Here is a 288,358-nt window from a genome sequence, read left to right on the forward strand (position 1 = left end):
CAACTTTTCATCGACCAGTATCCCCAAGTCCTTCTCTACAGGGCTGCTCTCAATCCATTCATACCCCAGCCTGTACTGATACTGGTGATTGCCTTGACCAAGGTGCATGACCTTGCAATTGGCATTGTTGAACTTCATGAAGTTCTCACAGGACCACTCCTTGAGCCTGTCAGGGTCCCACTGGAGAGCATCCCTTTCCTCAAGCAAATCAACTGCACCACTCAGCTTTGTGTCATCTGCAAACTTGCTGAGGGTGCACTCAATCCCACTGTCTATCTCGATGATAAAGATATTAAATAGCCCTCATTCCAGTACAAACTGGTTTCCACTTTGACATTGAGCCATTGACTGTAACTCTGTGGATGGGACCATCCAGCCAGTTCCTTATCCATCTAACAGTCTATCCATCAAACCCATATCTCTCCAATTTAATGACAAGGGTGTTCTGTGGAACCGTGTCAAAGGCCTTACAGAAGTCAGGGTAGATCACATCAGTTGCTCTTCTCTTGTCCACCGATGCAGTCACTCCATCATAGAAGACCACTAGATTAGTCAGACACAATTTGCCCTTGGTGAAGCCATGCTGGCTCTCTCGAATCACCTCCCTGTCTTCCATATGCCTTGACATAGCTTCCAGGAGGATTTGTTCCATGATCTTACCAGGCACAGAGGTGAGGTTGATGGATAGGTAGTTGCCAGGGTCTTCCTTTTTACTTTTTTTAAAAGTGGGCATCATGTTTCCCTTTTTTCTATTTACTAGGGATTTTACCTGACTGCCACGATTTTTCAAATATGATTGAGTGGCTTACAACTACATCAGTGAATTCCCTCAGGACCCTGGGAAGTATCTCATTGTGTCCCATGGACTTATGTACGTTCAGATTCCTCAGATGGTCTTGAATATGATCTTCTTTTGTGATGGGAGGGACTTCATTCCCCCAGTCCCTGCCTTAGGATTCAGGGACTCAAAAGATTTGGGAAGAGCAATTGCTATTGAAAACTGAGGCAAAAAAATTATGTAATTATGTAATGTAATGGTAGAATATGTGCAAGTTAAAGTAGTGGTTTATGGGAATAGTTATGTTTTATAGACTTCATGTCATGTTATTAACTTCTGTATTTTTAACTATTAGTTGGTGCTACCCCAACCTTTGTCACCCTTTGACATGAAGTTACACTTTAGAGTGCAATCCAAACAAGCACGTCATAAAACAGTTTTCCTCTAGCCACATTGAAATAAGACCATAGTTATCAGCTTGAATGAAGGACAGTGATGATCTTTTTTTCTTTTTTACCTCATTCTTTGATGGAAGTTTGCATAGAAAACATACTGTTAGGGTTACGCTCTGATCCTTATTCGCAAGAAATTGTATTCTCACTTTAATATGACCACTAGCAGGCAAAGATAATATTCAGTGAAACAGAGGGAAGTAACACATCTTCTTTAGAAGGGCAACGAGGCTGGTGAGGGGTCTGGAGAACAAGTCTTATGAGGAGCGGCTGAGGGAACTGGGACTGTTCAGCCTGGAGAAAAGGAGGCTGAGGGGAGACCTCATCGCTCTCTACAACTACCTGAAAGGAGGTTGTAGCGAGGTGGGTGTTGGTCTTTTCTCCGAAGTAACAAGCGATAGGACGAGAGGAAATGGCCTCAAGTTGCGGCAGGGGAGGTTTAGATTGGATGTAAGGAAAAATGTCTTTACTGAAAGAGTGGTGAAACATTGGAAGAGGCTGCCCAGGGAAGTGGTGGAGTCCCCATCCCTGGAGGTTTTTAAAAGACGTGTAGATGAGGCGCTTAGGGACATGGTTTAGTGGGCATGGTGGTGTTGGGTTGACGGTTGGACTCGATGATCTTAGAGGTCTTTTCCAACCTCAATGATTCTATGTTTCTATGATTCTATGATTCTATGATTCTTCAGAACTCAGCTTGTTTTGGAAGCATTTGCTTTGTCAACTCCTGCATCTTCAGAGTGTTTGTTCAATATATTTGAAATAGGTGTGTTCAGAGCTACATGTATTCTAAGAATGGCTAACTTTTACTTTATTGAACTACCACACTGACTGTATGAGCAAATACAACAATTTTTATTTCAGTCCCCGTAATCTTTAAAAATTCTATCCTTGCAAAATTTTTCATAATGACATACTTTCACAGAAGTGTATCAAAGAAAGAATTACACCATAGATGTACTTTATTGTCTGTATTTCAGTTTCTCTGGATGTAGAATAACAGAGCATATATTCAGGGAAAATTTCCCATTCCTTACCTGTCGTGAGGTGGCTTAGTGCTGCACATTGAGACACTGGTTCCAGACCTCTGTAAAGACAATCAGAGAACTTGGAAACTGCATTTATGCTTTTATATACATTAGCATCTCTCTATTTTTTTTTTCCCTAATCTTCTAATTAGTATTTTAAGAATATTGTAGTTTAAGCTGTATTATAGTTAAAGCTGTGGTCTAGAAACTGGTTGGGATTTGAAAAATTTAAATATAAAAATGTGCTTGTAGTAAATCTCTTTGGCTGCATTACGCTGCCCAATTACAAGCCATTGCGCCTTTAGTAATATTTGGCAAATACTTGAGGACATCACGAAAGAGGAAACTTCCAGGCTAGCTTCTAGTATGTTGTCCCAAGCAGTCTAGAAAATCGGAAGCCAGCAGCACCTGTTCTTAGAAAGTCTACCAGCAAGGCTCAGTCCTGCAAGGCTGACTACCAAACCCTTTTTATGTCCTTACTCTGTACAACACAGTGACGGATCCTGTTTATTGGGAATGGCCCTTAGCTTAAGCCACACAACGGAATTGTTGAGAGGGTAATAGGGTCCCATGTTTAACAGTAGAGATGATGCAGTTACAGTACTCGGGACCACTTCCACTCACTATTTTATTTACTGATATAGACAACAGAAACACCTACCTCTCCATTTATTGTGCCAACTGCATGGTTATTTCAGCAATACTGTGCCTGACAAAAGGCACTTTCCTTGTACAAGACAGAAATGAATGCCCTGTCATGTTTTTCATGAAAAGATATTAGGTAAGTTGCCAGCACTGGAAACAGAAATTGCCTTAGCTCTGTGGGGACCAAAAAATAAATGAGGACATGGAATGGCAGCCACAGCACCACCACCTGCTCCCAGCATTCATCTTTCCCAGACAGCCCATCATTCCTTGTTTAAATATGAGATGTTTCACCGCTAGGCGTGATATTGGCCAGCCTAACCTATGTCCACACAAGAGAAAAACCGTTGGAGCCATCTGGGTTATTCCTAGGAGGTATGCTTACCCCAGGGGTACAGGAAATTTAGTACTCATCTCCTTGTCCTTTCCTACTGCTGTGCCCTAGTCACATAGCAGGTTCTATCTCTGCTATGAGTTGGCCCACCTAAGCATTGGCTGTTTCCACACAGTCTTTCTCCCATGTGATACATACTTGCTCAGGAGGAATCTAGCAACTCAGCTGATATTTTCTTGTCAGGATGCTTGATGGGGAAACAAGGCACAAGTGAAATATGGAAGTCTGCACTGGTCAAGGAAGAGAAGAGACAGGCTTGGTACTGATCACATGATAAAAAACATTCTAGTCACTCTTAATCACAGAATCATAGAATCATTTAGGTTTGAAAAGACCTTTAAGACCATTGAGTCCAACCATTAACCTAACACTGCCAAGTCCACCACTAAATCGTCAAGTCATGTCTAGGGCTATCTCAAGTTTTGCTTCTAGTTTTCTCATGAAAGACCTGAGCTAGGAGAAGAATGCTCTTAAAATACTGGTAGTTAGTTGTTCTCTCATTTCTGTTCAGATAATCTGAAAAGAACTCACCAAGCTGTTTCTAAAGCACAGACCTGACCTTTTCAAGACCTCATAAATGTTGAGGGATAACGTTTTTGATCAAACAGAAGCTCATATAATGACCTGTATTGGGTTTGCATGGCAAGGTTTTGGTATGGAGGGGCTACAGGGGTGGCTTCTGTGAGAAGCTGCTAGAAGCTTCCCTTATGTCTGATAAAGCCAATGCCAGCCAGCTCCAAGATGGACCTGCCGCTGGCCAAGGCTGAGCCAACCAGTGATGGTGGAAGCACCTCTGTGATAACATATTTAAGAAGGGGAAAAAAAAAACCAACTGTGCAACTGTAGCAGAAGAGAGGAGTGAGAATATGTGTTGTGGTTTAATCTCAGTCAGCAACTAAGCACCACACAGCCGCTCGCTCACTCCCCCCCACCCAGTGGGATGGGGGAGAGAATTGGAAGAGCCCAAGTGAGAAAAAGTCGTGGGTTGAGATAAAAACAGTTTAATAATTGAAATAAAATAATAATAACAATAATGTGATAATAATAATAATACACAAAGTAAGTGATGCACAGTACAATTGCTCACCACCCGCCGACCGATGCCCAGCCAGTCCCCAAGCAGCGGCCCCCCCTGGCCACCTTTCCCCCAGTTTATGTACTGAGCATGACGTCACATGGTATGGAATGTCCCTTTGGCCAGTTTGGGTCAGCTGTCCTGGCTGTGCCCCCTCCCAGCTTCTTGGGCACCTCCAGCCTTCTCAGTCGGTAGAGCATGGGAAACTAAAAAGTCCTTGGCTAGTGTAAGCATTACCTAGCAACAACGAAAACATCGGTGCATTATCAACTTTGTTCTCATCCTAAATCCAAAACACTGTACCAGCTACTAGGAAGAAAATTAACTCTATCCCTACTGAAACCAGGACAATATGTGAGAGAAACAACTCTGCAAACAGCGAGGTCAGTGAAGAAGGAGGGGGAGGAGGTGCTCCAGGCACTGGAGCAGAGATTCCCCTGCAGCCCATGATGAAGACCATGGTGAGGCAGGCTGTCTCCCTGCAGCCCATGGACATTAACAGTGAAGCAGATATCCACCTGCAGCCCGTGGAGGACCCCATGCCGGGGCAGGTGGATGCCCGAAGGAGGCTGTGACTCCATGGAACCCTGTGCTTGAGCAGGCTCCTGGCAGGACCTGTGGAGCCATGGAGAGAGGAGCCCACGCTGGGGCAGGCTTGCTGGCAGGACTTGTGACCCTGTGGGGGACCCACGCTGGAGCAGTATGTTCCTGAAGGACTGCACCCTGTAGAATGGACCCACGCTGGAGCAGTTCATGAAGAACTGCAGCCCGTGGGAAGGACTCACGTTGGAGAAGTTCATGGAGAACTGCCTCCTGTGGGAGAGACCCCGTGCTGGAGCAGGGGAAGAGTGTGAGGAGTCCTCCCCCTGAGGAGTAAGGAGTGGCAGAAACAATATGTGATGAACATGTGGAGCCCTCAGTTCCAGCTCTGGAGCCCTCAGCATAAGAAAGACACGGACCTGTTGGAGCGGGTCCAGAGGAGGGTCACGAAAATGATCAGGGGGATGGAACACCTCTCCTGTGAGGAAAGGCTGAGAGAGTTGGGGTTGTTCAGCCTAGAGAAGAGAAGGCTTTGGGAAGACCTTATTGCAGCCTATCAGTACTTAAAGGGGGCTTACAAAAAAGATGGAGGTAAACTTTTTATCAGGGCCTGTTGTGACAGGACAAGGGGGAATGGCTTTACACTAAAGGGAGGTAGATTTAGACTAGATACAAGGAAGAAATTTTTTACGCTGAGGGTGGTGAAGCACTGGCACAGGTTGCCCAGAGAGGTGGTGGATGCCCCATCCCTGGAAACCTTCAAGGTCAGGTTGGACAGGGCTCTGAGCAACCTGATCTAGTTGAAGATGTCCCTGCCCACGGCAGGGGGGTTGGACTAGATGACCTTTAAAGGTCTCTTTCAACCCAAACCATTCTACAATTCTATGATTCTCTAACTGACCACAATCCCCATTCCCTGTCCCCCTGCACCACTGAGGGGGAGGAGGTAGAGAACTCGGGAGTAAAGTTAAGCCCAGGAAGGAGGGAGGGCTGGGGGGAAGGTGTTTTAAGATTTTGTTTTTATTTTCTCATTATCTGACTCTGATTTTGATTGATAATCAATTAAACTAATTTCCCCAAGTCGAGTCTGTTTTGCCCATGATGGTAACTACTGAGTGATCTCCCTGTCCTTACCTCGACCCACAAGCCTTTTGTTATATTTTCTCTCCCCCGTCCAGCTGAGGGGGGGAGTGATAGAGCAGCTTTGGTGGACACCTGGTGTCCAACCATGGTCAACCCACCACATGACTCTGCTGAAGTGATCATGTGATGAGGTAAAGTCTGGAGCCAGATGAAGCATAAAGATCTTTCCAGAATTAGCACAAAGACTTGTGAGGTAGGTAAGATGTTGGAAGAAGTCACATTCTGCTTAACTGTGGATACTATCAAGATAATTTGACTCTATTCCCCTTTTGCTGTTTCAGGAATGAGAGCAAATACAGACCAAGTTTTTTTTCAAAATCCTGCCAGTTTAATATGAAAAAAAGGCAGGGTATATCTGAGGTTAAGATCCAAAGTTCACATCCCTCACTAAAAATTCCTTCCTAACTTTATCTTTTAGGAACATGGAAGATACAAAATAAGCCTTTTTTTTCTCCCTTCACCCATTAAAGAATAACTTCTTGAAAAGCATTATTAGTCTAAGAGACTCTACTTCTCTACTTCTCTGACCTTGAGAAAAGCAATCTTGCATTTTTTATGGCCACCTGGAATGCCAAAGTAAAGATCGTTGTCTTCATCTATCCTTTTGATCATGTAGTGCAGGTCAGTACAGGTTGCTACAAATGATAAAGTGCTGATTTTTCTTTTTTGGGGGGGAGAGCTGACTCTAGGTTTATTTTTTATATATATATAAAAAATAGTGTTTTGCTATGATTCACTTGGTTTTTGGTTGGTGTTTTGGGATTGTGGTTTTTTTAAAAGATGTGTCATTCTATATAAGTATTCAAATGAGAAAGAAGAAATAAAAGGATAGTGTGATGCAGTTTTCTCAACTCCTTTCTCCCCTTTTTTTTTTAAACATACAGAAGGGAGAAGTAACGTTACAGTAATTTTATTAGAGAAAGGTAAAGATTGTCTTCAAAATCATATTACCTAATAAAGTGTATACAATCCCCAGGCTGAGGATTGAGATATAATAAAAAGAGAGAAGAGACTTTACATAAAATTATAACTGAGAACTGCAAACAAAATATAATGACTAAGAAGGGAATCATCATTTGAGGGAGCTGTGTATTCTACACAGTCACAGCAGACTCTAAAAAAAGAAGTCATACTGCACCAACTATAATAAGCATAAGATATAAACATTTCAGGTTTCTTAATTCTAGTATAAGGATATGTAGTCTAATCGTTGGACAGTCTGCAGAGAGGGCTCATGCTTTGACGATCCCAAATCACCTTCCACTAGGAATATGTAAGCCCTTAACAGACACAGTGAAAGTAGCCTGATAAAATCCCTTCCAGAGCACCCAGCTTGGGATCCTCAGCCGTTCCTGTTACAGACCCTGGATGTGCCCAGAGACTCTGTGGGGACAGTTCTTTTCCATGCTGCTAGCGCTGTTATTCAGGGTACACGGTGCTCCAGTGACTATACAGTATCCATGGTGAAAGAGTTCTTTATAATTCGATACCTCCTTTTCTCTCTAAATTGGTCTCTCAAGATTTTACCTGATACTGAACTTATGAAAGCCCATGGAAGACTCCGAAAGGACATTAGCAGGTTTATATCTTTTATATATCAGAGATTATTACTGAGCTCTCTAATTAATTAGATTATCTAGTCGAGCATTACAGTTTATTATCATAATCTGTAATACATAATGGAAAAATACATTTTATTCTCAGACACAGTTAAATAATTTTCTACTGCAACATCTTGGTCAGTCCAACTCAGATGTGCTGATATGACAGAGTGTGTCTGAAAAACTTTGGTAAACCAGTTGAATCATGCTATTGGAAGAAAAATAGTTTTCAAGAATGGCTTTCCTACAGAATAATGCCAGAAATAGCCACTGAAATTTGAAATCAGAAACATTTCTAAAATATGCACAGTTTAGAAAAAAAAAATAAATGGATCAAATCTGTACAGGACCTGGTGGATAGGACTGATCTGGCTCTTTGTCTAATATATACTGGCGAAAAATACAGCATTATCTGAAAACTTATTCTGTAATGACAAGTTGGGCAGAGCAGGTGGGAAAAGATACCAAAGGGCTGTTTAAGTCACTTGAAACCAATGGTTTTCAAAAGGCAGTTTCATACAAAGAAAAAATTGTGGCATTAGCTACAAAAAGCATTAAGAGGGTGCCTATTTACTCCAGTGCAATGAAGTACAAAGGTAGTAAAGCAAACCTGAAGTCAGGCAAACCTGGAACAGACTGCCATGCTACTGAGTTATGTGTGCTTCTGATATTTATGATAATTTACTCTGAATCAGCTTGGCCTTCTTTATAGGCCATGGATTTATGCCATTTAAACAGCCCACAAAAGAGACATGCATAGCAAAGGAAGTAGAACAGGGAGTTTGCAGTATACACAAACTGTAACATATAATACAAAACAGAGCAACATTCTGGATAAGGAGAATCTTGAGATACGAAGTGAATATCTATTCTGAAAATACGAAGTGCCAAAAAGCAAAAAGTTGTTAAGAATAACCCACACAAGGCAAATGAAAGAACAGGAAGGATAGTTCCACAGTGTAAAGACATGTTTTTGAGCACTTTTGAGTCCTATTTCAAATAGGTTTCTGGATTTATAGGAGGCAATACCTGCCAACTTCATCTTTTTCTATAGAAACCCACACAGACAGTTGGAGACTTTTTTTTTGTTTTAGTTGGGTTATTTTGTTTGTTGCTTTGAGGTTTTTTTCTACAATGCAGAATAAGGCAAAGGAAAGCAATGAGGCAAATCTAATTACCTCATTAGCTCCTGAGCAGATATCCCATAACATTCAAAACTGACACTGGAATATAAGTAAAAAAAGCATCTTTGAGAACAAATATAGGAACAAATTTAGGCCATGCTACGATATAAAAATTTTTTATATGGGCAAGATTATCTCTAAGATTGGTCTATATTTTAACATATTCTAGGAGCAAAAATTCCAGGACTGAAAAAAATTAAAATCATTATACTCAGTAAGAATCCTGGACAAGATTTTCATGTATGGAAATCTCAGTGCAAAAGTTACTGGTATTCAATTTACCTAATTTGGGTCTCTGAACATCAATTATATAAATCACAGCTCACCACTCTCAAGTCTTTTTAAAGCCAATGAAGGGATATAGGTGATTCACTTCAGCCTAAAGTGGGTGTCTGATATTGGAAAAATAAGCAATAATCTTTGATAGTTATTCTAACTATCTTCATCCTAGTCAATCAGCTTCTGAGTTGCAATACTCAGCAAGATGAATCCTATTAAAGATTGCTTGCAAGATACTGATATGAAACAAGTTTTCTACAGAAGTGCTCTTAACAGTAAGTCCAAAAATGAAGATAGAATTCCAGCATGTGGCATAAACAGCTGAAATTTAAAAGATGGAAGAACTTTCAAAATAAATTAATTTGATGATTGCAGGAAAAGATAATTGATTTGGATATGCAGATGACTAAATAGAAAGCACAAAATACAGCAGTGATGGAAAAACACTTCAATCTTTTCACAGAAGATGCATCACCTAAAAATCTCCTTGGCAAATTTATTCAATTTATTAGATTCTCTCTCTGACTACAGACAGATTAGATAGATCAAAACAATCAGCAAGCTAATTACTTTAAGAGCAGTATGAAAGAATCATGCTTCATGATTCTTTCTAGAGGAAAAAATCACTCTAGTAATTACTTTTCATAAGAAATGTTCTAGGAAAAAGATGTACTATATACTGAAAGACCTGACTGGGGCTGAAGTCTTGTCAGTATGTTTTTTTTTTTTTAATACTTAGCTGCACCAAAGACGAACACAACAGAAAAATATGTAAGAGGGATAGAGAAATTTAGAGAGTGCATTGTGCAACCAAATCTCAGCAAGGTGCCAGTCAGGTTTGAAAGAATGAATTGCTTTAGTCACTTCTTTGAAAAAAGGAGACATCAAATCTGATCTAAACAAACCCAGAGTGATAAAGGATTTTCCAGTACAAATCTTCAAAGGAGAACTGGTGTGCTGGTTTTGGCTGGGATAGAGTTAATTTTCTTCATGTAGCTACTATTTTTTTGATTTGTGCTGAAAACAGTGTTGATAATACAGGGATGTTTTCGTTATTGCTGAGCAGTGTTTACACAGAGTCAAGGCCTTCTCTGCTTCTCACACCACCCCACCAGCAAGTAGGCTGGGGGTGCCCAAGAAGCTGGGAGGGGGCACAGCCAGGACAGCTGACCCCAACTGACCAAAGGGATATTCCACACCATATGACGTCATGCTCAGCATATAAAGCTGGGGGAAGAAGAAGGAAGGGGGGACGTTCAGAGTGATGGCGTTTGTCTTCTCAAGTAACCGTTACGCGTGATGGAGCCCTGCTTTCCTGGCAATGGCTGAGCACCTGCCTGCCCATGGGAAGTAGTGAATGAATTCCTTGTTTTGCTTTGCTTGCATGCACGGCTTTTGCTTTACCTATTAAACTGTCTTTACCTCAACCCACGAGTTTTCTCACTTTTACTCTTCTGATTCTCTTCCCATCCCACTGGGGGGGAGTGAGTGAGAGGCTGTGTGGTGTTTAGTTGTCAGATGGAGTTAAACCACGACAACTGGGCACTACATTGTTTAAAACCCTTGGCAGGGCTTGTGGCATTCATGTAGTTTAAAGATACCATCTACAAATAAAGGCCTCCTGGAGGAGATTCAAGTGCCACATCTTGGCAGATAACACTTTACTTGACGCGATCTTAGATGATGTGGACATTTGGTAACAGCTATGGACCATATGTTCCCTTCAGCTGGGCCCTGCCATCCTCCTGCAGGATCTCACAGGAGATATTCAGCCAGCTGGCTGCTCAGCAGTGAACATGCACAGGCAGGCTTGACACCAGAGCCTCAGTGCCATCAGTGCCATGTCTGCCCTATGTGCCTCATACAGCTTGAACAAAGAGCAGTGATCCCCTCCAGCAGGAGCAGCCAGAGCCAAATCAGGTCCTCCAGTGCCTTGGTGCTCAGCCTGGCCTTCCTGATCCCATAGGACCTCCTGACAGAGAAGTGTGTGAGACTATCTGTGCCTGTCTGCCTCGAGGCCAGCTCCTTTAGAGCAGCTAGCACTATGTCTCACTTTCTTTTACCGTAACAGCAGCTAAAAATAGATCTGGTTTTCCCCTCTCCTTCTCCTTTGCTGATCAACTGTACTTATCCCCACTCTCTTCTCTCCATCCCTGGGTCTGTTAGCTCTATCTTGCTGCACAGTGTAGAGACAGCCACAGCCCCTCTCTCTTCCTCGGAGCTGCAGCTTCAGGTCTTGTTTTCAGCTATCCTCTCTCTCTTTGCTCTTTCTTTGCCTTGCTCTTTTTCAGTTACGTCTTTGTTCTTTTCTTCTCCATGCCTCACACAGACAGAAATTCTCACAAAATATTTTTCATTCCCCTGTCACAGTCAGATCACGCTTAGGGATTTGTTACCTCTAGTCTTACTGGTTATTCTTTTCCAATGTTGCATTGTCCTCTGTACTCATGTCATCTACCCAAACACTTAAATATCCTTTAGTCACCAGGGAACAACATTAGCAGACAACATAAACCTATTACAAAGGTTACTCTATGAAACTTTGGTGTTCAGAAGATGTATTTAAAAGGAAAGAAAAGCAGTTACAAAAGCAGAGGAAAAGTAACAGGGCAGGATAAGTAAATAAATAAATAAATAAAAGGGTGCTGTGTTGCTTCAGAGGTCCTTGCCACCACAGGCATTTTGGATACAGTGTAACCTGTGGAGCCCCAGGAGGCAGTCGCACCTTAAGAGAGGGTCAGATTCAAGTAGATTAAATGGTCAAGAAGACCTGAAGGTCCTCCCTGTTCCTCTCTTACTTGAGCCACTCCCACATGTGGGTGAGGTCAACAGCCCTCTGCAAGAAGGCCAGCTAAGGCTTGCATTGGGTCAGCCTATGGTTCTAAATAAAAGGACTTCAAACCTGTATTGATGCATGCCATCATGCAGGGCAGCCTCTGTGCTTCCCTAGATGCTTTCCTGACCTTATTACCCAATGTCTCTGTGAAGTCCTTCCTAGCAGCTGGGAAGACATGGCACAGTGCACAGTCTCCCATAAGATCTTTCTTATAACCACGTTCATCAGAAGGCCAGGTCCACAGCCATGTTTGAAAAGGTCTGAGTTAGACCCACTGAAGAAGCTGGGAAAAAGCAGGGAAGGCAATAAGATGGCCCTAATAATCTAGTGACTATGTTCAAAGTGGTGGGATGGCAGTGTCCTGGACTCAAGTGTAACAACCAGAACATCTGAATAGCAGCAGGAGGGAGCTGTGGGCAAGGAGAGGTCGTGTGGATTTGGGTCATGTTTGCTGTGAGATGGATTCTGTACACATTGGACTTTCTTGCTGTCTCTTTGTAGCCTGCTTTGTATGGGAAGTTGATCGAGCGTGTGGTGCTGCAAGAAAAAACTTAAGTAGTGGTGCTGCAAGTGGACGATGCTTTCCAGAGGAATGGAGGGGTGCTGGCCAGTCTGCTATGTGTTCTTTGTGTCATGCTGCTGCCCTGTCAGGTACAAAAGTAGTCAGGCAGGGTTTCTGTGATCTCAACAGGCTACGCAGCTGGCACACTTATACCTGCAATGCCAACTGTTGCACAGAAAGGACACCTAGTGTCCCAGAGGAGCTGTGATGACATTTTGTAGAAGGACCACTGTCAGAACCACATTCCCTGGACCCAGATCCTGTCCTATGAGAGGAACCAAAAGATGCTCATTTAGAATCATAGAATCATAGAATCATTAAGGTTGGAAAAGACATCTAAGATCATCGAGTCTAACCGTCAACCCAACACCACCATGCCCTCTAAACCATGTCCCTAAGCACATCATCTACATGTCTTTTGAATACCTCCAGGGACGGTGACTCAACCACTTCCCTGGGCAGCCTGTTCCATTCCATTTTTACCCTGAATGTCAGAGAAGGCATGGATTTTGTGACCACCGTGTAAGAGATTAAATATGGTTTCTGCCAAAATCTGACAGGGGTGGCTTGGAAATGGGGCATGCTCCAGATTTCTGCAAGGCCTCAGAGAAACTCAGCAGATAAAATAGACCTGTGTCAGGAAGGGGGAGAAGGAGGGCAGAGAAAGTTACATGGCTTAACATTCCTTTTCAGTGTGCCTAGGCTGAGTTGGGGTCATGGGAGATGGGAGATGCAAGAAAAAAGCAATGGTGGCAAGTTCCTCTAGATAATGCTTGATAAATGAAATGACATTTGGTAATAAAAGCTGCCTTTATTGCCTTCAGGAATGTGGGAGACATGGGGGTTTTTTTGGGCAAGCAATGTGTACAGTGTCATTTTTGTGAGTGGCATGTCTTTTTCCCCATGCAGAGGACAAACAATCAGAGACAGTCACATGTGTGGCCATGTGTGGAGTCCTGACAGGATCTGTCTTGTTCAGGACATGTGACTGTGTGACTGTTTCTGCTGTTACCACACCACATACCCTTTGGGGTGGCACCCTGCTCTGAGGCATAGCTGGTTGCTACACAGACATAATCCATCAGCTGATGATTTTTTTCTTTCTTTTCCACTGAGTTGCCATGGGAGACTGTCAAGCTGCAGCTATGGCAGGTTCACCCTCCCCCAGGCATCTTTCCTCTCTGTATATGCCATTCTCAGTGCCATTAAGCTTGAGATTCCCCTTCTTCCCTCCCCTGCCAAGAGCATAAATACAATTTATGCTCACTAGATCTCTGCTCAGTTCTTCCCTCTGCCCCCGGACTTGACAGTGATGGCAGCAGTAGAAGGACAGTGTAGGTAGGTGTCTGCCCTTGGCACAGACTTAGGAAAGGAGTCCTGCTGTGGAGTGCTGGGCTACTCCGTTGACAGGGGAGGGCGCTGCAGCTGCAGACCTCAAATGCCTGCCTTGTATGGAAAGGCGGCAATCTGGCGTCTAAATGCTCACTGCAGCGTATAGTATGAGAAAATATGGGGAGCTACACGGTGAGAGGTCCCCAGCCTGCATGCAGGAGGGTATTTTTGTTCACCACTGCATTGCCAAGCACCATGCTCTGCCACAGGCCATCTTGCCACCTCCGCCTAGACCAAACAGAAGACTGTCCCAGGCAAAGCAGTCCTGACTAAAGGGAATTTTTTTGTACTTTATTTTATTGCCATTTAGCACAAAATTTTGATTATTGATTTGGGTATTCAGAAAAAAGGAAACATAAGCAATTAAATGAGCATTTAAGGAAATAGCTTTTCTCTCCCTTCCCCAGGCTCAGCATGGGAAAAACATATTTCCTCCCCATTTCTCAGTCCTGAATTTCCTTGGTTTTGCTGCAGATTAATCTCCGTGCAGGAGGCTGGGGTTTGTGCATAATGGTGTGGCCCCTAATTTTTTACCCATAAGCTATCTGCTGTTTTTCAGAGGCAGCTCTGTGCAGTCAATCCATTCTTTTACATAGATGGTAACCCTTCACCCCTCATTCCTTGCCTGTCCCTTCTGAACAGTTTATAGGCATCAACTGCAGCACTCCAGTCATGCAATTCATCCCACCAAGTTTCAATGACAGCGATTAGATCACAGCTTGATGATCTAATTTCCATCTCCTCCTGTTTACTACCCATGCTGCATGCATTGGTATAGAGGCACTTCAGCTAAGCTATTACCTTGTCACCTTTTTAGAGGAACACACCCTAATTCCTTTAAGGCATTTCACATGTGTTTCCCTGTTGGTTCCTGATACATCAGCAGCCCCTGGCTCTTCTCTGTTGCTGAAAACTCCAGTTTAAAGATCTCTGTATGAGTCTGACCAGCTTGTTGATGAAGACCTTCTTGCCCCACTTGGTCAGGTGAATCCCATCAGCTCCCAACAGACCAGGCTTCTCAAAGGTAGATCCATGATCACAGAAGCCAGAACCTTGAGTACGGCACCAGCCATGCAGTCAGACGTTCACCAGTTCAATTTGTCTCCTCCTTCCTCTGTCTGGGAGGACAGAGGAGAAACCACCTGTGCGCCAGATCCTTTTAACGTTGCTCCAAGGGTCATACAGTCTCTTGATGGTTCTGAGTTGCCTCCCTGCAGTATCATTAGACCCTACATAGAATAGTAGGAGCAGATGATAATCTGCAGGGTTCGCCAGGCTCGGCAGCCTCTCAGTGGTGTCATGAATGCAAGCTCCTGGTTGGCAGCTCAGTTAGGAAGCTCCTCCATTTCTTCCCCCACTGTGGCTGGCAGTCTCTCGTCACTGCCCAAACAGAGGCACTGTGGGGTCCCCCAGCCACGGGAGTTTTGGGGTGCGATGGGCTGTTTGTATTGGTGTCAGATTCAACTGGAACCAGCTGTGCCCAGCACATGACAGGTCATGGCCACCTCCACACAGGGCATCCTGGCAGCCCTCTAACACCCCAAACCTGCCAGTTATGCCTGATACAAAAATCCAAATAAATCCCTTTGACTTCTGGTTCCTCTTCCTTGCAAACAGTCACCCTGTTGGGACCTTGCATCTCTTCACTATTTCCCCAGTTGTAGGTTAATGAGAGGGCTGAAAAGCAGCACTTTAGAGGGGAGTGTTTGTAGTACAATAGCAGGAGTGGCTCTGGGGCAGTTCAGGCACAGCAAGGAGAGCAGGAAGGGACAGATGTGTAGCCTTCCACCAGATTGCTGGAGGACTGTGACTGAGTGACATTGCTAAGGTGATATGGCCTCATCCATGCCACGTGACTCCATCCCAGGGCCAGTGACAACTGGCAGGAAATGGTTAGCACTGACACAGTGCCATCTGGTTTGGACCACAACAATGTAGGAGACAAAGCTAACAACTTAGCAGTGCAGGTGATTGCAACCTCACACTGACAGACTTCTTCAGTGTTCAGGATGATAGGACAGAGTTCACCCTCAGCAAGTTTACAAATGATACAAAATTGGGAAGAGGATCTGATAGACCAGATGGTTGTGCTGCTGTTCAGATGGACCTCAATGGGCTGGAGCAATGGGCCAACAAGAACATCATGCAGTTCAACAAAGGGAAATGCCAAGTCCTGCACCTGAGGAGGAATAACTCCATGCACCAGTACATGCTGGGGGCCAACCAGCTGAAGGACCAAAGCAGTTTTGCAGAAAAGGACCTGAGGGTCCCTGTGGACAACAAATTGAACATGAACCAGTGCTGTGCCTCTGCAGCTAAGAAGGGCAATAGCACTCTGGGGGACATTAGGCAGAAAGCATTGCCAGCAGACAGAGGAAGGTGATCCTTTCCCTCTGCTCAGCCCTGGTAAGACACATCTGGAGTGCTGGTTCAGGTTCTGGGCTCCCCAGTACAAAAGACACAGACATACTGGAGCGAGTCCAGTGAAGGGGCATGAAGATGATAAAGGGACTGGAGCACCTGACATACAAGGATAGACATCTGGGATCATTTTCCCTGGAGAAGAGAAGGCTCAGGGGGAACTGATCAATGTGTATAAATACTTGATGAGCGGAGTAAAGAAGATGGAGTCAAACTTTCCTCAGTGGCACCCACTGAGAACACAGGAGGCAAAGGGCACAAACTGAAATACAGGAATTTCCATTTAAACATAAGAAAAATCTTTTTATTCTGAGGGTGGTGAAACACTAGAACAGGTTACACAGAGAGGTTGTGGAGTCTCTATCCTTGGAGATATTCAAAACTCAATTGGACATGGCCCTGAGCAACCTACTCTAGCTGAACCTGCTTTGAGCAAGGGGCTAGGACTAGGTCATCTCCAGAAGTCCCTTCCAACATTAACTGTTTTGTGCTGCTTTGATTCTGTGATTCTGTGATTTTCTGCTTTGTTTAATTTACTGCTATAGATGTAACTGTAGAGAACTGTAGTCCTGGTCACACCATGTCATACATCTGCCATACAGTCAAGATGAAGCCAAAGTTTCAAAGTATCAAATACCGAACCAGAATTACAAGTAATGTAATTACTGATGCATTTGCAACTGTTAATTTATGATTGCTTGCTTGTACACAGAGAAAATTACAATGTTTTTATATTGTTCCTCTTAGAGAGCCTCAAGAAAAGGAATATCCCAGTTGTATCAAGTCTGGCAGTTGTAGAAATGGGAGCTTCACTTATGGTGCTCTGAATCAGAGTGGGTCTATATAAGGCTGCATAGACACATTAGCAGCACCATACTTGAGTTTAGGAACAACCAACCATATTGGCACACTGCACACACACTGGAGCTGGCTCAGGCTAGCCACCTCAGAATGTTTTGTTCTTCTTTCATAAATCCATTTAGACATGCTGTAAGACCAAGACATATGCTTTCAGTGCTAAGCATGGGAGTACCTTTAGGCAAGTATTTAAGACTTGTTAAGAAAATTCTTATTTAATTTCACTATATTTCTCCACTGATGGGAATGTTCTACATCAGGCAATACTCCAGAAGGTAATAATAGAGGACAGGAATGAAGGACAGATCTGAACATTACTAAGCTTTGAAGGAATTTTTATGGGACCTATGAGGAAAAGCTCTCAGTGTGAACTGTGCGGTAAAGAAATATGAGTTAAAGCTTGTCCAAACAGGATTATATAGAAAAACTCCCAGCGAGTGTGATCACCTTTAGACTGCACAATGTAGACCTTCAAAAGTAAGGAAAAAAGGAACTATGTTTATATTATATAACCTAATGATTTTTTTTTTCCTTGAAATTAGATGAGAACCCCATGTGACTTAAGTTCACACCTGGCCTCCTTCAATGCTATAAAGAAGGGCCTAAATTTCCATATTTTACAACACTGTTAATCTAAGTACTCTGCTTCACTGTACCTTATGTTTTCCTCATTTTTAATCGCCTCTTGCTAAACTACTCACAGAACTCCCACTGAGATTCCAGTCATTTCATTAGAAATGCCATATATAAAGTGGCATGGAATCTGTCCAAAAGTTAATAAGCCTAAACCAAACATAATCTGTTTCATATCTACTCTATACTTTGAGGGGCTTTGCTAGTTCATGCAACAGTGCCATTACTGTGCCTCTCAAGACAGAAAGGTCAAAGACATATGGAAGTATCTCCTTCATTGTTATAGTTAAACATATAATTTCAAGGGTAGATTTGTATGAGAAGGCTTGGGGAAGGAAGTAAAATTATCACAAAGGTCTAAAACAGGGATGACTCATTAATTAGTGTTTTCTGTGCAAATTAGGGGAAAAATGGCTATCAATTTAAAGCTTCTGACCTGAAAGAGGTAAGTACAGAAAAAGCAATCACAGTACAAATTAACATTAAGTATTATTTGAGAAATAAATAGAAATGCCAGTGAAAGCCTTTGTTCAGATTTTTAACTTCCTAACCTACTTTTTCACGTAAAATACATTGTAAGAGCGGTAGCAATAAGCTCTACAACCCCCTCAGTTTTCAGAACAATGCAAAATAAATTCTGAACATTTTTCCTTTACCCTTAAAATAATGTTTGTATTAATGTAAGCCTTTGCACAGTGTGATACGTGAAATTTTTGTATTTCTCAATGTATATTGTTATCAATATTGTGCCTAATCCTAAGGACACATCATCAAAAGGAGGGGGTTTTTAATATTGTATTGTGAAGTCACCTAAAAGCTAGTGCTATGGACTGGTTTCCTTTTTGCTAGGTGCCAGATAAACATACAGTACACATATCAAAAATTCTTGATTTAAGATGATGACAAAAGGGGTTTTCCTACTCCACCATTACTGGTTTTGAATCTCCAAAATTTATTTCATTCTTCATTGGGATGAAAGTAAGTGTTAAGTGGTGTAAGAGAGTGTGGCCACCTCCTCCAGCTGATCCAGCCCAGGACCTCTCCAGCCTGGCTGCTGGAGCCCAGGCCAGTGCCCTAGGCACCCATGGTCTATGCCCAGGCTGAGGGACATGGCTGGAGCTTTCCTGGTTGCAGGCTCAACCATTAGCGAAGCTGAGAATGTGTCCCAGAGACACACACAGACACACACACAGATGCAGACACATTCTAGACATTGATACGGCCAATCCCACAGATTGCCACCAGGCAAGGTGGTGCCTTCAACTGCACCATGTATAGGACTCATATAAAACATAAATATGGACAGCCATGTGCCCTTCCTCCTCTTCAGCTGGTAAAGACAGAAGTTCACTAGTGAAGGCACACACAAGACACTCTCCAGGTTCACAACCCTACATTCGCGGATCCCTCAAGCACCAGCACAGCCCCTCTGTCTGCTTGGCACCCCTGCCCAGATCCTGGGCCCCCTTACCCGCTTCATGGTTCTGCTACTTGTTGGCTAGTCCAGCTTGATGCTCACTAGCAAACACACAGCACTCACACATTCTTCCTTCATGCACTCCACATTCACTAGTCCCCCTGAGCATACCAGCACAGAACCCCTGCCCACCTGATACCTCAGCCCAAACCCGAGGCCCCCCTGCACACCATCTAGTCCAGCTTAAAGTTTGCTAGCGAATACACACACAGACCCCACACACACCAGGATTGGGGAAGATACAGACGCTCACCCCCCCAGCAGCCAGCACCAGGCACACAGACTGTGACCTGTGGTCCCGCTCTAGCCGCTGGTACAGAGCCCCTCACTCACCACACTCATGCCAGTCCCGTTCAGTAGCTGGTTTTTGGGACACACACAGTTCCCGCTCCAGTGGCTGGATGTTCAAGACACCTACTTGCTCCAGTAGCTGGCACCACAGGCCAGGGGTGCCCACAGCCCTGGTCTGACTCCAGTAGCTGGTGCCAATTTTCACTCACACCAGTACTGGTCTTACCAGTAACTGGCACCTAGTCCTTGCAGCACACACACACAGTGGATAGAGGTGAGATTATACAGAGAGACAGTTAAGAAAAGATTTATTAAGAAGATATGAGAGGATAGGACAGACTGCAGTGATCAGGCATAGGGCTCAGCCAGCCAAGTGTACTGACTGGCCCCTTTTTTACACAGGACCAGACCCTTTTATACCTTTTTCTGCCTGCTCCCCCTTCCCTTGCAGGTCTGTACAGCTTTGTACATAGGTTTGTACAGCTCTATGATTCCCTCACCCCTCCCAGGCCAGGGTCTCCTCTGGTTCCAATCTTATCAGTCGCAAAGTCCATGTTGATCTTCCTGGAAGTAGCATCTGTGGTTTCTTGATAACCCATTAATTAGTATGAGTGGTGAGGCTTGTTTCCTGTCATTGTCTCCATGTTTGCTTTGTCAGGTCTGTGTCTTGGTATAGTTTGGTTTCTGGCTGCCACCTTTTCCCTTGGTTTCCCAATTGATAAGATCCCCAGTCAGATAACCTTGCCAGAATAAACATTCTCACACTCTCGCATGCCCTCATCAATTAGTGTGACTGACCAGGTTTGGTTCTCATCATCGCCTCTCTTATCCTTTGTTGGTCAGGTTTGTGTCCCTGGAAGTTCTTGTTTATTACTTCCTTTTTTTCTTCTGTCCTGGTTTAACCCCAGTAGGCAGCTCAGCCCCACACAGTCACTCGCTTACTCCTCCCGCAGTGGGATGCGGGAGAGAATCGGAAGGGTAACAGTGAGAAAACTTGTGGGTTGAGATAAAGACAGTTTAATAGGGAAAGCAAAAGCTGCATGCGCAAGTAAAGCAAAATGAGGAATTCATTCACTACTTCCCATCAGACGGAGATGTTCAGCCATCTCCAGGAAAGCAGGGCTCCATCACATGTAATGGTTACTTGGGAAGACAAACACCTTAACTCCAAACATCCCCCTCTTCTTTCCTCTTCCCCCAGCTTTTATTGCTAAGCACAATATCATATGGTGTGGAATATCCCTTTGGTCAGTCGGGGTCAGCTGTCCCAGCTGTGTCCCCTCCCAACTCCTTGTGCACCCCCAGCCTACTCGCTGGTAGGGAGGGGTGAGAAGCAGAGAAGGCCTTGCTGCTGTGCAAGCGCTGCTCAGCAGTAACTAAAACTAATGTATTATCAATATTGTTTTCATCACAAATCCAAAACATAGCCCCATACTAGCTACTATGAAGAAATTTAACTCTATCCCAGCCAAAACCAGTGCATCTTATTACCCCTTGCTGCATTGAAAAAGGTCCTTGACCAGACACCCTTAAAGGAGCAGACACTCTCCTTCCACATACCCTTACATAAGGCCTTTCAAAAATTTATGTCAAAAAGTCAAATGAGAGACTAATTCAATATCTAGGGAACTTCTCTAGAACATGGTAAAGTATTCCTGAAAACTTTTTAAACAAAGTGCAAGAGACAAGAGATTTGTCCCAGAATGAAAAACTAATCGCAACACTTGCCTGACATATAGGAAATTGTTTGCTTTGAGCTGAGCACAGCAAGGAACCTGGATTATCAGTCTGGAGTATCAATACTCCAGGTGAATGCCTTGAAGCTTGAAGTATTGGCACCGCTGTACTAAAAGCTTTCTACCTTTCTTTCTGTTTGGTTTCTTCATTTTGTATTTTTTTTCGCTTCTGAAAGGTTTATTTTTTCCACTCCACCTCATGGAAAGATTCGATTCAATGAGCTGACACACCCCAACAGAAAATTCACCTGTTTTTTACAAAAAGCCTGAAGTAGTTCTTTTCTAGAAGAAAGTGATTCTTTATTCAGTTTAAATTTACTGATATTGTCATGCAATAACGAATTATGTGTATCTGCAAAGGCACTGCTATATTTCTGGTTTTGGTGTGGGTCTTTTCCATTGAATTGTGGAGGAAGAAATTGAAACATTAATGTTATAAATCTATAAATTATTGTATTTTTATATATGATGGAAATTTTTTAGCTATTAAAATTTGATATATGCAAATGGTATTAGAGCTACAGTCAAGTCACTAATTTCCTAATAGCTATTATTTACCTCCCCCAAAACTCTTCTCTTTAGTAGTACGAAGAGGTTCTGGCACTGTGAGGACAGTTTATTTCTCTGTGGCATCACTGTTACAGAAGGAATTTAAGAAGAACTCTCTTATGGAGTAGTTCCACCTAGCTGTGATGACACTTTTTATCATCAGCTTTCCAGTGCATATGAAGGCATTGACTATCCCATTTCTTTTTAAGATCCAAGCATTATTGACATATTATTTAAAATTCTCCATCTCTCCAGATGATTAGTATTTCTTCTGTCTGTTATAGAGCTCAGCATCACAGCAGCTGCTTTTCCCCATCCTTCTAAAGTGATAATTTCAAAAGAAAATTAGAAGTATGAAAGTAGTCAAGTGCCTTCCCAATGAAACTTGCTAAAGATGGAAAACAGAAAAGCAGTGAATGAACACAGGATAAGTAAAAGTCCTTTGGGGAGAAAAGGCAGAAGCAGCAGGTGCAACTTTAGATGATTGAGGAAAGGTAGGAAAGGGTCAGAAAAGGAAGAACTAAGTGTCTAAAGGACAAGTAGCACTAAATATAATAGAATTGTATTTGTATATTTTTAGTGCTTGGGGATAAGAGAAAAATAGAAGCTGAAAAATAAACTGACCAAACAAAATAACAAATAACAAACAACCCCCATCTTCAGAGCTATCTTGAGCTGACAGGACCTGGATTCCTGACTGTAAAAAAGACAGTCAGATTTTGAGAAAGAACAGAAAGAAAGAAAAACCACAAAAACTTCAGATCAAGCATTTTTTTCAGGACCCAATATTAAAGATACTAAGGAAAAGGACTTATAGTTCAGTTGCTTCAGAAGGACGAAAACAAATCTGATAAGGTGAATAATGACTATTTATTTCAACTGTTGAGGACAAAGCTCAGAGAGTGAAAAAAAAATTATTCCTTTTGCACTATATTTTCTATGTTGTAAATTAAATCTTAGCCTTAATAATGCAGAATATTGGCTAAAACTTCCAGTTGATAAATATTTGATAATGACTGTTCCTTTGATTTTACTTCAAATTAGAAATTTTATCAAAGATTTAGTATGACAAACATAAAGTAGGAAAAAGGGCTGAGTCATATTACAAGCAGCCTCTGTAGTCATGACAGACAGAAACCTACATGAACATTTCTGTGCAGTTCCAGAAATTCATCCAGAATCCAGTCATTACTAAAATATATATAAAATTATACATATATACATATATAACTACTTTAATGTGTATAGTGTGAACTTTCCACAAACCTTCTCATGACTGTAAACACTGATAAATAGCCAATGGCTTTAGTACTGAATTTTTCTAGTCATAATTAAAAGGAAAAATAAATGCCAAGCTGTGTAAAGCTACAGATTCCTGATAAAACAGGAAGTCTTTGAGTATATTCCTCACCACCAGAGACAAAAATAACCTACTTACAAATGACTGCTCTCAATCAGAAACAATTGAATGTTTCAGCATCCTCTGAGTCTCAGCCCTTTCCTTTGTTTGCTACATGTACTACTATTTATTCTTTAGTTTTGTAATGTAAGTAAAGAATTCTTACTGTTACTTGTAGAACAGAACAAAAGCCCCAAAACTCAACTGATAGTCATCTCGTTTTATCCAGATCTGTTGTATATTGAGTTTGAAAGGAAAAGTGTTCCTATTGCAAAGTCTTTTTTTTCCTTCTTCTTCAGAGATGAACATTTATGATTTTACATGCAACAATACTCAGTTTGATTTTCTGCTGAGGTCTAATGACACTTAATGCACTAAATTATAGTCCTGCATTTGCACTGCCATGTCATGGTAAAAATTACCCTTGCATTATAATGCCCCAGAGTTGCCATAAATAAAGGCTAAATAATATATTTCTATGTCCAAGCTATACAGGAATAGGGAGAAAAAATGTGAATAAATGTAGGGAAGTTTTGCTTCAGCAGAATACTTCCCCATACACGCTGAAAAATCCCTCTGGGCCTGAAGAGGATCGGTGAGGCAAAATACCTGACACCTCTCCACTGAGCCATTTGCTATCCCTACTATAGCTTGTGAGCAATAATCTGTGCTTATCCCTTCAATGCAACAAGGAGTACAGGGACACTGACAGCTGGGAACAGCAGTAAAACTTAAATCCTGCTGGAGCCACCTTGCAATGTTTCCTTGCACTGATAGGGACCAACAGCCTGATCAAGAAGAAGATGTAGTAGCATGCCTAATGAAAAATAAAACGAGAATTTAAGCTCTCTTAGCAGCAGAAACCTCCTTCTTTATATGGGACTGAACCCAACACACCCACAGTAGTAGGCACGTATTTTCCACCTAGTCCTAGTCCTAGTCCAATCCCAATTATTTGTAATCACTGCTTGGAAGTCTTAATTCTTGTAGCAAGAACAAGCATTCAAGACCTCCCTGTTCCTGATCAACACCACAAAATCATTACCATTGCCTTGTTCTTCTCGTCTTTTGCTACTAAACCCTTTTCTTCCAATTTAACACAGAAATCAAAGAAAATTAAAAGACCAATTGTCTACTGTGAAGTTCTGGAACAGCATGAATAGAGCTATCTACTTGCTGCTCTGCCCTATAAAACTGTGTTCCTGAGAGCATAAAGGATTTAACATTTCCTAATGGATAAACTTGAACACCTTCCTAATCATCTAATGGTGTTTGATTTCCTTTCTGAAATGCCTGCTACTCCTTACACAGCCTATGGACAGTATGGGCAGTGAATGCTAACTTTTCACTGGACCAAAACCATCAAAGTTTAAGACATTGCAAACTTGATGTCAGTGAGGGCTTATTTACATTTCCAAGATGTTGTTACCTTAGCTTCTAATTCTGTGAAGTCTCAGCCACAGAAGGAGTGAAATACTTTTTAAGTGCACATATTCAGACTTAAAAAGGAAATTCCTTTTTTAACATAGATTAAACTTGTATATAGTATGATAAAGCACTTCACTCTGAAAGATGCATTTTATCTGAAGCAGTGTTGGAAAATAAGTGCATTTTTATACCACATGAAAGAAAATCCATTGTTTATTTTCAAACAGTAAAAGGGATCTTTTAGGTTGGGGAACTGCATAGCCCAGATGATTGGTAATGAGACTTAACTTGACTACTTTTTTGGTCTGAATTACATAATCAACATAATGTAGGCAATACATTCACATCTGTAGTTTAATCCAGTGAGATTGTAGACATATTGAAGGCAAACAGGAGATAAGCCTGAAATACTCCATACCTTATAGGCAAGGTTCACCCACCACTACCTTCTAAGTCCTTAAGAGACTATACCAAGGTAGGAGAACCTATTAACCCACATAAAAATGTAACCCTTTTCTGTCTCTTTACACAATTAATAATCAGGGCTCTGCATAAAAAAAAGCATAGGTGAGGAGAACATGCCCATCTGCTCAGAGGCAAGAGGCTTGAAAGACCTACAAAAAGCACTAGGTGCTTCCAGAGATCCTTGGCTGAGATGCATGATCTACTACTGACTCACAAGTATGGCTGAACCCCTGAAAATAATTTGTTTAACCTTACAAGCCTGTATGTATGTGTTTGGATCCATGTGGCCACAGCACCTGCTCACACAGCTACTCAGGAATAATTTTCTCCATCCTTGCTATATGTACAGCATTTTTACTGTGGCTTACAGTAACAGATACATCTGAGAAATTTAAATCACATGAACACTTCTTTCTGGCCTCTTCCCCACAAATCAGCACAAAGTTAGTAACTACTAAAAATAATAACCCTTCATCTTGTAATTACTATGTTCAGTTTACTTCTAGGAAGTTCTGTGTGTTGCATAGTTTAAGTTAAATCATGAGCAAACTAAGATACAAATGACAAATGCTGGATTTATGCAGTTCATCATTTTAAGCTTTAATGTTTTTGTATGATTTACTGAGGAAGTTTTATGAGTCATATCTGTAATGTCATTGGCTATGCAATATTTAATCAATGAAATATTTATAAGTTAAAGTCAAGTGTAAATTTCATGTTACAAACCCCACATTTGTGCTAAAATTTATTGTTCGTGTAGCACAGAACTTAAGGTGTTTTTTAAGCAAAGGAATTACTGAAGCTAATATTTAGATGTTTTAGCAAGAAGTTATTTGTCTTAATTTAAAGTGTTCTGATTTTTTTTTTCCCATTTGGGACAGGATTATTTTAATTTAATTTTTGTTAGAAGATCATCAGCTTTGAAAAATATCATTTTTAGTGATGGTAACTGACAAACTACCATATGTGCTCCAAATACCAGTTATATAGCCATTTTTTGTGTATTTAAAGCAGTAAAAATGCAATCATGATAGAGATCTGTTTGTCATTGTTGTGCGTATACTCAGCACGCAGCTGTGGAACATACTGATGTTGATTTACCAGGTAGCACAAGTGCTGCTGTAAGCACGTATTTCTGAGGGCCATGGGATTAGTTTAAGAAGCTGGGTTAGCATGAGATTCCGAAGTGGGATCGCAAAAAACTTGAATATGCCTCTATCAGTAAGAAGCGAAACTGATTTTCTAGGATGTGAATTAAAAGGCAATGGCTTTTTGATACAAGCTTAGGTTTAGCAAACCCAGAGACTTTGAATTTGGTTGACAACTGCTGTATGATCCTGGGATAGGAATACCTACCTGAAGCTTCCCTCACATTGATTGACAGTTTTAGTTATTTACATAGTCTTCTGGACTTAAACAGTCTGTCACGTAATGCAATGGGACTCTAATTCAGTTGAGACCTCTAGCAGTTAATGGTACTCAGCAGCTTCTCTTTCAGATAACACTAACCAAACTCAAAATAGGAATCTCTGATACTGTGTTTTCATATCACTTAGCTGGCAAGAAGAAAAATTGTTTTTACCAACCTGGATGAAACTATTTCAGTCCAGCTTTTCCATGTTACAGTCTTAAATCATGACTAACAGATATTGAGAAAAAGGTTATGGAAAATCAAATGATAAAGAAATAAAAATATGGTAAATGAAAAACTAATGAAAATGGCAAATATTGTTGGTGAAAAAGGGCTAATTTCTGCCTCCCGCCCAAGAAGCATATGGATTTTTTTACCCTACTCTATCACAAATTCATCTCTCTTGGTTAATCCTGTGTTTCTCCAGATATTTATGGCAAAGTCTAACATATATCTGAACTAGAATATGACATAGATATGATCAGCAGCAGCTTGTGGGGGTCTGAAAAACCGCACCAGCTTTCTTTAATTTACTTAGAATTGTCTTCTCCATGATTTTTTCTTTAGACTCCCTTCATGGATTTCACATGCTCCCAAAAGGCAAGATATATATCCGTGTTTTATATGTTGTATGATGTTATATTATGTTATATTATGTTATATTACATATAAATATATGGTGCCGTCGGAGGAATTCTGGTGCCGTTGGAGGAATTTTGGCTTTTTTGATCATGGGGAGGTTTACACGGCACCGGGCCTGCTGGCGACAGATGGAGTCCAGCTATCTCACAGGGGGAAAAGGATCATGGCTCATGAATTGGCAGGGCTCATTGAGAGGGCTTTAAACTAGGTTCGAAGGGGGAAGGGGATAAAACCAGGCTCGCTAGAGATGAGCCTAGGGGTGCTGTGCCGATGCCGATGCCCAGCTCAAGTGCGTCTACACCAATGCACGCAGCATGGGTGGCAAGCAGGAGGAGCTGGAAGCCATTGTGCATCGGGAGAGATATGACTTAGTCGCCATCACAGAAACATGGTGGGGTGACTCTCACGATTGGAGTGCTGCAATGGATGGCTATAAACTCTTCAGAAGGGACAGGGGAGGAAGGAGAGGCAGTGGGGTGGCCCTGTATGTTAAGGAGTGTTTCGATTGTCTAGAGCTCAATGATTGTGATGATGATACAGTCCAGTGTTTATGGGCAAGGATGAAGGGGAAGGCCAATGAGGCAGATATCCTGCTGGGAGTCTGTTATAGACCACCCAACCAGGATGAAGGGGCGGATGAAGCATTCTACAAGCGGCTGGCAGAAGTCTCTCAATCGCTAGCCCCTGTTCTCGTGGGGGACTTCAACTTCCCGGACGTCTGCTGGAAATACAACACGGCAGAGAGGAAGCAGTCTAGGAGGTTCCTGGAGTGTGTGGAAGACAACTTCCTGACACAGCTGGTAAGGGAGCCTACCAGGGGAGGTGCCTCGCTCGACCTGCTGTTTACTAACAGAGAAGGACTGGTGGAAGATGTGGTGGTCGGAGGCCGTCTTGGGCTTAGCGACCATGAAATGGTAGAATTCTCCATTCTTGGTGAAGTAAGGAGGGGGGGCAGCAAAACCACAACCATGGACTTCCAGAGGGCAGACTTTGGCCTGTTCAGGACGCTGAGAGAGTCCCTTGGGAGACAGTCCTGAAGGGCAAAGGGGTCCAGGAAGGCTGGACGTTCTTCAAGAAGGAAGTCTTAAAGGTGCAGGAGCAGGCTGTCACCGTACGCCGTAAGAAGAACGGGCGGGGAAGACGACCGGCCTGGCTGAACGGGGAGCTCTTGCTGGGACTCAGGAAAAAAAGGAGAGTTTACCGCTTGTGGAAGAAGGGGCAGGCGACTCAAGAAGAGTACAGGGATCTCGTTAGGTCGTGCAGAGAAGAAATGAGAAAGGCAAAAGCCCAGCTAGAACACAATCTGGCCGCTGTCGTTAAAGACAACAAAAAATGGTTTTACAATTATACTAATGACAAGAAGAGAGCCAAGGAGAATCTCCATCCTTTATTGGATGCGGGGGGGAACATTGTCACCGAGGATGAGGAAAAGGCTGAGGTACTCAATGCCTTCTTTGCTTCAGTCTTTAACAGGCAGACCAGTTATCCTCAGGGTACTCGGCCCCCCGACCTGGAAGACAGGGACGGCAAGCAGGATGAACCCCCCATAATCCAAGAGGAAGCAGTTAATGGCCTGCTACGCTACCTGGACGCTCACAAGTCTATGGGTCCAGATGGGATCCACCTGAGAGTGCTGAGGGAGCTGGCAAAGGAGCTTGCCAAGCTGCTCTCCATCATTTATCAGCAGTCCTGGTTAATGGGGGAGGTCCCAGATGACTGGAGGCTTGCCAATGTGAATCCTCTCCACTAGAAGGGCTGGAAGGAGGATCCGGGGAACTACAGGCCTGTCAGCCTGACCTCGGTGCCGGGGAAGATTATGGAGCGGTTCATCTTGAGGGCGCTCACAAGGCATGAGCGGGACAACCAGGGGATCCGGCCTAGCCAGCACGGATTCATGAGACGCAGGTCCTGCTTGACCAACCTGATCTCCTTCTATGACCAGGTGACCCGCCTAGTGGACGAGGGAAAGGCTGTGGATGTGGTCTACCTGGACTTCAGCAAGGCCTTTGACACCGTCTCCCACAGCATTCTCCTCGAGAAGCTGGCGGCTCACGGCTTAGACAGGTGTACTCTGCGCTGGGTCAAAAACTGGCTGGACGGCCGGGCCCAGAGAGTTGTGGTGAATGGAGTCAAATCCAGTTGCCGTCCAGTCACGAGCGGTGTTCCCCAGGGCTCAGTACTGGGGCCGGTCTTGTTTAATATCTTTATCAATGATCTGGATGAGGGGATTGAGTGCACCCTCAGTAAGTTTGGAGACGACACCAAGTTGGGCGGGAGCATTGATCTGCTCGAGGGTAGGAAGGCTCTGCAGAGGGACCTGGACAGGCTGGATCGATGGGCCCAGGCCAACTGTATGAGGTTCAACAAGGCCAAGTGCCGGGTCCTGCACTTCGGCCACAACAACCCCATGCAGCACTACAGGCTTGGGGAAGACTGGCTGGAAAGCTGCCCAGCAGAGAAGGACCTGGGGGTGCTGGTTGACAGCCGGCTGAACATGAGCCGGCAGTGTGCCCAGGTGGCCAAGAAAGCCAATGGCATCCTGGCCTGTATCAGAAATCGTGTGGCCAGCAGAAGTAGGGGAGTGATCGTGCCCCTGTACTCGGCCCTGGTGAGGCCGCATCTCGAATACTGTGTTCAGTTTTGGGCCCCTCACTACAAGAAGGACGTTGAGGTGCTGGAGCGTGTCCAGAGAAGGGCAACGAGGCTGGTGAGGGGTCTGGAGAACAAGTCTTATGAGGAGCGGCTGAGGGAACTGGGACTGTTTAGCCTGGAGAAAAGGAGGCTGAGGGGAGACCTCATCGCTCTCTACAACTACCTGAAAGGAGGTTGTAGCGAGGTGAGTGTCGGTCTCTTCTCCGAAGTAACTAGCGATAGGACGAGAGGAAATGGCCTCAAGTTGTGCCAGGGGAGGTTTAGGTTGGACATGAGGAAAAATGTCTTTACTGAAAGAGTGGTGAAACAGTGGAAGAGGCTGCCCAGGGAAGTGGTGGAGTACCCATCCCTGGAGGTATTTAAAAGACGAGTAGATGAGGCACTTAGGGACATGGTTTAGTGGACATGGTGGTGTTGGGTTGACGGTTGGACTCGATGATCTTAGATGTCTTTTCCAACGTTAATGGTTCTATGATTCTATGATTCTATAAATATTATATAGATCTATACATCTATTATCTAAATAGATATCTGTGTGTCTAACATATATCTATATATTGCATGGTGAAAGCATTCCAGTACATGGAAACACATGGAAAGGTCTGCCCGCCAAACAGGACTCCAGACTCCCTTACAATTAAGCCAAATCCAGAAGCTTTCAAGGAAGATTTTTAAAAAGTACGTAAATAAACTGTCACAATTGCAGACAAAAGTCTTAGTGATCAGTGTATGGTGACCACATTAAGGCAACAGCTATGATTGTAGATAATACAAGTTCTCATTTTCTTATGTTTAAAAAAAATGTTGAAATACTGACACTCATGTCTTGTATATGTATCTTATTTATATAAACACATAAATTTCCTCCCCCGAGTGGAAATTTTATTCTTAACTACTATTTTATCACAAAGTCCTGTCTGGTTCATGAAAAGGGAGAAGGACTTCCAGACAATGACTCATCCATTTAATTCATTCAGTAGCCATGGATGACATCTAGACAATTAGTTTAGCGTAGAGTTCTTACAGTTCAGATGGTTATATTGGAAGGATTTGATCTTATTCCAAATACCTCATGCAAACAATGTGCGTTTTTTGGGGCTTAGTAATTAGGAAAGGTTTAATCTTACCTTAGCGTTAGGCTTATTAAGAAATCTGTCTGTTCATGGGGACTTTGGAGAATATGTTTACTCCAGGAAAGAAATTGAAATATTTCAAAAGGATTTAATGAAGGATACATCTGGAAAACTATAACTACACTCAATTTCTTTCTGAACTAGAATGTGTTAGGGGCAAACTGAAGCAGATCTAAGAATAAAATTCATACTAGAATACTAGAAACTCCAAGAGCCAAAATGCTGTGTTTTAATGGCTCATCAAAACTCTACAGCTGCTTTTCCTTTTTGTTTCATCTCTTAAGTTGTATTTACCCAATACTGATAGACTTGACAGAAAAAAAGAACCTCTTTTTATCTGCAGACCAGTTGCAGTATGAGCCACATAAGTAATTGTGTTCATAATGTCCTGCTACTGGCCTCAAAAGCTCAGGAGGCTGTTTCTAGAGGTGAGAGAAAAATTCAGTCATTCTCCATTCCTTTTCAACTCTTTCCATCCCTGCTGAGACTGCCAATTAGTTCCAGCTCCAGTGGCATTTGAGTTCAACAAGAACATGAGGAAAACAATATATTTCATTAACAAATTCTTGTTATGCTACAAAACAATTAACTGAGAGAGGAATAAAAATAAACAGCAACTATTATTAGTTTGGTTAAACTTTGACATCATGTGATCTTCTGGACTCTTACTTAAATTGTACAAAATCACACTGGAGATAGCTAAAGTTCTTATGTTTTATTTTGAAATAAATTCCCTTTTGAACTTTTCTTTCATTGTATTTTTAGCATGATACTTTTTCTTTGAAGTTCAGTCAGAAATAATACATCTAGACTAAGTTCAAACTTGGAATCACAGCCTGAGAATGATGTGCACATCCACATCAGCAGGTACTAAAGATCAGTAAGGTACATATGTGGAGAAAAATTGCTGGTGATGAGTATATGTTGTTCATACACATCTGTGAAGGGTTGACCCTGGCCAGCTACTAAGCACCCACCAGACGCTCACTCACTCCAGCCTCCTAACAGGATCAAGAAAAATTCCTGGGTCAAAATAAGGACAGTTAAATAAGTGAAGGAAAAATAAGGAAAAGAAAAAAAAAAACCCTGATGCACAGGCAATCACTCATCATATCTCATCAGCAGACCGATGCCCAGCCAGGCTCCTAGCACCAGCTACTTTGGAAAGACTCCTCTCCACAGTTTTATTGCTGAGCATAGAATCATAGCATCATAGAATAGTTTGGGTTGCATGGTGTTACATGGTATGGAATACCTTTTCTTGGTGAGTTGGGGTCAGCTGTACATCCCTCCCAACCTCTTGCCCACCCCCAGCCTACTTGCTGAGGGGGACAGTGTGAGAAACAGAGAAAGCCTTGGCACTGTGCAAGTGCTGTTCAGCAATAGCTAAAACATTGGTGTGTTATCAACACTGTTTTGATCACAAATATAAAACATAGCACCATAAGGGCTGCTTTGAAGAAGATTAACTCCATCCCAGCCAGACAAAATACAACATTTCTTATGATTTCTCCCAACATTCCCTTATTTATTTTAATCCATAACTTTTCTGTCTGTAACTCTTTAATTACTTTCAGTCATCCTGTGAATTAGATCTATGAGGTTCACCCACACACACGATCACAGACAGAAGTAGTTTGTTGCTAACGCTACTCACTATCTCTTGAGCCGGTCACTTTTAATCGAGAGCTTTTACTGAAAATTATATAATAGGATAGAAGTAGAAAATACGCCAACAAATACAAGTCTCTGCTGGGTGAATTTTCCCATATATAACAGCAATGTCATGTAAATTAAAGATGACTAATCTACACTCAAGTGTATATATATATTTAGACATCTATATATTTGATATATGATATATGACATGATATATGATATACGATATAGGATATATTAGTGTGTGTATGAATATATATATGCATATATGTATTAATATCACAGAACTGCAGAATCAGAGAATGGTTGAGGTTGGAAAAGAGATCATCTAGTCCAGCATTGTTGCTCAAAGCAGGATCAACTAGAGCAGATTGCTTAGGGATGTGTCCAGTCAGGTTTTGAATATCTCTAAGAATGGAGACTCCACCACCTCTTTGGGCAACCTGTGCCAGTGTTCCAACATTCTCACAGAAAAAAAAAAAAAAGTTTATGAGGAATTTCCATTATTTCAGTTTGTGCCCATTACAGTTTGTCCTTTCATTGGATACCTTTGAGAAAAGTCTGGTTCTGTCTTCTTTACTCCGTCCCATCAGATATTTATACACATTTATCAGATTCCCCTAAGCTTTCTCAAGGCTAAACAGTCCCAGTTCTCTCAGCCCCTCTCCATATCACAAATTCTCTAATTCCAAGGTATGCAATATGTGGAACTGTCTTCATTTAACTCAAGACCATCCCTTTTCTGTATGTTTGCATCATGATGTATGTACACTGAATTACTGAGACCTCAGTCCGATAGGTAGGTGAACCAGCCAGAGCTCATCATTGCTGCCTTCTGGCCTGTGTGTTAGGTTTTCACCCTGTAGGAAGCCAAGAAAGAAGGATGGGAAAACTGCCTCATGTGGACATGGAGGTGGGACACAGCCAGAGCCCAGAACCAAGACACTCTCAGATCCTGCAGTTTAGTAGCACCCTACTAAATCAAACTGATTTACCATGTGATATACAGAATAGCATAATTGCCTAGCAGTGTTTCATTGTAGTTTTATGCAAGTCCTCCCAGATTCTTTCCTAGTCCTATAGGTTTAATTCAAACAATGTGTTCTTTTCTTAGCTTGTCAAGCTCTTACAACCTATGCACTGTCCAACAACTTTAATGTCTTGTAAACCAGAGGGTTTTCTACTCCCAGTTTTCACTTCTTATGGTTTGTTGTTGTCTGTAAGAAAGGACTCATTATAGTAAACCTTTTACCGGGGAGATTTTTAACATAAGTTGTTTTGTTTTTTTTTTTTAATTTCTGTTATTAATAAGATGTTAATAGTATTAGTTTACAGAAGCGTCAAATATGAACACTTTCTAGCTACTCTACTCTTGGGTATACTTGTGCTTTTAAACATCAAAGCAAACTTTTAATTACAGAAAAGGAAATGAAAACACACAGCATTTTGATTTATAGCAACTGCATGGTATTTCTGAAGTTTGAGAAAGTTATTACCCTAGGGGGTTTGAAACACTTCACCAACAGTTCTTATTTTCTAAGAAAAATAATAATAAATATTGGCACTAACTAGATTTAAAAAACACTTTATTCTCTCTCCTTTTGCTCAGCTGGGCTGAACAGAGCTTTGGTCCAGATAAGAAACTGGGTCTCAGCTCAGTTCAAGATCTTCTTATAGCTACAGAATAAGATTTACATCCTCTGGTAAATGGGAGGGAGTGGAGGCAGTCTGCCCATGAAAAACCAACCGCACTCACTGCTGCATCAGTCTGCTCCCACACCTGCATGCAGAGGCAGATACATGCTAGAGCTGCAGTTTTGTCGGGGGAGGTGTGGTGAGAAACACCGAAATGCTCCTGGCTGCCTTTAGATCTCCATTCAGCCTTTCAGCTGACAGTGGTAGTGTTTGTTCTAAAGAGCCAGGCATTATTTGACTGGCCCTCCTTTCCCCCAGTGCTGTTATATGTAGAATAGTTACTCTTCTGGGTATATACTATAACATTTTAAGCTACTACTGTCATCTTAATATGGGTTTATAAAACAATTTGGTTAGAACCATCTCTACTAATAAAACTTTTCTATGAAGAATCAATACTTGTTCCTCCGAGTTCACTCTCTTTCTGTGAGTGTTAATTTCCCCTGTGTGTGTAAGTACGTATATGTCTAGAGCTGCTGGAACTGTTCTGGCCTGCAGGACTCAAGTTAAGCAGCATTACTAAGTAAGTGTTGACTGGGTCTGGATTAAATGTGCACTTAAATACTGGCCAAAATGTGTATAACTGCCTGAAGTTCAGACTTGTCTTCTGCTGGTACACTGATGTCTTTCTCACAGCTTCTGGCAATTTTTGTGTCTGCTTCTCTACTGGAAAAAAAAATCTTACAACTACAAAAACACATTTACAATAAAGCAAATTTGTATATTTAAAATATTTTGACTGAGGTAAAGGTTAATAGAAGGAGCACTAGGTTTTAGGAAAAAAAGTTGCCTTTAATTCCCTGTTTTTATTAATTATTTGTTAATTCCAAACGTTTTCTATGCCATTAATAAAATTATTTAGCTTTTGTGTGCCTCACTTCTCCCTTCATGATATGGAGATAACAGCATGGCCATATCCTCCTAAGGACAGACTGTGTGTTTGGAGAATATACACATTAAATTATTATAGTAATTATCATAATAAAGCTTAATTATTAAGATAATTAAGCTATAACCTAAGGCAGAGAAAATACAGATTTTAATAAGGTTTGTGATTTATAACTTATTTCAGTCAAAATACTGCATTCTTGAACACTGAAGTTATACCTAAGCACTTTACTGAGAAATTTTAGAAAAAAGGAGAAAAAATATTTTTAAGAGTTTTGCCCCCCAGAAGAAAGACACCAAGAATAAACTTACCATTTTATCAGTAGTGACGACTCTGTTGAAGCAATGGAAAGGATTAATATGAAACAATTCAAAGTAGTTGCCTGCTTATACTTTCTTTATCTTCTTCACACCTGTGTAAACTCTGGAGTACAGCCACTCTAGGAAATATATGGAAAAAATAAGTCCTGACTACAGGTTTTTTTGCATCTCTTTATTCATGCCTTTGCATTATTTTTTAAAAAAGTATGTTTCTTTCTCCAAATATCAGGACAACTTTCACTTTTTTAATATACTTGAGATCAGAGCATTTTCTTGGGGTTTGAATCACCTCAGGAGATAACTCTTTGCATCCAGATCCCACTAGGTAGCTGCCTGCAAAATAGTCACTTGGAAAACCACTCTGGAACTGGGGCGTATGGAGCACTAGTGGTAGGTAAATAACTTTGAAGAGAAGCACGGTCTACCATGGAGCTGGGAGCAGGCACTGACTATGAGAACATAAGAATGATCACACTGGTTTAGTCCAAAAATCAATCTAGCCCCATATCTTGTCTCCTACAGTAGCCAAAGCAGACAATTAGCGAGAAATATTAGAACAGGACACATGTACATAGTACCTCCAGGATGCGAGAACAAGGATTCTTGACACTTTTGGCTAGCCAGAATATATATACATACAGACATATGTATATAGATTCATATAAAATATAATAATTATGTAAAATATATAAATTATATAGGTATAGGTGTGAATATTTTTTATAAGCTTTCACCTAGTAGCTGAACATGATTAACAAGTTAAGTTTTTCTTTTTAAAGAAACCTTCCACAGCTCCACTGCTGAAAGGGTTGGGTTTATGTGTAAGTTTTGGTTTGTCTCCTTAATTTCTGTAAGCCAGAGGGAATTTGGCTAGAGTTGACTAGCCAGGCACGTGGAAAAGTTTCAGCTAAACAGAGGGATGCCTAGGAATTTTATCATTTTTCAATACTGGATAGTCACTTAGTAAATTTAAGTTATTTTTAATCTCAGTTCTAGAATGTTTTACTTTTTTTTTTTTTTTTTTACTAATCTTCTCCAGAGAAAACTTACATCTTTTTTAGACTTTTAATATTAAGGCGGTCTGTTAAATACAGATAAGTTTTGGAGAAGAATCTGAAGTCCTGCACTTTTCTGTGCTCAGTCCACCTGGCACAGAGTTCCAGCCTCTCTCTGAAGTGTCTATTCTTTCAAATAAATTGAATCTGCTTGTTTAATAATAATAATAATAATATCTCAGAATAATCTAACTCCCTTAGTACCACACATCTCACACATTTTCTACCTTCCAGGGCACAAAGCAACTCTTTCTGAACCTGTAAAGTGAAAGTGAAGGGGGGGGGGGGGGGCAGGGGGGTGAAAAAAAATCCCCTTACCTGAAGAAATGGCTGATAAGTTTTGTGACTTCAATTGTTTGGTTTATGGATTGAGGGAGGGAGTTGGTGGTAGTGGTTTGTTTGTTTTCATTCAGCACGGGAATAAAAAAATGTACCTGATAAAAATATGCTTCACTTCTCCTTCCAACAGCATGCATTTGGTGCTTTGGAAATATACAGCAGAAAAAGCAAGGAAATCTTCATTTTTATTTCTTCAAATAGAGTTTGAATTTATTAGGTTATTTCTTGTGCAATACACCATACTTCATAAGTTTCAGAAACACTCTGTTTTTAATACTTCCACACGATATATAGGAAAGTGGTGATAAATATCTTGTTTCTCAAGCTTCAGTTTAACTATCCAGGTGACATATTTTGTTCATTTGAATCTTCAACTAAAAACTGTCATGATTTATTTTCTGATATTAATTCACTGAACTTAATAAAAATTGGGGGGAGTTCAAATGTTTTATTTTTGTATTTAATCATCTCAGTACTCTGCAAAATGGTAACTAACTCATTAATCTTGAACCACATCATAAAATATTATTTATAAGATTTGAATTTGTATATCCACATGTTCTTATCATTCCATTGTTCCCTTTGTGTCTCAAAGCACTTTCTGATTATTTTAAATTCATACATTTTCTCATTTCATTCATTTGAACATTTTCCACTCTTAGCACACTATCATCTTTTAGACCAAGTAAATATAGCATTTTACTTGTTCAAGATACTAGACAGATTTTAATAAATGATTACACACACACTCATCCAAGAGTTGGATGAATAATTCATAATGAATCTTTCCTATTCTTCAATTTGCATGAATAATTACTAGGCTGTAGACTGTTCACAAATAGTTTATTCTGAGTATTCACTATTTAAAATCCCAAACCTCTGCTGGTTTATTGATGTGTAGGTTATATGCAGGATGTGGAATAACATATTTTGCTTCCCTGAAGACTGAAATTCTTAACTGCAACACAAAACAATGAAAGAGTTAGTACAATATTCAATTACACAATAGGAGAAGGTTTTATGGAAAATGGCCTATCAAGCAAACGTATTTCAGGCACCAAAAAAACAGATTTGGCAGATAAAGAGAGCTATGTAAATGTAATATGTTTGATAAAACAGGTAGCGTATAATGTGTACATGATGTCATAGTAAAATAAGTATTAAATGCTACTAGTAAAGATGACATTAACTTGTGCAATAACTGTGTGATACTGGGTCCAATACTGGTCAACAAATTCATTAATGATCTGGATGATGGGGCAGTGTACCCTCAGCAAGTTTACAGATGACACAAAACTGGGAGGAGTGGCTGATACACCAGAGGATTGTGCTGCCATCCAGAGGCAGGAGAAATGACTGGGCAAGAAGGAACCTCATGAAGTTCAACAGAGAAGTGCAAAGTCCTGCATCTGGGGAAGTACAACCCCAGGCACCAGTAGATACTAGAGGCTGGCCAGCTGGAAGGCAGTTTTTCAGAAAAGGACTTAGGGGTCCTGTAAGACACCAAGTTGAACATGAGCCACAAATCTGCCCTTGTGGCAAAAAAGACTAATGGCATCCTGGGCTGCATTTAGGAGGTGTGTTGCCAGCAGAACAAGGGAAGTGATCCTTCTCCTCCATTCAGCAGAGGCCACACCTAGAGTACTTTGTCCAGTTTGGGGCTCCTCAGTATAAGACATGGATATACTGTGGAGTGTCTAGCAAAGGGCTACTAAAATGATTAAGGATGTTGAGTAAGAAATCACAAAGGCTCAAACAGCACACCTTTGCCACTGCTAAAGACATCTCTCAGCAAAAGCAAGGACTGGAGCATCTCTTCTATGAGAAAAGAGAGAGCTGAGAGCTGGGACTGTTCAGCCTAGGGAAGAGAAGGCTCAGGGGGACCTCATCAATGTATATAAATACCTGAAGGGAGGTTGCAAAGAAGATGGAGCAAGATCTTTCAATAGTGCCCAGTGTCCTGGTTTCGGCAGAGATAGAGTTAATTTCCTTTCTAGTAGCTGGTACAATGCTGTGTTTTGGATTTAGGATGAGAACAAAGTTGATAACACACCGATGTTTTAGTTGTTGCTAGGTAGTGCTTACACTAGCCAAGGACTTTTTAGTTTTCCATGCTCTACCGACTGAGAAGGCTGGAGGTGCCCAAGAAGCTGGGAGGGGGCACAGCCAGGACAGCTGACCCAAACTGGCCAAAGGGACATTCCATACCGTGTGACGTCATGCTCAGTACATAAACTGGGGAAAGCTGGCCGGGGGGGGCTGCTGCTCGGGAACTGGCTGGGCATCGGTCGGCGGGTGGTGAGCAATTGTACTGTGCATCACTTGTTTTGTTATTATTATTATTATTATTATTGTTATTGTTATTGTTATTGTTATTGTTATTATTACATTATTATTATTATTATTTTATTTCAATTATTAAACTGTTTTTATCTCAACCCACAAGTTTTTCTCACTTGTGCTCTTCCACTTCTCTCCCCCATCCCACCAAGGTGGTGGGGGAGTGAGCGAGCGGCTGTGTGGTGCTCAGTTGCTGATTGAGGTTAAACCACCACACCCAGTGACAGGACAAGAGGCAATGGGCACAAACTAAAACACAGAAGGTCCTGCCTGAACAGCAGGAAACACTTTTTTTACTGTGAAGGTGACCAAGCACTGGCACAGGTTGCCCAGAGAGGCTTTGGAGTCTCCATCCTTGCAGGTATTCAAAAGCCGTCTGGACAAGGTCCTGGGTAACTGTCTCTAGGTGTCGCTGCTTGGTCAGAGAAGTTGGACAAGATGATCTCCAGAAGTCCATTCCAACCTCAACCTCTCTGTGATACTGTGATTCTGTCAGCTTGCTGGTAGATTTAATTGACCATCAGGAATTACAATCAAGTAGCAGCGTTTCTAGTTAAGGTCCATCAGGATTAACCTTATGTTTTTCAACATTTTAGCAGTGATCCAGAGTAAAAACATAAATGCAGTGTTGATGAAATTTACAGAGGAAAAGATTGGCAGAAAAGCAAAAAAAAAAAAAAGGTCAAGAAGGCAATTATTCATAGAAATATTGACTACTTAGTAAACTAAGCATATTTGCACAAAATATGTTTTAATATAGCCAAATGCACAGCTGAGAAAGGGAAAAATTAAACCTAATTATTCTGAAAAGATCTAGGAACTGCTAAAAACAACACTCAGTGATAGTATCCATTATAGCCGTGATAGAAAATAGCTGTTCTTCAATAAAAAAAAAACCAAAACCTTACAATGAGTGAGAATAGAAAATAATTTTATTTGCGCTTTTAGCATGTGGAAACTGATTTTTTAATTTAGAGTGACAGTTGTGTGTATACACATGGCTGTTGTATACGTGTTGTATATGTACAATATATACATTGTATACAATATGGTTAATGGCAAATTGAAGCACAAATATATAACACAAGAAAAACAGGACTGAAAAACTAGAAGACTAAATGAAGCTGAGAAGCTTCATGAAGTCTATTTCTTTAGCTTAGCAAAGAAAGCGCTGAGACATAGCTTGTTTACAGTAGCTAAAAGTATCAAAGAAACTCAAATTTAAAAGAAATAAAAACACTCTCTTTGACAGTGAGCAGTATAGAATATTCTGGCTTTTTTTTCTTTTTTTTTTTTTTCCCCCAAATACAGGTTTCTTTGTGGAAACCCTAAACTTTCTACATGACATGAAGCGTTCTTCAGTTCCTGAATGGCATTTCTACCATAGGCAATATGGATTGCTGCACGTACAGGTCATCCTCAGTGATATAGGAATTTCAGTTCCTACTCTGGCTGTGAGAAAAAAACGTGCATCATGAGAGCCCTGACAGCTGGACTGTTGTCCAGACAGGAACTGGAGTCTTTCACACTTTGATTATAGCTATATTTTTAGAGATTTTGGAAGATCTTAATTTCGTTCTATAATGGCATTAAAACAAATTTCAAAGTTTCTGGATTTTCACAAAATTGCATTCTTTTTATTCTTTTTAACTCACCTTAAGAGATAACTATTGAAATAATTACCAGCATAAATAGAAAATATTTTTTTATTTTGCATTATAAAAATGCAAAAAAACCCAATACTACTCCTTGGGGTGGGAAGAATTTTGCCAGGAACAAATTATTGTTCTTAAAACCAAGACAAACAAATGAAATACTTAAATCCGAGTCACACAGGAGGCTTATTTCATGAGCAGATGTTATTTTCTGTCTTTTTAATCTACGATTATTTGAAAAAAATGCCCTTATACTGAAAAATTCTTCCCAAAGCAGTGAGAAGTTTGGGGAAGCCCAATGAATTGCTTCCCTATTTTGGAATGTTCTGTTTTGGAAAGATTTGTAACAAAAGCCACCCCATCCCTGAAACAAAATCAACAACAAAAGAGTTGCAACCCTATAGCACAGGCTCTGACTGTTTCTTTATCCAATAACCTAGTGACTAAGGCATTCATCCAAAGTCCATGACAGAATTCCTTTGCTTTTCTTCAGGGATCTCAGCCAAGATATCCAGTGAGAATGCTCTACTATCCTATGGCATGCTTTGGGAAAGGATGCTGTCAGTCTCTCCTAGGGACTCTGCTCTACCTTCAATAATGTTTAATAGTCATTGTAGTAAGGTTTGGAAGCTAGGTATAGATCTAGGCAACTGAACTACAAACCTAAGCTTTTGCTTGAGATTTTAAAGAACCCTTAAATATTTAATGTAGAGAAGAACAGTATCAACAGCAGAGACTAAGGTTTGTCTTAAAATTCATGGTGTTCAGAATGCACTTTGGCTATTGCAGAAAAACTTAAATCTTCTCTTTCTACTGCAAGAGAAAAAAAAATCTGATTAAATCCATAAAGATGGATTCTGCATCTTGCTTGAGTTTTCTGACTGCTGCCATACTGTACAGTCTAAGAAATACTTCCACCATCAATTGTAGTTTCTAAATTCACTCTTTCATTACCTTTATTTTTATTAAATAGCTATTGGAACATTTCAGAAATTTAAAAACATATTTAAATCATTGTATTTTAATATCCACAAGTGTTTTCCATTACTCTCACACACACACTTAATTGCCAAAAGACAAACAAAAAGTAATTTGGGAATGACTGAACCTGAGTTTATCCTTGGTTCAGTCCACAAAGCAAACAATCAATTATTGGCATGATTCTGATCAAGATAACCTCTCACAAAATAAAGACACACTGGGAGGAACTGATATTTCCATTTTAAAAAAAATAAATATTCAAAATAAAAATATTTTTATGTTACTTGATTTTTTTCCATATATTTTCTTATATTTTCAGTTTAATCACAAATGCTTACCAGTTTAGTTTATATATCACTGCTTGTAAGTTGATCAGAAAAACTTTGCATGCTACTGGACTTGTTAAAACTAGTTCATCTTTATTATAGGGCTGTCAACATGTATTTATGTTCATGAGTGTATCCTCTGTTTGTGTACATTATATTTATCACAGGGAGACAAATAGGCTCACTCTGTGTGTGATGCTAATTACTAGGTTGCCAGCATAGCAGCACTAAATTGTTTCACTAAGGCAGATGCAGAGACTGGAAGCTTGCCGTTCACAGCCCATGAAAAAGACCCATCTGCACTAAAAAGTCCGGAAACAACTCTTACCCATAACAATGACATACAAATTTTACCATTCTCCCAGAATTTTTTTCCTGCAGTCACTGAACACCACCTGATTTTGTAGCTAACTGGAAAATGGCCCGTGCCCTGTGAAACCTTAGGCAGTGGGTGTTAGAATATCAGCACCATATGAATAGCGTACCTACAGTGATGGACTATAAACTGCCTGGTGCCCGTAGTACCTCTCACGCTGTTTTTTCTGCTACATGTTAAATCTGTTAGGTTTATATTTAAGTTGAAATTCATCTAATATCTGTAATCAGTGAGGCTGCTAGAGGGACATCTAGCAATTCATTGTAACAACCTTTGGTGTAGCAGCAGTATTGCTGGATGTCTTTTGATAGCATGCTGTATTAAGATGTCAAGCAACTTAGCAATATGTTTTTGTAACAAGGAGACAGCAGTTTGCTTTTGCATTTCAACCCCTCCAAATTTTCAATTGTAAGCCCCCTGCTGGTAAATGAGTTAAACTGATTATAGTGAGTACTTGAATAATAGCAAGAACTTCATAATTAGAAAGTCATGATATTGATCTTGTTATGAACTGTTTTTATTAGAAATGTCTAGAAATTACCATTCCCCTGAAAATACTCCACAAAAATAGAGACATGCTTAATTAATTCTAATGCAAGGACAAACTTTGTCATTTGTTTTAAAATCTGAAACAAATTCCAAATTGAGTCTTCAGCTTTGTTTTTTATTTATTTTAGTGATGCAAAACAAGAGCTGAGCATTAAAATAAAGAAGAAATATCAAAAACAACTTTATGAAAATGGAGCTTCTACATATTATCAATCAAATAAATTAATCCACAGAGAGAAGTTATTTCTCTCCATATGAATATGAGAATTACAGTCAAAGACTTCTGTGGCTTTTATGTTGTATGGCAGCTACAGGAAACCAAAATAATTAAAAAAAAAAAGGTTTTAAAGTAAATATATTGACCCTTCCCTTTTCTTTCTTTTCTTCATATCTATAAAGCAGAACATAAAGAAGCAGCCTAATTTTAGCTTTTACCATGAGAAGGTCATAGTGTGACTCCTTTCTCTTCTATTTTCCTTTGCTTTGGGGGAGTGAAGCCTGATATGAGAGATATTAATAGTACAAATACCCAGGTTTAAGTACCCAGTTGCTGTTGTGGTTTAACCCGGCAGGCAGCTAAACACCACACAGCCGTTCGCTCACTCCCCCCTCCCCCAGTGGGATGGGGGAGAGAATCGGGAAAAAGAAAGTAAAATTTGTGGGTTGAGATAAAGGCAGTTTAATAGGACAGAAAAGGAAGGGTAAATAATAATATTAATAATAATGATAAAAGAATATACAAAATAAGTGATGCACAATGCAATTGCTCACCACCTGCTAACCGATGCCCAGCCAGTTCCCAAGCAGCAGTCACACCTCCCCCGGCCAACTCCCCCCAGTCTATATACTGAGCATGACGTCACATGGTATGGAATATCCCTTTGGCCAGTTTGGGTCAGCTGTCCTGGCTGTGCCCCCTCCCAGCTTCTTGGGCACCTCCAGCCTTCTCAGTCGGTAGAGCATGGGAAGCTGAAAAGTCCTTGACTAATGTAAGCACTACTTAGCAACAACTAAAACATCGGTGTGTTATCAACATTATTCTCATCCTAAATCCAAAACACAGCGCTGAACCAGCTACTAGGAAGGAAATTAACGCTATCCCACCTGAAACCAGGACAGTATCCACCCCTTATTCTATACCATCTACATCATGCCCAGGTCCCCCACACTTTCCAATACATCCCAATTAATCCCCACCACTTTTCTTGTATTTTGATATATACACAGAGATATCATTCCCTTAGTCTTATGGGCCGTCCCTATAAAATGTTCATTGAGTTCATTTAGTCCATGACTTTGGGCTCCATCTTTCATAACAGTCCTTCAGGGCAGGAGAGATGGTATGTAGTGTTGGATTGCTGCATGCTGAAGCCAGTTTTGGTCCCATCACTGCTGCACTTGTCCGGTTCTATCATTGCTGCACTTTGCTCGGTTTCGTCAAAGTTCATTCTTCATTAATCTGGGTGATTCTTATTGTAATACTGTTAATATGGCACATAACCATCATAGAAATGATGATATACAGTATTACATAGTAATTAACACCATACAATTTAATTCATTGGCTATTCTCACCCAGAATCAAATCCCCTTGAGGTACAGATCGGACCTCCCCATCCTCCCGCATCACCCACCAAGTGCACCCAGGTCCTTGAGCAAAAGTAATCCCACGGATGGGTTTGCCTTTGCCCAAGGCAGGAATAACCCAGACTGTCTTCCCTAGCATATTTTTCACGTGCACTATAGGAATGTTATCCCCTTCTACTGTACGCAAAAGTTTTGACTGAGTGGGGCCAGCTTCATTGGCAGATCCCCTAGTGTTGACTAACAACAGATCCCCTAGCTGTCGCCTCCAGAGTCTGAGGACTTGTGCCCCTTTTCCAATCACTTTGTCAATGCCCCCTTCCCTGGAAAGAGATCCCAGCTGCTTGGTTTCCCTACCCTCTGATTCCAGGCTACTGGCCCCGTTATCCCAGCATCAGAGCAGCCAGGTGACAATATGCCTGCTTGGACAACAATGGACATCTTTTCGCATATCTCGCAGCTCACTCAGGGACAGGGATCAGGTGGTTACCATCTCATTTATGGGTTCTGCCTCTTCCTGCTCCTGTTCTCGTGATGGCCATGGTTCATCTTCATTCCTTACTAAACGAGTTGATTTTCTTGTGTATTTCTTCTTGTGTATAGGGCAACTGATACTGGCACAGGTTGGTTCAGGCTGCAATGAGTCAGCAAAAGAGGGGTTTGAATGCCCCGGTCAAGAAAAACGCAGGCCCAGCCCATAAGTCCTGCTGAGCCAGGCTGGGGTGCCAGGGTGGCAGTTTCCAAGGAGGACATGGCTTGGCAGCCCTAGAGGCTTACAGCAGGGATGCAGCTTGAGACCCTGAAGCTGTGGTAGAGCAAAGCCCAAAGCTTCCAGCAGGATGAGTCCCACTGTACACACCATGTCACAGGTGTGCAACACTGCCCAGACACCACCACCTTAAGAGGACCCTCTGGCATGGCCAGCTGAGCACCCAAGACCCATATGTGTCTGATTTTGTGTGGCTCTCAGTGAGTGTTTTCCCCTAAATTGGGCACATCTTTTCTGTGTGCTTCAGTTGGCTACTTTAAATACAATTAAGTGTAGTGTAGCTTGTGTTTGACTGGTTACTTCTTTGGGTAACACTAGCATCACCCTAGAGACTACACACTGACATAAAAACACTCAAAATAACCCCATGTGACTTTGGAGATACTGTCAGTTTCCAAAGCGGGGGAGGGGCGCGGGGAGAGAGAGAGAGAATAGATAGAAATAAATTAATGGAGAATTGGGAACTCTGTCCAAGGACGTTTACACTACTGAACGTCTTCAAACTCAATAAATTCAATGCAAATGAAGGACGTCGAGCAACATACACTCTGGAGAACGGCATGCTCGTAATACACCATCCACTAAGCTGCTGTGGGAAAGAAGCAGTTACACCATTCGAAAGAACGCTTGTGGCTACAAAAATATTAGTAAATTGAACAGCAGTGGAGCATAATCCTGGATGCTGAGAATCAGCTGTCTGTATTGTTAAATTGCAAGAATGGTCCATGGATGGGTTTCAGCCTAAGCCAAGTAGCTTTCCCACCCCAGTTCAAGTCGTGGCTGGAGTGACCATTCCCAGCAGGCAGTTTGTGCGCTCTACGTTGTGGTCAGATCTAAGGAAGTTTATGATTAATGATGGGCCATTCTGTGCCTCACTTCCTGGGCATGATTAGTTCTCTACTATGGATACAGCCCATGAGTCTGCATGTCCTAAACATAAACTGTAACCCTAACAGTGACTGTCTGAGAGATTACTGCCTCTGGTTATCACAATTGCTGTGCATGATTAGCCAGCATGATTACAATTACTCTGCTCCTTTTCCTTAATGAAGCATAACTTCAAGCTTAGTCACACTGCCTATGTAATATTAATCACACAAACCCACTTTTAAACTATTTTGACAAAATATATTTTTTCTTTTCCCCACATGCAACAGGTTCCATGAGCAGTAAAAACAACAACATTTTAGAAACCTCAAACATCTTTGATAGTGGCAAACTAAGCTAGATCTAGTGGCAATTGGTTAGACATTGCCTTAAGGCACCATTCTGCATTTGAGTCAGTGCATGAACTACTAAATTTTCAAGAAACTGCTGAAAAAGTATATTGAGTCAGTCCCACTCCCACTCTTGAATCCACCTCCTGCTCTGGGACTGCAGATATCATTTACCACAGTCTTGCCTTTTTCCTTTAAACATTGATAGGTATGTAAGAAAAAGTAGGCTACCATCTGATTAGGGATGTCTCTGCCCACTCCTGGTTCTTCCCCTCTGTCTTGTAGGTGGCAGTAATCACTGGAGAATGTTTTGAATCCTCATTTGCAGTATGTCAGGGCTAGTCATACATCAGACCAAAATGTTATCTGACAAACATTCTTTTTCTTTATTTACTATTTCATTGATAAATACAAACATTCTAACAAGAGACGACTGAATAAGAAACACTTTTTTTTTTAAATAGCTTTATGGTAATTTTCCACCTTGAATGGTGATGATATCCACACAGTAAACCAATAACTGTTTCTGTCCAGAGTACCGCTGTTAGTGCATAAGATTTGGGAACTTAACAGTGTGAAGTTTTAAGGTTTCTTTTTTAGGAGAAAGGATATTTTTATTAAGAGGGAGAATCACCATAACTATGAATATTCAAATCACATACTGCAAAAGCTTAATTACAGTAAATGTCACTCCAGTTATTGGTGAAGCAATGAGAAAACACAAAAAAAAAAACCCTGTGCCTTTCACATAAAATCAGTAGTGGTAGCAAGGCCCCTAGACTTCAGGAAGTCTCTCTCACGTATCTCCACCAAAGAGTAATAGAAATCTTCGGGATGTCATTTTCAAGTTCTGTCTGGGATGTCAACATAGCACAATGCTGAAAAGATATCCAAAGCCACTCTTTCAGAGCAAGAAATCCATGACAACCAATTGTTCCAGCTACTACGATTATGATGCTCCTTGTAAATCTGCCTGTCATTGCACAGAACTAAGCATATTTTTTCTCTCTCACATACATACAAATACTCACACTCAGGCATTTGCAACTCATTTGTAAATCATAATTTTAAGTAGCCCAAAAGTGAACTTGGATCAACTCAGTGACTAATGCCTGAAACAAAAAAAAAAGAAAAAAAAAGACAAACAACAGTTTCCAAAATAACAAATGACTGGATAAATAATGATCCCTTTAAATTCCCAGCGTCCTCTGATATTGCCATTTCATTCCTCTAGTACCATATACAGATGTTGCTTCACTATATATTATTCCCTTTGTGCCATTTTTTGTTATCCTATGCAAGCTGGCAAGTGAAGGAGCCTTAGACATCTTGGTTCTTCATTCAGATTATCAGGAAATATTCAAAGAAAGGTTTCAAAAATTGAATATCTTTCAAAGCCTGTAACACAAAGATAAAATACAGAGTTCATCTGAAATATTATTGTTTCTCTTAGCTTTCTGCAGACCTTGCTATCTCCAAATTTAAACTGCACATATCTTTAGTAATATTAGTTTTACTGTGTAATGTGCCTGTGTCTCACAGGATGATCTTGACCAGCTGAGACCCAATAAGGAAGTAGATCACTTAACCAATCTGGAAAATACACAGGAAAAAAAAAAAAAAATTTAAAACAGCTGACTGTAATGTAAGAAAAAAAAGAAATTAACCTATTCATGACTGAAGAAGGAAGATTATAAACCAAGTCATACTGAATGTGCTGAAGCACTAGAACTGGCTGCCCAGAGCAGCTGTGGGACCTCCATCCTTGGAGACTTTCAAAACTCAACTAGACCCCAGGCAACCTGATCTAGCTCTAGGGATAGCCCTGCTTTGAGGAACAGGTTAACATATGTGACTTCCAAAAATCCATTCCAGCCTAAATTATCCTGTAATGAGCAATAAACTTTTGATAGAAAGTAATTTTCATATTGCATCTTCTTACCTTTATTTCCACATTTTGTTTTCTTAATAGTGCTCAGAGAAGTTTTGTTTCAAAGAAGCTGAAGTCTGGTCATTGACTAATCCTTACTAAAAGTAATTTGGAAGATATCAGCAGAGATAATGGCTTCTCTTGAATATTTTGAAATCTGGCTATAAACAGTAATATTTTCTGTAAAAAAAAATTCTAAACCCAACAGTATAAATAGAAAATAAAATATAGCTTTGGCTGTCAATTTGTCTCACAAGGTAAATTATGAACAACTTGTCAACACTAAATTTTAATTTCTGACAGCCAATGACAATTCCCTTAAGACACAGAATATATCTTTAAAGTTTATGACATTAGTTTTCCATACTTTCTTCCTGTCACAAGAGCACCAAATATGACATCAGTCACAAAAACAGCATCCTGAGCTCTGGGAAAGAACAGAAGTGTCCAAGAATTTGACAGGTTCATTAACATTAGCACCTGTTGTCAAACATATATTTTTGTCTTTAGCGTGTATAAAATTTCTCAGCTGAAATTTTTGCACAAAAAATTAATAGCAAAATATTGTAACTGAGTGTTGAATTGATGAAATAATCTATTTTTAAAAATGTAAATTTCTTACAATATCAAAGAAGCTAATTCATGATGCTCCATTCTGTTCATTCAATGACAGAAATTTTTATTTCAGTTTTCTTGGAAAAACTTTGATCATTTTACCTAAGCCATAAAAAATGGATTAGAATAAAGGAAACAATATGTAAAATCATTTTCTCGTTTTAATTTACAATCAAGAGGTTGTCAGCATGACACTGTATTTTTCATCCTATATTGTTCAGTTTAAAGTTTGGTTTGCTACATTAGCATTTAGGTCACTGAGACTTTGCAGCCAGCTGAAATTAAACTAGAAATTGTAAGTACCTGCTCATAAGAAGTTGTTGATGTTACAGTCAGGGAAAGACAACCAACAAAAATCGTTGAAGGTAATCATAGAATCATAGAATCATAGAATCATTGAGGTTGGAAAAGACCTCTAAGATCATCGAGTCCAACTGCCAACCCAACACCACCATGCCCACTAAACCATGTCCCTAAGTGCCTCATCTACTCGTCTTTTAAATACCTCCAGGGATGGGGACTCCACCACTTCCCTGGGCAGCCTGTTCCAATGTTTAACCACTCTTTCAGTAAAGAAATTTCTCCTCACGTCCAATCTAAACCTCCCCTGCCGCAACTTGAGGCCATTTCCTCTCGTCCTATCGCTAGTTACTTGGGAGAAGAGACCAACACCCACCTCGCTACAACCTCCTTTCAGGTAGTTGTAGAGAGCGATGAGGTCTCCCCTGAGCCTCCTTTTCTCCAGCCTAAACAACCCCAGTTCCCTCAGCCGCTCCTCATCAGACTTGTTCTCCAGACGCTTCACCAGCCTCGTTGCCCTTCTCTGGATACGCTCCAGCACCTCAACGTCCTTCTTGTAGTGAGGGGCCCAAAACTGAACACAGTATTCGAGGTGCGGCCTCACCAGTGCCCAGTACAGGGGCACGATCACTCCCCTACTTCTGCTGGCCACACTATTTCTGATACAGGCCAGGATGCCATTGGTCTTCTTGGCCGCCTGGGCACACTGCCGGCTCATGTTCAGCCGGCTGTCGACCAACACCCCCAGGTCCTTTTCTGCTGGGCAGCTTTCCAGCCACTCTTCCCCAAGCCTGTAGCGCTGCATGGGGTTGTTGTGGCCGAAGTGCAGGACCCGGCACTTGGCCTTGTTGAACCTCATACAGTTGGCCTGGGCCCATCGATCCAGCCTGTCCAGGTCCCTCTGCAGAGCCTTCCTACCCTCGAGCAGATCAACGCTCCCACCCAACTTGGTGTCGTCTGCAAACTTACTGAGGGTGCACTCAATCCCCTCATCCAGATCATCAATAAAGATATTAAACAAGACCGGCCCCAGTACTGAGCCCTGGGGAACACCGCTCGTGACCGGCCGCCAACTGGATGTAACTCCATTCACCACAACTCTCTGGGCCCGGCCGTCCAGCCAGTTTTTGACCCAGCGCAGAGTACACCTGTCTAAGCCATGAGCCGCCAGCTTCTCGAGGAGAATGCTGTGGGAGACGGTGTCAAAGGCCTTGCTGAAGTCCAGTTAGACCACATCCACAGCCTTTCCCTCATCCACTAGGCGGGTCATCTGGTCATAGAAGGAGATCAGGTTGGTCAAGCAGGACCTGCCTTTCATGAATCCGTGCTGGCTAGGCTGGATCGCCTGGTTGTCCCGTTCATGCCTTGTGAGCGCCCTCAAGATGAACCGCTCCATAATCTTCCCCGGCACCGAGGTCAGGCTGACAGGCCTGTAGTTCCCCGGATCCTCCTTCCGGCCCTTCTTGTAGATGGGCGTCACATTGGCAAGCCTCCAGTCGTCCGGGACCTCCCCTGTTAACCAGGACTGCTGATAACTGGAAGAACAGATTCTTTCTTGTCTGTGAAGTAATTGTTAAAACCTTTACTAAAATAATATTGTGAAGAATAAAAGTGAGCTTAGGAGTAGACTCAAGGCAGCTGTTTCAAGTAGACCAGTCAGTCAGCATTTATAGCTTAATCCTAAATATCCCTTTGGAGTTTGTATCTCTCATGCATTTCCCCAGAGAGCAGAAATGCTTTCCTAAGGGATGGTGACAAAATCCAAACTGCAAACTGAAAATGTCTGGCAAAAAAAAGTTAAATGAGCAAAACAGTTTTTCCCTGGGGTTTTCTCTTTCTGAGTATTCCCAAAAGTATTTCAAGCTGTGGCTTGAGAACTGATGGGTAAAGTTCAGATCAGAAAGGCTTTGTCACAAAGACCAACAGTATTTTCAACTTCTTCTATTTCCTCTTCAGTAATGCAGAAAAGATTTTGTATCTCCCCACCGTTTCCAGCACTTCCCCATTAAACAGGCTAAAAAAGACCTTTCAGACATGGAGTGTATCTCCTAGAATGCCTAACGATTTGGGAAGGAGAAAAGCATTATTCTTTCTCAGTGTTTCATTTTTTCCTGGGATCTCCATTAACAGAGAATATCTTGATCTATGTTCGCATTAGGGTATTAATTCAGGTCTTGAACTTGAATTAAAGCTCAAACTATTGTTCACCCACACTGACTACATTTTGACGCACATTTGCCGTGAGTCAAAGGTGGTCTTTTTTATTTAAAACTCAAAGTCAGAATTTCAACGGTGGTATCAAGGGCTATTGGGAATCATGCTTACAACATTCTGGCCTTTTGCATTATATTATACAGATGTAAAAAGGCAACCAGAACTGGACCCCTGAAAATAAGCATCTCATCCTTATGTTATGGGCATAAGAAAGTAAAATATAAAAGCCAAATCTGTATTTAAAAAGTTCTACTAATGCTCCCTGATGATGGGCTTCCATATTGCCTAACCTTGATCCAAAATCCTAACTTTCCCTTCGGAGACCTGTCAATTCCAGTTAGTTTGTCTTTCTCTAGATTTTGAGTTACCAACAGATATTTTCTCCTCCTCTTCATAAGCAAAACAAAGGTGATCTGATTCCAAAATCCCCTTTTCGTGGACAGAGACAGATGGTCCCTGATGACAACCAACAGCTTTCATTAATTCATTGTTCTGGCATGTAAATTCAGGACAAATATGCAGGAAAAAAAAAGGACCATTTTACTCTGCAAACTCCTCACAGTTTCTAGCTTCCTGGAAATATCTCCATGTTATAAGTGGTACTCAAGCAAAGGTGTAATAAGCAGTAGGAAGGATGGCTGAATCTATGTAAATATTACCAAAAAGCCTACCTGAAATATGTAGGAAAGCTAAGAGGAATAGTTGAGGTGACTTTTTCTCTGATTTCCAGCTCATACATCATGATTAGCTAGACTTAGCTAAGGTACTCTGCATGCCAGCTGTATACAAAATTGTTGCTAAGAGTAGAAATCATCTGCTCACAAGACAAGCTGAATGTATAACGGGCTGTAAAATGTGGACATTTGAAACTGGAAATTAGTTCAAGAAATATATGAATTGTGTATTAAGAAACAGACATAGAAAAGGCTAATCTAACAGACTTCCTTTCTTGATGCTTAAGAAAAATAATATATTTTTCCTTAATTAATTTCATGATCCTGGTCCTTCTGTTCCTCCTATATTCTCAGTTTCTGAGATCATGTGATTTTGTAAAATATTCCACATGAGTATACTTTAAATAAAATTTAACTGATGGATAATATAACTTATCCTGATTTATTTTATTTGCCCAAAACCAAGAATATCATTCTATTTAAAGTAGTCTTTTCAGACAATGCTGTTCACATTGTTTCTGTAATGGTCTCCATCCTAAAAAAAACCTCCAACAGATTAATTGACTGCTGTTACATATATTGTTACTTGAATATTTTTTCCAAAAAAAAAAAAAATCCTGGGCCAAAATTTTGAAAATTTTCAGAGAATCATAGAATCATTCAGGTTGGAAAGGACCTCTAAGATTATTGAGTCCAAACGTCAACCCAACACCACCATGCCCACTAAACCATGTCCCTAATCGCCTCATCTACTCGTCTTTTAAGTACCTCCAGGGATGGGGACTCCACCACTTCCCTGGGCAGCCTCTTCCAATGTTTAACCACTCTTTCAGTAAAGAAGTTTTTCCTTACATCCAATCTAAACCTCCCCTGGCACAACTTGAGGACATTTCCTCTTGTCCTATCGCTAGTTACTTGGGAGAAGAGACCGACACCCACCTCGCTACAACCTCCTTGCAGGTAGTTGTAGAGAGCGATGAGGTCTCCCCTCAGCCTCCTTTTCTCCAGGCTAAACAACCCCAGTTCCCTCAGCCGCTCCTCAGAAGACTTGTTCTCCAGACCCCTCACCAGCCTCGTTGCCCTTCTCTGGACACGCTCCAGCACCTCAATGTCCTTCTTGTAGTGAGGGGCCCAAAACTGAACACAGTATTCGAGGTGCGGCCTTACCAGTGCCGAGTACAGGGGCATGATCTCTTCCCTGCTCCTGCTGGCCACACTATTTCTGATACAGGCCAGGATGCCATTGGCCTTCTTGGCCGCCTGGGCACACTGCCGGCTCATGTTCAGCCGGCTGTCGATCAACACCCCCAGGTCCTTTTCTGCCGGGCAGCTTTCCAGCCACTCTTCCCCAAGCCTGTAGCGCTGCATGGGGTTGTTGTGGCCGAAGTGCAGGACCCGGCACTTGGCCTTGTTGAACCTCATACAGTTGGCCTGGGCCCATCGATCCAGCCTGTCCAGGTCCCTCTGCAGAGCCTTCCTACCCTTGAGCAGATCAACGCTCCCGCCCAACTTGGTGTCGTCTGCAAACTTACTGAGGGTGCACTCGATCCCCTCATCCAGATCATTGATAAAGATATTGAACAAGACCGGCCCCAAAACTGAGCCCTGGGGAACACCGCTCGTGACTGGCCACCAACTGTATTTAATTCCATTCACCACAACTCTCTGGGCCCGGCCGTCCAGCCAGTTTTTTACCCAGTTGTCCTGGTTTCGGCAGGGATAGAGTTAATTTCCTTTCTAGTAGCTGGAACAGTGTTTTGGATTTAGGATGAGAACAAAGTTGATAACGCACCGATGTTTTAGTTGTTGCTAGGTAATGCTTACACTAGCCAAGTACTTTTTAGTTTTCCATGCTCTACCGACTGAGAAGGCTGGAGGTGCACAAGACGCTGGGAGGGGGCACAGCCAAACTGGCCAAAGGGACATTCCATACCATGTGACGTCATGCTCAGTACATAAACTGGGGAAAGCTGTCCGGGGGGGGGGGCACTGCTTGGGGACTGTCTGGGCAATGGTCGGCGGGTGGTGAGCAATTGTATTGTGCATCACTTGCTTTGTGTATTATTATTATTATTATCATATTATTATTATTATTATCATCATATTATTTCAATTATTAAACTGTTTTTATCTCAACCCACAAGTTTTTCTCACTTGTGCTCTTCCAATTCTCTCCCCCATCCCACCAGGTGGGGGGGGAGTGAGCGAGCGGCTGCGTGGTGCTTAGTTGCTGACTGAGATTAAACCACAACACCAGCGCAGAGTACACCTGTCTAAGCTGTGAGCTGCCAGCTTCTCTAGAAGAATGCTGTGCGAGACAGTGTCAAAGGCTTTACTGAAGTCCAGGTAGACCACATCCACAGCCTTTCCCTCATCCACTAGGCAGGTCACCTGGTCATAGAAGGAGATCAGGTTGGTCAAGCAGCACCTGCCTCTCATGAACCCGTGCTGGCTGGGCCTGATCCCCTGGTTGTCCCGCTCATGCCTTGTGAGCGCCCTCAAGATGAACCGCTCCATAATCTTCCCCAGCACCGAGGTCAGGCTGACAGGCCTGTAGTTCCCCGGATCCTCCTTCCGGCCCTTCTTGTGGATGGGCGTCACATTGGCAAGCCTCCAGTCGTCCGGGACCTCCCCCGTTAACCAGGACTGCTGATAAATGATGGAGAGTGGCTTGGAGAGCACCTCCGCCAGCTCCCTCAGCACTCTCGGGTGGATCCCATCTGGCCCCATAGACTTGTGAGCGTCCAGGTAGCGTAGCAGGTCACTAACTGCTTCCTCTTGGATTACAGGGGGTTCATCCTGCCCGCCATCCCCGTCTTCCAGGTCGGGGGGCCAAGTACCCTGAGGATAACTGGTCTGCTTGTTAAAGACTGAGGCAAAGAAGGCATTGAGTACCTCAGCCTTTTCCTCATCCTCGGTGACAACGTTCCCCCATAGAATCATGGAATCATTAAGGTTGGAAAAAACCTCTAAGATCATCGAGTCCAACCGTCAACCCAACACCACCATGCCCACTAAACCATGTCCCTAAACGCCTCATCTACTCGTCTTTTAAGTACCTCCAGGGATGGGGACTCCACCACTTCCCTGGGCAGCCTCTTCCAATGTTTAACCACTCTTTCAGTAAAGAAGTTTTTCCTTACATCCAATCTAAACCTCCCCTGGCACAACTTGAGGCCATTTCCTCTCGTCCTATCGCTAGTTACTTGGGAGAAGAGACCGACACTCACCTCGCTACAACCTCCTTTCAGGCAGCTGTAGAGAGCCCCCTTCATCCAATAAAGGATGGAGATTCTCCTTGGCTCTCTTCTTGTCATTAATATAGTTGTAAAACCATTTTTTGTTGTCTTTAACGACAGCGGCCAGATTGCGTTCTAGCTGGGCTTTTGCCTTTCTCATTTCTTCTCTGCACGACCTAACGAGATCCCTGTACTCTTCTTGAGTCACCTGCCCCGTCTTCCACAAGCGGTAAACTCTCCTTTTTTTTCCTGAGTCCCAGCAAGAGCTCCCCGTTCAGCCAGGCCGGTTGTCTTCCCCGCCCGTTCTTCTTATGGCGTACGGTGACAGCCTGCTCCTGCACCTTTAAGACTTCCTTCCTGAAGAACGTCCAGCCTTCCTGGACCCCTTTGCCCCTCAGGACCGTCTCCCAAGGGACTCTCTCAACCAGCGTCCTGAACAGGCCAAAGTCCGCCCTCCAGAAGTCCGTGGTTGCGGTTTTGCTGCCCCATCTCCTTACTTCACCAAGAATCAAGAATTCTACCATTTCATGGTCGCTAAGCCCAAGACGGCCTCCGACCACCACATCTCCCACCAGTCCTTCTCTGTTTGTAAACAGCAGGTCGAGCGAGGCACCTCCCCTGGTAGGCTCCCTTACCAGCTGTGTCAGGAAGTTGTCTTCCACACACTCCAGGAACCTCCTAGACTGCTTCCTCTCTGCCGTGTTGTATTTCCAGCAGACGTCCGGGAAGTTGAAGTCCCCCACGAGAACAGGGGCTAGCGATTGTGAGACTTCTGCCAGCCGCTTGTAGAATGCTTCATCCGCCTCTTCATCCTGGTTGGGTGGTCTATAACAGACTCCCAGCAGGATATCTGCCTCGTTGGCCTTCCCCTTCATCCTTGCCCATAAACACTGGACCGTATCATCATCACAGTTGTTGAGCTCTATACAATCGAAACACTCCCTAACATACAGGGCCACCCCACTGCCTCTCCTTCCTCCCCTGTCCCTTCTGAAGAGTTTATAGCCATCCATTGCAGCACTCCAATCGTGAGAGTCACCCCACCATGTTTCTGTGATGGCGACTAAGTCATATCTCTCCCGCTGCACAATGGCTTCTAGCTCCTCCTGCTTGCCGCCCATGCTGCGTGCATTGGTGTAGACGCACTTGAGCTGGGCTATTGATTTCACCCCCAGCATTGGCCTGCCACCCCTAGGCTCATCTCTAGCGAGCCTGGTTTTATCCCATTCCCCCTTCAAACCTAGTTTAAAGCCCTCTCGATGAGCCCTGCCAATTCATGAGCCATGATCCTTTTCCCCCTGTGAGATAGCTGGACTCCATCTGTCGCCAGCAGGCCCGGTGCCGTGTAAACCTCCCCATGATCAAAAAAGCCAAAATTCCTCCGATGGCACCAGCCCCTGAGCCACGTGTTGATCAGGTGTGTTTTCCTGTTCCTTTCAGTATCCTTCCCTGCCACTGTAGGGATAGAGGAAAACACTACCTGTGCTCCTGATCCTTCAACTAATCACCCCAGTGCCCTGAAGTCCCTTTTGATTGCTTCTGGACTTCTCTCTGCAACCTCATCACTGCCAGCCTGTATAACCAATAGTGGGTAGTAGTCAGAAGGCCGTACCAGACCAGGGAGTTTCCTAGTAATGTCTCTGACCCGGGCCCCAGGGAGGCAGCAGACTTCCCTGTGGGATGGGTCCGGTCGGCATATTGGGCTCTCTGTTCCCCTCAGAAGGGAATCGCCTATGACAATTACCCTCCTTTTTTTCTTAGCAGAGGCCGTCATAATGCATGGGCCTGCCTCACCCTAGGCAACCCCCTGGATGGACCCTCATCTACATCCTCATTTGCCTGGCCCTCAAGTTCCAGGGCCCCATATCTGTTGTGTAAAGGCAACTGGGAAGGTGAGGGAGGCCGGGCGGGGGTTCACCTGGCACCCCGAGCAGGGACCTGTTTCCATTCTCCCCCGTCACTTAGGTCCCCTCCTTCTGCCTGGTGGCAAGAGGGCAGGGGATCCTCTGCTTCTTATAAATTAATAAGTAAATAAATAAATAAATAAATTTTATTTATATTTCCTACGTATTTTCCATTATAACAAATCTCTACCTTCCCCCCACCCACCCCCACCCAGTAGAATAACTCCTCTAAAAAGAAGCCCATTATATTTTCCATGGAGTCTTTTCACTGAATCCATGGAGATAAATTCACTTACTGGTCAGAGTAGTCTAGTAGGATACTGACACAGGTAGAAGTTTAGTAGAATTTTGAAGGATGTTACCTTTGTTTCTCTGTGTTGTTCTCGTCGATTTCCATTATTTGATGTTATCACATTATAATGTATCTTCTCCATGTACAGCATGACAAACTCTTCAATATCACCGCCAAACCTATCAGCTCACTAAACAATGGTTCTTGGTTGATAAAGTGTAATTAAAGTCTAGTCAGAGATAATTATTATGGTGGCTGAATCATAGCCACCAGGGACTAGACAGAGGAAAATCAGGTTATTTGAAAGAAATGGGGGGGGAAAAACCCAAATCCTCAGTACTTCAAATAAGAAAATATAGATAGAACAGATCTTGGAGTTCAAAGAAAACAAAGTTATTTTTCTGAATTGGTTACAGAAAGGTCACAAAAGGTGACCGTTTTTTATTCTGTTGTTATTCTAACAACAAAGTGTTAGACCTTCAAAGATCTTTATGTCTCTCCATTGACTGTACCAGATATTCAGGTCCCAGTATAATAAGGTGAATTTCATCAGGTAATGAAAATTTTGAGACCTCCCAGAACCAGAAGTGAATATGACTTTTATAGCACCTGCATCGTGTCTGCCAACTGTTTGAAGATGTCTCTGCTTACCTAGGCTGTCCCAAATGGTTCTAGATACCTATATTGAGGCAACTGACTCAGGTTCTGGATGTTGTGATTTTAAGCTGAGTCCCACTCAAGATCCCACCCTAATATTTTTATATTTCTTAATTAGAAAAGACAGAAATTATGTCAAGATTGTGTCTTAAACGTTAAAACTCGAAAAGCAAATGTAACAAATGAAAATACATTAATTTATTGACTCTTTTTCTCTAGCTTGGATTTGATGCTTTAGCATTTATTAGATATTTCTTGCTGATTTATGAAAGACATGATAAATCAAGCTAAGGAATCAATGAGTAGTTTTCCACCATAAAAATACAAGAAATTGAAGAGAGTCTTTTAAAAGTAATATAGAAATGAATATTCTTCTTAAAAGAGTAATAGGTATGTAGTTTTAGTAAATTCCTGGCAGCATCAGATGCATTTGGAAGTGATAAAGAGTTTGGAAGACCCAAAGGGCAAAACTGATAGGGTAGGTGGATGAGCCTACACTGGTAATAGGATATAGAATCTTTATGCCATTACTACAGATCTGGAAATTAATAAAGGTCATAGCCAAAGGAAAGGTTATTTGATGCCCACCTTCAAAGTGAAATGGAAATTGATTGGGTAAATTGGAATGTGAACCGCTCATTAGAGAAAAGCATCACTCTTCCAACTCAAAGGAAGTCACACTGCATAAGGAAGTGTAGAAATCTATTCTATAATTGTTTTGTATCTTGAATCCATCAGTTAGTACAGGTAAGGACTTCCAAGGGGATTAAGAAGAAATTTTTCCCATAATAAAACCATCTAGCAAAGTATTTGTTTATGCAGCACATGTTGAATGCAGTCACACAGCTGTATAACCCCTTACTCAGATCATAGTTGCATCTGATGAAGTGTCTTGTCCTTGTGATAAACACACCTTAGCAAGAAAACTGCAGGAGATTAGTGATGGTCAAAAGGAAAAAGTATTCTGATGTGAAACAAAAAGGCACATCTTGTTTACATTTGTGGCTGCTTCTTATTTCTCAAATCAATGTATTCCTTCTTATTTTACACATCTGAGAAAGCTGGCTGCAAGCATACAAGTTTTCAAAGGCAAAAATAAAAGATATCAAATAAGAACAAAACAATTCAGGCACTTAGTATCTGAAGCTTTAAAACATCTACCTCTCTGTTGATGCATTTGCCCATAATTATCTCATTCAAATTCAGCAGTTACTTCCTCATGTGCAAAAGCTTTATTAATGCAGACAGATCATAGTGTGGCATGCCTTCACTTTTTAACAGAATTATTGCTGAGTACTTTATAGACTGTATTGTGCTAAGAAGTCAGGGAAGAAAGTAAAAGACTTGTGGCAGAAAATGAGTAACGTACATCTGTGGAGGACAAGGACTGCCTATATAAACCCAGTGTATAGAAAATATGTATTAGAGGATCCTCATAATAATAAAAACAAAAAAATTAAAAAGTAAGTGTTTAAATATTGGACCAACCTGAAGCCCTTACTGCAAAAATGATCAGGTCCATTGCTTTATTAATGTTCTTTTAAAGGCTACTCTGTTGCTGTAAACTAGGCTGAAGAGGACTATGTAGTTCTACATTACAGGTCTTTATCCAGCCAAAGCAGGTTCATTCTGTACCAGCATTCAGTGTACCATGCCCACAAGCCCAAACACTCTCTCCCAGATCAAAATACACATCACCAAATTGTGACTTTTCTACATTACAAATACAGCTTGAATTCATCAGGCAGCTCTACAAAGAAAAGCTTGTTTGAGCCCTGTCATTACTTACTAGCATATTACTGAAATTTCTGAGGCAAGGACTGTATCTCTGGGTTAACAAACACAAGATGTTACCCAATACCTGTAACTGGTTGTTACTCATATCCTCTGACTATACCTGACAACTGATATGAGGATTAATATCTGTCTCTTTCACCCCCAACTTTCTTCAATAAGGGCTCACTTTATCCTTCCTTCACCATTTATCTGTCATCTGGCTACCTACCTATGTATATTCTCCCTAGGAGGTTTATATCCTGGTTTGTGTTATTCAAGAGTTGGCCAATGACCCCAGGCCATGGTGGAGAACAAAGCAGGGACTACATTAGAGCTGAGATGTTTATGGAGATAAATATTTTCATAAACTCAATGAACTGTGGGAAAAAAGGACTTTCTGAGAACTGTTGTCCTTCACTAGGGCACCAAATCACAATACAAGGCGTCATCAGATGTTTCAAATTCCCGACAGGAATGAAAAGTGGTGGTTTTTCAAAGACAAAAACAATTGCCTCCCTTGTTAAACAGTCTGTACAGTGTCTCATAGGTAGACTCCAAGAAACAATAGTCCCAAAACCTCAGGGCCTTGTAATACCCAAAAGGTAAAAGAGTAATAGAGGGCTGGGTTTCCTGATTCCCTCCAAAATCTAATATATAAAGAAGAAACATGCTTAGACTCCCTTGTTCCTGTGAGTCTCATGAAAGACTGGTGACATAAAATCTCTCTGCTGGTGATCCTTCACTGATGTTCTCTGAATTAATTGTGGCCAAATGCTAATAGCATTTGCTTCTGAACACTGAATGCCAAAAACAAAAGTTACTCATTTCTCTGTCCAAACCAGTCTCCAACTTAAGACTCAGAGTTTTCTGCACAAGCAACTCAGCCAATTGAATAGGATAGATAAAAAAACACTGGGGTATCTGTCTTACAAACAGGAAAATCCAAAGAATAAGCAACATATCCAGAATCTCTTAAAAACTTGTTTGCTTTATAGGATTTTTTTTCCCCTGGTTTTCTGTACCTACCTAGAACAATAGCATCCAAAAGCAAAGAGATATTTTTAGTGGCAAAGCTGCACAAGAAACAAGAGAAGGAGGTGCCCTTGTGTATGTTCTATGGGACTATTAAAATAATTTACTCCCAGAGAGTAAATCCAGCTTTGTTTAAGGCTTTTTTAAACTGTCAGTTTCCTCTCCTGACTTTTTCCTGCCTCTTCTGAGAACTACTGAGTAACTAGAATTAGAACTTTCTGGATTTTCGTAAAATGACAAACATACCACAGAGAACAGGGTGGCACTAGGAAGAAATTCATGGACTCTGTTTTCTGGCAATGACTGAATAGCAAGATCATCATTATCATTAAGGGATCTGAGTCTGTGCCCACAGAAATCAATGAATACATTGCTGAACCACTGAACTGTAAAAGCAATGAAGCATCTGTTTCAGTGGAAAGACTAAAGAAAAAAAAAACACATATTTGTTCTGGATATACCTGAAATGTTTCATTGAACTTAAAATGCTTTTTATTTTCATCCAACTTTGACAAAACTAAAAATATATTTCAGAGTGAAAGAAGTCAAATTAGTCACTTCTACATGTTTTGATTTTCTATTAATTTAATCTTCTAAGCTGAAACATTTATTTCTGAATCTGATCTGATTTCACTTTTTTTTTTTTAATCCCACTTCTCTTCTGGAAACTATGTGTTTTTTCCTATTTCATTATTTCATGCAGTTCTATTTAGTGAGGCAGTATATCTGCAGGTTGGTTGAGTTATGTATCTCCACAATAACTGTAGTTATAAGTGGCATCAGCTCCAGACTGAGACACCTAGGTGTATGTGCCTACATGTACGAAGGTCTAACGTCATTATATATCCAGTTGATTAAAAGAGAAACTCACTTACTACTCCACCAGGTCTCCAGCTACCAACATAAGTAAGCATAGGTTATCCATAGGTCTTATGTCATATCTTCCAGAAATTCATTGGAATTTCTCAGATGCCATAAGACATTTCAAAGGGCACTAGATAACTCTGTGGGGCAGATGAAATGACCTTTAAGTGTCTTCTTCAGAATGAGTTGATTTGTGGTCTACCAAACAGGACTCCACTGACTGATGTATCTAGGTCTCCACTGACAGTACCAGGAGTGTTGACAATTAGCACATGTGTACATCTACATTTAGACAGATAAATGTAGATGCCAGTCTGGAAATGAAGCCTACTTTTACTGTCTGTTTGAAACTCCAGTCCAAGAAAAGAGAGAAACAACCTTTGATTTCACTGGTAATTCTTTGATTTGACATTTGTCATTACAAAAGGAAACTAAGACATTTGTGTTTGCTTTTTTCCTATAAAACAGTATTTTCAGCCTGTGTTTGGGAGTCAGTTAAAACATCTTATTCAAATAAAATTATTCTTTTTAAACCTCTAAAATTTTTCAATTTTTTTCCATTGTATTCTTGGTGGATAGAAAGAATTTCTGCCAAAAATTCATCAATTGTAAATGAAAGTAAAGAAAGTGTTGATATAAGAACAACATGTCACAAACGGGCAATGAATAAATTGAAGCTGGAAATTAAAGTAGATGAAATTCCATATGATGAGATGAAATTCTGGAAAGAAATTTCAAGAGGATTTACTGTAGAGGTAATAATCTTCCCCATTTTTAAAGACAGACCTTGAGCAGATGATGACTATAGTTGTGTGTAATCTTGAAAACAAGGATAAAAGATTTGTAGTGGAGGGGAGACAGAGCAGGTAGTGGAGCAGCATCCACACAGTAACCCCCTGCCCCTTCCTGGGCCTGGCAATGCAGCCTCCCCATGGGGTGCCAGGAGAAGTCCCCCAACATGAGGGGGCTTGTGGGTCACTTGCAAGGAATGGGGGTGTGACCCCCCTGGGGGGCTTACTCACTAGGGTGAGCAGCTGTGGAGTTGTAAGTAGGTGAGCAGTTGTGGAGCTGGCATGGAGGCATGTAGGTCTGGAGTACCCTCATCTTCCCCAGGAAGGGGAAGTGAACAGGGAACTTGCACTGCTTGTTGGCAGGGGAGAGATGGGGGGGTGTGCATCCATGTGCCTGTGTGTGTAAACCACATGGCCTGTGAAGGGGGCAGTGGATGGGGAATAGCCCTTTTGGGGATTAGATATATAGAGAGGGGTGTTTAGAACCTTGTAGTTGTAAATTAGCATTCTGTATGACTCTACTGCTGTGGTTTATCTGTTGTATGGCTGATACTAATCCTGAATGTACAGGTCACTGATTGCCAGTTAATTATGTGTCATTGATAAATCCATAAACCACTTCAATCCCGATTTGGTTTAAACTATATGAACAGAACAGTTTTTCCCTGTGGCATAAGTCTATAATAGCAAGAACTGGACTTGTTGAACTGCAAGGTCCTTTCCAGAAAATTTTATTTATTTATTTATTTTCATGAAGAATCATAAAAACATCATTTGGCACAAATAGTAAATGACTTTGTTAGCTGAAGCTGTCAGTCAGGCTCTACAGTAACCTTGCCACACTTTGAGGACACTGAATTTTTTTGGAAGTAACTCTTTGGAGGATCTAGAAAAGATTCAGATTTGCATCTGAAACAGGGTCCTAAGTATACTCAGGGAAAGAAATACAAGACCATCTGTTATTTGAATATCCAAATTGCACAAAAGAAGAAATGACCAGAAACTAATTGTCTTGCAAATTAGTGAAAGCAGATTATTCATGAAACAGGAAGGAAAGTGGCAATTCTTTTCTGAATATAAGTAGCATAAATAGGTAGAATACAGGTAGACCCTATAATAGGTTTTTCAGAACCATAGCATGAAACTTTTTTCTACTATTAGAGCTTTCTATATTTAGAATTAAAAAAATTATGCAATGGGTCATTCATTTATTAGACAGTAGCTTGTTAACTTTCTGCAGTAGTACATCAGGCTACACTGTTTATTTAACAATGTGCTAATTAAAAAAGTGGTTTTATACAGTCAGGTCTTTCCTACTTTCATATGGAAAGGAACAAACTCAACTGTGATTATTATCTTCACTAAATTTACATGACCTTGCTGTTGTAGGGTCACTGTTGTGATATACTGAAATTCATTTTTCTGCGGTACTGAGATCTGTGGGCTTAAACCTAGGCAATGAAGGCATTTGCTGACTCCAGAAGATCTCCGTCATAGATATTAATTCTGGCAAGTCACTACAATCAAGCCTGTGTTTACTATGTTCCTGTTAGAAATAAATGACATTTCAGAGATTTTCAAAACTTTGAAAAGTTTTTATATAATTTTTCAAGACAGGTTTTTATATAATAACAGGTAGAACAAGTTCTTATTTTATCTTTTAATTGAGGTTAAAAAAGGTTTCATTGTTTCTTCCTATAGGCTACAGTCTCTCCAGAATATTTTCTTGGGGAATACAAGCATGAAGTCATTGACACATTGGGAAACAGGACCCTCATATTACTTGTTCTAAACATTACACGGATTCAATTTCCTTTATTGCAGGGTTATTCCAACTGTATTCCTCAGTTCCTGAACAGCAGATGTTCTGTAATATAAGTGTCTGTTCTGGACTTGATTTTCCTTTAGCTTCCACCTGCTGCCTCATTATATTTGGTATCATGTTACATCTAGTTTGATGTAGAACAAATGATCACATAGAACTCTGCCTCGATCACAAATCTGAAAGGAAAAAAAATCTATTTGTGTCAGAAAAAAATTACATTCCAAAGTGCTTCTTTAAAACACTTTAATTTTGAAGCAAAGTTGAAAAACATATGGGTACAACTCCTGTGTTAATTTTTTGCCTACTTTTAAGTGTGATGATATCTGATGCTTAACCCAGCTTTCTCACTCTAATTTGAAATGCTTTCTACTGACTTTTCTGGTGACATTTGGTGAATTCATAGTATTGCTTTGCTTATGTCTACATTGCTGTAACAATCAGAATAATGGTAAAGAATCTTTCTTCTCAAAAAGGTCATTCTTTAACACAGTGGGTTGTATCAAAAAATAAAAAATGAAAGGGTTAAATCTATATCATAATGATATATGGTTACTAGATAAATCAAGTCTGCTTCATGGTAAATGTGATTTTAATTTTTTTTTCCTTTTTTTTTTTCTTATTTTTCCCTGGGGAACCAGATGAAGTACATGGTTATTCCACCATATTAGTTTCAGGCAAATTTTATTGTGTTTTCCTCACACTGCAGCTCCAAATAAGTAAATTACAATGAATGTCGACTTCCTACAGTTCCAAGTCTGGCCAAGTTACATAATAAAAGACATAAAATAACAGGTTTCTCTTACTACTAATCATGTGTTTTGGTTTTGTGTTGTATAAACAGGCCGATTCTCAAATTTTTAAATATAGATGATTAATAGAATATCTTCATATCGTGAAGAGCCCCAGATTCTGCAACATATTTATCAAAATCTTTAAATTCAGCCTTGATTAGGTTCAGAACTAGGACAGACTGATCTTCTCATCTTCCAGTTTTATTCAATTTAAAAATAAAGGAAAAAAAAAAGCAAATATATGAGAAAAGATGGAAGAGAAAGAAGTCAGTTCAGACCCAGTAGTACTTTTAGTTGTTCTGATAGTTGTAATAATAGAAACACCTGGGAATTATACTGCTCCTACAGACCTTTATTCCTCAGAGTTGTCCACACCAGTGTAATGTCTGATGGATACCACCACAATGGTGCCCATCAGATGGTCTAGGAGTTCATGAGGATGAATGTAGCTTAGAAAGTCCCAAGTGATATAAAGATTTCAATGAAGATTATATTTTTACCAAGACTACCTTAAAATTCTGTAATGAAGTGGTGAAAATAAGGTTTACACTACTTAATAGGAAACTCCTTTTCCAACAGCTGGTCTCTCACTTTCTCTTCAGATGCCCAGAGATTATTCTATTTACAAGTATATCTAGTTTCCTGCATATTGCATTTAGAAGCCCCAGGTTTAGAAACAAAGGACAGGGAGTATTGTTGTTTTGGGAAAAAGCAAGATCTCCCTCTGAAAACATCACTATATCTCTAAAAGCCCTTTCTTTCCTGCTATATCAGAAATCAGATATCTTGTATTTTAAGATTGTAATATATCTTCCAGGGTCTGCAACTTTCTCATGGTCCAGAAATACCAGGATATTTTCATATATAGAGAGTCCCAACACAGGTAACTGTGAGATTTGTTGTTTCAGACTTTCTCTTCTGTTTTTGTGACCTGTGAGATTTCCACTTACACACACACACACTTTCTTCTCCTTCTTCATACACTTAAACTTAGAGTCCCGAGGACATTCAAGAGCACATCTGCACTGCTCTGATCAATAGCCAGAGGGAGTGAGCCTTCAGCAACACTCAATGATATTTGCTTCTTTTCTCAAAGTGTCCCAAAATGCTGACAGATTCTCCTGTTCCAGCTCAAGAGGTATGAAGATCTGTGGTGAAACAGTTTCCATTGTGGTGCTGTGCATGCATATATGCTTTTTTATTTATATCATTTTGAATACTGTGAGAGTACACTTTATATTCACCACAGACTCCAAAAACATTGAATGAGGCAATCTTTCACTGTTGCTATTTATTAGCTTAGTTTCCAAAGAAGCTAAAGCTTATTCAGCTCAGTCACTGAGTCTGTGTATGTATATGAGAAAGAAAAAGTGTTTCTCTAATAACTTCTGAACACCTTGTCTGATTTCAGCCAGATGTGACAGAAGAGGTGAAACATGAAGACAATTTAAAGTATATGAGGTCTTTGTGAAAAATAGGCAGCTGATGTTGGAAAGACCTTATGACTCTCAGTAGTTGTCACAAAATGATTTCTACAGAGAAAGACTAAAATTAGACACCAGAGGTTCTGTGACAAAGGCCTTGTTGGTGTTCTGATCACAGGTATAGCTTCCACTGAAGCACACAATTAACCGGGAGATATAAAACCATAATAAACAAGACTTGATTAGATCAATGTTTACAGAACTAGTAGTTTGCACTGCAAAAACAGTCAAAACCTCAGCCACGGGTCAGATTCCCATTTTCCTAATCAGTGTACAAATACAGAGCAGCATTCCCAAGGAGGTTTGCTACATACACATCTCATTAAGACTGACCCTTTAAACCACTTAGCCTTTTTCACCCACAGCAAGGGCAGCTGTTTCAGTGAATCTGCACAAAATTGTCAAGTTTAACAAGTTTCTTACTAAACCATAAACAGCTCTAATCTTATAAAAATTTGAGATAGTTGAGGTCATAGGTCAAACTGTCTTCCTTTCAGGCTGTGCACAAAGCTTTAATAGGTTTCATGGTTTCAAAGCTTAAAGCCAAGGGGATGATTATACCATCTAGTCTGACCTCCTTTATAACAGGGACTTTGTTTCATTATGCTATGCATTTAGTGAACGGATAACAAGTGCTGGGCCAAAGAACGCCCTCCAAAAGGTTACACAGTCCTGTGGAGTGCCAACCTTTACTAAGAGCCAAACGCCCTCCTAGCTGATCACTCACTCCCCCTCTTCAGGGGGACAGAATAAGAATAGAAAGCTCATGGGTTGAGACAAAAATGGGGACATTTCTCACCAGTTATTGTCACAGGCAAAGCAGACTCAACTTGGGGAAATTTAATTAAAAATATTGCTACCAGCTTTTCTATAGCAATCCTGTTCTAACTCAACCCTTCCCCATACCACAGAGAATTAAAAAAGAAAAAGAAAAAGAAAAAGAAAAAGAAAAAGAAAAAGAAAAAGAAAAAGAAAAAGAAAAAGAAAAAGAAAAAGAAAAAGAAAAAGAAAAAGAAAAAGAAAAAGAAAAAGAAAAAGAAAAAGAAAAAGAAAAAGAAAAAGAAAAAGAAAAAGAAAAAGAAAAAGTCCTTGCTACTATTCCTAATGCCCATAGTTGTTCCTTGGGAGACTATGTTCAGCTGCAAGTCTACAGCAGAATTCTTTGTCAGAATGGTTACTTTCAGAACACATTCCTCCATTGTATAAGATAATTTCCCCAAAAGGAAAGATTAAGAAATTTGAGACTGCAAATACCTTTTGTCCTTTCCTTTGCATATGGACCACTCCTTTGAATTGAAGGCAATATGATATACTGACAGAAGTCTTCTTATTGTCTTACTTACTTATTTTCTTATTTCTGACTGTTACAATACCATAAGCTACTGAGGCTTGTACAGGACTAGCCGACTAATCTGTTTTAAAGCAGACCTGTTTATTCTCGAAGAACATTCAGTCCTAACTGAACAGGATTTAAAGTCAGTTGTGGAATCATGGCAAAATGATAAAACCTGCAGACCTTTCCCACAAAGAGCCCTCTGTTTAGGAAGTATTAACAAGGTTGTTCCTTTACTGTAAGTGAGCCTACCAGGGGAGGTGCCTCGCTCGACCTGCTGTTTACTAACAGAGAAGGACTGGTGGGAGATGTGGTGGTCGGAGGCCGTCTTGGGCTTAGCGACCATGAAATGGTAGAATTCTCGCTTCTTGGTGAAGTAAGGAGGGGGGGCAGCAAAACCGCAACCATGGACTTCTGGAGGGCAGACTTTGGCCTGTTCAGGACGCTGGTTGAGAGAGTCCCTTGGGAGACGGTCCTGAAGGGCAAAGGGGTCCAGGAAGGCTGGACGATCTTCAAGAAGGAAGTCTTAAAGGCGCAGGAGCAGGCTGTCCCTGTACGCCATAAGAAGAACGGGCGGGGAAGACGACCGGCCTGGCTGAACGGGGAGCTCTTGCTGGGACTCAGGAAAAAAAGGAGAGTTTACCGCTTGTGGAAGACGGGGCAGGCGACTCAAGAAGAGTACAGGGATCTCGTTAGGTCGTGCAGAGAGGAAATGAGAAAGGCAAAAGCCCAGCTAGAATGCAATCTGGCCGCTGTCGTTAAAGACAACAAAAAATGGTTTTACAATTATACTAATGACAAGAAGAGAGCCAAGGAGAATCTCCATCCTTTATTGGATGCGGGGGGGAACATTGTCACCGAGGATGAGGAAAAGGCTGAGGTACTCAATGCCTTCTTTGCCTCAGTCTTTAACAGGCAGACCAGTTATCCTCAGGGTACTCGGCCCCCCGACCTGGAAGATGGGGACAGTGAGCAGGATGAACCCCCTGTAATCCAAGAGGAAGCAGTCAATGACCTGCTATGCCACCTGGACGCTCACAAGTCTATGTGGCCGGATGGGATCCACCCGAGAGTGCTGAGGGAGCTGGCGGAGGTGCTCGCCAAGCCGCTCTCCATCATTTATCAGCAGTCCTGGTTAACGGGGGAGGTCCCAGACGACTGGAGGCTTGCCAATGTGACGCCCATCCACAAGAAGGGCCGGAAGGAGGATCCGGGGAACTACAGGCCTGTCAGCCTGACCTCGGTGCCAGGGAAGATTATGGAGCGGTTCATCCTGAGGGCACTCACAAGGCATGAGTGGGACAACCAGGGAATCCGGCCCAGCCAGCACGGGTTCATGGAAGGCAGGTCCTGCCTGACCAACCTAATCTCCTTCTATGACCAGGTGACCCGCCTAGTGGATGAGGGAAAGGCTGTGGATGTGGTCTACCTGGACTTCAGTAAAGCCTTTGACACCGTCTCCCACAGCATTCTCCTCGAGAAGCTGGCGGCTCACGGCTTAGACAGGTGTACTCTGCGCTGGGTCAAAAACTGGCTGGACAGCCGGGCCCAGAGAGTTGTGGTGAATGGAGTTCAATCCAGTTGGCGGCCAGTCACGAGCGGCGTTCCCCAGGGCTCAGTTTTGGGGCCGGTCTTGTTCAATATCTTTATTGATGATCTGGATGAGGGGATTGAGTGCACCCTCAGTAAGTTTGCAGACGACACCAAGTTGGGTGGGAGTGTTGATCTGCTCGAGGGTAGGAAGGCTCTGCAGAGGGACCTGGACAGGCTGGATTGATGGGCCCAGGCCAACTGTATGAGGTTCAACAAGGCCAAGTGCCGGGTCCTGCACTTCGGCCACAACAACCCCATGCAGCGCTACAGGCTTGGGGAAGAGTGGCTGGAAAGCTGCCTGTCAGAAAAGGACCTGGGGGTGCTGGTCGACAGCCGGCTGAACATGAGCCGGCAGTGTGCCCAGGCGGCCAAGAAGGCCAATGGCATCCTGGCCTGTATCAGAAATCGTGTGGCCAGTAGGAGTAGGGAAGTGATCGTGCCCCTGTACTCGGCCCTGGTGAGGCCGCACCTCGAATACTGTGTTCAGTTTTGGGCCCCTCACTACAAGAAGGACATTGAGGTGCTGGAGCGTGTCCAGAGAAGGGCAACGAGGCTGGTGAGGGGTCTGGAGAACAAGTCTTATGAGGAGCGGCTGAGGGAACTGGGGTTGTTTAGCCTGGAGAAAAGGAGGCTCAGGGGAGACCTCATCGCTCTCTACAACTACCTGAAAGGAGGTTGTAGCGAGGTGGGTGTCGGTCTCTTCTCCCAAGTAACTAGCGATAGGACGAGAGGAAATGGCCTCAAGTTGCGCCAGGGGAGGTTTAGATTGGATGTAAGGAAAAACTTCTTTACTGAAAGAGTGGTGAAACATTGGAAGAGGCTGCCCAGGGAAGTGGTGGAGTCCCCATCCCTGGAAGTATTTAAAAGACGAGTAGATGAGGCACTTAGGGACATGGTTTAGTGGGCCTGGTGGTGTTGGGTTGACGGTTGGACTCGATGATCTTAGAGGTCTTTTCCAACCTCAATGATTCTATGATTCTATGCTATGATTCCTCATTCCCCATCTACAGCACCTGACTTCAGCTTTAAGACGGCCATTAAGTTGGATAGGGCTTCTTGCACTCCTCCTAGAAGGGTAGTTTCAGCATGTTAAGCACCAGCAGCTCTTATTGTCATGGGTGCACTTGATTCATGTTTTCAATTATTCAGTGCCCCTTACTCACACACCCTCAAAGCCTGGGAAGAAAAGAAGGACAAGAAAATAATTTTTTATAAGATTCTGTCAGGCCAGCTGCATTTACTGATCCCTACCCTAATACAGTGCTCATCACTGCCTTTGTGTGACTCATATATAACATCACATTTACCCTTGCAACATTTCTACGAGAAAGGAAAATGTTGCTTCTCCTTTTATACAAATGGGGAACTGATAGAGAGAGAAAGTAAGTGACTTGAACCCCTATCTCCAGAGTTCTTGTTATGTTCTTGGATGCAATCATCTATCACATTTTCCACCTGCTAGCAAGTAGAAAATAACAACTCCCTCTACTCTGCTTCTCAACCACAATCATTCATCCTTCACAAAAAAAACCACAGCAGGCTCAATTACACAAACCGATACTGACATAGAGAGCAGGTTGCTTGTTTTCCTTTCTTATCAATTTCTCTGCACTCAAAACCAGAAACAGCGTTAAAGCCCATATTTCTAAACCAGGTGAGAACAGAGTAAGAGTAACAGAAACAGAAGTGTTAATGACTGTCTACATACTTAGGGTAACTAGCTATTAATATGCATAATATTGTTTCTATATAGCCAAGGTTGAATTGGTACCATATTTTAAGATAAATATAAATATAAATTGCATTTATATTTATCTTTGTGGTGCCATGTAAGGACAAAATTCTTCACGTTTTATGCCAATGAAGGGTTGATAGATGAACAGATGGAGAAAATACTCTACTGTGTCTCCTGTCAGCTGTATGCCATTATCAGAATGGCACTGCATAATGGAATAAACAGATTAATATGTGTTTGTTGTTGTTGTTGTCTTATAAATGGTAAATTTTCTGACCGACTGTGGAACAAAACTGAACATGCTTCTCTTTGTACCACACATTTCAGAGGCATTGTTCTTAATTCTTAAATCCCCATGGAAAGGTATACAGACTTAACATTATTGGAGACTGTAACCATGTACTACACACACTGGGCGGTGAATGAAACATGGACATTAGAAATAATGTCAAAGCAGTTTGGTCACCCTGAGCTGTTTTATGAATGCCTGCCAGGCAATTATTTAGCTATGTTCAGGCTTTCTGATAAGAGGCTGGCATTGAATGATTTAATTAACATAATTATTGATATGAATTTTAAAAATATCACTGCAATCAAGAAGAAGGTGCAGTCTGCATATCTGGTATTCACGTAGTCGTGGAAAGTGTTGATTAAACAACAGGAACTTATATCCGAATTTACAGAGGGAGATTAAACTTCAAGTTACCCCACAGAGATATCACTTGGATCCAAGTGTTGAGCAGTTCTATAATAATAGTGACCATTTTTAATAAACGTAATTTCAGCACATATGTGCAGAGGAAGAACAAACAAGTGGTTAGAGCACTAGATTAGGTCATGCATGCTTCAGCTCCCATACATAATGTTCTCGAATAACCTCAGGCAAATCACGTATGGCTAGATGCACAAATCATTTTAGTTTCCCATGTGTCCTGGGTAGCCACCCAGCTGCCAGAAAATCAGGGCATTACAACTCCACTCCTTCTAGTAAGCACCCCTCAAAGGTAGAACAGAACATACTCCAAGGGAAAGGAGGATACACCAAGAAAACACTTCTGATTTCTGTCCCTCCCTTCCTTCTTTCCTGGTGCTTTCACCTGCTCACTCCCATCTGTAAATGTTCGTTCTGGCAACCATATGAAGAATTTAACAATTTACTGAGTTAACAGGATGAGACACAAGCAGATCTGAAAGTATATGATTTGTAGGGAAAGGGGGGATGACACAGAAAGAAACAAGGGTTCGAGCAAAAATTCAAAGTATTCTAGAAAAAAAATACAAGTCTTAGAAGTTTGAGAAAAGTTTCATGGAACTATCTCAAAGACCTTATTGAGAACTTAATTCAAGATTAACTGCCTACCAGTCTAAACTCTCATTATAGTCAGTAGAGGTCTGAGGTACAATATAATATCCTACAAATAGGTGTATAGTGTCCTTTGAGATCATCTAGGATATCCCATTGGGACTTCAGATGCTCTTGCAGGATGACAGGTCTCCTGTCAAACCTACAACATTCGTCATGTGCTCAAGCAGTTGCTTGATGTGCCAATGTAGTGACTGGAGCCCAGAGAGCAGCCTGAATGACATGTCACTAAAGATGCACAGGCAGTTGTACAGGCTGTTACCAGTAAGTCAAGATAAGGACCCAAGGTGAAAAAAGTGACTTATGTTACTTCACAGAGTTTTGGAAATACCAACTCTGTACACAAACCATACAGGAGAATGGTGACAGTAGGATAGAGTACCGCATAGCACAAATGTACTGAATTTTGTCAGAAAAGAAACAAACTACCAACCTGAAAGCAAGGGAAATAGTTGTCTTTTTCAAAATGGACAAAAGTACATGATCCAAAGCAATGACAGAAAAGATATTAGAGAAACTTTCAGGCAAATGCACTGAAACTCCACCTTTCACTGTTCTTATCTACACTAAAGAGTAAGTGAATTATATGAAGATTTTAGAAAAAAAATGCAGTTTCTAATATTACTTTGGAAATAGCACTCATAGTACACTGTGAGAATTGTCAAGCCATTAGAGGAAAAAACAATTGAATGTTGAATTTGAGAATATTTCTCAAGCGTCAGAGAACTCAGATGAGTACAGACAGAGATGATGGAGGCTATAATCAAGTTAAAGAGCTAGGTAGATGTATCCATTGTTGTGGGAATCACAGAACAAATAGAAGATTCACACTGCATATGCTTTCTAGTCACCAAGGAAGAGAGAAAAAAGAACACACCACCCTACCTAAAGAGAGAAATTTTACCAAATGTACAGAACAAAAATAATTAAGTAAAAAATCTTATGGTTTTACAATCTGAAATAATTAACATCCTGATAGAAGTTTGAGGTGGGACTCACCTTACTTAATTTTGATGTCTGCATCTGTGCTAGTAGTCATCTGGACTCCTTTATGCTCAGTGGAGCACAGCAGAGTAATTCATCTCATCTTAAGGTAGACATTTAAAGCAAGTCAAATGAGTCATTCTCAGAAAGTACCCTTTTCTCTTGACTGACCATGAAAGAGCCTACACAACTGCCTTTGGGATTAGAGCAGTACCTCTACCTTGCAATTTAGAGACCTGTGGCTGAAATTTAACATCACAAGGAGTATTCTAATACAGACCAGGTATTGTAGGAGTGAGTTAGTGTTAGCAGACTGACTGACAAGAAGACACACAGACTCTTTCCATCTCTTACAGAAGCAATTCCCTCTAAGATTTATTGATCAATCTGTTTTTACATTAAAGCTTCATCAAAGTTATAAAATCCAGCTCAGAATTCACAATTTAAGAACACAAAGACATGATGTTTCATGGGAAAATATATCAGATATTTAATAATATTAAATAAGTACTAAAATTACATAGTTCATATTTTCATTTGAGGAAAAGCTGCAGAAAACAGTCACATCTGTCTTGAAGTTAAATAAACAATACAAATAATATATCTGGCAGAAGTTTAACACTGGGTACATACATGTCTGAAGCTATCTGCATGTGAGAAATAAGGATAATGAATCCCTAAAATACAGACATTTCTAGGGAAATATGCAAGTAATCTAGATGCCCAAATCAGAAATTTGAGAATGCTACTGTAAAAAGATGTCTGGTGGATATGGGATGCAAGCATTGATAAATAATTTGAGCAACCTAAGAGAGTTTGGTAGTACAGACCTAATCTTGAACTACTTTGACAGGAACTTCACAATTTAAGTTGTACATTGGTGATTCCAAAGAAGAGCTGTTAAACTGTGGCTAAGAACCAATGATCAAAATGGTTGACGAGTAGCTTATGTATTTTGAGCATTAAAAGAAAAGTAAATGAAAATACCTTTAACAAAAAAGAGAATTTCAATTTTATTCAAAGAATCAGATCAAACAACATGATTAGCTGTAACAGTTTACCATTTATTGACAATACTATCATATCAGATTCACAAACTGAATACTCACATGTGAGATGTGCTGATTGCAGACATTCTCTTGAAGATACTACTTTGAAGTGTACTTCAGTCAAAGCCCAGATTTCGAAATTGTATATAAAAATTTAGTCACAAGAAATGAAAAACTCTGGTGTTAAAAAAAACTCTTGACAGAACTGTAAAATCTACTTTTGAAAATAAGATCCCAGAGTACACCCAAGTAATAGTTAGTTCCAATTTAAGAGGTATTTCTTTCTTAGATGAGATTTAAAAGAACAGGGACAAGAATAATAATTTTTTGCAGTAAAATATATTTTAAAAGAAAACATAAAAAACATTTAAGGATTGATAATCTGCAGAGATTAACCCTCTGCCCCCATTACCTTGTTCATCAGTTCTGAAGTTCATGTCACTGTATTGCAAATCAGATCAGCTCATTAGTTTTTCTGAAAATTAATCTGGGGGGGGAGAAATTTTTTTTGAGTCAAATAGGTGAGGTGACCTGACTGACAATGTGGCCATGCAAGCTCCAGAGAGCTGGTTCAGGGGAGCCTACAGGATCATACAGGAGCAGGAAGGGGGAAAGGAGGAGCAGAGTCAATCACCCAACAGCAGTGGCACCATCAATCATGAAAGAACTCTTTGAATTCCTTTCCGGAGCTGTGTGTCAGTCAATGGGAGAAATACAGTAGGACCACGTGGTATGCCAGTGTTATGATAATAAGGGAATAATACTTGGATAAAAAGGTGAAAATATTGAGTCAGCCCCGAAGTTAATTTAGCCTGGTATTGTGTCTATGACAGAAATCAGTAGCAATGCTTAAAGGAAGGTAAGAAGAAACAGAACAAGGATAAAGTGACCCTCCTCTGCAACACAGTTTTACTTTCCGTAATTTGTGGTTGCAGCTGGATCACAATGTTTAATAGCCTCAAACAGACAAAGCCATTTCTCTTGAACTTCTCTTTTTTAATCCAATTTGTATTTTTAGTATCTAAAATATATTGTAGCAATGAGTTCCATTATTGTGTTGTGTGTTCTATGAAAAAGCATTCCTTTGTTTCTTTAAAACTCACTGCAGGCCGATTTAATTGGATACCTTAGTTCTAGTATGAGAAATAGTGAATAAACTTTCCCACTTCCCCTTCTGTATGCCATTCTTGGATTAAATTAGGTTCCCTGGGTAAGGAACTCGTTAGCTTCAATAATGTTAATTTATTTTCATTTAAAACAATTAATTGTTACACCTTAAAATTAAAAGATTAACCTTTTTTTCTGCCAGCTAATCTCATAAGATTTTCCCCACAAAACCACAATATGAAACAAAATACCTGCATTAATGTCACCTGTGTTGCTCTGCTAAGACTAATATGGTTTTCATCAGCCTCAGCCTACAGCATCAAAGCCTCTTAAGTAAATGGATTCCATGCTATCTAAATGCTTTTCATGAAAATAGCCCTATTAATAAAGATTTATTTTAATGAAACAAGGACAGACAACACAACTGAAGAACACGTGTGATTTGCTGTTACATTATCTGCTACATTCGACAATCTGTTGTGAGCGAGCTGTGGCTGAAGGGACAACCCCAAGGAACGTACTACAAATGAACCCAGAAGAAGTTGTCCTGACTCAATTAGTCTTGCAGAATGGGCTGTGAAGACCTTCCTAGGAAATAGCCCCATTAACTGATGTCAATCATGTAACACTACTGCAAGGCGTTACAGGATCTGAGGTGGGAAACTTACCCAAGTGTGTAAGGCCTTTTCACATGTGGGTATGCTGTTGTCTAAGGTTGTCCTAATGAACATACAGCTTGCAAAAACTGGGTGCTGCCACTCAACCAAGTCAATATGGTAGTTAAGCAATGTATGAGTATCATACATTGACATACATATGGTCAGCTTCATGGACTTTACTGTGGATTTCCCCTTATGCAACCCATGCAAAAGCAATATGGACATATTCAGCAGACTGTATCTGAGGTGTCCACAGTTTCATTGTATTTTGGAGGCAGCAAACCTGTTCATATGATCATAAGAACCCCTGTAATGAGTTATACTGAAACTCAATCTAACAATCCAGTATGGTTTTCTGCCTTTGACAATGGCTGATAGCAAATACCTCATGTCTCCCGTGCTCTGCAGCACCAAATTCCACTGCATAAATAATCACCATCTTTTGACTATTTTGAACTGCCCATCTACAGAAAAGGCAGTAAAGAACTGATCCACATTCACCTTTTTCATGCCACTCACAGTTTTCATAACCCCCTTAAAACACATCTTTTCTGGAATGCAGTCTTAACCAGCACACCCTCCCTCTGGTGGAAGCATTTCCTCCTGCTGTCACCTTCTCTGTACCTGTTCCTGTCTCTCAGACAAGGTTTGCATCCAGGTCTTTCAACGGATGATGAGGTCAAGCTGTTTAACTCTCAGAGAAAGACCACAGCTCCATTTTCTAACAGAGGAGGGAATTCTCTGGCAAAGGAGAAACACGACTCTTTAGCCAGCTGGCTCTTTAAAAGCTTCATGCTACCCTTTTCACTCCTGCCCAACTTAAATCTTCAATCACAGGTAACTTGGAAATCTTTCCTTACATGAAGATGAGGAGGCGATGGACGAGCCTTGGAGCAGGGGATTCCACTTCGTTACAGCCAAAAGACAGCTGAGGATGTGGGCTTAAGTGATATGTTAATATGAAATTTGTCATTGAATTGGCATTAAACCCACTTTTTCCAGGTTCAGACAACCATACTTCCCTACTGTGTTTTTTGTTGGGTTCCCCCCCCCCCCCCCCCCCCCCGAAATAAGCTGTATTTCTTTAATGCCCTCTTTGGTTTCAACACAGTTTACCGCACAGTTCATTGTGACTTAGTAAACCAAACTGGAAGTCTGTAGTGTAGCAAAATATGATCTTGTATGTATATTTATTTAATAAGTATTAACATGACATAAGGCTATTAAAGAATAAAGAAAGTAGTACAACTGAATGAGATTGATTTTGCTTCTCTTATTTCTTTTTTTTTGGTTTTTTTTTTGTCATACTCACTTCCTGTCCTTTGCTTTCATCAAAAACACTGTTTTTCAAAAAAAAAAAAAAAAAAAAAAAAGAGAAAGCAAAAAATGGATCTAGAATATTTACTAGGATGGCTTCCTGAACTTTGTCCCCCCAAAGACTTGTTAAAGAGAGTAAAAACAAACAAACAAACAGAATTATGAATGAGGAACTGTTTGTCAAACTGTCCTGGTTTCGGCAGGGATAGAGTTAATTTCTTTTCTAGTAGCTGGTACAGTGTTTTGGATTTAGGATGAGAACAAAGTTGATAACGCACCGATGTTTTCGTTGTTGCTAGGTAATGCTTACACTAGCCAAGGACTTTTCAGCTTCCCATGTTCTACCGACTGAGAAGGCTGAAGGTGCACAAGAAGCTGGGAGGGGGCACAGCCAAACTGGCCAAAGGGACATTCCATACCATGTGACGTCATGCTCAGTACCTAAACTGGGGAAAGCTGGCCGGGGGGGCCGCTGCTCGGGGACTGGCTGGGCATCGGTCGGCGGGTGGTGAGCAATTGTACTGTGCATCACTTGCTTTGTGTATTATTATTATTATTATCATATTATTATTATTATCATTTTATTTCAATTATTAAACTGTTTTTATCTCAACCCACGAGTTTTTCTAACTTGTGCTCTTCCAATTCTCTCCCCCATCCCACCGGGTGGGGGGGAGTGAGCGAGCGGCTGCGTGGTGCTTAGTTGCCGACTGAAGTTAAACCACGACACAAACATTAAATTTTATTATGTCAATTACTCTCACTGGAAAAAAAAAAATCACTGACTCCTTGCTTATACTTTTTGTCTCAGGACCATGACCACCAGCATTAATATAAATGAAAAAAAAAAATCGTGTTTTTAATAATAAATGAAACTTTTAGCTTTTTTTTTTCTTCTCAGAAGAAAATATATCCTTATTTCACTGCCTATTCATGATGTTGCTAATTTGACAGGAAACATCATTCGCCTGTTCTAGTAGATGCCCAGAAAAAAGGCTGTTTCGAAGCACTTGACCTGTAAAGCTGGTGAAGATATAGGATCTGTATCAGCTTCCCCCAGACCCAAGAAATTATTCATTAAAACTTGGAATCGTGTCATGTTTCCATATCAAAGATAACATGACTAGAGTAATAAAGCGAATTGAGCCAGAGTACCTTAAGGTAAATAATTATGCTTCATTTCTTGCTTCATCTTTCATATGCAATATCTGGAGTGATTTGGAATGTAAGAGACAGGTGGAAAATGGTCATGAAGGAAAATTCTTGAATGTCAACAGAATACATATGAAGCCAGATCCACACATCAAGAATCTGAAAGGAGAATAAGACCTTGAACATCATTAATTCCAAGACTGGATTTCTATAAAATGATGAGAGATTGGTGTTTAAAGCCACAATGTTCTCCAGCATCAAAGGTGTCTCGGACACCTGCTGTTTCGAACATTTTCAGATTTCTGACAACTGTGTGTAAGAGCATTTACTAAACTCATTATTTTTACTAAGCGTTTTTAACAAATCTAATGCCCAGCTATTTTTAAAATGTAGCTCTTACAGTGACCTTTGACCTCCCATGGGAAATTAGAAAATGGAAAAGTTATTGGAGGAGGAGATCCAACAAAATCACAATCATGACAAGCTTGAATTACACCATGTAATTGAATCTATTCAGAAGCCAAAAATCAATGCAGTCAGCCAGAAGTATACCAAATGTGACATTCATTTTTTCTGCTTTATCAAGCTTAATTGATGTCTTAGGAACTAAATAAGAGTAATAGGCAGCCTCATGGTAGAAACGTCAGGAGATATTTCAAGTGGCTATTCATAAAGGCTGCAAATAATTCATAGATTTCACTGTCAGTTGATGTGGTGATAGAGTAACTATGTTGCTTTTAAATACCACATGCCCTGGCATTACTTTCACCCCCATCCCTCTAGACTTCCTACTGAGAGAGGTAACAGGCACTAATCCATCTAGCTGGCATATCCTGACTTAGAGAAGCTCTTGATTTGTCAGTTTCGTTTTGGACAGAAAGTTAATATGCCATGGCTAACAAGCTAACACTGGTGACATTTCTCGGCATTTCCAAATACAGTTTGTCATAATGCATATGCATACATAAAATACACAAACATATTCCAGAATCCAACAAAGGAGAATACTTGCATGAATTTCATAACATAGGGAATGCTTCAGAATAATGCTCCATGCCCTTGCCTCCTTGATGATATCTAAAATGATGCAATAGGGTCTAAGCTACAGTGATACAAGGAACACTAAGATGGTCACCGTACAATGTCCACGAATTTGAAATTTACCAGGAAAACCTGAGTAATACAGAATGATAGTGAGAGTAGCTCTGCTGATGTTCTGAAAAATGTACTGAGAAGTAGCCACCAACTTTGGTACTGAGCTAGAACAAAATACCTTAAAAAACCAGACACAACTCTCTACTAGAAAGCAAGATCTGGCTGAACTTTTCAGTAATCAAAATCATGACTAACATATTTTGAAAGCTGTATGATCTATAGAACATATTTTACTAGAAAATTCCAATGTCAGAATATTCTGATTTTGATAATTAACCATTTTTCTTGATTCATTTATTATAATTTAGTATCAGTACTGGAGAAAGCAGCTATGATGAACAAAACTTATTCCAAGAGTACCACTGGTTTAGATACTTGGTCTGAGAGTTTCAAAGGATAGAAGGAAACGAGAGGCCTAAATTTCATCTCCTCTCTCTCACAAAACTTTCTATCATTTCCTAAAACCAATGACCTCCCCTTGCCTAAACATAAGCATATTTTAAACATGATGTAATAGTAAGGGTGATGACATAAGTAATGATGCAAAACTCTCTACATATTCAGACATCCTGGTATTTATATTAGAGGGGAAGAAAACCGTCCTTGTTCAGACATTTATAAGGCTCCATCTATGTGACAAAGAAGTCAAAGAAATTCAGCTGTGTTTCTGGTGTTTTTTACAGTAGACTCTAATTTCAGCATATTTACTATCAACATCATTTTAGTATATGGAAGACACAAGCTATCTGAAAATGACTCAACTAGCAGTGTAGCCAAACTAGTGAGCAACTGAAATGTCTACTCTGATCAAGATTTGAACTGTCTACAACTCTACACACACATTTTAGAAGAGACAGTATTATGTCAAAATAAACAGTAGAAATAACTTGACTTTTCAATATCTTCCCCCGTTCTTTGGACCAAAGGATATGTAAAATACTTGCTAACACAAACAGTTTGGAGGATGCAGAATTACATTTCTGGAGAAATCTTTGATAGTAAAAAATAATTTGTGGAGTTCTGTTCCAGTGCAAATTGTACTGAAATGATCAAGGATAACAAGAAGCATAGGTCATCTAAAAGGATCAGACAGGGCAGGCTCAGTACAACAAGCCCAATTCCAAACAGCCTGCATAGCATGGAATAGAGACACATATGTTGCCAAGCTGTAGGGTTTTAAAAAAACTTAGTTCTGAAATACATGAAAATCTCATAGCTTGGCATGCAAATAGGTTCCAATCTAAATGTTTTTCATTAAGAAATATTCCTCACATGTATGGGCTCCCTCGCTGGAAATAGCACACAAAGAATTGGTGGATGTTGGAAATGTAATACTTTAATCATATTACTCAGTCACCAAATGCATTAAAAAAAGTAACACCCACCTATGTTTGTGTTAATTTACCAGCTTTGGTAAGAAAATGACCTGTACTTGCATTAATTCATTTAAGCAATTGTTTTTATTTGTGAAGAAATGTTTGGCTCAGTCTTTGAGAGCTACACAGGCTTAGATTTAAAATCTAACAATTGCCAAGAGCACCTGTTTATAACTTCTCTCCTGTAGCATAATCTTATCGTCTGTGAAATATGTGACTGCACTTCTTTTAGGCATGATATAGATAAGATTTGCCAGCCTTGGAAGAAACCCTACTTTCAAATTCCAGTTAGTCCCAGAGAGTTGCTATTTCTGTCATTTCCACTGCATGACAATCAGCTAAAATATCATCCACCATCTCAATCAACTTTACAGCAAGGCAGCTGAATGTTAATTAGGCATTACTTTTGCTGTAAGGAAAAGGGGCTGATGAATCAAACCTCAAGCTATCAACATCTAAACACACAAAATCTGATAAATAAATTAATATTGCAAAATGTTACAAAGAAACAAATTAACAGCAAGGGACAGATCCTTCTAAAAAGCCTTTAATTTTGTGTCCCAATTTTTTTGCATATGCAAAGCAGCATGGAAGTTCTTAATTACACTTTTAAGTGCACCTATGCAATTTAAGAGAAATCAGTACAGAGACACCTTCCACCCACCTCAGCACCCCAACTCAGTGAAGATTTCACTAGTACCAGAATGGAAGTAATCAGCTGCACAGTTCTGCACTGAAGCTAATTAGCCTGGTTGAGAAGTACACCATTTTACCTTGGGCTGGCACTGTGCTATCGTGCCTCAATCGCTTTCAGCATCTGAACTGAGATTTCTAGTTACTGCACAACTCTGCAAGTGTACCATTTGCAGCCTGTACAATCTACACGGGCTTTCTGTATTGACACTGCACGTTATAAGAGAATTTTCATTGGGATCAAGATCTGGAGCTGTATAACATCTAAGGGATATACTCCCACCCCTGAAACTAAATATTTGTTGGTCTCATAAATGTGGCCTTTGGAGGTGCCCAAGAGCAGTTTGTATAGCTGAGGAAAGAATTTCAAAGGACTTTGTACTGGTGAAAGACTGAAGCCCCACTCAACCTTGTTATGCCTTTTCCTTCTTCTGACGTGCCCTAGTCTCCATGATGCCTCGCTTTTATGACAGTGGCAAGGACACAGCATGTATAAAGATGAATTATTATGCCAGAGTCCCTGCAAGCAGCAGAGAGGCCTTAGCCAACATTCCCCACTTTTCCTTTTCAAAAAATACCTGTGATTTGCAAACACTTTATTGTACATATAACAGCACATCTCAGCTCCTTTCCCGGTTTCTGGAGAAGAACAAGAAAAAAGAAAGCAACCCACACAAAAGAGACTCTCTCACTGTAAATCAGATACAACTCCAAGCTATTTTAAAACATAAAATTCATTTTCTATTCATTCTTTTTTTCCTCCCTACAATTAGCAGCTAATCTCATCCATATAGCTGCAGGCTCTAAACTGGTAAATGTTGTGATTCACTAAGAACTAGTTGGGAACGTTTTTTCTTATAATTACAAGATATAATTGCTTTGGAGCTTTCTTAGACTCTTCCATGATTAGCAAAGCTTTTGGAAATTGTAGACATGGCATTTATATTTTTAATAAGTGGAAAACTTTTATGTTCAAATAAAAGAATTAAACCCACAAAAACCAGGCAATTTAGGGCTTAAAAGCCCCTGGAGTACATTTGAGAGACACAAAAGCAGAACTTCGGGGCCATCAACTTCTTTACATTGAAAATAGGCAATGATGTTGTGGTTATTAGCATCAAACTGCAGTACATACATGCAGGAAAGGAAGATCTTGCCCAGGGGAAAAAAAAAAGAAAAGAGAGAGCGTCAAAAGGTTGGTTAAAGCTTTGTATGATGCCTTGTCTTGAAATCAAAGAAGAGAAAAAGAAAAAAAAATTCCGTTTTCTCCCCCAGCAAGGAGCTGAGGAGCAACAGCACGCTGAGTGTAAAACGAGGCTGGGCTGGAATGCAGTCTGTGCTCCAAGGGTACAAATATGTGAGTATTTGTATATATGAGTATTTACAGTGGGGAGAGGAAACATTTCTGGGCATAGGACCTCAGCTCTCTACTTTGGTAGCTTATTAGAATTGCCCCTAGCATGCTTTTGGGCAGTGACAAATAGCAGTCCCCAACAACTTGTGAGTACAGTTCAGCAGTTAGCAGAGGACAGGACCAGTTCCCAATAGGAAACTTGCCTGCAGCAGTCCTGTTTTGTAAGGCAAGAGTCCTTTCATACCAATGCAAACAGTTCTGTTGTAGCTGTCTTCAGTGTCAGCCAGTGGTCCCAGGAACACCCCATTTACTAGGATAGAGTAATTTGGCACTACACCTAAGCTAGTTAATAATTCCTCTTAGACCTCCATCTCAGCTCAGAAATGCATCAACACAGTTATATTACTCCAGGACTTGAGCTGGCTCAAGGGGAGAGAAGGTAAAATGCAAATCTGCAACAGATTTGGGCACTGGGAAGTCCAGAGCTAGGTGGTTCAGCTGAATCTACAGAAGCACCACAAAATATCATATATTGGACTCATAAATATTGGACTTAAAAATATTGACCTCATAAATGAGTGCCAGTGTACAGGCAGCACTTCTGGGAGCAGCCACTCCATCTTGTCACTTAACGAAAAAACCATCGGGCAGGTTTTCTTTCTTGTGCAAATGGAAAACTATGGAGTAGAAAACTAGAAAGGAAAATAATACCATTATATGAGGTTCTGCCGGCTCACGAGAAAACTGAATCACGGCAACAAGACCCAGACTTCTAATTCCTGTAGCATTCGGGAGTTAAGTTGTCAGTCTTTTATTTATTGCTTGGACTAAAGAAGAAGCAGAGGACAGATTGAACGGATCCACAGTCTGCACCTAGACTTCATGCCACCAGCTGAAGCATGCTACAGTAGGATTTGGCAACTGCCAATAGCTAACTTTTCATTTAATTAGCAACCTGCATAATACTTCCTATTAACATAGATCTCATTTCAGTGGAGGCAAATGACAGTTTTACTACTGAATCAGATGAGATTGGGATTCCTCAATGTAATCAACTGGACAATATCAAACTATTGTGTGATTGCCTTTGTATGTGTTTGTTTCTCCATGGTTATGTATCTCCTCTGTAAAACTAAGTGACATCCCAGAACTGATAAATAAAAATGGTAAACTGTAGCTTTCTGTGTGTTTTGCATAATCCAGAAAACAAGATAATTGACTCTGAAGGGAATAGAAACAACAACAAAAAACCTGAAAAGACATTTTTGCAGTTACTTTCTCAGAAGAGATGGAATAGAAAGATGAGGAGAAAACACCTAGATATATGAGCCGGGCTGTCTAGAAAGAGCATGTTAATGGTCTACATTTGCATAAGACATTTGCAGAGAAATAAACGTAGATGAATAAAACAAGGATTTATTACTGTGTTTTTGATTCTTTTCTCCATCATGACAAAACAGAGAACTGAACCGTTATAAAATGCTTTACCTTCTTTCTCTCAATCTTTTTGGATAACTGTTCTTGGCAAACGTTGCTGCAAGCTTTATGCACGATAAAGGCTGAGAGTGTCTGAAATTGATAAAGGTTCTACAGTGATGTATATTTGCAAGACAGGCTGTCTGTGAATATATTTTAATGCAAATCTTATCAACAAAATGTCAGTGGTGTCCTGGTGTTATTCCATACAGTCACAGCATATTCACTACAGAGCCAGAAAGCTGCTCACTGGGGATTCAAACTTTAAGCAGAGACAGAAAAAAGAAATATGAACACTGTACAGTTTCAGATAAACAAAGTTACTTCCCTGGGCATTGTAGTTTTAAATAAAATTTGGAACTGAAGTTTTCATTTAGATACTGTCAGGCAAAGAGCAAATAAATAAATAATAACATAAAAAAAGTCTTCAGCATGTTGTTGCTTACATAATTCAAATTGAAAATTACATAGGTTTTCTTACCAACTAAATATAATACATTCTTGCTTCTGCCTTATTTTGGATGTGTCCTCTTTTCTCGCAAAAAATTGTCTGATGAGAGAAATATGTATTTCTGCAGTTAACTGGGAAAAGGTGACATTCTGCTACTAATAAGAACAGAATAGAAAATTGTTTCCTAAGTTTTAAATCATTCTGGAATATTTCTGTGAGAGGGGGCTAGGTTGGAATGAAGCTAAGATTAACTGTGCTGTAGGAGGAAAAATGTGAGGGCCATCATTATTTTTAGCTAATATATAACACATCAATCAATCACTGGTCTGTTGCTGGGGGCGATATTATCTCTAGACTTGTCACTTATCTACTGAGTTTTATTTTAACATTGTTTTAAGTCTAAGAGAAGGAATTATTACAGAAATGAACATATTTTGCAGCTTCTATTATGTCTCCCTGAATGCTCTAAGCAAGTAAAAGACTCCTGTTGACATGTTTCACGGGGACCTTTTGGAGTGTGGCATAATATGGAAAAGTGATAGAAAAACTTTTCTCTCATGATCACCAGTTTAAATGTAGTACCTCTGAAGTTACCTGAAATAAATCCTTGCAGTCACTTCTGAGCAAAAAATGTTTACATTCTTGTACATGTCTGCATAATAGTAAATGACATTACAAGTCAATTTTCTGGTTAACTGGAGGATCTGGACTTATTATAAATACAACAAGGAGCTTTCCGAGCATCACTCAAACGAGAAGAGATGCTGAAGTCTGAAGGACCAATGTAAAAAAAAAAAAAAGAAAGGAGACATAGGAGGGAAAGAAAACTAACATCCACAGATGTCTGAGACACACTAGTGTTTTGAACAGTAACTTCTTAAAATGTCTGAACAAGGTCTATATTGTGCATGGCCTTTTCTGAGCTGATTACTATGTATGTCTTCTCAAGACCTGTCCTCTTCCAATGTCTGTAAAATAGGCATTCCTCCACCAATCTCTACCGAAAATCTCTACTAGAGTCGGTTTGCTCAGGGTTCACAGAACACACAAAGTTTACTTAAACTGTTAATTCTAATGGCTTGTTTGTTAGAACATCTGCTCCAGGAGACCCATTTGAGACACCCCAAAGGACGAGGAAGGTTAGGATTGGAACTGGTGCATCATAACAGACTGTTCTAATCACAGAGCTATGGGAGGCAACTGTATTTTGTCCTTTTTGTGGATAAATGTGCCACTGTGAGCAAGAAGTGCAAAAGCCACACAGGCCAAAGGAGAGCAGATGTTAGCAGTTCAGCTGGTCCGATGGGAAAGATGCTGTCTTGAGTGGCTGCTCTCAGAACTATTCTTAGTTTGGTTTTGCTCCTTTATTCATCAAATAGCAAATACAAACTCCATCAGCATCCCTGGAAGCAGAACACCACTTACTGGGCAAGTGCTTTTATCAGGCGAATGTGCAAAAACCAGAACTCTGGCTTCCAGCTTTGGGGAGTGTAGTCCCTGCAGGAGACAGCATTTCAGTAATGCTCTGCTCTTCCACATTTCCTATTGATTGGTTTGGACATCCCAGCACTTAGTGTACTGGCAGCTGTCAATCTCACCTTGCTCCAAACTGAAATTAGCTTTGCAGATTCTGCTCTTAGAGACAGGCTCTGAGGTTGGGGATGTTGTATGCCACATGTCACAACACTTGAGTCCTTTCATTTGAGCAAGATTTAAATTGTACTCTTCTTAATTCACCATTTCTCCCAAACTCACACATACAACTTCAAGAGATAGGCAGAAAACTCATTTCACAATCTGTTTTTAAAGGCTTTTTCATCAGCTGAAGTCCTGTTCTAGAGAAACTACAAGTCCGTTAAAAATATATCACTATACACATGTAAGCAGAAGCTCCTTATCTTGAGTTATTTAAAATATTAATACAATAAACACAGAACATTAAAAATGAAGCCATCATCATTTGGGGCTATCTTTGCATATTTTATAACTAGATACATATTCCTCTCAGGCATGACTGTCTAAAATTCATTAAAATACTCATTTCCTCACAGGAAATGTGTCGCTCTTAGGACATCATATAAACAAAGAAAAACACCCACACCAGATTATTCAACACACCATAGAAGAGGAATGTCTCCCAGCATGAAATGTTTCTCATCTGAGTTACCATATGCCTCCTACTCCTTATTCCATTTTTCCATCTCCTCTAGCATAAACACTTCCATCTATTAACAACCTTTCAAATTCTTTACACTTTAAATATTGTATTGCAACACATGTAAACAGAAATCTATGTTACTTTTATTGTACTCTTGATACAAATTCACAGCAGCTGACAGCAGAATCTCAGCTCAGTGTAGGAAACGCATACCTGTTCAGCTGCAAAATTTTATATGCAATAAATCCTGTCAAATGCTATATAAACCTCCACATTAAGGTAGTATTATGCTAGAACATTTCCCCTGATTTCTCTTTCTAATTTCCTTCAAAGTGTCTCTGATATTAAAAAAAAAAAAAAAAATCAGGTGTAGGAAGAAACTGTATTAACTACCTACTATCTTAAAGGCAAAACAGTACTATTCTTGGGCTACAGGTTTGACTGGCTGGAGCATAGCCCATAAAATGAGTGAAGTCCCATTAAAGTCAATGTGCCTGATTCCTTCCCAGTACCTAAGTAATGGACAGAACATAGGCAAACTGCTGTTTCAGAAGCCTATTAGGGAGGCACTAAAAACCTGAATCTGTGCCAGATTCAGAATTTATGGTCCAAGTGTTTTTGTAAGGACAGTTAGTTCTCACCAGAACTTTTATTTTGCTAATAAATATTTTTGTATTCATTTTCTAAAGAATTAAAAACAACCCACCACAAACCCTAAGCTTTTACTTCTGATTTGTTAAAGTCTAATCACAGTGCAACTGATCCAGAAATTTCCTTCTGTGTCAGTTCAGTATTAAGCAGCATTTCCTCTGCCACAGACAATAAAGTCAGTGCAAAGCATGGGGTGGAACCCTAGAGAACTGGCTTTCCTTTGGTGATTTCTGAAGATGATGCTATTTGGTTCACTGCAAATGAGCCATCATGCAGAAATCTGTCTGCACAAAGAAAAGGAGCTTTAAAGTTAGCACCTCTCATCAGGAAGTGAAGCTTAATATTGTGCCACTTGGGTAGTTTAACAAGAAAGAAAAATGCAATTACATTTTGGGAATGCAAAATATTTTAACATTTTCAAGTGAATAACTGTTCGGACGTTTTTGAATCAATGTTTTTGGGTGAAATATTTCATTATGTTTATTTAAACACAATAACCTTACATGCAAAAATAGAATGAACAAAAATACATTTCTTTTTAATGCAATTTTTCTGCAGGTTGGTAGCTCCAGATCATGCTCAGATCTAATTCTAAGATATTTAGAAATCTGTCATCTCACAAGGCCTAGTATTATGAAAGTGCACAGGTTGTGAAATCTTTTTTTTTTTTTTTATTATTGTAATGCTAAAAATAAATTTTGGATTACATCTCTGCATTAGTCACTAAAAACTCTGCATAAGGCTTGGCATTCATATTTAAATATGCTATGTAAAGCTCTGCAAGTTCCTGTTGACCTAGTTGATAATGCTGATGAATAACTAATTAAAAAAACGATTTAACCTTATTCTTCCAGAAAAAAAGAAAAAATAATCGAATGTTTCTACTAAATGGGTAATTGATAGAAGATGAATATTTCTTATAAAACTTCTGGTTTCCTGGTTTATAAATGGGTATAATTAAATTTAAAGTCCAGATTATAAACAAGAATTGGATCCATAAACATATAATTTTCATTAAATTATCGTTCACATTTCCTTAAAATACTTTCATCATGATTTAAAGACATTTCATTTTTAGTTTCCACAAGTCCCCAGTGAATTTCTACCAACTATCATCACAAAGAGCTCACAAAAATACAAATTTAAAATATCTTAAGATGAAAGACTCACTTTCTCTAAGATCAGAAAGTAGTAGACATATAAAATAGCATACCTCCTGTTTCAGACTGAAGCCACTGACTGAGAAATTAAGGAGATCTAAAATGAAAATCAGTTACTCCATATTTTCTAGTTCTGAAGTTATTTGATATTCTTTTCAAGCACCAGATACTTTTCACTGTCTAAAATATAATACTGAGCTCCTGAATATTTCAATTCCTGTTTTCAGCAGGGTTTCTCAGTTTTGAACAGGTTTTATACGGAAGTCACAGTAGTCTGCTCCGATGTTAAATACAGTAGCACAAAGCAGTGGTGCATTGAGAGCATTTATTTTCTCTTGTGCCTCCAGTATAAGCAGAAACACTAAAACAAAGCTCAAAACTGATCACTATAAAGTGTCATAAAATAGTTTATTGAAAATTGGGGATAAGAAAGAGAAGTTAAGAGGCAAAGTCAGAAAAGTGACATATAGGGAAGCCATGTGTCATTGCAAATGGCACTGAAGATCTGCACCCTTGTATCACCTCCATCACAGCTGCCTAGCCCTTTGGCCAGTCACAGACAGGAAGGAAGACGTTGGGGAAGAAGAACTGCTGGATAAATCAAGGTGATTTGGGCCCTCTTCACAACATCAGAGTTAGGGTGAGTCATATTTATTGTGATTTTAATTAATAAAAAATTTTCTGTAGTTGCTGAGTTCTAGCACTCATGCTGGGAGCAGCTTGGTATAATTTTTCATAGGATTTCCCTGTGCGAAGTATGTGTGCAAATGGTGTATATGTATCATACCTACAGGACACACGCTACACAGAAGATCTGTACCTGCACAGTAGACTTTGCATGTCCCAGATGCATTGCCTCAGCGGACATCTGCTGTATATTTGTGTATTGGCCTGGATCATCCTTTGTCCAGGATTTTCAGGATATGTGGAACATATCAGGTTTGACTAGTCTTTTTACTGTCCAGGCAAAAATTTGTGTATCATATTTTATTGATATTATATGAATATGATATGATATATGATATAACAGTGCGATCCTACACATAAGATTTCCATTCTAATCTTCTAAGACATACAGTAACAGAAAGGAAGCCATAATTGACAATCTATGTCTTATGTTGTTTTAAATATCTGTCCATATGTATGTATGTATGTATTTATTTATTAACTATTTTGTGTGCTTAAAACTGTTTACACACTTGTCCCTTTTAAATTTTGAAAACTAATGGAATTAAGTATGCCACACTGATTTAAATAAATGCTATGTTTCTGCTCCTGTATTGCTTTCATTCACTCTGGTGTAACTGAAGATTAAAAATTAACGAAATCACCCTTAATGGAAAACCAGTATGAAATCAGAATAAATGCCCCTGTTTATAAACATAAAAATAAACAGTGCTCTTAATTCACTGTCACAACTTTTTTCCCATGGCAAAGAAAGAATAATCCTGTTCTTAAATATGATTTTAAGCAGAATTAAAAAACATCCATGGTTAAATAAATCTTCTGAATTGGATGTAATTGGTTATTTAAATGAAAATGCAGACTTTAAATTATCTCTCTCAAATTAATGCTATATTATAGAATTTATCAGCTAATTAAAGAGAAACCTTCCCCTTAAAATAGCATAAGGCTTGCAAACCTTATGTTAAACCATAAATGAATATAGTACTTTGTTTTTAAGCTACCAAAAATGTTAACCATTCTTTAAGTCTTAACTTGTCATTCAATTACACATTAATGAACTCTGTGTGGAATTACAGTTTACCATTTAATGTTTACAATTTCTTTTCTCGCAATTTTAAAAATCATATATTGTTGAAATTACTGTTGTAAAAGTAGCAAGTGGACATTAGTGGTAATACATGGTCATCTTGCTGTAAAACATTATGTAAATAAGCATATCTAATTCTTAAACTTTAAAATCAAACAGTATTTCAATTGTTTTAATCATGCGGTTCAGTTAATTATGTCCTTTACAGTGTTAATGTTACTCTGTACAATTTCACTCTAGCTATATAGGTTCAAACTTTACTCTGAAGTTCAACTGAATTTATTTTTTAATTCTTCCATGTATGAAACAACTGCCATTTACAGGAATAAAATATAAGTGTTTGCAGGGGCTGCAAAGAATGTGTACTGTAGTTCTCTGTCACTGGGGAAAACACAATATATTTAGTAATTTAAACAAGTCCTTCCTAAACCTGTCCATGTAAGTTTATGATCAAAGTTAACTACATTGTGGCAGGGTACACCTAACCTCTTTTCCACAGAAAACAACAAAAGGGATAATCCCATAATCAAGCATTTGCTCCAATGAGACACTTCAGTTTATGTTAAAGGCTCTGATTCAGCTGGACTAGACGTATTATTTAAAATTATGCTGATTGCTTGGTTTAATGCCAAGTCTAGTTCAAGACTCTGTACTTTGGAATACAATTATACATGAATATTCTGAAAATAAGTGTCTAGTAGTAATTCATGAGACTGAAGAACAATTTTGGACAAAGGCATGAAAGCCTTTATTTTCCTTCTCCAAAAATCTTAGGCAAAATTTCAGACTTTCACTTGTTCTTGAAACTAGAAATTAGGTGCATTTTGTTTTACTTGGTAAGTGGATAATTCCAAACAGAGCCATTATTCATTATACTGTATGCTATATACTTATATGACATACATAGTTCTAAACTATTATTTAGACTGTAAGTTCTTAAAACCTTATATCAGCAAATATATTGATTTTCCAAGCCCCATAATAAGTATATATTGGCATTGTAAATTCCACAATATATTATTTTAGCAGTTCAATGGAAACAATCTTGTGAATTAAGAGCATCTTATAAACTTGTCAGATGATTTACAATTTCTTGTTCTCATTATTTTTATGAACAATGGAAGATATGACTGAAGTTTTGAATGTTCTAAGTAAAAAGACTCTTAGCACTTAAACTGCTCTAGGCACGAGTTTCATTAGAACAGTAGAGAATCATTATGCTTTCCTGGTTAGCCTTATGCTAACCTGAAGAGGCACCTAGAGGCTTTCCGGGATACTTGAGGGTGCCTCAAATGTTGGAAGGGGTTGTGTTTAACTAACTGAAGCATACTCCTACAATACAGACAATGCAAAACCAGATGTCTCAGTTTCAGCCTGAATCCCACTGTAAGTTTTTGGCTACAAACACCTCAAATCTATAACTAGATTTTAAGAAGTTAGTTTGCTACATAGCTGGACTGTAAGACAATAAGGTTGGTTTAAAAAGACAAGGTCTCCTTTCTGTGCTTATGGGTACATGCCTCAGTGCAAGTTCACATTTGTTTCAGTCATTTCGAATGACTGAGACTTCAACTATGCTATCTATCTTAAGCTTAATTAGCAATCCTGGCCATGCTAAAGTAAATTTTCTTGGATCCACAACACAAAGTCTGTGTGAAAATTTTAAACCTTTATGAGTTACTTTTCCAGTGGAGGAAGAATAAAATCTATCCTGCTTGCTGTGTATTAAATAAGACAGACAGATAGGTTGAGTCAGAGGCAAGCTTAGATTAACTAAAACCACTTACAGTAAGACATCTGTTTTTGGAAAAAAATATATATCTATCTTATTTAGGTATCTATACTCCTCATCAAGAAATCAAGGTTGCAGCTCTTGACCATGATTTTGTAAGGGTGTTTCAGTCTTTGTAGAGGAGGACCTAGAAATAAAATAATACACTTGGATGTAATTAACCCTCTAAAATAGGGTTTGTAAACATAGAAAACATAGAAAAACATCTCTGGAGAATACCCTTTTGAAAATATTCTAGTTCAAAATAATATTTCATACAATATTTCTTGTAACTTACAATTGTAACTAGAGCTAAGTGAACATATTCAGATAAGTAAAAGTTATCTGAATCATTGTATATTCCACAATAAAAACTCTCCTTGAGGAATGAAAAAAATTAACTCATATTTTAAAAAATTAGTTCTTTTTCCTAGACACAAGTACTCCCAGGATTTGACAGGATAGACCAAATACTATATTTTGAGCAAGCATACTTCAAAGACGACTGTTCTGTGGTATTTCTATTCTGACTAAAAATATTCCAAATCTCAGTGAAGAAAACAGAAAAATTAATGACTGTTCCATTCCAAAGCTTCTCTCTTTGAAATTTTAAGAAAATATTGATAACGCTCCACATACTAATAATATGTTTTTAAACCATTTTTTCATTGCCCATTCTAGTCATGTATGCCCTATTCAGTGGATAATGGGGCTCTTTCAGGCAATGGATAGAGATTTAGGAGAAGTGAGCTAGAAGTCCAGCATAGGCAAGACAAATCACCTTCTGGAGGGGTACCTCTCTCTTGATAACAGAAACAACTGGCTTAGAAAATGCTTAACAGTTAGCCAGCTAAAATATAGATTGAACTCTTACTATTTATCCAGCTCAACCAAGGGAGAGGGGTTGAGTTTTTAGTAATAGTAATATCTAGTTACTTTACAAATATGAGTCTTCTCTTCCTAGACTTTCCCAGATTTGAAGATTGAATTAAATATTAAAAGGGCTAAAGTTCATAAATCATGGAATGAATCATAGAATCATAGAATGGTTTGGGTTGGAACAGACCCTTAAATGTCATCTAGTCCAACCCCCCTGCAATGAGCAGGGACATCTTCAACTAGACCAGGTTGCTCAGAGCCCCGTCCAACCTGACCTGGAATGTTTCCAGGGATGGGGCATCCACCACCTCTCTGGGCAACCTGTGCCAGTGTTTCACCACCCTCAGCGTAAAAAATTTCTTCCTTATATCTAGTCTAAATCTACCCTCTTTTAGTTTAAAACCATTACACCTTGTCCTATCGCAACAGGTCCTATTAAAAAGTCTGTCCCCATCTTTCTTATAAACCCCCTTTAAGTATTGAAAGGCTGTAATAAGATCTCCCTGGAGCCTTCTCTTCTCCAATGTCCTACTGAGCATGAGAGAAATGAATATCAAATAATTTCAATGAATAATTCTCGAACTGTTCTGATTCTTGTAAATACTGTATAAATTTAATTTCAGTAGTCTAACCTTATGCCTAAATCCAGGACATTTATTGTAACTTTTTTTGTGGAAATAGGCAAAATCTGTAAAATGACTGACAATTTCCTATTTTCTGAATGAGATTTGAAACAAGAGTAACAATTGCTTGCTGAAAGTACCTCTCTGCATTTGGAGAAAGTCTTTCAGAAATTAATAACTTGTCACAAAAAGCTCACTCCGATAACACTGCTCTATAAAATCATATGTTCCAACATATGAGCACATTTCATGTTCAAAATTAAAATATATATGCACGCTTGACAGTTCCATGTAACAGTACGGAACATGTTTATATTTTTAAGGACGATATGAAGGATGAGAAATTAGTTATATAGCCAGAGATGGGGTTTTCTAGGTGATTTTAATGAAACTGTGATAACTGTAGTCAGTTTGTCTTTAGGAGTTTGGTCTAACCTCTGCAGACAGGATCCTCCAGAGAATACCACCTATCTTTCTTTTAGATATTGTCATGGTTTGAACCCAGCTGGCAACTAAGCACCACACAGCCGCTTGCTCACTCCCCTCACAGTAGGATTGGAGAATCAGGAGACTAAACTCTATATTACCTCTACCCCAGCCAAAACCAACACATTCTCCACCCCTTATTCCATACCATTTACGTCATGCTCAGGTCCCACACTATCCAATACATCCTCATTAACCACCACCCCTCTTCCTATCCTTTGATATAATACACAGATATCATTCCCTCAGTCTATGGACCACCACTGTGAAATGTCTGTAGAATGTCCAGAAATGTCCACAGAGTTCATTTAGTCCATGACTTTGAGCTCCATCTATCATGGTAGCCACTCAGGACAGGAGAAGGTGGTGTGTTGCATGGAGTTATTGGGCACCAAAGCCAGCTCAGGTTGGGTCACTGCTGCACTTGCACTGCTTCTTGTAAGGCTCGTCCTCCATTGGTTCAGGTGGTTCTTGCTATAGTAATTCCTATAACGTGCAACTCAAATCATGGGTTACAACAATTTAAAGGTATTTCCATTTCAATCTCCACACGTGGTCCCTTTGGGCTAGGTTACAGGGTTTAACATTGCAATGAACTCCTCCCCATGCTCCTAGTTTGACTAGTAACAAGGGGTTCCTGCTGTAGTAATTTCCATAACATACAACTCAAATCCTGGGTTACAACAATTTAAAGGTATCTCCATTACAATCTCCACCCATGGTCCCTTTGGACCAGACCATAGGGTTTAACATTGCAATTAACTCCTCCCCTTGTCCCTGCTTCGGCTTGGACTTATCCACACACTGCAGTGCCTTAGGGGTGTACCTGCTCCAAGTGGAGCCTTATCTATGAGCCACAGTCTTTCCAAGCGTATACCTGCTGCAGCATAGACTTATTCACAGCCACAGTCACTTTGAGGTGCACCTGTTCCAGCGTGGCCTTCTCCATGGGCCACAATGCCTTCAGAGATATACCTGCTCCAGCATGGCCTTTCCCACAGCCACAGTCCCTTCAGAAGTAAACCTGCTCCAACATGGCCCTACCCATGGCCGCAGTCCCTCCAGGGCTGTACCTGCTCTGTCATGGGTTTATCCATGGTCACACGCTTTGAGGTGCTCCAGCATGACCTCATGCACAGCCACTGATGCTTCAAGCTGTACCTGCTGCAGCATAGATTTAGCCACAGATGCTTTGAGGTGTATCATCTCCAGTGTGGACTTATCCTTGGGCCACAATCCCTTTAGAGGTATACCTGCTGTGGCACAGACATAAGCCACAAATGCTTCCAAATATACCTGCTCTGGCATGGGCTTATCCACGGCCACAGACGCTTTGGGGTGTCCTGCTCACATGTGGACTTATCCACAGGTCACAGTCCCTTCGACTCGAGTTCACACTGGCGTTCCAGCCTGTCCAGTACAGCAGCACAGAAACAGCAGCGATGCCCTGGCCATCTGCCAGCCCCGGCGCATCGCCATTGCTGTTATCAAAGTGTTCCCAGGCACAGCAGAGTAAGATGATCAGCAGTACAGCAGTACAGCAAGCAGCGAAAGCAAAAAACAGCCACTAACGAGCACTAGATTCTAATATACAGTAAGGCAAGCAAGCCCCATGGCAAGCACAGAAACCTGCCGATTAATAGCTTAACAGCAATAACAGCTATAAATTCGATCTAGTACATTCCAATCAAATCTGTCATTATCTCAAACCCTTCAAGCCCCATGTTGGGTGCCAAAAAGGACTGTTGCAGTTTAACCCCAGCTGGCAACTAAGCACCACACAGCTGCTCGCTCACTCCCCCCTGGTGGGATGTGGGGGAGAGAACCAGAAGAGTAAAAGTGAGAAAACTCGTGGGTTGAGATAAAGACAGTTTAATAGGTAAGGCAAAAGCCTTGCGCGCAAGCAAAGCAAAACAAGGAATTCATTCACTACTTCCCATGGGCAGGCAGGTGCTCAGCCATCTCCAGGAAAGCAGGGCTCCATCACGCGTAACGGTGACTTGGGAAGACGAACACCATCACTCTGTCCCCCCCTTCCTTCTTCTTCCCCCAGCTTTATATGTTGAGCATGACATCATATGGTGTGGAATATCCCTTTGGTCAGTTGGGGTCAGCTGTCTCAGCCGTGTCCCCTCCCAACTTCTTGTGCACCCCCAGCCTACTTGCTGGTGGGGTGGTGTGAGAAGCAGAAAAGGCCTTGACTCTGCGTAAACACTGCTCAGCAATATCGAAAACATCCCTGTATTATCAACACTGTTTTCAGCACAAATCCAAAACATAGCCCCATACTAGCTACTATGAAGAAAATTAACTCTATTCCAGCCAAAACCAGCACAGATATTTATCATAGGATGAGTTGAATTGTCCCTTGGGATCTTTCTGTGTTGATTTCTGATAACCTAAAAAAGTAATTTAGGTTAAGATATTTACATTCTAGTAACCTAAGGTAATAATGGATTAATATCATTCTATTTGACAAGCTTGGCATGAAAATCAACATGTTCATCAAGTACTATCACAAATTAGCTTTTTAGCTAACAAGATCATTTAGCACTGTTGTTTTTTCTTCTGAAGAAAATACCATTTACAAGTTTTAGAAAATGATACCAATAGTTATGCCACTACTTAACTCTCCCCATTCCAGGTAATATTGGTATGTGTTTTTACACAATGACTGACCTGATTGTAATTTTTTCAAAATGCATAAACTGTATTATTCAACAGTTGATAGTGATAAAGCTATACAAAGGTAAACACAAAAAAATTTTTCAAGTCCTAATTCAGAAAGAAGGGTTTCCTCTTTATTACAAAAACAGGTCACTTGGCAAACTAGGAATTTAAAGGGGGGAGTTAAACCACTGATTTCAACAGGGCCAGCATGTTTCCCCAAAATGTCTTTAACAGTTAGAGCTAATGTATGGTATCAGAATGTCTTTCTGTAACTTTGGATTCTTGTAATTCTATGTATTATCTGAAAGGACCAAAACTACTACTCTCTAACATGCTTTTTACATTTGCATGCTCACAAGTTCCTCTGTGGTATCAACACTTGTTGCCTTACCGTCAGCAATCAGTCTGATCTATTAATTAGACCTGTGACCTAGTCATTACCTTCTACAGAATATATCTTAATGAAAAAAGTCAAAGAGTTTTCTGAAAACTTTTAATAGCCTGCACTGCACAGAAAACTGTTAGAAAATGTTGCCACCTACTTTCCTTCTACACTCAAAACACTGGCTTTCTAAATTAGTTTTATTCTTGTCCTGGTTTCGGCAGGGATAGAGTTAATTTCCCTCCTAGTAGCTGGTACAGTGCTGTGTTTTGGATTTAGGATGAGAACAAAGTTGATAATGCACCGATGTTTTAGTTGTTGCTAGGTAGTGCTTACACTAGCCAAGGACTTTTTAGTTTTCCATGCTCTACCGACTGAGAAGGCTGGAGGTGCACAAGAAGCTGGGAGGGGGCACAGCCAAACTGGCCAAAGGGACATTCCATACCATGTGACGTCATGCTCAGTACATAAACTGGGGAAAGCTGGCCGGGGGGGGGGCACTGCTTGGGGACTGGCTGGGCATCGGTCGGCGGGTGGTGAGCAATTGTACTGTGCATCACTTGCTTTGTGTATTATTATTATTATCATATTATTATTATTATTATCATATTATTATTATTATCATTTTATTTCAATTATTAAACTGTTTTTATCTCAACCCATGACTTTTTCTCACTTGTGCTCTTCCAATTCTCTCCCCCATCCCACCGGGTGGGGGGGAGTGAGCGAGCGGCTGCATGGTGCTTAGTTGCCGACTGAGATTAAACCACGACAATTCTTTACGTAACTGCAGACACTTTCTCCCAAGCACGTCACATCACATGTAATTGGGCTTGGTTTATTATATAAATAAGACATACAGCCTGCTGCAGACTACATCTTATGCTTCTTCACTTTTCTATACACAGTATACAGTACTGTTAATGATATCCTTAGAGAACTGATCAAAGAGCTTGGGGGTGGAAATGTGCTGGTGACTGTAGGTTCAGCTGAAGCTCAGAAGGAGCTCAGGGTAGGATTTGTGGTATTTTGTTTGTTAGTTCTCCCTTAAAAACTATCCCTTCAGAGTAATCAGATGAGCATCAAATTCTGCCTCATGTTCAACAGACATGTAAAAAGTCTCCCTTGGGCTGGAAAGTATAATGAAAAAGAGCCAAAAGAAATGATAATACAACAAACATCATTGTAATCACTGAATCATGCTGACCATATCTGTAAAACAGACTGAAAATAAAGTATTATAAAAAATTGATTTATATTTAACATTTTCTTCGATTTGATGAAGCTTGTCAGTTTCATGTAAGTAGTGTTATTGACGTTCCACAGCTTCTGTGTGCATACATTTCTTCTTTCTTCTCTACTGGATCATGGCCACAGAGAATGAATTAAAAAAACAAATACTCACAAAATAGTTATATGTTTGCAGAGTGTGTATATGCAAGGGAATCTCTAGTAAATTATGAACACCATGCTCAGAACATTTGATTACCCTATACAATATCTAATGGGATCTATGGCAACAATTTATATAGTTTGGCAACAGTCATTTATGGCTCTGGAGAAGAAACAATATATCTGATCCTAAACACAAATACAAATCTAAAAAGATGGCCTGCTTTTGAAGAATTCAGGGGAATACTTGTGCCTTAATACAGAGTTAAATATCCAGCTTCAGTATTGAAAAATGTGAATTTAGCACATTATGGACATTAGCTTATCAGAAATCATAATCAAGTATCAACTTGTAGTTTACATATGATCAGATATTTGATTAGCACAGATACACAATGGATTTGATACACAAACCACTCTGAATACATTGAGTCAATAATGGTAGAATGAGCAACCATGACTAACATCCTTCAACAAGGTGATTATATCTACCAAAGTCATTTTACAAAGGAGAAATAAAGGCATTTCAACAGGGCTCTTCCTCAGTGTGATTGTCTTCTGCTTTGAAAGTAAACACATTACGGTTGTGTAGCATCTGGAGTCCATTATATTTTAACTATGTTTTATACAACTGATGCTTCCCCTTAACAAATGTGCATGAGAGATCACTATCGTTTATTTATTCTGCATTGATCATTTCAGTTTTTGCTGTTTACATTTTCAGACCCGAATAAATAATAACAGTAGAGAAAGAGGATAAAATTGGTGATGAAAAGTCTCAGAGACTCAGTTTAACATTATGATTATCTATTATTTATTAAAAGAAAATCTGCAGAAACATACTAAACAGCAAAGTATTTGGAAGCTGCTAGAAAGAAGGCTCAAAAGTCTTCAGGCAAATATTCAGCCACGGTGAAGACAGAAAGTACAATGTAGAATTTCCAGTTAACCATTGCAAAAGACTGCCAAAGGAAGTGGTGGGTTGTCATTTCCTTAAGTTTTCATATTTTTTCTGGATGTCTTGGAATAAAAACATCATTCAGCCTAAGTGCTCTAACAGTCTCCATTGGCCCCATATTTATAAAATTACGATTTCATTATCATTTAGTATAACCATAAAGAGAAACAGCTTTTTTTATCCCCACTATGCAATAAAAGCAGAAGGATGGGGGGGAAACAAAAAAAAAAAAAAAGAAAAGGAAGTTAGAACCTTATTATAAAAGCAAGTACTCCTGAAAGGACCTACATTGGTCTGGTATGGTCTTCCGACTACTACCCGCTGCTGGTTATACAGGCTGGCAGTGATGAGGTTCTGGAGAGAAATCCTGCATTGATCTAAAGGGACTTCAGGGCACTGGGGTGACTGGTTCAAGGATCGGGAGCACAGGTAGTGTTTTCCTCAATCCCTACAGTGGCAGGGAAGGATACTGAAAGGAGCAGGAAAACACACCTGATCAACACGTGGCTCAGGGGCTGGTGCCATCGGAGGAATTTTGGCTTTTTTGATCATGGGGAGGTTTACACAGCACTGTGCCTGCTGGCGACAGATGGAGTCCAGCTGTCTCACAGGGGGAAAAGGATCATGGCTCATGAATTGGCAGGGCTCATTGAGAGGGCTTTAAACTAGGTTCGAAGGGGGAAGGGGATAAAACCAGGCTCACTAGAAATGAGCCTAGGGGTGCTGTGCCGATGCTGGGGGTGAAATCAATAGCCCAGCTCAAGTGCGTCTACACCAATGCACACAGCATGGGCGGCAAGCAGGAGGAGCTGGAAGCCATTGTGCAGTGGGAGAGATATGACTTAGTCGCCATCACAGAAAGATGGTGGGGTGACTCTCACGATTGGAGTGCTGCAATGGATGGCTATAAACTCTTCAGAAGGGACAGGGGAGGAAGGAGAGGTGGTGGGGTGGCCCTGTATGTTAGGGAGTGTTTCGATTGTCTAGAGCTCAACAACTGTGATGATGATACGGTCCAGTGTTTATGGGCAAGGATGAAGGGGAAGGCCAACGAGGCAGATATCCTGCTGGGAGTCTATTATAGACCACCCAACCAGGATGAAGGGGCGGATGAAACATTCTACAAGTGGCTGGCAGAAGTCTCTCAATCGCTAGCCCCTGTTCTCGTGGGGGACTTCAACTTCCCGGACGTCTGCTGGAAATACAACACGGCAGAGAGGAAGCAGTCTAGGAGGTTCCTGGAGTGTGTGGAAGACAACTTCCTGACACAGCTGGTAAGAGAGCCTACCAGGGGAGGTGTCTCGCTCGACCTGCTGTTGACAAACAGAGAAGGACTGGTGGGAGATGTGGTGGTCGGAGGCCGTCTTGGGCTTAGCGACCATGAAATGGTAGAATTCTTGATTCTTGGTGAAGTAAGGAGGGGGGGCAGCAAAACCGCAACCATGGACTTCCGGAGGGCGGACTTTGGCCTGTTCAGGATGCTGGTTGAGAGAGTCCCTTGGGAGACGGTCCTGAAGGGCAAAGGGGTCCAGGAAGGCTGGACGTTCTTCAAGAAGGAAGTCTTAAAGGCGCAGGAGCAGGCTGTCACCGTACGCCGTAAGAAGAACGGGCGGGGAAGACGACCGGCCTGGCTGAACGGGGAGCTCTTGCTGGGACTCAGGAAAAAAAGGAGAGTTTACCGCTTGTGGAAGACGGGGCAGGCGACTCAAGAAGAGTACAGGGATCTCGTTAGGTCATGCAGAGAGGAAATGAGAAAGGCAAAAGCCCAGCTAGAACGCAATCTGGCCGCTGTCGTTAAAGACAACAAAAAATGGTTTTACAACTATACTAATGACAAGAAGAGAGCCAAGGAGAATCTCCATCCTTTATTGGATGCGGGGGGGAACATTGTCACCGAGGATGAGGAAAAGGCTGAGGTACTCAGTGCCTTCTTTACCTCAGTCTTTAACAGGCAGACCAGTTATCCTCAGGGTACTCGGCCCCCCGACCTGGAAGACGGGGACGGTGAGCAGGATGAACCCCCCGTAATCCAAGAGGAAGCAGTCAATGACCTGCTATGCCACCTGGATGCTCACAAGTCTATGTGGCCGGATGGGATCCACCCGAGAGTGCTGAGGGAGCTGGCGGAGGTGCTTGCCAAGCCACTCTCCATCATTTATCAGCAGTCCTGGTTAACGGGGGAGGTCCCGGATGACTGGAGGCTTGCCAATGTGACGTCCATCTACAAGAAGGGCCAGAAGGAGGATCCGGGGAACTACAGGCCTGTCAGCCTGACCTCGGTGCCGGGGAAGATTATGGAGCGGTTCATCTTGAGGGCGCTCACAAGGCATGAGCGGGACAACCAGGCGATCCGGCCTAGCCAGCACGGGTTCATGAGAGGCAGGTCCTGCTTGACCAACCTGATCTCCTTCTATGACCAGGTGACCCGCCCAGTGGATGAGGGAAAGGCTGTGGATGTGGTCTACCTGGACTTCAGTAAGGCCTTTGACACTGTCTCTCACAACATTCTCCTAGAGAAGCTGGCGGCTCATGGCTTAGACAGGTGTACTCTGCGCTGGGTGAAAAACTGGCTGGACAGCCGGGCCCAGAGAGTTGTGGTGAATGGACTTCAATCCAGTTGGCGGCCGGTCAGGAGCGGTGTTCCCCAGGGCTTAGTTTTGGGGCTGGTCTTGTTCAATATCTTTATCAATGATCTGGATGAGGGGATTGAGTGCACCCTCAGTAAGTTTGCAGACGACACCAATTTGGGCGGGAGTGTTGATCTGCTCAAGGGTAGGAAGGCTCTGCAGAGGGACCTGGACAGGCTGGATCAATGGGCCCAGGCCAACTGTATGAGGTTCAACAAGGACAAGTGCCGGGTCCTGCACTTCGGCCACAACAACCCCATGCAGCGCTACAGGCTTGGGGAAGAGTGGCTGGAAAGCTGCCTGGCGGAAAAGGACCTGGGGGTGTTGGTCGACAGCCGGCTGAACATGAGCCGGCAGTGTGCCCAGGTGGCCAAGAAGGCCAATGGCATCCTGGCCTGTATCAGAAATAGTGTGGCCAGCAGGAGCAGGGAAGTGTTCGTCCCCCTGTCCTCGGCACTGGTGAGGCCACACCTCGAATACTGTGTTCAGTTTTGGGCCCCTCACTACAGGAAGGACGTCGAGGTGCTGGAGCGTGTCCAGAGAAGGGCAACGAGGCTGGTGAGGGGTCTGGAGAACAAGTCTTATGAGGAGCAGCTGAGGGAACTGGGATTGTTTAGCCTGGAGAAGAGGAGGCTCAGGGGTAATCGCACTCTACAACTACCTGAAAGGAGGTTATCGCTCTCTACAACTACCTGAAAGGAGGTTGTAGCGAGGTGGGTGTCGGTCTCTTCTCCCAAGTAACTAGCGATAGGACGAGAGGAAATGGCCTCAAGTTGCACCAGGGGAGGTTTAGATTGGACGTGAGGAAAAATTTCTGTACTGAAAGAGTGGTTAAACATTGGAAGAGGCTGCCCAGGGAAGTGGTTGAGTCCCCATCCCTGGACGTATTTAAAAGACGAGTAGATGAGGCACTTAGGGACGTGGTTTAGTGGGCATGGTGGTGTTGGGTTGACGTTTGGACTCAATGATCTTAGATGTCTTTTCCAACCTTAATGATTCTATGATTCTATGATTAGCTACAGTAAAAGTAATAGTTGTCAGTCAGTTAAAACCTAGATTAACAATGCAGCCTCCTGAAATCTTTAACTATAATATAGCTGGGTTTACTGTACTCCTGTGATCTACTTTTGTGTTTTAACAGCATGAGGCTTCAAAAATCTCCTTGAACTCAACATTGAGATTTAGATATTTCCATCTGAGAATTCAATCTGAAAGGTCTACAGTGTTGTCTGGCTTCGGTGGAACTCATTAGGTTTTTCCTTGTCTGACTGGAAGTCTCCTGGATGCACACTGGTCTAGAAAGGCAAGCTCCTCTACCTGGTCTAAAACTCCATTGCAACTTAGGTGCTTTTCCACCATATGTGTCCACCTATGTGATGCACAACTAAAATTCATGAACAGAACTTGCCTTCAAGTTCTTGTTCAACAAGGAGAAGTACAAAATCCTGTACCTGGGAGGAAAAACCCCATGCATCAATACATGTTGGGGGCCACCCAGCTTGAAAGCAGCTTGACAGAAAAGGACCTGGGGGTCCTGGTAGACATCAAGTTGAACATGAGCCAACAATGTGCCCTTGCAGCAAAGAAGGTTAATGGTGTCCTGGGCTGCATTAGAAGTGTTGCCAGTGGGTTGAGGGAGGAGATCCTTCTCCTCCACTCATGCTGCTGAGGCCACAGTTGGAGTAATGCATCCAGTTCTGGGCTCCCTAGTACGAGAGACACACAGACATATTGGAGAGAATTCAATGAAGGGACACAAAGATGATTAAAGGACTGGAGCATCTCTCCTATGATGATAATCTGAGAGAGCTGGGACTGTTCAGCCTGGAGAAGAGAAGGCTCAGGGGGGGATCTCATCAATGCATATAAATACCTGAAAGGAGGGTGCAAAGAGGACAGAGCCAGGCTGTTTTCAGTGGTACCCAGCAACAGGACAAGAGGCAAAGGGCACTAACTTAAACACAGGAGGTTTGCTCTGAACTTCAGGAAACAACTTTTTTACTGTGAAGATGACTGAGCACTAGCACAGGTTGCTCAGGAGGGTTGTGGAGTCTCCATCCTCGGGGATATTCAAAAAGCATCTAGATATGGTCCTGGACAACCAGCTCTAGGTGGCCCTTCTTGAGCAGGGGGGGTTGGACCAGATGACCTCCAGAAGTCCCTTCCAACCTCAACCATTCTGTGATTCTGTGACGTATGGAACAGCTTTCTCTCTCAATTTGAACAGGCTGAGAAACAAATAACTTCATATCTATCACTACACACATGAACCCTACCTTCCTTGTTCCCTCCTTGTCCTAAAGTTTTTTTCACTAGTTCTTCCTTCAGCAGAGATCATGTAAGGAATGAACACATAGAGCAAAGAAAGAAAACCCCTGCCCTCTGCCTCTTTCCCAACCTTTTATGTATGAATAAATGCCATATGAAGAACCATTTTTGTTTTAATTTTAGACAAGCCAACTTTGAACTTGAACTGCAATGTAAAATCAATAAGCTACTATGTATTTGTATTTTGATGGAAAAAAAAAAAGCCTACTTAAGGACTAGGGTTAAAGGTTCTGAACAGTCAAAATTATTAATCTAGTCAGGTACTTTTCCTAATTATAATCCCTGAGTAGGCAGATACTCAAAATGGCAGGGAGAGGTTGCAGCTTTCCCTGTTTCTCCTACAATATGTTGCATGCACTTAGTACCTTTTGAGAAAATGTCACTTACTTTGCTTTCTCAGTTCCAGATGCTCAGGTAGTCTGCATGCAGATGAGAGATTAAGACCTTTGTATAGCTAATCATATGATGGGGGAGAAAAAATCCTCCTAGAGACCAAGTTGAATATGTAAATATAGAAAAACATCATTTGCTTTGCATGAAATGGAAAACTTTTTTGCTTTAAAGAAAACTCCCAAAAAAAGATTAAGATTTCAGCAAGTATCTCACAAGTTATCTACACTTTGTTTAATGTAAAGGAAAGCACTAGAGGGTCATGACATTCACAGTGTTTCAACTTCCTTTAGTCTAGAGTCAATTCTTTGAATTCTTGCAAAATGCCACATAATGCACACATAAAATCATTCTGATAAATCAATAGTCCTAATATTTATGTCTGTCAAGAAATTTCAGATTTAGTTGCCAGTTCCTTTTTAACTATATTTACAGTTTATTATAAAACTAAAGATATAATTTATAAAGATATAAAGGTTTGAATAGTGAAATGGAATTGTGAAAAGTACATAGAAAAAGCAAAAATTCTTAGACTGTAGTATATTTAACACTGGTTTCATATGGAGCCCTAATTTGATAGTAAGAGATTGGTATTTATGAGACTAGTTACATGAAAAGTGGAATATAAACAACTGTGTTCATTTATGGATGTAATATGTAAGTTACAAGAGTTTCCTAAGTCAAAGTAAAACTTACTACTGGCTGATGAGCCTAATTCATAAAAGATCACAAGTCCAGAAGCTATTAAGTAGTAACCCAAAACAATGATTGTTACTAAGCTATATGAATTTAACTACGTTAACATTCATGAATATACAAAAATGTGCATTCATAATTTCTTACAGACCAGTTTTGACATCTAATCTAATCAGGAAAATGATGTTAAAAATGAATCTTAGAGTTAAAAGAATTATCCACACGTACTTCATTTTCTTTTGTATAGTTTATCCATTAAAACTATTTAAATCTACCATGAATATTTAATTCTAGACAATCAAATACAATATAATAATTTCCCTTTTGAATAAGTATCAAAGATGAAAGAAAATGTAAGCCCAATGGTCTTTTATGCTGAGCATTGTAGTTTAATAGTAAGACAAATTAGTATAAACAGCCACATAATCAGACATTCTACATTGATATTGATGCCTTTTAATATCCTCTCACATGGCTACAAGTGCTAATTCATGCAACTTTTCTGCTTTCAACACCACTACCACTGCATCAACATGTCACCTAAATAACTGTAATTAAGCATTCTCCGTAGCTGCTGATTACAGTATGCTGATGAACATTCCCAATGGATTTAGCAGCCTCTTTCATAACAACGACAATAATCATCTCATATTATAATGTCTGTGCTTCTGAAGACTTCTTAAATAATCTAAAATTTAAATTGTACAGACTGTTGATTATTGCAATCTAAAGTTCAACAGGAGCTTAATCAAAAAGGTTCAAGTATCACACCACTGACATCTATTAAGCAATATGGTAATATACATCTTGGGAAATAAATACTTAAGCTACTTGGTCTTTCAACCAAAGTAAACTTTTTACAAAGGTCCATTGCCCTCTTGAAAAGAGCACTGGAACTTCTCATGTCACTTTCAGTTGCAAGGAATGAAGCAAATATTTCTTTCATTTCAGTGAGGATATCTTCATTTTGTGAAGGTCCTTGTCATTTTAAATTGAGAATAATGACATTCAAAAAGCCAAAGTGCAGAATGATGTCTCTTATTAAGACTTTTTGTTATTATCTTTATGGTTTTGAAAGCTAATGGATCACATTTCTTTGAACTGGAACCACGCAAATTCAATTGTGTGGTAGTCACCTGGACCAGTGTACTGTCTGTGATGATCTCTAAACTCCTTGCAAATTGTATTACTTACATTATGTTTTCTTGTTGTAATTCCTGCATAGAAAAAGTATGCCATGCAAGGAGTGGGAAGCCCTTTGGTTTATCCCATCACAGATGATTTAAGAGGCTACATTCCTTTGAATACATGTACATCAGCAGAAAGAAGTATTTTAATTTTCTTTCTTAATTGTGGTCCATGTTCAACACAGTCAAATCTTTTGTTAAATCACATACAAAAATGCAAGTCTATGATGGCTTTCTCTACAATCAGTAAGGAACCTACCTAGTAACAGGTAGAGGTTTATATGTCAGGAAAGACTAGTGCAGGACCTGTGCTACCAATTTCTGGCAATTTTTAGAAACAAGTAATCATTCCCCTTCCCCCCGGCCAAACGCTGCAGGACATCACATATCTCAGCATAACTGCCTTCTAAATGTTCTTCCTTCTCATTCTCATTAGTAATTTTAGACATAGATACAGCATTATTTTGTTAGCTTATTTTTTAAAAAATACATATATATTCTTTTTATGTTTGGATCAAAGGTATTTCTCTGACCCCTTTCTCCATCTACCACATCTCTTGTTCAGAATGCTCTTAATACCCATCTTTTTCAGTAGAGGAAAGACAAATATCCTTGAGACAGAATATCTACGGAACCATTCCAGAAATTCTCCTGGAGTAATAAGGCATAATTCCATTCAAATCACGGAAGTTTTACTAAGTCTGTGAGGGTCTGGGTTGAGATATCTTCTCTGAGTATTCATTTTGAATATATTTTTTCTTGAGGAATAAAGGACAATGAAGAAGTAAACATGTAAGACCCACATTCACATGAATGTCCTGGTTTCGGCAGGGATAGAGTTAATTTCCTTTCTAGTAGCTGGTACAGTGTTTTGGATTTAGGATGAGAACAAAGTTGATAACGCACCGATGTTTCAGTTGTTGCTAGGTAATGCTTACACTAGCCAAGGACTTTTCAGCTTCCCATGCTCTACCGACTGAGAAGGCTGGAGGTGCACAAGAAGCTGGGAGGGGGCACAGCCAAACTGGCCAAAGGGACATTCCATACCATGTGACGTCATGCTCAGTACATAAACTGGGGAAAGCTGGCCGGGGGGGGCCGCTGCTTGGGGACTGGCTGGGCATCGGTCGGCGGGTGGTGAGCAATTGTACTGTGCATCACTTGCTTTGTGTATTATTATTATTATTATCATATTATTATTATTATTATCATTTTATTTCAATTATTAAACTGTTTTTATCTCAACCCACGACTTTTTCTCACTTGTGCTCTTCCAATTCTCTCCCCCATCCCACCGGGTGGGGGGGAGTGAGCGAGCGGCTGCGTGGTGCTTAGATGCTGACTGAAATTAAACCACGACAGTCCTTTTTGGCGCCCAACGTGGGGCTCGAAGGGTTTGAGATAATAACAGGTTAACCGGAGTGTATTAAGGAACTTATATCTGTTAGTAGTTGTGGGTCACAATGTTGGTTTCTCTGTTCTCGATATTGATTTGTATAATCTGCATCGCGCTCTTTTTCCTGCTGTACATGTTAAAGATTGGTGTTGGGTTTTGCAGTTTGCTGTGGTCTGCAGTGAATAGTAATGTCTCGCTTGTGAGGTTTGTTTTTAGAACATTGACCTTGACGTTAGTGTGGTATGTAAACTTCGCAATGAAGCCGTTACTGTACCACAGAGACCATTTCGTGGAGACAACTAGCAATTGGAGTAACTTTTCTGAGAGTTTTTTTATGGAGGAAATACAGAATGGCAGTGTCACTACCTTCTTCTATGATGTTTCCTCCTTCATTACAGTAATTTTTCAGTATTTTGAGCATCCTTGGGCAGTTAAGATACTTCTATTAATACTTCTTGGGAGAAGTATAAGGCTCTGGTAGACACCGGTGCACAGTGTACCCTAATGCCATCAAGATATATAGGAACAGAATCCATCTGTATTTCTGGGGTGACGGGGGGATCCCAACAGCTATCTGTATTGGAAGCCGAAGTGAGTTTAACTGGGAACGGGTGGCAGAAGCACCCCATTGTGACTGGCCCAGATGCTCCGTGCATCCTTGGCATAGACTACCTCAGGAGAGGGTATTTCAAGGACCCAAAAGGGTACAGGTGGGCTTTTGGTATAGCTGCCTTGGAGACGGAGGAAATTAAACAGCTGTCCACCTTGCCTGGTCTCTCGGAGGACCCCTCTGTTGTGGGGTTGCTGAAGGTCGAAGACCAACAAGTGCCAATTGCTACCACCACAGTGCACCGGCGGCAATATCGCACCAACCGAGACTCCCTGATTCCCATTCATGAGCTGATTCGTCGACTGGAGAGCCAAGGAGTGATCAGCAAGACCCGCTCACCCTTTAACAGTCCCATATGGCCAGTGCGGAAGTCTAATGGAGAGTGGAGACTAACAGTAGACTATCGTGGCCTAAATGAAGTCACGCCACCGCTGAGTGCTGCTGTGCCAGACATGCTAGAACTTCAATACGAACTGGAGTCAATGGCAGCCAAGTGGTATGCCACAGCTGATATTGCTAATGCGTTTTTCTCAATCCCTTTGGCAGCGGAGTGCAGGCCACAATTTGCTTTCACTTGGAGGGGCGTTCAGTACACCTGGAACCGACTGCCCCAGGGGTGGAAACACAGCCCTACCATTTGCCATGGACTGATCCAGACTGCATTAGAACAGGGTGGAGCTCCAGAACACCTGCAATACATTGATGACATCATCGTGTGGGGCAACACAGCAGGAGAAGTTTTTGAAAAAGGGAAGGAAATAGTCCAAACCCTGCTGAAGGCCGGATTTCCCATAAAACAAAGTAAGGTCAAGGGACCTGCACAGGAGATCCAATTTTTAGGAATAAAATGGCAAGATGGACGTTGTCAGATCCCAATGGATGTGATCAACAAAATAACAGCCATGTCTCCACCAACTAGCAAAAAGGAAACACAAGCTTTCTTAGGCATCGTGGGTTTTTGGAGAATGCACATTCCAAATTACAGTCTGATTGTAAACCCTCTCTATCAAGTGACCCGAAAGAAGAACAATTTCAAATGGGGCCCTGAGCAATGACAAGCTTTTGAACAAATTAAACGGGAGATAGTTCATGCAGTAGCCCTGGGGCCAGTCCGGGCAGGGCAAGAGGTAAAAAATGCGCTCTGTACCACAGCCGGGGAGAATGGCCCTACCTGGAGCCTCTGGCAAAAAGCACCAGGGGAGACTCGAGGCCGACCCCTAGGGTTTTAGGAGTCGGGGATACAGAGGATCTGAGGCCCGCTATACTCCAACTGAAAAAGAGATATTAGCAGCATATGAAGGGGTTCGAGCTGCTTCAGAAGTGATCGGCACTGAAGCACAGCTCCTCCTGGCACCCCGACTGCCAGTGCTGGGCTGGATGTTCAGAGGGAGGGTCCCCTGTACACATCATGCAACTGATGCTACATGGAGTAAGTGGGTCGCACTGATCACACAACGGGCTCGAATAGGAAACCCCAGTCGCCCAGGAATTCTGGAAGTGATCATGGATTGGCCAGAGGGCAAAGATTTTGGAATATTGCCAGAGGAGGAGGTAACGCGTGCTGAAGAGGCCCCAATGTATAATGAACTACCAGAAAATGAGAAGCAATATGCTCTGTTCACTGATGGGTCCTGTCGTCTTGTGGGAAAGCATCGGAGGTGGAAGGCTGCTGTATGGAGTCCTACGCAACAAGTTGTAGGAACTGCTGAAGGAGAAGGTGAATCGAGCCAATTTGCAGAAGTAAAGGCCATCCAGCTGGCTTTAGACATTGCTGACCGAGAAAAGTGGCCAGTGCTCTATCTCTATACTGACTCATGGATGGTGGCAAATGCCCTGTGGGGGTGGTTGCAGCAATGGAAGCAGAGCAACTGGCAGCGCAGAGGCAAACCCATCTGGGCTGCCGCATTGTGGCAAGATATTGCTGCCCGGGTGGAGAACCTGGTTGTAAAAGTCCGTCACGTAGATGCTCACGTACCCAAGAGTCGGGCCACTGAAGAACATCAAAATAACCAGCAGGTGGATCAGGCTGCTAAGATTGAAGTGGCTCAGGTGCATCTGGACTGGCAACATAAGGGTGAATTATTTCTAGCTCGGTGGGCCCATGACACCTCAGGCCACCAAGGAAGAGATGCAACATATAGATGGGCTCGTGATCGAGGGGTGGACTTGACCATGGACACTATAGCCCAGGTTATCCATGAATGTGAAACATGTGCTGCAATCAAGCAAGCCAAGCGGTTAAAGCCTTTTTGGTATGGAGGACGATGGTTGAAATATAAATATGGGGAGGCCTGGCAGATCGATTATATCACACTCCCACAAACCCGCCAAGGCAAGCGCCACGTGCTTACAATGGTGGAGGCAACCACCGGATGGCTGGAAACATATCCCGTGCCCCATGCCACCGCCCGGAACACTATCCTGGGCCTTGAAAAGCAAGTCCTATGGCGACATGGCACCCCAGAAAGAATTGAGTCAGACAATGGGACTCATTTCCGAAACAACCTCATAGACACCTGGGCCAAAGAGCACGGCATTGAGTGGGTGTATCACATCCCCTATCATGCACCAGACTCTGGGAAAATTGAACGATACAATGGACTGTTAAAGACTACACTGAGAGCAATGGGTGGCGGGACGTTCAAACATTGGGATACGCATTTAGCAAAGGCCACCTGGTTAGTCAATACTCGGGGATCTGCCAATCGAGCAGGCCCTGCCCAGTCAGAACTTTTACGTACTGTAGATGGGAATAAAGTCCCTGTAGTGCACATAAAAAATATGCTGGGGAAGACAGTCTGGGTTATTCCTGCCTCAGGCAGAGGCAGACCCATCCGTGGGATTGCTTTTGCTCAAGGACCTGGGTGCACTTGGTGGATAATGCGGAAGGATGGGGAAGTCCGATGTGTGCCTCAAGGGGATTTGATTTTGGGTGAGAATAGCCAATGATCTGAATTATGTGATGTTAAGTACTAATTATAGTTATAATAGTTATACTAATGATACACAGATATACTAATAATACTAATAATATTATATGCCATACTAATGTTGTTATAATAAGAATCACCCAGATTAATGAAGAATAACTTCAGTGAAACCAAGCAAAGCACAGTGATGATGGTACCAGAACTGACTTCAACATGAAACAATCCAACACCACATACCATCTCCATTTTTCCTGCCCTGAAAGATTATTATGACAGATGGAGCCTGAAGTCATGGACTAAATGAACTCACCGAACATTTTAGAGGGATGGCCCACAGACGAAGGGAATGATATCTGTGTATGTGTGTGTGTGTATATATATATATATATATATATATATATATATATAAAAGGGGGTGGTGATTAATGAAAATGTACTGGAAAATGTGAGACTTGAGCATGACGCAGATGGTATAGAATAAGGGGTGGATATTGTCCTGGTTTCGGCAGGGATAGAGTTAATTTCCTTTCTAGTAGCTAGAACAGTGTTTTGGATTTAGGATGAGAACAAAGTTGATAACGCACCGATGTTTCAGTTGTTGCTAGGTAATGCTTACACTAGCCAAGGACTTTTCAGCTTCCCATGTTCTACCGACTGAGAAGGCTGGAGGTGCACAAGAAGCTGGGAGGGGGCACAGCCAAACTGGCCAAAGGGACATTCCATACCATGTGACGTCATGCTCAGTACATAAACTGGGAAAGCTGGCCGGGGGGGCCGCTGCTCGGGGACTGGCTGGGCATCGGTTGGCGGGTGGTGAGCAATTGTACTGTGCATCACTTGCTTTGTGTATTATTATTATTATTATCATATTATTATTATTATTATCATTTTATTTCAATTATTAAACTGTTTTTATCTCAACCCACGACTTTTTCTCACTTGTGCTCTTCCAATTCTCTCCCCCATCCCACCGGGTGGGGGGGAGTGAGTGAGCGGCTGCGTGGTGCTTAGTTGCCGACTGAAATTAAACCACGACAATGAAATACACGGCTTTATTGGTTTATATCTTTTATGCTGTGAAAGGCAGTCATCTTCCTCATTGCAGTTTCTTGATATAGCATCAACAAAGCCATTTATTGCTTCTTAAAATCTTTCTCCATGTATTTCTCAAACAGCACAATAAGCCTCCTGAGATGTACATATACATATGTGTGTTCATTTGTCAGGTGTATTAACAGCTCATGGTCAGATATTTGAAACTATGGGTGAGGAAATGAAGCAACTCATATGCTTGGGTGATTTGTAGGATCTGGCTTTAATGTTATTTTCAAAGTGTCTTTATCACACCTTCCCATCCAATTCAAAATGAATTAGCAAAAGGGCAATGTTCTTTCAACAGGGGAACAAACCTCCACTCTATAAACACAATCTTTAAATCTTACATTGACAGAAGTGTTTGAAAGGGACAGATGGAAACAGAGTTAGGAAAATGAAGATATTTTATCTTAAAGCAAGAAATATTACTGATTCTTTAAATCAAACTGTTTTCAGCAATTCAATTTTTGTGTGTAAATACACAGGAGCACTATATAGAGAAAAGACACAGAAGCAAATGCCTCAGAATACCCTTCCACACCAGCTCTTCCACTTTCTGCATTACTTTTGCTCCTCAATCTTAGGATGCTCTGGCCTTCTTTAACTGTTACCATTCAAAGCTTTTTTGAGACATTCTGTTGACCTTTAAGTTCCAGGCAGCAGTTAAGTTTACCTACTGTAGCATATCCATATGAATGGTCTGGGAGAAAAACAGGTCATTTTTGCCCTTTAATTCCCCTTAATACAAGAGAAAAGAGTAAGGGTGGAAGGAAATCAATCGTAACTTATCCCTTGACGAATATCAGCAAACAGTGTGTCACAAAACCAATGTGAAGAAATGGAGTATGGATTTTCTGCTGACATTTGTAAAGTGTTTGTGTCAAAGTATTTTTCTAATATAGCAAAGGTTACAGTTTAACAAATTAAAGCACATGTTTCTTTTGAACTGACATGCTGGTCACTTGGGTTAATTTAAATGGCTTGTGTTTTTCTAATAAACTCTTAACCTAACCTACTGTGATTATGGCCACTCTTTGCATTAATCTGCCATAAGTAATTGCTTTTTCATCAAAATGAGCTGAATGACAACAGTGTAATAGTCCATGACTTTATCTAATACAATTTGGAGGAAATACTATATGCCACTTAAAATGTGTCCAGAAGTGAATTTGCATTGCAAAAACCTAAGCAATGATTTAGTTTTAATATCTATAATTTCTGATGGCTCAAGTGCTCTTTGATATTACAGAAATGTTTGAACGAGATAACTATTTTCCAGTGAGTTATAGCTCCTGTTATTATATTTCCTAACAAAGACAAAACCTGTCTTTGTTTTCCTAGTCTCCATGACTGAATTTACTTTAAACTGGTTTATATAAATATTTAGTACTTTTGAATTACAGTGTGACAACTTAAAAGGAAGACAGCATAAACACAAAGCTGTCATTGGATTGTTGTGCATTACCTCAGGAATGATCATCCTAGGAAATTAATTCCATTTTAACTAATAATTGAACACCAAATATAATTTTGCAAGTCATTCTTTATGCTCTGCTCCCAGGTGTTTTTTTGGTCACATATGCAAGTCTTTTAGGAAAATCCTTCAGAAGTGTAGTATCATTATAAAGAATTCTGTAAAGGTTCTATATGTGATTCATGAAAATATGTTGACTTCCTAACAGACTGTTCAGTACTAATGCTAATGCATTTCTTTGTATGTAAAAAAAACCAAACACAAAACATTTTATTTTGTGTATTAAATAAGAAACAACATTTTAGAAGACATACATGTTCCAAATAATTGAGATTATTTTGATATCAAAGCCATGGAATGGATTCTTCTTTTTTAATTTTTAAGATTTCAGTGAGATGACAAAAACTAGGAAATTTAGTGTCAAGGTATGGTCCAACTGGTCCCTTCATAAGAATGGTTTCACTTATACAATGTGTTAACTGATATGCCCTCAACTTTAAATTATTTACATCTTTAAATTATTTACAGCGCTACATATGACCAAAATGTTTTTTAGTTTTCCATTGCTATTAGTGCCTAGAGCACAATAATTAAATACATGAGAGTTTCACAGGCTTTCAACATTTAACTAAACCTTCACAGATTTTGCCTAACTGCACATACATGCACATAAATCTTACTGTGAACAGTATATGAAAGGCCTCTCAAGAAAATGAACTGTGTTGAAGAGGATAAATAAAATATTTCTATTTCTGAGGTTAGACTCTCTTATAAAAGAGGTGGGACCATGTGTTCTCAGGATTCCTTCATAGACGAAGAGCATGGCAGAAGCCTGCTTCATTCAATGTTTAAGTTAGCTCATCAACACTTCTGCAATGTGACTCTGCATAATGTAACAAATGGAATGCCTTTTCAAAGAACAGTTTCCACATTTTCCTCTGCTGAATATAACAGTGAAAATCAATCATTACAATAAACATTATATAACTCCAAAAACCAAGAACATGCAAAGAATCAACCTATTGTGTAACAATAATCAACTACTGAACAGTCCATGCTAATATGAACTTGTGGGTGTCCTTCACACAATTCTTGTTTAAGAATTGTGGGGCTCAAGCATAACAAGGCTTTATAACAAAAGGAAAAAACTCTGAGATTACATTCACTTACCTTTAATTGTCATTAACCAGTGTTTTGTTTTTAATATAACAATTTTAATCCACCTTTAAAATATAATATAACTTTATTTTCAAATGAATGACTGTTTCAATAAGGACCCTACTATGTGTAGTCAACAGAAGTTAAAATAAAAAATCTCCAGTTCACACTCAAGATTGACATTGTAATGATCTATACTGGAGGATTAAAAATTACTACAAATACGAAGGCAAAATGTTCCAAAGTACAAGTAATTAGGACAAGACAGTTCAAGTACCAGCTAACACACAGATACTTTGCTGACTCTCTTGATGTAAACTGTTCAGATATATGTAGTTTCCATTTTATTTACCTTATAAAATGTGAATATTCTACTTCTTTGAAACTCAGACTTGGGTTCCCATAAAGTGAATGTGACAATATGTACATATTTACTTTAATTTGCTTCATCCCTTCAATACAGCATTCTCCAATGACAGGTTCATTTTTTTTTCCACGTAGCTATGAAATAATGACTTTATGAGATATCGAGAATTTTCAACAAAATATTTTTCATTGCAGAAATACAGTTTTGTCAAAATTCAAGTGCTTTGTACTCACAAACTTGATCAGCAGCAGATTTTGCTCTTTAGACTTGTTTCTTGAGTTCAGGAGAGAATTCTGACTTATTCTTCAAATAATGGACTAAGGGAATAAGTAGGGCATGAATATGTGATGTAGGATAGTGAGATGTAACCTTTTCATCAGGTAAGATGACCAGCGATATAAACTCCTTTTCTCCACAGCTTATTAGCCTCCTGATCATGGGCTTTGGCCTTGCAGGAGCATAATTTTTGGTGACAGTTTTTTTCTGCTATGAATGCAAACCACCAAAATGCTTCAGAAACTCTTCAATTTCATTTCAGTTTTGAACAAGAATTCACAAGTTTTGCAGACTGGGACAAAAATTTCCTTCCTGTCTTATTTCTGTACCCTGAATTGCCCAGGTTATTTCCCTATTACACTGTCCAGTGCATTCTGGTCCTTTCAAACCTTCTACATTGTCATGGTCTTTGCCATGTTCCCTTCTACAGAGTATGAATTAATTTAAAAAAAAAAAAAAAAGGTGACCACTCAGAATGCCACAGGATCACTTGCAAAACACAGGCTCACATACACAGAGAGTTACTGTGACTCTAAACTGTTTGCTCTTGATCTTGCTAGTGAACCTGGGTTCTGTCTAGATGTGAAACCACTGTGGTACTGCAGGGTGGTCCTGAATCAATGCACATGATGGATACCACACATTAATAAACTTGCACGTGATGACAGTGCTAATGTGCAACACACTCCTAACTCATTTCATCAGCACAATTCCCAGAAAGAAACTAATAAAGCATAAAGAACATCTGTTTGTGGGAACCTAGAAAAGAAGGAGAGTCAAAATTACCTGTATTCTATACCACTCAAAGAATTAGTGTGAAGATTTCAGTTTACTTAGTATCAGAAAAGGCAGAGTGCTGGCAATGTCAATACACTACAAGAAATAAGGGGAAATGAATCTGCATAAAAAACTGTTGCCTGTGGCTTGTCTGAGCAAACTAAGCTTCTAACTCTAGCAAAATATGGCAAAACTCTGGTCCAGCATCAGAATCCCTCCCACTCAGTTGTGTCTAGCAGCTTCAGTTCTCCCCAGACACTGGCAGAATGGCCCTAGCTCGCTGATCTTGAGGGAGTGAGTGGTGAAATGTGTTTCCTGAGCTGACAGAAACAGGAAGAATTCCAAAGGCAGACCAAAAAGGTCAGAAATATGCCTTTGGCCATTGGGGTTTGATTCAGGAGAATAACTGAGGAAAAGATAGTACTTTACTGTATTTCTAAGTCATATCAAGGAGTGCCCAGACTTAAAAGGATGGATGCTTCTTTTCATGGAGCATATGTATGACTAAAATAAAATAGCATTGTGCTGACAATTAAAATACTGAACAGTAATGTTCGTCTGACGATAGAAGAAGGAACAATCTGAGACCCGCACAAGAGTTTGTGCCCATTTTTCATTACAGCTGCTCAAACACAAGGTAGAAACCTTACCTTTCTCAATCTATTAAAAGATTATTCCAGAAATTTCCAAAATCAAAGTTTACTCTAGAATATAGTCAGGACAAATTAGTAATCCAAAATTTGGCTTCAATACAGGTTTTTGAACAACAGTTTACTATTTTTGTTAAAAGTATCACTTAGAAGGTACATTGGGTTAAGTACTATATAAACATACAGAAACAGACAGGCCTCACTCAGAAGACCTGTGCATCTAAACAGAAAAGACAGATCAAAAGAAAATGGCATTACCGATACAGAATTTGTAATTGTTTTCCTTGATTTACTAGTTTTGAGGTTTTTTTAAAAAAGCCCCTTCATTCTTGTCCTTCTTGCTACAAATCAAACTAACTCCTTGTCGTTTGTCTTCCTTCCACCTTTCAATGAATGAGAAAGCAACACTGACTTTTTTTCCTCAATGCTATTACAGGTGATGATTTTTAACTCATGATGCTGAACAAGTCATGCTGCCCATTGACTTGCAATCCTCTCTTTCCATTTTATACATTTAAATAAGATTTAAGTTAATTACTTTGGATGTTATTTACTTCTGGTTGTGGTGGGAAGCTATCACTTCTCATATTCTAGAGTTTTGAAACATAAGAAGTCATATGGGATTGCTTTTAATGAAGGACTTCCAGTGGAAGTGTTCTTATATGACTGTGATACCCTTTTATTAAAAAAATGTGAAATATTTATTATGTATCTGGTTCACCTACATCAGCTAAGACTGTCCTTTCTGCCCTCAAGAATTCCCTTTTCATCTCCTTACCTGATCTGTCACAACATTCAACATAACCAGAATTTTAATGCACTTTAACCTACATCACAATCACTTGCTCCTATAAAAAGCATAAAACTGTAAAATTGGATTAGCACCATAGAGTGCAATATGTAATTTTAAATCAGTAAAAAATAGGGTTGTAGACCAGGACTTAGGAAGTTCTGACTCCGATTAGATTTGACAGGGAAAAAAAAGGGAATAAAAAAAAAGCAGCGCTTGGATTCAGAGGAATGACTTCATTAATATTTATAGATCTAGACTGTGATTATTAAGCATTTAAATATTTTGCTGTGATAGATCTTTTGATGACTAACTGGGAAAGTAAGCTCTGTAATAAAATATGCAAAAATGTTTTGAAAAAGGGGAGGGAAGTTCATGAAATTAATAGATTTAGAGAATATAAAAAATGTAATATGGGAATAAAATAGAACTATTCAAAATTATTTCAAGGAATGTCATATGGATGCACATGTAAACAGACCCACTGAATAATCAGAGCCTAAGTCTTGTGGATAGCTGGTAGGAAGAAACATTGAATTTTGAGGGGAAAGTAGGTGTGAAATCATTTTAATATGCATCTCTCAAATAATATAGGTTATGTATGATAACCTGTGTTACAGGTGATTTATTTAGATGAGATTTTCAATAGGGACAAATAACTTTGTGTGTCTAGCATGGAATAGCTGAAGGGCACATAATGTTAAAATGAAATCCGTGCATGGTTTCTTGATTTAATTACAGTGATTGTTTTTGAAAACTTTGTCCAACAAAGACACAGGTCTGTAAGCTGTGAGGAAGAAAATGTAGCCCTCCTTTTCACTATTGTAGATAATCCCAGTCCATATGCTCAGAATCTATCACAGCATTTCAAATCAGAGATGTTCATTGCTAGAATGCTAAAGTTTCTGCCTCATATTTAAGAGAATTTAAAATGTATGAAATAAAATGGTGGTGTATCTACTCATGGATGAATCTGTCATAAAAACATAATAGTTAGCCTTTTTACTTAGAAACGTACTAGAACTTAATCACAGGAAAATATTTTCTCACAGAACAGTCTGAAAGAAAATAGAGCAGATCTGTCCATTCTTACCTCAATGACCAGTTCCTAGCACACAAGTAGATTAATTACCTTTGTCATTATTTGGGACAGTTTGCGTATCTAATAGTTGATCACATAATTTCAAAGATACAGAATCAAACCTACTATTATGCATAACCTATTTTTTTCTTCACATGAAATCTTAAATGAAAACATACCAATGGTAAGTTTTATCTCAACAGATGTCTAAATATAAGTCATTAATCACCCTAGTTTTCTTCTAAAGTTAGTGGTGAGAAATGACACCTTCAGAGACCAATTCATCTTAGATACATATTCTAGGAGGAGTTGAAACACCCCCTCCAGAGGTCTATTTTTCCCCAGATAAAGGTGATTAGTCTACACTTAGGTAATGTTTAGACACCTAAGTAGAGTGGGAAGAAAAGCCTTCTTGGAAAACTACATATGTACCTCTTGAGGAAAGCTCTTATAGTTAAAAGCTGCAAAAGCAGTAACAATAATTGCAGGGCAGGTGATGCGGTTAATCAGTCTCAGTAAGCTCTGACCTATTCGTTGTCTGCTTCAATTAGAGTTCTCACCAATACACACAAAGAAGCCCTTCAGAGATTCCAGCTCTGTCAAATAATTAAATTCCGACCACCCTGCTCTCTCTGAAATAATTTGGACCTTCACATGGAAAGAACTTGCTGCCTCTACAACATTCAGTATATATTTACTATTTAAACTGTCAAGTTATTTCTATCTTTGTCTTCTTATCCTTTAAGTAGCTGAGAATACCTGCCCATAGAATAAACTGTGTTCCTATCCTTCTTTCCCCTTACTATTTTATATTCTTTATAATCATGTTGACATGAAAAAATGGTTAAGAATGGCTACTGAAGTATTATTCTGTCAGATTCAATTTGTTAGTTTGTTCATCATTTTACCAATAGACTATGAAGATGTTTCAAAGACAAGCCTTTTGGGGAGATATATGTATAACTGACCTAATTCTTCGGGTTAACAGCAGCAGCACTTATTTGTAACCTTCACTAACGTCAGATAGGTGTAAAATAATAGTAAATAAGAAGTCACTGTATGTTATGGCCCAGCCGCCAAATATTCAGACATGGGTTGAATGGACTTACCAGAAGAGCTCATAGGGCTTTAGCCTTCACATTAAACATAGTGTCTTTCAGCATTGCCAAACTGTTATACTTGAGGCAAAGCACTATGTATTTTTATGCCTTTCATACACAGCACACCTAGAATATTTGGATCACAAATACTCTTTGAAGCAGCCTGAGCATGTCTACTGCACTATAAAGGAAACAGCTTTTTCTGTAACCCAAGGCTGGATTGCAAAATACAGTGCAGGATGAATAATTACTGTATCTATCTACAATCATAGGTGCATTGCTTTCCAATCATGCTGTACCCACTGCATCTGCCTCTCATCTATATTGTACTTAGGATGGCTTCAGCTGTAGATTCAAAGCCAAGTTTTCAACTTGTGTAAAATGGCCTGCTTCGTATATTTGTTTGCGCCAGGTGAAAGACCTAGGTGCTTGTTCTCTGCATGCAAAGATTCACTACAGTCCCCTGTCAATGCAAGAACCGGTCTGCCACTCAGACAAATGATGTTGTCCCCTGCTCCCACAGTGTTACACTACTGCACAGGGACTCTGGGAGTCAGTAAATACTTTAAGAACATCTCTCAGATTGTAGTCACCTCAGCAACACGAGAGTGCCATTAAATCATGATTCTGAACCCAACAGCATGTGCTAAGGACAATACTCTTTTCTGTGTAGAGTTAGCCATTCTAGAAACTGAATATTCTGGGTACCATATAAGCTTCCTACCTTGTACTAACTATATTTGGATCTACATCTTCTCTGGGTCCAGAATTAACTGTGGACAGCCCAGTTACTGTGGCATCCATTTTATGAACTCACCCCTACGTGTATCTACTTCTGCAAACCAAGTACCATCCAGGCTTGGAAGAATGCTTCCAGCTCAGATCCACAAGAGAAAGAAGCAAAGTTTCCAGCTGCACTATGCTTAAGAAAAGCATCATGGTCCTCCTAGGACTGGTGGTAGGGAACGGATCAGTCTGCACCACAGGAGGGGCTCTAAACCACTCTTATAATTGATGTTTGATGTCCCTTACAGGGTTGCAGCCAACCATATCCTTATTCAGATATCAGTGCCCCCAACAACCTTCTATGTCCTTGGTCTCAGTAGTACCTCACAGCTGCAATACTTTCCTTTCTATAACAAAGGGGTGATACAATTTTCTGATACTTATGTTCTATTGCACAGAAAAACCTTTTTGTTGAACTGAATACTGGTGAAGTTTGCAAACAAATTCAGTATCTCCAAGTCCACTGTGTTTCCAACAAGTGTTGCCTGTAGCTGTTAATTTATTATGACTGCAATGTGCTTTCAGAAAGAACAACTATCTTCAGGCCGCAATTTAGATATAATCATTACTTTATTTTTATTATTATTTTTCATTTAGTCTGGAGAGCTACAGCATAAAGGTTGCCAACAATAATGGCTAGATTTGAGCATTTAGAAGTAAATTACTAAGTATAATGAGAAGATGTGGACTTAATTTGCATTTACCATAAAAAAAGAACTGGACATTAGCCAGTGCTCAGATTTATTAACACTCAGAAATGCTGTCACAGCTCATGTGTACATGGGACATTAGTCATGCATTTTGTTAATCTAACATAGTATGGAACATAATTTATCAGGACATCAAAATAATAGCTTTTACTCCATTTCCCCATCTATGTGAGGATATGCACAATAGACTCTGAAGCTATACATGCACTCTATTAGAGCTAATTGAAACTAGATTATACAATTAACCTGCTTCTTAGTAAAAAGCATTAACACTTAATGTAAAATTCTAATCACAATAAAAAAGAGTAACATTGGAAGGAAATTTTGTGTATAACTGCAAATCATCCTTTTCAATTTCTTGAAAAATAAAATGGAAAATTAGTTACCAATAAAGGAATATCAAAAATTTCAAAAGCATCAGCTGGACCAGCTACTGCCTCCAGCTTTGCTGATTGTATTCTGATTTTCCATGGGAATGTGACATTACAGTCACTTCCAGAAGTGATGAGTACTACTAACTCCTGGTATTAGATGCAACAGAAGAGAACTGAACAGGTGGTCATAGTGCAAATGAGCTGTGAAGATAATCCATTTACACTATACGCTGTGCTGTTATAAAAATTGAAGTTTAAATTTTCTGTTGAGGAAAGCATCCCAATAATGTAATGAAACTGTCTTAATTTTTCTGTTGATTATGATTAATTTTTAATGCAAACAACTGTCAAAATTTCCAGGACTGTAATTTCCCACTTTTCCCAGAAAATTGAAAAAATTCTCATGTTAACACTTTCTTGATCAGCTGATTCACTGGTCTTATATTTTATTTCTTTAATTTTCTTTTTATACATGCAAAGAACAACAATGGAAAAACTAAATTAAAGATATTTGGCAAATGACGGTATGTTATATGAATGTTTATGGATAAAGGTCTTAAAAAATGTAATACACCATAAAGACTGCAACTGTATGGAGTAATACAGATGAAATCAAACATCACAAGACCATTATGTGGTATAAATATATGATGATAAATATATACCAAGAGATTTGGGACTGATTAGCAGGCAATACTAAAGGTATTTTTAAACTAATAGTACAGTTTGTGATAGTTTCTAGAGTGTAGCGTTGGAGAATTAAACCATCTGGCTGACTGCAGAACAAAAGGCCAACAACACAGCAGAACCTCAATAGTGTGGAATTTAAATGAAAAAGAAAAACCTTTCTTTTTTTTTTTCCTTTCCAGGATTCTAAAGGTCTTCAGGAAAGCTGAATATTTTCCTGGATCATGGGTTGGCTGTGTGCTTCTCAAAAGCATGAGAAAAATCAAATTTACCCACTCCAGGAGTGTTGTGTTAAGGTTGTTCCTTGCTATGGTAAAGTTAGGGAAACAGTTGGGTTTAATAGCTGATGTTGGGTTGAATAGATGATAATGTTTGGAGGGAGGGAGAGGGGAAGTTGGAGACAGGGCTTAAAGACCTAATTTGCTCATCCTGCTGGGACTGTACAGGGGGAGGAGGGGGAATTAACAGCTGCTGCTCAGTGACTGATGCCCTGAATATTTCCTTGCTCTCCTCAGCAGAAAGATCTGCAAAGCTTTTCAAAGGAATTGTAGGTACTAAAGCTGTGGCTGCCCCAGGCAACTGCCTACTTAGCCTGCATCTAGGTTATTCAAAAAGTTTGGGATGGAAGCCATGAAGAAACAAAAAGGAAAAATAAAGGAACATTGGCACTTTCAGGTGCTACTGTGAATTATTTCTGGGCTTTATTTGCATAACTACTTTCACTGGAAGCTAGTATAGCAAAAAAAAAAAGAATGCATTTAAATCTAATTTTTGTTTGTCTGGGGGTTGCATTTTGCTTTTCTCTCAGATATATACATTAAGGTTCCTGGAATTCCTTGAAAAGTCTATGTGTATGCACAGCCACATTCAGCTTGACCCTTTCTCACTGTCTGGTTTATTTATTAGCTTTGACACAGGTGTGAGGACAAAGAAGGTTTGGAAGATTTTTCTGTGCAAAAGGGACAGAAATATGTCTTAGTCCTGTTTTAACTCTGCCAAAGACCTCCCAGAGACACTGCAACTGGTCAGATGGAGCAACTGAAAAGCTTCTTCTGTTTCCTTTTCTAATGAACGAGAAATACCTGCTGTCTTTGATTTTTCCCCCTGAAATGCAAAAATGGTTGAAACGGGAAGAGCTGAAAGGAACTTCTGTTGTACCTTTGCTCTGTGCCATGGGAAAACAGGACACTATGCTGTTTGCTTTACACAGAAGTCTTTGCTTTCTGTTGTACCAGTGCTCTCTTAATGCGCAAGATACAATGCCTGCAGAGGCAGGCTTCAGAGTGATGCACTGGTTTCCCCATATCAAGAGAGGCCAAGGGATTTAGTATGTAACCTTTTCTTTCCACCCTCCTGGCAGGAACAGACCTAAAGCTGTAGTAGCAGATCTCACTCAGACTTGACACTTCCTGAGTGAGCGTCTCATCCCATGTCGTGAATGGCTATTGCACATTACTCCAAGCTTTGTGGTCCATCATCCCAAGAAAAACGCCAAAATTCATGAGATGGACAAGGGATTTAACTCCCCTTTTTACAAGTCTGAAACAAAGATGAGGAAAAAGTGTGGAAATAGCTGTGAAGAAAAGAGAAATTACATATTACAAGTGCATTCGCTGAGGAAAATACATAAGGATTTTGTTGAAAGCAGATGTTCCAGCTTGGAACATTATGTTTATTTTAGAAAGAGGCAGGAGAAAAAGCATGTGAAATCAATTTACATTTTCAGAAGACAAACCCAATCATTTATAGTCTTGACATCATTCATAATTAAGTCAGATTATTAGTCTAAAAACAGAATGAAAGTGTCATATAAGTACTTCTGTGAAAACAGCAGTAGCATACTTAATGTTTACTAGAATTTATTAAAAATGAGGTAGAAGAAAGATCACTTAAAAGAAAGGAGAGAAATTCCATGCTGCATTTCAGAAAGGAGTTTAATTTAGTGCTAGTATAACATTAGTATTGTAATATAAAATTGCACTAAATGGCAGTAAGGGTTTTTAAAATATAAATAATATTAAATTACAAGATGTGCATTTAAATGCAGTGAAAGCAACAACCTGCTATCACTTAAAAAAATACAGTTTGGGGTTTTTTTTCATGGCACTGATTAAAAACATATCACATTAAGGCTTTATGATTTTCATGCTCTCCATTAATAATGTCTAAGACCACTTGAACAATCAGAACAACTGGGAAGAGCTATTTGAAACATTCCAGATTTCTATATAATAAGAATATGTAGTAAATGAATAATTAGCCAGGGTAAGGGATAAGGTTTAAGTAGTGTAAATGATCTATGTCTTAATATTTTACCACAGGTTTCCAGATGACATTTGAGATTTTGATCCTCATTCAGCCCCTTTTCACTGGAGGAGGAAAGAACCTCATTCCAAGGGTAATTCAGATAGTGTAAAATCCAAACCCAAGCTTTTTTCTCTCACAAAATGATGAACAGGTAAAGTACAATGAGCATTTTCTCCACCAGTTCTTTGACCAAACCCCTCCACAAGTCATATGAAATTTACCATAAAACCTCCCAGTTCAGAGCTCATAGAGCACTACCCTGCTCCTGCTGTAATGCTCACATGACTGAGAATAGAGTGGAAGGAGGTTTATTCATAAGAGCTCTCTTACTGACCTGGTTTACTGACAAAACTGAGGACTGAAAGGAAATTATACAAAAGTAGCTTTTTCTGAAGTCATGAAGAAGAGGCAAGGAGTTGATTGAGCAAGACTGAGACACTTTTCTGTCAAGCAATTCTTCTAGAGGGACAAGGAAGAAGGTTTGCCCAAGGACACTAAGGTACTATTTTGTTGTGTTAAACAGTAACAAATACCAGGAGTGGCACCTGGCAAAAGGAGAAAGGATGTAATGAATGGTATGGTCTGTTGGCAGGGAGAGCAAAGGTAAGTAACAAACACCAAAACTACATTCTTCTGTCAGAGAATGCTTTATTCGTTAGTTAGACATCTGTCATATTGTTCTAAGATGACCATGTACATTTTTCTTATAGTTTCATTCATCTTTAAGTGTCATTGTTTTATGCACAAAATGCTTGTTAAATGAAAGTTTTGTCTACACAGATGGTTAGGAAAGACACACAGCGAGATCAGAAATTTCCACCAGCTTAAGTTAGTGCTGTCTCCTAGTCTTGAGAGAGACCTATAGTGATTTGAAAACAGCCTGTAAAAACAAATCACAAAACGTTAATTTTTCTGAGTGTCAAATATGGTTTGTGTTTCCAGCTTTCTTTTTTTGTAAGCTTCCTCTGAGTTTTTGGCTTATTTAAGTTGTTGTACTTGGTGAGCCATTAAACTGGTTTAGGAATGAAGAAAACTGAATTAGAATGACAGTGGAGCTTTTATGAAACAAGAGTTCCCATGCATTTATCAAAAGGTATGATCAAATTACTGATGAGCAAAAGATGGGAGTTTATACTTCTTTTATCTATGAAGGTCAGATTCAGAAACGAACTGGGGTGTTACCGAGCATAGCTTTAGGCACCACAAAACCTGGTGGACTTCATAAGTGAGCAGTGAACGTACGTTCTCTGTGCAAGCATGGGGAGAGTTATGGAGCCCAGGAATGGAGTTCACCATAGTTAATTCATGGCTGCTGGTAGTGATGGAAAAATCTGAAGGAGAAACTCTTCTAACTTTTCTGGATAGTGTATCTGAGATGGACACCATATGGACATCAGTTTTCCTGGCCTGAAAATTTCTTTTGGAGATAAGATTGGGATCTAATTTAGACTACAGATTAAACTAAACAGCAGGAGTGAATGTGTCCTTTCAAGTTAAAGTGCCTGGAGTAGTGACTGTAAGATTCATACAACTAGTGAGAGAATGAACATTTGGGAAGTTATGTCTGTGGCTCAGTGGGGTATGCCCCAGAAAAGGAGTTATCTGGAGTTATTCACTGTTCCATAGCATCAGTCTCTACATTAAAGTATGTATCATGTTAAAGTGTAATTAAAAAAAAACAGTAAATATATAGAATTCAAAATTAAAAGATAGGAAGCAGAATTGCTTAACTTCCAAACTGGAGGATGCAGCATTGAAATCCATTTCTTCCCCACATTTATAAGTAATCTGAAAAAGGGGTTGAATCAAGAGGTATTCAAAGTAATGTGGAGCCTAGCAGTTAAGATTAATAAATGTGAGGATCAGGAAGTTCTGAAAAAGAACTCTGACAGTGACTGGGCAATAAAGGCATAAATGAAATTCAGCAGAATTTTAATATAAAATTAAAGATATGAGAAAACAAAGCTCTTATTTTACCTATACAGTGATGAACTCCTGAACTGATTATTAGCTCTTAAGAACGAGGAGAATATAATATTGAGATTATAAAGATAGCTTTATAAAAATGTCAGTTCTGTGCTGAGTGGTAGTCAGAAAAGCAAGAAGAACCTTATAAATTATTAGAAATTAAATAGAGGACAAAACTGCAAAGCATCAGTACATTGTGTTCTAAATCTACAGTCTTGAATACAGCGTGAATTACCACAGTAGTACTGGCAAATATTCAGAAAAGAGTAAAAAGGATGATCAAATGGATAGAATAACTTCCATAAGATTGTTGTCCTAAGGAGACTAAGACTCATCAACCTGGAAAAAAATGACCAAAACAGAATATGATAAAAAACTACAGAATCATGAGTGGCAATGAGAAGATGAATAGTGATTGATTGTTCGCTGTCTTTTCCAGTGCAAAACCAAAGGGACGTTAAGTGAAACTGGAAGGCGGCTGATTCACATGAACAAAACAAGATACCCTTTCACCCAGTTTATAATCACTATGCTTTGCAGAAACTGTAAGATTATCCATGCCCAATGGGGCAAACTAATGGAGGAGAAATCCTTTGAAACACATAAGAATGATTTTAGATTCCACGAAACAAGTACTTGGAACTTAGGAGAATATTTTGGGGAATTATCACAGCACGGTCATTAAGTTCTTACATTTTCATATACATTGTCCAATGTAAAGGTATTGTTAGCCTGATTTGGTAGCATCATATCCCTGTCGGCATGCATTCAAAATCCAAATCTGCAGTAGAATGTTCCCATCAAGGAGCTCTAGAAATTTGCTTTCTCTTTCCTGTGCCATAAGGTCTTTCCCTTGGAAATGGGAAAGACAGTGTCATTTTGAATCCTCATAGGCTATCCCGGGAACTGAACCCAGTCTCTTGGAACTGATGTGTAATCCTGAGAGACTGCTATTTTAAATGAAAGTACTCTGCTTTTGTTTCATCAGACACTGTCAGTACGTGAACTTTCAGAGCACGCCTAGAAAACGCTCACAGCTTTACGTGCAGGAACACTCTCTTGGTTAATCCCAAGCATTTATTGATGTTCTCTACCAACCATTGACACCTCTGGGTATCAGCAAACAGCCAACCTTTATGAAACCAAATATAAGGATCTGGATCACCAGACTCTTGTTCTCCTGTGGTAGACCCCGTAAAGGAAAAAAAAAAGTGTTCTGGATGAAAATCTGGGACTAGTGTCCCAAATACATGGGAACAGTCCCTGTGTTACAAGGCTGTCTCAGGCCATCTTCTCATTTCTGGGATCTGAATAGCAACTACAAGTTACTGAGGTGCACATAGTCTTTCAGATTTCCAGTCAAAATTTGATAACCAGTTTGTAGCTCTTTATTGGTGTGACAAGACTATCCTTTTAGCTGATGTAGTCTCCTCTTTCCCTGGTGTTTAGTCATCAGATGCATGTGATCTGAACAAACATAACCCCCTCTGCCTTGAATTTTAATTATATCCAATCAAATCCTGGCTTCTGAGTGCATATATCATTTGAAGCAATAAAATTATCATGAGAATTCTGCAGATACATAGATTGTAAATTTAGGGGTAATTATGTTTTTATTATTAGGTTCTGTTCCCAATGCACAGTATTACATTAACAGCATTTCTGTAGAGATTTGAGAAGGGTGCACTTTTTTTCTCTTCAGGTTGACTTCCAGGGGAGAGTTTCTAGATTGTCTGTTTGCAGTTATTGCTGGGTTTCATGTCATTTTGCAATTTTAGTCCTCTTAAGTACCTAAGACAGTAAATGCAAGAAAGAAATCTTTGTGGATGTATACAGTGCAAACCTTGTCCCTTGTCCTGTCATACGCATGTTTTACTTCTTTAGGGTCATAGAGTTATAGCTGCTATTACCAGAGAAACAGATAAATATTGCAATGTTGACCATACAGAAAGTTGATGATATCTCATTTACTAAGTGGATATGCCTATTTAAAGGATATTAATATTTTGATAGAAGATCTTGCATGATATTAATCAAATAAAATGCTCTTGTCTCTGCCTAGTGCACACTGATATGAAATAGCTACATAATAGACTTGCTCTATCTCTCTGGTATGTGGCACATTCAGAGTTGTTTAAAGCCTCCTTTTCCTACGAAACTATCTATTGTTCAGGAAAATCACATGTAGTTGTTAAAAAAATACTAAAATTTATTGAGCATAAAATAATAATAATAAAATCAATACTATAAAAATGTTCTGAGATAGTAGAGAGACATTAGTCCTAACAACCATAGAAAATGTTGTTATAGAATCAGCTAGAACACTTAAAGCTTATGGACTAGTGTTCTATTTCCCTGCTTAATAAGGCTTTACTTCAGTGGCATATGAGTATGATTTAATTTTCAGACACATTTTTCTGTTGTGAGACGAAATTCACTGTACCACTGGTCAATAAGCAAATGCAAAGTTCAAAAGACACCAGGGAACTGAGTTAACAAGTTAAAATTAGAGGAATCAAGGGGCATGATTATCCCTTTTTACATGAGTTTTATTCCAGTGTCACCCTTTGTGTACCAAAGTGAACTGGGTCTAATGCATGTCAATTATGATAAAAAAATAATCAAGGCAACACCTTTATAAAAATAAACATTGATTCATGCATACGGTCTATTTCTTTTAATCAGAAATAAAACATTTTTTTCAGTTATGAATGCTCTTGATTTTTATACATCATTTGGTGGTCAATTTCTTACAAAGATAGTGAACATAGCTTTCTAACAAATTACATGGGCATCCACCGGCAATCCCTTTATTTTAGTTAACACTTTCTAATGAATCTTACATTTTTTAGCATAAATGTTCATTGGAGGAGAAAATGGTATCTCACTTCCTCTCTAGAAAAACCTCCAGGTTGGTGACTGGTACATGCATCTTGTCAGCAAGAGAAGTAGGTTCAGCTTCTCAACAGAGAGAGTTGAGAATTGAACCCAACCACTTTACATGCCAAGTGACTGTTATTCCTTTGGCATAGGAATAAAAGCACCACAACATCCTGTATTTTTATAAAGGGCATGCTTATGTTTTCATAGCTTTAGAAATCAACTAAATTATACTAGGAGATAATCATTTAAAACATCAAGCTCTCCATGCAAAAAAACCCTTCCACCAATGACAACAACCAACCAGCATCACCTCTTGCCCCAAAATCATGCAAATAGTCAATACTGATCAGCCCCAGATTTGCTGTGGTTGTGTTAGTAGAGAGATCTTAACTAACATGCCCAGTCCACCCTTGTTTAATTACTGGGGTCACTTGCAAGTTTCCTTGACTTCAAAATTATTTTTGATATCCGTCTGACCAGAAGACAAGCCCAGCTGTAGAATGGGAAAGGATTTTATCCAGTGATTTCTCCTCTTCCTGAAGGTATGCTGTAGATCAAGCAGGTCCTTCAGTTATTAATGTTATATTAGTGACTCATAGTACTAGTAAATTCAGTATGTACAGAAATGTTCATGGTCATTGAACTGTGACTATTTACAGAAGAGACCTGTAGCAATAACATGCAGCCCAAACATGGCCCACCTAAAACAATCCTGAGATGTGGTTTGGTGATTCAAACACTCCAGGAATACCCATATACTCATAAAGCTATCAAAACTATAGAAACTCAGAGAAATCAGACTACTTCCCTAAGCAAAGACTAGCTGTATAGCTGGGAGTTGCATGATCAATAATGAGTGGTATGGCATCAAGCAAAGCATCCATGATGGCTGTATAACCTGTCTTTATTCAATTATCACTTTGCTTGTAGCATTTGTTACCTGTAAATAATTTGGGCAGAGAAAGGAAGAGGTAGTCAGGAGCACAAAAGAAATATTACCTCTCTTTTTCTTTCCTGTTTTCAGCTCTCTTATCTTTTCTCATTTTTCCTCCACTTCTTTCATGCTCATAAGTGAGTACAAGATCTTCCTTTCTGGATAAAAGGTTTGAGTATCAAAAGCAGAAGTTTAGTGTTTGGCAGGACAGCACCAAATGACCAACTTCTGCAAGAAGAAAGGAGGGGCACACAGATGGAAGCAGCTGAACAGATGGTATCAAAGATGCAAGGGAAAGAGCCATTTCACCTAATTTTAGATGTTTACATTGTGGACGTCTGTACCTGTGAGAGTCTTTTTAGGCTCTCTATATTCATTGAAAAAGCCAGCTTAATCTGATCTCTAATACTCACTCCCTTTTAATACTTCAATTCAGAAGTTATAATCCTCCATGGACTAGGAAGGGAGCTTTGGGGGACTAGCTCAAACACAGATGTCTCCCAACAGCCAGATGGATCCCAACATAATTGTGTTGTCCTTGTGGCTTTTCCAAACCCAGAACAAAAAGCTCACAGCACCTCTTGAATGCCATGGTGATGCATGTACAGTGGCCAGACAAAAGCTGCAATTCAGATGAGTCCATTTTTCCAGTGAGTACAACTACTGTTATTATTCATGCATTAGAAAAATCCCAAGATCACTCTTCTAATTTTTCAGGCCAGTACAGCACCCCTTGATGTTTTAGTTCATAATCTTTTTAAGAATCTGCCCCTAGAGTTTCATAGCTCACTTCATTTTTATTGGCAGTCAGAATCATAACATCCATTTATGTTTAATTTAAAATTCTCTTGTTTTAAAATCTATTCCAAAGAAAATAACCTTAGAGCAATAGGTTCCACCCTAAAGGGTATACTGTGGTGCTCTTCTTTTCAGAATTTTGTTTTGCAATTAATTCTTTCTCTCCTTAAGAAAAAGAAAAGAGTTAGTAACCATGCCAAGCTGGCTGATCACTGCAATTATTTGACAGTGATATTACTTCTAATTATCTTCCCTTTCATTTGCTAAGTGGGACAGTAGGGTTTTTTTTAAATTCAGTGCACAATTCTCCCTTACAATTTCTGTACTGCCATTTGTTCAGCTACATTTGGGGAAAGAAAAAAAAAAAAAAGCTTTGTTAAACCCCGATAAACAAATAAGCACACTACGGGGGACATATCTGTAAAGAATAATCCATCCTTCACTGTGCAAGAGACTCCAGGGTGTGGTGGACTTTACACTATGTTACCTTATGTAGAATCATAGATTCATAGAATAGTTTGGGTTGGAAGGGACCTCTAAAGGTCATCTAGTCCAACCCCTCTGCCGTGGGCAGGGACATCTTCAACTAGATCAGGTTGCTCAGAGCCCTGTCCAGCCTGACCTTGAAGGTTTCCAGGGATGGGGCATCCACCACCTCTCTGGGCAACCTCTGCCAGTGTTTCACCACCCTCAGCATAAAAGATTTCTTCCTTCTATCTAGTCTAAATCTACCCCCCTTTAGTTTAAAGCCATTCCCCCTTGTCCTGTCGCAACAGGCCCTGCTAAAAGGTTTGCCACCATCTATTTTACAAGCCCTCTTTAAGTACTGATAGACTGCAATAAGGTCTCCCCAAAGCCGCCTCTTCTCTAGGCTGAACAACCCCAACTCTCAGCCTTTCTGCATAGGAGAGGTGTTCCATCCCTCTGATCATTTTCGTGGCCCTCTTCTGGACCCGCTCCAACAGATCCATGTCTTTCTCATGCTGAGGGCTCCAGAGCTGGACACAGTACTCCAGGTGGGGCCTCACCAGAGCAGAGTGGAGGGGCAGAATCACCTCCCTCGACCTGCTGGCCACGCTTCTTTTGATGCAGCCCAGAATATGGTTGGCCTTCTGGGCTGTGAGCGCACATTGCTGGCTCGTGTCCAGCTGTTCATCCACCAGGACCCCCAAGTCCTTCTCAGCAGGGCTGCTCTCAATCCCTTCATCCCCCAGCCTGTATTGATACCGGGGATTGCCCTGATCCAGGGGCAGGACTCCTGCACTACGTCATTGATGAAGATACTAAACAGTACTGGTCCCAATACGGAACCCTGAGGGACACCACTTGTCACCAACCTCCATCTGGACATTGAGCTGTTGACCACTACCCTCTGGATGCGACCATCTAACCAATTCCTCATCCACCGAATAGTCCACCCATCAAATCCATACCTCTCCAGTTTAGAGAGAAGGATGTTGTGGGGGACTGTAACAAAGGCCTTACAGAGGTCCAGATAGACAACACCTGTAGCCCTTCCCGTGTCCACTGAGGTAGTCACTCCATCATAGAAGGCCACTAGGTTAGTCAGGCAGGACTTGCCCTTGGTGAAGCCATGCTGACTCTCTCGAATCACCTCCCTGTCCTCTCATGTGCCTTAGCATAGCTTCCAGGAGGATCTGTTGCATGATCTTCCCAGGCACAGACGTGAGACTGACGGGCCTGTAGTTCCCCGGGTCTTCCTTTTTTCCCTTTTTAAAAATGGGGGTTATGTTTCCCCTTTTCCAGTCAGTGGGAACTTCACCGGACTGACACGACTTCTCGAATATGATGGATAGTGGCTTAGCAACTTCATCTGCCAGTTCCTTCAGGACCTGCGGGTGGATCTCATCGGGTCCCCTGGACTTGTGCACCTTCAGGTGCCTTAGATGGTCTCAAACCTGATCTTCTCCCACAGTGGGTGGCTCTTCATTCTCCCAGTCCCTGCCTTTGCCTTCTGCAGCTTGGGTGGTGAGGCTCGAGCAGTTGCCGGTGAAGACCGAGGCAAAAAAGTCATTGAGTACCTCCACCTTCTCCATGTCCTGGCTCACCAGGTCTCCCATTTTGTTCCAGAGAGGGCCCACATGTTCCCTTGTCTTCCTTTTATCCCCAACGTACCTATAGAAGGTTTTCATGTTGCCCTTGACATCCCTGGCCATATTTAATTCTATCAGGGCTTTAGCTTTCCTAACCTGATCCCTGGCTGCTCGGACAACTTCTCTGTATCCCTCCCAGGCTACCTGTCCTTGCTCCCACCCTCTGTAGGCTTCCTTTTTGTGTTTGAGTTTGTCCAGGAGCTCCTTGTTCAGCCATGCAGGCCTCCTGGCGTTTTTGCCTGACTTCCTCTTTGTTGGGAGGCATCGCTCCTGAGCTTGAAGGAGGTGATCCTTGAATATTACCCAGCTTTCTTGGGCCCCTCTTCCCTCCAGGGCTTTGTCCCATGGCACTCTACCAAGCAAATCCCTGAAGAGGCCAAAGTCTGCTCTCCTGAAGGCCAGGGCAGTGAGCTTGCTGTGCACCCTCCTCAGTGCCCTAAGGATCTTGATCTCCAACATTTCGTGGTCCTTGCAGCCCAGGCTGCCCTTCAGCTTCACATTCCCCACCAGCCTCTCCTTGTTGGTGAGAACAAGGTCCAGCATAGCACCTCTCCTCGTTGGCTCCTCTACCACTTGGAGAAGGAAGTTATCATCGACGCATTCCAGGAACCTCCCGGATTGCTTATGCCCTGCCGTGTTGTCCCTCCAACAGATGTCAGGGTGGTTGAAGTCCCCCATGAGGACCAGGGCTTGTGAGTGTGAGGCTGCTCCTACCTATCTATAGAGGGCCTCATCCGCTTGGTCTTCCTGGTCGGGTGGCCTGTAGCAGACCCCCACCGTAATGTCACTTGTCCCTGCCTCCCCTTTAGTCCTGACCCACAAGCTCTCGGTCAGATCCTCATCCATCCCCAGGCAGAGCTCCATGCACTCCAGCTGGTCATTGACATAGAGGGCGATTCCTCCTCCTCGTCTCCCCTACCTGTCCTTCCTAAAGAGCCTGTATCCCTCCATCCCAACACTCCAGTCATAGGAGCCATCCCACCACATCTCCGTGATGCCAATAAGGTCGTAGCCCTGCAGGCGTGTGCACGTCTCTAACTCATAGAATCATAGAATCATTGAGGTTGGAAAAGACCTCTAAGATCATTGAGTCCAACCAACAACCCAACATCACCATGCCCACTAAACCACGTCCCTAAGTGCCTCATCTACTCGTCTTTTAAATACCTCCAGGGATGGGGACTCAACCACTTCCCTGGGCAGCCTCTTCCACTGTTTCACCACTCTTTCAGTAAAGAAATTTTTCCTTACATCCAATCTAAACCTCCCCTGGCGCAACTTGAGGCCATTTCCTCTCGTCCTATCGCTTGTTACTTGGGAGAAGAGACCGACACCCACCTCGCTACAACCTCCTTTCAGGTAGTTGTAGAGAGCGATGAGGTCTCCCCTCAGCCTCCTTTTCTCCAGGCTAAACAGTCCCAGTTCCCTCAGCCGCTCCTCAGAAGACTTGTTCTCCAGACCCCTCACCAGCCTTGTTGCCCTTCTCTGGACACGCTCCAGCACCTCGACGTCCTTCTTGTAGTGAGGGGCCCAAAACTGAACACAGTATTCGAGGTGCAGCCTCACCAGGGCCGAGGACAGGGGCACGATCACTTCCCTACTCCTGCTGGCCACACTATTTCTGATACAGGCCAGGATGCCATTGGCCTTCTTGGCCGCCTGGGCACACTGCCGGCTCATGTTCAGCCGGCTGTCGACCAACACCCCCAGGTCCTTTTCCGCCAGGCAGCTTTCCAGCCACTCTTCCCCAAGCCTGTAGCGCTGCATGGGGTTGTTGTGGCCAAAGTGCAGGACCCGGCACTTGGCCTTGTTGAACCTCATACAGTTGGCCTGGGCCCATCCATCGAGCCTGTCCAGGTCCCTCTGCAGAGCCTTCCTACCCTCCAGCAGATCAACACTCCCGCATAAACTCCTCTTGTTTATTCCCCATGCTACTTGCGTTTGCATAGAGGCATTTAAGCTGGGCCCCCAATGAAGCTGTCTTACCGGCTGGAGTTCCTTTGTGCTGCTCTTCAGTCACTCTCCTGCTGACCTGTGATCCTTCTCCAGGCTCCGGACATCTATTGCTGGCCCTGGCATCAAACTGGTAGGAGTGGGATGGATTGAGGTTCCCCTGTCCCCCGGCATCTCTAGTTTAAAGCCCTCTTCACCCACTTGGCAAGCCTGTGACTGAAGATGCTCTTCCCCTGCTCTGACAGATGGACCACGTCAGCCCCCAGTAGACCAGGTTTCTCAAAGTGAGGCCCATGGTCTAAGTAGCCGAACCCCTGGCTATGGCACCAGTCCCATAACCATTTGTTGACTCACCAGATTTGACTGGCCCTTTCATCCCCTTCCCTTTGACCGGCAGGATTGATGAAAAAACTACCTGTGCTCCCGAGTCCCTTACTGCTGCTCCCAGGGCTCTGTAGTCCTTCTTGATAGTCCTCAGACTGCTCCTGGCTGTGTCACTGGTGCCCATGTGAAACAGCAGCAGCAGATAATACTCAGTGGACTGTACGAGGCTTGGTAGCCTCTCGGTGCATCCCTGATGCGAGCCCCCCTGTGTGTCTATGTCTTTTCAGACTCACATGTAACTTTACTTCACAAAGATATTAATCCAAGAGATTTGTGCGTGCTTCTTGCAGTGCACATGCAGAATGAAACATTGGCCCTTACCTTTCTAGAATGAAGCCAATGGCAGAACTCTGCGTAAGGCAATGACAGTACTTTGGATATTTGCAGTCTACCCTCCAGATTTGCCCTTGCTGAGGGCAAACAGTGGATCTTAATTTATATACAGCAGTTTTTCCTTTTAAAAGCAGCTGCCATTTGTGGTGTTTCATGTAAGCAAGGGAATTGCCATCAGTCCTAACAAAAAGGGGTAGCCAGTAGTTCCTATGCAGAACTGCTCTCACTACAGCAGAATTGCCACTGCTTTGACCAATGCCATAACCGCTTGGGTGGCAGGGAACAACGTGCCCCAAAGAGCAGCATCTTCCTCAGGGATACGTTAAAGGGATTCTTCCAGGAACTAGAAACACCAAGTACCAAGAAAGTATCCATGTCATTCAGACATTAGTTTGGTGCAGCTTGTGCTCCCAGCTGCTTAGTGATTAATGTGTAGCACAGTCATATAGGGGTGTAAGCATGCTTTTCACACTTTTTTATGTTTGTCACCTGTACACATTTAATCTTGTGTTGGGCATGATCTCATAAAATATTAGCTGATTTAAAATTCCCCAGCACTTTTTGGAAACCAAATGTTTGTGCCATTACTGTATTTCAAGTAGAGACATTGGTTTTCCTCCTTCATTTAATTAGTTTTTCTCTTCTGTATTCCTAGCACAGTGATTTCTTCATCAAGGTTTACTGCCTCCATGTTAATGGGCTCTCTAAAATAACAGTTGTTCTTCATCATCATTGGACAGTTTTAAACTTAATATATTATGAAGTTAATCTTTAATTTCTGAGGCTCTTGATGTGCTTACTTCTTTTTAATAACTCTGCTCATGCTCAGAATGTTCTTAATATTTAAAACAAGAAGTCACTCCAGGTCCGGGATTGAAAATGAAACTCTAATACTTTTTAAAATCTAAAATATAATTTTCTCTTGGACTGCAGACTATATTAAGAATAGAAGAGTTTTAAATCTCTCTAATTTTGGAGTAGAGTTTTTGAAAAAAACAATTGACTAACAGACTAGAAACATAAGGGAAATATATAGCCAGAGAACACCCAGCATGAAAGTCTCTTCATTTGGACTAGATTTCTTCATATGACCACATCTTCATTTGTACAGGGCTCTGATCAGAATCTAAATATTCTATAGGAAAAAAACTAAATGGAAACTGTGCATTGTATCTTGGACTGCAAATGGCATCTCAAAGCAGGCTCAATAAATACATTTTTTAAAAATATTTCTCTGCAGACCCTGACTTTAATTTTAAGGGAATCCAGTGCCTCACTATACTGTGAGTATTTTCTACAGTAATACATATTACATCTACTCATTTTCTTCTTTCAAAAGGAACACAGTTATAAACCCATGACAAGAAATTTTATTGAGGCATTCTGAACTCTTTCACTTCAGCCCATGACTTCTTAACCACTAAAATTCATGAGAAGAAAAACTCCCCAGGAAGTGTTTTTTTAACCTTAAGTGTGGAAAAACTCATGTTAAAATTAAAAATTTTTGTGTGAAGTTGTACATGTAACATATCATATAACAGAAGGATTTAGGGTACTGATATAAAATACTTAACAGCAATGGGTAAAGTTGATGAAGTGCATGGTCTCTCTTTTCTTTGGAAATGGTACAAGCTGAACAATGCTACAAACATGCTTAAAATTAAATACTTGCCTTATTATCTTGTTGAATAAATACTTCTTCATATTTCCTGGGACTGTTTCCACTCTTGAGATTTAGTTCACTGTACAGATTGGGTATATCTGTGAGCAGAAAGGCAGGTTATGTTATTTAGTATGTTCCCTCATTTCTAATAACTACACTCTTCAAAGCAGAGGACAAGGACATTACGGCTGATATTCTGTGTATGGGCAAACACTTTTAAAAGTAAATAAAGTCTCCACTGATGACAGATAGCACCTTTTCTGACTATGACAGATAGCTATTCAGTGAATTTTCTATATATCCACTGCACAAATTCTATTTCATCAGCCTGATAAGGAAAAGTGATAGCAGATAGAAATCTGTGTCAACACAAAGTAAATTAAAAACAGGAGTCTTTCATCCGATAGTATCTTTTTATATAATGTAATTTCTTTAGCTAATGTTCTGTGTTTTACTTCAAAAGGTTATAGAAAAACTGTGGCTGATGGATTATAAAGGAAATGGGCAAAGCTGCACAGAAGGGCATAACATCAAATGTAACAAAATGCGGTTGTTCTAGTATGTATTATAAAACCCTATTTGTTGTCACTTTATAAAAGCCATACATTCCCACTTGCTCTAGAAAAACCTAGATATTAAGGAGACAAAATACATTCAGATTTATGAGGACTGACATTGCCTGTTTCTTGTGAAGTACGATGGCCAAATGACAATAATGTTTGCATACTTCATGCTCTTCAAACTTTCTTTCATGCTTGTTTTAGATGTGATTTGATTGACTCCATGTATTTTAATATTCAAGGAACCCAGGAGAGCAAAATTGGAAAGCTTTAAACAGTGAGTAGAAAATTCCATGTAAAATTCCTATACACAGTGGTGGGATACGTTTATCTAATTCTTTATGGTTTGTATTGAAAATTCACTCAAAAACTCTAACAAGGGAGCTTTAGTAGAATACTGATTCATTCCAAAAGATTTTCAGGGACATCTGGTATTTCACAGGAAAAAAGTGACAATTGGGCTATTGAATATTTCAAAGGAGACAGAAACATACTGATTTGTCACAAATAGTAAAGCCCATCACTGTTTATCACCAATTGCTTTAGAAAGATGTTTAAAGAGAGCAATATACATAATACACATTCTATTTGTAAAATCAAGTGTTCTATGATAATCACCGTTGTCTTTAACCTTGAATCAACTGACAAAATACAATTATAAATACATATTCTCTCTGAGAATAGGAGGGGCAACATAAGTAAACAGCACACAAGAATACATTAAAATTACTTTTAAAAATAGATTCCATTATAATAATTTGATGATCAACAACTAGTTCAGCCGTCATTTGTATGCTATTATTTTTTTACTGAATGAAACCATTCACAAATAGCCAGACTGCACACTTACTTGCAAAAGCTAGTACCTATAATTTACAAAAAAAGTATTAATGAAAGGAGGGGAACTCAACAATGCAACTCACTGCATCATGCTGTGAATTTTTTTGCACAGCAGGATGTATTAAAGGCCATTAGTGCATCTTCTCTTTATTGTGCATTTAGTGGTTTTGAAAAATATGAGATTGATAATTCTGAAAAGGTCTTTCTTTTACCTCGTGTTAAGATTGATCCACAATACTTTGTTCATGTGATTTCCAGTTTTTCCTAATAATAGTTCTAGCTGTGACATGATATTTCCATTCAACTCTTGACCCAAAAAATGGCCCTAAAACTTGAAAAATAAGGTAAGCTTTAAATTGCCAATTCAGGAAAACACTCAAGCACATATTTAAGCATAGTTATGTATTTGATTCCTACTGACTTTACTACAGTTAGCTGAATATGAGTAGTTTCCTGCACTACTAATGAATTTTTGCAAGCCAAGTTTCTGATCCACAGTCTAAAGAATTCAGAGAGAACCTCTGTGCAAAGCAGAGGTAAAACAGTCTATGGCCAAAGTTATCAAAGTACTTTTATAGGAATGTGCTATTGAATGAAAGGGGTATATTGGATCCACCAAATGACTGACAAAAAAAAAAAAGCTATAGAATATAATAGAAGACCATATCAATGCCAGTAAAGTTTCTACAGAAAAGTTATCATAAAATATTCATTTATTTTGTGGGGTTTATAACGGCATTTTTTTAGGAGACGTGAGATCCAATCTTAAAAAGAAACAGTAAGAAATATGAATTACTAAGATATGAACAGGCATATCCTATTTACAAAATTGCAGAGATAAGGAATAAAACAAGTCAAAAACAGAGCTGAGTTTTTGATTATTTATGAAAGTAGGCAACAAAACATCCAGTCTTTTTTATTTTTTATTCAGAACAAAACCCAGAAATACAGGACAGAATCTAACAATAAAATTACATGCAGAGGAGTTTCGGGAGGTAAGAGTATCCAGGGCAAAAATTTTCAGCACCTTCGAATGCTTGTCATGTCTTAGAAATTCAAAATATTTCTTGTATCTCGTTATACTAAAAAAATACCTTTATAAAGATCCTTTAGAATGATATAAAAATGATAAAAATTATACAAATTTTTATTTGATTTGAACTTGGATAGATGAGAGCAATATTATGTACTGAACTTTGCATGGAGTAACAGCCAATTACCATCAATAGAATGAAATTAGATGATTATAAATGCTTATAGTAAGGATATTATAAATTTATTTGCCTAGATTCTGAAAGTTGTCTGATAATGGAAGTGATATAAATGATGTAGAGAATCTGCCTGCACAGAATTTTCCTTACAGAAGGATCCAGCCCTGATAAATTATCCCGTATGCACACAAAATAGTTAGTTTGAATTGAAGCATAGGATATGAAAAATATATTTCTTTTGCTGACATAGTGACAATGTCATTTTTCCCTGGACTCTAGAGTGGTTTCTCACTGGTGCAATTTTGAAGTAAAAATTCCATTAAATTGATCATGCACTGAAGAACCCAGTTAAAATGATTGAGTTAAGTGTTTTAGAAACCAAAATTTTCTTGTTTGTTTTCTTTGGAAATTGCTGGATATAGAAATCTCTGTGGGCACTGTCCATTATTAATATACAGAAGACCATTATTATAATGGTCTCTGTTATACTGCAAAGTTTTGCATGCAGATGAAAATGGTGTTTCATGAAAGTTTTCGTTCCTCCTCCATGTTGACCAGATGTTCATCCCCTCCACAGTGTTAGTAACTGTGATGTCACTCTTACCTAGAAGCAAGAGATTTTACAGAAATTTAGATAGATAGATTTGCTTAGAATTTACCCCAAAATCCTCTTCACATTTTTAAGCAATATTTAAGAATTTAATATTAAATTCCTTATACCTGTAGGGATTCAGAAATATATTACGTAGTTTATAAGATAGTTTATGTTTTCTGTAAGAGTTTAGTCATATAAATTTATTCCCTATAGTTATGTTTCTTCCATTTGTATTTTTCATAATGTCTTAACAGTCACAGCTTTACAATGACTCTGACCTATAAGATGACAGAAGAAAAATGTAGGAAGGCATATATTAACAAATATAGTCAGCTGAAAAAGCTGTGGCAATTGAGAGATCTTGGTTGCTGTAGTGTGCCGTAGTGTATCTGACTTCACTTTGCAATCTAGCTAATTGTGCCGCATTATTTTACAAAATACACACAGCCCAGTGCAAGCACTGTATAAATCTGCAGCTTGAATCCTTCCTTCAGATACTGTTAGTATTGCTTTAGAAGCCCACATGAATGGAGTACTACAGCACTTGTAGTCACTTCAGTTTGTTGATGAATAGCAATTCCTATATCATCTTAATATTAGTTGTTATAAAATAAATATAACAGGACTTGTAAAACAAACATTTGTGAACCTGGAGTTCTTTTTTCCAAATAAATCCATAAAAACAGGTTTGAAGCTTGTTACTAGTCCATTCCTACATGCATCCCCTAACACTCCCCAACTGAAAAGCTAAAAATCTGAAAATGTAGACACAGTCCGCCCACATCTGAGGCCTCTAATTGGCAAGATAGGGCAAAGAGAGGGGTTTTGATCCATTCAGTGCTTCCATCCAGCAATTAAATTTTTAATTAATTTAATTAAACCTGCTAAAATATTTAACTCCCCTTAAAAAGAAAAGAGAAGGGAGCTTACAAGTTAATTGATAAATAATGTAGACCTGAAAAGGGCTGAACTTTCTCACTCTTCCTATTGTTCTGTCTGGAAAGCTTTTCTGCTCTGTTACTTTTCCTACTTGTGGATGTTTGGATGCATGCAGGCAGGTGTAGCAGAGCTAAGAAAAGCACAAGAAAAATGGTAATTTGATACTTTGTGGCCACTATTTGGGGCAAAAATCCAAGTAGCTTCAATCAATACCTTTTACACTGTAGAAAATTTGCTGCTGTGTTTTTTTACCTTTCTATGTTAGGGATGATACTGATTGCTACATACGTACCAACAAAGAGATATTGATCAGGACATTCTGGAGACAAAGATAAAATTGTCTGGTGGTTGCAATAAGTCTTGTTCTTAGCAGGAAAGAAGAAACAAAATGTACATGATACAGCAAAAAGCATTTCCGATGTGATTTTGTCATGTTAATTGACGTTCATTCCTTGTCATTTTCAGGAAAACTTACGTCATTTGGTTGGCTGAAGTTCAAGCTTACAAGGTCACCACAGAGAGCTGAAGAAAGCCTTAGACCCTGTCATTTCAGTACCAGAGAAAGCTCACTGCCTCCTCCTTCTTTTTATTCCTCAGGTGACTGAAGCATTAGGTAGTAATATCGCTTGTCCAGGACTGTGTCCTTTGTGAGCCAAACGTTCAACAGTGTCAGAGCACCGGTGCTTCCTTACTTGGTTTGCAAGCGCTGACAATGCAGGCAAGGAGGAGAAGCAGTGTACAAGTCAGTATGGATTAGAAAGGCAGAAGAGACTGAATACAGGGGGGAGTAAATGTGATTAATACCTGTTACTGACTTACTATTGTCTTCTGGCTGAAATCCCCTCTCCTTTTGATGAAAACAAAATTCCACTATAAGGAAACATGGAGACTGTATATATATTTAGCATTTTATTCTTTCTTTATACTGAAGGGTTTTCCTCACATGCACTGAAATAAGGATGTCCCAACTCCCTTTCTACACATTTGCCCTGTCCAATATTTCATGGAGTCTTAAGGAGATAAGTATATTTTCCAAATAGAAAGTGATCCCCCATATAATACCCCCCTTAAAAGAGAGTAGGACCACAAACACACAAAATTAAGAAGAGTTAGATGGTAATCAGTTGCACTAACTGTCAGTTGGACAAATCTTTATGTTACCCATCCTGCTTTTCCCTTCTGTCTCACAATTCCTTCATAACTGCACACAGATAGATTCCCCGGCACTGAAGAAGAGCTTTCCCTCATCTTGCTCTTCAGAGTATTTCATGGCTAGTTAGCTGGACTACAAGACGAGTGAAAAGGGATGTCCCCGCAAGGTGGTTTTTTGTGGAAGGGAAAGCAAGCACAGCCCCTGACAGACTGGAATTAGGAATGCAAATGTGTACTCACAGCTTGGCAAAATGCTCAAAAATTTGTTTTTTAACACCTTTTTTTTTTTTTTTAATTCACCATCTGGTCTTACCTTTTAGAAAATGCTGGTATGCTGCTATGGTACTTAATGGCACCTGTAGTACACCTGGTAAGTATACCAATATGCATTTTACTGAACACTGACCTAAACCATTTCAGGGAAAAAAAAAAAATCCTGTATTTTTTGCAAATCTTTTCTGAGTGCCATGAATATTGCATTACGCATGGGGGTTGGGGGAGGAATGGAGAATAAAAAGAGGAAGATGACCAAATGACCAGAAAATAAGAGCTTGTAGGTCAATTTCAGTGCCCTTGGACATTCACTTAACATCTCTCTGTTTTCCACTCTCAGAAAAGAGTATGAAAGCAATTAGAACTAATTTTATGCCACACTGAAAAAAATATCAAGTACTTTCATAATTCAGACTAAAAATCTACTGCATGTTTTATATCTCTTTATACAAAAAAATATGACTGGTTTTTTTCCCCAGAAATGTTCTGCTCATTTGCTGTGCTTTTCTATAGATAGAGGTCTTTTGCAGCTTAATGCAGGAAGCATGGAAAAGCAAATGTCATAAAACTGAGGACATCATAGTTGTATTTCTGAGGTGACAGGGCACTATTTTACTACTTCCACATATACTGAAAATTACAACTAATTAAATTTCTCACTAAAGTAAAAATAGCATTGATGCTTGAGAATTTAAATAATTTCACTTGTACACCTGATGAGAGCTGCCACAAAGGCAACCTGGTAAACATACTGACAGAGAAGGATATATCCTTAGCTGGAGTCCCAAGACATCTCTGGTAAGCTCACCCAAAACATCTCTGATGGGGAGTAGCTGGCAGGACAAAGAAACCTTGATGGGTGCAGGACAAAGAAACTGTCATAACGAACTGACCTTCTGGGAAAACAGGAGTCAGCAACAACTATTCTGGGAATAGATGTCTTATGCCCACTTATGTATTTACACTAAAAAAGTACAAAAAATAACTCACTACCTACTCAAAAAGAGCTTCTTTGCACATTTTCCCAGTGCTTGGCCTGCACAAGATCTCCTGGACAGACCAGGCCCTTGCTGGTGAAGCCTGGGTGACTCTGCACTCCATGACACGTATCATCTTTGAAGTGAGACTTTTTCCTTCATTGATTGGAGCAGCTTGGTGAGCGTTGTAACAGTAACACCTCATATAATATGTTTATAGGTGCACACACACAGGTAAAGGTTCATAAGTATATATTTGCTTTAGTAGTTAGAATTCAGTAATAACTTATAATATACATATATTTGCTTTACTCTTGTAATATATATATACTTGCTCTCCTAGTGGTAATTTTGTAGTGACTTGTACATATATACTATATATTTGTTTTTACTAATAGTGGCTTTGTAGTAATTTGTAATAAAGAAATTCTCAGAAACCCAAACCTCTATATCCTTGTGTATTGTGGAACCCTGAGAACCCCAAGATCAAGATCTTTGCACACCTGCCAGTTGGGGAACCCTCATAGGTTGTGACCGTGATCACTACAACACCACAGCAAAATGAAATGTTAAATGACTACAACAGCTAATGGAGAAGAGCCTCCCAGCATAATGGCAGACTGCTTAACTTGTTTGATAAGGTCAATTTCCACATATTTGATAAGATCATTCTCTGCTGTTCACTTCTAGATAGGGATTTTTTGTTGTTATGTACCATTTCACATTTCATCAGACTAATATCTACCAAGGAGAAAACCCAGGATATTTCTTCATCATATTTGTGATAAACAAAGAAAATCTTATTATTTTCAATCATAAAAATATTTTTTGGAATATCAACAACCTTATGTAAGAAAGTTATATATTAACCTCTTAGTAATATTTTATGGACTGTCAGTGAGACAAAACCATTGCCACAGCTAAATTTTCCTATATTATTCAAAATTTTAATTTTAGTTCGTGCTTAAGATTCTGGCATGATGTTTAATAGAATTAAGTTGTCTCCAGAAAAAAGTAGGGGAAACAGTGCTCCTCAGCTTGTAAGGTTCTGTCATGCAATGCTGAAGTCAGGAGGAGTTAAGTCACTCACCTGAGGGAGGTCAATGTTAGGATTTACCATAGAGGTAGGACTGGGGTCCCTAGAGGATCATTAACCCAGATAGTTCTAAGTGCCCAGAGTATATCTCAGTGGGCATCGAACTGTTCTGAAAGCAAAGCCCTCATTCTGATATGGATCTGAATCTGACTTATCTTTGAATTGGTAGTTCTTCAGAATAAATTGGAAAAGTGATAAGGGGAGGAATAGCTTTCATAGATCTCTACAGAGTAAGAAATATATTGTGTTACAGTAAACATCCCAAACATATATTAACACCAATAAATAAAGATAACAGCACAGATAAGAACATTTATATATTCATAAATTTTGATCTGGTTTCACTTTGTGTATGAACCCATTTAATCTCTGCATGTTTTTAAGGTTGTTATAACAAACTCTTCTAATATTTTTTTTATTATTAAATGATGCTTTATAGGACAGTTCTATAATCTTGTCAATAGCCATTTCACCATACACTTTAATAAATGAGACTTATTAGTCAACTGTGGCTACCTCCTGGTAAGATAAATATTCTAAAAGTTGGATAACCATGACAAATAAAAATCTTCTATTAGAAATGTGCCTCCCTATTTCCAGTGATGAATGACCAGCTCTGCCATTCGTACTGTATTCATACTGCAGGATATATTTGCCACTTGCTCTGCCCCAGCCCACCATATATCTCCTCCTTGACTGCACACTTGCCCCTCTAAAGACAGATAGCATATATGAAGAGAAAAACACCCCTTATTCTTTCAAGTCACTTTGCATACTGTCACATTTCTGCATCATACTGTGCTGCATCCCTGCAAGTAAAATAGCCAACTTAGACTATATGCAATGATAAAAATGTAAATAAACTACTTTTAAAGTGGCAGTTATTATCCCACTTTTATAGCAAGTCACTGGAACTGCTTATGATCTAGCATGGACTTAAACATTATGTGAAATTATGATTTATGTTGATAGTATCTACTGTGCAATTAGCATTTATTTTGATAGTGTGGAAAATGACTAGAAAAGTTCAGAGAGTAATCATTTGTTTCTGTTATTTAATTTACTTTCTGAATTTACCAAATTTATTCTAAAGTTTATGCTATTTATTTTATTACGTGAACCATACACTCAACTGTCTGTTGTCATGTCACATGCTTTTTTACTACTAGTTTTCCCTCTTCAACTCCCTCCTTCCACATATGTAACTTTCTTGTAAGAAAGCTTCTGCAAATACTTGGCACCACATCACCCTGCCTTGCGTCAGCTAACCATTAGATGCATTGTTCCCAAAGTGGAATCCATGATCCCAGGACAGGTATTCAAGGTCAGTATACCACATATGGAGACAGATGATCACTTCAACAATGGATTTGCAATAGTGAGCATGCTGAAAAAAGAGTTGTCTGAGCTGGCTAATAAAAAAATGTAATGGAGAGAGTGTATCTTAAGCTCTGTCCTAATCCACAGCAGAAGCACTTAATTCAAGGTTGAGTGGAAGCAGCTGGCACCTCCAACCAGGATTTACAGTCAGAAACATGCCCAGAACTTGGAGAATAAGTTGTCTACAAGACAGCAAAGAGGGAACAGCCTATCCTTAATGCCACAGCAAGAAGAAGAAGGGCCTGAGGTGGGTAGATTCCCTGTTGTCTTTCCCCTAGCAGTAGTAACGCTAACCCAGAAGTTAGCACTAATACACATTCACTTCTGTCTCTCCTTGGAAGGAATTGCAATTCCCTCCAGCTCTAACCCACAGCTACTGCCACCACAGAAGCAAACACACTGCTAAGCCACAGTTTATTGGGGACTATCTAATATTTTCCAATACTGAATTCATTTTCCAATTCCTCTCTATTTCATCTGCTGAAGCTTCCAATCCTCTGCTCCCTAAACTCCTTTTCTCATCTATTCTTCTCCACTGCTTACCATAAGCAGTTTGCACCTACTAGCAGAGGCTCCATTCAGCAATGTCCCATTCTTCCTGAATCATATTTTGTCTTCAACTAGCAATGGGAGTTGCTGCATTGGCCTTGGATGAGGGTTGTCTTTCTCTTGATAAGCAATTACTCATAACAATCAGCATCAGAAACAGATGACCAAATTACCTTTGATAGTGTGTTTTCTCTTCTTTTGTGAGTGCTCAGTTTTAGGAAGACAGGATCAGACTTAACAAGAGCTACAATAGCAGTTCCAGAGTATCTTCACTAACTTTTTTCTCTTTTTCTCCCAAATGAACAGTTTTTACTACTTTTAATACTGTCTAAAAGATGGCCATCCAGGGCTTTCCCCTCTGTTGAAGCTTTCTGCAGCTGAAGAAAAAGCAATTGAGAAAGCAATATAAAGTCCTGTTGCAATCCCTTCATTTTGAGCATACTGTATTTCTTGGTGCAGATGAGCCATCCACTAATAAGTTTTTCAAATTATCCAAACAAACTCTGAACTTCCTACTGGTTCATTTCTCTGCATCCTTCTCTTTTCTCTTGTTGTCAGCGGCATGGTTCCTTCCATGCTGTTAGACCACCTGTTCAAAAGAATAATAATAACAATACCCCTTACTGTTAAAAATACAGCATTTCTCCCAAGTTAACAAATTTCCCATTACACCACTTTAAAATTATCTTGGTGCAATTAACATACCCTGATTGATCCCATTGGAAGTATCCAGGCACTATAATGCAACTAGTTAGTCTCCACAGAAAGAGTCAGCCAAATCACCTGCTCACACTCATGATGGGGTCTAAATTGAATTCCGCAGGCACAAGCTCTGGCAGAAGTCACAGTTTATTTAATATCTGCAGGAGTAAGCTGTGCTGTTATGGAAGTAGCTGCCACATTCCCTGTACCACAGTCAGTGCAAACAAAAAAGCTCACTTTAGTGGGTACACCACAATCCAGTATCAAACCTCTTTCCTGCAGCTGGGCTCCCCACAACAACAGTTACCTCCAACAGAGAGATGCTTCCAAAATTAAATTGCCTTCCCTCAAATACTAAATCTAATAGCTTATATTTCTCTAATTACTCTCACTCCCAAAGCATCCCTTCCTAGCTCCAGTAACAAGTTGATTGTGGAAGTGTCTTGCCCATCCTCAGACTTAGGGATAAGGTTATTGACATCCCCCCTCAATGCCTGCATAGCTTAGCAATGCCCTAGGGTTTGTTTAATTAGGGGAATTATGATTTTCTTCTATTCTAGTACAAGTTTTCTCATGGGATAGCTTTGGGTCTACATCAGCCTTTCTGCAGCAGAGAACAGTAATAATCTCCAGTTGTGGGGTGGAATCAGGTGCAGATTTGAGTTCAGTTATGAAAAATACAAAGACATTGTGTACTCTCACAGATTGCTGAGTCAAGATTTGGCCAATGATACATGTGCAAGTGTGGAATACAGTTGATCCAAGGATTTATTTTATACTGTGAGAATGATGGCTTGGTTTTGTATTTGAAAATGAAACAAAACAAAACAAACAACAACAAAAAAAACCCACCCCCCAAAAACAACCATAGATCCCATTGTGTTAGATTCTAAATACAAAGGAAGAAAGAAGCAATTATTGCCCCAAAGAATGACAATCTAACTACATGAAGTAGTATCAGTTCTTTTAAAGAACAGAGGACTGAACAATAGATCGTATACTCAAGATTTTTGCAGAAGGTTATGACAGAAATACCAGAAGTGACAGAGGGAGGAAATGAAGATGAAATGTCCCAGATTCAATCCACAATCTTATTCAAGCTCATCCTTTCCTTCCTCTGAGGGTCCTGATTAACTGCACAAAATCACGGATCCGAAGCTACAGCTTATTTTGAAGACGTTAATGATGTAGGCTGAGGCCACTCCTGTGAATTCTGATGAACAAAAATGACATCCAAGGTCATAAAACCAACCAACCAACCAAACAAACAAACAAAAACCAAACAAACATGGGATTGCTTGGATATACCCACATCCTAGTCCTGTGAAATAGTTAGTTATATCCTAAATTTTCCTAGGACAATCAAATTACTTCTTGAATAATTCACTTACATTGCTGAAAAAAGTTCCTTTACACTTTATTGGGCATGCCTTATAGTATAACTCCAAAAAGGAGAGAAGCATTCCTTTCCCATCTAGACTTCTGAATTCATGCTACAGCCACCATTAAGCTTGGTTAGAAATTACCAATATTCATCTTATTAAAAATCTGCCTTTTGACATGATGTAAACTTATCTGCCACGTTCACAAAATCAGTGCCCTGCACTTTAGAAGGAATTTGAAGTATCTGTACCTTTAATAGCAAAACATCCAAAGAATAAAATCTGCTATATCAAAAGAAAATGCTCAACATAGTCAGCTCTGTTCTTTAAAGGTCAGTGTTGAAAGTTATATATGTAAAACAAATTTTGATCTTTTTTCCTGTTTGTAGGTTTTGTGGAAATGTTAATTATAATATTAGGCTTTGATAATATTATTCTGTTGTGGTTTGTGTTTTGGGTTTTTTTTTTTAAATAAGTAAAAAGCAAGGAGAGGTTGTTTTTCACTGTTGTTTTGTTTTGTTTTTAAGTCAGAGACATGTTTCCAAGTTTGGTTAGGAACAAATTTCCACGTCATGGGTCTGAGAGTAACATGGAACAAAAGGTCAAATTTCACTTGTTGTTGCATGTTTCTGTGTGGAAGCCATACCCAAAATGGGAGAAGGATGCAGCCTGAGAATGACTTGTGTAGGCACAGAAAAGACTTAGAAAAATACAATTTAAACACGGTTGTGGAAAAAAAAACTACCTAGGAGTACTATATTCTTCTTTTTTGATGCTGCTGTTGTAGGTTTGGGTTTTTTTCTGGGTATCTTTGTTTGTTTCATTTTTAGATTTTAATGTTAATGATTGCCTACATAGAGAAAACGCATCCAAGGTAGTGTGTTTTCCCTGAACACTCTTACTTCCATCCTCCTGGCAGATACTCAGCTTCTATTGTTATTCACTGCTATCTTAAATACGTTTACTATCTTAAATATGTTTACTATCTTTTGTATGAACTACTTCTCCCAGAACCACCTGTTTACTTCAAATTTCCTATCTTCTAGATTATATCCTCTAGTTTTGTGGGGAATTTAGCTTCACAGAAGTAAGAAAACCTTTCCCTATTAATGTTATCATCCTGAGTCATGGTTCTGAAGTTTTTCATTTTGTTACCTAAAAATCTCCATTCAGACAGGGATAATTGGAACCTCCTTAATTTTTCATTAAAACTCAGACTCTTGACACTCAATAACACTTTTGCTACATCTTCTGAAAGACATTAATATTCACTCTATAGATCTGTAATTGTCCACAAAGTTTTCTACCAGAGGACTCCCGAATGCGTGATATGATAACAGTAGAATCTTCAGCTTAGAATTCTCTCTTTCTGCTGGTACTGACTCAGATTCTGTTTGTGTTTCTAAAGGGTGCTCTGCATGGAGTAATCAGTTTCAGTGATTTTTTTTTTTTTTTCCATACAGAGTAACCTCTTTTCCTAATCACTGTGTTGAAAGCTTCCTGTATTTCAGATTCGTTTTGAAAACATAAGCAATAGTTTTCTGTGAGTGACTTTTTTTTTGTTGGAAGGCTCTCAGAAAATTTGCTCTTAAAGACAAGGAGTGTGTTTGTTTAGCTCACCAATCATTAATCAATGAAATGAGCATCAAAATCAACACTTCGTAAATATGCTAACAAAAATATAGACATCCATCTACTCAATGATATACAAGCAAAGATAGCAGGACTTGAATTTCAGGCTTATTAATAAAAAAAATCTAATCCTTTAGAAAGAAAATAGAAGAGACAAAAGGAAATGAGTGCTTGATTTATACAGAGGAGGGAAGAAAGAGGAAGGATTAAGCTTTCCCTTGTACAGAACATGATCTATGTGACAAGGAATAGATTACAGCACTGTACATGTGGATTTCCATGTATATACATATATCAGCTACATTGAACTGACAATGCAATTAAGCCATGAAGGGTTTTATCATAGGCAAAATTCCATTAATCTGTCAACAATATTTTTTCCAATTTTCTTCTGACTTTAAAAACTGATGGAGAAATGTTCTTTTGTTTCCTTTCCTAGATATTATTTCCTGTCATCTGGTATCTGCCTCTATCAAAACCAGCTATCTATCCTTGCTTTAGATGAAGCCGAAAACTAGGAGCCCATAAGTCCCCACACAAGGTTTTTTCATATACATACTGAGGGACCATTAGTGTGGGATTTTAACGAGTGGTGTGTACAGAAAAGAAGTTTGAGATCTGAATTTTATGTTGTCTTGAGTGCTAACCATAAATAAGGGAAGAGGGCTTTTGTTAAACTTGCAGAATAAATACAATCTACTGCTTCTGAGGTAGTCGATGGAAACAAGCCCTTCCACTTGGCTTTCTTTGGTTGTGAAACTTGGGTGACTCTGTCAGTCATTTCAGTGGAAACATGACAAGAAGAGCAGGTGCAGATATCTCCAGCTAATCTCTGAAGTAACTAGATTTGTACCGTTTCAGACTTGTCTATACCAAAACTCATTCTTTGAACTGAATCTGGAAATTATCTGTAAACTACTACAAGCTACGGATTACATAGGCAATGAGCTCCCAAGGGAGAAGGCTATAGATGGGCAGGCTACGTCTGTAACCAGCATGCTTTGCAGATGAACTTCTGACAGATTCTAGGTGGAGGCATTTCTAGTTACAGCTTCTTCAGCTTTAACTTCCTTTCAAAGAGGCAGAATCAATAAGCAATGGAAGAAGTCTTTATCCACGTATGGATGGGAAGCTGAATACTAATCTTTTTTTTCCTGTACTAATTTTTCTTTTAGCTGCTATGCAAATGTCTCAAAACCAAGAGTGAAATCTCCGGCTATTGTTTACTATGTGTTTCTTCACTGTGACTTTTTGGCAGAGTAGTTTAAATATTTCACTGTAGAACAGAAATAATTGAAGCCAAATGTAGGATACCGCTGAGTAAATGAATTACACAACAAAACAATTTATGTTAACTGTTTATTAATTTTATTTTATTTATTTTATTTTATTTATTAACAGTTTAAATTACATAACAGTAGCTTAATAATTGATTAGGATTGTGACCCACAGAGTAAATGTGTTTCTGATCCTCCTCTGGATATTGCTCTTTACAGACGAGCAATGCTGTGTGCTTCTTTCCTTTCTGTTTCAAATTCCTTGACCTCAGGCATAAAACGCACAGAGGGGCATTCATCTGATTCAATGCAGATTTTAGGGCTAGTCAGTCCCTCTTCCATCCATGCAAAGAATGGGCATTTCCAGGGCACAATTCTCATCCTCAAGGAGACATCTAAAACAAGTCAAATGATTCATGCCTTTAAACAGTTTATTTCTCCTCACTGAGAGTAAAGGGCATTTAGGAAAATAACTCAGATGTAGACATCTTTGCTATAGACACTTAGATTTCAGTGAAATAAATCGACCTTCACAGCCAGGTCTGACATCTAAAATTGTCTTAATTTGTGCATACCTCAAAGTATACCACAAAAACTGTATAGTCACAATTTTGTATACCATAGCAATGCTTTTTCTCTAGTACTTGCAATTCAAGGAAGAAAATAATAGAGAGGGATACACTAGAGAAGACAAGCAAAAGAAAGAATGGAACTTACTATTACTATTCAATAATGTGTTGACCACTACATGAAGGGATGTAACTGATCCAGCTTTGATGGAGGGGCACATCCTAGAACACAGTAAATGACAAAACTGTATTTATTGTTCTCCTTCTTGGCTCAAGTTTTTGTTTACCAGAGATCTCAAAGGACATTATAAAAAAAAAGAACTCTCGTGATTTTAATTATATAGAGACATGAACTGAAGTGCAAAGAAAGGAATATATTTAACAAAGGTTGCTTATTAAGCCAATGATAGAGCTGGAGTGAAGTTTTCCTTAGTCCCATTCCAAGTCACATTGGACTTTTATAGTGTTTCCGTTCTGTAAAGTCTTTCATATAGAAAAGGAAAAGAACACATTGGAGATCAGCAATGCATGTATAACCATCTTGAAGAAAAGGCAGTAGCATATTTTGTCGCTCACAATGCTGATGAACTAGTTTCTATGACATTATCAGAAACATATATTTTTTCCAAAATGAGTTCTTCTCTTTACAGATAAAACAGAACAGATTCACAGGGTTACTAAATTATAATATTTTGGGGACGGTATCTTTAAAAAGAAGAAAACCCTTCTGGAATCCCTATTCAATCTGTAGCATGTCCGTTGCTAAATGTAATTTAAAACTACAGTGATTTGATCATGTATACTGGAATGTTTTGCATGGATGGTCTTCCACATTTACAACAAATGATTGTACTGGCAGAGCTGTGTAAACAGACTCTTGTGTGATTGTCAAACAGATTCTGAAGCAGGCCTTTTCTTTCTTTTTGTATTTAAAAGTTCCCTTCTTCTGAGGAACAGAAATCAAAATCAAGTAGAGTAATAGTAGGCATAACACAACTAATTCCGTATTTCAGAGATAAAACAACATCTCTGAATGTTGTTCCTATGATGCGGGGAAAAAAACTCTATTATATCTGTAAATAAGCCTTTTTAAAATGCATCACTATAATGTAGAACCCTTTCTTCATGATATTGAAACTTCAATTTTTTTGTAAGCTTCCACATACTGTCATATGAGAGTGGATAAAAACTACAAAAGTTATGTATGTATAAAAATTAAGAAGTTATGTGGTATACAATTCATCGGGGTGGCGTGCCGATGCCGGGGGTGAAATCGATAGCCCAGCTCAAGTACATCTACACCAATGCACGCAGCATGGGCGGCAAGCAGGAGGAGCTGGAAGCCACTGTGCAGTGGGAGAGATATGACTTAGTCGCCATCACAGAAACACGGTGGGGTGACTCTCACGATTGGAGTGCTGCAATGGATGGCTATAGACTCTTCAGAAGGGACAGGCAAGGAAGGAGAGGCGGTGGGGTGGCCCTGTATGTTAGGGAGTGTTTCGATTGTCTAGAGCTCAAAGATTGTGATGATGATACGGTCCAGTGTCTATGGGTAAGGACGAAGGGGAAGGCCAACGAGGCAGATATCCTGCTGGGAGTCTATTATAGACCACCCAACCAGGATGAAGGGGCGGATGAAGCATTCTGTAAGTGGCTGGCACAAGTCTCTCAATCACTAGCCCCTGTTCTCGTGGGGGACTTCAACTTCCCGGACGTCTGCTGGAAATACAACACGGCAGAGAGGAAGCAGTCTAGGAGGTTCCTGGAGTGTGTGGAAGACAACTTCCTGACACAGCTGGTAAGGGAGCCTACCAGGGGAGGTGCCTCGCTCGACCTGCTGTTTACTAACAGAGAAGGACTGGTGGGAGATGTGGTGGTCGGAGGCCGTCTTGGGCTTAGCGACCATGAAATGGTAGAATTCTCGCTTCTTGGTGAAGTAAGGAGGGGGGGCAGCAAAACCACAACCATGGACTTCTGGAGGGCGGACTTTGGCCTGTTCAGGATGTTGGTTGAGAGAGTCCCTTGGGAGACAGTCCTGAGGGGCAAAAGGGTCCAGGAAGGCTGGACGATCTTCAAGAAGGAAGTCTTAAAGGTGCAGGAGCAGGCTGTCCCTATATGCTGTAAGAAGAATGGGTGGGGAAGACGACCGGCCTGGCTGAACAGGGAGCTCTTGCTGGGACTCAGGAAAAAAAAGGAGAGTTTACCGCTTGTGGAAGAAGGGGCAGGCGACTCAAGAAGAGTGCAGGGATCTCGTTAGGTCATGCAGAGAGGAAATGAGAAAGGCAAAAGCCCAGCTAGAACACAATCTGGCCGCTGTTATTAAAGACAACAAAAAATGGTTTTACAACTATACTAATGACAAGAAGAGAGCCAAGGAGAATCTCCATCCTTTATTGGATGAGGGGGGGAAATTGTCACCGAGGATGAGGAAAAGGCTGAGGTACTCAATGCCTTCTTTGCCTCAGTCTTTAACAGGCAGAGCAGTTATCCTCAGGGTACTCGGCCCCCTGAGCTGGAAGACAGGGACGGCGAGCAGGATGAACCCCCCGTAATCCAAAAGGAAGCAGTCAATGACCTGCTACGCCACCCAGATGCTCACAAGTCTATGGGGCCGGATGGGATCCACCCGAGAGTGCTGAGGGAGCTGGCGGAGGTGCTCGCCAAGCCGCTCTCCATCATTTATCAGCAGTCCTGGTTAACGGGGGAGGTCCCGGAAGACTGGAGGCTTGCCAATGTGACGCCCATCTACAAGAAAGGCCGGAAGGAGGATCTGGGGAACTACAGGCCTGTCAGCCTGACCTCGGTGCCGGGGAAGATTATGGAGCGGTTCATCTTGAGGGCGCTCACAAGGCATGAGCGGGACAACCAGGGGATCAGGCCTAGCCAGCACGGGTTCATGAGAGGCAGGTCCTGCCTGACCAACCTGATCTCCTTCTATGACCAGGTGACCCGCCTAGTGGATGAGGGAAAGGCTGTGGATGTGGTCTACCTGGACTTCAGCAAGGCCTTTGACACCGTCTCCCACAGCATTCTCCTCGAGAAGCTGGCGGCTCACGGCTTAGACAGGTGTACTCTGTGCTGGGTCAAAAACTGGCTGGACGGCCGGGCCCAGAGAGTTGTGGTGAATGGAGTTACATCCAGTTGGCGGCCGGTCACGAGCGGTGTTCCCCAGGGCCCAGTACTGGGGCCGGTCTTGTTCAATATCTTTATCAATGGTCTGGATGAGGGGATTGAGTGCACCCTCAGTAAGTTTGCAGACGACACCAAGTTGGGTGGGAGTGTTGATCTGCTCGAGGGTAGGAAGGCTCTGCAGAGGGACCTGGACAGGCTGGATCGATGGGCCCAGGCCAACTGTATGAGGTTCAACAAGGCCAAGTGCCGGGTCCTGCACTTTGGCCACAACAACCCCATGCAGCGCTACAGGCTTGGGGAAGAGTGGCTGGAAAGCTGCCCAGCGGAAAAGGACCTGAGGGTGCTGGTTGACAGCCGGCTGAACATGAGCCGGCAGTGTGCCCAGGCGGCCAAGAAGGCCAATGGCATCCTGGCCTGTATCAGAAATCGTGTGGCCAGCAGGAGCAGGGAAGTGACCGTGCCCCTGTCCTCGGCACTGGTGAGGCCACATCTCAAATACTGTGTTCAGTTTTGGGCCCCTCACTACAAGAAGGACGTTGAGGTGCTGGAGCGTGTCCAGAGAAGGGCAACGAGGCTGGTGAGGGGTCTGGAGAACAAGTCTTATGAGGAGCGGCTGAGGGAACTGGGGTTGTTTAGCCTGGAGAAAAGGAGGCTGAGGGGAGACCTCATCGCTCTCTACAACTACCTGAAAGGAGGTTGTAGCGAGGTGGGTGTCGGTCTCTTCTCCCAAGTAACTAGCGATAGGACGAGAGGAAATGGCCTCAAGTTGTGGCAGGGGAGGTTTAGATTGGATGCGAGGAAAAACTTCTTTACTGAAAGAGTGGTTAAACATTGGAAGAGGCTGCCCAGGGAAGTGGTTGAGTCCCCATCCCTGGAGGTATTTAAAAGACGAGTAGATGAGGCACTTAGGGACATGGTTTAGTGGGCCTGGTGGTGTTGGGTTGACGGTTGGACTCAATGATCTTAGATGTCTTTTCCAACCTTAATGATTCTATGATTCTATGATTCTATGATTCTATGATAAGTTAATTGTTAATTGATAAGGTAGAAAGGAATTCCTCAAATTGTGTTATGTGAAGACTTTCAGCACAGACTGCCACTTGAAATACAGCATTAGTTACGTTAGCAGGGGACTGATGAATTGAGCTATGCCTAGATGATCCTAGCAGGCAACCCATACCCCATGTGGCAAAGAAGGCAAAATGTGTGCAGGTCCCTGCCATGCTAAAGTCAGAGGAAATACTTTCCTGAACCCACATATAATGATTGTTTTGTCCTGATCACACCACCAGGCATCAAAAATGGAGTGTACCATACGGCAACAACAGCAACAGCAGAAAGAAAATAACAAAAAAGCAAATGATGCATCAAAATAATTTTACATCAGTGAAAGAGTCTTTCCTCATGCTCTGAAGCAAGTGACTGAAGGCCTTTGTAATTTTAATCACTGTCTTCCTACAGCTGCAACTGTTCTGAGCCTGCTGAAGGCATCCCAGGCAATGTCACCCCCTCTACTCATTAAAGAAACAGACAGGCAGACAGCTTATGGATTCATGAACTCCAACACCATAAGGTAACACCAGGGCTATTCAGCTAACAAACCCACAGGGAGACTGCAGGAAGCAAGAGGAGGAAGGTGGTCATGTTTAGTGATTTTTTTCACAGCAAAATTGGAGCTAGATTTTGTGAGTCACAGAAGATGCACAACTTTGAAGAAAGAACAGGGACATTCTTTCTGCTAAAGGACATATGAAAGCTTTTTATAACAAGATTTTTTAAAATTCCTGCAATGAAACCCAATTATGCAGTTCTATGCAAATTTCTTCTGGCAATATATATGTTATCTGTACATCTACAGCCCCCAGATTGTCTGTTTAAAAATAACAAGAATTTTTAAAAAATGAGAAAACTGTGATTCAGCAACACTGTAGGTTATATGAGTGAACAGATACATAAGGGGAAATTTACTCTTTCAGTCTTTTTATAAACTGCCCAGGTTAATTTCCATACCCCTAGCTTCTGCCTCAAATCTCTTCTAACTTGCATCCTCCTGTCTCTGACATTGTTTTAAAGGTCCAGATTTTTATGAGGATGAAAGTTATCTATGGACTAACTTTCCAGTATGGATGTTTTTAAAGAGATGTAATTAATATGAGATTAAAATTGTTTAGATATATGACTTTTTTCTTGATTTAATAGAATTATAATCAAGAATCTATTGAGTATTTTTGCATCTTATTATGCAGTGCATTTTACTTTGCATGTCAATACATCGTGCACACTTTACAGTAAACTACAATTCACCTAGAAAAACTACAACAGCTAAAAAATTACTGGAACAACATAAGAAGAATAGACCTGTCTATTTTCAGAGCTTAGTATTCTAAAACACTCATAATTATTACAAGCTTTACTGAATATACTATCATTAATGGAGAAGCAAGTGAAAATGTAGGCGTTATTGGACCCCCATTCATCAAAGATTATTAATTAACATATACAGCTGAATAAGAAGTTCTTTTGTTTAACAGTGCCCATTCTCTTAACTGCTGCATATCAAGTTGTTTGGATAAGTGATGAAAAACCACAGCAGTCTATTAATTAAATATAAGCCAAAAAATAAATTAATATTTTCAGGGCACTTTTCTAACATAGAGACAACTTCTAATTTCTCAAACAAGCAGATAACATACAAAGCCTGCTTAAAGTTTCCATGACAAGACTTAGAATGCCTATCATGAGAGGAGTTTGTCATGACAGCAAGTAGGGAAGACCCTACAGTTTTACAGAAGTGCTGGTCATCTAAATCAATGGTATGCTGCAGTGGGATTTTGACCAGCAATGGATCAGGTCAGCCACAGCTTTGTCTAACTAATAATCTCCAGGCAGGGCCTTTCTGTGTAACTTCACAGGGTTTCTGTTGACCAGTCTGAGTTTCTCATGGTCTCTCTGTTTGAGGCCACTATCCCTAAACATCTGCAAATTTTCTAATCAAGCCCTGTGGGTGACCATCCAGGTTACTGATGAAGATGTTGAAAAATAGGGACTCTGGTATCTACCCTTCAAGCCTGGCAGTCCAGACAATTTTCAATCTACTTATAAGTCCATTCTTCCAGCCCATATTTCCTTAGCCTCCAAAATGGATGGTGTAGGAGACAGAATCAAAAGCTTTACTAAAGTCAAGCTACATTATATCCACCAAACATTCCTCATCCACTTAGACAGTGATTTCATCACAGAAAGCAATCTCATGTTGGTCACGCACATGATCTGATTACCTTTTTACCCTTCAAGTAACTGGAATTAGCTTTGAGGAGGACATGCTTCATAAGCTCTTCAGAGACTGAGTAGGGGCGAACTGGCTCTAGTTCTGGGTCCTGCTACTTACTCAAAGACAGATATTTGCTCACTAGCAGATCCCCACAGTTGTAAAATCCACATGAAGAGGCACCTTTCTTGGATGCATCTCTCCCATGCTCTCTGGTAATGTTGCTGCCTCTGCCCATGTGAGAAGGTGTGTTCTAATAGAGTCAACTTGGTGTCAGGTGCAGGAGCTGCAAGAAGCATCGTGCAAGCTTCTCTGCATGAGGGAAAATGATCAAAAGAAAAACAGGCTCTCTGCAGAGACTCTGCAGCAGCAAGACGTTTAAACTCCTTGAGGATGAGAGTGATGGTATGACCAAGGCAACAGGAACAACAAGACAATATAAACTCCCAAGAGTGAAGAGAGGTTAGAAGCTTGTGACTTCTGGCCACAGGACGAAGGCTCCGCCTCCACAAGCAGCTCTTCCCCTAGAATATAGGTCCAGGGCCTGGCAACAGAGGTGGAGAAACAAGTTCCCAGGGAGGTTTTGGGCTGGACGTCACATCTTCATATTGAGAACAGAACTATCAAGAGGAAGTGATAAGTATTAGTGGTTGGCAACTCCTGCCCCTATGGGGCAAAAGGATTCCTCTGCTGATAGACCTATTTTTCCCAAGAGCTTTTCTATTCTCTCAGATGCTAATTAATTGATGTTACACAGAGACTGGCATGGATCATCTGATCTTCTGGCTATTAGCCTCTGCTACTGATCAATGTGGGCACCATGCCAAGGTAAAACTTTGAGCATACCAAAGGGTAACCACAAAGCTCTAGGGAAAAAGGTGAAGGGGATAAGACTGTAGGTGATGCTCTCCTCAGTTCTTCCAGCTGGAAAAGGAGACACTCGGCAGATACTTCTGGTAAATCAATGTCCAGCTTTACAGATGGTAGTGCCAGCAACACCTTCTTTCATCATGGTCTTTCATCTGAGGATAAAGGACTCTGGGAATGAGATGTGACCCAACTGACTAAAAGACAAAACATGTTTTTGATCACGCTTCCTAACGTGGTGAAAGGGAGCTTTAGACTAATTTCCCCGGTTCATGGGGAACAAAGTCCAAAGGCAAGAGAGGGACAGTTGTATATAGAGGAGGTATGCAGAGAAGAAAGCCACTGGGGGCTTTCACATTCTTGCTCAAAAGAGAGGGTATCCAATGGCTTTCCTCAGGTGAAGAATGTGAAGTTTGCACACAGTCACGGGCCTATGACATGACAGGAATTACAGGAATTAGAGGGGATAGCATGAAGGACTGGGTCATGGTCACAGGCTGTTACAGGCTGTGTAGGAGTCTCTATGGGGGAGAAAGGGGAGGAAGAGCCCTATGGCAAGTTACTTTTTGACTGCTTAGAGCTGTAATATCTGAGAAAAACTTGTTGAGAGTATCTGGGTCAAAGGCAAACATCAGAAGGGAACATAATGCAAGGGATATTGTGAGAGACCTGTTACAGACCAGTCAGCCAAGCGGAGGCAGTACATGACGCTTACCCCGGATAACTAGTGAAGTCTTTCACTCATAGGCCTTTCCGGAAGCTGCAACTTCTGCTGGAAGATCAACATGGAATTATACAAACACTACAGGAGGTTCCTAGGCTGTGGTGATTTCCTGAAATAAATGATAAAGGCAACCACCAGGAGTAGTGGAGGGAAACTTTTGATGAGCTATAGCTGTAGAAAATTGCACAAGTCTCACTCTCAGAAAATAATTTGACAAGTGCCATGACATTAAGCTGCAGCAACACAGTCAGGATACTACAGATATATACTAACAAAAAAAAAGTTGGATGGCACATAACGTCAGTGAGATTCTAAGCAGGGTATAATCATAGAATCATAGAATCATTGAGGTTGGAAAAGACCTCTAAGATCATCGAGTCCAACCGTCAACCCAACACCACCAGGCCCACTAAACCATGTCCCTAAGCGCCTCATCTACACGTCTTTTAAATACCTCCAGGGATGGGGACTCCACCACTTCCCTGGGCAGCCTGTTCCAATGTTTCACTACTCTTTCAGTAAAGAAATTTTTCCTTACATCCAATCTAAACCTCCCCTGCCGCAACTTGAGGCCATTTCCTCTCGTCCTATCGCTTGTTACTTCGGAGAAAAGACCAACACCCACCTCGCTACAACCTCCTCTCAGGTAGTTGTAGAGAGCGATGAGGTCTCCCCTCAGCCTCCTTTTCTCCAGGCTGAACAGTCCCAGTTCCCTCAGCCGCTCCTCATAAGACTTGTGCTCCAGACCCCTCACCAGCCTCGTTGCCCTTCTCTGGACACGCTCCAGCACCTCAACGTCCTTCTTGTAGTGAGGGGCCCAAAACTGAACACAGTATTCGAGATGCGGCCTCACCAGGGCCGAGTACAGGGGCACAATCACTTCCCTACTCCTACTGGCCACACTATTTCTGATACAGGCCAGGATGCCATTGGCCTTCTTGGCCGCCTGGGCACACTGCCGGCTCATGTTCAGCCGGCTGTCGACCAACACCCCCAGGTCCTTTTCCGCCAGGCAGCTTTCCAGCCACTCTTCCCCAAGCCTGTAGCGCTGCATGGGGTTGTTGTGGCCGAAGTGCAGGACCCGGCACTTGGCCTTGTTGAACCTCATACAGTTGGCCTGGGCCCATCCATCCAGCCTGTCCAGGTCCCTCTGCAGAGCCTTCCTACCCTCGAGCAGATCAACACTCTCACCCAACTTGGTGTCGTCTGCAAACTTACTGAGGGTGCACTCAATCCCCTCATCCAGATCATCAATAAAGATATTGAACAAGACCGGCCCCAGTACTGAGCCCTGGGGAACACCGCTCGTGACCGGCCGCCAACTGGATGTAACTCCATTCACCACAACTCTCTGGGCCCGGCCGTCCAGCCAGTTTTTGACCCAGCGCAGAGTCCACCTGTCTAAGCCGTGAGCCGCCAGCTTCTCGAGGCGAATGCTGTGGGAGACAGTGTCAAAGGCCTTGCTGAAGTCCAGGTAGACCACATCCACAGCCTTTCCCTCATCCACTAGGCGGGTCACCTGGTCATAGAAGGAGATTAGGTTGGTCAGGCAGGACCTGCCTTTCATGAACCCGTGCTGGCTAGGCCGGATCCCCTGGTTGTCCCGCTCATGCCTTGTGAGCGCCCTCAAGATGAGCCGCTCCATAATCTTCCCCGGCACCGAGGTCAGGCTGACAGGCCTGTAGTTCCCCGGATCCTCCTTCCGGCCCTTCTTGTGGATGGGCGTCACATTGGCAAGCCTCCAGTCTTCCGGGACCTCCCCCGTTAACCAGGACTGCTGATAAATGATGGAGAGCGGCTTGGCGAGCACCTCCGCCAGCTCCCTCAGCACTCTCGGGTGGATCCCATCCGGCCCCATAGACTTGTGAGTGTCCAGGTGGCATAGCAGGTCATTGACTGCTTCCTCCTGGATTACGGGGGGTTCATCCTGCTCGCCGTCCCCGTCTTCCAGCTCGGGGGGCCGAGTACCCTGAGGATAACTGGTCTGCCTGTTAAAGACTGAGGCAAAGAAGGCATTGAGTACCTCAGCCTTTTCCTCATCCTCAGTGACAATGTTCCCCCTTGCATCCAATAAAGGATGGAGATTCTCCTTGGCTCTCTTCTTGTCATTAATATATTTGTAAAAACTTTTTTTGTTGTCTTTAACGACAGCGGCCAGATTGCGTTCTAGCTGGGCTTTTGCCTTTCTCATTTCCTCTCTGCACGACCTAACGAGATCCCTGTACTCTTCTTGACTCGCCTGCCCCTTCTTCCACAAGCGGTAAACTCTCCTTTTTTTCCTGAGTCCCAGCAAGAGCTCCCCGTTCAGCCAGGCCGGTCGTCTTCCCCGCCCATTCTTCTTACGGCGTACAGGGACAGCCTGCTCCTGCGCCTTTAAGACTTCCTTCTTGAAGATCGTCCAGCCTTCCTGGACCCCTTTGCCCTTCAGGACTGTCTCCCACGGGACTCTCTCAACCAGCATCCTGAACAGGCCAAAGTCCGCCCTCCGGAAGTCCATGGTTGCAGTTTTGCTGCCCCCCCTCCTTACTTCACCAAGAAGCGAGAATTCTATCATTTCATGGTCGCTAAGCCCAAGACGGCCTCCGACCACCACATCTCCCACCAGTCCTTCTCTGTTAGTAAACAGCAGGTCGAGCGAGGCACCTCCCCTGGTAGGCTCACTTACCAGCTGTGTCAGGAAGTTGTCTTCCACACACTCCAGGAACCTCCTAGACTGCTTCCTCTCTGCCGTGTTGTATTTCCAGCAGACATCCGGGAAGTTGAAGTCCCCCACGAGAACAAGGGCTAGCGATTGAGAGACTTCTGCCAGCCGCTTATAGAACGCTTCATCCGCCCCTTCATCCTGGTTGGGTGGTCTATAACAGACTCCCAGCAGGATATCTGCCTCGTTGGCCTTCCCCCTCATCCTTACCCATAGACACTCAACCGTACCATCATCACAATCGTTGAGCTCTATACAATCAAAACACTCCCTAACATACAGGGCCACCCCACCGCCTCTCCTTCCTCGCCTGTCCCTTCTGAAGAGTCTGTAGCCATCCATTGCAGCACTCCAGTCGTGAGAGTCACCCCACCATGTTTCTGTGAGGGCGACTAAGTCATATCTCTCCCGCTGCACAATGGCTTCCCGCTCCTCCTGCTTGCCGCCCATGCTGCGTGCATTGGTGTATATGCACTTGAGCTGGGCTATCGATTTCGCCCCCGGCATCGGCACGCCACCCCTCGGCTCATCTCTAGCGAGCCTGGTTTTATCCCCTTCCCCCTTCGAACCTAGTTTAAAGCCCTCTCAATGAGCCCTGCCAATTCATGAGCCATGATCCTTTTTCCCTTGTGAGACAGCTGGACTCCGTCTGTCACCAGCAGGCCCGGTGCCATGTAAACCTCCCCATGATCAAAAAAGCCAAAATTCCTCCGACGGCACCAGCCCCTGAGCCACGCGTTGATCAGGTGTGTTTTCCTGCTCCTTTCAGTATCCTTCCCTGCCACTGTAGGGATAGAGGAAAACACTACCTGTGCTCCCGATCCTTGAACCAGTCGCCCCAGTGCCCTGAAGTCCCTTTTGATCGCTGCAGGACTTCTCTCCACAACCTCATCACTGCCAGCCTGTATAACCAGCAGCGGGTAGTAATCAGAAGGCCGTACCAAACCAGGGAGCTTCCTAGTGATGTCTCTGACCCGGGCCCCAGGGAGGCAGCAGACTTCCCTGTGGGACGGGTCCGGTCGGCATATCGGGCCCTCTGTTCCCCTCAGAAGGGAATCGCCTATGACAATTACCCTCCTTTTTTTCTTAGCAGCGGCAGTCGTAATGCGTGGGGCTGACTGCCTCACCCTAGGCAGCCCCCTGGATGGACCTTCGTCTACATCCTCGCTTGCCTCGCCCTCAAGTTCCAGGGCCCCATATCTGTTGTGTAAAGGCAACCGGGAAGGTGAGGGAGGCCGGGCAGGGGTTCGCCTGGCACGCCGAGCAGGGACCCGTTTCCATCCCCCCCCGTCGCTTAGGTCCCCTCTTTCTACCTGGTGGCAAGAAGGCAGGGGATCCTCTGCTTCTCGCGGAGCCTCCTTCTGCTGCCTCTGCCTCAGGGATGGTAGGGTGCGGCTCCACCAATCTATCTCCCTCTCACACTCTCACACTCCCGGATACTCCTCAACCTTTCCACCTCCTCCTCCATTCTAATACATAAGAGTTCCACCATTTACACTGAAATAGAGGTTAAGTTGTAATATTAGTCTAATGTCATAAACTAATTTCAGCATAGAGATGAAAATCAAGCTTTGAATTTATAGAAGTCTGGCCAGAAAATTCTTCCAAAGATCACCAGATTTTACCTCAATTTTTACCTAAATTAGATACTGAAACATTTTATAGAGACATCATGCAGAGAAATGAGGTTACACAAAATAATGTAAAGGTTGTTCATGACACAAGCTGACTAATGGTAATATAAACTTATGAACAAACACTTATATGGTGCCCAGTGACAGGACAACAGACAATGGCCACAAACTGAAACATCAGGAAACACTTTTTTACTGTGAGGGTGACTGAGCACTAGCACAGGTTGACCAGGGAGGTTGTGGAGTCTCCATCCTTGGGGATATTCAAAAACCATCTAGATATGGTCCTGGACAACCAGCTCTAGGTGGCCCTTCTTGAGCAGGGGAGGTTGGACCAGATGACCTCCAGAGGTCCCTTCTGTCGTGGTTTAATTTCAGTCGGCAACTAAGCACCACGCAGCCGCTCGCTCACTCCCCCCCACCCGGTGGGATGGGGGAGAGAATTGGAAGAGCACAAGTGAGAAAAAGTCGTGGGTTGAGATAAAAACAGTTTAATAATTGAAATAAAATGATAATAATAATAATATGATAATAATAATAATAATACACAAAGCAAGTGATGCACAGTACAATTGCTCACCACCCGCCGACCATTGCCCAGCCAGTTCCTGAGCAGCGGCCCCCCCCGGCCAGCTTTCCCCAGTTTATGTACTGAGCATGACGTCACATGGTATGGAACGTCCCTTGGGCCAGTTTGGCTGTGCCCCCTCCCAGCTTCTTGTGCACCTCCAGCCTTCTCAGTCGGTAGAACATGGGAAGCTGAAAAGTCCTTGGCTAGTGTAAGCATTACCTAGCAACAACTAAAACATCGGTGCGTTATCAACTTTGTTCTCATCCTAAATCCAAAACACTGTTCTAGCTACTAGAAAGGAAATTAACTCTATCCCTGCCGAAACCAGGACAATATCCACCCCTTATTCTATACCATCTGCGTCATGCTCAAGTCTCATATTTTCCAGTACATTTTCATTAATCACCACCCCTTTTTTTATATATATATATATACACACACACACAGAGATATCATTCCCTTCGTCTGAGGGCCATCCCTCTAAAATGTTCGGTGAGTTCATTTAGTCCATGACTTCAGGCTCCATCTGTCATAATAATCTTTCAGGGCAGGAAAAAATGGAGATGGTACGCGGTGTTGGATTGTTTCATGTTGAAGTCAGTTCTGGTACCATCATCACTGTGCTTTGCTTGGTTTCACTGAAGTTATTCTTCATTAGTCTGGGTGATTCTTATTGTAATAACATTAGTATGGCATATAATATTATTAGTATTATTAGTATATCTGTGTATTATTAGTATAACTATTATAACTATAATTAGTACTTAACATCACATAATTCAGATCATTGGCTATTCTCACCCAAAATCAAATCCCCTTGAGGCACACATCGGACTTCCCCATCCTCCCGCATTATCCACCAAGTGCACCCAGGTCCTTGAGCAAAAGCAATCCCATGGATGGGTCTGCCTCTGCCTGAGGCAGGAATAACCCAGACTGTCTTCCCCAGCATATTTTTTATGTGCACTACAGGGACTTTATTCCCATCTACAGTACGTAAAAGTTCTGACTGGGCAGGGCCTGCTCGATTGGCAGATCCCCGAGTGTTGACTAACCAGGTGGCCTTTGCTAAATGCGTATCCCAATGTTTGAACGTCCCGCCACCCATTGCTCTCAGTGTAGTCTTTAACAGTCCATTGTATCGTTCAATTTTCCCAGAGGCTGGTGCATGATAGGGGATGTGATACACCCACTCAATGCCGTGCTCTTTGGCCCAGGTGTCTATGAGGTTGTTTCGGAAATGAGTCCCATTGTTTGACTCAATTCTTTCTGGGGTGCCATGTCGCCATAGGACTTGCTTTTCAAGGCCCAGGATAGTGTTCCGGGCGGTGGCATGGGGCACGGGATATGTTTCCAGCCATCCGGTGGTTGCCTCCACCATTGTAAGCACGTGGCGCTTGCCTTGGCGGGTTTGTGGGAGTGTGATATAATCGATCTGCCAGGCCTCCCCATATTTATATTTCAGCCATCGTCCTCCATACCAAAAAGGCTTTAACCGCTTGGCTTGCTTGATTGCAGCACATGTTTCGCATTCATGGATAACCTGGGCTATAGTGTCCATGGTCAAGTCCACCCCTCGATCACGAGCCCATCTACATGTTGCATCTCTTCCTTGGTGGCCTGAGGTGTCATGGGCCCACCGAGCTAGAAATAATTCACCCTTATGTTGCCAGTCCAGATCCACCTGAGCCACTTCAATCTTAGCAGCCTGATCCACCTGCTGGTTGTTTTGATGTTCTTCAGTGGCCCAGCTCCTGGGTACGTGAGCATCTACGTGACAGACTTTTACAACCAGGTTCTCCACCCGGGCAGCAATATCTTGCCACAATGCGGCAGCCCAGATGGGTTTGCCTCTGCGCTGCCAGTTGCTCTGCTTCCATTGCTGCAACCACCCCCACAGGGCGTTTGCCACCATCCATGAGTCAGTATAGAGATAGAGCACTGGCCACTTTTCTCGGTCAGCAATGTCTAAAGCCAGCTGGATGGCCTTTACTTCTGCAAATTGGCTCGATTCACCTTCTCCTTCAGCCGTTTCTACAACTTGTCGCATAGGACTCCATACAGCAGCTCTCCACCTCCGATGCTTTCCCACAAGACGACAGGACCCATCAGTGAACAGAGCATATTGCTTCTCATTTTCTGGTAGTTCATTATACATTGGGGCCTCCTCAGCACGCGTTACCTCCTCCTCTGGCGATATTCCAAAATCTTTGCCCTCTGGCCAATCCATGATCACTTCCAGGATTCCTGGGCAACTGGAGTTTCCTATTCGAGCCCGTTGTGTGATCAGTGCGACCCACTTACTCCATGTAGCATCAGTTGCATGATGTGTACAGGGGACCCTCCCTCTGAACATCCAGCCCAGCACCGGCAGTCGGGGTGCCAGGAGGAGCTGTGCTTCAGTGCCGATCACTTCTGAAGCAGCTCGAACCCCTTCATATGCTGCCAATACCTCTTTTTCAGTTGGAGTATAGCGGGCCTCGGATCCTCTGTATCCCCGACTCCAAAACCCTAGGGGTCGACCTCGAGTCTCCCCTGGTGCTTTCTGCCAGAGGCTCCAGGTAGGGCCATTCTCCCCGGCTGTGGTATAGAGCACATTTTTTACCTCTTGCCCTGCCCGGACTGGCCCCAGGGCTACTGCATGAACTATCTCCCGTTTAATTTGTTCAAAAGCTTGTCATTGCTCAGGGCCCCATTTGAAATTGTTCTTCTTTCGGGTCACTTGATAGAGAGGGTTTACAATCAGACTGTAATTTGGAATGTGCATTCTCCAAAAACCCACGATGCCTAAGAAAGCTTGTGTTTCCTTTTTGCTAGTTGGTGGAGACATGGCTGTTATTTTGTTGATCACATCCATTGGGATCTGACAACGTCCATCTTGCCATTTTATTCCTAAAAACTGGATCTCCTGTGCAGGTCCCTTGACCTTACTTTGTTTTATGAGAAATCCGGCCTTCAGCAGGGTTTGGACTATTTCCTTCCCTTTTTCAAAAACTTCTCCTGCTGTGTTGCCCCACACGATGATATCATCAATGTATTGCAGGTGTTCTGGAGCTCCACCCTGTTCCAGTGCAGTCTGGATCAGTCCATGGCAAATGGTAGGGCTGTGTTTCCACCCCTGGGGCAGTCGGTTCCAGGTGTACTGGACGCCCCTCCAAGTGAAAGCAAACTGTGGCCTGCACTCCGCTGCCAAAGGGATTGAGAAAAACACATTAGCAATATCAACTGTGGCATACCACTTGGCTGCCATTGACTCCAGTTTGTATTGAAGTTCTAGCATGTCTGGCACGGCAGCACTCAGCGGTGGCGTGACTTCATTTAGGCCACGATAGTCTACTGTTAGTCTCCACTCTCCATTAGACTTCCGCACTGGCCATATGGGACTGTTAAAGGGTGAATGAGTCTTGCTGATCACTCCTTGGCTCTCCAGTCGACGAATCAGCTTATGGATGGGAATCAGGGAGTCTCGGTTGGTGCGATATTGCCGCCGGTGCACTGTGGTGGTAGCAATTGGCACTTGTTGGTCTTCGACCTTCAGCAACCCCACAACAGAGGGGTCCTCCGAGAGACCAGGCAAGGTGGACAGCTGTTTAATTTCCTCCGTCTCCAAGGCAGCTATACCAAAAGCCCACCTGTACCCTTTTGGGTCCTTGAAATACCCTCTCCTGAGGTAGTCTATGCCAAGGATGCACGGAGCATCTGGGCCAGTCACAATGGGGTGCTTCTGCCACCCGTTCCCAGTTAAACTCACTTCGGCTTCCAATACAGTTAGCTGTTGGGATCCCCCCGTCACCCCAGAAATACAGATGGGTTCTGCCCCTATATAGCTTGATGGCATTAGGGTACACTGTGCACCGGTGTCTACCAGAGCCTTATACTTCTGTGGGTCTGACGTGCCAGGCCACTGAATCCACACAGTCCAGTAAACCCGGTTGTCCCTTTCCTCCCCCTGGCTGGAGGCAGGGCCCCTCTAATCCTCATCACAGTACTCATTTCTCATTTCTTGTACGTACGGGTCAGAAGTTTCTTCATTAAGATCAAGAGTAAGATCAGCCCTCCTACTCTCTCTGGGGAACTGCCCGCTGGAAACTGGAGCAGCAATTTTCCTGGAAGAACCTCTTTCTGTGATTGTTTTCCCTTGCAATTCGCATACCCGTGCCCTTAGGGCTGCAGTAGGTTTCCCATCCCACTTCCTCATGTCCTCCCCGTGGTCACGCAGATAAAACCATAGGGTGCCCCGTGGTGTGTACCCTTTATATTCTCTCTCTTGAGCAAAAGAACGCTTACTTCTAATAGCCGAGATACTGGTCCGTACAGGTGAGGAGTAGGACCTATCCTCTCTGAGTTGCTGGATCTCCCGGGACAGTTTTTTGGACAGTTTCTCCACAGCCGAGACGAGGGAGGAAGAAAGACTTTCCTCGTATTGCCGGAGTTGACTAGCCAATTCATCCACTGTTTGTTCCTCTCCATCTTTCCAGGTTATCACTGCCAATGAATTGGCGTATGACGATGGTGCGCTCCTTATAAACTTCCGCCACATGGGTCGTGTGCACTTGACTTCGTCTGGATCTTTGGATAGTTGTTCATTGTTCAGGTCATCATAAATCACCTCCAGCACAGCTAATTCTCTCAGAAACTGGTTATTCTTCTCCATGGTGGCCCATTTGCTTGGGCGACATATGACATCTTCCTTAAAGGGATACCTTTCCTTCACGCTTGACAAGAGTCGCCTCCAAAGGCTGAGGATACGTGTCCCTTTTCCAATTGCTTTATCAATGCCCCCTTCCCTAGAAAGGGATCCCAGCTGCTTGGCTTCCCTACCCTCTAATTCCAGGCTACTGGCCCCATTATCCCAGCATCGGAGCAGCCAGGTGACAATATGCTCACCTGGACGACGGCTGAAATCTTTTCGTATATCTCGCAGCTCACTCAGGGATAGAGATCGGGTGGTCACTGCCTCGTTTATGAGTTCTTCCTCTTCCTCCTCCCCGATCAGCGGCCGGCTCTCCTCCTCCCGTTCTCGTGATGGCCCTTCTCCAGGGTAGTCGTACAGTTCTTCCTCCGGTTCCCTTTTAGAAGAAGCTTCTTCCTCCCTTACTAAACGAGCCGACTCCGCTTCCAAAATTTCTTCTTGTGTACAGGGGCGACTGATACCGGCACAGGCTGGTTCTTTGGTTCAGCCACAGGGCCTGTTGCCGGGGTTGGAGTGGCCGCAGTGCATGTCGCCGGGGTTGGAGTGGCCGTAGTGCGTGTTGCCCGGGTTTGAGTGGCCGCAGGGCCTGTTGCCGGCGTCTGAGTAGCTGCAGTGCATGTTGCTGGGGTTGGAGTGGCCGCAGGGCCTGTTGCCGGGGTCTGAGTGGCTGCACGGCATGTCACTGGGGTCGGAGTGGCCGCAGGGCGCATTGCCCAGGTCTGAGTGGCCGCAGTGCGTGTTGTTTTACTGTCAGAGCCAGAGACCTTCTCTTCCCTTTGAGGGCACTGAATGGTGTTGAACAGGGCTCGGTAGGCATGGGCCAGGCCCCAGCACGTTGCAATGATCTGCATCTCTCTGGAGTTGCCAGGGTGACAGCATACTTTGTCCAAATATTCTACTAACATTTCAGGATTCTGCACTTGCTCAGGGGTGAAGTTCCAAAACACTGGGGGTGCCCATTGGCCTAGGTACTTGCCCATCTTGTCCCACACACCCTGCCACTCATAATTATTCAGCCTTGGGGCAGATCTCTGGATGATATTCTTAAATTGCTTACCAACTTTAGACAAAACCGAAACAGTATTCCCAAGAAGTATTAATAGAAGTATCATCTTAACTGCCCAAGGATGTTCAAAATACTGAAAAATTACTGTAATGAAGGAGGAAACATCATAGAAGAAGGTAGTGACACTGCCATTCTGTATTTCCTCCGTAAAAAAACTCTCAGAAAAGTTACTCCAATTGCTAGTTGTCTCCACGAAATGATCTCCGTGGTACAGTAACGGCTTCATTGCGAAGTTTACATACCACACTAACGTCAAGGTCAATGTTCTAAAAACAAACCTCACAAGCGAGACATTACTATTCACTGCAGACCACAGCAAACTGCAAAACCCAACACCAATCTTTAACATGTACAGCAGGAAAAAGAGCGCGATGCAGATTATACAAATCAATATCGAGAACAGAGAAACCAACATTGTGACCCACAACTACTAACAGATATAAGTTCCTTAATACACTCCGGTTAACCTGTTATTATCTCAAACCCTTCGAGCCCCACGTTAGGCGCCAAAAAGGACTGTCGTGGTTTAATTTCAGTCGGCAACTAAGCACCACGCAGCCGCTCGCTCACTCCCCCCCACCCGGTGGGATGGGGGAGAGAATTGGAAGAGCACAAGTGAGAAAAAGTCGTGGGTTGAGATAAAAACAGTTTAATAATTGAAATAAAATGATAATAATAATAATATGATAATAATAATAATAATACACAAAGCAAGTGATGCACAGTACAATTGCTCACCACCCGCCGACCGATGCCCAGCCAGTCCCCGAGCAGCGGCCCCCCCCGGCCAGCTTTCCCCAGTTTATGTACTGAGCATGACGTCACATGGTATGGAACGTCCCTTGGGCCAGTTTGGCTGTGCCCCCTCCCAGCTTCTTGTGCACCTCCAGCCTTCTCAGTCAGTAGAACATGGGAAGCTGAAAAGTCCTTGGCTAGTGTAAGCATTACCTAGCAACAACTAAAACATCGGTGCGTTATCAACTTTGTTCTCATCCTAAATCCAAAACACTGTTCTAGCTACTAGAAAGGAAATTAACTCTATCCCTGCCGAAACCAGGACACCTTCCAACCTCAATCATTCTGTGGTTCTATGATTCTGCAGCAGAACTTGTATTTCGTAGTTCATAAAATGGGGGAAGGAAGGAAGGAAGAAGGGAAGAAAGGAAAGAGGAAAGAGAATGTTACCTCTCTTTAAAAGAGAAAAAAAAAGAGATAAAAGAGATAAAAAGCATTCAAAACTGAATGCTCATGTTATGGTTATATTAAATATACTTTTGTTTATGCTAATTGTAAATACCTGTGAGTAATTAAGATCCAACATTTTAATGTAATTATTAAAATTCCATCAAAATGAAATACTTAACTGAAATAATAGCTTCCAATCAGATGTAAAATACTTTATTTATACATATTCATGTTATTTTTCATTTATTTAATTTATTAAATAAATAATTCATTTATTTACTGTTTGTGCTATGTTTAATTAAGCTGATTTCTAAATAATTTTTATATTAAGGAAGTATATAAATGTGGTTGCCTATTCTGTAAAAGTGCAATATCTACAGATAACATAGGCAAATTGATGTATTATAGAATTTCAGTACATCATTTATACATGTCAAAGTGTAATAGCATGGGATGCATCACCATAAATCATTTCTCTATTATTTAAAGCATTGGAAAGGTCACCTCCAGACTTAGGACAATACTAGCCATATTGGTTTTATCAAGTGAGTGATCAAACTAATCATTGAGAGAGTGCTAGCCACACTTTGCAAGTGTAGTCTGTTCATTCAAGAAGTAGAAAGAGAGAGGTTCTGGGTTAAATGAATTTATTAAATAGGATGTTGATTGCACTGCTTCTAGATAAGGAGTGGCAGGTTGCTATAAATTAAATGCAAGCTATACCTGAGAGGGTGTCTAGAGAATTCCAGAGTCTGGAGGAACTGATTTATCAATTACACAAATGTATTGGTTTATGCAAGACCAGCATACAAACAGTCAAATCAAAGGATGTAAAAGGTGCTGGAAACAAATAATATATTTCTGTATGCATTGTGAAAGAGTTTATTTTATATTCACAATGCCAGTTATTTGGACCAGCACTATTTGCATGGAATACTAAATTGGTAAAAAAAGTATTTTAAGAGGATAATATCCCTGGATAATCTGCAAGGTTTCTTATTATTGCTGTCTGCTATTAAAAAAAGAAAAAAAAAAAAAAGAAAAAAAAGAAGCTGATGTTGAACACACTTTGAGCCTTTTTTTAGTGCTCATCTAGTGTCAGATAAAAGTTTTTTTCTTCCTCTAGAATATTTATACCAGCCTAAACTTGCAGCTACATGCAAGAATATTGCAAGATTGACACAATGTCATTTTGTTTCAGTAAGAGTTTAAACACTGCAGCAATGTTTTCCAGCCTTCTGCAGGGAGCTGAGTTTCACCAGATAGGAATTGTTTCTCTAAGCAAGACTCTCAGCTGTTATTCACTGTCACAGTAGCACATACTGGGCATAAAGTTGCCCTCCAGGTCCAGAAAAGTCTTACTCTAATAGAAACAAATCCTTTTACAGAACGTACTTTCTCAAGGACAGCTCATTCTGTTTGTGACTCCAACTTCTGCACCATGTGTTTTTTTCTTTTTTTTTTTTTTTTTTTTTTTTTTTTTGAAAACACAATAAAAACACTATTCTCACTTGTCTGGAGCACCTCCCATTTGAGTTTTTCCTTGATATTACATATCGGAGACATAGCTGCCAATTATCTAAGCCTCAATTGGTCTTCTATTTGATCAATGGGAAGGGGATTCAATCTTAAAACACTTGTATAAGATAATAAAATCAAATCACCTTCTGCAGCTGGCTCTTCCTTTTCACTGATTCAAAAATAAATCTCAAAAAATTAGCTTAGATTTAGATAATTAAATGTCTAAATATGTCTAAAGGTGAACTTTGCTTTCCATCTTCAATCTATATTCTGTCCTTTGCACTCTTTGCAAAATACTTTTCTTGAGAAGTTCATTTAACATAATGTTAGAACCAACACACTGCTCTCTGTCTTCTTAGGATCATAGAATCATAGAATAGTTTGGGTTGGAAGGGACCTCTAAAGGTCATCTAGCCCTACCCCCTGCCATGGGCAGGGACATCTTCAACTAAATCAGGTTGCTCAGAGCCCCATCCAACCTGACCTGGAATGTTTCCAGGGATGGGGCATCCACCACCTCTCTGGGCAACCTGTGCCAGTGCTTCACCACCCTCAGCATAAAAAATTTCTTCCTTATATCTAGTCTCAATCTACCCCCCTTTAGTTTAAAGCCACCCCGCCTTGTCCTGTCACAACAGGCCCTGCTAAAAGGTTTGCTGCCATCTTTTTTATAAGCCCCTTTTAAGTACTGATAGGCTTCTTGACCTGCCTGGTTTTGTTTTTGAAATGAGTGTTTTCTTTAATCTAGTCCTCCTTTGTCTTCTGTAATTCCATTTTATCCTGGCTGTCCTCTAACTCTAAAAGATCCGGCTCCTCAAGGTGTTTCCCACCCTCTTTACAGCGTTTCTACAGATCTGTTGCAAGGCTCTGGGATCTTTTTCCTTTCTAGGTTACCTTTGGTAACCTCAGCCATAAGCACAAACTCATCTATCATCTTTATGATAAAGTCACTCTGATGATTCTGTGAATCTCCTTCCTTCTCTTTCCTTCAGGTCTGCCTCTTTCTGTCTTACTGCCTGACATCTCATATGGGATGTCCTGCCATCAACTTAGAGTTTTCTGTTTTCCTTCTCAAAACCACCCAACTTGATCACTGTGAAGGTCACCTCATTACTGCCCCATCACACCACACCTTGAGAGTATTTTCCTTTTCTCAGATTTCTCCCCAGAATCCTATGTCTGCATATCATTCATAAGATTTTTGCTTCATTTATTCCAAAAACATATGTTTTCACACAAGCTCTTTTTATCTCTTATCCCGATGAACATTACATCCCGTTGCCCACCCTGAACCTGTGTGATCAATGTATATCCACTGAGATAATTGCTGCAAAGATCATGCTTCAAATCAGTTATCTGTTCCTACCATTCTGATAAATGCTGCTCTTCTCATACTTCCTTTCTTGCTTCTGACCACAGGATTTTGGTGCCTAAATATGTCTGTTGTCATTTGAGATTCTTTACAGTACTTGTGAGAGGCTCGTACTCTTTCCAGTCAGCACCTGGAGACAGACGGGATCTAAACTGGCATCTAAAATTATGCCTATGTTTCAGCAACTGAGTTCCACCCTTCCCATTTTACACAACTTTTAGATGGGCCATTGATGTTGCTTCTTTTTCACAGTGCTTGCTAATACCCAGTTCAAGGTCACATCTGGGGCTGTCAGATGCAATCATGCAAATAAAATTACAGTCAGTGAGGTGGTTTCAACTCCTGTTCCTTTTCCTTTTTTCCTGAGGAAGAACAATTGTAGTAGGGAAAAGCAGATGATTATTGGTTCAACTTTTGCAACTAGCATGATTTAAAGGAGCCTCCTCAGGTTCTGCACTTTTCAGACCACAGCAGTCTGGGTATCAAAAACTGGTTCATGATGCTGTAAGTTGATCAAAGTACTGTTCACACTCCTCTTTAAAAGTATCACGTTCAAACTTGGAAAAGCTTGAATCCAGCCCTTTGCCTAATGTATGATTTTGTCTAGATGCCCGTCCCTGTCACATTCGGCAAACAAAATAGAACAGAAATTATGTTTGCCTGTCACAAAGACAGCAAAACAAGTAAAATAGGAGAAGGTTATGTTGGAGGAATTTTCTCTTCGTAATAGATGTATAATGAGCAAATGTTCTTGTTTTGTGTGGAAAAACAATCAAGGGAAAAATTCCACTACTGTAGCCAGTAAAATAAAGAGATTTCTATCTTGATAACAATTTATCTCCCTCATCAACAAGTTGAGTTGTACATGGGTCTGTTATTTTAATCAGAAAAAAGCTGCATAAATTTGTTTTATTTTAAACATTGAAAATAAATGAGAGCCTCCCCCAGTTTTCACAGTATAGAGTATGAAAGCTACAGACCTTTCATTATATTTTCATCCAGCACACAGCAGTGTAAGTTGTTTTGACAGAAGAATATGAGGCTCAAATAGCTTTGGCAAGTGATTAAAATCCAAGGGGAGGTGGTGATCATCTGAAACACTATTTCTACTTAGTAGGTGGCAATGCTGTGTATTTACAGTAAAATAAAGAAAGGCCAAGAAACAACAACAAAGAGAGTGTTGGTGGGGAGAGAAAAAATGGAAAATCAGAAGAGTTGGTAGCCTTTGAATACACACTGATGCTCCTCAAGCAGCTGCCTGCATCGAATACCTGTCTTTGGGATTTTTTTTAGTAACATAACTTCAACAAATTCTCCAAATCCTGCGTAATTTCCACTGTGACTTTCAGATAACATATAGTCCATTCAATATACTTTAGCCTTTTCTGAATTCATTCTTCAGCCACAGGCACTGAAAAACCAACAGAGAATGGAGCCTGTCAAGTCCAACCTTCTCCCAGTTTGGCATTCCAGTTTCTCTTCTGAGCTGTGGTTGGCCTGAGATTTATCCCGGGGAAACTAACTTGCAGGAGTCAGCACCTTCACAGCCTTTTAAATTTTATTCACAGCTCCACCATAGGAGCTACTTTTTCAGCAAAAAAGGATTTCTTCCCCACCTGTATTTATAGGCTGTCCCTTGCCCATCCTCTCTTCTCAGAACAGGTTCTTTTACTTCTTTTGCTCTGGCTTTTCTCAAGAAAGGACCCTCTAAGTCCCAGAAGAATGGCTTTTATACACAGATGTGCTGCCAAACTAATAATGACTAGGTAGCAGGAGAAAGGAGAAACTGGCAGGGAACAACAGGGGCATCCACCTACAATTTTCAGCAGGTAGGCAGTGAACATGAATTTTACAGACAAAGGACCAACAGGAAGAGGGAGCCAGATTTTAACCAAATCAAAACAGCTTCAGGAGAGCTATAGTTTGAAAGATTGAAATCAGAAAAGCTGTACTAAGACTTCTCTGATTAAAAGTGCATCTGGTTACAGAGAAGGGCTGAAAGGAATTTCCCTGCCATTTTGCACAGCCCAGTTTCGACAGATGTGACTTTTGGGGAGAGAAAGTCAGTCTCACAGTGACAATGGGAAGCTGTTTCAGGCATTAACTACTACATCAATCAAATACTTTCAACAGAAAAACCTCTCATCAGGCAAAGATTGTTTCAATGCACGGAAAGCTTCCAGCAGCAAGAATTTCCAAGGAAACCAAGCAGGCAGACTGGGCAGCTGTCTGCTGCCCAGCATCCACATGGCCTAGCTGCCTCGCTGGGTTGTAGGATGGCTGACGGGATCTTGGCCAGTTTGCCATGGAACTGGTGAGTGAGAGTGGAGCCAGGAATGGCTCCAGTTTTCAGTTTTCATAAGGTGTGATGAAAAGCACCTTAAAAAAGAATACAGAATGAAGTGAATCAGTAGCAAGTAGAAAATTTTAGTCAAATGCAAATTGTAGTTTCTTAAATAGATTCTCTATTTGACCCTATCTGTTAAAAATGGTTCTCTTATACCCAGTTATAGTTTATCAAGCTTCATCTCCCAAATGATAATCTTTATATACATGAAAGGCCACCACCAGATATTTGGCTTAGGAGAATATCTTACATGCACATCCAGTCTTTCTTGCAGAAGTATTTGCTTATGATTTTCTCTGACAAAGAGCAACCTTATTCTCATTATATGTTTTAAGTAGCAATGGCTTTATATACTTATTATACAGAGTGATTTCAAGGAAACGGATGGTCAATGAACTGTTGTGGTTTTTTCCTGGTGCTTTGTAATTTTCTGCAGAAAGTGATACTGAAAACACCTTTTTAAGTTAATTATCAAATTGTTGTAAAAGAAAGAGAAAAAAGTGGGAAAGAAAACAGATTACGGATTGTTGAGTGGGGATCTATACTTTCAAGTTTAGACAAACTTAGGTTTATGTGAAAAAAATGAACCAAATTTCAAATGGTAGGATATAATTAGATTATGTTATATGTATATTTAGACTTCCCAGTGTTGATTGCTCCTACATGGAAGCTAGAACAAGTGATAAGAAAAATTTTTTACTTTTAAAATTAAAAAAAAATCCCTTCAATTGATGTGTGTACTTTATACTTCATAAAAGATTACAGTATATTTGGAAGGTTTATTTAAATTTTATTTAATAAAAGTCAGTCAACATTTTAGTGAATGTTCAAGGGAATAAAAATCAGAACCTGTATGAAATAACTGAATGAAACCATTGCTCATTTTATTTAATTTTGTGACTGGTTCTAATACATGTGGCATAATTTAGAAAGACATTCACTCTTGATCTAATGACTCTAAAGCACAGAATATTCCTTGTACCCCAAAGTGAATCATTAAAATTACCTTTAGAAAGTACTTTATTTATGTTCTAGAATTGGTAGCTTCATGTTCTGATTAAGATTCTGTTACACCTTTGTGTTTAATATTACGAGTATTTTTACAGAGAAAAAAGCAAGCAGTTATTCATATTACGAGAAACTCCTGTCCAGATGGTAGGAAGCAGTCCTAGGAGGGGTCTTTCAACTAGAATAATTTGGTAACAACCATTTTCCATAACACCACATTGGAAAGGCATTAATTATTGCTACTGCTGCCTACAATTCTTTGCTAACTAAATGCTAAAACTGAGTCTTTTCATGGTCCTCAAAATCAGATTAAAAGATAGACGGTTGCCCAGTTCATCCCATTTAGACTCCTAAAATACCAGTATAAAGTATTATATTCTATAATTCTCACTATTAAAAATGTTGTTGATTATTTATACCAGTGACTCAGAAAACCTCTCAATATTTTTAAAACTCTTGAACAGAAGTGAAGTATTCATGTAGTTGGAAAAAATGTTTAACTCAAGAGAATACTTATTACACTTCCAGGTAATTAATGTTGGCAAAGAAAATATTATACACTGCCATCTAGCTCAAAAAAGAGATATTTACTAAACACTGCTTCCTCTCCATCAAAGAAATGAGGAGGGTAACAAAAAGCTTTCTATCCCTGAAGTTTCCATTGACTTATCTGACAAGGCCTCCAATCTGGTCCTGTTTCTGCAATCTGACCCATGCATGGACATGTAAAGGTTCTGGGCAGCGTTCATGGGCTTCCACAAATAATAAACCAGACTCTGGGGAAAAAGTGGGAATTGGGGAAGGTGGTAAGAAATCATTTTTAGCAATGAAACTTAGGGATAAAAATTGTAAGCATTTAATCTTATTCTTTTAGTATTTTCAAAAGGAAGGAATATAAATTTAGGGGCTTAGACTTAAGTTCACTTAGAGACATCATTTACCAAAATCAAGAAAGGCCCGAGATGGAACCTCATTTCCATCATCCTCTTCTTGTTCCTCTTTCGAAGTTCACAAAGGTTAACTCTGTTTTTAGAATGAACAAAAACCCACTGATTTCTTCTGATTCATGAAAAATATTAATACATTTTCTTTTCAGATTAACCCATTTTTTTTTTATTAATGCCTACTTGAGAAATAAATGAAATTATTATCCTTACAGATGTAAGATCCAGAATGGTCTTTTGATTTTTAGGTGATTAAAACAAGGTCCTGTCTGTATAATCCCTAAAAAATATTGTATTCCTACGTATAGTTTATAATTCTGTGATTCGATAAATGAATTATCATGTATTACACTAGATGACCACTGTGACCCCCTACTAATGTCATTGCTTATGGAAAGATTAATCAAAGTTGTTATACCAACATAGATGCAACTTCATGGTTTATCTGGACAGGGTATACATAGAAAGAAATGCATCTCCCCTAAACCAGAAACGACTGCTGTGTTTTGATGGGTGTCTGTTGCAGGAGATTACTTTTTAAAGTGAAGTTTTTATGTAGAATGTTACCAGCTGGGAAATGAAAATTGGGGACATCTCAATATATCTCAAGATCAGATACAATGGATGAAATGGAGTCGAGAGCCCAAAGGAATAAAAGGACTGGTGGGAGTCCATGAATTCTCAGAGGGAATAGTTTTACTAATGAATTTTCAACAGAATTGCAAAAACAGATGTTATCTGTAGGACCTGAAGACACTGGAAATTGATTGTGCTCATAGGGCATACAGAACAAGTACCTACTCTAAATGAGTTTCTTCTTTACCTACCTCTGTGTTACGGTTTACGGTTGATGAGATGATCTGCAAGGGAAATGATACGCAATTGCCACCACCAGCTCTAAAACAATATTACATTGTTTTAATTATTAGGGACTCTAGGAGCTGATCATTCTGGTTTGTGGAGTTTGCTTTTTTCATGTGAATGAGTAAGATGCACAGAAGTTTGCTTGTGTGTCATTGCTTCACACACTCCATGCTTTGCTTTGTAATTCTCTTTCTCCTACAAAAAAAAAAAAACAAACACCAAACAAACGAGAAGACCAACCAACCAAAAACCAAAAAAATGGAGACACCCCACCATCCAAAAGTTCAGAGAACCGTGAACCTTCACTAAGCACTAGTTCCCTCAGTTGGAAAACATTTAAACATAAAATAACTTTAATTTCAGTTCCTGTAAAATCTAACTTGAGGGTGTACAAAGCATAAAAACTCTTGCTACTTAAGATGTGCAGTCTGTCATTCACCAGCTGTATATCTGGTTGTGATTTGTGGTAATCAGACATTTCTCATCATACATTTCTTACTCATTATTTGCACTGTAGGCACTACTTGTAAAGGCTCGCAAAAGACATTTTGCTCCATGCCTTTAGAATAGACTCTAGTGTGTCTTTGTTTCACTCCTTCTGGTGACACTGTTCTGGATATTGGGAATTATGAAAGAACAGCCTAAATAAAAAAGGAAGTGCATGTAGATTAGAAGGAGCAGAATGAAAAACAGAATATCTGATTCTCAAAACAGATCATGGAAATGCCATTTATACCATACCTAATCCTAAGCAAGGCAAACACTAGTGAAGATTATTGGTACTGGTTCATAATTATCACAATAACAATCACAAGCAAGGATCCTGCTGTGTTAGAGACTGCAGAGAAATGGGACAGAAAAATCCCCTTGTTCAAAATGCTTGATGCTTAAATGTAAGTAATGATGAAGTCAGTGCAAGAAAAAAATGAGAGAATTCTATAAAGTATCCTAAATTCCATCTCCAGCACACTACCTGCTTAAGCATTTCCACTCTTATTTTGGACTTTCTGTTAAAGGCTACTGTGAGGGACAGTATTACAGGGAGATTCACAGTTATAGATGTGGTTTTGCAAGTGTTGATAGGTAGCTCATTTTATATAGTAAAGGCTTCTTTTTCTCTTTTGTGTTGTTGCATTAAAGTAAATAGATTGTGTTTTGGGCTGGTGTGTTTTGTTTTGTTTTGTTTTGGGTTTTTCCCCCCTTTAATTCTTTTGGCAGAAACAATGATAGAGGGCCGAAATTTAATTACATTGTACTGTGTCTCATCCATCATTTTTAATTTGTTAGGTCTTATACTAACAGCCACAGAGACATTTGCAGTGATGGATGATGGAGAGCCTTTAGAAGTTCCTGCTGGTTATTGTCCCAGCTCCATTTCACCTGTGGTTCTTATTTGGCTTTCACTGTGGCAACTCTGGAGTGTCCCCTTCTACTATCTTTCATTATCTTGTCTCCTGTCCTGTTCCATTCCAATGTATTCTGTTCTATTCCCTAAGTTCCATGGTTATGTGTAAATAACTAATAAACTTATTTTAAGGAGTCTTTGCACACAATGTCTATTTCCCAGCCCACCCTGAACTCTTACTGTAAAATTATCATTCCCTACTACAAAGATCTTCTGCTCTTGTTGATGTCATTAGTAGCTATATTTCTACATGCTAATTCTAAGAGTTAACCTGAATCCAGTTCATCATCTACCATCCACCCAAGTTTGACGTAAATGGGTTTACATTTCTTATAATGTTCTTAACATCAATTCTAGCCTATATCAGGTAGGAATTGACACTTTAATTCTAATCTGTCATGGTGAAGAAGATTAAACAAATTACATGGTTGGAGAAAAGTTTGACTCTTCTTTTTTTTTAGCATAACTCTCCAAACAATCCTGAAAACCACAGCTAAACAAATTATGGATCCAAATTATATGTTATCAGATACCCTGGCATGATAGATCACTTATTAATGTGAGTTGAAAGATCCAGAATATTTATAAAGCAGAATTCTTTTCTCCAGTAGGGTTTAAAAAGCCAAAAACATACTAAAGAAAATTTCAAGATATAGTCATTACCTAAAAAGCCATAAAGGTCAAAATGGTGAGGTGAGTCATTAAAGATGCATCATAGCAACTCACTAATATAAAATATGTAAAGCAAAAGTATGATAGGTACTCCAAAAATCAAGAAAATGTCACCTCAAAATATGACAGGGCATCTCCCCAGAGTGTAAAAAACATGAAAGTCAGAATCAAGGTGATCCATAATAGCCCACTTAAATTTTCTGCATTTTTTCCAGGTTTTCTATTAATTTTACATTTAATAGCCTCATTCCCATAAACTTTCCATTTTTAAAAGGCAGATTTCAGACTTATGAAATTTATATTTATATTCTTTCTCATCTTAAATAATTATTAATTTACCGATTTCCACACTTTCATGATTTGTATTCTTTCCATCTTATATATCCATTTCCAAATAAAAAGATTTCATCAGCCAGAAGTAATAAACTACATGTCACACTGATGATTCTAAAAGTGAAAGTGAAATGTGCTCAAAGCTTCAAAATCAGTTTCTTAAGTTTCTCAGTTTGAGATATGGTACTACATAACTTATTTGTACAAACACAAATAATTGCTTTTCTAAATGTAAGTCTAGTTTGCTTTCCTACTAGAATGTTCAGAAACAAATCTAGTCAGCTCTTATAAACAGATAAATACATTTAGTCTGTCTGTTATATTGTATGAGCGCCAAAAGTGTATTAAAGAAAAATAAATCAGCTTTGCATTAAAGTTTTATACTGATTTTTCAATATTTCTTTACATATCAAATTTTCAGCATTTAGGTGTATTTGCAAATACAGCAGATTCTGTTCTGTATAGATATGATTCTGATCAAATCCCCTAAAGAAAAAAATGTACTAGTCATTTTAATTTGAGTCATGTAATTTGTACAGATTTCTGAACTAGACTATGAGTCAAATGAAAATAGAAGATAAACTGCATAATGAAAGAAATATTTTTGAAAGAAAAAGGGAGAGCTATTGTAAGCCGAGAAGGTCTCTGTGTAAAACATATAAATGCATAGATGAAAGTAAAAAATCCATTTGAATTAGAAGTAGAAATATCAAAACAAACATTTTTTTCCTACTGATTAATAGAAGAAAATTAGGCAATTTCCCAGGGTAAGATCACAAGCTTATGTTTCTGCTTGATTCTCCCCAGACAATGACCAATTACAAACTCCATAACAGAGCACTTGGAAACTGTGATAATCTGATTTTGCATCCAGACTTTTAACTACTGCAGGTAGGTCCTACCTGTTCAGCTTATTAGAATATATTAGCTTGTTTGAACACACTGTCTAAATTGCCATTAACATAATTTGAAAACTCAGCAGAAAATGTCAGATTGTTTGTCCTTTCTTAAGACATTTGTTGATAAAATAATTCAAATATTAAGGTTTTTTTTTCCCCTCCCAACATCAAACGTCAAGAAAATCCTAAATAGTGCTGCTTGTTCTAGTATTGCTTAGGGCACTACCCTGCTGAGATCTGTAGCACACAGTTGATCTAATTTTCCTCATAGTTCAGATGGAAAAATGCCAGAAAGTGACTTTGCCAAACACCATATGCCAAATGGGGAGTCTCCCACCAGGATTTTTCAGAACACATTAAGATATTCATCTGGTACTCTGTAGGGGAACAGCTTTCATCCAAAAGAGGAGGGTAAGGAAAAAGAATTGAACAAACTAACCTGGTAAATTGTCCAATACACTTCAGTTTAGAAGTGTTAGAAGAGTGGAGCAAACTATTCAGAAGTGCCCAAGAAGACGTCCAGTTCCTCCTAGTTTTCCATAGGATTTTGGTTTCTGTGTTCATTTGCTTCTTATAAAATTTGGGATCAAGCATTGTGAACAAGAAATGCACAAAGTACAGCTGGCATGAAGCTACGGTCTTCTCAATATTTTTCTTTATTTTAATCAAACAAGAAGGCAAGAAGCACAGTTTCATGTATTTAATGAAAAGTTCTAATCAGATATTTGCACAACTTCAGCAGCTGTACCTTTTGCCATAAGCTGAGTTTCTAGTCTTTAATTTTGCTCTGACTACACTACTATACCAAGAAGAATAGAGTGGAAAACAGGTGCAGAAAGATGTTATCTCAGAGAGCTTAAGAGAACTATCCAAGAAGCCTCACTAGTCTGAAGAGGTAGGACAGCAGAGTTTTCAAGGACAGTTGCCTCAAAGCAGCACTTTTTGCAGCCACCTTGATTTTTTTTGTTTGTTTTTTTTGTTTACTCCACTGAGATTCTTAATCTGCTCCCCTGCACAGTGGAGTCCAGGGAGCCTTGTAGTCCACTAAGTACTTCTGAACTGTAAACAGTCCAGTCTTTTTTTTTGCAGAAATGATGGTTTACAGAAAGTCTGTTGTTCAGTAAGGCAGATTGCCCAATTCTTAGAAGAAAGTTTTGATATGTATATAGAATCAATGCCAAAAGTAGGATTTTGAAACTTGAGTTGCAACTGCAGTTTCTGTGTAGCTTGCACATATACATACACTTAATATGTGTATACCATATTAAAGAGAAAGTAATTTTTTTTTGCAAATATTAGGGTACCATACTTAAGAAACTAACATACAAATTTAACCAATGAATCACCTAAATCTCTATTCCAGGCAGATGGCTGTTTTCTTATGAAAAAAGGTTAGCTATGCGCATTTGGAAAGAAAGGTATTCATCAGTTTGTAGAAAGGCTTAGATCCAATTCTCAAAATGAAGAGAAGAGAAGAGAAGAGAAGAGAAGAGAAGAGAAGAGAAGAGAAGAGAAGAGAAGAGAAGAGAAGAGAAGAGAAGAGAAGAGAAGAGAAGAGAAGAGAAGAGAAGAGAAGAGAAGAGAAGAGAAGAGAAGAGAAGAGAAGAGAAGAGGTCATGGTGAAAAGTTTTTATTCCAGGTTGTTTAAATAACAAGTACATCTTCAAGACAGCACATGACTCTTCAAAACAGTTTATTCAGAAAAAGTTGTTCTTCTGAAAATACAAAAAATTCTGCATCCTATCTTCCCTTTATGGCAAGCAAAATTTAGACAATATCTGAGAGAATATTTCATGTCCACTTAATGGAAATTTAGCATCAGAAGCATACATTAATGTAAAAGTAACCACAGGAAAAAACAGTGAAATTCAGCAGTTTTGCAATGGAATTTAATGGAACTAGCATGTCCTGTCTCTTCTGTGCTGGATATGAATGGTGCAACTTTATCCACAACTTCTGTCTTGATTTTATTTAGTAGACATCAGCTGGAAAACTGTAACAGACCTCAGGATCAAACTACTTATAAAATCACAGGAGGTGTTTTGAATCTCAACATCTAAATTCCAAGGGCAAATCATGAACGTTATCCTTAGGAATGCTGGAACATGTTTCTTTCTAGTCGTCCTGTAACTTTATTCTGTGTTATCTAGTCCTTGTGAAATAATGTTGCTATCATAATACCAAGACAACCAATTATTTTAATGTGTTCATCTTCCTATTTAAGACTTGTCTTTGCCTTTCATAATCTTATTCTGGTATAGTTTGTCTGCTTTTATTTTACCCTGTTTCTTTCATACCATTCTTATGCCAGTTCCCACAGTATATCTCTAAGCCTTGCAATTTCTTCATACCTTTTTGACTTTTGGAGAGTGCTTTATATTTTATGTGCTTGCCTGTGTAGACTGTCTCTTTAAAAAAAAAAATCTGTGCAGTCTGAAAAGAGAAGACAATTATTTTCAAAAACATCAAATACTGTGGCACACACATATATGTCCACAGATGCCTACAATGAGAGTATTATTAATTCTTTTGAATATAATCAAAATTGAGTATCACAAATTGTTCTATTGTGGTCTAACAAAAAATGTTGTTGTGCCCTAAAGGAGAATTTCCATACTTAGCCTGTGGGTAGAAAAGGGAGATCAGCAGGAACTGAAACTGATCATAAAAAAACCTATTGTTGAAAGAGCTACTTGACTTCACACTTCCCCTTTTGCAAGCTGGAGACTATTTTTCAGACCCAAATATTTTATTTGAAAATTGATAACATGCACGAGAAATAGTGGTCACATTTGACCAAAAATGCTGCGCAGTAAAGTCTGAAACAAAATTTTGTACATTGTGATTTGATTCCTTTTTAATGGAATTGGTGTCAGATGTTAAGTAGACCATGAATACCAGAGCTACTGCTGAGAATAAGAAAGGAATGAAGACTATTAGGACAAGCTGGCTAGGATATCATATTTATAGTAACCATCACCAATTTAAAGTGGAGCTTTCATTACAAGATAGGATTTTATCTAAAAGCACACAGGCAGAATACCCTATACTTTCACAGAATTAAAAAAAAAAAGTCTGAGAAAGAAGGAGATTTTATAATAACTTCAAAAGAATACTGAAATTGAGGTTTTCATGTATGCCAAAATATAATCAAATTCAAGGCAAAGGAGCCTGTGGTGACTGAAAGAAAAAATGTATTGATCCTATTAATTTGGCTGAAGAAGGGAAGGGAAGGGAAGGGAAGGGAAGGGAAGGGAAGGGAAGGGAAGGGAAGGGAAGGGAAGGGAAGGGAAGGGAAGGGAAGGGAAGGGAAGGGAAGGGAAGGGAAGGGAAGGGAAGGGGAGGGAAGGGAAGGGGAGGGGAGGGGAGGGGAGGGGAGGGGAGGGGAGGGGAGGGGAGGGAGGGGAGGGGAGGGGAGGGGAGGGAAGGGGAAGGGAAGGGAAGGGAAGGGAAGGGAAGGGAAGGGAAGGGAAGGGAAGGGAAGGGAAGGGAAGGGAAGGGAAGGGAAGGGAAGGGAAGGGAAGGGAAGGGAAGGGGGAGGGGAGGGAGGGAGGGGAGGGGAGGGGAGGGGAGGGGAGGGAGGGAGGGGAGGGAGGGAAGGAAGGGAAGGGAGGGAGGGGGGAAGGAAGGGAAGGGAAGGGGAAGGGAAGGGAAGGGAAGGAAGGGAAGGGGAAGGGGAGGAGGGGAGGGGAGGGGAGGGAGGGGAGGGGAGGGAGGGGAGGGGAGGGGAGGGGAGGGGGAGGGGAGGGAGGGAAGGGAAGGAAGGGGAGGGGAAGGGAAGGAAGGGATGGGAAGGGAGGGAAGGGAAGGGAAGGGAAGGGAAGGGAAGGGAGGGAAGGGAAGGGAAGGGAAGGGAGAAGGGAAGGGAAGGGAAGGGAAGGGAAGGGAAGGGGAGGGAAGGGGAGGGGAGGGGAAGGGGAAGAGGGAGGGAGGGGAGGGGAGGGGAGGGGAGGGAAGGGAAGGGAAGGGAAGGGAAGGGAAGGGAAGGGAAGGGAAGGGAAGGGAAGGGAAGGGAAGGGAAGGGAAGGGAAGGGAAGGGAAGGGAAGGGAAGGGAAGGGAAGGGAAGGGAAGGGAAGGGAAGGGAAGGGAAGGGAAGGGAAGGGAAGGGAAGGGAAGGGAAGGGAAGGGAAGGGAAGGGAAGGGAAGGGAAGGGAAGGGAAGGGAAGGGAAGGGAGGGAAGGGGAGGGAAGGGGAGGGAAGGGGAGGGAAGGGGAGGGAAGGGGAGGGAAGGGAAGGGAAGGGAAGGGAAGGGAAGGGAAGGGAAGGGAAGGGAAGGGAAGGGAAGGGAAGGGAAGGGAAGGGAAGGGAAGGGAAGGGAAGGGAAGGGAAGGGAAGGGAAGGGAAGGGAAGGGAAGGGAAGGGAAGGGAAGGGAAGGGAAGGGAAGGGAAGGGAAGGGAAGGGAAGGGAAGGGAAGGGAACTATTTGTAAGTTAATGGTTTTCAACTTGTGGCTTGCAAATTCAGGGGAAGAGTGATCCATGAGTTGTTTTTAAGTCTCAAGAACAGATCCTAAATAAGTCTGTTGTTAACAAGTGTAAATTCACTGCACTGAGGTTCACTTTATATGCTGAGGAGTTTGCAGGCAAAAAAGATCTTGTCCCCTTACCTTTGGTGTTGCTGAACAGGTGACCATTAATATCAAAACCATTTTCAATTGGACACAGTAGTGTCCAGTAATGGCTTGCAGCTAAGGATATAAGCGTAGTACCAAAAATTCATTCAGACCTTGTAACCGCTACTTTTTATTATTTCCGGTCTGATGGGTGGGATGGAAAATAATGTCAGTAAAGTGGTACTGTTGAGTTCTATTGCATAACAAAAAAATCACTGTGGTGTTGAGGTCTTGGGAGTGCTGGGCAGCACTTCTCAGAGACTGACTATTGTCAGTTGATTTAGTCATAGAGTGACAATCAGCATTTGATACTTTGCACAATGTTGGCAGTGTTTGTTAATTGTAACTACCATCTGGCTGTGAGAAAACAAAAGCAACACACACCTTTGAAGTTTGGCATGAGTAGGTGGTTGCGTTAGGCAGAGGCCCATAGTGCCTATAGTTAAAATATTGAATGAGACAGACCACTTAAGAACTCTGCAATTACAGAACACCACACTCTAGACCCTTATGCCAGAAGACAAGAGGTTCCTCTTTATTGTTGCAGCTACTACATATAGCTATGCATTAGGGATTGTTAAACCTGATGCAGTGATTACACAGCCTTAAAAAATAAATTATCTTGCCCTTGATAACAAGTAATAATGTTTTACCATTCCAGTGTTTCAGTCCAGCAGCTCACATCTCATAGATTCACTTCTCTGCTCTCATCTGCTATGACTGACAAAAGAGTCCTACTGTCTTCTACATATGTGTCTTCCCTGCAGGAGGACTTGCCACTAGTTAACTGTACAGCACACAGGAGGTTTTAATCTTCTTTCTGACCAGTGTGGTGAAATGTCTCAGTGTAGCCCAGAATTACTAACATTCAGTACACTATTCCAAAGATATTACTTCTTCACAAGATGCCTTTTTTGTCTCAAGGGCATATAGCTTTTGCAGTTCCTTTCCATTTCATCTCAATGAAAATAAAATAAAATAAAATAAAATAAAATAAAATAAAATAAAATAAAATAAACAAAACAAAACAAAACAAAACAAAAGGATTTTTCTCTGATTGACTTATCAGCAGCAGACCCCTTAAACTGCCTGACGGAACATGCACTGAGGTAGCCAGGGCAGATTGTATTCTTCTATTTTAGGTAGAAATATCAGTACAAAATGTACCCTGGATTACTCTAACACCCAGGTGCCAGGTGCTGGGGCTTTTTTCTATTTCATTTGGACATGGTGTATTTTCAAAAGGTGCGGGGAAATATCAGAAGTTTTATTTTCTTCAGTCAGCCAATTCATGCTTGTTAGAACATGGACTGAAGCCAAGCATGTGCAAGCTCTATTTTAGGCATAAAAGCTTTGATTTAAACATTTAGATTAAAAGTTTTGATGTAAATTTTTGTTTATATTCAAAGGCAACAAATCGCGTGGTCATATGAAAACTCTTGGTTTTTTACACAAAGTACTGTAAAATCTGGTATAATAGTATCTAAACTTGGAAACAAATCATTTAATACAATGGTCCACATCAGAATTGATGCAGTCTTGTTTGAATATGACTGGAATGTGGGAAATTCAAATTGGATATAAGGAAAAAAATTGATTATGAGGTTGATCAAATACTGGAACAAGTTGCCCAGGGTCATTATGGAAGGTGCTGCTTAGAGGTGGTCAAGATTCGACTGGCCATGGCCCTGAGCAACCTGATCTGATTAGACCTGTTTTCAGCAGGGGGTCGGACTAGATGACTTCCAGAGATCCCTTCCAATCTAAATTATTCTATGACTATTTTATGTCTTTCCCCTTCAGTGGAGATAAAGCAGAAGATAATTGTCTTCTCTTGCAGCAGACTGTGTGTGCAGCATCTTGAGCTCAGTCATATTACTTGTCTTTAAGCAGTCCACTGCAAATCAGTGTGAAAGCTCCAAAGTAGTTGTCTGAATAAATGTATTTATACATAAACTCCTGGAGATACATGCAACATAGGGAATGGTCTGTGCAAACCTGTTTGTGTTCCTGGGGTATTTAATACCAGATATCATGAACACTGTCAATCCACATTTCCTTACTACTTATTTGAACAAGAATGTTTTCCACTCTCAATAGGTATTTATTTGATGCTGCTAGTAGAACCTATAGTTAGATAAGTGTTACCTCTGATGTAAGACCGTAGGAACCACATCAAAATATTTAGAGAAATTACTCCATATGACATAATGTTTGTGCATCCTTATATTTATAGTGATCAACCTCTGACAAACAACTCCGTAAAAGTGCGTCTTCAGCAGGTACTTAAATATATAAAGGATAATGGCCTTGCATGGTCTGCATTGAATGTAGGTGGTTCGTAGGTGAACATAGGTAAACGTAGCATTGGACCAGAAATGGTGAAAAGATGCAGAAGCAGTGAGGGTCTAGCCTAGGCCATGGGCTCCCAGCTTGGAAGAGCTGTGATCTACTGTGAACAGACTGAACAGTGCAGCTGGATATGAACAGCAGGTCTGATGCACCACGTTTCCTAAACATGTGCAGAAGACTGACGTAACATCCTGTCTTCCCATTCAGATGATATAAGACTTATTCTTACCTACATGATTGATATAAGACTTATTCTTACCTACATGATGCCTGAACTCAAAGAGTAGAGAAGACCCCTTGAGAAGAGTTCACTAGTTGTCTGCTTCCACTTTGCTTCATTAACAGGTAAGGTTTCTGTAGCCAAAGTACGTTAGCATCCTCACTGGCTCTTGGTGATGAAAGCCAATATCTAATCAGTGTCTGAAAAGTAGCTGTGAGGCATTTTTAAAAATCTGATTAAGTTTCTGGTGAATATTTCAAGGTCTGTGGTTCCTTTGCATGGTAAAATGGGAATTGTATCTTTTGTTGACCACATCTGTCAAATTCTCAACACTTTGGTTCTCTGACCTTCCTGAGTGCTTCAATCAGTAATAGATACTGATTTATTATTTTTTCCTAGCTGTCTTCCGATGCAGCAAACATAAGAAATTTCAGACATCACTTGGATTTCCCTGATATTAGAAGGAGCTATTTATTTCTAATGTACAGAATTCATATGTCCTCTAAAATATCACCTGATGTATCTGCAGTACAGCACTGCGTACTCATCAGAAGCCATTTTTAGCAGTAGAAGCCTATAGCTATTTCTGATAAGGACACTAAAGGTGGCTGATGATTCTACTATTCTTAAAGCATAAGAACTCCCATTCTAGGGTATCAACATTTGCCAGAGAGGCACTCCAAAAACTTCAAAGCTTTTGATAGGAATTTCAAAGCTTCATTCCTATCCTGACTGCCTTCAGACTTAACTGGTGCTACATTCAAACAGCTTTCCTTTACTTTGTAGCTGTCCTCTACCCATTTTCTTCCTCCTGCCAAAAAAAAAAAAAAGGATTCATTTCTTCTCCCAACAGACTAACTTTTTAAGAGGAATGGTATAACTGCCTTTATGTTCTAAACAAAAGAGCAGCAGCACAGGAAGATGTTTATCCTAAACCTGATACGATCCAGCAATTGCCTTACTGGGTTCACTTGTACAGCAGTGGTTTTAATATTGCTGGGACTACACCCACATTTACAACAGTAAGTAAAATGGTATGAAAGAAAAAGCTAAGGCATGCATTATTGGGTAATTCTGAGAAAAGAAAGAAGCTAGAGGAGTGCGCTTTAGTTACTATGAAATTAAATGAGCAACGTATAATTTTCTTTCTTGAATCCCACTTAGGATTATGAAAGGAATGTGAATGAGGATGATATGAACTTTTAGCATTTCAAAATAGGAACTCAAAAAATGATCTGCACAATAGATACATTTTCAGTGCAGTAAAAAATAAGCTATTCCTTGGGATGTAAGGGGCAGCATGGTCTCTGCCCCAAAGTCCTCCTAATCTAATTTTAAAACACAATAAAAGAGAGTGGCAGGAGGGAGGAATGCCGGCAAGAATTCTAAGGAGAGGATTACAAGGTCACTTATATGTCAGGCACAAACTTGTGGTTCTGTTATCCATAATCAACTCTGTATTATTGAATTCAGTTTGCCTTGGCACCTCAGTCATGGAATGTGCCACCGACAGACACTGCAGTGGACATTAATGTATCCCCTCAGAGCTACAAAGCTTCAATATATAAATTACAAGCAAGCCAAGAATTCCAATTTTATGCTCAAGAATAAAGGTAGTTTAATGTGCTGAATCTCAGAGCTCTGTATATTGAACTCAAAAAAAAAAAAAAATTAATTCCCCTAAGAATACAGACACTAGTATTTCTTGCAACACTACTCTCTGGATATTATTGCTTTCCTAAAGATGACTTTAACTTCTATAAATAACTTCACAGAACTCCTGATAAATATCTGATGTTCTCTTTTGGTTCATGAATTTGGTCAGTTGTGCTACCCTTTTGTTTATGTCATCTGAAGAGCATTACACTTTCATTATGTGAAATGCATAAAATGTAGCTAAAGGTACTCAGGAGTCAATAGCAAGGTCATAATTTACTATCAGGATTCTGCTGACATTTGCAGACCATTTAAACTTTGTTCTTCTGCTTTATAACATCAGCATCAGCACAATCCTTGAAGTGCATCACTGCCTGCAGTGTGGCTGTAATGGAACTCATATGAATAACTAGCAAAGAATTAGAATTCTTGTTTATGATTTATCTATGCACCAACCGTAAACATTCTAGTAAGAAACACTTCATTATAAAACAGCTAAATGAAAACAAACATTGAGCTGAACCTTTTAAAAAAGAAAACTTTCTGTGAACTATAAGGCTATAAAATCATCTGAATTCTTCACAAATGACTCAAGAAATAAAGGAGTACCTTTTCTTCAGTGAGGACAAAGAATTCTCTTTTCTCTTGACACTGGGTAACTAAAAACATAATTTTAAACAATTATTAGAGGTAGGAATAATATTTTAGAATGTTGTAGACCTGTTTAAATATGCAAATTGGAATTATTGTGCTCAAATAAAACATTAACGAAGCCAGAGAATTCTTTTCATGTTTGTATTACTGTTGTAATTCTTAAAAAGTACCCTACTTGGACAGAATTTGATATACCTGAACCATCTGTTAGTGGAAGGTAGCCCATCAACAATACTGAGAATATCTATTGCTGTGGAAAAAAAATACTGAAAATGTATCAAAATTTTAATATATCTAACTACATAAAATTTTCTATAACTACATAAAGTTAAATATAAATATATAAAATGTATACTGCATGTATTTGTACTGAATGTACAAAGACTGCCACAGTTACACAGATTCCTCCATTTTTTTTCCTCTTGGTGCTGGACTGATGGATGTTCATCTTGTGTATTCTGTGAAAGCAATCTGAGCTAGAGGTTGTATCCTAAAGGGAGGGAAGGAACTGCTAAGCCCAGAGGCAACAGAACAGGAAAGGAACAGGAGTGGAAGCTGTTGGAGCAGAAGAGAGAGCAGGAAGGATGACGAGAGGAAACAGGAGAGTCAGAGAGACTTATAGTTTTAAATACAGAGTTAGGAGATGTAAACACTGAACAGAGAAGTCAGGGTTTTAAAGAAATTCTGAATTATTTGAGGCGATAATCAAAGTAATCTCACAGTCACAATACCCTCTTGTTTAATTGTCTTCTACTAATGAACTGTCATTAAAGAGACTGAGGTACCCTTCTCATCAAAGTGGCACAATAAGCTGATGTACAGTACATTGTTCATGAGCCAAATGGTACTTTTAGTAATCTGATCTGGACTTATCACCTTGAATAGCATGTCATATAACTGCTGCAATATAACTTTGGGGTTGGAGTTGGTTTGCAATCAATTGGCTTGGAGTACAGCTAGAGTACATTCACATCTGCCTGCAAAATATTGTCTAGAAATAGACAATATCCTAGGCTGCTACACCTGAATATCCACTAGAGACTAGATTTATTTGCTATACATTCATTCTCTATTACTGTCTGGTGTCTGTGTTAGTGTTTCTAACAACTTGGTTGAGATTAAAATCAATGATTTCTGGAAGGAAGGCAAGGAAGCTCATCCAATAGCAGCTCCCAAAGCCAACCAGCCTCCACACTTAGTTGCAAAGTCAAAATCAGGTCATGCCTGCATCAGGTTTCAATTTGTCTTATTTAGCTGATAGATTTGATTCTCTGGTGAAAGCAGACATCTGCTTGTATAAGAAGAATCCAAACAAAGAAATACCTTTCTTTGCTAGGTCACAAACTCATTTTTGCCCTGTTGTATCTTGATGCAGAACTTTTCTTTCAGGTTTTTTTTTTCCAGTCTGTTTTTGTTGAACTGGAAGGAAAATAGCGCTTTCTAGCGAAGGACTTTGATTCTGTCATACTTGAAGTGTGGCTTCCTCAAATTCTATGGGTATGGCAATGAGAAATGTCAGTTCACTCCAGACAATGAAAAGACCATTTCACACCAGAGTTTTCCTCTCACTACTAGATTTCTGTTTAGTGCTTCCTGCAGTCCCTTATGTTTGGATCAGAACAAATTGACCTTCTTTTTTGTCTCGGTCTTCAATGGCAAGTGCTCGAGCCTCACCGCCCAAGCCGCAGAAGGTGGGGACTGGGAGAATGAAGAACCTCCCACTGTGGGAGAACATCAGGTTTGAGACCATCTAAGGCACCTGAAGGTGCACAAGTCCAGGGGACCCGATGAGATCCACCTGCGGGTCCTGAAGGAACTGGTGGATGAAGTTGCTAAGCCACTATCCATTGTATTTGAGAAGTCGTGTCAGTCCGGTGAAGTTCCCACTGACTGGAAAAGGGGAAACATCACCCCCATTTTTAAAAAGGGAAAAAAGGAAGACCCGGAGAACTACGGGCCAGCCAGTCTCACCTCTGTGCCTGGGAAGATCATGGGACAGATCCTCCTGGAAGCTATGCTAAGGCACATGGAGGACAAGGAGGTGATTCGAGAGAGTCAGCATGGCTTCACCAAGGGCAAGTCCTGCCTGACTAACCTAGTGGCCTTCTATGATGGAGTGACTACCTCAGTGGACACGGGAAGGGCTACAGGTGTCATCTATCTGGACCTCTGTAAGGCCTTTGACACGGTCCCCCACAACATCCTGCTCTCTAAACTGGAGAGGTATGGATTTGATGGGTGGACTGTCTGGTAGGTGAGGAATTGGTTAGACAGTCGCATCCAGAGGGTAGTAGTCAACAGCTCAATGTCCAGATGGAGATTGGTGACGAGTGGCATCCCACTGGGGTCCGTATTGGGACCGGTACTGTTTAATATCTTCATCAATGACATGGACAGTGGGATTGAGTGCACCCTCAGCAAGTTTGCAGACGACACCAAGCTGAGTGGTGTGGTCAACACGCCAGAGGGATGGGATGCCATCCAGAGGGACCTGGACAAGCTGGAGAAGTGGGCCTGTGTGAACCTCATGAGGTTTAACAAGGCCAAGTGCAGGGTCCTGTACCAGGGTTGGGGCAACCCCCGGTATCAATCCAGGCTGGGGGATGAAGGGATTGAGAGCAGCCCTGCTGAGAAGGACTCGGGGGTACTGGTGGATGAACAGCTGGACATGAGCCAGCAATGTGTGCTCGCAGCCCAGAAGGCCAACCGTATTCTGGGCTGCATCCAAAGAAGCATGACCAGCAGGTCGAGGGAGGTGATTCTGCCCCTCTGCTCTGCTCTGGTGAGACCCCACCTGCAGTACTGCATCCAGCTCTGGAGCCCTCAGCATAAGAAAGACATGGACCTGTTGGAGCGGGTCCAGAAGAGGGTCACAAAAATGATCAAGGAGATGGAACACCTGTCCTATGAAGAAAGGCTGAGAGAGTTGGGGTTGTTCAGCCTAGAGAAGAGAAGGCTTTGGGGAGACCTTATTGCAGCCTATCAGTACTTAAAGGGGGCTTGTAAGAAAGATGGGGACAAACTTTTTAGCAGGGCCTGTTGCGACAGGACAAGGGGGAATGGCTTTAAACTAAAGGGGGGTAGATTTAGACGAGATATAAGGGAATTTTTTACGCTGAGGGTGGTGAAGCACTGGCAGAGGTTGCCCAGAGAGGTGGTGGATGCCCCATCCTGGAAACATTCCAGGTCAGGTTGGACGGGGCTCTGAGCAACACTGTACCCGCCATTTCAGCGAAGCCACCGAGGCAAAGGGCTCTGGAGCGGAGGATCACGCCGGGGGACCCTTCCTGAAGCGGCAAAACCGCGGCCAAACCCACGAAAAGCAAAAGCGCAGGGAGCGAGAGGGAGCCCCAGCCCCCCCATTCCCCGAGCCGGAGGAGGGCGTACTGACGATCGGCAGCTCTGACTCAGCATGGGCGGGGACAAGAGGGGCGGCGGCCAAACCCCCTCACTTACAAGAGCAGCCCCCAGGGAGTGCAAGCGACCCGGAGCGCAGCGAACAGGCGGGCAAACAGGACGTGGCGCGTCAGAAGGGCGTGGCGCAGCAGTTTGCACAGCAGTTCGCGCAGGGAAGGTGAGCGGGCAGGGCGCAGCCCCACTCCTGGCTCTAGAGGCCAACTCAATTGGTAATCGTCGGCTTCCGAGAAGAGTACCAGCTATGGTTTCCACTCGGCCGAAAGCCGTCGCCAGAAGGAATGTGGCGACCCAGACAGAGCTCACACGCAAGCACACAGCTGTGCAGGTCTCCGGCTGCAGGGAGTGCCTGAGCCTGTCAGCTGTACCGGAGGGCAGCAGAGACACCACCTGTGTGCAGTGTGACCAGGTGGATGATCTGCTCGGCCTGGTGGCAGAGCTGAAGGAGGAGGTGGAAAGGTTGAGGAGTATCCGGGAGTGTGAGAGGGAGATAGATTGGTGGAGCCGCACCCTACCGTCCCTGAGGCAGAGGCAGCAGATGGAGGCTCCGCGAGAAGCAGAGGATCCCCTGCCCTCTTGCCACCAGGTAGAAAGAGGGGACCTGAGCGACGGGAGGGAATGGAAACAGGTCCCTGCTCAGGGTGCCAGGCGAACCCCCACCCGGCCTCCCTCACCTTCCCGGTTGCCTTTACACAACAGATATGGGTCCCCGGAACTTGAGGGCCAGGCAAACGAGGATGTAGACGAAGGTCCATCCAGGGGGCTGCCCAGGGTGAGGCAGTCAGCCCCACGCATTATGACTGCCGCTGCTAAGAAAAAAAGGAGGGTAATTGTCATAGGCGATTCCCTTCTGAGGGGAACAGAGAGCCCAATATGCCGACCGGACCCGTCCCACAGGGAAGTCTGCTGCCTCCCTGGGGCCCGGGTTAGAGACATCACTAGGAAACTCCCTGGTTTGGTACGGTCTTCTGATTACTACCCGCTGCTGGTTATACAGGCTGGCAGTGATGAGGTTCTGGAGAGAAATCCTGCAGTGATCAAAAGGGACTTCAGGGCACTGGGGCGACTGGTTCAAGGATCGGGAGCACAGGTAGTGTTTTCCTCTATCCCTACAGTGGCAGGGAAGGATACTGAAAGGAGCAGGAAAACACACCTGATCAACACGTGGCTCAGGGGCTGGTGCCATCGGAGGAATTTTGGCTTTTTTGATCATGGGGAGGTTTACACAGCACTGTGCCTGCTGGTGACAGATGGAGCTCAGCTGTCTCACAGGGGGAAAAGGATCATGGCTCATGAATTGGCAGGGCTCATTGAGAGGGCTTTAAACTAGGTTCGAAGGGGGAAGGGGATAAAACCAGGCTCACTAGAAATGAGCCTAGGGGTGGCATGCCGATGCTGGGGGTGAAATCGATAGCCCAGCTCAAGTGCATCTACACCAATGCACGCAGCATGGGCGGCAAGCAGGAGGAGCGGGAAGCCATTGTGCAGTGGGAGAGATATGACTTAGTCGCCATCACAGAAACATGGTGGGGTGACTCTCATGACTGGAGTGCTGCAATGGATGGCTATAGACTCTTCAGAAGGGACAGGCGAGGAAGGAGAGGCAGTGGGGTGGCCCTGTATGTTAGGGAGTGTTTTGATTGTATAGAGCTCAACAATTGTGATGATGGTACGGTTGAGTGTCTATGGGTAAGGATGAGGGGGAAGGCCAACGAGGCAGATATCCTGCTGGGAGTCTATTATAGACCACCCAACCAGGATGAAGGAGCAGATGAAGCGTTCTATAAGCAGCTGGCACAAGTCTCTCAATCGCTAGCCCCTGTTCTCGTGGGGGACTTCAACTTCCCGGACGTCTGCTGGAAATACAACATGGCAGAGAGGAAGCAGTCTAGGAGGTTCCTGGGGTGTGTGGAAGACAACTTCCTGACGCAGCTGGTAAGGGAGCCTACCAGGGGAGGTGCCTCGCTCGACCTGCTGTTTACAAACAGAGAAGGACTGGTGGGAGATGTGGTGGTCGGAGGCTGTCTTGGGCTTAGCGACCATGAAATGGTAGAATTCTTGATTCTTGGTGAAGTAAGGAGGGGGGGCAGCAAAACCACAACCATGGACTTCTGGAGGGCGGACTTTGGCCTGTTCAGGACGCTGGTTGAGAGAGTCCCTTGGGAGACGGTCCTGAAGGGCAAAGGGGTCCAGGAAGGCTGGACGATCTTCAAGAAGGGAGTCTTAAAGGCGCAGGAGCAGGCTGTCCCTGTACGCCGTAAGAAGAACGGGCGGGGAAGACGACCGGCCTGGCTGAACGGGGAGCTCTTGCTGGGACTCAGGAAAAAAAGGAGAGTTTACCGCTTGTGGAAGAAGGGGCAGGCGACTCAAGAAGAGTACAGGGATCTCGTTAGGTCGTGCAGAGAAGAAATGAGAAAGGCAAAAGCCCAGCTAGAACGCAATCTGGCCGCTGTCGTTAAAGACAACAAAAAAAGCTTTTACAAATATATTAATGACAGGAAGAGAGCCAAGGAGAATCTCCATCCTTTATTGGATGCGGGGGGGAACATTGTCACCGAGGATGAGGAAAAGGCTGAGGTACTCAATGCCTTCTTTGCCTCAGTCTTTAACAGGCAGACCAGTTATCCTCAGGGTACTCGGCCCCCCTGAGCTGGAAGACAGGGACGGTGAGCAGGATGAACCCCCTGTAATCCAAGAGGAAGCAGTCAAAGACCTGCTATGCCACCTGGACGCTCACAAGTCTATGAGGCTGGATGGGATCCACCCGAGAGTGCTGAGGGAGCTGGCGGAGGTGCTCGCCAAGCCACTCTCCATCATTTATCAGCAGTCCTGGTTAACGGGGGAGGTCCCGGACGACTGGAGGCTTGCCAATGTGACGCCCATCTACAAGAAGGGCCGGAAGGAGGATCCGGGGAACTACAGGCCTGTCAGCCTGACCTCGGTGCCGGGGAAGATTATGGAGCGGTTCACCTTGAGGGCGCTCACAAGGCATGTGCGGGACAACCAGGGGATCAGGCCCAGCCAGCACGGGTTCATGAGAGGCAGGTCCTGCTTGACCAACCTGATCTCCTTCTATGACCAGGTGACCTGCCTAGTGGACGAGGGAAAGGCTGTGGATGTGGTCTACCTGGACTTCAGCAAGGCCTTTGACACCGTCTCCCACAGCATTCTCCTCGAGAAGCTGGCGGCTCATGGCTTAGACAGGTGTACTCTGCGCTGGGTCAAAAACTGGCTGGACGGCCGGGCCCAGAGAGTTGTGGTGAATGGAGTCAAATCCAGTTGGCGGCCGGTCACGAGCGGTGTTCCCCAGGGCTCAGTACTGGGGCCGGTCTTGTTTAATATCTTTATCGATGGTCTGGATGAGGGGATCGAGTGCACCCTCAGTAAGTTTGCAGACGACACCAAGTTGGGCGGGAGTGTTGATCCGCTCGAGGGTAGGAAGGCTCTGCAGAGGGACCTGGACAGGCTGGATTGATGGGCCCAGGCCAACTGTATGAGGTTCAACAAGGCCAAGTGCCGGGTCCTGCACTTTGGCCACAACAACCCCATGCAGCGCTACAGGCTTGGGGAAGAGTGGCTGGAAAGCTGCCCAGAGGAAAAGGACCTGGGGGTGCTGGTTGACAGCCGGCTGAACATGAGCCATCAGTGTGCCCAGGTGGCCAAGAAGACCAATGGCATCCTGGCCTGTATCAGAAATAGTGTGGCCAGCAGGAGTAGGGAAGTGATTTTGCCCCTGTACTCGGCCCTGGTGAGGACGCACCTCGAATACTGTGTTCAGTTTTGGGCCCCTCACTACAAGAAGGACGTTGAGGTGCTGGAGCGTGTCCAGAGAAGGGCAACGAGGCTGGTGAGGGGTCTGGAGAACAAGTCTTATGAGGAGCGGCTGAGGGAACTGGGGTTGTTTAGCCTGGAGAAAAGGAGGCTGAGGGGAGACCTCATCGCTCTCTACAACTACCTGAAAGGAGGTTGTAGCGAGGTGGGTGTCGGTCTCTTCTCCCAAGTAACTAGTGACAGGACGAGAGGAAATGGCCTCAAGTTGCGGCAGAGGAGGTTTAGAATGGATGTAAGGAAAAATGTCTTTACTGAAAGAGTGGTGAAACATTGGAAGAGGCTGCCCAGGGAAGTGGTTGAGTCCCCATCCCTGGAGGTATTTAAAAGACAAGTAGATGAGGCGCTTAGGGACATGGTTTAGTGGGCCTGGTGGTGTTGGTTTGATGGTTGGACTCGATGATCTTAGAGGTCTTTTCCAACCTCAATGATTCTATGATTCTATGATTCTATGGTCTAGTTGAAGATGTCCCTGCCCATGGCAGGGGGGTTGGACTAGATGACCTTTAGAGGGCCCTTCCAACCCAAACTATTCTATGATTCTATGATTCTATGAATCTCTGTGTGCCCTGCCTTTTCATATGGACATTTTGTTAGTAACCTTAGTAGTTCATTTATTGAGCTTATTTGACCCGAAGTCCCACTCCAGGTTCTCCCTCATTCCAACTCTCAGATTTAAGCAGAAAATCTATTTCTTTTATGGTCCTGGTCCACCTCAATGTTAACCTCCAGATGCACACTCTAGCACGCAGTAGGCTTGTCCATTTATGGCCTTGCTATAAAGCACAGTTGAAGCTGCTTCTTACATGAAAAGCACATTCTCTGGCATCTTTTGAGAGCAAAAAGTCTGGTCATCTTCACCAGTCATGAAATAACCTTTTGTGTTCCCTGATTACTAATGGCTCCAGATCCTGAAATGCAGTATCAACACTTATGCTAGCTCTTTTACTTTTCTTATTAGCCAAATTAATATATATATATCTCCATAATAATGAAATATATTCTTTTTTAGTGAGGTCATTTAAATGAGATTCTACAATGCAATAAGTGTCTCTTGGAGGTTGCAATCTGAAGAAAACTTCCAGAAAGATGAAAAAGCAGGGGAACTTCCCATACATCATTCAGATGAATGACTGGTTCAGAATATGGAGAAGATTTATGTCAAGGAGATCCTATACCCTCTAAGTTTTCACATAGGCCTCTTCCTCATCTCACCATTTCTAAATGGTGTATTAATGCTTCCAGTCTGATGATGTGGCATTTCAGTCTCTAATATGCTGATAGATTGAGTTCAGCTTTCTAAGTAACCTTTTAACTGCAGCAGTGTAATAACTGTAACTATAATAAGGCCTCTTTTGCTTGGAGTACTGATGGTCGTTCAGATTAGTCCAATTGACTGGTTAATATCATCCCCTCATTATGCTTTCTGAAATGCTCTGAGCCGTGGATAATTGCTTCTGGTTCTGGAAAAGAATGAAAGTTTCTTTCACAACTTACCGGTTCTGCAGTAGAGGCTGTATTTGATTTAAATTTCTATGGGAGTGTCTAACAAATACATCAAAGGACACAGAATGGTGCTGCTGCTGTTTTAGTCATTTTTTTTTAAGGATTTATTACAACTTCAGTAGGAACATCTGTCATTTAGGGCTATTTCCATGGGGTCAACCAAAACTGGAGGGCTTGGAAAGCAGTATAAAAGAAAACAATGTTTTTTTCCACAAGCACAAAAATAAAAACATCTTTCGTTTCTGCCAAATCTTCTTTCAGAGAAAAGTCTTAAGGGAATTCCATTTAGCAGCTTTACTCTTTTTTTTCTTTTTTTTTTTCCTTGCATGTTCTATGTATTCACAGATTATTGTTGCCAAAAGAACTGGTTGGGCAGAAATGTAGGGGGAGGAGAGAAAGGAAATCATAATACATACAATGTCTTTCACAAATCACTAGGTTTTTTTTTTATTTACTCCCAAACAATTCAAAAGAATAATATATACACACACATTTATACATGTACATTTAGTGCCATACCCTTACCTAATAACTTACTCAAAGTAGCAGAAGCGACATACATATATATACAGGTAATAACAGCAACACTTGCATACACAAACTTAGCAATCAGTTTCAGCAGAGAGTACCCACACTGCTCTGAATTAATATAATTGTAGGATTTATACCCCAGATTACAAGAATCACCTCATGGGCTGGCCCAGACCATTTCTTTCCTTTCCAGTCATCCTGACCCAGCAGTACATCCAGCCTTCCCTGCTTTGCTCTTTTTGGTTTTACATAAATTAATTTTGCCCAACTCCCAAGGTTGCATGCCTTTAAGCACTAGTAACTGACCACTAGTGAATTTGTTTAAAGAACTCTGGGCCTTGGGTATCAACTGTCAAGTCCTCTACTACCATCCCCTCCCTGTACTCGTGTATGCTACATTTTTGTTCTAGGGTCATAGATAGTTCATTCTATACAGAATAATGACTTGTTGTTAAAATATGTTAATCACAAAATCATAGAATTGGAAGGTTGGAAGGGACCTCTGGAGGGCATCTGATCAAGCTCTGATCAAGGTGACCCCACGGTCAAGCAGAGTGACCTACAGCAGGTTACCACACACCAACAGTAGATTAATCACACACTCAAAAGATACATATAAACCATTTTTAACAATAAGCCACACAACTGTGCAAAGCTAAAGTTGAAAACAGTTTATACTGTGATGTTATGTCCATATTGCTCTTGGTAGCCATGCTTGAGTTAGGGTTTGATTTGCTCAAGGCAAACAGTGTGAACCAGGTAAAGCCATGCTGTAGGCCTTTGCCCTGGCTCATGTAAGTTGTGTGCATAACCATGTTTCAGAGAAGAATGCTCACCCTCTTCAGTTTTCTCTAATAGAGTTAGACAAACATATTCAAATTTCATTTAAGGAAGATAAGGTCCAGTTCTCTGCACCAGTAACTGTCTCGGGTCTTCAACAACAGCACACGACTTTCTCATTCCGCTATTTATGAGATTGGCATTGCTTCTGGAGCCACACCATCCTTCCTGCAAGTGAACTGTCATTTACAGACTGAAAACTACAGTGTTGGCTGATCAAAACACTAATCTGAAAAGTGATTGATTAATTACTAATTGTATACTCTGTCTGCAAATAGAAGGCATCAGAGGCATCGGCAGAAAGAGTCTACATCTGAACAGAACTCTGTGGAGCCGAAAGGCTGTGAATATCTCTATAAAATATTTTTCCTAGGAGTCTGTGATTATCTGCACAGGAAGAACTGCTACAGTGGTGTAATGCAGGCTCCTAGGATTAGCAGCAGGTCACTTTATGGAGGCTGAGACTGGCTGCAACACGAATCATTTTTCAGTCTTGGGCCGGACCACTACCGGATAGGAATATCAATGACAAGTACACACCGATCTGCATTGTTATCTATGCCACACATAGGAGTTTTATATTCCTGGCCAGACAATACAGACCATCACTGGCTCCTCAGTTTGGCTATAAGCTCTTGGAGGGTCTCCATATAAAAACAATTTAAAGTCTTAACCTCAAGATGGCAAACTCCCAAGGCTCACTAAGTTATCTGCATACAGAACTGTGTGCTTTATTGTGATTTTCAGACTATAAACAAGATCAGAGAGCACCTTCTTCTAGACTGGATCTAGACACTGGCTTGTCTTCTCCCTATGTAATTAAAAACAATGCAGGCAGTAAGCTCACTTCTCGTAAGAAAGGACAATCATGAGACAGTATATGTGCATGCTTTATGACAGCACACCACAGCAAGTACATAGGCAGGCATGTGGGCCTGCAATATGCACAAGTACTGTTCATTTATAATCTTCTCAAGCATCTTCTCCATTTCTTATGATAAACTTTCCCTCCTCACTCTTTCCTTCTCCTACCCCATGAACCTGTTTCTTCTTTACCAATCTACAAAAGAGTCTGTGCAAATAAAGACTTCACTCTCCCTTTCCTACAGTGGACTGCTTTGCGGATGTACTTAGAGAAACCAATATCACACACACAAAATATTTACTAATTTCTAACACTATAGCTTGCATAGAACGTCAGTGTATCCTAATGTTGACTTTTCAAAAAAGTGAGTGATCACATAAAAAAAACCCAATTTTTAAAAGTATTTATTTTCACAAAAGAAGAAAATGATTGTTAAATAAGTAACAAAGTAACTGTTATATAAGTTACAATATAAGTAACATAAATAAGTAACAAAAAACATTACTGTTAACAGGTGCAGGGTTTTTTTTTTCCTACTAGCCCTCAGATATAGAAGAAAGTGTAGTCAGAGATGTCAGCTATTCTAGTCTCAGTAAAAAAAGCTTTAAGGAAAGTGCTAAGTAGCATCTAGCCACATGACTTTTGGTGCTTTTCCTACACATCAGACCTGACTATTTTTCTGTGGTTTTAAAGGAAATATTTTTGACTGGACACTTAAAGTCCTCTTCTCCTAGTCAGTCCCTGAGCAGCCAGGCAGCATTTCAGCTCAGGTGCCGGAGGCAGGACAGGCAAAGCATCAGCCAAGTCTGCATTCCACTTTTTGTTTTACAGAGCTGCTGTAAGGAAGGCAGGATTTAAGTGATGATCAAACCCACATAGTTTTATATTCTTGAAAATCAAGTATATTTGCAGTGCAATAGTGATCACAGCTGGCTGCACTCTAATTTGCATTATTCTGCCCAGCAGATTTGAAGAATGTCCCACTACACAATTAAAGGAATTTATTCATAACTGAGAAGAGAAATGCATATAGGTGTTTTAAGTCTGATACACCTTTGATTTATTTTCATATTATCTTACTTTTCTCCTTTCACAATAGGGCTGTACTATACCCACTAAATATTCATAAGCAAATTCATGGCAGGGTATCAGGGTAGCAGTATAACTTATAGCTACTAATGCATTTATAATGGTAGGCAGTACCCTGGGGATGACCTGTGACCTTTCACTAGGAGAAGGACATCTAGTTGTAATAAGTTTTTATACCCAGCTGATTTAAACATGTCACTACAAAAAGGATTTGGGCAGTTGTTAAAAATTTGTTAACATATTTGTGAAATACAATGAATGAATGATTATTCCATTTAAACAACAAAATAAAAGGTTACCCTATTCCCACATGATGCCTCAATCGTTTTGACATTGTATAAAATATAGTTGCTTGTTTGTGCTTGATAGAAACCAATTTAACAGGTAAGGGACTATAAAGCTTTTCTACTCAAACCCAAATTTATTTTTCAAACTTCCATTTCTCTCACATGTCCTGAGATCAGGTACTAATAGTGAAGGATTTTTGATGTTGTAGGATTCTTTGGTAATCAATAGTCTCTCACAAAGATAGGTGGCTAAGGTTTCTCTTCATGGCAAGCTGCATAAAATACAACCTTACTGAAAATCTCTCAGATCCCCAGCACAACCAGATGAATGCACTGACAATTATTACATTCAACCTTCATTCATATGTCTGATTTTTTGGCCATACAGATCAGTCTCAATGCTTAATGTGTAGTTTATGGTGACTATTTTTTCTTAACAAGAAGGGAACAGAACGTAATGACTTTGCTGTTTTTCAGTTATGGCCAGTTACATAAAAACTGTCTCCGGGGTTTTTTCATATAACTTTTGTATGTTAAGCATGTAAATATTTAAACATACTTCTTTTGTAGGAACTATGCTGTAGCCAAATTGTCTTGCAATGGGAAATTTCTATAAATAAATATAATTAAGTTACAAAGCCATGAACAATAAAGCATTAATGAATATTAAATAAAGATGACCTATTTAACAAGCTGTTTACTTTATGTCTGTTTCAGAAAGCCTCACATTCTGTGTCTGATCCCAGTCTGCAGAATGGGAAGGATACTAAAGAAATTAAGAATATCTTTACTGCTGTCAGAGTAGTAAGTTCTTTACATCTACTACTTATAATAAAATATGACACAATCGCATGGAAAGATTGGCAGCTTCTAAAATTAGGATAAATATTAAAAACAGGTTACATGAAAGTATTCACAATGCTTGTTTTAAAATCACAAAGCTCTGAGAGGGGAGAAGGACAGGCTGATTCTTCAATTATATAGCTATGAATTACATGAGTGATCTTTCAGGAGTTTTTGTCTTCAGAACTGATGGATAAATGAATGGGGCTGTACAAAGACTGCAGTGGAGTGAAAAAAAAGTCTATCTGCAGAAGAAATTAAAGCAATTTTATAATTTAAGTCTTGTGAGATTAATATCTTCTTTGGAATGATTATGATGTATGGCAGAAGAGAAGATAGCTGGATGCTGGATTCATCTGTTTCTGTTTGCTAAATCCAGCTCTCACAGAGAATGCTTGTTGCGCTTGAAACTACATGATCAGCAAAGGTAATCAAAAAAGGTGGGATGGAGAAGAGAAAGAGGAAAAGGTACAGTTTAAATATTCACCTAGAGGGAGAGACAAATGGATCTGGATGATTTGTAACATATGGAAACATGCTCCCCTAAGTTATAAGATTTCCTTTGGCAGAGACAGATTTTGATATCCCAACATGGTGACAGCCAACCCAAGGATCCTAGAGCAGGAGACGAAACAGTAAGTAGTAGATGCCCAACATGCAAACTGAAGCAAGTATAAGAGCTTACATCCATGATGTTACGCATCCTGCCTGGAAGAAGCAGTCTTTTCTCCCTATCTGGCTGGTAGAAACTCGGCCACTATGAAGCCAAGAATACAAGAATTACTGGATTCCAAGGAGAACTGGAAAGAGGCAGAGCAATTATCTGGAGGAAAGTTAGTTGCTGGACAGGAAAGCACACATGAAGAGAAGCACCAGGGGACAGATCCCAGCATTTCTTTTCCCTCATTCCCTCAGGTTGTAACACCAGGGTGCCCAAGGTCTCTGTCTCACCAGTCCCAAGACTTGTGTATTCTTTTACCTTTATGGTGGTCTGACGGGGGAGGGCGGGGAATGAAATGTGTCTTCCCACTGTGATTCCCATCCCAGGACATCAAAAGCAGTCTGTAGTCTAAGGGTTAAGGAGCTGATGGGGTGGGGGGTGGGGGGGGTTAGTTATGAAACTTTGCAGGCTACACAGAAACTAAAACTAAGACTTTCTATGTCATTGGTAAATGGTCCAATATTGGATTGGTAAATGGTCCGATATTGGCTGTTATATAGCATATGGATATTTCCACCTCCACAGAGAGCGTCACCTAACTGCTCCCAAGTCCACATCTCAGGCAACCAAACTTCTCCTTATTCCTGGGTTGATGTTTTCCTCCTGTGAGGACCCTGGTGTGTGCCATATGCATCAGATTTGTCCTAATGACTAAACTGTTTTACTGCACACATAGCAATTCTTTACTCTGTAAGCCTAAAAATTAACTGTTATGTTTCCAGAATTTCTGGAAATTTCATATCGTGCCTCAGTTCCTTTTTTTTTTTTTTTTTTTTGTAGTGTTCATGTCTCAGAACTAAGGCAGAGCTTTTTCATTCTAGAAAAAACTAATTATCCAAATAGGGTGGAATTGGATTTTCTTCCTTAGATTCTTTCACATCTTATCTTGACATTTAGTTCAGAAATATGTCATAACAGCTAAAATAGGACACTGAGGTGAGAATATGTGAACTCTTTCAAAGCTCCTGAGATCTCCAATTATAACTGCATTGTTGACTTCGGTAACTTGATTAATGTGTGTGCCTCCACTTTACTGTAGAAATAAGTTATAAGCTTATCTGTATTGTGAAACTGCTCTGTGTGATGACTTCCAATACCTGATTATAAATTGCTTTCTGAGACCCTCATAAAAAGGGTGGAACTTACAGCTAGTGCCAGGAATGATTATTATCATTAATAACAATGAGATGTGCTATGCTGTTAAAGCAGTCATTTTTTTCCCCTTTCTGTAGTCTTTGTGTAATCCGAGGTATGGAAAGCATTTTGGGATCCTTCAGGATGAAAGGGACAAATAAAAAATGTGACATGAATCACCACAGTGTTAATCATAGCATTAAATGTTCAATAACTGAGCATTTATAATAGAATGAGGCGAAAAAAAAATTACTTTGTGCTACACTCCACGCTCAGATCTGCTGCATGTTGTGAACAGGGCAGAACAAGCTGAGCAGGCAAAGCCAGCAGAGGTATTCTAAGAGCTCTGGCTTTCTCTTCATTGATTGCTGTCCCTGGCTTAATGTCATCAGGCGCTTGGTGATTTACAACATACTGGTAATAAAACAGAGGTATGTGAGTAGAAAGATAGCAAGCTTTTTTTTTTTTCCTGTTCATCCCTACAGTTCACTCCTTGGTTAAGGCAGCACCATGGTGACAATCAGCATGCAGCAGAATGTAACAAAAGTGAAGAACCGTGGGCAGATTATGCTGACAGAAAGACGCCTTCATTCATTGCACTGTAAGTGATAGTCTGTCAAACAAACACGAGCCAATGTTTTTGAGCTCCGTCTAACAACACAAACAATCCAGTCCAAAAGCCTGAAAACCTCTGATGTTCAACTGAGGGAAAGTTGCAATGCAATTGTAATGAGAGACAATATATTTCTACAGCTCTGCTGAAGACAAGAGACATATCTATTCTATAAAGGTATTCAATAAGCTGAAACTCCCAATGGCCAGTATGCAACATTATTGAATCAAAAGTTCACAGTTGTTGTTCTTGCTTGTTTGTTTGTTTGCTGTAAAAGCTGGAAATTTAATAGGGTTTTTTGAAAACCACTAAAATCTTCCACAGTGGTAAAAACATTCACAATACAATTTCTACTAGTTTTCTTCACCAAATTGGGATATTTACTAAAGATTCTAGTAACAACATAAGTGTGCAAAAGGTGCATACCTATCATTAAAACCTAAAAAGGCATGCAGGCAGAAAATTTGTTTTTAATTACAGGAGAGAAATCTTCAGAAAGTGTATAAAAGGGAGACAAACAGAGTATGGTGGTGTGTGTCTAGCTCAGATAGAACTCTGCAAAAGTAAAAGTAAAATAAACTGTGCCATGCAGTCAACAAATCCTAAAAGAGAGAAAATTAAAAACACTGTAGTGATACACACAGTATCACACATTAGTGATGTGGAAGTGTGAAACCACAGGAAAAGACAGCCTAGTGCCTAGAATTATTGAACCATTTAGGTAATCTTAAGACTGAGATCCTCCTTTAAGATAAATTATAAAAGAAACTTTTATGGTGTCTCCATTGGTGAACATGTTAGAATCTATGCAGTTTAAGTACCAGTACTTTGGGGAGTTGCCAAATTTTACCCAAATTATTCTTGTATTTTAATCAGGGCTGTTAGAATAGAAATATCAGAAAGCAGGGCTTCTTCAAGTCAGGAAGCTTTGTAATTAACTATTTCGATTTTTCCCCCCTGCTTTTTTTTTTTCTTTTTTAATCTATACTAACAAACAGAAAGCATTTATTTATTGTAATTTGAAAACAAAAGCAACAACAAAAAAGTTTTTACCATACTGATTTATTTTCCAACTCTGCCTGAAAGTCAAGGCAAAGCATGTGTCCTGGTTTAACCTCAGTCAGCAACTGGGTACCACACAGCTGCTCGCTCACTCCCCCACCCCCCCGGTGGGATGGGGAGAGAATTGGAAGAGCACAAGTGAGAAAAACTTGTGGGTTGAGATAAAAACAGTTTAATAATTGAAATAAAATAATAATAATAATGTAGTAATAATAATAATAACAACAACAATAATAATAATAATACACAAAGCAAGTGATGCACAATGCGATTGCTCACCACCTGCCGACCGATGCCCAGCCGGTCCCCGAGCAGTGGCCCCGCCGGCCAGCTTTCCCCCAGTTTATGTACTGAGCATGACGTCACATGGTATGGAATGTCCCTTTGGCCAGTTTGGGTCAGCTGTCCTGGCTGTGCCCCCTCCCAGCTTCTTGGGCACCTCCAGCCTTCTCGGTCGGTAGAGCATGGGAAGCTGAAAAGTCCTTGATTAGGGTAAGCACTACCTAGCAACAACTAAAACATCGGTGTGTTATCAACATTGTTCTCACCCTAAATCCAAAACACAGCACTGTACCAGGAAGGAAATTAACTCTATCCCTGCCAAAACCAGGACAGCATGGCAAGGCAAGGAAAATGGACCCATTTTCTAAACCCACAGGCAAAAAAATAAAAGCAGTTTTAAAGTTTTTTCACATACAGGCATGGTCTTACAGTCATCAAGATTTGAGCTGGGCCTGACTAAGATTCCTGAGATTTGCTACTTAATCTAGAAATGACAACATTTTTGCATTTAGCAGGAGGATTGTTACAGACTTAAACCAAAAGCAAAACCTTCCAGAAAGAATGATGGTTCAAAGTGATGGAGTATCGATTACATCCCCAAAATTTTATTTGGGAAAAAAATCAACAGATTCATAAACTCATCTCTTAAAAGATCTTGGAACAACTAGCTGTAGAGTTCAACTTGCATTAAAAGACCTTCTTCACACATTAAAAATCCCTTTCATTTATATTCTTGTGATGAAGTTTGTACTTCTTTTTCCTTGGTAAGAATAATGTTTTTATTTTTACACAGCATAAGACAGATAATGTCCTTAACTATTCAAAACTTTGCTTTCAACTTGTATTGTAAATGCTGTTATATGGATACATCAGCAGGCTGTGTTTTGCAAACAGATGCAAGAGAGCATTCAACTGTGCACACCAGCACAGTTGAATCAGAGCCAGCTTTAAGCTGGAAGCCGCATAGCTATGGCTGGTGTTATACTGATTCTGTGCAATTAAAGCCCTTCTGAAAAATGATGTGTATTAGCTTGATGCAGATACAAAAAATGGGGGCTTTAAGGTCATTTGCATTCAGGTTTCTCAATGAAAACTTCAGGAAGGGACAGGATAAATTCATGTCTTCTGGCAAAATCCAGTGTAAATAAGCACGAAGCAGCCAGCATCTTCCTACTTCACAAATTCAAAGGGCTTGAAAAATTAGTACTTTTGTGATATAATTTCCTTAGGTGCCTCTTCTGAAGGCATTCTTTTGAAGATCAGGTTACTGTTGAAAACTTAACTACCAGAGCTATATAGCAGTTTTTTGGTGTACGTTTCTTGTTCATCACACTTTTGAAATTTGCTCATACAGGTTAGTCCACTGCAGATAGTGAAAATCCAAAATCAGGGTAAGCCCTTTGGTGGTTCCTCTATTTGGGATTTAGCTTTATTACCTCTGCCAAATGACAGGGGTTTTTTTACTCTCAAATTCTGCCAGATGACATGATTTCACAATAATTATTAGAGGCTGGACTCTAAAGTTACAACTATGCTAGTATATAAAACAGTCGAGGGACCATTCTCCGTCACAGCAGACAGCTGGTACAGCATAGCTTGTCCCCATAAATTTAAACTTCCTTAGCTCTAAACCAGTGTGGCCCCATTTGGTTTGTTCACTGGAAGTGGTCCTTGGCCCATGCTTACACCTATTCACTGCCTGGCATCATTGCAAGAGACCAGACTATAGATTTGACACTGTAGATGGCAAGACACTAACACTCATGTACATGTCCTGTCCATCTAGCTTACTAGTTAGCAAATACTGTTCTTTAAAAGTGTTGGTTTTGGCTAAGTTCAGAATCACTGCATGCAACTCTGCTAAAGCAGACCTTGACGTCACCTGCAGAATGTCTACTGATAAGCTTGTTATCTAGCAAATTCTGTAGCCATTGTCTACAGATTTCATTGTTATTGTCACAATGCTTATGTGATTGCACAGAAAACAGAAAGAAACTAAGTAATCAGTGTCTCTACCAAAATAATGACTAGTCATTTGGTCTTCTAAAGGGACTATGTGATACATTCACGGAAATTAACATCAACGTTGCCAGTTTTTATATTGTTTATATACTAATGTTCTCGTTTTCCCAAAAAAAAGCTTCCGTTTTGCCCATACCAGATCCCCATCTGCCCTAACTATAAGCACGTGAATCTTCACTAGTGTGCAGTGAAAAATAATCTGACATATTGTTTACTGAATGTAAGTTTTCACTTTAATCATATTTGGTTTTGGAATACTTAAAAATTGAAAATGGTTAAGTGATTAAACTGTGTATAAAAATTATGCCTATGAATGTCAAGGGAAACTAAGCCAAAGTAATTTATATTACCTTTGCCAAAGCTTGAGGTTCTCAAACTCTTCAGAAATCATCATCACACTTTAAATGGCATCAGGTTTATGGCATTTAGGGAGTTAGAATAAGGAAAGTTTTAAAAGATATATGACTAACTATAGGTTTGATTGCTAAATCATTGTCTAGGTTTTTCTTCCCAGGAGTAGCTGCAGCTTTATCTGTGCATTCCAGATTCCATAGGATTTGATAAGGAATGTATGCAAAACAAAGTAGATCAATTGGAACCCTTATAAATAAAACCCTAAGGCATAACCACACCATACTGCAGCATTTTTTTTTTTTTGCTTTGGTCTTCACTGGCAAGTGCTCAAGCCTCACTGCCCAAGCAGCAGAAGGCAAAGGCAGGGACTGGGAGAATGAAGAACCTCCCACTGTGGGAGAACATCAGGTTTGAGACCATCTAAGGCACCTGAAGGTGCACAAGTCCAGGGGACCCGATGAGATCCACCCGCAGGTCCTGAAGGAACTGGTGGATGAAGTTGCTAAGCCACTATCCATCATATTCGAGAAGTCGTGGCAGTCCGGTGAAGTTCCCACTGACTGGAAAAGGGGAAACATCACCCCCATTTTTAAAAAGGGAAAAAAGGAAGACCTGGGGAACTACAGGCCAGCCAGTCTCACGTCTGTGCCTGGGAAGATCATGCAACAGATCCTCCTGGAAGCTATGCTAAGGCACATGAGAGGACAGGGAGGTGATTCGAGAGAGTCAGCATGGCTTCACCAAGGGCAAGTCCTGCCTGACTAACCTAGTGGCCTTCTATGATGGAGTGACTACCTCAGTGGACACGGGAAGGGCTACAGATGTCGTCTATCTGGACCTCTGTAAGGCCTTTGACATGGTCCCCCACAACATCCTGCTCTCTAAACTGGAGAGGTATGGATTTGATGGGTGGACCGTCTGGTAGGTGAGGAATTGGTTAGACAGTTGCATCCAGAGGATAGTGGTCAACAGCTCAATGTCCAGATGGAGGCTGGTGATGAGTGGCATCCCACTGGGGTCCGTATTGGGACCGGTACTGTTTAATATCTTCATCAATGACATAGACAGTGGGATCGAGTGCACCCTCAGCAAGTTTGCAGATGACACCAAGCTGAGTGGTGTGGTCAACACGCCAGAGGGACGGGATGCCATCCAGAGGGACCTGGACAAGCTGGAGAAGTGGGCCTGTGTGAACCTCATGAGGTTTAACAAGGCCAAGTGCAGGGTCCTGTACCAGGGTTGGGGCAACCCCCGGTATCAATCCAGGCTGGGGGATGAAGGGATTGAGAGCAGCCCTGCTGAGAAGGACTTGGGGGTCCTGGTGGATGAACAGCTGGACACGAGCCAGCAATGTGCGCTCACAGCCCAGAAGGCCAACCATATTCTGGGCTGCATCCAAAGAAGCGTGGCCAGCAGGTCGAGGGAGGGGATTCTGCCCCTCTACTCTGCTCTGGTGAGACCCCACCTGGAGTACTGCATCCAGCTCTGGAGCCCTCAGCATAAGAAATACATGGACCTGGTGGACTGGGTCCAGAAGAGGGTCACAAAAATGATCAGGGGGATGGAACACCTGTCCTATGAAGAAAGGCTGAGAGAGTTGGGGTTGTTCAACCTAGAGAAGAGAAGGCTTTGGGAAGACCTTATTGCAGCCTATCAGTACTTAACGGGGGCTTGTAAGAAAGATGGGGACAAACCTTTTATCAGGGCCTGTTGTGACAGGACAAGGGGGAATGGCTTTAAACTAAAGGGGGGTAGATTTAGACTAGATAGAAGGAAGAAATCTTTTATGCTGAGGGTGGTGAAACACTGGCACAGGTTGCCCAGAGATGTGGTGGATGCCCCATCCCTGGAAACCTTCAAGGTCAGGTTGGACAGGGCTCTGAGCAACCTGATTTAGCTGAAGATGTCCCTGCCCATGGCAGGGGGGTTGGACTAGATGACCTTTAGAGGTCCCTTTCAAGCCAAACTATCCTATGATTCTATGATTCTATATTTTCTCATAAAATCTCCATACCCTTAATAATTTTTTCTCAGAAGCATCATGAGCAACAAGCTACAATGGCTATTATATTCCTTACAGAGAATTAATAGTTACAAATCCATCTTTATCTAAAACAAGATAACAATTATATTAACACATTCTTTGCCTCATGAATACTCACATCAATGAAATGAAAAAAAAAAGTTTTTCAAGAAACAATAAAACATCTAAGATACACAAGCAGTAAGAAAAATAGGGAGAGAGGAAATAAGCTGAAAGCTTTTGTCTGTGGGTGATCAAAGACAAATGCTATTTTCCATAGTAATATAAAAGTCTGCACTAACCAATATCCAGTCCAATTGCTTTTCAACCCTCATCTATTGTCTGCTTCAAATATTTTTAATCACTGAACATCCTCTTTTTAATGATGCAAGTATAGGAAGTAATAACTGAATTTGCATTACCAGACACCTAGCTAAGGATAGACAGCAAAAAGAAATAGAAAACCCAGCAAAAGGGCATTTGGAATTGCATTATTTCACTGTTCCCTCCAGCTGGGATTGAAAGTAAGCTACCCACTGGCAAACAACCATATTTTATATTCACTCTCCCACTTCAGTTTTTACTGAAAAAACCTTCCAGCTCTCTTGAACTTGTCATTAGTATGAGTAAAAATATACAATTGGATATTGATTTGGGAAATTACACCACCTCACAAGGCATCTACAATTAGCTAAACACCATGTATTTGCAGTAACACTGCATTTTCTAAATACACAATTTTATTGTTCCCTGCACTAGGAATGCAAAGAGAAGTGCAACATTTGTGCTTATATTTTGCCTGTATTTTTCTAAATTTACAAAAATGGAGACTGTTTTTCTCATTTAGATTAATTCTTGCAGTGTTCTACACTGAAATCTTCAATGTAGTTGCAACCCTCAGTCACGTTATGTCTGCAAGCTAGCCAACAGAAGTCTGTTATTCTTATAATGATTTGAATCTTCCTGCAAAAAGACATGCCTGTGATCAAGTCCCCAGGAACCTGTATGGCCCCTCTTGTTGTAGGGATTAGGCAGAAACTGAAGGCATGCTCAGGCTACAACTTCACAGTGCTGCAATTTCACTCTGCCTGATTACAATTCCCATATATATTCACTCATAAAAGATAAGAAGAACTGACTTTTGGCCAAGAGATTTAAGAAACAGAATGTGGTTTATATGCACACATCACATCTTCAACAGAAATATAATAAAAACATCGGCATTTTCTGTTTTCAGTACCAGTTTAAAGCTATCTTGGTCACTTACAATTATTTTATTGTACAGCTAGTATATTTTTAAAATGCATTACTGCATTACTATATATAAAACAGTATTGTATACATGTTATTTTGTAGGCTGACATAACAGACAACCTGCAGATAAAGCGAGTCTGACAAATTGGCAGAACCTGGATATGTAAGGGAATACTGACGTAGAATATTAAAATAAGCAAGAATGGGCTAGATTTGAAAATAACCTTGGAAATACAGGGTATATTAACATATCAGACAGACCTCATTCTATCCAAGGTAGCAATTGTATCATAAGGTTTTCATTACTTTTTTTTCTGCTCTTTTTGGAGGGGAAATGGAGAAAGAAGAGCCTGATATTTTGTTTAAAGCCACTAAATATATATAACCGAAGAATGATAGGAGTAAGGTGGAAATCGTGATGGTTTGGGGATACATGAGCCAACGTTTGCAGGCAGAGGCAACAGCATAATTAGGACAGCTGATATAGTATGACAAACACTGAGAAGGGGGAAACTGAGCCACAGGTGGACATGGTTCTTTTGCAGGATCTTAGAGAGTGTGACATAAAAATGCCATGAAAACGGTTTCAGATTATGTATTTCCACTATCCAAATGTCTTTAACAGGCAAGGAAAAAGGAAATTATTCCAGTGATTTGGATATTCGCATATAAATACCTACTGGAGTCAATAGGATTTGACACTTAGCAGGCCCAGATTTACTAGATAAGAATAAAGAACAATACCACCTGACACTCTTATACCCAAACAGTGTTTTAGGATTAATACCTTCTTTAACAGTGTGTATGACAGAACAGAATAGCATTTATAACATGGGGAATCTTTCAGAGGCCACTCACAAAAACTTTTTCCCCTTCTTTCCAGTTTTCCCCATGCTTCTGCGCTATGAGTCACTATGTTCAAATCTATGTTCTTCACAGTCTTTGGAGAAACAATCTCAAACTGTCTGGGAAAATCTTTTGTACACTAACTATTGCTTAGCATATTTACAAAAAGTCACCTTTTGCTGCAAGTAATGTTAAAGGCACTTGTTTCTGTGAAACTCCTCTACAGATCAAGAGACAAGAGTTTCCTAAAAATTTTAATTGCTCATTTTGTTCCACCAAGTAAGCACTGGGTGGTAAAAAGCTTATGGCGATGTCCCATAAGGCTGCCCTCCCTTTCATAAGTATCTTTATGATAGCAGGCAGCAGTAGTTATAGTCATTGGTACCAATAAAAATTTTATTAGTTGGTAAGAACCAATTCTTATAAGGACCGCTAAAAGCATGTTTTATCACATTGTTTCCTTACAGGAATTAGGGCACTTCCTTGCAGGAAAGAGATTGTAATGAACATGTGATTAATTTCCCTGAAGTTTAGAAACTGTTTTTCTCTGTAGTCTCAAGATGAAGGTATTCCAAAAATGTAAGTAGAAACACATGCTACTAGCCATCTAAATGGCAGATTGAAGTTCCTAGAGTGGTTCTCTGCTATATTTGAATACTCTACACTGCATATCTACCATCATCTTATAATTACACTGAAAGCAAAATTTCTTTTGATTTTTCCAGTGTCCTCTGAAATTGGAGGTAGTGCTTCCACTGACTACAGTGGAGCTTGCCATGGACAGGATATAACTGTGTACAGAGGGTTTCTTTCATTGAAATGTTATTATTTAGCAGTACTGCCAACATGGTAGCAGGTATTTATAATTGTTTTACTTCTTGTTTCTTTTTTTCATACATCATGTCCTCAGCCAACTTTTCATTTTTTCAAAGACTCCAACCAGGTAGACATGTCATTAACCTCAAATATGGAACTTTGTCAGAAACACTTTCTAAAGGAAAGATAGCTTTGTCATTTCATTAGAAAATTTGCATTAGGGTTCAGAAACGGTTTTAACTGAATCCTCTTTTAATCATCAAACTTGCACGGTGTCCCATCTCCACCTCTGATTTCTGGGTTGAGGATAAAATAATTTCCTTTGCAGGAAATCCTGACACCTGAAGCCCTTGTCATGACATTAATTTAGTTACTGAACTCTTATGACGAATTTATAGAAGAATTTTCTTTTCAAAAAAGTGTTGGGTTTTTTTTTCCTAGAAGAATATTCAGAATATATTTACATATTTCTGATTAAATATATTACTTTGTACCTTGTTCCTTAAGGACTTTAATTTTTTTTTTTTTTTTTTTTTTTTTTCATATTTCAGCTCCTTTTGACTGGTATCTAACTCTCCCAAGGTCATTCAAACAATGAAATGTCTGTCTGTCTTTTTGTTTCCAAGGTTCTACCCTTCCCCTAATGGGCCAGTTCTTCCCTAGCAGGATTATTTCTGTGGGAGATATGTTTCTGCTCAAAGTGTCTTAGGAATCCTTCAGTGTTAAGTTGGACAACTGGACTTTACCATACAGTTATGTTCTTTATATTTGATTAACTTAGATACGCTATAAAGATGCCTTTATACTCACAGTTTTTCCATGAGACCAGAACTTTTGTGCAAATGGAGAAGTAATACAGATGGAGTAGGGTGAGTCCAATTAGCAATAAAGCTTTTTGAACGCTGATCCTGGTCCACCCATGCTCCAAGATTGCTATATGCAAACCAGCTTCCCCTACAGGCTTTGTAGCTACAGTTATCATGACACTTTGCATGAGGTAATTAGATCTGCTCACATATGCCTACTAAAGACCATACAAATGTACTTTTAGATGCTAAAGGATAGAGACACCTTCCTCCTGGGAAAGCATAAGTGTTGCTCAGCTCTCTTGTATGCAGCGAGCAATTCGAAGTGCTGTCCTGGGGGAGGGGGGAGATGTGCCTGACCACAGAGACAGGTTCCTGTCAGTAGTGATGGTGGTTATGGAGCTCCTCCCTTGACATGCTAACCCCATTCCAAGTTTAATTCCTCCTACCTTTCACACTGCACAAAGAAGGCTAGGACACCTCATGTCACAACACGGAACAGTAGTGCAAAGGTGTCCAAGATGAACACAGAACAGAAAGGAGGGCTGCTGTACTAGCAAAGTGCTGTGCCTAAGATAATAAGCCTAGCCTTCTGTGAAGGTCAATGGGGAATTTACTTTCAAAACCCATACATTTATGACTAAAAAGAACTTCTGTGACTACTTTCTAGTTTGAAAAAACATAGTTCTCCCTTCCTACAAACCCCCAACAAAACACACTCTGTTTTTAAATAGAGATATTCCAAAACTGAACTATTTTCCATTTGGAGTTACTGTTCTAGTGCTTCATGGGAATGGTCATTCAGATCTCTTGCACTCCCTTTGTGTTAGTCTAAGACTTTCCATCTGTACTTTCTTATTATGTCATAGCTGTTGGCTGCTACTACTGAATATCTCTTCCCCTATATGATGGCAACAGTAATAGAGATATAACACATAGAAATGTTAATAAGAGAATGGTCTTTACTTCCTGATTCCATCCTAGTGTTTAGATCAGTATTACACACAGTGACATTTCAACATTTTACAAGGAATTCTTATGTTGAGGGGGTGTTTTCCCCAAAATGTTAAATCTTTTAGTATAATTTTTAATACTAAAAATAATAATGTATAGAAAAAACTCAAAAATTTTCAATTAAATTATTTATGAAAGGTAGTTTTTTATAACTCAAATATTAACAAACCATTAAATGTAAAGATGGCTAATCATGAATGAAACAGTGTCTTCAAAAACTGCAATTGTAATTGTTAGCTCAGACACCATAAAAAGCAATATAAATACCCCAGAAAAGACCTCCCAAATCATCAACAACAAAAAAAAAGTGAAACAATCACACAAAAAATGGAAAAGATCACTATTTTCTTTTTCTTTCTTGGGATTTCCCACAATAAATCTCTTTCTTGGAATTGAGAAATGTGTTTTGAGCAAAAAGCAAACACACTCTTTGAAATGTAGACGAAGGCCAGTATGTGTGTGTCTGTGTATGCATATGTGTATACACTAACTGAAGAACAATAGAAGGTTAGAGATTATCCTGAAACCAGATATGAACATTTTGTTTACAGAACATTAAATGAAACTAATAAATATGCAAATCAGACTATTATTATGTAAATTGCACTGTTTCAATATTCTGTTCAGTGGAGAACCATTTCAACACTTTCAGTTAAAAATTACAGTTGTCTAAGTATCAGAGATTTTAAGAAGGAATTTTTTTACAGCATATGAAATGTTGGGAAAATATTATTTATCACATTCCATCCTACAACCACCTTACCAACAGAGTTAATCACAACCTAAATGTTATTACAGGAAATGAGTGGAAAAGCTGTACAAGACAGTTACATTTCCTTTAGTTTCATTTGTCATGGAAAATGTCCTATGAAATGAATCTGTGCAAAAAGACAAACTTTGTCACTTTCTTTCCAGTAAATCCTCGTGCAGTCAAATCCTTCTCCTCTTTCTTTCTCTCTCTCACACACACATGGAAACAAATACACATGGTCTCTTTTTCACGTTTCCACTTGAATGAGAAATAGAAAATCTAATAATGGAGCAGATGTTTTAACGGGTTCTCTTTATTTTATTGAAAACCAGTTTACCTAATCACTGTTTCTCTTCAAACATTTTCATAAGAAAATTAGCAAATCTTCATAACCCCATTGGGAGCAGTTCATCTAAGTATTGTCATTAAATTTTTCATATGGAAGAATTTAGCATTGCCAGCTTGTGCTGGGGTAATGAAGGACAAACTTCATTCACTGCAAGAATAGCTATAAGCAACATTCGTGTAAAGTAGCAATATCAGTATTATTCAACTTGGATGTGACAGACCTTCCACATTAAATTGTTACACAGGTGGAGCTGGCCTTTCTGCTTTTCAGTGATGTTCCAGGCAAATCCTATTAGCAAACTTCATGTTGCTAATCACTTCGGGAGATCAACAGATCAATGCCTACTGGCCTTTTCATGACAGTTACTGTGTTAATTAGTAACATGAAAAGGGAACACAAAGGGAAGGTTGTTGTCTTGTACCCAAAAGCAACGCTTAGAAAAGTCCTTACTGGAAATCAAATGATGCACAAATTTTCAGATTCTACAGGAACAAGCCAAAGACTGCATTGTTTCCAAATTCACTTCTTTTAATTCATTCTTGTCTAGGAATGATAAGAAGTGCTCATCCTTCTCCTTTTTCATGATGGATAGTGTGAACAAAAGTACTGAAACATCAAGAAGATGTGATAGATGAGAAATAGAATATTTCTCAGTCCAAAAAGTGCCTCTAGGATCTGGTAATTTTTATGGTAAAGTGTCCTGACAGGAAAATAAAAAAAAAAAAAAAGAAGAGGGGAAAGAAAACACTGCATATTCCAGTCTGCATATTAGAAATCCCTGCAGAATGTCCTGATATGCTGCACACAGCTGACGGGCTCACACTGAAGAAGCTGATGGTGCAGTTGGTTGCATCTGGCAACATATCATGTTGGAGAAAAAATGAGGAGGCCTACAGCAACAAAAGCCATTCATACTTCTCTTTCTCTAGTCTAATATACTCTATTTGGAATCTACCCGGATTCTGCACCCTGAAAGCGTGTGTGGAAATCGCAAATGTTCAGCCTCTAAGGCTACACCTTCTCCTGCCTGCCCTTACAGCAATAGTGGTGAGCTTATGGCTCAGAGAGAAAGAACAGATATTCCTAGCAGGAACCTGTACCGTATAACTGTTCTTATTTTAAATTTAGTTAATATACAAAATATTCCATAGACTCTATGCTCCTTTGCATACTACTTAACCTTAAATCAGATCTGCAACAGGAAATTTGTAATGGGCTCTGAATTATTTCATTCACATTTTCTGCTGGAGGACAGAAAAATGAATGCATCCCTCATAGAGGAGGATATGTAAACTGTGTCAGTAGATGACTTGGTTTAAAATCCTCTTAATAGTGGGATGGGAATGTCTTATGTAGTTTTGTATTGTCCAGACTACTAAAGCCTGATTTTGCAAGGAAAAACAATGACATTTCAGTGAGGATGCTAATTAAGAGTGTGAATTTACTGTGTAAAGTCCTACTTATCAAACTGCTGGCAGGACATTTATTGTAGAAGTTGAGGTCACCAAGGACATTGTGAGCTTTGGATGATGGACAAGTGTGGTTATTGAAGGTGGATTTGCATTTACATAATTAAGCAACAAAGGCAAAAAAAGTAAGCAAAAGGGGGTTGAAATTTTTTATTGAGAAATTAGTCTTTTAATTAACTAGCCTGAATAATACAAGTCTTGATTGGTCACTGCACTCCTCTGAGACATAAAGTAGAGATTTTATTAGCAAATGGGTGAAGATTGCTATCAATATCTTTAAAAGGAAATCAGACCTTGCTTTTCCAGCAGCAATTAACCCTGAGTAATAGGAAGTTTGCCCACATGTTGTTCATATAAAGGTTCTGACACTGTTTCTAGAAAAAATAATGAACTTAATATCTAGAGATCTTCTGTTGCTTCTAATGCTTTTAACTAGCAGATGAGGCCCGACGGTCATTTGAGTTTTCAGGGAGAAATGGAGGATGGACCAGAGCAATCAGAGAGGTAAGGGTGTAATCAGTATATGATTAAGATTAATGTGGGAAAGATAATCAGCAGTTTCTGTCTCTCAGGAAAACTGTTGAGCTGTACAACAGGGATTGGATTTTACTCAAGAAGCTGAAAGGCAAACAGCAAAAAGTAATGACTACTTAAAAATGGGGTGGGGGTAGGGGAAAGTAATCATAAACAACTTAATCATAAACAACTTAATCTAAAAGAAGCATAACTCTAGAAGGGCAAAATATGGACCATAAAATATTAGTAAAAAAGACCACCTGAATTTTAATGTAAAATATAAAAATATAGAAATGGCAGGAAAAATGTGTAAATTGGTCTTTCACTTCTGTGTAGAAATGGAAGGCAATGTGACCCAGCAAATGTATGTGATATATAAACAATGAGGAAAACGAGATAATGTCAGAATTCAACATTATACATTCAGAAAAAAATTCTCATTTAAGTTTAAACCACCTAAAAGAGGGAAGGCTGATTTCAGTTCTCCACATACACTTCCTGCATATCTTCTACTCAGGTCACCAGAAGTAACATTTTCAAAGGTGCCTGAAGTCCCTAAACACCATTGCTCTGCAATGAAATGTAAATGTCTGTTACCTACTTTCATTCTGAAAATGAAAAAGTTTTCCAAGTGTTTTGGGCAACTTTACTTTCATTCTTTCCTTTTCTTAGCTTTCCATGTGGTGACATTATTTGACTTCACAGAGGTGTTATAAGAGAGTGTATGAATAGAGGTATTCTATTTTAGAGTGATCACAACCAGTGAAAAATATGGATAGCCGGATGAAACACTTGAGGTGACAAACAGAACTAATTTTCTCTGATTCGTAAATGACACATCTCAGACTAAGAAATACCTAGAAGTAAACACCTGTGGAAGAGAAATTTTCTTTTCTCATTGCAATGTTTTCTATCATAATTGAAAAAATGAGAAAGAAAAACAATCTGTAATATAGGAAATCTCTCCTGATATATAGAAAGAAAATTCTCTTTAAGAAACAGAGCTAGAAGAGGACTATGGCAGAATGACTGCATCTGCATACAATTTCACAATTCCAAGAATGGTTGGTACAATCCATTTAGTTCTGAAAACACTTTAAAAAATTAAGTTAAATTTTATCAGGCAGTTAAATTTCTGTGCCTGTGCAAACTCAGCAATGTCTCAGGCTTCCCAGTGTTGGGAGTCCCATCTACCAACACCATTGGGAATGTAATAGATGGTGGGGTTTTTCATGAGGCTACCACACAACTATGGGTTCTGGTTGCACAGAGACATTGTGTTTTCTTTTAAATTACCATATCCCTTGTTTTTTAAAACAATATTTACACTAGGGTGACTAGCTGAAATTTTGTACATCCTTATACTGAAGAGATAGGAAAGAGTTTCCAACTCCTTTCCACTCCCTTGAGTATCCCAGCCATTTTTTTAGGTTATAGGGCAGACATACATGTGTAGATGCATGAGTGTTCAACCTCCCTACACTGCAAAGATAATTCACTGTGCAGCAGACTCAAGCTTCACAGAGATAGAGAGGAAAAGCTAGTGAGTGTCCCTGCATAGTATAGTGTTTAGACCACTCTCTGGGTTGTTTGTGCATCCTGATCTATGTTCCTAGCCACTTACCCAGGTCTTTGCCTATTTATTAACTGTTGTGAATTTTCCGCACAATGCAGCAAGAAGGAAAATTGTAGCAAGTTTAAATAGGATGCCTTACTATAAGCATACTAATTGATTAACTAAGTACAATATTACAGCAGCTGTCTTTACTCCATTTCAAAAGCTCTGGCTTTAAAATTTCATCAAGAAACGATATCTACAAACACCAAGAGTTAATTATCACTGGGGTGAAACAATTTCATATTGAATTACTATAAACATAAAAGTATGCGTGCATATCTACTGTTAGGTAGGATGAGTTCTATTTCTAAGGTCTACACTGCAGGATATTGAGATGTCCAGGGTAGCTCTGAGAAACAGCATACTCAGAGTTACAATAAGAAACAAGAAAGAAGGCACCAAATTGGAAATAATACGCCTGAGTTTTGGCTGCCGTTGTCACTCAAAACATGATTGAATTGCAATGAAACATAAATCCCTTTAAAGCTGCTTGTTCTGCCACCTAGATAAGGTAAAAAACAGAACTTCTCAAAAGGAGTGCCACTGTGACATATAATCATCAGCTACAGCTCTGCCTAAATGGCTGGAAATATAAGACAATGGAAGGTCAGGAAGAAATGTTAAGAGACATCTCAGGTGTTGGACTTTGCAATTTATTAAGCACCTTAAAATAAATATGAGACTTCAAAGGTGCCTGTGACAAGACTACAGGTCATATGAGTAAAGTAGGAAAAAAGTCAACTTCATCTGCCAGAAAAATGTGGACAACATTCATTGGAAGACATTGAAAATGCTAATTATACCATAGCTAACCTAGAGATGTAAACCATTTTAACTTCATTAAGATACGTAGCATCCAAAATTATATATAACAGAGGTCATTACCTAGGATAAGAGACTGCAGTGTGAGGATCAAAAGGAAGTGTAAAATAGACTTGGCTGTCATTTACCTACCTAAGGAAATGATGGCACATTGATGAGAAATCCATCCTAAGGGTAGAATCTAAGTATTAAAAATACAGAAGACCTACAAAAGCTCTTTGAGATGTGCCAAAGCTTAAACTGTATTAGGTGGATGTAGCTTACTCTGGATAGAGGCAAATGAATCAAACCAGCAAGCCCTGCTGTGAATTGAGTTATGGAAAATTCCAGTGTTAAATACTGCCAAAAGAGACAATAACAGTTAAATGCTGTTGCACATTTGGGAAAATAGCAGCAAATTCGTAAAATCAAAATGACTTCTTTTTTTGTCTTGAAGTAATGGAGTCTTGGATATGAGGGGATAACATTGAAAAAAAAAAGCCCAGCTTCACCATGAGAATATTGGTCTTTCAGCAGAAACACGAATACACTATACACTCCCACTCCCTGTCATCAGCCAGTGTTTCCTTTATCGATGCTTTCAGTTTCAGAATCACAATTTTCATGATAATGTACAAATGGGAATACTGAGGCAGATATATAAAAGACATGACTAATCTCCTTGGGTAACAGGCAACACATCACAGAGCCACACAATAATGTCTATCATTTAGGGTGGGAGGCATATGACTAAAAGTTGATAGAATCATAGGATAGTTTGAGTTGGAAGGGACCTTTAAAGGTCATCTAGTCCAACCTCTAGATTTAATTGTCAGGAGTTCCTCTAAATTCCTTCTAGGAGTACTTCTAAAAAGTGGTTTACCTCATCATTAAGTGAAGGCCTGATAATACATTCATTATCAGAATTGTAACCATGCCTTTCTCTGTGCTGACTGTAAGGGGAGTTAACAATTTCAGATGCACACATCTGAAGCTAGGTGAGGTGAATCCTCTCTACACTGAGGTCTATATTGGTGCCTACAATGCATAGTGTTAAGATAACCAGCCTAGCTCTCGAAAACTGTATCGTCAGTATTGCAGTAGAGTATGGAAAGAAGGACATCATCAAAATGAGAACAAAAAAGCCTGAGTGCTGTCAGCTGCTACTGACACACAGCCAAGAGAAACGGCAGATCCCTGGCAGTAGCTAGGAAGAGTGCCTAAAGAGCTGGAAGAATTTCAGTGAGGGGAGGGGAGAAAGAAAGAGGTGCAACTCCCCTTATTACCAAACATCTTCCTACCACTCCGTGTACAGCAGAAGCAGTACATTAATGTAGTTCTGCCCAGACTAATATACCGTGCTTTCTATCGTGAGACACAGCAGTTTTAACTTGTATGAAAGGGCTACCATGGCACACAGTGATTTAATCTTTTCACACTGAGCTCTCCCAGTAATAAGCAACCCCAGATCACTGCGGCAAATGTGTTTCAGATGAGGTTATGAGTCATTCTGAGGGAACAAAAGTAGCCCATTCAAGTCTCACTGCTGCTGAGTACACATACTGAGTACATGTTTCAGTGTCTTTCATGTACAAAATTCTCTCACCGCCTGCATCCAGCCAGACCTGTTGTTACTATTTTGCATTTAATAGGATTTCTATAACCAGGTAAACCTCATTATCTGAAGTAGTCTCAAATAATATATAGGCAAGGCTCTACATATTAGGTAATATTCTCTAAGATTTCAAGACATGTCCCAGATTTTAAGAGCTGCCACCTCATCATTTAAACTAAGGATTTTGAAGTGTTTTGTAAGTATTAATTATTTAAGCCTCACAACACCTTTGTGACCAAGTAAATGAGCATTATCAAGGCAATTTCCATTGCTGTCACACAGTTTTAGAGTTGTGATGAAAAGCTGCTCAGGGGGCCAGGCATTAGAAGACCCAGCTGAAAAGAACTGCAAGTACATTTGTGTAGAAAGCCAAAAAGTACAGAAATTGACCCAGAAGGCAGCTTAATTGTTTTCTATTAACATTCAAACTGAATGGCTTTATACACATTTCTTCCCTGAAAATGAACAAGCCAGATTTATAGAGAAAGGTCCTTTCATCAAAAGGTATTTTTCAATTTAAGGGGAAAGATGGAAATGGAACAAGGAAGCAACTACAGAAAGCAGATCTATACCTCATCTTTGTTCGTAGGGAAGAGGATCAGAGATACAAAGGTGGATACTGGCATGGATTAAAAATAAGGATCTCAAATCCCCAGGTTTTTTGTGCCTCTCTCTGCTTCCAATTAACATGAGGGTAAGTTTTAAAGTAGAGTATACGGTATACATGGTGTGTATAACTAAATCGGCCATCTATGTGTGAGGAAAGGTGTACACATGAGAGGAAAGGCATATACATCAGCCACTAAGAAGAACCTTTGCCTACTTAGCATGCTCCATACTTACACACTCATGTGCTGTATTTATATCTGTTTTACTTATTCCTATGATAAAAGGATAAAAATATATTAAAACAAGGGTTATCCCTCCATTAAAAAATCTAGTTAAACATGTTCAACTACAAGTTTTGCTGTGGTCCTCACTGCTGATGTAGTCCAAAAAGGTACATTCTGCTTGTAATTGAAGATAGTAAAGAGGACTAGGCTTTACCCCTTGAGAAGTCACAGGGAATACTTCACAGATAAAAGACAAAGTGAGGATATAAACAGCTTATGAATTACCAACACAATTACCATATATTATTTTTCCATGGCTTCAGTCCTAATGAGCTAATCAAAGAAGATATCACACTTTATCTACTTTCTCAGACAAGTTGTTAAAATGCAAAATGTAACAAGACTCTGCCATTGAATCACAGAATCCAAACTACTGAAGGTACTTTTGCATACGTCACTTCTACATTCTTTTTAACCAAGACAACTATCTTGTGTCTTGTGGGCTTTCATTTAGAAATACTTCAGCAGCAAGAAGTGACAATTCTAATCCTCAAAATGTATCTTGTTTGGTTAGGAGCCATAATTATCGAGAAAAGCAAGTTAAATTTGAGTATAGGAAACTGCAGTATTTGCTCATCAGTTACAGTACTCATTGTTATTCTTCATGAATCATAAGAAAATAGTGGGTTTATTTCACAAGGAAACTGCAGACTTTCATGAGATGTTATTATCTCTCCTGTTCACTTAACTGAAACCTTCTTGGAACCACCAGCCATACAATGAAAAATCTGTGCCTGCAATAGAGTGCAATGACAAATGGCAACGATCATACTGTTATTCAGTATCAACAACAAATAATTAAACAGTGAATGAACCTGACAGAAGACCTTTAAGATGTTGCCAAATTTTATATGGATAAACTGAATGTTTACAACATATCTAATGATTTTATCAGTCTTAATTGTAACTGTGGCTGGGTAAAAAGCTCACATGCTCTAAAAGTAATGAAGAATGTGTCAAACGTTTGAGCAGAAACAATTAACTTCTGCCCAAATATTTATTGTTTTGCAAATAATCAGAAACTGGGGAAAATGATGGTAGTTGCAAGAGAAAGTCTATTGTCTGTACACACAAAAGAAATTTCCTTACACAACAACTTTGAGTAGTAAACTCTTTGAGTATATTTAATATTGAGAGTTTCCTTCCCCCACTGTAGAAATATTTACAAAATACCTTGCATTTTAAATAGAAAAAGAATTGTTCGATATTGACAAGCTCACATAATGTATGCTGTTATTACTGACACATAAACAACATATTCAGTGTTCAAGGTCAGGCTGGATGGGGCCTTGAGCAACCTGATCTAGTGAAAGATGTCCCTGCCCGTGACAGGGGGTTGGACTAGATGATCTTTAAAGGTCCCTTCTGACCCAAACCATTATATGATTCTATGATTCTATTGGTTGTACTCTTGATTCCTCTGCATAAAATAGGATTATTCCCAGTGGCTTAAAAGGAAGCAACACAGAGCTGAATAATGTAACTGTTGAATTGAAGCCATAATTCAACAAAAAATATGATTCTTCAAAAACTCTGTAAGCAAATCTATATTTATCAGTATTTCTGCATTCCACTCCGGGAAGACAGAGTAAACATAAAGTATGTAAATAACGGACTACAGTTATTAACTATAACAGTAAACCCAGCAAGGAATACGCATACACACATGAAGGTGAAAGCATCTAAAAACGTTATGATTTGGTGTGGTAGTATGATTATAAAAGGTTTGTATCAGGTTGAATTACTGGGCTTCAATGGCTATATTATTCACCTTCACTAAATCTAATTTTAATACTTAAGACAGGACACCTGAACAGAAGAAGAACATTGAGGATTAGTTTTTGTGTGTGGAAGTGTATGTGGAAGTGTATGTGGAAGAACAAACTGAAATTCATTACAGGGTAGAGAACCAACTGCAAGTTGTCCATGGAAGAAAAAGTGCTTCAGGAATGAAAAGGAGTTTCTATTAGCAGACTGTTGGAAAACTGAATGTCTCAGATTCAAAACCCAGTTCAGAAATCCAGGCTGGAGAGCAGGATGAACAGGGAGGATTTTGGACTTCATGAAAACCCAAAGTCTTTATGAAAAACACTCGCAGAAATATTCTGAACTATTCTTTACAGTTGTGCAGAAAACAGTTCCAATGTAATCAGAAGATCATCCTCTTTACTGGATGGTTCGTGACTTCACAGATCAGAAAACAGACTGAGGCAGGTTTCAATTTTAATGTTTAATGTTTAAAGAAAGATGGACATTTTTGAACATTCCTTATAAAATGTCTTTAACATAGTAAAATTTCCATCTTGCTAAATAGATTCAGAATGGTACTTTTTTGAATAGAAAAAAATGTCATAACGCAGTGGTCTTCAAAGTTTTAATCAGACAACAGTCTTCAAAGTTTTGAAGACCAAATCAATCAGACAGTGGTCTTCAAATCTTTAATCAGAAAAAACTGCACTCTTGCCCAATGTTTCAAGTTGAAATGAACAAGTATTACAACTGTTAAATCCAAGGCAGAGTCACATGGATCCCAAGATTAGTCTGGCCAATATGAGGTCCATGGAATTTTTTTAACTAGGAACGGTGAAGAAAGGAGATGGCTACCCGCAATCAAGTCAGGAAGAGGTGGTCCAGGTTGGAAAGTGAAGAGTGCTGAGGGATGTGGACAAGACAGACCTTGTAATCAACAAAAGAACTAAAGGGGGCCCCATCCTGATGTTAGGAAAGCCAAATCCATTTGGAGTTTAATCTGGTGAGGGATGTGAATGACAACAAGAAGGGCTTGTACAGGTTTATTAGCAGCAAAAGGAAGATGAGGGAAAATGTGGCTTCACTGATGAGTGGGGCAGGGATCCTGGGGACAAAGACCATGATGAAGGCCGAGATACTCAATGCATTCTCCACCTTGGTCTTTGCTGGTAAGATTTGCCCTCGGTAATGCCAGGTCCCTGAGACCAGTGGGAAATTCTGGAGCAAGGAAGACTTCTCCTCAGTAGAGGAGGACCAGATTAAGGAATATGTAAAATAACTGGACATACACAAGTCCATGGGACCTGATGGGATGCACCCACAAGTGCTGAGGGAGCTGACCAGTGTCACCGTGAAGACTATTACCTTTGAAAGGTCATGATGATCAAGGGAGGTTGCTGAGGGCTGGAAGAAAGCAAATGTCACTTCTACCTACAATAAGGACAAGAAGAAGGGGCCAGGAAACTGCACGTTAGTCTGCCTAATGTTGAACCCTGGAGGTTGGGAAAGAGGTGGTGGAGAAAATCCTCCTGGAAATAATTTCCACACATGTTAAGGATAAAAGAAGGTGTAACTCTAGAGGTCAATACAGGGGCCAGTACTATTTAACATTTTCATTAATGACCTGAATGATGGGACAGAGTGCACTCTCAGCAAGTTTGCAGATAATACAAAACTGGGAGGAGTGGTTGATACATCAATTACTTGTGCTGTCATTCAGAGACACCTAGACAGACTGCAGAAATGGGTTGACTAGGATCTCAGGAAGTTTTACAAAAGGAATTGCAATATTCTGCACCTGGGAAGGAACAACCTCACGCACCCATATATGCTGGGGGTTAAAGGCTCTAAAGCAGCTTGACAGAGAAGGATCTGGGGGTCCTGGTGGACACCGAGTTGAACATGAGCCACTAATATGCCCTTGCAGCTAAGGTGGCCAACAGCTGCCCGGGCTGTATTAGGGAGAGCATAACCAGAAAGTCAAAGGAGGTGATCCTTCCCCTTTGCTCAGCCTTGGTGAGATACACCCACAGTGCTATGTCCAGTACTGGGCTCCCCACTCCAAGAGACACAGGAACATACTGGGGCAAATCCAGCAAAAGGCCATGAAGATGATTAAGGGATTGGAGAATCTGACATACAAGAGGAGGCTGAGAGAGCTGGGGTTGATCAACCTCAAACAGAAAAGTTTCAGGAGGATTTGATCAATGTTTATATTCATACAAGAAGCAGATGTATTGGGTTTATGTGGCAAGGTTTTGGTAGCAGGGGGGCTGCAGGGGTGGTTTCTGTGAGAAGATGCCAGAAGCTGCCCCATGTTGGACAGAGCCAGTTCCAGCTGGCTCCAAGATGGACCCACCGCTGGCCAAAGCTGAGCCAATCAGTGACATTAGTAGCACCTCTGTGATAACATATTTAATAAAAGGTAAAAAAATGCTGTGCAACAGCAGTTGGGAGAGTAGTGAGGATATGAGAGAGAAACAACTATGCAGACACCAAGATCAGTGAAGAAGGAGAGGGGGGAGGTGCTCCAGGTGCCAGAGCAGAGATTCCCCTGCAGCCCGTGGTGAAGACCATGATGAGGCAGGATGTCCCCCTGCAGCCCATGGAGGTCCATAGTGGAGCAGATATCCTCCCTGCAGCCCATGGAGGACCCCACACCAGAGCAGGTGGATATACCTTGAAGGAGGATGTAACCCCTTGGAAAGCCCATGCTGGAGCAGGCTCCTAGCAGGAACTGTGGCCTGTGGAGAGAAGCCCATGCCAGAGCAGGTTTTCTGGCAGGACCTGTGACTCTGTGTGGGACCCATGCTGGAGAGGTCCATTCCTGAAGGACTGCACCCTGTGGAAAGGACCCACGCTGGAGCAGTTTGTGAAGAAATGCAGCCTGTGGGAAGGACTCATGTTGAAGAAGTTCATGAAGGACTGTATCCCATGTAAGGGATCCTACACTGGAACAAGGGAAGAGAGTGAGGAAGAAGAAGTGGCAGAGACAAAGTGTTATGGACTTACTGCAACACCCATTTCCCATCCCCCTGTACCGCTCGGAGGAGGTAGAGAAGTCAGGAGTGAAGATGAGTCCAGGAAGAAGGGAGGGGTAGGGGGAAGCTGTTTTCAGATTTGTTTATTTCTCATTATCCTACTCTGATTTGATTGGTAATAAATTAAATTCATTTCCCCAAGGCTGTTTTGCCTGTAACGGTAATTGCCGAGTGATGTCCCTGTCCTTATCTCGACCCACAAGCTTTTTCATCTTATTTTCTCCCCCGTCCTGTTGAAGAGGGGGACTGATAGAGTGGCTTGGTGGGCACCTGGCAGCCAGCCAAGGTCAACCCACCACAGCAGGGAGTAAAGGAGATGGAGCCAGACTCTTCTCAGTGGTATCCAGCGCAAGAACAAAAGGCAATGGGCACAAACTGAAATACAGGAAATGCTGTTAAAACGTAAGAAAAAGCTTATTTATTGTGAGGGTGGCTGAACACTGAAACAGAGTGCACAGAGAGGTTGTGGAGTCTCCATCCTTGGAGATATTCAAAACCCAACTGGACACAACGTGAAGCAACCTGCTTTAGTTGACCTTGTTTTGTAGAAGGGGATTGGATTAGATGGTCTCTAGAGGTTCCTTCCAGCCTCAACTATTCTGTGATTCTGTGAAATGTTAAGCTTTCTGAAATCAAGTTTAAGTAGGACTTGTGTTGCACAGGAATCACACTGGCTCCCTGCAGAAAGGCAAGTTTCACTCCTCAGTGTTCAGCTATGCACATGAGCCTGCAGGTTGAGAATATCATTTAAGATCTTTAAACACAATTGAGGGGTAGAAAAGTTAGGAAAAATAAGTGACTGTTCTTCTATAACTGAGAATGGTGCATTGTAAATATTTATATAGCAACATACCCATGTATATTTACTTCACTACAATGCAGAAAACATGGTTAAAATCTTGCAGAAAAGTGTTTTATGCTGTTAATATTCAGCAGTTCTTATTAAGTTCAAGATCATGTCTTGGCCTGATTTATTTCTTTTTAAATAGAGAATATTTTCTTAGCCCTGAGAACATTGCTTGAAAGAACAAAATATTTCTACAGGCAAATATGGTGAAATTTAAACTCTAGCTTGTGTATACAAAGGCAGGAAATACTAATGCTTTAAAGTAGCCAAAGCATATGGTAATGACCAACATGAAGAGCAAATTGTAAAATAATAATAAATAAGACTGTAGAATAAATGCCCGCAACCAGCAGATATCTCTAGAGTACTCTTAAATGTCTGATCACAATGAATTATGAATATTTCCTGGTTTTGTTCTTTTCCCTGTGGAAAACTGATCACTGACCTGCCTAGCACACGCTGGATGCACTTACCCAAGGACAATCTAATCACAGAAAATACAGAGACAGCATGTGCTAAATCCCAACCCTAATCAAGGCTAAAGGGGAAAGGCCACAATTTCTACCATATTTGAAAAATTTAAAGCACTTATCAGCCCTCTGCAGGAGAGGACGCTGATGGCTCTGCATTTGAAAAAGAATAATCATGTGGTTTACAGCTCTCCTGGTTTAGGCTGTGATCATTTTTAAATGCGAAAGTAAAAGGCTACAAGCAAATGTAAGAGTGCATATTAGAAGCAAATCACATTAAGTAAACTACTCAAGATGTACACTGGGGTAAAGACTTGTAGCCTATATTCATTTAATGCACAAAATAGCATAACAAATACAGGCATTGCAGATCAAGCTGTGGTTCACTATGATGAGCTAGTTGTTAAAAGCAGATAGACAGACATCTGAGAAAAGGAACACCAAACAGATGCCGAGAAGGCTTTTACCGCTAGCCATAATGCCTAAGACCTTCCCGTGTGTGTCCTGTGAAAGACTTCTAGTTTCCCATTTTAAAAAGTAGTTGTAACTACTTCTGATTGTAAACCTTAAGGAAAGTAGAAAGGACAGCTTTAAAACAGCCTTTTCCTCTTCAGCGTCTTACCTGGTGTGGGACCACAGTAATCTTTCAGGGTACCAGAAAAGTCACCTGAGGCCACAAAGCTCTTTCAGAATTCATCTAGAACTGGTAATTCAAGTGGAGGGGCAGCTGTCAGCTCCAGCAGCAGGAGGCTGCTGCCTGCAGTTGTTTGCACAGGTAAAATTTACTGCAAAATCTTCGCAGCTTCTCTGCAAAGGCACATTGTGTGCCACATGTGTGAATCTGCTTTAATATAGGGGCAGTAATAAGCTTGTTGATTTGGGGAGGGGGTTCTGATATCAAAATGAGTACAGTTGAACAGAATTATGATGGGCAAAGTCATGTGTGAGCTGCATATATTCATTCCTTTACTAAAAAAAACTAAGAAAAAAACATCACAACTATTTACAAATGAAAAGATTCCTTTTGTCATTAGTTTAAACTGTACATGTTGTCAAGCTGTTTGGCAGTGGGGCCATGCTGTAAATGGAACAGAGATGGTAAGGAAGAATAGCAAAATATTTTTCCTTTGCTGAACTCCTGAACATATGAATGCTGTCATGGCCCACTATACAGTTAGATGTTACCACATATGAAAGGGTGAGGAAGGACTGGAAGCAGGGTTGCATACAGCCACTCCCAAAGTAGATTAGGGTATGATGCATAGGCAAGTACATTAAGCACTCCTGAGGCATTCAGATAAAACAATTTGGCTCCCTTCTTATGTCTTACTGAAATACACACCTGGTGGATAAATGCAGGTCATTTTCATAGCGGTGTAGAATCAAATATACTTTGTCTTTTTTCTCCTTGGCATACTCTTACCAACATTATCAATACTAGCTGTTCAAAGCATTCCAATACCACGACTGAAGTCTTCTAAGATGTTGGAGTATTGTAAAAATAACATATTCAATGTTACTTTATTAGCATTCTGGGTGTAGATCATAAGGAGTAAAGTATGTGAACCTATCTTTTTTTCTAGAATACTACTTTAGCTGTCTCCGTGAAGTTATAGGCTATTCTGAAATAGGAATAGTATCTTTACCAAATAAATTATCACTGCATGGCAACGAATCCAGGATTCCTTGAGCCTGAAGGAGAACAAGCAGGAAGGAGCATGCATACAGCTCAGTGACAAGGGTATTGACCTAGCAATCGGGAGACCAGCATTCCAGTCCTGCTCTAAATACTTGTTTTGTTTGTAGTAGGAAGATATGTTACTTCCTTTGGAAGGGGGACCAGAGCTAACATTACATAAAAAAATACCATTCCATGTCTTTTGAGGAGCTCCCAGCTGTAGCTGTGGGCTGTGTGCTCTGCAGGAGAGTGAGGCGGGAAACGGTGAGAATCCAGTTGGGAATAGCATGAGGCAAGTGATAAACCATTCAGTTGCATCTTGGAGGAGGCCGTTCTGGGCACACACAGAGGCAGAGCTGCATATTCCCGAGGCACTTACCAGAGACAAGTCTGGTGTCTCTGTGCCTTATATTCTTTTGAAATGAAGGAAGAAAATTTTTAAGCTGTCTGTCCCATACTAATCTGAATCTCAGAATAAAACAAGTAAATATTCAGTTCATACTGTGACACCAAGAGCCTCAAACTCCTGTTCACAAAATCCAAAAGACATTTCAGTACTTTGGAGACTCTGAAATGGCCTCAGGATTTTCTTAAAGCGAGAAAATCAAACACAGCATTTAGCAACAGTGTTCACAGCATCACAAACAAAGCACTCGTGTGAATTAAAAAGGGTTTTAGAAGAACAGGAGGCTTTTTTTTTTCCCCTTCAATAAGATTGCTTAATCTTCCAATCCCTGTTTAAGAACAGTTTGAATTTTTGTTTTTAATATTTCTCAGAAATCTTAAATATTTTAAGGGACAGACAAAGTACATTCTGAAAACAACTGTTATGAAATAGAAACAAGTTCAGAGTCTTTTTTTCTAGTGTTTCTTAACACTAGAGCTGAATATATACATAACCTCCATCCCTCCCTCCCCAGATTATGCCAGTTTTAAGATAAATCATAGATCTTAGCTTCCTAACTGTATTTAAAAGTGTATTTTCTTTTACAAAGATTTAAGTCTTAAAATACAAAATTATTTTTCACTTGGCTTTAAAGACCAATTATTCTGAAAATTTTAATAAAATCTAATAAAAATTGAACAATTTAATGAAGTACTGCAGTAATTTAGAGTGGTGGTTAAAATTATAACCATGGCAACAAAGAATAAGAAAAATGAAAGGTACTTTCCATCTCTGTGTTGTCATGATTACAGAGCTATAATGGAAGATATAACGGTTTATTTAATAAAATGTTTAAAAATGCAGTAATTGTTCAGATCCTGCCAATCTTTGCTTCAATTTAAATAAAAATATATACACATGTATAGAACAGCTTGGCTAGTGTAGTCTAACAAAAAGATGACTAAAAGAGGACATGACTGTCTTCATCTGTACGTTAAAGGTTATATCTCAGTGAAAGAGAAGACCTGTGTAAGCTATATTAGTACATCAACAAATGGAAATCAACTGGTCATGACAGCATCCAGTCATAAAATTGGGGGAAGAAAACTTTCTAACAATCAGAGCAGAAATGTTCTGAAAGAGGAATAAAAATGGTTCAGGAAAAATTAAAATCCCAGTCATATTAATTCTAAAATGGCATAGAACTGATTTATGAAAGGAATTTAGTGTCATGATACCTATGGGTACACTTACATGAACAAGTGACCTAGTAGCAATTGGGAGTAGGAGCAGATATGTGGATCAATTGAGTTGATGCTGAGTAGTCAACATCCACAATATACACATCGGTGGGGGTGTTTTTTACTCTCTCTACCCTAGTCCCAAGGACTGAACGTCCATTAGCCATTGCATGAAATGTACTCTTGGCATATATTTTCCATCTGAATTTCATCTGAAAATAATCCAATTTGTGGTCTCTGATGCCCCTCCATGATGAAAACCAAATGTGAGAATGGAAATGTGGGACAATCACTTGAAAAATACTCTGTGGTCAAAATTAAAAAGCTAATGTAGATGCACCAATCTGGTAGCAAAACCAGAATCCACTAAATTTTGAGAGGGAAGTTGCATATAGATGTTTACATTTATTTTAAAAAAAATACTTCTATAGCACTGAAGATGTTTTAGAATGTGTGTTCACATGTAACAAGGGAGAATATAAGGATCAGTCTATCAATTCATTTGGCAGAAAGCAGTAATAGAAGATATACAAGGTCTTGTGGTGTTTCAAAGTTGAAACATGTTTTGTGGAAAGTGATAGGTATCAGGGTCATTCACCCCTTAATGTTCCATAGTGGCAGTTTTTATTCTTGTTCTATTAGAAGTTCAATCTTAAAAATAAACATACGTAAAAATACAATTTCTATCATTCAAATGTACTTTCATAATATAGGTATAAAAATAGATACGAGTTAGAGGTAAGAGGGGACCGCAAGAAATCTATTCGTGGTGGATTTCCAGATTTTTTAAATGCATTTTTCTTTAAAAAAGTAACCTAACTCTTCACAAAATGAGTATCTATGAAAAATATAGTTTTACATCTAAGCATTCCTTCTCCATTTTGACCGCACTTTATAATATAATAGATAATGCAAGAAATACATAAAACAATAGGTAATTTCAGAAGGAACTATTAATGCATTTCATTTATAAAATATAAAAATAGTGTATTTCAACATTTTCAGGACTCCCTTCTTTCCCTTATTCCCCCTGCCTTCAAAGGACATACTGACAAAATCAAAATCAATTTTAAGAAGTGTTTTGATCTTGACAGAATTGCACTGCTCTGCAGAAAAGGGCCTGACTCAATTTTTGTCTAAACTGTTCTAGTTACAGTGTTGACCTTGTATCATCAACCACAAATTATAAACTGTTTCTGATGAATCTTTAGAAAAGGTATAACAGATTTAATCTGCAGATTAAAGCAGATTCCTGCTTCCCAGAGACCCATATCAACTGTTTCATAAACACAGTTACTGAATATTTATGAGCCATTTAAATTAATATAATGATAAAAGGTAAAATATCATTTTAACAAAGCAATTAAATTACTATAATCCTAACAAGGACAAAGCTGATAAAATGCAAAAGTGTCCTATACAGGAAAGTACATGCAAATAGAGACTTATAGATAGGTCTGGTTAAAATGCTAGGGAATTTTAGGATTTTATTGACATCATTAAGGCGGCACAATTTTACACCTATTACTCCCTAAATTTACCTCAGTTACTGTTCAGAGAACAGCTGAACTGCTTGAAATTTGATGTGGGGAAGAAGGAAGAGGAAACAAGGGTTGATAACCCTTCCAGGAAGACAAACAAACAGAATACTTTGAAAGGAATCCTTTGCAAGTTCATTTCAATTTTAATTTCTGCAGAAAAACAAATCATATCATATGTCATAGACATACGTATGAGCTTCTCTGAAAAGACTTCTAAACCTCAGTAGGAAAGCCATAATTGTTTTACTTTCCTAAATTGGACCAGCATCCAGTATCCCTTTGCGATACACCGTGTTGGTTCTATAACACGGTCTCTGTCCCTGCCTCTGGCTTCTGCCTCACCATGACAGAACTGTGCTGATAACCCAAGACAGAGATTCGCACATTAATTATGCACTAATGCTTAAAAAATCTTCTTTACATTTGATTTGATAATTATTTAATTGTATGCTGTATGACTTGTTTACTTACTTTACTTACATTACTTATTACTTACTATAGTTTTATGGTTGATATCAAGTAAAGAATTCACACAGTTGGGCCCTGTATCATCATCTAGTAGAAGAAGCATGTAAACCCAATACACCTACTTAAAGTGATTTTATAATTTTAGTAGTAGCTAAGTGCTGCCATTAACATTAAATGAAGGCCCCCAACTGACCTCCTTTGTTCCCCTCTGGATCTCTAAAACATATTGACTCCTGTTCAAAAGCCACATGCAGAGGGGCTGAAAGGCGAAAAGTAATTCTATGCATCAAGCTCAGTTTTGTAATTTAGCTGGTGCAGAGGACTGGTGTGGTTGGAGTGCTCCTTCAGGTATGCTGTTCTGCTTTTCACAGCAGTTAAAGGCAACATGGCAGCCAGATCAGTGTCCACAAGAACATGAACATTGTAAAGCCTGCCTGGTTTTTTTCTGGTTTACACCAAAACAACTCTATTCCATTAAATTTTCTCTGGCAGAAACCAGTAATCTGGCATAGCCGCCGCCTCTTAGTTTCTTTCTTGATAGAAACAGAAAAGAGGTTAACACAGAAGAGCATGGCTCCATGCCACTTTATCCCTCTCCAATGTTTTCTCTTCACCACATAACAGAAATCTACCTGTGGAGTAATGCATCTATCCAGAAAAAGGCTTGTGGAACAGCTTATGTTTTTCCCCTGTGGCATTTCCATGCATACGTGTCTGCTTGATTTGCTACTCTAGAGCTCAATACTATAACAAAATGTATGCTGCTGTTGCCTAGATGGAATATTTCAAATAGTTTTAATTTTCTCACTTTTCAGTTAGCAAAGGTATGGAGTTACAGGCTAAGATTTGGATACATTAGAGTTAGATCCAATGTTGAAACACTGTTTTGGAAACAGTTCTTTCCAGAAATAGACCCAAACTCACTTTGAACTTCAGAAATGTCCCTTTTGAGTTGCTCAATCTTCTTTTTCCATCTGTTACTTTAAAACTTTAGAAGGTGGGGATACTGTGGGCATACCGCTAGACTTGCCTATGCTAGCACCAGTCCCATGAGACGAGCCTTCCAAAAATTCTGTCTTTAGTGCCCTTTGAATTCTTTAAGGAGCACTCATCTCTCTGCCTCTGCCTGAGATGTTAGCAAATGCATTGGCAGTGATCACAGCTAATCAGCAATGTTCACTTTCATAGGTGTGCATCCCAGGCACTGCACACCTATTTCATATTGTGAGCTGTACAGATGTGAAATGTATAGGCTTTGTCTTACTGATTTCGTAATCTGTTGTTCTGCTAGCCTGCAGTTTTATTTTAACTGCTTCATAATTTATTAATACCACTTTTCTCTAATCCTCCTTCAGCACACACAGCAGGGTAGCCTTCATTTAAGCAAAAGTCACAGTAGTCCAGGATTTCTGTCAAACTCTGCACCTACAGAAAAATAAGATTTAAAAACTCAAGGTAGAATTAGATTTAGACTTGGGGGTTTGGGGATCATTATTCAATACTTACTGAGGCAGAAGTATGACTTTAAACCAAAATGAACTCTGGGAATCTGATAATTACCTTACTTCTGGTATGACTGTGGAAAGCTATTACACAACAGCCTATTATACTTCTTTGTTACACCATTCTACACTTACTGAAAGTCATGTACTTTTTTGTGCAGAGAAAAACTCTTAAACAGATGCATTGAAAAAGAACAGATGTGTTCACAGAACAAATTTTCCATGCTCCATTTTCCACTATGTATGTTTGTTTATGGAAGTAGGAGGCATAATTCAGGCAATAATGGTAAAGGACCTGACTATCCATAAAAATCATATCTGTTTAAATATTGACTGGAAAGGACAATTCATTTTAAGGGATTTTCTTGGGTCTGTTTCTGTGCCTAGAATTTCTATAATCTTCTTCAAAAATTAATAGTGTCGTGGTTTAACCCCAGCCGGCAACTGAGCACCACACAGCTGCTCACTCACTCCCCTCCAGTGGGATGGAGGAGAGAATCGGAAGAGTAAAAGTGAGAAAACTCATGGGTTGAGATAAAGACAGTTTAATAAGTAAAGCAAAAGCCGTGCACACAAGCAAAGCAAAACAAGGAATTCATTCACTACTTCCCATCGGCAGGCAGGTGTTCAGCCATCGCCAGGAAAGCAGGGCTCCATCACACCTAATGGTTACTTGGGAAGACAAAACGCCATCACTCCAAACATCACCCCCTTCCTCCTTCTTCTTCCCCCAGCTTTATATGCTGAGCATGTCATCATATGGTGTGGAATATCCCTTTGGTCAGTTGGGGTCAGCTGTCCTGGCTGTGCCACCTCCCAGCTTCTTGTGTACCCCCAACCTATTCGCTGGTGGTGTGAGAAGCAGAAAAGGCCTTGACTCTGTGTAAGCACTGCTCAGCAGTAACGAAAACATCCCTGTATTATATCAACACTGTTTTCAGCACAAATCTAAAACATAGCCCCATACAAGCTACTATGAAGAAAATTAACTCTATCCCAACCAAAACCAGCACAATAGGTTTTACGCCCTCCAGCCACCTTTATGGGGTGAAACTTGCAGTTGGTCTTAGGAAGCTCACTCCTGTACACCTGCTACTCCTGAAGGGCAAGACACAACCTTCCCTATGGGTGCTGCCTAGGGAAAGCTTTCATATAGAGAGATGAACCTATGTGAACCTATCCTACTATTAATTAAGGCTTTTGTTACCCTAAAAATGAATTCTTGAAATAAAACTTTTTTTTTTTTAATATGCACGAGAAGTCAATAACTAGACTCTAAAACTTTTGAGTGAAACTTCTGAACATTAGCTTTTTTCAAAACTGTTTTGCCAGAGCCTGGTATTTTTTCACAGGAAAAGAAAAGATATATTGTTTTCTTTATTTTTAGTGGTTATGTCTTTTGTAGAGAAAGCGTGTAACAAGAATATCTGTCCAAAACTCCAAAGAAAGCCTTCCACTCTGCCATGTATTGAGAAATTCTATCTTCTGCATTCATTTTAGAGTACCGTTAGTTAAAAAGATTAAGTTTAGTTTAATATCCCTTATGGTTTCCTGCAGTCACATAGTAATTCATTACCCTCTGGAATGTTGTGTGATTGGTGCTATAAGGTACAATGGGCTGGATTAATCAAGGAGGTAACAAGTAGATTTTCACCTTTTGAATTATTAATGAATAACTGGAACTCCTATTCATTGACATTCAAAAACAGATAAAGAACCACCAGGAAATCTGTAGTAGAGGACAACTGGCACCCAATTTCTTCCCTTAAATTAAAACTGGCAAAAAATATTTCTAGATAACAGCAAAGTTAAGTATTTATGAAGAGCAGTTTGTTTAATAACAATCTATACCAAAAATATATTAAAACAGCAAGTATCAATACAATTATGTACTTGTTTTCATATTTTAATAACTGGAAACATAATTTATACAACAGTGGCCAGTTTGGAACTGATAAGCACTGCCTCAGTACAATGCTTCCTACAACTTCTATGTTGGCAGAGAAGCTGGCACAGCTTTATCTCTTTTTCAAGCAACAGCTTAGAAGATACTCAAAAGGCCTTTCAGCTTGGGTAAACTAGGAAATGGATAAGTAAAATATACACAAACTAAATATGATATCCAAATTCCAAACCTGGGCATGCACATTTTGAAACCACAACAAGATCACAACGTATCTTTAGGAACTTCCTTCCACTCATTATTACTGATGTCAGCCTGACCTCTCCCTGGCTCTGTAAATGTTTGCGTTTCTGCTAGCAAGAATGTACAAAATAACCCAAGCTCTCAGTTCTCAGATTATTTCCCTTGTCTACTTAACTCCATTCAAAGTCATTCTCAGCATGCTCAACAAACTGCTGCAGAAAGGTCTGTTCTGGCTGGATTGGGCACCTGCATCCTACCAGTTGGAAAACAATCTAGCTGTATCTATACTTGTAAACGAGTTCCAGGGAACATCCCTGAGCACTGCAAGTTATTTGTCAACACTTGCATTGTTAAGAATGGCCTTTAGACAAAATTTTCCCAAAGTCAGCACAGCCCAGGCTGTAATCCTAACAGGTGAAAACTACCCTCAGAGACAGAGAACGGTCATGAGCACATTCAATTTCCTCGTACGAATACAGTCATATGGGCCAGGAACTTGCACCTTATTCTCCTTAACTCCAGGAGAAATCCTTAAGCACATGGATATTACAAAAGCCAGGCAGAGTGCATCTGAAGTTCTCTTCTGACTTTCTTTTAACCTGATTAATATTTAGTTATGCAGCTAGTATAGAAACTCAATGGGAGAAAAATGCAATGTGAGAATCCACTAATCTGATGGTTTGGGCATGTGGAAAAAAAATGGGATTATACCTTCCCTGCACAGCCAGGCAGGTAAGGATTTTGAAAATATCCTTCTGGAGTGTAAACCATGCTATCATTAGGCTGTTCATTATTCCTGTCCTAGGTATTTCATACTAGGATATTTTGACTATGTCTATACAGAGGAGTATAAACAAAAGTTAGCTCATGCTCAGTGTGCCAGGCTAACTGGGTATGAACCCAGCTTACAGAGCATTCATATTTGTTTGCATCCAGCACTCTGTATCAACTATTAGATATCCCCCTATTGAGGTTGTCACTGTCTGTGAACCCCTGTTCTTAGGTAATGACTTCTCTTATGAACCATGTAAGAATAAGTGTACCTGACTCTGGGAAGCAGTTTCTATAACACAACAGGGAGTCCACAAGTTAGGCTTTGCAACAATGAGTGCAATGAAGCAAGTTCTCCACAGTTGTTTTATCTATCAGGGATTTGACTTTCAAAGATGCTGACTATACACAAATCGCAATGTAAGTAGATTAGAAGCGAAAACACAAGCAGGAGTTTGTCAGCTCTCCTGTAAAACAGCAACTGTATTTCATACAGTTGTGTTGTGGTTTAACCTCAGCCGGCAACTGAGCACCACACAGCTGCTCGCTCACTCCTCCACCCCCACCCACCCCCCTGTGGGATGGGGGAGAGAATCAGAAGAGTAAGAGTGAGAAAACTCGTGGGTTGAGATAAAAACAGTTTAATAATTGAAATAAAACAATAATAACAACAACAATAATAATATACAAAGCAAGCGATGCACAGTGCAATTGCTCACCACCCGCCAACTGATGCCCAGCCAGTCCCCGAGCAGCGGCCCCCCCCGGCCAGCTTTCCCCCAGTTGATGTACTGAGCATGACGTCACATGGTATGGAATGTCCCTTTGGCCAGTTGGGGTCAGCTGTCCTGGCTGTGCCCTCTCCCAGCTTCTTGGTGGCAGGGCATGGGAAGCTGACAAGTCCTTGACTAGTGTAAGCACTACTTAGCAACAACTAAAACATCGGTGTGTTACCAACATTATTCTCATGCTAAATCCAAAACACAGCACTGTACCAGCTACTAGGAAGGAAATTAACTCTATCCCAGCCGAAACCAGGACAAGTCGAAATGCAGAGTTGCTGATGTGAAACATTAAACACCTTGCATCCAAAATTTTAGTCACAGAAAGAAGTGGTCTATGAAAAACAAACACACATAAGTGAAAAATAGGTATTTGTGCATGGTGACAGAAAACTAGCTACATGAATTAGCTACGTTAGCTACATTTCACAAATATTTTTGTGAAATATTTTGCAAGCATGGTTATGACATATGGCTATGAAAATTAAATTACCTGTTTTAAAAAAATCATGTTTTGACTTAATCAATTTACACATTAGACATTCTTATTGTCCAATCTAACAAGCAAACAGCAAGACCACAAAAAGTAGGGTTTATGATAACCAAATATTTTCAGTAATAGAAAGTCATGTCAGAGCAGAAATGCATTAATCTCTTTGAAATGAGCAGTTATTTTCAGTTCATTTTCTGGTTTTGCTTAAAAATCTCATCTTAGCCTGCATTAGGAAAAGTGTTTCAAAAAACCTCACTGTGATAAAAATGAGTGCCCTTCACCAATCACTTCATATGCTCTTTTTTGAAAATTATTAATATATTTTTAATGCTTTAATGCATTTTACCCAGTTCTGTTTAAGTTGCCTGTTTGTTGCTTTGCAGTCCATAAAAAGCTTTACAAATATTCCATGCTGGACATATTTGGCAGTTCTCTTCACATTTTTATTTCAAAACATTAGAAATAACCACTAGTCAGATACTTAAAACTATTTCTACAATAAAGTTAGAAAAAATGTGGGAGAACATAGATTAAAATACATTTTTTTTAGGCTGGGATTGTCTGGAACCTCTTGGAATAAACTGTATTTGGCTTGTATTTTCATCTAACTGGCACCTTCAATGATAAAATGCAAGAAGTGTGCTCTGAAATTTGCATTATTGCAAGGTATTCTGAAAGGACTAAAAAGTCAGTAGGATTAGGATCTGAGAAGACAAAGCCTTGTTAGTGTAGGGAGGCATCAGTGAATTACTAAATGCTATTTGGGGTTAAAGATACAAGTAAATGTGTTAGGTGAAGAGAACCTGTTGATGATCAAGAGGTAATGAAAAAAAACTTTTCCAACTTTTGCAGTCCAATAAAGATTTTTCAAAGAGATAACCATGTGGTAAATATTTTTAAAAATTTAAATATTTTTAAATGAGATTTTTAAAAATTCAAGTATCCATTCTATGCCAGTTTTCCAAGGCTCACATAATAAGTGAATTTTCTTTCACTCTCCAATGAGTTCTGACTGGCCCAAGGAACCATCTCCCATTTTACTTATACATGTCTACTGTTAGTAGGTTTAATATTTTGAAGAAGTTCTACATGAAGAATATTGAGAAGAAACCTGAGTCACTTTAACCTGAGTCAAAATACTTAATTTCAAACTGAAAATAGTTGCTGATATATCACTTTACTTTGTTGTTGTAGAATTTTTGAGGAAGATTACGTTTCAGAGACATGCTATCACCATTTCCCACTGACTATATAGTGCCCCAGAATTTTAAGCATGATAAATTGACAGTGCACTATGGGAAATACAGTTTAGTCTGTAGCATGAGACATTAAGGACCCAGAATTAAAATTCTCATGAGGCACATCAACAGCTCTGGCAAACACAGAAAATTTCCAAGCATATAGGTCTTTAAACATTTTTGTTCCATGCAATGTTACTGTGTTTCGAATCTTGTCTTAAATCTGGGTAAAAACATACATGGAAATACCATAATTTAGTACCACACACAAGTCTGCTTTGTTTGAGTACTCCAACACCTAGTTTTCCCTTCTTCTCTACACGGATATGACCATATCAGTTTACTAATCTGGAGCTGATATGCATTATTTGTTTCTCCTTTATTCAATTTCATTTTTCTGCACGTTTTCTTTCCCTATTCATACAAATCCTGCACCTATTTATAAATTTTTCACCTTTGTCTTTCCAAAATTCCCATTTCAGTGCCTTTTTTTTTTTTCTCCTTGGCATATCCACTTCTCTTACAACTTATCCCATCTCTCTTTCTCTGCTATGTCACTCCCTACAGTTTTGTTGTTCTTTACCAGGTCCAAGTCCTGATGTCATTTTTCCACGTGGTTCAAGTTGAAAAACTGATTGATTAACATCCAGAATTTGAGATAAAGTTACTAGAATATGCCAGTATATTTCCAGAGGAGACACTAACAACAATGAACATGTGACCATCCAGAAGTCAAGTACAGCTGTTTTTTTTTTTCTAAGAGGTGGCTTGATTCTTTGAACAACATTTCAATAACCTGAAGAATCAATCATTAATCTGTACAATGTGCTCTTGCATCCTTCAGATTTAATGAATGTTGATTTTACAAACACTTGGAAAACTATGAAGGGTATATGGAACTGAATTATTGGAGCTCGCATCTTTTGGAAATTGAATGTGATTATCATAAGAATGCTAATGGCTTTTAGTTACTTCACAGTAAAGAAAGATACCTTCAATAGAATTCAACATAAGACTTCTTAAGTTCATAATAGCTATGTACAGATCTTTTATAGTTGTTTAAAAATTGACCCTTTGTTTAGATCTGAAAGATGCTTATCATCAAGACCATTTTTCTTTAAGAAATCTGAAACATTGTATAGTGTTACATTACAAAATAAAATAAATGTCAGGTACTTAAAGCATCCAAATAGTAAAATCCTGACAGTACTCTCACTAAATGGCAACTTCTCAGGGATAATAAGCTTCTTGTCATATTTCTTGAGATAGTGTGTGAAAAATGTGCTGTTCAATAAATGAGTATCTCAAGTCCTTTCATTTTTTTAATTTTAAAAAGTGCTGGTGGCAGAATCCATAAATCTACAGGAGCATTTGGGGCAGCAACCATACACAGTGGTCCAAAAATCAGTCTTGAAGTAAATGGGCATGTCTCTGTTGGCGTATAGGGAACATATTTATTCTTATAAGTGCAGAATTTTCTTACATCTTTGTAACACCAAAGGCTACCCTTAAGGAATGACATATTAATTTTTCACCTGTTGTGAATATTTACTGATTTCCTAGAAGTCACAGTGACAAGATATGATTCCATAAGTCATTATTTCCAATGGGTCCATTTTCAGTTGCACCACTGATAAACTAACAAAATCAATTAGTATAAGAAGAACTATGACAGTGGAAAAGACTGAAATAGCCTTTTACAGTCAACACATTTGCTTAAACCCAATCTAGGATATAAGCATTCTTAAAGTTTATTAGCTCTAAAAACCATTCAAATATTGTCTCGGTTTCTGATCCTTCGCATGCATTCCCAGGATAACACTCAGCAAGCAACCCATTATGGCTAATGACCTAATTACATTCTGTAACTGAAATTCTTGATTTCAAAAGAGAACCAAAGACTTCAGGAGCAGGAGGTCTCAATTTTCTTCAAGGCTGATGACCCAGAAATTCTAGAATAAAGATATCTTAGAGAAGAAAAATCATGTGGAGAAAAGGTCTATAGCAAAATGAACAAATAAGAAAATAAAACAGAAACCAAACTGGTCATCAAAGAAATTCCTACACTCCTAAAGAAAGGAGAAAAACGGAGGGACAGAGGGGAAAAAAACTAGATATGGCTCATTTTTTTTTTTTCCTTCCTCCTCACTTACATCTATTGTGTTTTAACTTGGAGCAGTCACCAAAATGTCAAAATTTTTTCCAGGAGGACTCAGTTTTTCTTGAAGGATAAGATTTTTCAATTGCTGCTGATTCATGTGGTGAATAATGATTGGTTCAAAACCCCCATTCAGAAATAAGTGGGATGTTGTAAAGATGCAGTGAAATGCATCAGCATGAGGTACAAGCATACTTAAGCATTCATTTGGCAAAATCAAAACTCAAAAGTTCATACAGGCAGGTCTTCAAAATACCATAAAGTTTAATTGGAGTGCCCAGAAAACATGACTCTTCAATAAGCAATTTTACTGGTTGTGGTTGATCAAAGAGAAGACAGAAACTAAGCTCAAGAAAGAGTGACCTTGGGCAAAGGAATGAGGAAGATACGTTCTCAGTAAAGAAGGACTTTTTATGCTGCTGTATAGCCACTTGCTCTTCCAAGAGATGAATACAAAAGGAGGAGGTTTGAGGTTAAACAACATATGGGTATATTTTGGAAACATCCATGTTCACAAGTGGAAAGGGAAGAGGTTGGAGCAACAGTTCATTTCTCTCTGAAGAGGAAAGAAGAAGGGACAAAAAAATAATTTTTTTGCTTGCTCATTGGGAAGGCAAGATATTTCATTTCTCTGACATCCTTAGTGCTAGACTATTTTCATTATAGCTTAATGCAATTTAAAGTTCTATTTTTGGTGCAAGAAGAAATTCAGATAAAATTAATTTTTTCCTCAGGAAAAGAATTTCTATTAAAGAAATTTCCACTCTTTTTTCTTTACCAAATTTAGAGGTGCACATGTAGAAATGTTGTCTATTATATATAATTACATTATTCTTTTGCAGAAGTGACATTAAAATGAAATACTGATTGATGATCAAGGGTTCTGCTTATTTACATTATTTTATTTATATTACATTTCTTACTTACATTATTCTTACTAAAATTATTCTATTTCTGGTGCTGGACCACCATGGACTTCCCCCTGACTTCAGTAATGTTGCCAATAGGAACATCTGTCTCTGCAGCGGGCTTAGGTCACTCTATGGCTACAAGAAACTCCTGACCTGATTAAGGGCATTGTTAATGACACTTGAATAAAAGCAACGCAAAACTCAAATCAGACTACGGTGAATCAGCTTGAAATAAAAAAAAAAAAAAGTTGCAAAATGTTTAGTTGCCCCTAAATATGGCCTAAGTGTCTGTCTTAGTACCAGAAAAATAAGCATTTATATGCTCTTTTTAGCACAGAACATTTTGGGGTATGCTGTCTAAAGTAATTTAACTAACAAGGGCCGATACCTGTCAAAGTACAAGTGTACCCTTTGGGTCAGAAATGACGCCTCATGCCTTTTATCACATGCTGAGGGGACACAGTGTGTGGGGTAGTAGGGAAACATCTGAGGGGGGAAGGAGGGTGTTCCACATCATTTCATAGGAAGTGCAAATGATCAATAAACACTGGAGTCAATGCCTCTGCATCTCCTCCTGAAAACCACCTCTATGTATATGCTGCAGGTAACTAGAAAGTGATGCAATGACTCTAGTATTTTAGTGTAAAATTTATGGGTCGATAAATTTGTTCTGACTAGTTTACAGTTAGAGGAATACACAAAGAGAGAATAACCGCTATCACTCGGGCAATGCCATGAAGGTTCCCTCTTTCAGTAAAACACAGTAGATGAGGCCTCTGTGTGTGTGTGTCTGTGTGTGTGTCTGTGTAGGAGTGGGGTAGTTTTGCCCGTTTGGGGCTCAGATATTTCATCTCTGCATGAAATGGTTCCCACAGAACTTGCCCACAAGTCGCTGCTATTTAGGGAGAGGCCCTTGGCATGCAACGTGGAACAGCAGATCTTGCAACTGAACTTTAATTTTTGGTAGAATATCTGAAATTATTTTTAAGCAAGATCAGGCAGGGTACAATTAAAGCAATCACATTCCTGGCGGTGCCCTTCTGCAGTCAGCACGACTGCTGTGCCAGTTTCTCTGCCAGCTGGTAATGGTGCTCCAGAATTCACGCTCACAGCCCAAATCAGACATGCTTCCTGCTTCAACAGGAAAACCACCCAGAAATGAAGTGCATGCCTGTCTCTCTCTCTCCCTTTTTTATCTCTCTCCCATTTGTCTCCATTTTAAGAGCCAATAATGAGATGAATTAAGTGGTGATGCCCTTTCATTTTTCCTCATTAGGGTTGCTGGCTATTTCAGCCTTAACCCTGCTGAAGAATTACTTCAGGGATGCAGCCATCTTGCAATTCCTCTTCATTAAACTGGAGAAAGTAAAAGTATGTAAAAATCACATTGTCCCTGTTGTGTCAGCAGTCTGGATGAAGAATTTAATGGTTATAAATGGGCTGTCTCTTATAAAAATATTTCATATGTGCAAAAGTAAATATAACTTTATAACATTGTATATGCTTTGCTTTTGTTCATCTCTTAGAATGCTGCCTAAAACTTTAGGGTTTGTCCAGACTTTCTGTGACTGATGAAAACTTATTTGTTTTCTCAATTTTAAAACGTGAAGAGGGGTTGTACTTATTCAGCACAAGGAAGAATGAGAAACACAAATGTATCTCTACACTTTTCTCACATTTGAATTCCATTTCTGTCTCTAGCACTTTTTTCCCCACAGACAGCACAAGAACAGCCATCTGACTCACTCCTAGCTCTGCTACATTCCTGCTGACACTACAATCAGACACAGGTATTGAAGGTGCAGTATTTTCCTGTTACAAAGATAGTGTTTCATCAAAATAGATATTTTAGAAAGAATGTCTGTTTGGAGACATTTTTCTACAAGCCAGTTGAAAAATAACATTTCAGATTTTCAAAACAAGGTTTTCAAATTCAAACCAGTGGTTTCATTCAGTATTTCTTATACTATTTTGAGCAGTTTGCAGTAAAAAATTTAAAAATTTTAAAAGTTAAAATATGTTATTATAAACAAATGGCATCAGAACATATAAATTTTTTTACAGTTGTTCGGTTTTGATGTTCTGGAGTTTCCTATGGAAATTCCAGCCCACATTCATTAATAAAAATAATTTTAAAATAACAGGAACAAAGGATTTGCTGAGAAAACTTAAAACTTCTGTACATTCTTATCACCCTCAGAAGTAGCGTAGTCATGTATCACACTCCACTGGGAAAAAATATAACTGATTTTTAATATGAGCTTTAAACCACAGCATCTTATCATGCTGCCAACATGAAAAGAAAATGTACGTTTGATATTCTTGCTCATACAAAATTATTTTGGTGTTGCTGTTCTAACACAATGAGAATGGAATCATTTCTGCAACTCTATTCTTAAGTTTTTAAATAGAAGTACAAAATGAAGAAAAATATAATAGAATCTATCATAACTAACCCAGTTGAATGACATTGCATTTATTTGTGTTTAAAGTGTCTTTGCATCTTCTCCTGTGTTTCTGCAAAAAAACCAAAGCGGGGGGAAGAGATAAAATTAAAAACAAAAGGTCCTTTTTCCCTCCGAATAGGTGCCATGATCTTATTCACTGTATGAGCTGTAACAGTAACTAAGGTGCAGAGCTGGCAGTGAGAACTGCTTTGGTTGTCTTCCCTTGCAATGCCAATTGGGCAGCCGAGTTGTGGTCTCAGGCTACCTTGAAGAGGAGAGATTTTCTTATAAGACTCCCTGTCTACTTTGCTCCTCAATAACTATTATCTGTGATAATAAACAGAAACGACCATTGACAGCCTATTTAGGTCATGGTACAAGTCTTTATTATTCTATGCAGAGAACAGACTTTTCTGTTCGTTAGCATCACTTTGGGAAAAAACAACAAGACTTTCTTGCTGCCATTAATAGGGAAGAGCTGAGCAATGCTGTAGTCCTGCACCCAAATGGATGCCGGAGCTGCACGAAGCTTATGCCACTAAACCCCTCCATGTTCACCTAAACATGTCGGTGACGCTGTCTAGAAGCGAACACAGGAAAAAAATTCCACTTTCCTGAGAAACAGTGTTGTGGCTACACACCCTGGCATTTTTAGGAGTTACTGCTCACCCTGTTCTCACCCTTTACAATGCCTAATGGAAGTCCCTCAAAGGCACTTTATTTTAAAATAATGTGTTTGTGAAATACTTTCGTTTTTATTACCTCAGGTTTCATAAAGACTATCCTACCTTCCAGTATCTAACAGGAGCAAGAGAGATTAGAAAAGCAGTTCCATTGTAAAGGAAGAAAAATAAATCCAACCATTATTACTTTTCATTAATCTATACCATTATTATAAATTACAGGACTGTTAAATACGGTGTACCACTATAATTTGTTATTTCATACCAAACATTATTTTCATATTTAGATTTCTCATTTATAACCAACTATGTTCATTCTTCACTTTTATTTGAAATGTAATTCATTTAAATGTCTATAACATGGATAAGAATCTAGTTGGAAATATAAGCATACTTAAGCTTTATAAATTGGGACTAAAGCAGTAAAAAGAAACATCCAGCATTTTCTTGTTTTCTGCAGATGGACCCCAAAAACATGCAAAGAATTCACATACCTTAGAGCAATAAGCATAATTATTTTTTCTGAAACTAAACTATTGGAAATGGCATTGCAAGGCAAGCAATGTTGACAGCCATTTCACAAATGGTTGGCTTTTTTAGGTTTCTTTTTTTATGGTGCTAAATCTAGGCAGCAATATTAGTCAGTAGTATTGGTCACAATCACAAAGAAACATAGACCCACAATTTCCTAAGTCTAAATTAAGATAACAAAATGCAAACTCTGTCTTTTCAGAGCTAAAACGCAGCAGCTGTTAAACCCAGGATGCATAAGGATTCCTCAGGCATCTGTGTTTCCACCAATTAAAAAAAAAATAATTAAAAATAAACAAAAAACCCCACTTAAACTTCAGTAGTTATAATCCATGACAACTATGCGAGTCCCGATAATGCTGGGCTCTTCATTCACTAAAATGTAGTTAAATACATGAAGCATTTCTTTCCTTATCTTGCCTGCAAAACCACTTTCAGCTCACACACTTCAAAATGAAGGCTGCACAAAACACATAGTAGAAGTGGGCAACAATCTTATACTTTATATCCCAGGTGGTTGTCCCATAGTGTGTTACAGGTGATCAGACTTACTCACTTCTTCTGCCAGACTTGAGCAGAAGATACACCCTGATGCCTGGTGTGTTTTACTGGGGAAGTTCTTCTCAAGTCCAGGTTTCTAGACAATTTTAAGAAAAGAGTGCCTAAATCCTCACATTCTCAGCTCACTTTGAGATCATTGATTCCACATCTGTCCTCTCTTACATAGATCCTGTTTGCAGAAGAGTAACTCTCAGGCTGAAGTGATTTCAACTCTTTTGTCATCAACTGAGATTAACTTCATTTCAGTTAATGTAGGAGTCCATAGCAAGTTTTTCAGGTCTCTTACTACTTCGTAGTAACTCTGTTTATAGTAAATAGGAGGAAATAGATACCAATCGAGGATACTTCACTTCATTCAAAGACAGGATCAAACACAGATGAGACAAATTACTTTGTGAAAGCACCTATTCTCTTCAAAGGAAAGCTGGCTGACTATCTTAGATCAAGATTATTCAAGTTTAGGTGACTTAAAACAGGTGAAAAAAGGTCCTATTGATGGTTTGATTTCAGACTTCTGCTGGGCATTGCAATGCTTCATTATAAAATGGTACCTGGCAGCACTGACAAATGTATGTGATCAAAGTAAGTACAAGCTGCACTTCAAAACACCAGGCTGCACCAATCCTGGCGACTATATGTCTGCTTCATCTGCGTTTAACATACACTGTTTCTGAACATCCTTGCAGAAACCTATCTGTGGGTGAAAACCTTCACACATGTTCCCACAGTTGCCTTTCTTTGGTAATAACACCTGTCGTCACGTTCACAGTAGCAAGGAAATTGCACAGCAAAATACACATGGAGGATATTTTATAGACATTTAAAGTTCTCATTTAGATGTTCAGCTATTTCTGTGCTCTTAAACCTCCTTCCTGAAAGGCTTGCAATGCACTGGAATAGGTTTGCAACTGTAAATAAATAAATAACTTCACCTTTCAATGCAGAATTCAGACCCACCATCCAGAAAGTTTAGCCACTGGTGTTTTACTGTATCCTGTCAGAAAACATAGGATAGAAGAGTATTCAGCCACAGGCAATAAAAACTTCTGGAAGGGTTTTTATGTATGATAAAAAGATACCTTACATCCAGTTTAAAGTCATTATGATTTAATATTGGATATAACATTTTGAGTGCAGTGCTTGGCAGGATAAGCAATCCATTAAAAGAACTGGCTTTGCAAATTAAAATTCCATTTTAAAGGCTGCAGGTTGCTGATGGAAGTCAAAAGTAAGTAGAAGAGTTTGACTCACATGTTCAGATGATTATAGCTTGTTTATTTAATTTCTTGACCAGGTGCTGTGCTTATGTTTTCACCAGTTGGCTTTCTTCAGGCAAAGCACCTGCTTAGGAAATGAAATAAATACAGAATGTCAGTAGTGTAGGAGAGGCAAGCCTTTACTTCATTGGACTTTAACCAACATGAAGAGAAAATACTTAAAATTTAAAGGGTTCTTACTACTTTGCACATGTTTTTTGACACCACAGTAAAGTCCCTCCATCCCATAGCCCTCCATGCCGATTTAGGAAATCATGTATTCAGGTTTCTTCTGGACAGGTGGGAACAAATTTAGGGTCAAGTCCCAGAAGTAGTGAACACACTGTTGATGGGTAAGGGTAGGAAACAACCATTCCCTGAAAAAGAAGGCCCAGGTTTCTGAGGCCAGATCATGCTAAACCTTCTCCTCCCACACAGCACAGCCAGCTTGCCTGATGCAGTGAAAATGAAGAGAGGTGACATCTCAGTAAACCCATAATTGATTTTGCTTAGGAAAATATTGACACGTAGAGTTCCCCTCCTTCATCTCCACCAAGGATATGCTGTATACCACCATGGAAAGTCTATCCCAAGGATTAGCTTAATTAAACTCTCCTCCACACTGAGCCAAAATTTCTGCATATCTGCCCCTTCTAAATCTGTTCAGAGCCAAGGTGACAGCCTGGACCATAACACACCGTAGGGGCACTTGAGGTATTCCAAACCATTCTCTAGGCCTACCATCAGTTAACGTGGGAGAAAGCACACCAACACAGTAAAACTGTCCTTTTCTTCTAAATAGTGAATGATCTCTAGGCTGCTTTATTCCCTGGTATAACCATAATCTACATAACGTGAAGGTATGTCCATAGCCGTCAAAAGCAGTGCAATTTAGGGTGCCCAAATTCTCATAAAGCACCATGTGAAACTTTTGCAATATTTTCTAAAGATCAGAATGAAGTAGGCACTGCATCAGGCACAAATGGCAGGGTTTGGTTTGAGGGAGCTTCTGGGCTGCCCTGTGTGAGAGGTGTCTATGACCTGCCTGCTCTGGGCACAGCTGGTTCCAGCCAGAGATGGCACTAATGTAAACTGCCCACCACACCCCAAAACTGCTGCAGACAGGGAGCCCACGGCACCTCTGCTCAGGCAGTGATGAGCCACTGCAAGAGGAGCTTGTGGTTTTGTCGTGGTTTAACCTCAGTCGGCAACTGAGTGCCACACAACTGCTCGCTCACTCCTCCCCTCCCCCCCCGCCCCGGTGGGATGGGGGGGAGAGAATTGGAAGAGTAGAAGTGAGACAAACTCGTGGGTTGAGATAAAAACAGTTTAATAATTGAAATAAAATAATAATAATAATAACGTAGTAATAATAATAACAACAACAATAATAATATACAAAGCAAGCGATGCACAGTGCAATTGCTCACCACCCACCGACTGATGCCCAGCCAGTCCCCGAGCAGCGGCCGGGGGGGCCAGCTTTCCCCCAGTTGATGTACTGAGCATGACGTCACATGGTATGGAATGTCCCTTTGGCCAGTTGGGGTCAGCTGTCCTGGCTGTGCCCCCTCCCAGCTTCTTGTGCACCTGCAACCTTCTTGGTCAGTAGAGCATGGGAAGCTGAAAAGTCCTTGGCTAGTGTAAGCACTACCTAGCAACAACTAAAACATCGGTGTGTTATCAACATTATTCTCATGCTAAATCCAAAACACAGCACTGTACCAGCTACTAGGAAGGAAATTAACTCTGTCCCTGCCGAAACCAGGACAAGCTTAGGCTGAGCATGAGGAAGGGAAGGAAAGGTGTTTCCATAAATGCTTGCTTTCCTCTTCATGGTTTTTGTGTATTGTTTTTTCTCTCTCAATACCCAAATCAGTAATCAAAACTTTGTGTTAATTGGCAATAGATTAAATTAAGAAAAGTTCCCCAAAGTCAAGACTGTTTTTTCCTGAGAGCCTCCCAGAGTGGAATTAACTTCATCTACGGGGGTAATGTAGGCAACTACTTGATCTCACACAGGAGTCAGCCAGTCTCCCTTCATAGTCAGTTGTGGTGCTTCTTAAGAGGACAGGAAGTTGAACATGTTAAAAGTAGTTATTTCTCTGTTAACTATACAAGGAAGTCTAGATCAAATGCAGATATCTGCTTTGCTAAAGTCAGAAGTCAGCTGAAATCATTGCACTGCTTAAGGGAAATCCCATTTCAGGCATAAACAATTTCTTTGATTTTGTCATTACTAATAGTGGTTTTGTTGGTTTTTTCAGAGTCTTAAGTTAGATCCAGAAACACATAAGATTTTTAAAAAGTTGTGTGTCATAGTTCACAATGTCAAAGCTGAATATAAAATTGTATCAACTTAAACAGTTTGTAAAACAAGAAAAAGAATTTTGATCCAGTGTCCCACACAAAGTATATCTAAAAATATTTCAGATGAAAAATTATCACTGTTTATGCAGCCAAAGAGCTAGAGTTGTAAATTACCCATTAATCTAGGCGGTCCTAAATGTCACATGGGAATTAAAGCCATTTTGTAATGCCCCCATTCTGTCTGGTTTTGTCACAGTTAAATTAAAAGCATGCAGTGAACAGCTGGTATAAACACCAACAATTCTTCTTACTAAACAATACGAAGCAAGGAAGCAACTTTTCAGATTGTTTTCAAAACCATAATTGTTCAGCTTATGTTGACAAATTAAGAAGCAAGCAGAACCTAATCACATTCAAATAACATGTTTCCAAGATGCAAATGTCAAACACTTCCTTATGAAGTATACTTCAGCTAGCAACTGCATATGTCAATGCACAGGTTTTTTTACTAGAATGTAATGGGAGGACGTTCAGTGGCCTTCTACACAATTTTTCCTCATTAGGTGAATGATTCAGAAATATATTAATTTTCCTATGTCATTTAGTGTACCGTCGTTTATATTCAGAAAAAAAAAGCAGCCAAAACCCTTCACCCTTGCCAACAAACGCTATGAGCACCAAACATTCCTTATATGAGGACAGTAGCAATCCATGCATTTAGCAACATTCATAAGTTAACGTTATTAAAACAGTAAAGCTGTTAAAAGTATTTATCTTAATCATTGAGCTGAGAGTAAGCAGCTTGCACATGCATTTTGTGTTCCTAAAGCTATCTGAAAAACCACGACCGCAACAGGGATGAAGGGCATAATACTCATGATATGTACAAATAGTATGAATATTTACTTGTAATTTTTCCAGGAACAGGGTAATAATCACAGTTTTGAAACTTGTGCAGTATACTGCATTAATAAAGTAGTCACAGAGTTCTCTTAAATGGTACCATTAGGAAGTAAAGCACAAGGCAAAAGGCGGTCTTGATGTTTAAGTCAAAAAGAAAAAAAAAATGCAGATAAAGAGGTATTGGCCTTCTGAGTGTGCATTGGTGGGTTCTGGATATACCTTCTTAACACATCACTGCAGGGAAAGGGTAACAATGGTTTTGCAGTTGACAGTAGAAAAAACTAAGAATTTAGATATTTAGGTGGCTAATACTAGACGAGCTGAATGAGCATCAGACAAATACACAAATGTAAGACAGGGAACAACTGTCTAGACTGTAACTTGAATGACTTAGGGCTACAGCAAATGACAACATGATCATTAGCAAACAACCACCTGATCATTAGCAAACAATATAATATGGTTGCAACATCATCCATGAGTCTTGACAGTAATCTTCAACACATGTAATTCCTGAGCTAGAAAACTGGACAAGTTTATGCAGTATTTAAAGGAAAGATGTAAAAGAGCTGGAGAGACACCAGCATGTAGCAACAAGAATGATCATGAAAGTTTTGCCTGTTAGGAATGACTGAAAGAGTGCTGTTTAATTTAGAGAAGGAAAGACAGAAGGAAGTTGTGATTATAATAGCTAGCTAGCTTATTATTATTAAAGATAGATAATGAACCTGAGCTGCAGCAAGGGAGATTCACTTTAGGTGCTAAGAAAAAGTTTGTAAGGGTTAGGATGCTAAAATACTAGAATGCATAGCCCAGAGAGCTTGTAAAGTCAGTATAAAGATTTCACAAACAGTTAAATAGACAACTGTAAGGTATGATATAGCTGATCCTGCCTAAAGTAGATGACCTCTTGAAGCCCTTTTCATCCCAGTTTCTGTGTTTTTTTATAGTGCCACATGCAAGTTTAACACTGTTCCACAAGGTGGATTCTTGGCAATATTTTTCTTTCAGGGAAAACATTGAACAAAAAGGGTAATATTCCTAAACTGTAGAACACCTGATTTCTGTCTGACCTTCTAGCTGTCTCTGTCCTAGTAAATAAGATGAGTTAGGCACCTAATTTGCAGGCTCTGAGGACAAACGGTATGTGTGACCAGCAAGTATTTGTACCACTAAATTCTCTGACTTACCCAAACAAGGTCTCTGTACGCACAAAGGCCGCTGGCCCTCAAGACCCCCTAACCATGTGCTTCTGGAGAAAGCTCTAGCTAGTACTGGTCAGCACTGTGTCAGGGACATGCCAACAGTGAGTACAATAGAACAACAGGACAGTGCTCAAGCCACAGCACAGCCCTGGTTTGCATATTTGAAAAGCACTAAGTCTTTCTAGCTTAAAACTTGAAACTTGGCAAATGCTCCAACTTACTGGATATGGCCTCCTATCAGGAGGACATCTCAAATGCTATAGTTAGTGTATCAAGTGCAGAACCACAAAAAGTCCCCATGAGCTATATAATACAGCTTTGACCATAGTACATTACATGTTATGAGAAATAGGCTAATCTTCAGCAGTTTAAAAGACTGGAGAAATGCAAAAAGATTGTTTAAAGCTACATTTTCTCCCCCCTGCCCCATCAGCCAGTCTTTCCTGGCTGAAGTTGCAGCTTGCAGGGGTTGAACTGACATGTAGACTTTATGCTTTTCATTATTCTATTTGTGCATCATGCACACAACATATGGTGTCACAATAATAAAGGATGCAATGGTTTCTGAAGTTTGTTTCAATTAATTCAAATGATCCTGTCCCAATTTTTCCAAAGCTTATACAAACCTTAAAAAAAGGTTCAGAATATGCCATCTTTTTTTTTTGTACCTCAAATCTACAGCCGTGCACAGTGAATGCCATAGATACTGTTTTGTCGTACATTCAAATTATTCAGTTAGATGTTCACTGCTACATTCATTTTTGTCTTTAAAAAACTCCAAGGTTTCAGTGACTCAATAATTTTGATAATTTGAAGGTAATTTTCTTTACTATGTAAAAGAAGAAACAAAATTCCTTCAAGGTTAGTAATAAAGATCAACATTAATGAAAAAATTGTATGTTTAAAGTTTATACAAATCTGTTAAAAGAAGATGGACATTAAAACCCATCTGTTACTGTGAAAGTCCAAATCAACTACATTTTCATGAAGTTAAAGCAAAATTTTAAGGATTATATACTTGTTTTCTGTCAGCATTCTCTCTTCTGTTTTCATCAGTGAAAGTTTTTGGTTATCGTTTGTCACTGAAAGGCCACTTATAACAGCCTATAATGAGAAGCTAAGCTATATTGAACTCCATTAGTACTTTGGAAAAAGTTTATGACTAAGAAACCCTGAAAAATCTGTTAATGTGGAAACTAGAGTTATCAAAGACTAGGTTCAGTTTATCAGTCACAGTACTATTCTCATAATCATAGCTTAGGAGACTTCATTCCATTACGTATTTTTAAATTGAAGTGTCATTCATTAGCAGCTGAAACAGCATGCTGACCTGATTAAAAAAAAATAATAGAAAATGTAATTATTCCAGTTCTGCTTAAGTAAAATCCTTTCATTTCCAAACAACGTTGCTCTGTTGGTCTCCAGATTCTTTCATTTTTACTAAGGAATATATTTTTAGTTAAAGACTGCTAAAGTCATTAATTTATCCTTTGTGATGAAACTAGGCCAGCAGGCACAACTGCAACAGAAGGGTTTTTTTTATTTTTTTTTAATAAATAGATCTGAGCTAAGACAGTAAGTTCCTGGCATCGTCAGACTAGCAATTGTGATGTGGTTCCCTGAACAGGCATACATGCCCTAGAAAAATCATATCAATGGAAAAGCTGTAAAATGTTTTGCTACAAGCCTCAGAAACAATTTTGGGATTAGTTTTTGCTTGAAAATAAAAATAAGGCAAATGTTGCAGACGGAGATTAATGGAATTATAGTTGTTTTGCAAACTCTCTATTTGGTGGGCTAAGCTGGACCCAGATTCTCAAAGAAGTCTGGAGATCTCCCACTGATTCACCAGGAGAAGGGGCCTGACATCACTGGAAAAAAAATAGTCTGTTATTAAAACAAGGATCTATCTGTGCATGGAGTTCCTTAAGATCCAGCAACTTCCTGAGGAGTCTCATTCTACAAAAAGCAGCTGACAATGCTTGATTACCTGGCTATGCTAGAGCAGGTATCAAGCTACGTGGTTACAGCAGGACCTCAGACCACTCTTATCTGGAGGACATTTTTGGCATTTAGAAGCTCCAGACTCTTTCAAACTAACTGAATTCACCTGGCAGCATAATTCAGTTAAAAGTAAACTGCTTTCAAGCAGCTGCTAACAGTATTGGTGTCATTAGTCTGCCTCTGACAAAATAGATAATAAAATACTTTGCTCCACGTTCACAGAAATATAGAGTAAATTAACTGCTAGAATATGTGTTATTCAAGGAGTTAACAAAGAAGAAAACCATATTGTATTAAATCTGTGAATACAAAGACAAGCAGATTAATACAAACTCTTCAATTGATTAAAGGTTTGATAAACTGTAAAATGAGAGATTTTACATGAAAGACTTTAAAAAACAGAAAATGTTGAATTTCCTGGAGTTTTTGGAACCTAAAGTATAACAGTTCTTTTATATTGGAACAGTCTTCCAATACAGGACTTCTGCTTCTGGTGACTTGTAAACAAATGGAGAGATATCCAGTTATCCACAGAAAAATTTTGAGTTTATGGGCGTGAATTAGTAAGGTGATGAGCATTCCAACAGTGAACATCATACATTCCTTTCTATTTGGCAAATGCTTAGCAAAATGTAAGCAAAAAAACTCAGCAAAGGAAGGTCAGCAGGAAACTTGGAAACTCAGCATTTTGTAGACACAAACCTTAGGGCCTTTTACCATTAACCTGTTTCTGGGACCACAGTAAAATGTTTGTTTTGGTTCTCAACAGGGAGCTTTAAACAGAAATAAATAGAAGCATACAACTTCTTTAAATCAATTTAATGTTATAATTGGGGATTTGAATGTCGGAAGATAAATTCAGAGAAAAAGAATCAGTGAAAGAATGAGTAAAAAGCAAATCATAGTATCTGCAAATAAGAAACAATTTATTGGTTCAAGGAGAGAAGTAAATTAGCGTTCCAATTATTATGTTTGCAGAATTCCTTGGTGAGTAGTTCTTCTCATTGTTAGACAATCCAAAATAATTCAGTTTTGCAGAGTAAGTTTTCCAAGTAACTTGTGGGAATTTAACCATAAGACTTAATAAGGCTGATGGGAGCCTTATAACTGATCTCTTTTCACCAATATGGTAAAGGTATGTACCTCTGAGATAGTTTTTAAAGGTGTTTAGACCTTCTTTTCAGAGTGATGAGACTCCAGTGTAAGGAGGACAACCTACCCTTGGCAAACATTTGCACGTTAGAGAATGGTGATTTATTTCTCCAAATGTTGTTTCTCAGCTTCAGTCAAAGGGAAAGTCCACCCTAACTTATTTAGATAATAAACATCTCTTTTTGTATTGTACTTCCAGCTTTACCAAAAATGTTAAAAACTGAATGATCTTTTTTATAAACATATCTTGTGTTACTTAGATAAAGAACTTTAGAAGATTGGAACTTCCAAAAGAGTCTTCAGTATGTCAGCTGTGTTAACAAAACTGTTATGAGAAGTGTTTTTAATGAAAAAAAAAATGGAATATTTCTCCCGTAGACATACAACTCCCAGATTGATTTATGCTTCAGTATAAAACCACTTTAGCTGTAAAATGCTTTGTTCCATTTTAAAACATTTTTAAGACCTTTACCATCAGGAAAGATTATATCTGCCATGCTAAAAAAAAAAAACACAGAAGAAGTCAAATTTGTTTTAGAGAAAACAAAAGCACACCAGAACTCCTCAAGCTTAGAGAAATAGGATTATATGTTTCCAATACATTTTCAATATTTAAAGCACAGAGATATAAAGCAAGCAACTTCATAAAGTCTTCATTCTTCAGCAGCATACGCAGCCTTGAAAATAAAAGGGATGTCATCACTTTCTGTTGTTGCACTTTAAGGTCATCCTTCTTATCCTCTTTCATTAAAGTGACTCTAAGCTTGTCTCCCAGGTCATATCAACCACATGGTTCAGATAAGAAAGAGAGAAGAAGGCAACATACCTCCTAGGACAGTTCAGGGGAAAAAAAAATATCACCCAAAGACTAAATGATGCAATGGTAAAGCCAACAAGCAAAACACAAATGTTCATATCACTGGCTGTCCTATTTTTCACGACTTTGCTTATATCTGCACTGCATATTTGTGCTTGCAAAAGCAAGCCTCAGAGCAAGCTGCACTTTAGGCTCTGTATGTCCATCCTGAATGCACCCCTCAAGTAACGGGCCTTGCTGGCTTTCTTCACTTTTTTCCAAGTGGGCCCATGTTGTTCTCCCTCTGAGGGGCACCTGTAAATCTGCTTTCTCCCTGAGAACATGTCCAAAACCAGCCCTTTCCAAACAGACTTGTCAAAAATGATATATCACACAGAGCTAAAGGAAGCTGCAACAGAAGCCCAACATGCACATTTCCCTTCCTTACACCTTACTCTTTGACGGTTTTTGGTAGTTACATCCAGCTCAGTTGAACCTGGTTTTGCTGGAAGAGACAGGCTGTGCTGTCTTGCTTTCTATAAGGGTATCTCTCCCTCTAATAGAGACCTCATAATCCATTCACCCCTAACCATTCCTGCATAGCTAGTATTTGTTAGCATATATATACTGACAGAAGCTAGTATAGCTTGAAATAACAAAAAAGTATTTTTACAGCTAGCTTGGTCTAGCTTTGGAAGTATATATCTTGATAGAGCATTGAAACCACACAAGGTTTATATCCCCATGCGAGCATGGGGTTTTTTTCTTCCCATAAAACCCTTGACAATTCTTTGACACCACCGTTATGGTCCATTCATCCCTCCTCCCTCTACTCTCTCTCTCTTGCACAAATACACAAACACGTAGATCCTGGTTTGAACTAACTCAATGAATTGAGGAAAGAAAATGGTAAATTGAGGAGAGAGCACATGATACCTGTAAATAAACAGAACACATATAACTTGCCCATTCTCCTCAATAATGGATGTTTACAACAACCCAAGGATGACAGCTTTACCAACGATATAAAATGTTCAGACTGTAAGCTAATGTTTTATCTTCTGATGTAATATATTTGAATTATAAAATTGCTGAACTGTTTTCAAAAATGATTTTCAGAGGGACTGAGATTCATGTTTATAACCAGCAGTATTACAGGGAACTCCTGACTGAATGGAATAAGGTGATAGCATGTGTCTTGTACCCACCAAACCATTTATTTTTCACTGTATTTGTGCTTTCCTGACTACAAAGCAGTGGACTAAGTGGGAGGCATAATTATTCCTATCATAGAGAAAAGCAAGAAAAGTTGAGGGGTAGAATAGGCAGAAATCAATACTCCCACAGGCAAACAATTGCTGTAGAGGTGCACATTGTATTAATGAAAAGTGAATATTGATTTAGTTAATAGCAGTGTTCCAGTAAACTTTCATAAGCATCAGTGACCCTGGTTTGTGAACTCTTCCATGAAGGCAGATCACATTATCTGTATGGATTCCTGTTCATTTATAGAGGGCTTCTTCTGTGAAAAATAGTTTAGAGGACTAAGGATGACTAACAGCAGAGCAGTTTTGAATAGTTATAACAAAAACTTTTATCAGGCCATTAACTTTTACTTATTCCCACAGTTCCTAGGAATCTACAAATCTCAACCTACTCAAAGTCCAGTCCTGAACTTGCAAAGACATACAGGTAAACAGCCTGACATTTCAGATGTTTCCCTGAAAATTCTTTGGAAGCTGGTTCCTTTTTCTGTTTGCATGCTCATAGTTCATAAATTTGGGTGCAACTTCAATGTTTCAAGACAGACTGTATGCTATTTCACACATCATTTGGATTCATGAAAAAAATAAATCAGACTAGAAATACTGACGGTTTTAGTTTTCTTTGTTTGTTTTTTTTTTTCCCCCTAGAATGAAACTGAGGAGAAAAGTCCCTTTAAACATCTCTGAAAATATACTGAGTGTCATGGTTTAACCCAGCAGGCAGCTCAGCACCACACAGCTGCTCGCTCACTCCCCCTGCAGTGGGATGGGGGAGAGAATTGGAAAAAAGGTAAAACTTGTGGATTGAGATAAGGACAATTTAATAGGAGAGGAAAGGTAGGGAAAATAATAATAATAATGATAAGAGAATATACAAAATAAGTGATGCACAATGCAATTGCTCACCACTCACTGACTGATGCCCAGCCAGTTCCTGAGCAGCGGCCCGCCTCCCTGGCCAATCTCCCCATTTTTTTGTTCAGCATGATGTCACGTGGTATGGAATATCTCTTTGGCTGGTTTGGGTCAGCTGTCCTGGCTGTGTCCCCTCCCAGCTTCTTGTGCACCTCCAGCCTCCTCGTTGGCAGGGCAGTATGAGAAGCTGAAAAGTCCTTGACTTAGTGTAAGCACTGCTCAGCAGTAACTAAAACATCGGTGTGTTATCAACATTATTCTCATACTAAATCCAAAACACAGTACTATACCAGCTACTAAGAAGAAAATTAACTCTATTCTAGGTGAAACCAGGACACTGAGAAAGAAAAGAAAGGTGGCAATATCCATGTCTTTACAGATACTGGTATAATACAGTTCTTGCTTCATTGTTAAAATATAGCTAATATTGTCCGTGAAGTCTTTTAAATAAAACCTGCTGTATGCAAGTGTCTTAAATATAGATTTCAACACTATAGTCCAACTATACTTTCATGTATAGTTTCCACTTCTAATTTTTAACAATTAGAAAAAAAAAGAAAAAAAAATTTTTCATTCCTGTTGACTTTAGATAATATAAAGGTTTTTTACAGTGTAAATGAATAAGCATATTTAGTGTTCTGGATCTTTTTAAAATCTTACTGTAGTATCAATCCCACCCTTTCTTTCCAGGTGCTCACTTCTAATAAGAAAAGGGCATGCCTTTGCTTCTATTCTAGCAGGCCAGGTAGACTGAAGATTCAGTTTATCCTAGCTGTCTGTCAACAAAGTGTCTACCAACACACTAATGTTGCTCTTAATTAGCTTACATGGAATTATTTTAGCTTTTATCCAGTAAAAAGGATTGGATTCAGCATTAAGCTAGAGATATAGGTGCCTACAGGTGAGAGAGGTGTCTAAGCTGTCATTATTTTCAAAGGCAATTTAGTCAATATAATCAGTGGTGATTGATTCAATGGACCAGCCACTTGGGCAGAATTGCATTACTTAAATATCAGCAATGGCATGTCATCATATCTGAGATGCTTTATATGCTTTATACAAGACAAAGGAATCAGCAGATAAGACACAGGACCAAAGGGAGACCTGAGCCCCCAGGTCTGGACCAGCAGCAACCAGGATAATGCAAGGTATCTATCTCCAGTGTCACCAGACAACTCCGGTTAGGCAAAGGAATCAAAGCTCCTTGCATCTTCAGTCCAGAGGGGTAGATCACTCTTCAGGTACTATTTATTAAGTCAATATGTGTTGGCTCAACTGATATAATACTTCAGAACTATAACTCCCTCCGGTGAATCTTAAAAATCTGTTGAATGTGCATGATCTAGTCCTGCTTCCAGCATAGTTATTGGTAGATAATTAAAAGGCCAAACCACAGGTAGTACTCCCCCTCTTTCAGCTGAGATCAGCACAGGACTTGCTGGGTTCACACTCTGGGACACAAAGAAATTCCCCTGATGCAGAGTGCTGTCAGCAGGGTCACAGCACTTTTCTTCTCCCAGGAAGCCAGGAATCTCCCTCCATTATGCTACTGGGATACTGAAGGGAAACTTGGAGGGGAAGTGGTGCTCCACTGAAAGCACAGATGGATATGTAGGAAGAAAGAGTCTTACCCTACTTTTGAATCCAGATAAACCTTGGGTCCCTCTGTAACTCATCTGAAAGTGACAGGTACTTCCAAAAAAACCCCCCAAAACTGAGTGCACTTAAGATGTGATTCAGTCTTTAAAAGATGGCTATCTTTCTTCAGTGCCTCCAAGGGAGTTTTGGCAGAGCCAGGTCCTCATTTATTGCCTTCGGCTAGGTAGAATATATTTAGCCTTTCTGGCTAGAAGACAGTCAAAGATAATACAGGGCAGTTATGTTTTCCTATTTCTCCCCTCACCCAAGCCTGCTAGAATTTTATTTTGGAGATGCCCTTTAGCATATTTTGATGGAGACTAAGTTTCTGACAGACACCTGTCTAGTTTTGAGACAGCCTTCTCATCTTTGTAGTTCAATGAAAGTTAAGTATGTTGCCACAGACTAAGTTGTCAGTCTCTTGATAAAGTATATTTTGCCTATAAGCCTCAAAAGACATGTCTGGTGATTCTTAGAGAATTTCAGTTCTACAGCAAATAAATATTTTTCCTCATAAAAATCATAATTGTTTTGGCTTTTTGTCCTGTCCCAGGAAAAATCCTCCAATCAAACATGCCATCTCTAGTTATTTTTTAAAAATTAAGTCATTTTTCTCACAAGGTTTCATTATAATACCACAACATCTACATATATATCTACTCTGACTTCAAATATGGAAGTTTCTACAATTCTTTTTCAGATACTAGTCTGTGGTCTAATAGAGCTTACCCAGATGATGGATACTAGTCCATACATAAATACAAGAAAGTAGGTATTAAACTGTTCTTTATAGAGTACCCCAAAGCTGTTAGTTAAAAACAATATTTTGGAAGGTATTTTGATGCTGTGAAGAGTTGGAAAGGTTTTCCCTCTGAAAAAGTTTTAGTGATAAACAGTTACACATAAAGACAGCAAGAGGAAAACACCTAAAAATGTTTAGACGTGCCCAAGATACATTTTTAGGTTTGAAGATTTAGAAAGAATGCATCATACTTCTAATGTAGCATAAAGCTGGTTTTATTTTTCCTTCAGAAAAGATATTCAGGGGTGAGTCTATTAATACATAACCAAACTCATTCTTCCTGTTTCTACTATAGAATTTAGTGTAATTGTGCCAGCAATAAGTTTGTCTATTTTTGCTATTTTTGATGAAGCAAATCAGACAAGTGGAGATGGAAACTGGTGGGATTTTTCTTTACTTTTGAAATGTTGTCTAATTAACAGCTCAATAACTGCACATCCCTGACCTTTCTCTTTTTGTGAAATAAGTTTATTGTTTCACATTTCACTTTCATAACCTTATTATAGTCAAGAAAAATATTATCCAATCCACTGGTTTTATAGATATCAGGGAAATATTTCCCTTACTAACCTCATGTTATTTAGAAGTTATCATTTTATATCAAGCAAGTACAGATGTGCTATTTTTAAATGACTTTGATATACTTCTGGAAATCTAAGTCCTATCATCACAAAAGGATTGTATTCTCCAACCAAAACACAGCTTTGTATAGAAGTATCTTGCTTTGTTGTCATTTAGAAAAATATGTGCATTAGTGCACGTGACTCTCTTAAACATTTTAAATAATATTAATATATAGATTTTATTGAAGAAAAAAAGAAAAAGGGAAATGCCAAGTACTCTGAAGAAAAATTAACAAGACCATCCTCTTTTTGGAAGTAAGAAAATAAATCCTAAAAGAATTGTCATTTCCTATAATGATTTAACAAGTCTATTGGCTGTCAGTGAGATATTTTATTTAAGATACTAAAGAAAATTCTTAAACATATCAAACCTGAGAAGGCACAAATCTTTCTAACAGCATTGTACTAAGCTAACTAAAAAGCCAAAATTTTTGTCAGGTTTGGAATACTCTACTCCTCAAGTCACTCCTAAAATTTGTTCTCTCTGCTTATAAGAACACTATTTAAGAGGCCTAAAGGAGCTCCAGCAGGAAAAGCAATGGACCAAGCAGATAGCACAAGGGCGACTCTGCAAGACTAGAACTAAAGCATAATTTCCCCTATCATCAGGACAGAATGAGGAACAGAAGGAAGATTCTGTAGGCATTAAAATGTATTTCCACCCCTCTGTATAGGTCACTTTCGAGCTTCCCATCTATACCTTGCTACAGTACTAGTAATGGGAAATAGAAGTAGCTCCAGCACAATACATGAAGTTAGTGTCTCGAGACAGAGAGGGAAGCCGATCATATCTTCCTCATGAACATGTATACTCATGCATTTAGTAAACTCATGAATTTCTGTGATGTATCTGATGTTCAACAACCAAAGTACTGTAGTCTTTCAAAGTGTATAATTTTTAGGAACTATTGGAGAAGCTTTATATGCATTTTTAATAATCCACCATACTTATTACCTATAGGCCAGACAGGAATGAGAGCATAACTTACTGAACACTAAACACAGTACACAATTCTGACTTGAAACAGTTGATAATCTAAAAAAACGTGACAGAAAGGTGAAAGAAGTACAGTACCTAAGCAGTACAATGTCCACAACCATTAAGTTAGCTCTTTGCTTATTAATACCTGAGAACGTATCCAGGGCCAGGAAGACAAAGTAGGGTTGGCATAAACAGACAGTAAGAATATAGAAAAATCTGTTCTATAGTATCGAAGGTCTCTGCTTCAGCTGTTTCTGTTCCTCCGTTCCTCCCAGACGGGGTTTCTCCCAAAGCTGCATGTGGCTGTCCTCTAATAACTCTATTGTGAATAGAAGGGAAATGACCCCAAGTCTATCCTTTTCTTCAACCTTTAGCATACCAGACTCCATTTAAGTTATTTTTGCTTCTTTTCAGTATATTTCCTTGTTGCATGAATTATACCTGAATACATGACACCTCATGAATTATGATTAGAGCTATCATTACAAGCATGATTGAACACTTGCTGCCAGGTAGACTTGCCTAGACTTGCAAATTCTTTTTACAGGGAGGAGAGGAAAAAACCCACAAACCCAGGACTACTTACAATTTAGGAAATAACAGAAATAAGCAAGCCTGATTCTACTGTATGTTTTTTATTTAACATGGCCTTCCTTTTATTTAGCTGAGACTGATTTTTATTTTTTCAAAAAGTGTCCCTGGTTCCCAACAGATTTATTATTGATGGATTTCACGAATTACAGTTCTGCATTCACTTTATCCATTCTTCATAATTTTCAGAAAAATAAAAAAAATATTATGCCTACTGAATGTCCTTTCTCCCTGTGCTTAGAGACACCTTCACAGAACTCCAGCAGGTCAGTGTGGTGGAATTTCCCTTTCCAGCAGCTGTGCTGAGCAACTGTTTCCAGTGGACTGCCTTTACTCTCTTCTGCACTATGGATGCTACCATGTTACCAGGGAAGGAATTTGAATTTGCATATAGTTTCACCTGGGAAAAAAAGAATGGATGAAAGTTAATTGGGATCACTTATGCTCAACAAATTTTATTTACAAATATGCAAAGCTGGTCAGTCTAAGCTGCCATGGAAATTGTTTATGAAAGACAGTGGTAATTATAGACAGATATGCTGGACTAGTCCAAAAAGAAGGTTTCCTTTCAATCACAGCTAAAAAATGAGATAAATGGGCACAGAGATTACAAAACCCCCTTAGTCCTGTTTAAAGTCCTGTTTAAAATGAAAACTAACAAAATAATCAGAATGGGAATATTCCCTTAAAACACGTTGCTGGAGACCTTCATTTACAGTTATACCATAGGACAACTGGCCCTAAAGAAGTTTTATTATCGCAACAGCTATGACTGTCATCTCTTCAAATCTATTGTGCTTATTATCTATTAGCTTATTATTGTTCTAATTCTTAGAAATTAACTAACAAAAAAAAAAAAGCCAAAGAGAGAAAATTATCCAGATTACTTTACCTATCTAAAAGTGCCAACCAAGTGCAATGAAACTCATTTCTTTCTCTTATATTCCCTCCTTGATATTTCTCTTTTTTCAACAATTATCTGGTTTAGACATCCAAAACTGTGTATTTTCCAGCACTGCTGTGAGATTGTGACAAGAGAGGCAGCTGAAAACAATGTCTTTAACAGGCTCATGCTGGGTTTGATCTTGCCAGCATGGTGAAGAACAGGATGTGAGATTGTAAATCTGCAGCAGGAAAGCTGCAAGTATCATTCAACGCCAGGAAGACAGAAGCATAATTTTCTGGCTCTACTTTTTTTCGCTCTCTCTTTTGTGTACCTTCATATTAGTGTTTTTAATAAAAAAAGACTCCAACAAGAACAGCAACAAGTAACACGTTCAGTCCACTGCAACTTCTTCTCTTTCACAGAAAGGGAAAAAAGGCTCTGTCTACAATAACATCTCAAAGATTGTCATAATAGGTTTCCCTGATAATATTGTCATGTAAAGAGCCGGTACAGATAAACCGACGAGAATTAGAAATGCTATTGAAAGGACAGCCTTATTTTACACTCTACAGTTCAAAGCCAAAGGTTTAAATATGGGACTAAACATAATTTGCAAAGGGAATAAGTAGAGGAAGTTGGATCTGCTGAGTTAGACTAGCTACCACAACCTGGGTTAACTGTTTAATGACAGTTTTAGCGAGAGATGTACTAGCAACTTTAACATTCTGTATCTTTTTATTCTATTGACAGTAATGTAATAAAGTCCATTTCAGCTGTATGCATCAAAATTCATAGATTCATCACCATCTTTCAGTACCTTATCAGAAAGAACGCTGCAGCTGGAACTCACAAAAATGATTAACATTGCTCATCTGGAATTTCCACTGGGACAAACTCACCTCCAGCAACCATTTGAAAAACACAGTTCAGCTTTGTCTGACCTAAAGCTACCTAAGCAATCTATAAATATTGCTTATTCTTGGCTGCATCCTGAGGATCACTGTCTGTGATTTTACAGCCTTGTTTTCCTCTTCAATTTCAAACATAGTGCTATGCCTAATGGACGTTATCTCTGGAACAGCTACCTTCACATAGTACCTTTTCATCAGTTTCTTTCAGATAAGCCCCATACAGCTCAAATTTACACTCATCAATTGTTGTAGACCATTAAGATCTTTGGTCATTAACTTGTTGCCTCCAGAGATCCTATTGAACTGTTTTTCAAGTGCTGGAACTTACCCTCCAGGCCTGTAAAACTAGAAGCCCCTACTGAGGATACAATACTGTCAGACAGTGAAGGTTTCAGCTGTTTAACTTACTGCTTCAGCAGACAGTGTTTGCCACTAGGCATTCTGATTAGGTCAAGTAAGCAAGAAATCACAGCAAAATAATCTGACTCTCAAGAATGAACCTTTTTTTTTTTTGCAGAGAAGCTGTATGTTCAGTCTGAGCCCTGTGACAATAGGGCCCCTCAGTTATTTTTGGCTGGTACATGCCCATTTCATTAATGCATACTTACTCTTTAGCATGAAAGGATTTGTGGGAAGAATAAATATGTTCTATTGGGACAACGAACACAGAGGGAAACAGAAAGGCAAGCTTTTGGACTCAAGAGTGCCTTGGTGTTCATCAGATCTGAAAAGTGACAAAAACAGGGTAACTAGAAGATAGCTATAACTGCTCTGAGTAAAATGAAATTATGTTAATTAATCAGATGACTTAAGAGAAAAGGTTAGTTAGCATCCAGTAAGCAAAAACAGAAAGGTGAGAAGCTGTTAGCTCATGTGAAGTAGAGGCAGAAAAGGGATTTTAGCATCAGTATTAGAAGAACGGGTTAGCTGGAAAACTGTATAGGCCATTAAACCAATGTCTTTATTGAGCTCTTTATTTTTAGTAGTAAGTAGAGTTATGAATTTTAGTCTGCAGGTTCATCTTTTGAGGGTACTCTATAGGACTCCTTAGAGGATCAGGACTGAGCAGTCAGAAACAGAGTGAAAAATGTTCTCCTACTGTTAAGTGGCTGTTTCTATCCTTTACAAATTGCCTGAGCTAGCTCATTCTAGCACACAGCACTCATTTAATTGCACCCATGTTGTGTTCACAGGGGCATTTGGTCCATCAAATGAAGTACACCACAGATTCAGTTCAACATGTGTAGGACCTATGGATTTTAATGGTTTTGTTTTGGGGAGTATTATTTGTAGTAACTGTGGAGAGTATTGGCATTGCTCTGGCACAGTCTAGTTCCATTTGACTTTTGTGGATATGTGTGAGTTTATTTCTGATTATATGAATGGTAAGGCAGGGGATGGTTTAAAAATTATTAAAGGAGTCATTATCAGAATCTACGTAAGGCAGAACCTGCCAACAGTGTTTTCAGATTTTTACTGAATTGCTCTGTAGATCTCAGTCTGGAGTGGGATTTTGTTCTCAAGGGTACATTGTTAACAGGGGTTTCTTGCACCCCAATAAAATTCACGTTGGCAAACACGTCTTGTACTTAATGTATCTTTTAAAGTCAAATTAGAGATGTTACTTTGAAATTATAAATTATTTACTCACAGTACAGTATTATCCTGAGTAATTTAGGAAATTAAAAAGAAATAGTTCTTTTGACAAATGCTGATAAGATTTGCATTAAGAGCAATGAAACCAGTTTTCTTGGTGATTGAAAGCGAAACTCTTGCCGGTAGGAAGATTCTATAGAAAACACTATGTATCAGTTAAGCCTAGTTTCTACTAGTAGAGAAGCCTAGTTTCTACTTGACAAAGTAGAGTTATTAGCAGGCTAATGAGAGACTATAACAGTCTGTACTCCTTACCAGATTATAATAGCTTCCCAAATCTTCTCTGTGCATTATCATTTAATAGGAAGAAACAACCTGATATTAATGGAAAGTAAACTTCATAATCACAGAAAGGATCCTTTCAAATGATCATGGCAAACTGGGACCACTGGAGAGAAGTTGTTATTGATCATAATGCATGCTCAGTTTAGGTTAATTATGAATAAGAACTGAAATTTGAAAGGTAGGAAAATTTTAAGAAAAGTAGTAAATAGAATTTTGTATATGCTCCATTTTCCGGTGTATCCAAATCAATGCATCCTACAATTAATATTTACAATTATGTGTTTTTTATGATTAGACAGTCAATGAAGTCCAAAAATAATGATCAAATCTGCCTTAGTGAGTTTTATGACATGATATAAATGTGTATAAAACTAATTACAGACAGATTTTAAGAGTACTTGCTTTCTTGTCCTGGAACTTAAAAGTTCAACAAATCCTACTTTAAAAAACAAAAAAAACAACAACAACAAAAACCAAACAAAAAAAAAAACCTGCAATGAAAAAAGTCAAGAGACTTTGATTCAGGTACAGACTAATCTAGATCAGATTAATCCGGAACTTTACCAAATCCGAAAACAAATACTTTATTTATCTCTTTGCATGGTCCACATAAGAAAAGATAAAGAAAAGGTATTCCTATGGTCTGACATCAGAAAACTGTTTTACCACAGGGGCACTAACCATACCAACCTGTACTAGTTTTAGACGGTATAGAATTAAATTTCTTCATAGTAGTCTGTATGGGGCTATGTTTTGGATTTCTGCTGAAAACAGTGTTGATAACACAGGGATGTTTTCGTTACTGCTGAGCAGTGCTTACACAGAGTCAAGGCCTTCTCTGCTTCTCACACCACCCCACCAGCGAGTAGGCTGAGGGTGCACAAGAAGTTGGGAGGGGACACAACCAGGACAGCTGACCCCAACTGACCAAAGGGATATTCCACACCATATGACGTCATGCTCAGCATATAAAGCTGGAGGAAGAAGGAGGAAGGGGGGGACGTTCGGAGTGATGGCGTTCGTCTTCCCAAGTAACCGTTACACATGATGGAGCCTGCTTTCCTGGCGATGGCTGAACACCTGCCTGCCCATGGGAAGTAGTGAATGAATTCCTTGTTTTGCTTTGCTTGTGCATGCAGCTTTTGCTGCATCTATTAAACTGTCTTTATCTCAACCCATGAGTTTTCTCACTTTTACCTTTCTAATTCCCTTCCCCAACCTGCTGGAGGGAGTAGTGAACCAGCGTCTGGGTGGGGCTCAGCTGCCTACTGGGGATAACCCATAACAGAACTCTCTTAGTGGTTAGCAAACACATTCAGATGTCAGGGTAATGGAAACAATGACCGAAAACCTCAAACTGTGTATTTAGGTTACATAGACAATGCAAAGACCTACGGACAGACAGACAGACAGAAAGAGAAGCTACAAAAAGCATTCAGAGCAGAGATCTGCCTGAGGGAAAATTTACATGGGTATTTCCAAATAAATCTGAGCTATGTTCTGTGCTAGCTCACGTCCTGTTTCCTCAGAGCACAAAGTGTGTTTGTATTTCTCTGTACATTCCTTTTCAGAAGAAAGCTGGAGCAAGCAGAATTAACACATGTATTCCTTTCAGTCAAACTTGCAAAATTTTTGTCATCCACCCAAGACAGGGAAACAAGCTAAGTTCTCTTTGCATTCCAGTTCATCTTCCTGCAGAGGGCCTTAACATCTACGGTATAGACTTATACATTAGGACTGGGCAATACTACTCATTGAGAATGGTAGGGACTTTTTGGGTAACTATGAAACCCAGCAGGCTGAATCCCACTAAATTTTTGGTTGTTTGGTTAAAATTAAGAAATAGGAAGAAGGACAGCAAGTCAGAGGCCCAAATAAATCTAAAGCATATCATTATTTTCTCAGTAGCTTTGGAAATGAGGCTTGCTTGGGTGTGCCTCTATATTAAAACAGTATGTGAGGTGCTGTATTGAGCTGGACTTTAGATTGCCCACACTGAAGAACTGTTAGTTTCCTAGTAAATCTGTTTTGCAGTGTACCAATTACTTTTCTTCAAGACAAAACATGGTTTAAACAACAGCTGATTCTGGACACCCATCCCAAAAGGCAGACCTCTGAGCTCTGCCTAACACGGTCTTCCAGCTCTACCCCAGGAGGCATCATATCCTCAAATATTCCCCATGATATTATGACAGACTCTAATGAATATTTGGTTTATCTCTAGTCTCATTCTATAAAATACTACTATTGTGAGCAGTACAGTGCTTATATTTTTTCAGGCATTTGCAGATGAAAAATAACACATAAAATTAGCTATATTTTCAGGACATGGGGGATATGATAAGGGGCCAGAAGAAAAACAAGACCATGCAGTGTTTTACCTAGTGTGAGTACAGGTAACTGGCTCCATAGAGGGTGTGCACACACTAGGCAGTGTGGGTACAAGCCACTGGACATCATCTGGACTTGGAACGTCTCCAGAAGCAGTGCCTTTAAGAACACAGATGCAGCCATCACGACCCAAATGGGACTAAAGTCACAACTGTACATTTATTTTAAGCCATTTAACCCCTGTTCTCTTATGTTAGCACTATATATGAAGGGGATAACAAGACTTCTAAATCTGTACCAAAAAGTTTAAAGCTTTGATATATGATAAACCACTAGGATACTAACCTAATCTTACTAAAATCTTGAGAATCAGGGTTTCCTTATTTTCTAAGTCCTGTGGTGCTACTGATTATATTACAGGCAAAAAAGTTTGCCTTACCAAAAATCATTCTTTTCATGCCACTTGAGATAATAAGTGTTTAGTTTTGATCAAGGTCCTGAAGAAATGTCTGTGCACTTTGCAGATTCTGTTGCACGCAATGTGCTGCCCTTACAAGACCAAACAAAATGATTGCAATCCTGTGGAAAAAGTGAGGATGTAACAGTATTTTTCACATTGTGAGGAGCTATTTTCAAGTCAGAGATTACAAATTTCACATCAGAGACTCAAGCACTATCTTAAACAATAATATCTAAATATTAATTTGCAATGTCCTAAAAACCACAGAAACAGAAATTAAACTACCACTGATAAAACCGACTGATAAATACCTGCCTTCACGATTTTTTTCTGGGTGTAAGGGTATTACTATCATAGAAAATACTTTCTTTTAACATACCAGTGCTTCCTTACAAATTGAACAAGCAACATTTTTTTATTATTTTGCATAAATGATAAAAAAATACTAACATGAAAAATGTGTTGCATTTAAGATTTAAAGCTTTAGGATGCTCAGCCGGTATGAACTGATTACATACGCAGTGCCACTGAAGCCAATAGTGTATAGGTTCTCTTACTTTAAAAGCCAGTCCCCACTCAGGTACTGTGATTATCCTTTTCAAAGACTGCACATTACATACATCAGATATGAAATTCTTCTTTCCAATTTCACGCAGGAGGTGGTGTCACATGTGACATTTCCAGGATGATAGTCCTATTTCAGGGTGGAAAAATGCCTCAAAGCATGACTTCATAGCTATAGTTTTCATTCAGTTGTGTAACTGATCTGACGTGAATGGAAGCTTCTCTATCACTTACACAGGAAGGATATTGACAGTTTTATGTCGGATTAGGCTCTCACACTAGTTGCTTTTGCATTTTCTTATGACTCCAGCATGACAGGAAACAAAATTTTCAGTATTTAGTCTCTTCTAATCAGCTATTTCTAGCCCTGTCTGGAACCAAGCTCTTCCTTTTTGAAAACAGCTAAAAAGTATAAAGGCTAAAAGCAGACCAGGGCTCTGACTGTAACCTCATGGGCAAGTGGCATGGCATGACTAGCAATACACACAGGGAAAATTTCCCCACCAAAACAAGTAGCTACATCCCACCTATTGTTTATGCCAAGCTCCCTATTGGGAGTGGTCCATGGCTCATGCTAATTTCTGAACTACATTTGCATATTATCTTTGATGCTACTAGTTGGCATGGATAAAAAACAACAGTTGCATCTTATGGATAGAGATTGACAATAATCAAGTCCTGGTCCTAGACAGCTTAGTTTACTAGTATAAATATAGCCACGGATATCAGATGAGTCAGGGCTACAGCATATATGGAAGAGCATGTGCTTTGCCATAGTATCCATTTTGTACAAGAGGAGGATTTGGTGGGATGGATTTTTCTTCACTTGTTTTTGTTTGAACATGAATAGAAAGGGGATAAGATGCTCTCCATTAGTATCTCTGTTAATGACCTGAATGAGAATAGGCAGTACTTTTATAAGCTTGGAGGAGGACCCCAGGCTAGAAAGAGTTGCTTCAGCCAACAAGCACATTAGAGGATGGTATTAGAATTCAAAATGATGTTGACAAATTGGAGAAGTGGCCTAAAAATGTAAGATACAATCAAATAAAGACAAGTGCTAGATTTTACTGTTAGAAAGAAATAATCAACTACACAAATGTTGTGTTGAGAATGACTGAAAAAAAGTAATAGTAGCTCTTCAGAAAACTGTCTAAGCCTTATAATAAATAGATCACATGCTGAGCATGAATCAACAGTGTCATGCTGTAGTGAAAAAGGTAAATGCCAAACAGATGCAAATAGAATCATCTTTTAGAAAAAATGAGCTTAATTCTTCTGCTCTACTAAGTGCATTATTAAGGCCGCAGCTGAATACTGTGTCCAGTTGTGGACATTAGACTTCAGAAATAATGTCGACCGACAAAAGAATTTGTTCTGCAAGCCATGAAAATTATCATAGGTATAAAAAATATGATCTTTGAGGATGCATTGAAAGCATTAGCTAGTATTAATTTAGTTCAGAGAAAAAAATATTATGTTGGGCATGGTAATAGTCAGAAATCATTCAGAAAATATTCAGAAAATCTTGAGCTTAGCAAAAAATAAGGCTTTCCATGTCCACTGCAAATAGGACAATAAAGAATGAGCTTAAAGGGGTTTAGGTGGGACACAAATAAAATCTTTCTGAATCTAGGGCTCATCAAGCCCTGGAGCAGGTTGTTGCCTGAGCAGGTTTGTTATCTCTATTGTTAGAGGTTCGACAGAGACCGGTTGGGGAGGGTTTAGGTCTGTCAGATTTTGCTTTAGCGCATCAACATCTGATGGAAAGATCATGGTGGACTGAATGACTTCTTGATGCCCCTTCTATTCGCTTTTCAGTGAGTCTATGATTAGAACAGCAATGGCTTGGATCATACTCCAACAATCTTTTTACTATCCTTTTTAGAGCTGATATAAAAAAAATGGACTGAAGTATAGAAGGGGAAGGTGAGGTGAGCAAGAGATGAGAAAGGAGAAGGAGAAAAGCAACCAGTATTTGGAGAGAAAAAAAAGATAGTGAAAGAGGGAGAACCTCTCATTGAGCCCTAAGTCATTAACGAATGTTGAGTCTGCAGCTTTGTACATGCACATTACAAATTAATTTGTTCTGGGACATGTTCAGGCCTGACTGGAAAAAACCCTGAGCAACCTGATCTGAACTTACAGATGACCCTGCTTTAAACAGGAGGTTGGACTAGATTATCTTCTGAGGTCTCTTCCCACCTAGATTATCCTATGTTCTTACTGTCGTTACCACACTTTGTCTCTGTACTTATGATGACCTTTCCAAATGTAAATCTTATTGTTTTAGGTACTTAAATGTAATTTAGACATACGCGAACCCTCTTGCAAAACTATTTCTGATTAGAAAAATATAGATTAAAGACCAAGAATACTATTCTTTCTAGAAAAATTAAATAAAACCTTGCAGATCTTAAATTCCCAGCAATTAATATGGAGATGTCTTCAAAAATTCCTGATTTGTGGTTGTTTAAAGTTGTAGAATTTGTACCATTATCAGTGGGTGACAAGCTAATGTAGCCCTAGATAAAATGTAATTTTTGCTGGTGTTCCAGATTTAAATGCAGCTTTGAAGCTCCCTGACTCAAACATTTAACCTGATTTATGGGTTGTGCTCTGATAGTACTAAGGCTAAGTCTCACTAAGATCACTTTAAATGACTTTTAAAATTAAGTAAAGAATGAAATGTAACCACTAATCTAAACATACTGTGAAATATTAATTATGCATTTTAAGTGAAGGGAATAAACAAGAAATAATTTAATCTGTGGCATGTAATAAATCCCAAAATATATCCTTGCTGAAGGCATTTTCTAAATAAACACTTGTTTTTAAGCCACAAAGGAACTGAAGTTGAAACCATTAATTACTGAGTCAGAAGCTGTTTCTTAAAATATTTTTTGCAGTCACCTCTTAAAAATATATAACCATTTCTAAAGGGTGAATACATTGAGAGAAAAGTAAAGTAGCCTAACATGAAAGTGAAGGAAGGATCTTTGTGTTATGCCCGGCAATGTTCATTAATGAGATAAAACTACTTAAGATCAATCGCAACTGCCTAGCCAATGTAAAATATATTTTAAGTTCACACAAAGTTCTAATATTTCTGTCAACATATTACACAACTGCAAAAATTGAGACCTAAACAAAAAATTATACTTCCATAGACAAACTGTTCGTGAGTCCCTAGGTACACATTCCTCATGTTCTTTTCATGCAGAAAGTCCCCTGTGCAAAGTAAGCTCTGCGCATTGCAGAACCTAAATATCATGTATACATTCTAAATGAAATATGCAAGGAAAGGGCCTGATAATGCTGACCTCTTTTTACTGGACAATCTCATCAGTACTAGAATAAGATAGGTCAGGAAAACCTTCCTGGAGTGTCAATATCACTCCTTCTTCAGGAAGTATTTAACCCTTCTACTCCTTCTTCTGTACAATTTGAGTACTACGGGGCCATGTACCAGTTTACTACTGAAGAAATAAGGCATTTTTTTTCTAGTGAGCTATGCAGATATCAGATATATAGAGTCCACAGACAGACTATTAAACTTAGAAGCATTGTAAGTGAAATCCTACTGCCCTCCAAAATACATAAAGAAAATAAAAGAAAAAGAGAACAAAAACATTGACCTGTGGAGTTTTCCCCTCATGACCTTTCTTTAATCTGAGTAACAGTGCTACCTCACACAAGACTCACGTGGGGGACCTGGAGATGTGCATGTACAGATGTGAATATTTAATAAAAGATACATTGGTTACAGTCAGGATGAGAACAGTTCAAACACTCTGTCTGGTATTGTTCACATTCAGTCTTTTTCCTTGGCAGAGCAACTTTAGGCAAGGGCAAGAAGACAATTGCAACTGAAGTCTGGACTCAGAAGACCCTTTTTCCCACCCAAAGTTACTGCCTTTCCACCTTTCCCACCCAGAGTTGTTACCTTTCTGTTTTGATCAATTACAGATCTGTGTCTGGACTGGTGTACAACTTATATTTCAAGTGCTCAGTACAAAAATTTTCCCAGGACCCTGTGCCACGGACCTTCAGAAAGTCCCAGCAGACTAAAAGTAGAGACCATGGCCAAACTGCAGTCCAACTTCTTTTGCTGAGTGCTCTGTATCTCCCTAGCAGCCCTTCATTTCTTCTTCTAACTTACAGTCTCCATAAACACTCACACATACACCTCTGCTGCTGAAATTCTGCCCTGTTCCTAGTATGACTTCCTACCTTTTTTTCTGAATATGTTGATGGTGTACCATCTCCTTCTCAATAATCACATCCATAACATTGATCGTGATGTAAATATGTTTGTTCTACATATCTCTACAGATAATTTTTTCTCAGTTTCAGAACTTTTCAAAATATTATTAATCTGGTAATGCGCTTAAGGCTGACCTACTACACCGGTGTGCTGTACTTACAGCCTAATTTCAAACATGACAAGTGAACATTTTCAGAACACTCCCTCTTGGTTTGAAAGTAGGGACAAGTGACTCTCAGTGAGTTCAGAGGTTACATTTTCACACCCATAAACATTCTAATTTTTCTGACACAGCTCCAATGTGTGCTTACACTGGCCTTGTGTCATTAGTCAGGCCTGACTGTTGTCTCTTGCTCCTTAAGCCATTAGCCACTGAAATCCCTGTAATTCTCAAGTGTAAAACACATGAGCACGACAACAAATGGACTCAATCTCTACAGTGTTTTAAAAAAAGAAGAGTGTCACGCCAGCAGGAAGCAGAATGGTTCCTGTGTATATATATATTCCTATGTATACCGTACTGTGCGCTGTGCTGAAGTACTTCAGAAACAGAGTATACCGAGTCATAGGGTCCCTTGAAGAGCAGACATGCCACAGAATTACACTGCAAACTCCTTACGATATGACCTTGTTTCCTGTGGACAAAGGGAATGTAGTGGATGTGTTGGGTTTTTTTGTTTTAGCAAAGCTTTTGATACTGTCTGCCACAGTATCCTCTGGACAAAATGTCCAACATACAGCTAAACATGTACACAATACGTTGAGTGAACAATTGGGTGAAGGGTTGGGCTCAAAGGGTTGTAGTAAATGGGGTACCATCTGGCTGGTGGTCAGTCACTGGTGGCATTCCCCAGGGCTCGATTTTAGGGCCAGTTCTCTTCAATGTTTTTATCAATGACCTAGACACAACTGTAGAGTGCACACTAAGTAGGTTTGCCAACGATACTAAATTAGGAGGAGCCATTGATTCCCTCAAGGGTAGAGAGGTCTTACAGAGACATCTTGATAGATGTCACCAACTGTATGAAATTTAACAAGGACAGATGCCAGATTCTGCACCTGGGACGGTGTAATCTTGGATGTACATATATACTGGGGGACAAGAGGCTGGAGTGCAGCCCTGCAGAAAGGGATCTGACGGTTTTGGTTAATGGTATGCTCAATATGAGTCAACAATGGACCCTGGCAGTCAAAAGGGCCAACCATATCCTGGGGTGCATTAAGCACAGTATAGCTAACCAGTCAAAAAAAGCAATTGTCCTATTATACTCAGCACTGGTGAGGCCTCACCTCGAGTAATGTATGCAGTTTTGGGCTCCACAATATAAGGATATAAAAATATTGAATGTGTCCAAAGGAGGGCAACAAAGATGGTGAAAGGACTAGAGGGCATGACTTATCAGGAGTAGCTGAAGATACTAGGTTTGTTCAGCTTAGAGAAGAGGAGACTGAGGGATGACCTCATTGTTGTCTACAACTTCCTCATGAGGGAAAGCGGAGAGGGAGGTGCTGATCTCTCTGGTGTCTGGTGATAGGACACTTCCCCTGTCTGTGTCAGGGGAAGTTCAGATTGGATATTAGGAAAAGGTTCTTCACTGAGAGGGTGGTCAAGCACTGGAACGAACTCCCCAGGGGAGTGGTCATGGACCCAAGTCTGTCAGTGGTCAAGAAGCATTTGGACAACACTCTTAGATATATGGTTTGCCCTGTGTGGAGTCAGGAGTTGGACTCAGTGATCCTTCTGGGTCCCGTCCAACTAAGGATATTCTATAATCCTACAGTTCTGTCCTCCTCAGGCAACTGTTGATACAGGTTTGATAAAAAAGGGTTAAGGTTATTTGCTGTCATTACTATCTGTCCTCACCCAAAGTGTGGCAACACAAGGATTGGAAGAGCCTCCTTCCCTCTTGTGGAGCACTGAATAGGAATCTGGTTTAGTGTTCACACGCCCAGACACCAGTTATAACTGCTGGAACCAATAAATCAAAACAAGACATTTCATAGGAAGCGATGACAAGACTGCATTCTTAAGAAATAGATGCAATTTGAAATATTGTATCCAAACATCACTATCTGTGCAGCTCTATTAGTGCAGACACTCAAGAGAGGAATCAAGAATTTTAGAGGAACAACGCAGAGGTTCTACTGGTAGCGGAGAGATTATATTGGTGTACCCCTAACCTTGGCATATCAACAGGGGATGATTTTGCTACATTTATAGTGCTTGAGTAAATGTACCTTGGAAGGTACAGACATATGGGGCAATGTTTATTGACCTGGAGACTCTTTACCCCTCTGAAATGGCCACATCTGCTTCACCCCATTGCTTCTAGCCTTCCCTGAAGATACCACTTAGCCCCCAATCAAAAGACAAGAGAGAGAGAGAGAGATTACACCATAATTTAAACAGTTGTTAGCTGAAACATGTACCTCTTTACAGCCCCCAAACTATGCTAATGTGTGGCAGGACTTAGACCAGGAATCAGCCGAGCCACACAGCAACCAGGCATTCAGTAGAGTCTGGGTCTTGACATTTAGCAACAATTCTGGATGTTTAAAAATACAAACACAAAGACACACACATGTATATCTATTTATATATAAATAGATGTGTGATTGCGTATGAAATATGACAATGATAATAAAAAACTTTTCCCAACATCCAGTAATGAAATTTAATCAGCAAAGTCATGCTTAAGACCCTATCTGTATTCCTATGTTATAACTTAAAGCATTTTAGCCAGTTTGTGAACATGTACCCTATCAAGTTACAAGCAGAGAGACACTCAGATAAAGAGATTTAATTATTTAGATTTTTATGAAAACCTTTGTTCACTGAGTTACTAACATGTTGTGTGGTGATGAATAACATCTACATTTCCTGAAACAGAAAAAGAAAAATCCTGTCAATTGAAAGAATGGACTTGGGTCAATTTACAACAGGCACCCTGAACTCTGAAGGAGTGGAAATCCTTCTGGGCATGCATTTGCCTTCAAAAATGTTTGCAATTTGTATTTAAGTGGTGACAAGTGATGCATGGATGAAAGAGTAAAACATCTCTTTCATGCTCAGTGATACATAGGAAGATCATATACACATTCCACAAAAGATATTGCACATCTGTGCTCTTAAAGCTTGGCTCTCAAACCCTCCTAGGACACAAACCTGTCTTCAGAGAAAAGAGGGGAAAAAAGGCACTTGCATTGTTTTATTTTTCTCCTGTGCCTATAAAATGTTTCCCTCTGCAGAACTGCAGCTGGCCACTGTTACAAAGATTAAGGACACAATCTCCAAGAAATAAAAGCATTAAACTGAATGCTTCTGAAGTTTAATCCACGCACAGTTTGCAACACTCAAGTCTTTTATCACACACAATGGACACACCTACAGTCACACACACCCATCAGCAATGCATAATCCTTTCAAACAGCTCATGCTACACAGCACAATCACTAAGAAAATGATCCCATGCATTCAGGAGCATGGTACGATTCCCACTCAGAGCTGGCTGACCTTTGCCCAGGTTCCAGTGATATGCTTTTAATTGTGTGATTTTGAAAGGCTAATTTGTCATCGTAAGGAAGACCACACTGCTGACGGTAAATTTATGAGCTTAGAAATACTGTTCTGCTTATGCTTGAATCCTTTACAAGCAGCTTGTATCAAGCATTTTAGTTCTTTTGCTATCGTACATTAGTTTGGATTATTCTTCTCTATCAGAAGAACATGCTACCAGTGAAATTAAACAGCTGTTTAAAGTGAAAAATAGCTCATGATCTATGTAAAGTAATCTGCTGCTTCCATCTGACTTTCCTTTTAGACCTTGCTTTCAGAAGTAGGCTAATCTATGTGCATCATCGAAGATTCAAAATCATATTTACTGACTGTAGTGGGCTTAAAATCTCATGCATAAGGTTGCACTAAAATGAGGCTTTGGGGTTTGGTTTTTTTTGTTTGTTATCACAATCCCAGGACAATTCAGTAAGCAACACAATCCAAGCGGCTGCATTATTATGTACAAAATGCTAGCATGCATTTTATTGCTTGTTTTGAAGAATGGCAAATTGTGTTATTTGGAGGATTCTCTCACTGTAGTATCTGATCTCCATTAAGTATGTTGTGTTGTCATAAATATGGCACCTGTCAGCTGGCCCAAGGTCATGCAGTGGTATTTTGCATACGGCTGCATAAAACTATGGCACACTTTTCATAAGAATATGTGAAAACAGGCACAGGAATGCAGAGAAAATGCAGCCAAAAACTTAATGAACAGTTTGCTTGAAACTATACTAACTGGCAATATCGTCACTTACCAACTCCATAGTCAATCCAGCCCTGTGCAGATGGGTAACTCGCTGGATATTTTATTTTCACAGCTACAGAAGAGATTGCTTTGTTTCTCAGAGACTTCTGCTGTTTCCCCTCTTGAAGAGCTTAATGCATCTCATTATATATATTTCTTAAGTAGTAGTTTTCTGATTCCTAAGGAGGTTAAATGGCCTGACGGACTGAGCATGAGGCCAAAAGCCAAGAACTCCCAAGCTGTAAGGTTGGCTCTGACACCAACTCACTATGTGGTTTGGATTTAACAGATGCCATTTTTCCGTAAATGTGGGCAGTATTATTTAAGAACCACAAAGAGAGCAGCAAGGGATAATTATTATTTTACTGTGTTTTGAAAACACAAAGCAGCAAATCTATCCACCGAGCTAGGCATGAGTCGCTGAGGTTTTCAGAGTTTTCCTCAATAGTAATGAGAGGAGACAGATTTCTCTGGAAACCGTGCCATCAGCAGAAGGAAAACTAGTTGCTAAGGGAAGATGCATGTGGGAACTGTGGGATGAAGCCCAGACTGAGGAAAGCTGTTTTATTTTCTAATCAGAGCGGAGACAACCAGTAATTGCAGCAGTCTGAGGGGAGAGCTGCTGGGCTGCTCAACCTGCTGAGGAGGCTGTGCCTGACCCCCACCTTGCTTAGCACCTGTCTCCAGCTGGCAGCTGAGAGCTACCCAGGGAGAGCAGGCGGACCTGGACCCAGCAGGGAGGCCAGGCCTGGAGCAGGAGCCAGGAGAGAGCTGGCACAAGTGGGAGGCTGCAGCTGGGTGACCCCCACTGAAGTGCAGAGCATCCACCACAAACACTGCCGTGGGGCAGCCTGGCATCACTCTGGCCAGGAGCAGCTTGAGGCAGCTTTGCCAGCTGCTTCACGAACATCTGCTTCTCACTCCTGCCAGCGCCAGGAA

The sequence above is a fragment of the Aptenodytes patagonicus genome, chromosome 3, assembly GCF_965638725.1.
Source record: "Aptenodytes patagonicus chromosome 3, bAptPat1.pri.cur, whole genome shotgun sequence".
In the NCBI taxonomy this organism is placed as follows: Eukaryota; Metazoa; Chordata; class Aves; order Sphenisciformes; family Spheniscidae; genus Aptenodytes; species Aptenodytes patagonicus.